The sequence below is a fragment of the Sylvia atricapilla genome, chromosome 4 (assembly GCF_009819655.1).
Source record: "Sylvia atricapilla isolate bSylAtr1 chromosome 4, bSylAtr1.pri, whole genome shotgun sequence".
Lineage (NCBI taxonomy): Eukaryota > Metazoa > Chordata > Aves > Passeriformes > Sylviidae > Sylvia > Sylvia atricapilla.
Window position 1 is genome coordinate 54,900,915 of NC_089143.1, and position 288,358 is coordinate 55,189,272.

The window sequence follows — 288,358 nt, forward strand, 5'->3', positions numbered from 1 at the left end:
CTAGATGTTTGTAATAGTAGATTACCTTTTTATTCCCCTTGCTCTAATTCTTGAGGTGAAAAGTTGCTACAAAAATCACTTGCTAACTAACACAGGTTCATTAACAATTTGCATTTGCTAATGATGTTTAACAGACCACAGTGATTGCTGTCCAGAATTCTTCTAAGAGGCAAAACAAACATCTAAATTATAACTTTCTAACATCTGCTTCCTCTAGGGGAGGATTTGTATGAGGTTTGACAGATGCAAGAGCTCTGAAGAATGGCTGTTACAAATGAGCCAGATAGCAGAGTCTTGGAAAATGCAGCCAATCTCAGCTTATTGAAATGGGTTCCAACTGGAGGCAGAAATAACACACAGCTGTTCCTTCTGACTGCTGTTCAGGAGAGATGGTATCTTGTGATAGTATTAATAGATCTCATTTTCCAGGTGGTATGCAGAGTAAAAGAGAGCTCACCATTTCATCTCATTTGATGTTATTTGTAGTGTATTAAACGACAAAACCCCAGCTCCCCCCAAATCTACAAGCTAGCCAGTGTAGCAATGATGGTCCTGAGCAAAACAGTCAACAACTAACCAAGTCCAGACATTAGCTTTTCACTCAAAACGATTTTGTGCATGTCACAGTAGGAGCTTTTAGGGTCATCCTGCCTTCAGAGAAGTGAATGACAGTTCTGTGACTAACTCATCAATTCAATGTAATTCTTACTACAATTTACCATGAATTTTATTTACTAAGCCAAACATAAAGAACATTTTATGTTAACATAGTAGCAACTCCTTTTAACAATAATCTTAAATCTGGCTCTACATCCTATTCCCAAGACACGCCTCTTACTCAAGAAATAGCTTCCTACTGGAGAGACTGGAGGAAAGAAGAATTTCTATGTTTACCACGAGTACTACAAAAAATCAAAACAAAACAAAAAAAAAGGAAACAAGAAATTATGTACCTTTTTAAAAATTTGTTGATGTAGGAATATGTTGTTTTTTTTTTTTTTTCCTTTAAAAAAATGGAATTAGTGAGAAGACGTAACAAGGCTCCTGTTCATTTGTACATCCTTTCAAACAAACACTGTGATCAGAAACAGCAGTGCCATGAGGCTTACAGCTGGGAAAGGAAACAGGAAGAGCAGATACTTTTTATGGCCAAAGAAGTCCCATGAAACTGAGTGACAGACTGTCTGCTGCCACAGACTGGTGGCCTTAATTAATGCTGCACTGATCCCCTTTCAAACCTGTGCAGTTTCATTACAGTTTTGGGCCATGGGAGGACAAGCAGCTGGGACTTGGGCTGATCTCTGCAGGGCTGCATTTCCAAGGCCAGCTGCTGACTCCTCCTGAAAGAGGTGGACAAGGGCCGGGCAAATCTGTTGTACCAGTCTCCTGTCAAAAGGTGAGTTAATTTTCTTGGGCAGCAGGAGTGAGGGCATATGCTGCCTGTGTGTTTTAGCATTGCTGCTGCTTCAGGGAAGGCGTGTTTGACCACATAACCACCTCTCCCCTGTGTGGGAGAGCCTGCCCATACAATTGCTTCCCTTCAATTTTGGGTCAATCTGTGCACAAATCTCGTGCAGGCTGTCCAAATTGCATGCAGGGTATAAAACTGTAACCACATCTGTTTCTCATACAGCAGTTCCACATAGTTCTGCACCCTTCTGGCCTCATAGTCTATAATCTCTATTAAATTCAGTCTGTGTGTGACAGGATAAATTCTCATTAGCATCTTGTGCTTTCCCTTCTGAGACCCCATAGGAATAACACGCATTACTTGCCAACCTAAATGGCACTTTTCCTTGTGCCCAGCCTCTGGCACTTGGAGGAATGAAGGCTAACTATCCTGCAAAAGGAAGTGCCAGCATAACTTGCAGAATTTTATGGCTGTAAGTGGTGAATAACTTTAATCAGTGCCCAAACTGACAAGATGCTTATCAGCTGCCAAACTGAACAAAAGTTTGGTGGGCTCACAGCACCAGTGCAACATGCTGGGCAACACTTGCTGCTCCCAACAATAGGAAAAACCTGTTACCCACAGGAACACATATGTATTGCCTGCCATCTAGCCAGGAGTGAGAACACAATTTGCAGCTATATAGAACAATTTTGAATTTCATTGTCTTACTCCGTGTCCCATAAGAAGCCTTCACCAAAATGTCTCAAAATATTTAAAATAAATATTTAACCCCCTTGTTTCAGTGATGCACTGTCATAGAGGAACAAAATTTTAATGCAGAAAAGCTTACTATGTTGTAAAGCCCACACTGAGGGCTTTACACATACGAGGCACTGAACATACAATTTGTGTGCCAAGACTGAAGTACATTATTCCATATCCACAACGAATTTCCAGTGGGTGGACAGAATACATAAAATCTGAACGAGTAACACACAAATGACACAGATGATATGATATTTCAGGACATGAAGGTGAGTAGTCTAAACACTTTAAGACTCTCTTTCTAGTCACAATTTAAAACCTGGATTTGTTGAAGCAAAAAAGAGCCAGATCAGTGGGAAAAACATGTGGAGCTCACACTACTTATCCTTAGGATGAAGACTTTTGACTCAAAGGCTCTGTGCTAAAAGCAGAATAGAGTAACTGATCCTTACTACTACTGAATAGCACTCCTCAAATATGACCAGACTTGTCAAGTCATAGGTGCCATAAAGCCTTCCTAAATAAGCAGTCTTAAGAGTGATCCAAAAAAATGAAAGTACCGAAATCACCCATTACCAAGGCAGCAATTCAGAAGTGAAATCCTGGCTGCAAAATTGTACCTCTTGCAAAAGTCAGCATTTTACGGCTACTTTAAGGGGTAATGGACTTCCTAAACATAAAATTAAATCCCTAAATTTATTCTTGAGTAGTTTTCTAGAGGAATGAGTGTCAGCACATCCTTGGGGTTGTAGAGACAACCCTTCCATTATCTATGTTCTAGAAGAAAGCTGTTGTCCCTTTATTGGGCCACCTGGAGATAGGCAGTGCCATGTGAAGCTGACTCTGGATTTGAAACATACAAGTGAGAAAGCTGGAAGGACCATATTAGTCTTGGGAAAGTGTAGAATTCCATAGAGCATGGGCTGGAACCACAGACAGTTTTCTTGCACCATGAACACTTATGGAGGAGAGAGTTACTCCTCCTCCTTTAATCTAGTCCACCAAAAAGGAAAATTTTGCTTTTAGGAAGAAGAGTGCAATGTCTGAGCAGAAGAAACCAGACTTTTCATATTTTCTTTTTCCACAGTACAGCAAGACTGAAGGGCTTAACAAGAAGAGGAGGAACAGGAGCCCCCTAACCTCTGGTTCCCAGTCCTAAAGCCTGTCCTCAGATGCAGGAAGCAGAAATCCCCTGCAGAGATACAGAAGGACCTGTATACTACTAGGGTATTTTTATTTTTCAGTGATTCTACAAATGAGAGGAAAACAAGATTTTTACTGAGAATGGTTTCTTTTCCTGACCACAGTCACATAATCTGTAGGATGGGCAGTCCTTGCTACCTGCATTTAAGACGGAGTAATTTTATCAAAAAGAATTTAATAAGAAAGGAAATCTTTCTGTTTCAATTCCTGCCCTCCCCCAATTTGATATAAACAGTAGCATCAAAGTCTGAGCTAATGATGTCTACCTAGAGACAATGCAGTTCACTGAACAGAGAGCAACTTCTGCATGATGAACTCAAGACAAGCACTTCAATGCAATAAAATCAGGAGAGGAAGAACTTCCAAAACAGCTGTAAAGGGATGGAAAAGAGAGGAGCTGCTAAGAGTGATTGATTAATATTAGCACCCTTAGCTGAGAAACTGGGAACATCTTGAAAACATTCAGTGAAGATGTACAACTGTAACACTTCTCAGGTCACACAGAAAAAGAAGTGAAACTAATAATTCAGAATATATTTGCTCTAGGATGGTGATGGTTTCAGTACCACGGATACAAGTCTCAGGGGGATCTAAGAGTTTTGCTCTGTAGTTCAAATCAGTGGTTGGGAAACAGTGCTCAGATGTTCTGTGCTCAGCGATTAAAGGATTAACAGAGCAGGGCAGCAGCTTTCAACCTCTCAAAAGTTCTGAATTCGTGTTTGTACACGCTGAGCTTTTAGGGCTGCCCAAGCAGGAGATCATTTGAATAGGATTTTCAAAGGCAGACAGAACATACCTAGCCCCTTTCCATATTACAAAGTAAATTAAAAACACACGTTTCCTGAAATTAAATCTTGATCCTCCAGTAAACTCAAGAAGAGAACAGACCTCTTCACTAATGCAGGGTTCATGCGAGGGACAGAGTTTATTGGGCAAAGGCTGCAGAACAGGGAGTTCTGAGAAAGATTCATCATCATCTGCAGGGCTGAGAGACAAGAAATAGGAGTGTCAGGATTCCACCAGCAATCTCTGTCATGAAGACTTCCTGAATGCTCAGACTTGAAAATAGTCTTAAATTAACAAATAACATGATTAGATACTGAATTATCAAGCATTTTCAACCTAGTTTTGAAAGAAAGATTAGTGCTGTGTTTAAAATGCATCTTGAGTAAGGCATCTCTGTTTTGTTGAAACCATAACAATGATGCTCATAACTACTTGACATAGATTAATTTTCATATGGCTCACATGCTTTTAGACATAGGAATTGTCAGAATATTTTAAGCCTGTTCTACACTCAAAGTGTCCTGAATCTGGTCACAGCAGTGCATTTCTGCTTCATAGGTAAAACACAAACCCAACATGATTGACAATGTAGAATAATCCATTTATGGGGGATGCATCTCTGCAGTGTTTCAGCCAGCCTCCTTCCTAAAGCTGCTCAGTTAGGAACTGTCACACAACAGTAATTTTCTCATTATCCATGAAACTTCCTTGGCTTCACTGCCTGCAGTGTCTAGTATGTTGCTAGCCCCTCTGCTAAGGCCCCATCCCTGTTTCCATCCCAACTGCCCAATTTCTGACCTGTTCTCTTCATAGAACTGGGATTTTTGCCTCACAGGCACACCTGAATTTTATTTTCTACTTTATATAAAGCTAACTAGGCAGTGACAGATCAAACCAATCAACTGGCACCTCTTCAGCTAAGTACATTAACTATGAAGCTCTCCTCTTATTCTTAAGCTCTGTCAACACTTTTCCCCACCTTAAGAGCTTGATGACACCTGGAAATCCTTATAAATGTACATTCTCACACTAAATTAGGGTAGAAGGTTTCTATCCAGGCTCTCAAATTACTTTAATTCTAATTACTTTATATCAGTTCTTCTTTCTGTCACTATTTATTCAGCCATTCTCTGGAACAGTTCACTGAACTTCCTTCAGAAACATATTTCTGCTGGAAGCAAACACAAATACCTGGCAGCAGTAAGACTTCTCCACTGCTGATGGTCTCCTTGCCAGTTTGGGGTGATGACAGCTAGCAGATAAAGCAGCTGAGTTACAAGAGGAGAGGAGAGGACAGGCACAGCCACAGAGATGATGTGACCAGCAGGTGCCAGTGCCACTCTCCTTCCCTGGCATATCAGTCCAGATATCATGGCAACAAGGTTGAGCTTAAGGTCCACAGGGTGGGCCACAACACCACATCTGGTAGTGTCCTCTGCACGGTGCAGAGCAAGGTGTTTTTTCAGCACTACAGAGAAATAAAGCAGTGATATGGAACACAGAGGGAAGGAATAAAACCCTTTTCCCCTATCCTGTAACTCCATATGTGACAGAGTATGAGAGCGATTGCAGGAATGCACAAACTTTCCCCAGAAATAGGAAAAGGGTAGTTTAATATTCCTTATAAGAAACAGGTAGGGGACATGCTTCTGAAGAGATGAAAGCCACAACAAGATACTGCATACATATTTCCACCAAAAATGCTTTAAATGCTCAGAACTGTGGCTCCCATTCTCGGATGCTAAACAAATGCACCTCTGAGCTCGTGTGCTATTTGGTTAACATGGGATCCACAGCAGAGAAATTGAAATTAGACTCGTAGTTTGGGGAGAGAAGAAAAATACTAATTTTGCAAGTGAAAGTTATGCCAGGCATCCAAAGCTGCTAAGCACTGTGGATTTCTGAAGAAGTGTTTTTGGCATCAATGCAAAAAAATGTAAACTGAGTAAAGACTATATGAAAACAGCATGACAAAATTGAAATGCCAGTAAATAATGTTTTTGCTCAAGAGGAATTTAATTTAGAAGATACTGTTTAAGTTACTAACTACTGTACCATTTGCAACTACACAAAGACGAAAATTCATGGACATTTTTCTTCATGGGCCAGGATATATTTATAAGTAAAAAATATGGATATTTTACTGCTACTGAGAATCTGCTATCACCATATAATCATCAAAATAATGCAAAAAGGGGCATATAACAAGTGCATGACAGTGTGTTTACCAAGCTGAGAACGATCCAGAAAATCCAGAAGCTATAGAAATAATATACATGACTACAATAAATCCTTCCTACTGTACTGAAGAGTTGCTTATTCCTGAGAAACCATTAATTGCATTTTTATTTTTTTTTTTTTAAGATCAGACTCAGAGATTTGGACATTTTCACCTACAAAGCAGTGTACTCTCGGCCTTTGAGGATGGGGAAGCATTGATTAAATTAAAACAGTGTTTTAAGAGAAAATTAATACAAAAATATTTATATTCAAGCGTTTGATAATAGTGGCTTTAAAATAAAAATTATGTTAGGAAATAAGATGCTGCCTGACCTCATAGTGACAAACAGAGAAGACCTTGCTGGAGATGTGAAGGTTGGTGGCAGCCTTGGCTGATTGGAGATTCAGTATCAGGGGAATTGGAGCTCAGTATCAGATCAGGAGGAAGCAGGACAGCAAGAAAGATTACAACCATGGACTTCAGGAGAGCTAATGCTAGCCTTTTCAGGGATCCCCTTGGAAGAATGTTTCTGGACATCAAGCCATCCATGGCCCTGGTGGCCAAGCAGGCCCGTGGCATCCTGGGGTGCATTAGGAAGAGCACTGACAGCAGGATGAGGAGGGTGATCCTGCCCCTCTACTCAACACTGGTGAGGTCTCAGCTGGAGCACCGTCCGGTTCTGGACTCCTCAGGACAAGAGAGACATGGAGTTCCTGAGCTGAGTCCAGCGGACCGTGACAAAGACAACTCTTATATTAATTAAGGGCATGTCTCTTATAAGGACACAGGGAGCTGGGCCTGTTGAGCCTTGAGAAGAGATGACTGAGAAGGGATCTCATCAGTGTCTAAGAGCATTTGAAGGGAGGTGTCAAGACGAAGTTTCCAGGCTCTTCTCAGTGGTGCCAAGCAAAAGGACAAGAGGTAATGAGAAGAAACTGATAGGCAGGTGCCCCTGAACATGAGGAAGAACTTCTTTCTCGACTGTGCATGTAACTGTGCACTGGATCAGGCTGCAGAGGGAGGTGGAGTCCCTTACAGCCTTACCCATCCTGTGATTCTGCAAAATGTTGGGACAACTCCTCACAGTACTTACTACTCTTCAGCTCAATTTGCTTTGATTTCAAACCAGACCTCCTGCAGCTCTAGGACTTGCCCATTGCTAAAGCAAGTCAATTCTCTATTTTTTGTTCACCTGTAAAATCTGCAGGCCCTTTGTGGCCAGCTTTTGATACGTAGCCTGTCCCCTCAACACCAGAACTAACATTGCTCTCTGCAGTAGTGGCAGGAGTGGCTGCCTGGCTGTAACCCTTAAGAGAGCTTTGCAGCCTTTAAGAGTTTTATGTGTTGCAGCTTTCCTTCCCCATTGCATGAATAATGCTCTCATTACCATTCTTTTTGTATTTTATCTGCATATGATAATTTCTTCAAGCTGAAAGTTCCACCAGTAATCACAATATTTCATCCATGCTCACCTGGTAAATGTCTCATTTGCACTAATATAGAAATGTGGCAACACGTTGCCTAGTGACCAGGAGCACTCCCCTCCACCCTTTTCTCTCACAAAGTGAGGCTTTTTCTATAGCAAATAAGTGAGCATTTTAATGTTATGGAATTAAGTTTTATTAGATGTCAGCTTCCTAATAACATTGGCAAGATCTATAAAATAGAACTCCACACATCTGCTTGCCAAATGACTTTCTAAGCCTCCTAATGTTTCCATTTATGCAATACAATCCTATTTAATATGTCATTTTACAGCTCTAGGAAAAACACTTTCCAGTCGAAACACATTCCAATGCATATATTTGGCTTACAGGAACATATACAGGCAACAGTCCAGTGTCTATCCAAAGGATTTGCTCCCTTTTCCTATTCCAATTCCAAACAGCCGTGGTCTGTATTTCACCTCTGTCTTAACACCCTTCCATTACAGAGTTAATAATAAGTGCAGGAACTACTGAGCAAAGTCCTTTCATTTGTGATCTGCAGGTGGTGAAAATGGTCCCTTTGGCTTGCAACACTTGTGTGTCAGATTAACACAGAGAGAACGCGGGATGATGCACAGAGCAGGATGTCAGCTGCTGTGCTGCCAACACCCAGCCCACAGACCTTGGGCCCAGGTCCAAGAATACACACAGCAGGCTTAAAAAACAAGGACTTTAAATATAAAAGAAGTAATGGGGTGCTTGCTTGTTTTGGTTGCCTCCATGTTCTCTTTCCTGTTTCCCCCTTCACATGTTTCTTCCACCAGTGGATAGGAAGAGATGAATAGTTAAAAACATGCCATGGCACATTTTCAAATAAATGTTGTCAAATCTCACAAAAAAAATCCAGTTTCTAGAGTCTTTGAGAAAAACAAAGTACTGCAAAATTCAGCCAATTCACCTGTGGATAACTTGGAACCAAATTCCTCTGCCATCCACATACAACTTTTCTGTGGCACCACAGATACTAAACCATCTCAAAGCTTCTCAGAGGGAGACATGATCCTTCAGATGACCCTCCCCCATGACCCCCTTAAACACTGCACTGACATTTCTGGAGAAACCAATCACCAGCAGCCAAAAGTTTCATCTGTTTCAGGGACCAAAAGGAGACAAAAGAACTCCACCCTAGCAATGATAATTCAAGTTCATGAAGTAAGTTCTGGCATTTTCCTGTGCTTTCTAGGGCAGACGTGAAAGTCACTTGAAGACATCTGCAAGGGATATTCTCAGCCAAAAAGAATAGAAGAGAAAATGTGCAAAGAACAAAGCAAAAATTCTGTAAAACAACCCAAGACAAATAACAGGTCTCATCACTTATCATCCTGGCTAATGTTAAAATCATTAAAATCCTTGGATGATGCCATAGACAAACACTTTCTCTTGTGGAAAAGAAATATCATCTCTCTTGTAAGGAAGCAGGAGAACAGCTTTAAAAAATGGTGGAAAAAATCCGACCTTTGGGCTTTGGTTTTGAAATTGTATTTACTCCATCCCTTTCTGTACAGGGATTTGATTCAACATTTTAAAAGGCTCTAATTCCCAGTTTCATGAATTACTTATTTTTTAATATGACTGGTTTCTAATTCAGTTGAGCATATCTAAAAAGTACACAGTTAAATAGAAACCATATAAATATTGTTCAGCTTCCAGGAAGCCTCACTGCAACTGGCAAGGGTAACAACCACAGTTCAGCGTCAGGACAGCCAAGAGGAAGGACAGAAAAAGCACAAGTGAATTAAGTGAGAAATTTCAGAAAGAGGGATGAAAGGCTTTGCTGGACATTATTAGTATATGGGAAAAAAGAAAGGACTTGCAGACAATCTGGAGGAGTTTAGTTGTACATAACCCAAGTACATAGGAAAAGCCACTGAGGTGCCTTAGGCTGTGAGCAAGAAAGCTTTCCTACGATCACATTTCATTCTTCCTAAGGGACTCTGGAGTTTGTCCACCCATTTATAAATGAGCAAATATCTTCCAGCTAGAGAGAGGGTCAGGGATGGAACCATTGAGCTACATTTCTACCTGCTGAGTTGTCTGTAGCAATGACAGCTGGCAAAAAATTTTGCTATGGGTTGCACATTTATGGTCTCAGGTTTTATTAAAAACTGGTGGAGAATATTCCTTATAAAGCCTTGCTAGGGTGTTATTTATGAGTACTGACAGCCAGATTTATAAAGTGAATTTGGGATTATGGTTCTTTTTGGCTGTAAGCAGCTCCTTATGTTATTGAGTATAAGGGGAGGGAGGAGAAGGCACATATCTAATATGTGCCGTCAAATTTTTGCTTCCTACTTGAAGTCTTCTTCCATCTTTCTTCCTGTTTTGTCTCCTGTCTCATCTGCAATGGCTGCTTTGAGGAATTCATCTGCTTCCTACAAAATGAGACTGAAACCAGGTCCTTGAGCTCTCATACTGACGAAGGAACATAACTTCATTTCCTACCTGCTCATTTCCTGTTGGCATGTTGGCATGTGAAATGTGGCCGGCTCGGTCATAGTGTCAATGAACTCGGAGAACTTGGCAGACATTCCGTGTATGGATACACAACAGAATAACTGTCCTCCCTGCACCAGAGCTCCATGCATGCCAGGGATCACACCTTTCTAAGTCCGGGCCTGGAGACCACAGACCGAGAGTCATTTGGTGGGGAAACAGGAGTGGGTTATTGCTCTTGAGAAACATGAGCAAGTCCAACTCCATCTGTGCTGTGCCTCTACACCACATAGATAGAGACTCCCACTTCACCTCAGGCAAACCAGCATTAGCTGCCTCAAGTGCGTGTTCTGTAGGAGCATCTATAAAGCGCTCTGTGCCTGCAGAGAAGCAGACAACAGACACCCTGAGGACCCCTCTGGGTCTACAGCACTGCTGCCTACGGGGGCAGGAATCTTTCCAGCCATTTCCTCCTCCTGAAGCATTTATAACACACTGAAAAACAGAAATAAAGCATTGAGTTTCTGGCTTTAGAGTGAAGTGCATCCTCTTTCCAGGTTTCCCTTCAATCCACCTCCTCTTTCCATTTATACTCTAAACTGCACAGCACTTAACACTGGGTTTAAAGGAAGCTCCACTCCTCTTAACCCAGTATGGACTGCCCCACAGTGCTACTTTGCCTAGATGCTTTATGTATTTTTAAAAACTTCACCACATTTTGCCAGTTCAAAAGTCACTAAGTCAATCTCAGAAAGAAAGAAATTATTAAGGAATTACCTGAAAAGAGCCACAAAATGAAGCTTCTGGTTGCTATCAATATTTTTTTAAAGGAATATAATTTATACTACTAACAACTAAGCTGTTATGAAGTTCTGGGACTTGGAAGTCACTCCTTCAACAACATGCATAAAACTCATGGGAGAGAGGGAGAAGCTGAACACTAAAGACCTATTGAAAAAACAGAGCAGACTGCTGGGAAAACAGTGAAGACAGAAAAAAAAAAGAGAAAAAAAAAGCTCCTGAGGAAGTGGTGCCTTTGTTTTACTCCCCAGATATGTTGAGAACCTGCAGTGATGCTAGGTCAGTTTTCTTTGCCTCCTCTTTAAAAACAGCTAGGGCAGTTTTGGAAAACAAACACAATATTGTTCTTCAAAGCCCGTGGGCCACCACAACAAATCAAATCTGTTTGAGTCAGCAGGACAGTGCATTTGATAAAATATTGTCAACTTTGTGCCCAGTATGATGGAAAAATATAGGCAAGGGCATGCCATGAGACTCAAGCTGGGATGGAAGCAAGGGAACTAAAGTGTGGACTCTGTTTCAGAGCAAAGAAATTATTAAGCGTCCCAGAGGCAGAACTAGATACTCATGACACGCATTATTTAAACATGAACGGGAGGAAAGCATCAGTTAGCTATAACAGAAGGGATATTTATACACTTGCAAATGGGGAAGTGCTCTGATTTACAAGGTAGAACAGCCAAAAGCTTTGCTTCATTACACCTGTGAGACCAAGAAGGGCTGTCTCTTACCTATTTTGTATTTTAAAGGCAGAAGTTATCCAAACATTTTAGAGTATAGAAGCATCTTTTTGAGACACTTAGGCAGTATCTTCAGTTTTCCGAGATTTCATAGCAAAACAATTAAAAATACATCTGTGTATTTTAATGAATTCTTACTGAATTCTTCAGGAAACAGTTCTGATACTTTTAACTTATTTTAAGTTAAATATGGGAAATATTTTTTTCCAATATTTACTCAATGCTAACACTGTTACTGGTTCTCTTTGCACTGCCCACATTTCTCATTTATGGTATTGATATGACTTTCCTGTTCAACAGCCCCTCTCCTTCTCTCCTGCTCCCCCAGTCTTTGGGCAACAGTCCGGTTTGTGATGGTAGATGAACGGGGTAACTTTCTTAAAGAAACAACAAAGTATTAAGGTCAAAGTTTTGCACGCTTTGTATATTTTAACATGTTTTAAATACATGCCAGAACATGGATGCTCAGGTGTACGACAAGGACAGTCAATATGCTTTCCAGACATATTTCTCAACATACAGGGGACAAACTCCCTGAACATCATCATTTACATAACTACCCCTTATATATACAAATATGTGCAAAATGCAACTAGCAGCAAACACCACTTTCTTCCTTATCTTCTACTCCTTCCTTCCTTTTTTATTCTATTTTCAGTGGTAGTTTTTTAAACTCAGACAGCAAGGTCATCTGACTAATCAAGTAAAAAAAATCCAAAAAAACCCTATAATAAAAGACGAGCAAACAATTGATTTTGATTTTTCTGGAAAACACAGCTAAATAACCCTGAACACAACCCACACATACTTCAAGCAAACCATCAGCCATATTTTGTTTTTACAGTCAATTGAAAAGAAATGAGATTAACCTATGGTTGTTGCTACCTGTCACTTCAAAATATTTTTTTAGTGTTAAATGCAAGAAAAACACAAGATATGTCGCTATTAAAAATGAAATATTTAATGAAGAATAATTGCAATGCATACTTCTCAGTTTTGCTGCTTTACTTTCTGCAACAGGTAATTCTAAAACGTACTTTTGACAAAGGAACTTTTCACCCAGAAAAGTTCTAATAATTAGAATGAATACACCAACTTATTCCAAACAATAGCCTTGTTGATGATTTAGAATATTATTATCTCAAAAATAAGTATTCTCTTGCAGGAGCATGTCTTCACTACCCACACATACTCACAGGAACATGACTGCTGGTATTTAACCTCTTCAAAAATTGTACTGAAAGCAGTGATTGGAAGAAAGCATGAAACATGCATGTTAGAGGAGTTGTCTTGCAAAAAAGGAAGCATGTCCACGAGCTCCACAAGCCAACAATATTACCATTCCACCCCATTGCTTTCATCAGGACCATTATATTACTGTATAATCCAGACGAGCTGCTGAGAATGGACTATGCTGTGCCCAGAGCCAAGCACTCCATGTAAGTACAGGGAACTCAGGAGTCCCTATAGTGCCATTAGTTAAAGCCTGGAATGTGAAACGAGACCAAAAAGGGGTAGGTAATGCCTGCCTGTAAAAGCCAGCCAGTGGCAATTTAGGAGCAAAGCTCCAAACTCCTAATTCCCAGCCTAAGATTTAATGAATGTCAACTACAAAAGCTTTCAGACTGCTTTTACAGAAGAACTAACTAAGAACATAGGTTATGTTTGCAGAAGTGACCTGAAGCCCCATCTTTCAGCATCCCAAATGCTCCAGAGTCTAACTGAAATCAGTCTCCAGGAGCTATGACTACTTGAAACAGGATATTACTGTCCTTTGGTGCTAAACAGCAATTTTTTTCTCCTTCAGTGTGAAGTTCTTATTTAAACACCTATTTTGGAATTAAGGAATGCAAATAGAGAAAAAGACCATTCCCAGTGAAACTACAAGTCATTCAAGATTAACCAGTGCATCATAGCCCAAGAGTAGAATGAGAGAAAATATTTTTTATTTTCATGTGTGCCTTGCTTCCTTGAAGACTGCCAAATTTCAGCTAAGTTTAACACAGATTTTCCTCTTTAGGAGAGGAGCTTCACACCTTTAAAAACACATGTAGATGTTTTTTTTAAAGTTTCTGGCATTTTTAGAATGTATGTCTTTTTCTTTCATCGTTTTTTCTTTTCTTTTTTTTTTTTTTCCTTGTAACATGATAGAAATCCTAATCAAGAAAACATTATAGCAGAGGAATAATTTCATATTTCACCTGTTACTCTGCCGAATTCTCCCACACAGTTTTGATCCAAATACTGCTGCTAAAATACTTCTGTGCACCCTCACAGGTTCAGTTTGGCTCACACCTTTAAGTGGAGACAAATATTGGTGGGGAGCTAGAAGAGAGAAACTGCTAAGCTTCCATTTATCTACCTAAACATAGCACTCAGACCTCCTAAATCACTCAGCTTCAATGAGAAAGATAAGATTCCTGCTTCTAAGCAGCCCAAATATTTCCCCACTCTCTCCTGAACATGGACAATTGAGGTGCTTGCTCTGAGACCTGACAGTGATGAAAAGGATGGTTTGCAGTCCTACACACCAACTCCTGCAGTCAGAAGACAGCCTGACTGCACAGCTCAGGGTGTGCTGTTTGCAGCATTGCTTGGTGCTGAGAATATTTGCAATTAGAGAATTAGCCAAGAGATGCATTATTATAAAGACAATAAAATCCCACAGACTGAAAATACGCAGAACTGCTAAAGTGCCTTTTGGAAGGCAGGAATACAGAGGAATATAGGATTATAGAGGAGGAAAAAAACAGCCTGAATTTTAGTGTTCTTTACTAGTTTAAGGAAAAAAAAACAAACCACAAAACCAAAAAATAAAGCCAAATAAAACTGAAAAAACCCCACCACCTTTAATTATTTAACAGTAAGCGTTTATTTTGCCCAATGAAATCAGAGCCTGTAACGCTAAAGAGACAAGGCTCAGAAAGGATGAGGTCAGCCAAATGGTTGTTTGCTTTTTTTGAACACAATACAACTGGATGGCATGAAACATATGCAGGAATTTGCAAGAAAAGAGTGAGGTATTCTTAAACAAAAATTATGTTATTATAACAAACCCCATAAAATGTACCCTGAGCTCATTCATACCTTTTAAATATAACTCTGTGGCTGGGTTGTCACAGGTAAACAAATAATAACTAAGAAGTGGCCCAATATCTACATTATACCACAGAACATTAGTCATTAGATTGCACTATTGTTTTAGACATGTACAGCATAGAATGAAAACTGCAGGGACCTTAACTGCGTCAATATTTACCCCAAAGGCCACTTAGAAACTTGCACATGTTTTCAAGAAAACAAACGGTGAATATTTGGGAAAAGTATTGTCTTTTTTCCTTCCTGTAGAAGAAGCATCTGGTCCTGGCAAGGAAGGATAACCACACTGAGACACAGCCTTCTTGCAGACACTTGTTAGGGAGAAGTGTGAGTTCAGCAAGGAATGCTGACACTTTACTCTCCCACCAAACAGAAAAATCCCATCAAAGCTTCTTTCAAATGGAGTTCTGGGGAATAGCGCAGTGACAAAACCATTCTGTTTTAAAAAAAATAATTATGGCTTCCATTTAAGAGTGAAAAAAAGTTTAGAAATACTCTTTAAGGAGTAAAGAAAGACAGTTACAAAAGGACTTGTGTGGGGGACTCAAAAAGTTCCTTTTGAAATGGTCAGGAGCAGCTCGGTGAACTTCACAAAACAGAGCCTTTCCTAATTTTCTCCTAGAAAATACTTTGTGCAAACTGACATCCTAAAGAACTCTTTCAGCTAGTGATATTGTTGACTAGGAAGACACTTTCCCCCACACCCTGAACTCAAGCACTAGGTCTGGTAGGATGTCCACTGATGCAATTACTGTAGCAAAGTGCAAAAGGCATGACCAATTTAAGAGACTGCCCAAGCTGAAATATTCCCCCCCGTCAGTCCTGCACTGGGGGAGAGGAGGGGAAAGCAGGGGAAAGGGTAATCAATACCTGGGACTGTCCAGAAGGAGATAGGCAGAACTTTGCCTGTCCAATTTACCAAATGGCAAGACTTTATATTTCTTCACAGGGTCTGCATGTGTCTCACTCTTTTGCCATAAGTACAAATGGGTAACATTTTCTTACTATGAAGGAAGATATTGGTCTGCCCATACAAGACTGCAGATGGATAGGACAGGTTGCCATGCCGAGGTTATTTACGTGTTCTCCACTCAGATAAAAGATGTGAAATTCAGCATCACAATGCATCCTCTCCTTAATAAAGGCAAACCCCCTGGAAATCCAGCATCGAGAGCACAGGCTGTCTCCCAACAACGCTTCTCAGGGCCTCAAACTCTGACTGCCATAGCTGGCTGCTGCATATCCTGAGCGCATGCACCTGTGCTCCCCTCACTAGCAGAAACTAATACCTTCTGCAGGTAAAAACCATGTGGGGGAGACATCCCTTCTCAGATGGTAAAAATCTGGTCTGTGACCAGCCACCACAATAAAAACAGCCTCAAAGAGATGTAAAACTACACCAGGTATAATTATTTTTTCAAAATAATTATTTTACTCTAAACTACATTCAACTCTAGACACTCGGCAACATATTGAGAAACAACCCAAAAACAGAGTGGTTTTTCCTTACTGGTTTCCTAAAAGCTGATTGCCACTCCCAGGATCAAGATAAGAAAGACAAAAAGGTCTTTTTTACTGGATGTTTCGTATTTTAACTCTCTTTTATTTGATATGAGAGTTGCAGCTGATAATAGGGCAGGGTCACAACTAGAGAAGAATCTTCACATACAGGGTGCTCCTAATTGCAATTGCAGAGCTTTCCCACTCTTCCCCTGCTGCCCATCCCCACCAGCCATTACAAGTCCCACCAAGTCAGTGTTGCTAAACTTGTATAACTACTCACTGTCGCCTCTCTTCACTGCCAGAAAACAGAAAAGTCTCTTGCAAGTAAAAATGGATGTAAAGCCTTTGCTAGGCTATGACACCCTTAAGTCCTGCTGTTCCTCTGCCTCTCAAGCCAAGCCCACAGAGCTCTGAAGTCCTTTGTGCTTTCATCATTACACAGATCCACTCATTCACTTTACCTCATTTTTAAAAATACATTTTGTTTTTCTTCTCATCTTTTCCTTATGTCTTCTCTTTTCATTTTAGAAATGCTCCCTTGTCCAGGCTACTCCCTTGTGGATTCTGACTCAAATGAAATATTTATGGCTCTAAATATTCTCTAACATCCAGCACCACAGGCCATATCCATGGCTGTAGAGTTTCCACGAAGCTTGTTACATTAAGGCAGTGTAAGCCTCAGATCACAGATCCCCAATCTCTTTGTAGGCAGTTTGGCTGAGATGACTGGAAATTATGCCTACCACCGGGGTAAGCTCTTCCTCCCTGTTCAGATAGTATAGGGCTGCAAACAGCTCCTAACCTCCCACTCCCTCCAGAGCACCTTCTCCTCTCTTACTCTTCCCAGCACTGAGTCTGCTCTAAGATGTCCAGCTGATGGCCAGAGCAAGGCACAGGTTCTGCTCTGCACTCCTTCATCCAAAGAAATGGATGAAACTCCTTGTAGTAGCCACATTTTTACATAGTCATGATGCAAACAGCATTTGCAAACAGCAAACTTTCTGCCAAACTTTTCTGCTACAACCCTACCTCAAAATAAAGCTTTTCTATTATGCATCATAGAAACCTGAAAGCTGGTAAGTCATCCTGAACAGGACTTGTCCGCCGAAAGGATGGGCAGAACTTCACGGATGTGTCACAGAGCACTAAAAGAGTGGTCTTCAGAATTTTAAATCAAATGTTAAAAGGTTTAAACTGTTCTTGAATATAAAAACACGTCACTCCTGATAACTAATATTAACTTAGTTTGGTTATGGTTTAACTAGTGTCAGAACCAGTCATCTCATTCATGGGTGTAAATCACTGATGTACACACCATGTAAATACTCGTTGAAGGAATTTTGGCAGGGATTTTCACAAAACCCTGCAGGACTTTTGATGCAATAGACCAGCTCCCTCAAAGAGCAGCACTAACTTTCAACTTTGTCACATCTAGGATCAGTAGAAAACCAGGCATTACTCCTACTATCAGAGTTTCATCAGTGTCGTGGTTTGATCACAGACAACAACTAAATACCACACATCCACTTGCTCGACTTCCCCCACTCTGTTGGGATGTGGAGGAAAAAAAAAAAAGGGCAAAATATGTGAGTTGAGACAAGAATTGTTTGGTAACTGAAATGAAGATATAATAATTGTAATAATAATAGTAATAGTAATAATAATAATAATGGAGACAGCTAAAAGAGAGAGAAATAAAGCTCAAGAAACAAAAGTGATGCACAATACAGATGCTCCCCACTTGCTGACCAATCCAGGACATCCAGGACAGCTTGACCCTCAACGCTGAGGTAGAAACTGCTGGCCAACTGCTCCCAATTCATACACTGAGCATGGTGTACTACATTGTGCTATACCCCCATGGTCAGTTTGGGTCAGCTCTCCTGGATGTGTTCCCTCCCAGCTTCTTGTACACCTGCTCACTGGCAGAGCATGGGAAATGGAAAAGCCCTTGGCTTGGGGTAGGCACTGCTGAGCAAGAACCAGAACATCAGTGTGTCATCAGTGTGTTATTCTTATACTAAATCCCAAACACAGCACTGTACCAAGTGTACAGGGAGAAAATTAACTTTACCAGGGAGAAAATTATCTCTATCCCAGCAGAATCCAGGATAAACAGGAAAACCCCCACTCTTTTGGCTTAATCTTATAAATAATCAACCATTTTCCATGGGAGAAAATAATTATGAAGCATAAAAATGCCAAAGAAAGGCAAACTCCACACATCAGGCATGAACAATTTGCAGAAATTTGCCATTTGGAATAAAAACAGTGGCTTCAATCCCTCACTTTAATTAAAAAAAAAAAAAAACAAAAACAAAAACAAAAAAACAAACCAAAACCTCTTTGTCCTTGTCTTCAAAAGCAGCTGTAAATATTTGCTAAATGTCACTGGAAATCTTACTAGAAAGCCTCACCAGAATTCCCCTTGACTAAATAATAACACACTATCTGAGAATGAGAAAGCAGGATGGGCCACTAGATACCACACCATCCAAATGACCTCTTGCTTGGACCTGTCCACTCTTCTGTGATCCACTCCTGTACTCCAGACTCTGCAATATTTGACCTCCATAGCAAAACTCTCACATTTGGACTTCAGCGCAGCATTTCATGAATCAAATTTCCTGGTAAGAGTCAGCATTTCAGGTGAAAACATCACTATCTAATTGTTTATATGTATTTCAAATTATTTTTTATTTTGGGTGTGATATTCAGGAATTCAGGAGCTCAAGATGAAAGTAAGTGCACAGTACTTTGTCATTTCAACACAGTTTTTTGGTACTGCAGCTCTTTTGTTCACACTCTGTGCACTTTCCCCCTTTCTCTATAATGGAAGGGGAGGAAAAGTGTAGCCCCTCAGTTTCACCCAAAACTCACTTCTCTGACATAAATTCAGAAAGAGCTGACAAGCTGATTGAATGACAGACATGTGCCAAAGCAGTTTCTTAGAAGGGACAAGATCTTATTGGATTTTTTGGAAGAAAAACCAGCCTGTCTTTACCTTACAGCAGTATGGATATTGCACATAAATTAGTGCTACTTGTTGATGGTTTGGCACCTGAAGGGGAAAGTTGTTGCTCAAGCAATTCACAGTAAGTCTCCTATTTCAATACCACTTCACAAGGTCTCTCTTATTTATTGGGTTGCCACCACAAAGTTTATTGCCTAAATCAATTTTTGTTAATACTCAAGGAAACAACACAAAATCAAATAGAAATACCTTGTGGAAAGCCCCCAACTATTGATGCGAAATATAATTTAAAATTATTAACTAAATCACCTTAATAGATAGCCGCCCAAACTGGAAATTCATAGGCTGATACAATTTATCTATCCACTGATGCAAAGGAATTATATATAGTGTACATGGATTTAAAACCTTGCTTTTTATGGGAGCAGATGTGTATTTGCTTCCACTTGAAAAAGCTAGAACCAAGACCTTGTGCTATACCCAGGATTCAAGCATCCATTTCCCCTTTTTAAAGCTGCTAACTTGTTATGTAAGTAGAAAAACAATTATTGTTGCACTGTGGCCTTGCACACAGCAAAATCAGCATATCTAGCTGCTGATGGCTTGTGGGAGAAAAGCAAGAGCATCTCACTCTTGTGGCCAAAGCCCTTTCTGGCTTCAGCTTCTCCTAAATGCAGTGCTTCCAAGGAGCCAAAAATCTTGTGGAAAAACTTGTTCTGAGTGTCACATTTTGCCAGCCCTTCCCATGGTGACTAGAGGAGGTGTTCACTCCAAATTTGAAGTCCTCCCCCTCCTCAGTGGCTGCTTCCTCCAGCAGCAGGTCAGAGGGACACAGCTCTCCCAGGTGCCGCAAACCCTGTACCCTATCTGTTCATGCAGCAGCTCTTTGCTGTGGACATCTGCGTGTGTGAAGCAAGGGGCTGCTATAAACATGGTCCCTCTCTGGTGAGGTTTGGTGGGATCCACAGGCCTGACAAACCAACTCTGAATTGAAGAATCCTCCAAACTCCTGTGTGTGTAACAATCTAATCCGGTGGGTAAAGGCTGCATGCACTTTGCACTCCTTACTTTTATACTGTATTGATGCAGGTTTTGTTTCCTGTATAGAACAAAACAGGGTTGCTTGTTTGCTTTAAAAAAAGAACACACAATGTGCTTGTGTAAGTCAGGCCATATTTAAAACATTCAGAGAACAGCAAAATAAAAAGCAGGTGCTATAAGAAGCTCCCAAACTTTCCACGAAAGCACCACCAATAATTTATTTGTAACTACAGTTCATCCTACTTAGCTTGTTTTCCAGCAAGTACTTCATTTGTTGGTCTGGCATAGGCACTAAACAGAGCATTTCCTCTTATCCTCTTTGTCACAGTGGTTGTTCTCATACTCTGAAAAGTCCAGTTCTGCATTTGTTTTTTGAATAGGACAAAGAGAAGGACCACAGACAAACAGGAGTTTTGAGCACTGTCTGCTAATCTCAGCTGTGAGAAATCGAGGAGAAAGAGGCACAAAATATTCTGGAACTGCTCCCCCCATGAGCCCCGCAGCCCCTAAGAGATTAACAAAATCAAGAGTACAATTTATAAACGGTGAAATGCTCTGTTATCACAGCAAGATAATGAAGTAAAAAGAGCTCTGCACTCCGTGAACTTTCTCCTGATGCATTTCAACTCTTTCCCTGACTTGAGATCAGTAGTGCTAAAATGCTAATTTCCTGAGACATTCAGATCCTTTTGTCATTACTGTATTTTGACATTGCTTTATTTTTGACACTGAGCTGAAATCACCAAACAGCACTTTGCAGCTCTGCTGAGCTCCTTCTAGTTCACATGGAGAGAAACGAAAGTGAAAAACTGACCTCATTTAAGTACCTAACCTGAGAGCTGAGCTCCTCTGAACATCTGGTCCTCTATGCCTGGCCAGAACTCTTTCTGGTACTCAATAAGATCTGAGTAAAATAGGTGGCATTGCTTTCACTGAAGTTTAAACACCTGAGCCCATCACTTTACAATCACTGTGATAGAACCAGACAGATCCTTCTCCAAAGGCAGTTCAGTGATTTTAAAGAGGATTTCAGTCAGTAGTTTGAATTATTTAAAGATCCAAATGTTAGTGTGCATGGACCCCATCTTACACCTTTGGAGTAGATGAAGACTGTAGGGCTTCTCTGACAGATGAAAATTAAAGCCATAATTATAAGACTCTCACCTTTGAAATCAAGAGTTTCCCAGTTTGTGGTCCCACCACAGAGAAACAGGGAAGACAGAGGACAAAGTCCATCCAGAGGACAACACAGCAGCTCCCACAGAGCACCTATGTGTTTGCCTGTCTAACAAGGACTGGCAGCAGCAAGCTATCAGAGACATGCTGTCACAATAATGAGACAAGCAAACAGAGACAGAGGTCTTTTCCAGAAAGTAATCAGTTTTTAAAACAACACAACACTTTCTACTTCAGTTTACTTCTACATTTACAAGCTGACGAGGCTATAAATTTGAAGAGAACTGTCTTCCATCCTGCTTTGATAAATAGATTGCAGACAGTAGGACAGCCTTTTTAAATTAAGGACTTGACTTTCATCAAGAGAGATTTTGCAGAAATATCCCCCTCAGCAAACTTAACCTGAACTTTCTCAATCATAAGCACAAAACCATGCATCCATCCTTCAGGAAGTATTTGCTCTGTCCAAAACATTTTTTTCCCCTTGTAGTAATTCCTGTCACAAACACATTCTATTGCTGGTGATGATTATATTTCAGCTATTATGTTTTTTTTTTTGGGCCACAGTCCTTAGATTGCCCTCCACAGAGGAGTAGTGTTTGCTGTAGATCCATTAGACAATGAGTCAATACTACTTCAGTCTACTGAAATGCTTCCTTAGGTACACACTTGGAGACAATAAAGGGTTATGAAATTACAGTTTACAGCTTTTAACCAGCAGATTTTTGATAGGCTTGCAAGTAACTCTTCCTTTCAGCATGAAAACGGGAAACAGTACCACACCCCAAGATTTTAAGAGCAAGATAGATGTATAATCCAACCACACAGAATAGGTGAGTCTTGGACATTAGCAAATATCACACTATTGTTATCCAGACATCAAAGTCTTGGGACCATAAGATGACAAACACAGCAGCTCCTATGGGGCATTTTCCATCTCCTCCCAAAGCACCCATCCATGCTCCAACATAAGCTCAATTATTTTGAGAGAGATTAAACTTGTGAGAAAGTTATTCCCACCATAAAATACTTGAGTTGCCAAGTTCTTTCTTATTCTGCTTGAAATGCTGAAAGGTTTTGAATGTTTTAAGCAGAGCTGGTCATCAAACCTTCATCTCCCCACATCCCCAACACATGGGCTAGGCATTGGGCTGCTGTCTGTAAATCAATAACTTTTCAACATAAGCTTCTCCAGACCCTTCAATCTCTTCTTGGACTTTTAAAGGCAGAGAAACATCTAGAAGGCACAGTCAGCTGCTCATGGTGTGTGCCCATGTGGGATTAAGGACTGCTCTGGGAATACACAGGACTTAAAATGCAAAGACTGTTTGGGCACTTGGGGTATTCAGTAGGAGAGCTGTGGCCTGCACACTGATTCAGCCATAGAGGGGCACTTAAACAATACTGATTGCTGAAATACTTGGAGGAATCTCTTTTCAGCCTCTTTGTGCTCTGGTTTGCTAGGAATAATACAGAGAATAGCACTTTCCTGTCTCTCAGTGTGGTTTGCAAGGACAAAGAAACCTATGTAGCTCAATTCTGTGTGTTAGAATATCAAAGACTGATTTGAAGAATCAATCACTCCAAACCTATTTTTCACCCAAAGCATCCGCTCTCAAAAGAAAAAATGAGCTGCATATATTTTGCATCAGCTTGTGCACAAAGAAAGACAGGGTTAGTGGACAGAGGCACTTCACACTGAAGCATACAAATCGGCTCACTGTGGGAGTGAGGGAGATGAAAATAACTCTCAGAGTTAAGGAATGACCCCAGGCCAGTCCAGCACAGGAAACGTCATCCAGTCTGCAAAAGTAGCACCTGCATCTCCAAAAAGCGAAAGAGTCCTTTTCCCAGAAGCTAAAAATATATTCCCCGAATAACTCAAAGGTAACTGCGTTTTGGAAGGGAAAGTGGGGTGACTGAAGGGAACCCCCAGAGGGCTGCAAGTCATCAGATGTAATAGCTGAGATTCTCTTCTAGGAGACCTCTCTGCATAAACAGTGTCTGATATGTAGGGCATGTGGAAGGAGGAAACTCTAAAGGTATTCCCCTGAGTACACAAAGACACCTTGTGGATCAGTGAATTTATATCAAGGGCAGTTTTCTTTCATGCCTTCTATAATTTGCAACTTGGATCTAGTTGGTAATTTAGAGGGCTTGGGCATGTTTTATGTTCTTTTATTTCTAGTTTCACCTTCCCCAGTCTGAGTTGAAGAGAATTTTCTGATGCCTGGCTAGCATCAAGACAGGATGCAAAAATGCTTAAAGCCAGGTATGAGTGCAACAGCTGCACACCTCTCCTGCACATTTCTCCCGAGTGTGAAAACGTTAGCTGCGTAGTGACAGGAGAGGAGGAACTGCCTGCCAGTGCCCCGAGATTGATGGGAAAGCCCTCTGGTAGGGGGCAAGGCAATCAGAGCACATCTGAATCCCAGGGAACCATTTGCAACAGTGCACAATGTTATTGAAAGATAAAGCCATCGGGCTTGCACAGTTGTGCCTCATAGCATCAATTTGCAGCTTACAAGCCTCAGCATTGTGGTTTCTGTCCTGCAGTGTGAGAATTTATTTCTATCAGGTTTGCTACAAATTTTTAGCAGTAGTCCTAACTTGCTTCACCAGGGTGTCAGTCACAAACAAGTTACTAGGGAGCAGCAAGCTACTGCATGTCAAATCACCAAGCGTGATTAGCCTTCCTCCATCCAGCTACTTTGAATGCTCCTTCAAACTTGCTAAGACACAAGTTTGAACTTGCTAAGACACATGTGGTCAGTCATGCCTTAACTTGTAAGTATCCTCAAGACTTTGTCGAAGCACTTCAGCCCCAAAAAGCTCACCCAGCTTTAATGTTGAGCCTAAACGTCAAGAATTATCCCAGCGCTCTTTCTGCTCCCAAATTATATTTGACACATGATGTTACAATTTTCAAGCTAAGTTATTTCCTTTTGGCATTTACAAGTAGTCCTAAAGCTTCACAGTTAAATCTGTCATGGCATGATCACATCCTAACAGAATCATCAGCTCAGAACCATCCTCTCCCAGGGGTAACTGAGTAGTATTCCTACAGCAGGGCAACAGATTATTTAGAGGGAAACGCAGAATTAAAGTATTTTTTGGTTCTTTAAATGCAGCTCACTGGAGGGAAATCAAAAAGCAGCCTGCTATGTCTGCACAGTCAAGTGTTTGAAAGAAGAGTGGTGATACCCTAGTTTATCTAAGTTGTTTTGTCCTCTAAATTATTCATAAAAACTCCATTTAATCTTCATATTCTTCTCTAATTATTTTACACAACCAGACTTTTGAATTAAATGGTATCAGGCACCAGGACCAGGTAACAAATGTATAGATTGAGTGGGGGAAGGAGGTTATGAGCACATATACAAGTTAATACATATGAAAACCTCTACGAATTTAAAGCATTTTGGAAGTCCCAGCAGTCATATATACACAGGCAAACAGGGCATAATCCATAATCCTTCACGTACAGAGGAACTTAAATGTCCTCTTTCACTTGTAAGAAGCTAGTTTTGTATTAATTAGTGAGCTCTAATCAGTAGTCTCTAATATGCCAGTAACCTACTGCACAAATTTTGTGTCAACACATTAGGATTGTTATTGCATTTGCACGAACACTGTCACAGAGTTTTGATGGTTTTAATTGAGACATGCTTTCTCTGATTATATTTTAACAAGATTTATGAATAAATACCACAGCAAGAAGTCTGCAACATCTGGATGAGTCTCGCTCAGAGTCATTATGACAGCATTCATTTTATCAGAATCACTGGAAAATACTCTTATCTCTTGGTTACATGACAAGCAGCAAGAATTCAATCTGTGTCTGGTGTGTAGGCTGATTGCTATCCCTTTAATAGTCTGCATTGCTAACAGTTGTGCAGCTTGAACTGTTCAAAAGCTTTCTCCCTCCATAATGGAACAAAAAAAATTTCCCACCCTCCACTGCCCCTAATTTAACCACTTCTCTCCCGTTCAGTGAAGATGCATGCTTCTGCGGAAGCTAAATCCCAGCATGCTCTTTTAGAGACTGACGTTTAATAGAGATGCTGTTGGTCCTAGACCAAGTGACATGTAAATGTAATGGGCAAAGGTGTCACTGAAAGTATTAATCACAGGCAGTAAAATGAAAAACAACAAGTCAGTGACCCAGTCTTCCCTTTCTCTTTAAAGCATAACCCCACAGAGAAATAAGAAAAAAACAGAGAAGTCTAATTTGTAATTCTCCTTAATTGTCAACAGAGGAAAGCAAGTTCCAACAGCATTGTATAACACAGATATGCAATCCAATTGTTTACAAAACACATGTTTCCTACAACATTGTGAATTTTACCATTGGCTTGTTAGTGTGTCTTACTTAGCTATTGTATGAGATAGCAAACCTCTTTGCAATGAATGGCCAGGAGTAAAGTTACAGGAGAAAAGGTTACCAAACCTAAGAACACCCTACCGACTGATGTCCAAGATTAGCGCAATGCAACTTAATATTTTTATAATATGAAAAAAACCCAAATCAAAACAAAAAAAACACCCAAAACAAGTGTCCACACTCACCATTCTCTTCCTGCGATACTTTGAGGGGTTTCACTTCTATTTGCAAATCTCAAAATCCACTCCAAAGAATGAGAAACTGCTGTGTGCTGATTGATGGAAGGTCAGTGACCTGCTCTCTTGGCTAGTGAATTTTGCTGGTGAGAAACAACATAAAACATGCATTAGCACTTTGTTCCGTATATTCAGGCTCTGCAGCATCTTAGAACAATGCTTTTGGATTACTGACTCCAAATCATCACACAACCAGAAGAATGAGAGATTGCTATTGAGAACATATCAAGTCTTCCCAGGAAAATTAATTTGAGTGTTTAGGCATTCAGACCAAAAAATTAACTATCTAGTGAAGTTCTTTGTTAAGAGATCCTCAGGGTGGAGGAAGGGGGGAAGCAGACAAGAGCACTTATTGTGTTCTTGTTTCCCCTAGTTGTATTGGTTTATGTTATTATAAAAAATATGCCAGGCATATTTAGTGGCAATATCTTTATTAATAATTGTTCAGGGAATTCAATTCTGAATGAACAGATGTTACTCCATTAAAGTAAACCACAGCATCTCTTTTGAGGGAACAAATGATGTTTACCTGAGACAGTGGTTTCACAAGAACCTTTATGCCTTTATTACTTTACTGGTAGAAAAATAAACTTTGTAACAATGGAATTTAACAAAGAAATAGCATCATAAAATAAAACATAGAGTTAGTTTTCTGTACATGTTTCTTCAGTGAAGCTGAAGACCAAGAATTTTATTACGGAGTTTGTATGACACTAATACGGATTTTTTAGCATTTAATTAGGTACACGTACTTTTTTTGGCCAAGAATAGAGGATACATTGTTCAGTTTTGTCCCACATGTACATATTTCACATATGTGTTACAGTCACGAGTTCTTACAGCCCATCTTGATCGTCCTTTAGGAAACAGCACAGTGCAAATCACTTGTGTATAAAGCACATTCAAAACATGTGAACTGAAAGCTAACAGTCCAGTGTTCATTGGGGAAGGTTGCAGAACAATACCACAGACTGACACATTCATTTGCACAAGCCATCACCAAATGCTGCATGTAGAGACCTGGACAAAGCTACTCTCAAATCCTCAAACTAAGTCAAATCTTGCCAAATCTCAGAAGAATCTGCCTCATTTTGGTGATACTCATCAACTCACACGTTTCTCTTTGGAGTATTAGGGGAGTTTAACACCCTGCTCAGGTAACCATGCTAACTACAGCCTTGGGGTCACCTCCACAACCACAGCAGGGAGCTGGGAATGACCATCCATTGCAAATCCCACCTCTGGACAAAGGGAGTCTTCAGGGGCTCACCATCTCTCAGATCATTATCCGAGTCTCAGGAAAGGCCGGCAGCTCCCACACGGCAAACAGCTAATTTGGGCTGACAGAAGGCATCCCAGTCCACGGCAGGGGGTTGAAATTAGATGATTCGTAATGTTCGCTCCAACACAAACCATTCTATGAGTCTATGATGCTACATGCAATTCCAAGATTCCATGATTCTACTATTCCATGAGTCTACTGGCAGTAGAATCATGACTGGTTCTCTAACTGCAACACAAAGAACATCTGAAATGCAAACATGCACCATTTTTTTTTCCCCAAGCCCATGATTTATTTGTTCCACATCCACCTTGGAATGCTATCTGAATTGCTGGGAGCTATAAACCATCACAGATGTGATTCTTGTTCGCGTCAGTAAGGGCTGTACAAACCCTCAAGAGTCCCACCCGAACAGGGATTTGAATTACTGAAGCCTGGCAGAGAACATACAAAAGTAACAAGGATGGGAACTCCAACTATGTATCCAAAGCCTCAGGCCGGAAAATCTCTGTTGGGGCAGCACCACTTCAAGGCAGCTCCTGGGAACCTGACTAAAGACCTAGCAGCAGACTTCTGTTAATTCCATACGACTTGTCTTCCCTTCTGAAATCAGGTTACTCAGATTTTACATTCTTCGATCACTGGACAAACTACTGCGCTAGAAACCTCTTTCTTTAAATCCCTCTAGAAGGAACCCAGCAGCCTAGATTTGATGGATAGTTAATTCCATGAAAGGCCACCAGACAATCACTCACAGCATCCATAGTCCTCTCCAAATTCCTCAGAATTAAAATTGCCCCTCTTTGGGGAACCTCCTTCATCCTTTTACCCCTCTGAAACACACCAGAGCAGGTCAGTTTTCATAAACTGTTGGCATTTTTACTGAAGATATTCCATTCTCCCTTCACACATTGAACACATCCTTCTTTCTCTCTTCCATATAAGCATTTAGTGCACACAGGAAGAACAACCGACCCAAATATTAATTTCCTCTTCTTATTGATTTCTGCTTAAAAGAGGAGGTAACAACATGCAAAAGCTCTCTTATGGGCAAATACTTCAGATGCTGCTTAGATAAGATCTGTTAGGAGTTGTCAAGAGTCTTAGCTTGAGAGGAGCTTTATCTCTCTGACATAGTTTATGAAGTAAATAGAAATGTTTCTAGATGGGAGTCTAACCAGAAAAATGCAAACCTGAAAGCAGGTATTTAAGTTAATGGCTGGGACCATCAGGGAAAAGTTGATATATCCCAGTGCCTCCTCCTTCGGCAACCCCATAATGAGAAACAAAATGATGACAGGAAGGTGTAGAAGCCAAAATGCACAAGCATTGCAATGTAAGTACACTTGACAGCAAAATGAATGCATTAAATCCAATGTTTGTGCTGGTGGCTCCCTTTTACTGCTCTGTGGGTTGTATAATACAATTTGGATGCCTTGGGCCTGAGCTACAGATGAGCAGTCAGCTGTAAAGTTGGTTGTGCTAAGTTTGACTCAGCTTTCTCTGATTTGTCTTGATATGAGTTTAAGCCTCTGCTAAGTACACAAGCAAAACTTGGTCATTCTCACATTAATTAATGCCTGCAACATTTGACTGCAAAATTGCTTTAGACATGCCCAACACCTAATCCCACAGAAATGGAAGAGCTGTTAAAGCATGGATTACTCCAGTAGTTTAAAATCACTGTGCAAAGTAATTAAAAACATAATTGTGCTTCCAATTGTTAAGACACTTCATTACTTCCTCAATACTCTGTTGCCTTTTTGGTACCGAGTCCTGATGTGTTAAGCTGCCAATACTTCCCAAAGCCCACAGAGGAAATTCAATTTCAAACCAAAATATACCTATAATAGTTATTCCACATAATGACTGCAAATATTTAATTACAAAGTACCAAGAAATCTTCATGTTCCTTTACTCTGACTTGCCTTATACAATGGATTAGTTTCTATTTCTCTATTCTTCTGCAAAATTTCTGCAGTCTTTTCCTTTTAGAAGCAGGTATCCAGTGTGGAATTAAGAAAATGTCTGCAGCCACATGTATTATGGCTGTCAAAGTAATTGGTATAAATAATATTTTGAAGGCTAGATATCAATGTGGATTGGCTTGTATGGTTAATTTTCCAACTCTAGATATCTGGCCATGTACAAATACTGACTTCATTCCAATACAAAAGATACAACAGTGCATCTACAGGAGATAACATTAGCTGGATTCTAAAACATTTGTACTCTGAAGTTTCTGAGGCCCCTAATATTATGGACAGACTTCTTTACAGGTAAATAGTCATTTTGAAGCACTAATAGAGAGCAGTAAGAGCACGTCAGTGTGACATACATACTAAATACACTTAGCCGGCTACTCTAACAGTCCATCTTTTAAAAGCTGCACTCAAGATAGGTTCACTGCTTGCAACTTTAAATTTCAGAAGGGAATTCACAGCTGATGGACAACTTGTACTTCTAATCCAAAGCAAGGGTAGGGGGAAAGGGAAGAACCTAACCAACATGTATTTTGGAGGCTCCATTCCCATGAAATGGCTGTGTAGAAACTGACCTAGCACAAAACTCCAGTGAATAACATTGCACTTGCTCTACTACCCAGCACCAGCTGGATATGTTCAGCACCAAGGCAGAAATGAAGTAATGTTTTGTGACAGAAAGAAAATCCCATTACTAGGAAGTCAAAAGTGAAATGCACCATTGGTTTCACGCAAAGTGAGACTGCCAAGTGATTTGGTGAAATATTTTGACAATGTTCTAGAAGCTCCTCTGTGCAACAGCAACTTCTCTGATTAAAGGCAGTGTAATGTTAAGACCCATTTAATAGTCTTATCCTGACCCTGTGTAATAGCTCTGAAAAGGCTGCATCAAAAGTTTGTAGTTGTCAAGGTTGTTTGCATGGGTTTCATTTTTACACTTAACCCCCAGGGTAGGAGCTGCATCTATTCTGGATCGGATCCCTTATTGAAGTCCACTGTGCTATAGAAATGAAGTTTTCCTTTACAGTTATCACTGAAATCATTCACCAAACCCTACAAGTTGTCAGAATGGGTAGAAGAAGCTCCTGCAGTGAAGCAAGTTTAGGAGCCTTGTTGGATGTGTTTCCCCATGCATCCAGACAGGCAGTCATCAAAACAAAAGGCTAGAAAATACACATTTCCATTGTAAAAGAACTTCTATTGTGGACAAAAATGTGTATTTTGAGGGAATGGAAAATGCCATGTGAGTAGTCCTGAAATAATTTCAAAGGCGTGTAGATGTGGAAAGACCAGCCTTCCAGACAGATCACTTGGAGTAACACAGTGAGCTCTGTAATAATTCCAGCCCTATCTGCAGGAGCCTACAGAAATCATATCATTGTAGCTTCATAATAGACACATGGGATAAAACACAGGTATAACTAATTTTTCTTCTGTTCACATCCAGCATGGACTCTACATATTAAAAAACATGTATTATGCATCTTACCGGGGAGAATTTCCAATGTGCAGTGTTTTGAGGGAGACCCTCACAGGAGGGATGAACACCACACAGTTCATCTCACAGAAATGCTTTGCTTGCAAAAACGGTGATACGAGGACAATTTAAAGACTGATTTTAAACTATTTCAGAACAATCCACGAACACTTCAGACAACCGGGCTGCTATGTCTCTTCAGAGAAGAGGTCATCATGAACATACAGCTCTTTATATGTCAAAGTTACTATTTTGCAGTTTATGGTATTTATTAATATCAACCAATTAATATCAATTCTGAAAGCAGATGAGAAGACAAAAGAGTAGGAGTAGATGAGATAGACACAAGGCAGGCGGGGAGAGACAGGACAGTCTATCACCGTTTCTATCCCATATGTTCACTTACCAAACTCAGCTGGTGGAGCTAAGAAGTGACAATAAAGAAGATGAATGGCTATGCACTTCTCAGCAAAACTCAAATGTTTAAACTCTTCAGGTTTTATTTCCCAACAGAGTGAACACATGCTCAGTGGAATTAGGCTGAAGTGCTACAAAAGTGTGAGAAAGCTACAGGCAGAACTTTCACTGGCAATATCGGTCAGTGAATACCGTATGACATTCCAGCAAGGTTTGGGGTATCTACTAAAGCTTTAGACGTTAAGACATCTGAAAAAAGTTAATGTCTCTGTAAATTCAATCACCAGTGAACTGTGACATTAAGTCAAAAGGCACAACACAGCTTAGCGAGAGCCTGTTAATAAACTTTAGGGTAATATGAAAACATTCCCTATCAATGTGTAAAGTTTTGATAGTAAATGATTTATCTATCTCAAAGTATTGTATGAATGTAAAATAACCATATTTGTTTTGATAAGAATTTATAAGCCAATATTCCACTTAGTGATCCTAAGGGCAATAGCTCTCCCTAACCAGGCAGATGGCAGATATTTCACCGAATATTTTCTGATCCCAAGGTCTTTGCAGAGAGGTCAGGTGCTGCCCCCTCAGCAGCTATCAGGTGATCTATTTTAACCTATTCTTCCTCTTCCTTAGATCTACGAGACCTTTATTTCATTACAAAAAGAAACAATTAAAGATTACTAGAATTTCCAAACAATTACAACAGCCAGCCTTAGAAATTCCAGTCAATTTTGAAAGGCTCTAATATTTGACAGGCTGCATTCTCCAAGTGTTAAAGACAAAGAGTAAAGACCGTGTCTAAGCTTCCAAGATGAAAGAAGAGCAAGAATAAAAAAAGGAGGTTAGTGTCTCTGGAACACTCTGTGCCAGACCTCTTTATTTCCAGTCAAGTTTTTCAATCAATCAGCTACGCTCCCAGAAAAATGTAATGTCTTTCCTTACACATTAAGCTACAAAAGAAATATGCAGGCATAAAATCATATATACTTCCAGCAAGCACCTTCTGCACTATGCTGATATCTGGCCTGCTGCCCTGCCTATTAACATCTCAATTTCTCAGTGCTGCAGAACAAATGGGGAAGAACAAAGCATGAAAACTTGCTTTTACATCTTGATTTTCACTCTTCTTTGGGGACATGGAAGTAAGCAGACATTAATTTCTTGGTTCAATATTTTTAGAACATTGCTGTAGAACAGACCTGGGTGTGGGAAGAAAGGAGACTACTTAAGTTAAACAAAGAAATAGGAGGAAAAAAGATCTAAAGGTTCCCTGTTAGAAGGACAGTGCAGTAAAAGAAATTTCGAAGAATAACAGCAGCCTCACTGATACAAATCCCTGAGGAAAGGACAGCAGGGATCAGCTTCTTCCAGGAAATTACTCATGCCTGCCAAACTTGGCTGACCACCTCAGCTGAAAAAGCTGGTGTATACCCTGGGAGAGAAACAATAGAGGTGAGGATCACAGCTCTGTAAAATTGCCCAGGTATTTCCAGACTCAGGGCAAAAAGGATAAAAACCCCAAACAAATAAATCAATTATCTCCCTTCATTACATTTACCTCCATTAACAGATTTTAGAATTATCAAATATGATCTGAGTGAACAAGTGAACAGTGGGTGGGATATGCAGTGTTTCCTCATCCCAAATCTAGTCCATTTTAAGTTAGAAAGATTTTTTCCTCACACCTATGCAAGCTAAGGAGCATTGGGAAGCCCAGTCTTTTTTTTCACAGAGCATCTTAAACAGGTTCAACATCCTGGAAGGAGGAACAGTTCATTCTGTTTTAGAAAGTAGAGTGTTCTAGGTGACCTTTTGATAATGCTGTCAACATGCCATTCCAAATGCTTTTGGAGTCAGAAATCACGACCTGGGTCAAGGATATGTTCACAAACATCTTCAGGTTGAAAGAAAAAAATCAGCCTCCAACCACAATCAGCACTGGAGCTAAGACCCATAAAAAGCAGGCATTTTATGATGTGGCTGTCCCTGCAGCAGAAAAAAGGGACACTGAAGCCTTGCCAGCTGACTCATCACATGGACAAGGACTTGCTGGTCATCAGGCATGGATTGCAAAGAAAGACTCAGTGGTGAAAGGCTAAACTACTTCCTAATCTAGTCAGGCACTTTGTTCTTCTCCCTACATCAGTATTGATTCTGATGTTTTCTTATAGTAGGTTTCCCCACTGATTAAAATAGGGTTCTTTTCTAAATGCTCCTTCTTTGTGTCTTGTTTGCAAATTCACTGAAGCTGAATCATTTCCTTCTAAGGAGCTCATGAATAAAATATGAAGATTATAAGTCCAGGATTCTTTGATGTGTTTTCAAGCATTAGGAGCTCAATCAGTTCTGTGCAGTTATCCCTTTGAAGTTTCAACTGGGCATTTTCTTCCTCAAAAAAGAAAAGCTTCTGTCCTTTTGAAGGGTGACTATCTTAAAGATATACTATTTATTTTGGTTTTATTCTTTATAATTGTTAAAACTCAGAGGACAGCACAAGGATCAGAAAAGGAAACAGTAACCACTAGAAAGGGTTACCTTTGGGGTAAACATGGATTTATGAACCTACAAGGACCTTTTGGCTTATCCCATTTACATACCTATCAACATCAATGCAATTACTTCAATATCAACCTGGAATAACACAAGGCAGACCTCAAGTTAGATTCTTCACAGAAATGTAGAGCAGCAATCAGTCCAAGGAAGGCCTCTACCTCTTACCTTGGTGCAAGTTAAATGACCCAGGAGCAGTGAGTAATTTCAGAAAGACACACTAAAGAAAAAACCCACTAAATTTTGCCATGTCCCCACTTACATAGAAATATTGCCCTGTGTATGTACTAGTTCTCATAATGTGTTATGCTGCTTCCTAGTTTTGTCAGGTTCCAGGAATGAGATGTGATTGTTCAGAGCCTGAGCAGCTCCCACAGCTTAAACACCCGTCTCCTTGAAGAAGTGCATTAGTGCCTTGCAGTGGCATTCATCATAAGGTACTGTGGAATTCAGAGAATACTTTACCCAAAGCGCTCCCATGCAGTCATCCTAAGCCCAGAAACAAAATCAATTTGCTTTAATTCTCTTTCTACAGACATCGTCTGACAGTTTTTCTTAAGGAATGCTTCCTTCAGAAGAGAAAATTTCCTCACAAGGAAACACAGTCTTTTATTCTCTGCACTAATTGCTTTTTCAAACCATATCCTAAAGAAGTGACTTGTGAAATTTCTGTGGTTATGGTCTTTTGCAACAATGACACGATTCAAGTATGCCCAACCTAATAGTATAATAGCCTGCAGTAAGCTGCATTCAATATTCAACTCCACACAGCTACCAAATTAGTCAAATAACAAGACTAATCTGTGTTGGACTCCGTGAGGCTTCAGTATCAGCATCACTGGTAGACAAATTAGGTATTTTTCTGCCTGCACCATCTCAATACTCACTGTTTTGCTCACAGGTGGATTCATGGAGGCAGCAAGAGAAATCAAACTTGAGCACGCACATATCTCCTGAATACCGTAACTCTGCTTATGGAAATGGCCAGACACTCATACAGAGACATCTACCCTGATTCTGACACATATTTCTGCTGCCACTCACCCATGTGTGGGAACCTGGGGTCTTATCTTCTAATAACCTCCTCAACAAAGATGGGCTGTAAAGATGCAGCGAAGTAAAATGCTAGACCCTTCTAATTACATGTGCATAACACTAAAAATGATCAAACACACAAGGAAAGTCAGCCTCTCTCTGCCCTGACCCCACCGGGACTGTAGAGCACCTGGCTGAAACAGTCCAGAAGATGACCCCAACAACACTCTCCCACTCTCCAGATCCAGCAGGAAAATGATCTCACACCATCACTGCCTTCTGCTGGGGATCTGTGCCTGCATCTTCTGTTGCAGAGACTGTGATGCTCAGACCCAAAGCCAGCACTGCCCATCACTGAACTTCACTACTTCTTCAGTCAAATGGAAATTGAAAATAAAGCAAGCCTCTGAGTACACCAAAGAAACACAGGCTTATTTAATAATAGAATATTAAAAACCAGGGTTTTTACTCTCCCTGGAAAGAGACAATTTTATTGCAGCTTAAAAAAGGCAGTCGCACCATCTGTAAGAAGCTGTAGGTGTGAAAACCATGAGGGAGATCATCAGCTCTGCACTGAACTAATACACTCAAGTAAATAGTTTGATTAGAAATGAGGATGTTGAATTCTGGACCTAATGTTGCCTCCTTAGTGGCTATGGATGCCAAATTACACCGTGCGAATGGCACACAATTTATTCTCTTACATGTGACTGAAGCAAGGTTTGGAAATTACTTTTTATGGAAGATGTTTAACAGTTCTCATTTTTTGTACTTTTCATCAGTAGTTAAAAATGAATGAAGATTACTTTAACTACATGATGTTGGACCAAAAAATAAATAAAACTGAGGACTGCTGAAAGATTATTTTGATACATTTTAACCATTTAAATAGTCTAGATATGCTGATAATGTACATTTTGCAACAATTTTCTTAACTCCTCGGATAGGAATACATAACTACAAAAATTCCCTTCTGGGATAAACGCACTTAAAGTGGTTATTACAGCTTTTAAAAAGATTGCAGTTATTTTACATGCACTAAGCTGAAAATAGTATCCAAAACATTGTCAGACTCCTGTTGCTGTGGCAACACATTGTTCATGGTTTGCCTGACTGAGGCAGACTCAAATATTGAATTAAACACACTTATGTCCAGCACCTTGATTTGGCCACCATGCCCCAGCTGAAAGCTAGTTTATTTGAATTCTACTTAGATGTGTCTTCTTACTGAGAGCCGAACTAGTCCGTAACATACTGAGAGTTGAAGTTTTTCCAGATGTTATGATAAAGAATCGTTTAACACTCTGGAGCAGCACTACAGACAATAACAAAGAGGGTTTTACTTTCACTTGCCACTGCTGGATGGGGTAGAAGTCAGCGAGAGGTATCGCTCCTCGGAACTGAAGTCACTCTGCTTGTGGAAGGCAAATTAGAAACTTCATTCCCATTTCAGCTGCACCAAATCATTCCACTGACCTCTGTCTAGTTCCCAGCAAGTGATATTTGGACACTGATTCTGCTTTGCAGCACAACTCCCCACACCTCAACACCAGCATTGCTGCTGCAGGGAATGCTTTCCTTTCTCCCAGGGCAATGCGAGGCCACAGGGTGCAAAAGCAGCAAGAGGTGTCTCCTCCAAAGCAGGGCAGCTTGATGTGCCTGGTACTAGTATTGCATAAGAGATGGGGAAGAGGCAGAACACTGCTCAAAGCTCCATCCCTTCCACCTTAAAATCAATCCTGAAAAACAATCCATGAAGCATAGAATGTACGTGGCATTTCTGAGCAGCAAAGGAATCCAGCCTGACCATCACCACTGCCTTCACTTTCCTTAGTAAACTTTAATATTTGGCTGTTTGTAATCTATCTGTCAGCAATTTCACACAAGAAAACCACTAGGTAAATTAACAATTAATTAATTCATTCACAAAATTTCAGGAAGTTCTCTGCAGTCCTGAGAAGCACATGCTTTCCATACCTCTACTCTTCTGCATAATTCTCTTCTGGATGGCTGGATAACAAAATTGTATGCAGCAAGTTACCTGTATTCAGGAGACATGAAAAAGCTGAGTTTCGTTTTGCTCTGACACTGTCCTTAAGGGAAGCATGCTTATGACCTCTGATTATTGTGTTCTGCACTCCAAGTAAGAATATTAAGTTTAATGTGCTTGCATTTTAATTTCAGCTATAACAATAAGCAACTGCCCTACTTTGGACCTGAACTTCCTAAAATACAAAAATGTAGACCTGCAAGCTTAACAGACATAATTTCCCTGTATCTAAATAGAAGGGAAATATTCCCTCTATGAATCACCTGTGGTGACTTTGATTTATTTTTCATTAGCTGCAAAATGACTACCTAATACCTAGCTACCAGCATAGATGGCAAATGAAGCTCCCAGGAAAGCATTTATTTAGTTCACACATGACTTCACAAGGCAGAAAGTTACTGTGGTTGGAAGAATGTCAAAGAAACACATCATTAAAGCCAAATTTCCAATATAATTCATTCACTAGAGGGAAGTAAAACCACCCCTCTGAATTTCACATCCTCTTATTCTTTCAAAACCATCTGCATATACCAATGATAGGGAAAAAAAGCAACGTCCACTGACAATAGCCAAGTGATGATCTTTCTACAGCTCTTGTGGGGGCATTTAACAATTGCAACAAAACAAATTCTGATGATCACAACCTGCTCCCAAGCTGTGCTAACTGACCCAGTGCATTCAGTGGGCCTGGCCTGAGATCCTATTAGCTGTCCCTAAAATGGGCTGCCAGTCCCTTCATTATACACTGCTGCCTTTGGCTAATCAGCCAGCAGGATGCAGAGAAATCCCAGCATCAAAAAAACCCAAAGAATGACTAACACACCATAAAACCTTGCTCAAAGAAAACCTTCCTGAAACATGCAAACCACACTTCCCTCAAGAAAGTGACGAACTCATGGGGAAAAGTAAATGTCCAAAATGTTTTCAATATATTATTATTATATCATATAAATAATATCATTATATTAATATTATATTACAATATTAATATATTAGTATTATTATATTAATAAATTAGTGTGTTACCTAATTTCCTGTACCTTGCTGATAGCGGCAGTGATTTTCTGTGGCTGGTTAAAACCAAAGAACATGAAGCTTTTCTTGAGTGTGAGATTACGGCTCGATCTCTGTCACAGAAAGCCCAACACTAAGAGGGGAAGTTCTTTTACAGACTGGATCAAAATCTTCCAGGAAGTGATCCATTTCAGTGGGCATGCCCACGTGATAAAGGAGAGCAGGAATAAATCCAGAGAAGCACACAAACAATCCAAATAAAAACAACCAAACATGAAAGCCTCAAGTAAATGCTAGTGTGAATTGTTTTTTAGGTTGACTATGTGTGTGGAAAAGAACAGAGAAGCCTTGGACTTTTGGCATTCCCACCAGTTGATTCTTTGCTCTGCTTTTGATTCTGCCTACATTCAGGCATTCAGGCACAGGCTTTTCATTTGCTGGCAAGAAACAGGACAGAATCACATCAGTAATGGCTTTCACCTTTAGTTCTCTTCCCTCCTTCCTGTAACAGCCTGCAAACCATTGAAATTTACTCAAGAAAATAAGTACCTGCAACTTCTCTGAAATTTACCTTAAGCATGAAGAGCTCTAGCTGGGCTGTTTTTTTTTTTTTTTTTTATTTATTTATTTTTTTTTTTTTTTTTAAAGATAGATTAGAGTCAATTCTTTTGTGGAAGACCTATTGTATCAGTCTAAATTAATCCCATGTCTGTCCTTGAAATATTGGTACTTTTCCTCACATTTAGAAACCTCATTTTTAATGCTGCCTTCAAGCTCCCTACAAGCATTACAGCATGGTCTGCTCCCTCTGGACTTCAGCTGGCTCTTCTCCAGCTATCAGCTCAGCACAAGTCATATCTCCCCCACCTGCTTCTTCTCCCTCAAACAATTTTTTAGATACATTTTCAAGTGTGGGAGGAAGGGCCCACACACTGTCTCAGGCCACTTGGTGAATCAGAGGTTTGAACAACTGATTTCATGCATCGTGTGGGCAGATGCTCAAAGGAAGAAAAGTTCAAACCACGGAACCCTTTGGGGAGGGAGGGAAAGATGCCACGTGAAAGAGGAAGCTTTACGTCTCGAGGAACCTGACATCACATCCCGAGCTCATTTTACAAAGGGATTTTCAAGACAGTCTGGTTTCATGGATAGTGGGGAACTTCAAAGGCAAAACCCTCACCATGCTTTGGTACTTAACACCAATGACAGCAGTAGTCCCACCCTGTGCTATGGGACAGGGATTTCTCCAGCCCTGGGAACTGCAGCTATTTTTGCAGTTTGGAAACATGCAGATAACATGTCATACCACACACCTGAAGGATTAAATTATCTTGGACCACAAATGGTAAACTCACTTCTTTTTCCTCACTTTGCCTCTTAGCAAGCCAATGCCATGTCACCCCTCTCAGGGCAGTACCAAGGATGTTCTCCATTCAGCTCCACTTCCCACTCTGCCTTCCTGCTGGAGAGCCAGCCTTGCCACTGCCGTGTTTGCTGGCATCCATTCACTCCCCTATTCTAACAGCACTTCCTGACTTCAGCTCTAGGAAAAATGCAAAAGAATTCTGTGTTCAAATGCTATCCAAATATTTATATTTTGCTTATATAGTTTAGTTAATGTGAAATCACTAGTAGCTCTTCTTTTCTGTTCAAATAATGAAGTCATCCAGAATAGATTTTCTATAAAGCTTAGCTCTCATTTCTATGCCTCTGAAAAGCCGCCTTTTTAAAATGGTGTTGTTTACAGCAATCATTGGAAGCTGCACACTTTTCAGAATCCAATCTTCGGTTCCACTGAATGTTTCAATATTACTACAGCTCATGTGCCCGTGGAGTAATATCACTTTTCTCCAGTGAAAATACTATTGGCTATTTAGCTCTAGCAGCATTATCCAGCAGCCCAACTTGTAAGAGCCCAAAACCATCAAAACAAGGACTCTGTATCGCTCCTTCAGTATTGGAATAATATAATTAAGAGAACACATTAATAAGAATATATATATTCTGGTGTCAGATTTGGGGGTATTCTTTTTCCATCTGTTCTCCCATCCTTGAGAAATGATCAGGTATCACACAAGAACAATATTACTGAAAAGGCATAGCAAATTCCCCTTTGTGCAGTGAGCTTTAGATAAGGTCAAGTGATTTATAACGATTTTTTGATGTATTCCCTCAAATTCCAGTTTTGACAACAAGGTATCCAGTTTTGACAGCCACAGGTTTAGTATGTACAAAGAGTATTTGGAGAAATCTGTATTTTTGTCATTGTTTTCAGAGATTAAAGACTCCTTTTTAAGTTGCCTTTCAAGACAGATACAGACACAGTGGAGCATGTCCAGTAAAGAGCCAATGACTGAACTGTGCTGAGAACATTGGCATTGCTTAGGATGAAGATGAGAAAGTTTAGAGGAGGTATTCTGTGGGTATGTACCTGACTGAAGCAGGGTGAAGGATGGTAAATGAGATAGAGCCAGACTTCCCAGTGGAACTCGGCGACCCAAGATGCAAATTGGGAAATAGGAATGGGAATGCAGGGAATCCCTTTTAAACATAAAAAAAAATATTATTTTATTGTCAGGGTGATATAACACCGGAACAACCTGCCCAAAGATGTTTTGGAATCTCCAGTCCAGGAGATACCCAAAACCCAACTGGGCAAAGCTCAGAAGTCCTTTCCAGCCTTAGGTATTTTGCAGTTGTGACTCATGAGCAATCACAAACTACCTGCTTCAATAGTTTTTCATTATTTATTGCCCAGGAAATAAATCAACAACAGGACACAAATCATTATTCTTTATGAAATCAAAGACACTCCCACAGCAAGAGAAACAACATTTTATCCACAGAAAGAAGTACCCAAAACTAATTTCTCACAGTCAAAACGTGAAATGTGCCTATTCTTAGAATACAAAGAGGGAAAAGACAGACTATTCCATGAAAAGGTGCAAAAGAAGAGAGAAAACAAAAAAAGATTTTATGCCATCCCTGGCTACAAAACTGACTTTCCAGGCTATTTGCACGTCTGCAGAGCTATAGCTATTTACCATTCAATTCATTCTTACCCACCATTTCCCCGACTTACATTTTACATTTTCTCCTCATTTCAAATGCAAGAATCCCTTCAGAAAATCCTCTTTACAGAAACCCATAGCTCTCAGACCCAAGGGACCCTGTTGCCTATAGAATATTGAATGCCAGCAGGCTGTCAGACCTCACCCACAACTTTCTTGTTCTCCACAGTACCTTCAGAGCATTTTACAGATTAAGCCTCAATAACAGTAGCTTTTCCCATTTTTGCCTATCTTGCTGCTGAGAGATTCAAAAAACATATATATTTAAAAAGCAATATGCCAAGCTTGTGAAAAGAAAATTATCAGTCTATTTCAAGGAAATTAAAAAAATACTTGAAACATCATACTTCTTGTTTCAAACTTTGGAATGGTAACAGAAAATAGAGATTTCAGACATAGCAGACACTTCCTGATAATATGCACCTCCCTTAACTCTCACTGCAATTTCAGTTCATTTTGAAGCTGCATAGTGATTCTTATTTTCTTTAAAAGGGTGTGATCCTACAGAGAATCAACTTTTCCCTAGCAATTTCTCTCATTCAGCATTTGCACTGGGTCAGTATTTTGACTGCCTCGCTCTTACTATGTGCAATGCAAAATCACTGAGAGGTTAGATGGTCCTCCAGGTTCTATTATTTTCAGATCCTATTATTTTTTACTTTATGCTTCTGGGATTTTTATATGCTTAGATGGTATGGAGACAGAAATAATATTTCTGTGAAAGTGAGGACCAGTTTCTTTGCTCTTCACTCACAGTTAATATTTCTTTCCCTTCAGCATTTGTGACCCTTCCAGGACCAGAGTCTTAAAACCAACTGTTGTTAATTGCTTGATTCCTAGAAAACTGGAGACATTCATAATGGCATCAACTCTCCTGTAAAGCTTATGACAATAATTCCTGTGTTAATTGGTTGAAAATTAGTTGGTCTTTATAAAATTACTTCCATTTATCTTCTGATTCACATTGGAATAAGGTGACAAAGACTTCTATCTGCAATCTAAATCTTGTTCTCTCCTGCAAACACCAGACACAGTTCACACATTGACTAATGTAATTCCACTCTGGCAGGTCTCCCAGACAGCATGGTAAGAAAATGTCAGCTGGTCCACTGTAATTCTGCTGAGTTAATCATCAGTTCAAATGTCACCAGCCTATTTCCTTCCTCCTTGTCTTGATTTCCTTCTCATAAAGTTTCAAATGAACTTTAAAAACTCTGAGACTGTCCCTCCACTGCACCAGAGTCTAAGAAATAGTTTGGAAATGAACAATCCAGAAGTGAGGTACACTGAAGTTTCATGCCAGTATAAAGTAATGAGCAAAAGCCCTCAGTTCTGTTTAGGTTCTCACGCCACCCCAAATGCTTTGCTGCCTCCCACCTGAGCTCCCAGCCCTGTAACCAGGATACCCACACGGGCAAGGAGCTCTGCACATGCTGAGGGGAGCAGGGTGGCACTTCACCCAGTGCATGCTTTCACTTAGGTCAGGCAATGCTACACAGTTATAGGTGATATTTTGTTTAATTTTGTTTTCCCTTTACCTAACTCCAACAGTTTGACATCAAATTCTAGATAGTTTCTAGAGTGGAAAATACTAAATATAAACATGCATATGCAAAAGATTTAAAAAAACCCCAAACCCTCAGGGCAAGAAAGAAAAAAGGCAGACTGCACCGTTGTAGGAGGTTACTTGCCTTGGTGTGTGTGCTCTTTTCAAAAAAGACTATTTGCTTTTATTTCAGATTACAGATGCAGTGTGATACTCGCTAACACTTAAGGTTACTTAAAAATACAGAGTGACAGAGGCAAAAATCTGCTTTTCAGGGGAGACCATATATTGACTCAGCTATTAAAGGACAGCTTTCTGCTAAGAGCTCAAGTCATTCCTGCCTTGAACACTCATTGAAATTGTAGGCCTATCACTCACCTTATAGTCCATCTATAGCTGATCTTAACATAGGGATGCACAAAAGTGTAAGGCTCTTGTTTCAGCACACTTTGAGGCTAAGATATCCAGAATGGATCTGACAGCACTGGGAGTCTTCCCACGTCTTTTGGTAAGAGCAGCGACACCAAATAAGGGAAAAAGATTCATTCTGAGATTTGCAGAGAACCAAGCTGCTGAATTGCATCCCAGTTTAGAGACGATGCTGCTACTCTTTTTTTTTTATTATTATTATTTTATTATTATTTATTTTATTGTCCTTTAAGTGGCATCTCTTTCATCAAATTGCCCCTGAAGTCATGCAAAGGTTTATTATCTACAGAATGTGAAATGCTGCTTCCCTGTTTTCAATCTGACACTTTGTAGCTTCAGTGGTTGCCGCCGAGCAGTATTTTCTCTTCCAACATGAAAACAAGGAAAGCATCCTTATGTATACCGCCTGTATCCCACTCAAGGTTTCACAACCCCCCGTCACACCCTCCTCTTACTGCCTGCTGTCCTGACTATCATCCACCAACAGGGAAGCCCCTCCATACTTTCCTTTTATATCCCCTCTGCGATAAGGGGACCAGACTGCCCCGTCAAAATGTGGATCTAAAGACATAAAGATAGGACCATAGAGCACTTTGGGTTGGAAATAGCCTTAGAGATCATTTAGTTCTAACCTGGGCTTTAATGCTGACAGGACACTCACAACTACCTTTGGCAACCTGTTCCAGTCTCACCACCCTTACCGTGTTTCTCCTAATCTAAACCTACCCTCATTCACACTAAAACCATTGCCACTTGTCCCATCACTACATGCCCTTGGGCAAAGTACCCCTCCAGATTTCTTGTAGGTACTGGAGGGAACTCTAAGTTCTCCTGAGTGTTTTTTCTTTACCAGGTGGAAAAATTCCAGCTCTTTCAGCTTTCCTGCAAAGGAAATGAGTTCCATCTCCCTATCTTTGTGACCCTCCTCTGGACCAGTTCCAACAGGTCCACTTTATTCCCCATTTTCTCATGTGATAATTAATTACTAACAGCTAAGATCCTTTTCTGGTACTACTATAAATTAATATTACAGTCCCAAACCTACTTTCTATCGAGTAGCAGCCAGCCCAGAATCTATCATTATGTATGCAAGTTCAAGTTATTCCCATCTCTCAACACCCAAATACCCATTTATCAGCATTATGGTAGTAACAACTTGCAGTAATTTGCAATAACAGAAAGCCCAACTTTGAATAAAGCTTTTTTAAAAATGCTGTAGTGGTTTTGGAAAGGAAAATTATGTTACTTTCTTTTAAAGACTAATCCTGCCTTTAAAGGTGCAATCTCTTTCACTGCTCTAGTCCCTTAAGTGTTAGAATTGCCTATATCCTCGAGATACAAATCCCCAGAGGAACTGTACTAACACAGTTTTTCCTCGCTACACTTTTTACACATCTTTTTGTTATTTACAGAACACATGGTTGAAAAATTTGGGTGGAGAGGATATATGCGTGGAGAAAAGAAGTCTTGCCAAAACATTCTTTACCTTTTCAAACTGGAATTAAAAACTAATTTAATTGGATTTTAGTAGAAAACCTACATTGGGGATTTTCTATGCCCTGTCCCATTCCCTGCCCACCCACCCTCCTTTAATGCGATGACTTGGATGTAAAATGCATGAGCACAGGTACACAGCTCTCTCTGCCTCAACAGGAAGGCTGGCTGATGAATTCCAGGAGAGCTCACAGATGTGTGCTTGGGTTTGGCATCTGGCAGACACGTGTTTGGAGCCCTCAGTCTGAAAGGATAGTTTCCTACAGCAGCAGTGCTCAAGGGCTCACTGTATAAAACATTCCTGTCTGGGCAACAGACACATGGCACTTGCTTAGGAAGCAACCCTGACACCACTCAGGGGGACAGAGCAAAGCGGAAGCAAACAATCAACATCCATTCTCAGTTAAAGGGTCATAATCTCAACAGCTATTCCCCAGAGAAATCCTGATCTCAGAACCAATTCCATAAACCTTTGTGCCTTCCCAACCCCCACCCCCCGCCCCAAACTTACGCTGTACTCACTCAGAGCATTTATTGACCACAACAACAAGGCCTCAGAAAGGTGAACTCTCCAGGTAGCATTTATTTCACAGAGAGATTGGAAAGCCTGTAAGGGTGGCTTCTCACAGTTTTTGTTCCAGCTCAGTGCTGGAGCTGAGGCAGAAGAGATCCCAAGACAGAGCTAGAGCTGCAGCCTGATTCATGACAACCAGTCAAGAAGATCACACTGAATTAGAGATTCTACCACCTGCTTCTTCATAAACACCTGGAAAAATTCCCAGGTGCACAGCTTGATATGACCACCCACACCAGAACCCTTGCTGACACGTTTGGTCTACTACTAATCCAGCCTGCTGCCTTGGCCCGCCCAGCTGTGAGGATGGATCTCCTCAGCCATACTTTCCCCCAAAGGCTTACTCATCAGACCTGCAGCAGCACTAACCAGCACCTGTGCCAGGAGACAACCCTCTTGTCTGGCACTAGGGCTTCAGAGTGTGGCCACATCCCAAAATGTGGGTGCTGTTCCACGTCAGTGAGTGCTGTACTGTCCTAGAACAGGAGAGGAGGCAGAACATGCCAATAGCTGTTGCACATTTCCTAGAATCCATATAACAGATGTACACACAAAAATGAAAGAGTTTGAGCTGGTCAGGACAGAAAATAAGCTAACTCCAAAGAGTTGCCGAAAAAATTTATTATATTGAGTAAATGGTGGAAAAAAGTTAAGTTTGAAGAAATGTAAAGTGATGAACATAACAAAAAGCAATCCTAACTTCATATTCACAACAACAGGGTCTGAACAAACTGTTAACTCTCAGAAAAGCGAATTCAGAATTAAAAGAGAGAGTTCTATTAGAACACTCAATGAGCAGCAGTTAAAAGTGTCAGACAAAATAGAGAACAGAACAGAAAATATCTGTATAAATCCAAAGCGACCCTGACTTTGAATCCTGCTTGAAGGTTTGGCCTCTTCCCAAATCTTAAAAAATATGCTATAGAACTAGAAAGGAAAAGGAAAACCAGAGGTATGATATGTCTTCAAAACAAGGAACAACTGGATTGCCCACAGCTTTTCAGCCTAAAATACAAGAAGGATGATATGATACAGGTTTAAAATAAAAAAATGCTATTAAAAATGAAATTGAAATACATATGGACTTCTTTTTGTTATAAGATAAAGCCTAAAAAGCATCAAGCCACATCAGCAGGTTGTATGCTCAAAACAAAGAAAAAGATACAATTCCTCATGTAATGTACAGTCAAGATGTAAAGGTTATTACCACAAGATTATGTGAATATCAAAATTTTACTCAGGTTCAAACAGCAGTTGGACACTTTTATAGAAGGCCAATGAATTAAAAGCCATTGGATGAGAATTTCACCTTGGCTCCGAGCAGTCTCCTAGCTCCATGCTGACAGAAACCACATCCCAGAGAAGCACCACCACTAACCCTCCACTTGCTGTTACCCCAGGCACATGTTCATGCCAGACCTGCTGTTTAATTTGGTTAGGTCATTTTTTATGCTCTCAGGGAAACTGCATTACTCAATGAGGTCAGCAAAGTTCTGCAGCTTGTATTAACAAAAAGCACAGAGTGAAGATAACCCTCACTTGAGAAAAGCCTCAGCTCTTTGTGCCATTGAAGCCAACAGGATGAAAAGCAGTTTTTCAGTGATTTCTGGATGGGCCACGAATGTGCTCTTAGTCCAAACTCATATTTCAGCTCCAGTTATAAATAACTTATATCAGGTAGCAACTAGTTAATTGATAATCCATTAATATTCATCATTCAATAAACATTGCTATTGAGTTGACAGGTTATTTCTTCACATTTCTTTCAATAGTTGTCTTCTACAGTTTCCATAATTACAAATGACTTAGTCCTAATTATAACAGCTATTATTTGTTATTAACTGGCGATCATTTTACAAATCAGGTATTAAAGCAGCTGTAAAATAACTTGTGCATATTTTATTATTCAATTTAAGATAATAACCTGTGACATTCTGTGCCTTTGCAAGTACCATCTGGAAGAGCAAGTAAATTCTCACTACATCTGACATCAAAAACCTTATAATTTTTCCAACACTTTACCTCCACTTTTAGCCATCTGCAGCAAAGCAAAATATTTTATTAACTCAATGCAGACTTGGATGTGGATAAGGGTTTTGAAGGGGAGTTTGAAATGCTGCACATAAAGGCACATAATGTCTATTACTGTAAGGTTGCCTGAAGCAAACCAAGTACGTCAAGCACTCAGTGCTAGTGAGCTTTGTCTGATTTGACATGTCCACACTGTGCAATGGAAACAATTGCAGAGACCTCAGCTACTGTCTCATCCACTTCAGCTCACACCAGAGCCAGGTATTTGACTGCCACTGCCAATTCACCCCCTCTTTTCTTTCCTGTTGTCAAGAGGCTTGGACTACACGAAAATGAAAGGCAAGACCCATTTATTCCATCTCTCTCCTGATCTGTCTTTCAGTATTAAGAGAGAACACAACAACGGCTCCACAGTTTAACAGCAGATAAGAGAGAGAGCTATATGACACACATCAGCTGGCTGTGCCCACATGCAGGGCACATGTGGCCTTGGGTACATTGTCTGCAGGGCACACCTTTATCAGGGTCCCATGTTCCCAATGCCTGGGCTTCTTTTGGAAGGAAAAGCCGCACAGGAGTTCTTTTACACTCCATCTTTGTCTTCAGAATACTGGCTGAAATTTATTTAAGCTTAGTCAAGGGATGCCCTGGGGAAGAGAACAGTTATTGCACCTGCAGCCAGTGCCTTGTGAGAAACCTGCTACACCCACAGTTTGGAGGCAGCTGGGTACAAGCAGACCCGTCCTCTGGGAGCTCCCTGCTAACAGTGATTTGCTGCTCGTACATGCTCAAATGCCAAGTGTTATTTAGGCTTTTGCACAGGAAAAGGAACAGCAAAAAGTGATTTTAGGCATGTCTCCTTCTTACCTTTGGGGTTGCTGTTCCTGTGGGACAGAGGCAGGCTCCTTGGCTCACTCAGCATGCCCCTCCAATACAGCTGCCTACCTGGGAAAAGGGACTGTCCCTGGTGCCAGCTCCCTCAGGTGCCTCTAGGCAGGGCCCACACATGCTCTCCTCACCCCCACAAAGCCTCTGTCAGCTCCTGTAACTGTGCCTACCTGCAGGGCAATAGTTCCACGCTCAGGAATCAGTGGAAAAGCCACATATTCAACAACATGTACAAGGTATTAGTGTTAAATCCAGCAGGACAGGAGAAATTGCAGAGAGGAATCGTCAAAGATCTCACGGAAGAAACACTTAGGTTAGGAAAATTTTGAGAAAAGTGGGGAAACCCAAAGGGGAATGTTGCAGCTATATTTCCAGTCACCCGTGTCTTTCTGAATAATACTGTTATTTATAAGCACAAATCTCCTTGGCTTTCTTGTGGCATAAGCAATAATGAAGGAAAAAGGTGTGGGGATTGGAGGTCTTCTGCTCTTTATCCTCAGAGATTTTCTAATTCTATGCTGAAGTTACAAACTCAGGAAAAAAAAGGGGGTTTTGCGGGTTTTGCAGTTCTTGTCTTCTACTTTGTCTGTTTTTGTTTGTTTTTTTAAAGCCTGATGAAAACGACCGAAGTTTATCATGTGCTAAATGTCAAATCATCTTTCAGGGCAAGGAGTAAGAGAGAGCAAGCCTTGCTAAGGGACCTGCATGGCTTCGTGTCCTCTGGAAGCCCCAAACTGTACAAACAAGCCCTAGACTGCACAGTCCTGCATCAGCTGCTGGATAACACAGAACTCACACCAAGCCTGCATATACCTTGTCCCTCCAAAAACTTCAGTTGTACTCAAAGCTTTAATTTCAGCATCCCTAGCAGCTAAATTCCTCTTGTTCCAAGCAGCCCATTCTCCAGTTCTAACTCTCAAGGGACTTGACCCACAAAGCCTTCTCCAGCCCAGACTAGGATTACTACACAACTGAAGCAGCCAAAACCCTCTTTCAGAGAGCAGCAGATTCCTATCATCCCAAAGGCTGCAGGAAATGGGTCTTCCTTCAGGGCAGTGAGAGAAATAATCAAACCAGCAGGACATCTCCCAGAAGTCCAGTATACCAGACTGACCTAAAGAACACCTGCAATGCCTGAGGCATATGTATGAGTAGCTCCTTTTCATCCAAATTACAATTAAAACTTACTCTAAATTAAAGGTTATACACTACGTCCCTGAATTCTAAAATTACAGATTTTTATTACTAGTATGCACACTATTTCATTACCAAGCTTCATCTTAGACTTTAAGAAGTCATTTTCAAGTCAAACCCACAAATTTTAAATAAATTTGGCTTTCACAGAAGTGAAAAAAAGAGAAGAGGTGCATTCCCTTTTATGTTAGGACTACTGTTAAAATGCATTCAGAAGGAATGACTAAATGCTCAGCAAACATTATAAGCATATTGCTTGAGAAGTGGATATATACATGAACATAAAGGATGATTTCGGGCAACCTATTTCAAACCAGTTTATCTAAAATTGCATTAGCCATTAAATCACCTCTCATGAATTATAAGAGAAGCAAAGTATAAACTGTTGCTGAATTATGATCAAAATAGAGGTCTGACTTAACACCTAATTTATTTTCTGCAAATTTGCTTTGCAGTGAACTCCCCTTGACATGCCAATAACCAGCACAGCTTTGTACTGGGGATGCCAAGGCCTCATTCCCAGGTCTCACTGCCATCACTACTCCGAGATGAAAGCAGTATTGTAGGTGCAGGTCAGAGCCGGACAGGAATCAGCAGACGCCTCCTCTCAGAGCTCACTGCCAGCAATAAGCCACCATCCACACAATCTCAAAAGCCAAATGTAGCTTCAGCAACACCTTGAGCACCAGGAGCAAGCACAGCTGCCCAGTGGATGCAGTGAATGGCCATGGGTAGGGCTGCTGCTTTTTGTCTAAGCCAGAGCAGAGTGCCAAGAAGCTGTGCTGGACCCTGCTGCTGCCCCTGGCAAGGGACTAATGTCAGGCTGCCTCAGCAGCAGCAGGAGCGCAGAGTCTTCACAGATCAAAGTCTGAAAAGAGTTTTAGACTTTGATAATTTTTGAACAATGGAGAAACCCAAAGACTGAATGGAAAATGGGGGCACACGCAGCTACAGCTCAGCTAGCTGGCTCACAGTTCTGGGTGCTGCATGGAAAGACTGTGATGGTCAAAATTCCATCAACAAATAATGTGTTTTGATCACCTACAGCACACACCTGAAGGTTGCTATAGCAATAATGCCTTATCCCCTTTTCTCCTTCAAAGCTTCAGCAGCAGAGAACAAATACTGTGCTGCCAGAGTCAGAGCTAATTCTGCAAAACTGTGAAGGAATCAAAAAGCCATTTACCTGAGCTCTTCTCTTTTTCTATCACTATTGAATTGCAAGTCAAATATTCACTAACTGTCTTTTCTTAGTCTCAGAAAACAAAAAAGCTATTGATTTTCAGCACTTTTTTTGTGTACTGAATTCTTGCTCCCATTAAAACATCTCCAGAAAAGCAAAAGGTTTCCTACTGTGTTTGCATCCAGTGTGAGCTTGCATGGAGGCATTAATGAAGAAAAGACCAATAAATGTTGTGTGACAGGACTTGCAAAGTGTCGGCTCAAGTGGTTTCCGTTTCTGCTGCCTTATCCCAGAAGATGGAGCCAAATGACAAAGTGTCTGTGGCCTGACAAGCTGCACGTAGGCACTGCTGAACAAAACCTTTCCAGCGAAGGTGAGGTTAGTCTCATTCAAGGGCTCCCATTGCCAAGGTTGGCTGGGAAGGCAGTCAGGTTTCTTGCAGATATATTTTTGCATGCCACAACTGTTCTGTAGCTCTTTGAAAGGAAGGGAGGCCAACTAGATCAAGGTCAGAAGTCTACATTTCCAGAAAACTAAATGAAAGGCAAAAAAACCCTCACCAAACTTCTTCACAGACAAAATAAAAAAAAAAAAAAAAAAAAAAAAGAAAAGCAGCTTTGTTTTTGAGTGGCAGCATCACAAACCTATTTAGTAGCCTCAAAAAAAATAGGTTTGAGAGTCTAACATATTACTCACCCTTGGCTTGTATGTTATTTACAGTAACAAAAAGCTTATGAGGAAAGCTGGAAGGAAGACTTCTCTGGAAATATGTTGGAAATGAGAAGCATGCCCTGTCCTCACATTTTGTGATTCCCTGCTGGGAGCAATTAAGAAAGCCATACTGCAAGAGCAGCCTGGCTGCAGTGGCATTTAGGGTTAACATGAATCATTTAGAAGTCATTCAAAATGCATCTTGCACTTTGTACAACAAGAGGCAACCTTGTTCCTGAGGATAAGCAGAAAGGGTTGAACTGTGACTGGACTGGGAAACCAAGGGAAGGTGTTTCATCACAAAGCATTTTCTGAATACCTCCCACAGACCACTGTGGGAGCTGAAGTGTCCTGTTTGGCCGGGAAATCATCTAAGATTCAGCCTGAGGCCCAGCTTTCCTAGAGGATGGCTTGCTATCAAATTCCCTGATCCTGGCCCAGGCCCTAATGGACAGTTCAACCCTGAATGGATTCTGGCTTTTATGGCCAGAATAATGTTGGTGCCATTGCAATGACACTGGGCCAAGTTGTCTCTCATGGAGCAACAACCTGTCCCACCACCAATGATAAGAACACTAAGTTCCTCAGAACAGTGTAAGAGGTGAGGGCCTCCTAGAAAGCTGCCCAGGAAGAACATCTAACACTCTGTGACGGGCCAGTGGTGGACAAAATAGGATTGTAGACTGTGAGTGACACATGGTGGGAAAAACACAGCCCTAACTTCACATCCAAACACTGATTTTCCAGCAGACTCCATTTTGTTGCAGCTGTGAAGGATGAAAAAATGGCTCCAGCTGCTTAGCAGGGCAAGGCATATTCAGGTAAACAATACCTAGAAATTTGATAGTTAACATAAATACTGTAATAATCATGTCAGTTTTGAATTTGTAAATCAGTTCTGATACAGCCGCATCAGTTCTGATTTCTCATTTGGATTGGATCCTACAACAGAATCTGAAAAACAGGACAATGTAAAGAAATCATTTGTGTTGGTTAGAGAAGAGAATGCCTTGATTCAACTGCATATTCATGCTCTCATTTTGGGTTTATGCTACACAGAAAGAAGAAAGCCTTTAAATAAAGAAAAACTGTTTTTTTAAAGGTGAGCATGACATCAGCTACAGTTTGGGAACAAATGCAAAGTACCAAATGGGCCGAGCCTTGCACAGGCATAAGGATGTTGATAAACCCAGAAGAAAGGCAGAGGGAACCACTTAAGTCCAAAGAGCTGTTTAAAAACCTCAAATGCATGGGGCAGGACACAGGAACAGAGGAAACTGAACCAAGGATAAGAATGCCTGTCAGTCCTTTTCATCTGCTGAATTCTGGAAGAGATGCAATAGTAAAATATCCTGTAGGAAGCAATTGCAACTGAACCCATGGATTACACAAATAAACATACCCATTGCTTAGGGACTTTGCTCTGCAACCAGGTTCAGCTTTCACATGGCATTTTACTTAGGCAGATGGGGATTTTAGACAGCCTAAATCTCAGGTATAACGCAAATAAAACTGTGCAAACTTCAGGCACGACAAAACACAAGAGGAGGAAATGACAGAACAACTCAAAATGTAGGGTCTGGTTTGCTCTACCCTCTACCATGCTGATGGATGGATTTGTTCTTCAGCTTCATGGCCTCAATACTTCAGATTCTCAAATCCCACAGCTGGGATCAGATTTTCAGAGCTATAGTCTTCCTCCCTCTTTTAGAAGCTTAAAGATGGAGAATGCCTTTCAAACAGGCTTACTATCTACATAACATCTTTCTCCCAAAACTAGTGCTAAGCCCTTAAAACCTCTTGGCCCTTTGTAGGAGGCAATACAGGCCAAGAAGAGTGCATGGTTTAAAGAAAACCCAAACCCCACAATCTAGATTGAAAATCAACAATCACACAATTTCAACTTTGCTACTCCAACAGTTAGTTAACTACAGGGTTAAACTCATGTCTCTGAGTTTCTAAATTTCACTCTCTACACTCTAAATTTCAATTTCCAACTACTGGATTTTGTTATTTCCTAGGGTCAAGCTCAAAGCTGTCAATTATCAATGTTTTTGTTCCCCTTAGAGGTAATTATAGCCTACGAGGAAGTTGCTCATTTATCTTCGCTTTGATGAGACAAATGAGAGAGAGCTCCTGGAGTCTCTCTGTATAATGCATATTTTTACAGCTCATTTAACCGTGTGTGTTTTCTTCAAACACCCTCCACCCTCACAACACTTCTAGAAGCATGAAGGCTGGAATGGGACTCTGCAGAGGTGTTCCAGATGGGCCCAAGTGTGGGACCAGTGGTGCCTCACATACACGGAGGTCCTGTCTCAAAGTCTAGGAGACTCTTCACAAAATAAAAACCCGAGGTATTTTACACGGAAGACCTCTTTAGCTCCATTGGCAGAATATGGCATGAGTGTCCACAAGAGAACTGGGAGAACAGTATGATGTTATGTACGGGTACTTTAAAGCAAAATTGTCCTGTCAGGCAGGATTCCAGTTCAGCTCTTTCAAATTATTAGAGGGAGATTTTGAAGGAGAAATGCTTGACATTCAGGATTAAAAAAAGAATCTAACAGCTTTGGATCAGTAGCAGGAGCACAGTGCCCCTTGACAGCCTCTTCTGCAGAGTTTTGGGTGCCATACACCTTTCTCCTCAAGAAAAGGAGAAGGTAATAAAAGCATATTAAACCTGCTCTTGGTAAATATCACCTCCTTTGAATGGAAGCAATGCCTTATGAATTTCTAAATAAAGGCTCACGCAGCACATGTTATCTGGCCACTGAAGCCTGCCCACAGCTGGTGCTGCTGATAACTAATGGTACATGGGGAAAGTGAGGCTTAAGAGAACTTAACAAAGAAGACATTGAGTATAAGAACCCTTTGAGTTGAGATCCACATCTGGAGGAGCCAGAGCATGTCAGAAGTCACTGAAGGATCAGGAATGGCATTTGACACATCCCACCACTCCCTGCTTCAGTTTTGGAGGCCAGATTATCTGGATATAGACTAGGAAGGAATTTCAGCTTCAGTTCTTATCTAAAGGTTTTGATACACTTTTTAATGGCAAGATAAAAATGCCTAGCACACGAAGTGATTCTTTTCTGTCAGATCTGAGAATTAGTGATAAATTCTGATGCAACACCGTAAATAACTCTTTCCATTTAATGATGCTGAGCATGTTAGGCTATGTCAATCATCCCTTGGAAATGAAGAGGAGATGTGATTTGAAATGGCAAGCTGTGTGTGTCTAATCAATAATCTCATTATGTGTCAAGCAAACCAAATTTGATTATCACAGAGCAGCTACAGTCCTTCTCAATGCACTTGCAACTCAGTTGCCATTCAAACCCCCAGTCTCAAATTCTGCAGGTGAAACTGGTGGAAGCTTATTTATCTTCCAAATGTGGAGATATCTAGAAAGTCTGTGAGTTAACAGTCCCATGACTGCTGTAAGCCACAGGAGATTCCAAGCTCTAGCGGGAAAAAAAGAAAAGGGCAAAAATGCCTGTGTCCTTCTCTTAAAAGCCTGCTAGTTTTCTACCATTCCTAAAGACATCACTTCTCCAAGCCCCTCAGTGTGGCCTTGCCCCTTCTTTCACCTTTGAGATACAAGCAGCTCCAGACCTTGGGTAGACTCTTCACTTGACCTGTAAAACCAGCAGGATAGTTCAACCCTTCTAGTTTTGTTCTTCTGAGCTCTACAGAGCACACTCCACCTCTTGGATTATCCCTTTTCACTGAGCTATCTGCAAGGGCTCACATTCTGACCTCGCATCATAACTAAGGGATCTGCGCAGGAATGAGCTTTAAATGAAAGGATGTCGTGACAACCAACATGAGATCCCAGTATATCCCTACAGAGGATCTGCAAAACTTCATTACATCAGGCCACTCACCTCTTTCCTTGGTTTGCTCCCCTCATTCACAAGAGCATGAGGCGCAAGCTCTGATCTGCTTTGTTAATATCCCCACGTATGATAAGGGCACTGGAGGCCCTTGTTAGATCTACATTTATCAGTTGTGTGCACACCATTGTGAACTGCCCATACACAAGCAGAGGTCAGACTCAGGATTCCAGCGCCCCGTTCAAAATCAGATTCTGCTGCAAGTTACCACTTGGGTATGTTATTTACTCTAAGGCTGGTGAGTCGCCCTGGCACAGGCTGTCCACAGAGGCTGTGGCTGCCCCATCTCTAGGAAGTGTTCCAGGCCAGGCTAGGAGAGGCTTTGATCAGCCTGGTCTAGCAGAAGGTGTCCCTGCCCACGGCCAGGGAGTTGAAACTAAATGGTCTCTGAGTCTCAACCAATCCAAACCAGTCTATCAATTTATGATTTGCATTTAATCAACATTAAAAATAATGCTACAAATTCCACAAAACAGTATGACCATATCTCGCTCCAGCCTGGTTTCAGTAAACACATGATCTCTTTGGAAGAAATGCTAGCATTCTTTATCTCCTCTTCTGTAGTGGCAGCATGGTGAGAGGTTTGTGAAAATCAAGGGATAAAACAGGCTGATTTACATTTCAGAGACTCCGACTGGAAGTATTTCCTGTCAGCTTAACAAAAACACTGTTCATAACCCTAAGATTAAGTTTTCTTTTGCCCAGTATAAAGCATTTAAAAAGCTCTGACCTTTATTTACTAAATTATTCTTCTAATTAACACTGAATGCTTTTGCCCTAGATAAAGAATTGCTTATTGTATCAGACTAAGATTTTAAGATATGATGACTAACAGTACTTTGGGATACAAAAATCAGTGCCTTTTCAGTCTTAGGTAGTGAAAAAAGTGCTCCATGCTGTACTTTTGTGAGCATCAGTTTACTGACAATCCTGTAAACAATCTGCCTTGGAACATCATACCATGGAGCTGAGAGCAGGAGATTTTACGTGTTAACCACACACACAAAGGATAAGGTTTCCCCAGGAGCTGCAGTCCGAGTTATAGACGACCTCCAAACCACCCAACATGCAGCAGCCTCTCTGTCCCTTCCCTTTTCAAAGCCAATGGTGAATACTGCTGAAACAGGAACCTTTGGCACCTTGCTGGGCAGCTAGCAGCAAGGACATGGCAAGCTCCCCTTCCTCAGAGCCCTGACACCTAAGTCTGAAAATGGCAGATCTGTTCATGGTGGTTGACAGCTCCACAAGTGGAGATGACATCAAGGGTTATTGTGCCTATCTCCCCTGTCTCATGGTCTCAGCACCCTCCCAGCATAGCCAGAAGACAGGGACAATTTGTGGAAGCAACAGAGCAGTGGTAGGGCCAGAGTTATAATCCTCCTGTGACTCAAGGCATATTTTGTTCCTGCTACCATATGATTTTTAAAGTTTTCCTAACCCCCAGGAAAATTATCAGGAGGTTTTTTTCCTTCATCCAAATGGGCATTTTCTCTTACTACTTCCTGAAGTAAAGCTTGAGCTTATTTCAGCTCCTGAAGGGGACCAGCTGCCCTCAGGAAAGCAAGCAGTTCACTAATTTTCTGGCTGTGGGAGGTGATGGCTGCTTTTGTAATGAAGGGTATACAACAGGGGCAGGATCTGTTTGTTACTTCATTCCACAGCTTTTGCCATAATCCCCAATGAATTCCGAGCATGTCTCCTTTATCCCTTGTCTTCTTTTTGTTCCCTAACAACCTAGTTCTAACAATCACAGGTAAAACCCAGAAGACCTGAGCAGAATTACATTGCTGTGATTCCAGTTTGGTGACATTGCCCTGAACAACATGCTCTGGTTTGAGATAGGTAAGATCTTAGCAAGTTAAGCCTATGTTGTGCACAATTCAAAGATCATCAGCCCTTGCTGTGCTTTTCACAACAAAACATGGGTACTGAGTTAAAAAAGACTTTGCACATTGCACTTCCCAAACAGAAGCCTTCAGAACACCACCCTCCCTTCCTTTGCTAGGTATGGAAAAGGCAGCAAAACCAGACTGCTGTGAAGCAGACAGGAGTTTTCCTGTTGAAATCAATATGTATCCAGCACTTAAGTATCTTATTGTTTCTCTAGTCTTTTTTGTCTAGCAACTACAAGCACCAATAACCATTTTAATTTGGACTGGAATACTTAAAACTTTTGTCTTTTCAAGGACTGCTAGCATCAGCTACTTTTCCTAAGCAATGACCCCTACTGACAGGCATGTTTGGAAATTAAAATTTTTCCTAATGTGCCTGGAATTTTTGCCTGATTAAACCTTTTCTGAGAGTCAGAATGAGTTTTCTAAGAAATCAAAAGGAACAGAAGTTGCATTTTCCTCACGCTGAGTTCATTACAAAGGTCTTCATTTAGTAAAGTGCCTTCCAGCTTGGAGTGTATGAGTAAGCCCACTGAGACTAATAGGATTATTCTAAGCTGGTAAGGCATGTTCTTATGTATCTTGCTGAAACTTAAATGAGGCATGATGTGATTGAGAAGGATCCAAGGGAAGTCCAGGTTGATCAGGTGGAGTGGAAAGCGCAGCCTGACTCAAATGATCAAGTCCAGCCTGTATGGTACAGTCATGTGAGTGAGGCATTCCACTCTCAGAGGAATCCACGCTGAACACTACGAGTCTGCCAGCCTGTAGGGTCACACGTCCCAGGAGGGCATGGCCCTGATTTTGGAATGGTGTAAAGTGCCCTCCAGAGAAAAGTCAGCTTGGGTGATTCTTCTGTGCCATGCAATATGAAAATCCTGGAAGCTCCTTTATGCATCAACTGGCACAACTCTTATTCAGTTCGCTTACTTTGTCTTTTTCACTGACGCGGTACCTTTCCAATTAGGCAAAACCTCTGGAAAAGTCCCCACAACAACCCAAACTACAGTTCTGTAGCATGCTCACCTCAAACCAGAAAACTCAGAAAAACCTGCTGTTATGGAAAGGAAAATAATAATAATAAAACTAAAAAAGGAAGCCTGGAGCAACATAAACACAAGTTCAGGCCCTGCAGCACTACTCCTCCCCAAGCTCTGATCCTGACAGCACTCTTCTGCTGTGCTTCAGCAAAAGCAGATGAGGACCTAGCTGTGGAGTCTCTGATGGATGCCCTGGGGATAAATAAGATTTGCTGATGACTCATTAGCACATTTCTCTTAAGTCTGGTGAAGTGCTACTCTTCAAGTGGGGGTTCTTTGCAGCCCCAGAGGACAGTGTAAGGTCTGACATTACTTCCCAAACTGGAACGATGGAGGATTTGGATTCTGGTTTTCCAGAAAAAATCCAACATTGAATGAGAAACTCTCCAATCTTTTGCATTTTTTTCTATGATGTTTTTCATATCCTATCCTCAGCTCTGTCAAAAGGGTGTTGGCAAACCCAATACACAACAGGGCACTTATCTAACCTTTAATGCCCATCTAAATTTAAGAATTCTATTCTCTTTAATGCCAATTCTAGTAGATTCAAGTGGGAACTAATGCATGTTCTGAGACATTTTCATAAAGAGCATTGCAGGTATAAGATTTATATACCATTGTATTCAGTCCGCCTAGGAAACAGATAATCCTATTCATCTAGCTTTGCCTTATCAATTTAAATAGGTTCTCACGAACCAGGCGTCTTCAGTAATTGAATAGTGAAACTGCAAAGTGCATACATTATTAATGCTTCTAGGAATAGACCTAGCACTTCATAAAACAGAGGGAGTAAGATTTCAAGGTGGTGGCACAACTTGCTTTTAACAGCAGCGAAAAAACATATTAAAGGAGTCCAAATACTGCACTGAATAAGAGAAGCAGCAAGCTAAACTACTTAGAATGTGGAAATATCCCCAAGCACAGCTCAAGAAAGAAGCCAAACGTTTTGTAGAAGACGCCATAGTTACAGCTAAACAAAATATACAGTACAGCCAGAGGCATGAATGAAAAATCCTCACTAAGGCATCCTACCTCCTCCCCAGGATGTTCAGTTGGGTTATGCTGGCTAAATTCCACACCCATGAAACTTAACTTCTGCACAGAGCAATTTCTCCCCAGGCAAGGCAAAATTTCTCAGAAGTGGGCATCAAGCCTTTTGTCGTGCCAATGAAAAGAAGCTGGTACATCTTGATAATGCCTTATTGGATTCTCAGAGTAGCTCAGGTGACTGATTTCTCTGAGAGTCCAAGGAAAGTGCATCTTTCACATGATGATCTTTCTAACAACAAACAACTCAGTAACTCACCCTGAATTTTATATCCACATAACAACGTCACCAACTGTTATTTTGCTCTTCCATGCAAAGACCTGTAACTCACCTAAAAGTGCCATGTTCTGTCTCTATATTAAGTCATTTCAACTTCATTGTAGGATATTCAATTACATGAAAAAATAAAAGGCTTTACCCCAGAGCTGAGTTTAGTGCACTCAGTACGCACTTCATTTTATGCTCTAATACTAGAGTCCCCATTTGAATAGGTAAGAAAGAAACCACAAGCCAAGTCTCCTGTGGGTAGGTCCCATTAACACCTTTCAGAACTATTAAATACTGTTGTAATAATTTGGTGTTTGTTGAAGGTGCATGGGAAACATAACACAACCCAAACACGTTGTTCTGTGAGCAATGAAACCAGTGAATGTGGGTCTCCTGCACTGATAAGATGGGTGTCCCAGGACATTAACTCCTGCACAACCCTATACTACTTTTTCTCTTGGACAAAGCACTCTGGCAGAAGCTTTGTATGCTGTGGCTAATCTAGAGAAAAACTCATGCAGATAACACTGCTCAGAACAAGGAAGACAGCAACAGAGCTGGCTATTGTCTAAACAAGATTTTAGGGCAAAATTTAGTTAATTTAATGCCTTCAGCAAGGGCATTAATCTGTATAGCTCACCTCTTCCATCCACTATTTTTCACTAATCCCATAAGAACACAAGGCCTAAAATATCCATTTTTCTGGGAGATTTTAAGATTATTGAAAGAATTGTCTAACCATATAATTGCCTGAGCTTCTCCCGTTGGAAACAGATTTAAAAAAGAAAAAAATCAGGACTAAAAAACTAGATACCAGCTACTTGAGAGCCTGGCAATCATCATCTTCTACAAGTTCACTCATCCTCCCTTCAACATCTATTAATAGACACATATGTGCACATGCACACACACATTTGCTTCTAGTGCAATCTTTGATACATTTTCATTGCTGATATAATATGAAACCTTCAATTTCTAATGGCTTAGAAGTTGCTTCTAAAGTGAAAAACTACTTGCCTTTCCATAACAGAAAAATATGTTTGAGGTAACGCAAAAAATAATTCACGCACTTAGAAAATGATAACTATGTCAATTTTCTCTTATAGAAGAGAAGAAAGTCTCTGAATAAAGTCAGCCAGTTAAACAAAAAGGTTTATTGATTCAAGGATTACTTTTTCCATTTCTGTGATTGGATTTAGGGTTGGGGGAAAACATCCTGAGACAACAGGGAGGGAAAAAACTGAAGACATAAAAAGAGAAACAGGAAAAAAGAAAGGTAGGTGCATTAACAGAGCATGTAAGACATGGAATGATTAAGTGGGAGAAAAATTATAAGGGACAGCCAGCCTCTATTAAAGATCCAGACTTGGATGACAGCTTTGAAGCTGATAAGGAAAGAGCTGGAGGACACCAGAGGTTCTGTGCTCATGATTTTTGGAACTGAAAAGTGATGCATCACCACACTGTCTCCCACCTTCCCACAGAGTACAAAGAACCTCCAGAGGGGTCTCTTCCATTGATAGGAGGGAATGGATGATCTGCATTGTAGGTTACCTTCATTATCTCAAAGCCAAGTCTCACTATTTTTACAAAGAAGGACCATTTCCTTTATTTGGCGGTTCAAATTCCACGTCACGTTCACTTCCGCAAAATGGAAATGTGTTGTCAAGTGTTGCCACACCTCAGTAAAGTTCTCAGCAGTGCATATGCTCAAGTAATGGAGAAGGAACCAGTATTTTGTTGCCTGAGTGTCAATAAGACCCCCACAGTACAATTTTCCAAAGCATCTATTGGATTAAGGATCTTCAGATCCCCTTATGGAAATCACCGAGGAGACTAAATTCTACTGAAGATTCCTATTAGACTGAAGGATGTCTTGAAAAATGGCTTTTTAATTTCAGGTAGTGGTTGAAACATGGGCCAAGGGCTAGCATGGAAAGATGAATGGGAATATAATAGGGTTTCCCAAAGCATCCTACCCACTTCTGTGCTTTCATTTACCCCTTCAGCCATTTTCTGCATCCTTTACTTACAAATATTTTCCTCCACATTTGTTGCTGGCTGAGGTGGATCTTAAAACTATAAGTCCTTACTTTTAGGGTCAAATAGAATTTATCTGTACCACAAACTTTGGTTTGGTTTAATTGTGGGGTTTTTTGGTGCTGGTTGAATGTAAAGGTTTAAAGAAGATGAATAGAGCGGAGCTTGGCATGCCAATATATGACAGCTGGTTCCAGGTAAAAAAATCCATTGGGCCCTTGATTGTACTCGTCAGCTAAAATCAAAGAGACAGCAATGAGTTTCTGAAGCAGAGCAAGTGGCTTTAAAGCTGTGAAATCCACTCTGCTGCTGCATACTCAGAGTTCTGTGGGCATGCAGGTATGACAATTATTTTCCCTGACCAGCTCCTGAAACAAGCAGTAATCCCTGAAATGCTCCAACACTATACCTACATGGTTCCCACTGCAGAAGACACCTAGGAACATACTATATAGTGCCTTCCTACAAACCAGTTTGTTTACAGCATAATTGGCAGAGCACAGCTATTGCAAAAATACAAATGAAGCATATACAAATCACCTTCTCCCCTCAAGCTCAAAGGCCTCTCTATAGCCACAGAGATGTGTGCAATACAATAGAATCAGCCAGATGGGATGATCCACTTGAGTTCACAAGCAGCAGTTCTCATCAGAGAATTAAGATAACATGGGAGATATTCTGAATGGCAGACAAGTTACACAAGAGCAGCAACTACGCTACTAAATTTATTTTTCCACAGACATATGACTTGCTATCCATGGCCCCAGGACTCTCTTGTAGTTTACAAGAAGGGTTTAGCTCACGTTTAAGCCTACATTCTTCATTTTTTTTTCCCAAAGGCAAAGGAGTTGGTCACAATCATGAGAGTTTAATTAACAGTGGAGATGTGATGCCAAGATTTTGTATAGCAGTCATAAAAGCACTTGGTTCTAGTGAATTTTTCTTCTCTTGCTAGAGCTGATAAATCCGTAACAATGGACCATAAAAATGAGCAAGTCTCCTTCCCCAGCTAGTCTGGCATTTACATACAGCTGCAAAGATAGATAGCGAGAAGGTTTAGACCCAGCTGGCAGAAATGTCAGGTCTTTCAACTCTGTATCTCTATTACATCAAATACAAACAGCATTAGCTCCTAGCTGTGCCAGTCCTTGGAAAAAATGCAAGCATTTGGGTGAAGAAAGACTGGGTAATTCTAAACCCCGATATGGCTGGAGAAACTGCACAGAAGCAGGAGAAAAAGAGGAACCAGAAATAACTTGAAAAATACTTGCTTTCACCATGTATCACAAGCTATCAAGAGATAAATCTTGTTTTACATGTGTCTGATCTCAAGATCACTAGAAGCTGCTTTCTGAGCTCTTTATTGATGAGTCCTTCTCCAATATAGAGAGGACCAAGATAACACACCCACCCTCAAATAGAGATGGGCAAGAAAATCTCCCCACTTATTATCTAAGATTATTTAAAAAAAAAAAATACTACTGTGATGCTTCTTTCCTCACAGCCTCTGGAACCAACACCTTCCTATAGTGAATGTCCCCTAAACCATTCCAGTGTTAAACATTTCATAATAACCAAATATTCATTTTTGCCTTTGCATTTGAAGACAGGATATTTAACTTTTAACAATCCATTTGGGCTCAAAACTCCTTCAATATTTAACAATGCAGGCTGAATTTTTGTTCTTTTTATTTGCTTGTAGTGACTTCTTGCTCAACACAGAAACCAAGGGAAGCTACTAGTCCCAGGGACCCGTCATCCAAAGGACAGTTCTTCCTTTGGGGGACCACTTTGCCTTGCATGATCAGAGCAGTTGTGCTGCTTCAAGAAGTTAACACTGATTCTTCATGCATCCACTGTCAGGATTTCAATTTGCTATAAACAAAGAATTTTCTTGACAATTCAATAGCAGTGACACTACCGCCTGAAGTTGGCTACAAAGTTAATGAACTTCAATGCTCCAGAAAAATGAACAGTTCACTTCAGAGTGCTCTCAAAATTAAGAGCTAAAACCATCGGCAAACCCCAAATCCAAGACCTTAAAATTCAGCTGAGAGAGAAGAAACTAGAGATAAGTATTCGCATAGAGATTCTGTTTGAAAGGTCACCAAGTGTGATGGTGTCACGAGGACAGAACAGACAGGTTGCATTTAGCTTTAAACCAGAATGGTTTCATTTTCTGACAACCTGGATAGAGCTCTAAACAAAAACATAAGCATCGTTTTTTTCCTAGCTCCAAACTGACATCTCTGCAAAGAAAAGCTACAGTCCATTCAACTGCAAACACATGTATATGCACACACTTGGCCGATTAGCACTGAACATGGGAAACCTGGAAATCCTGTTTTCAGGGATGATTTTTACCTCCTTCAGCACAAGCTGATCAATTTTACATCCTTACCACAGATTTAAGAAGTTTGAGTATGCAGCAGGCTACTGGGAGCCCTAGCAAACCAGAGTCTTTCCTAGGCTCTACATGGCATAGGAAATTCAAATGCTCCAGAGGCTCCTGGAAATTACTTCCACTGTTATAAAACGGAATGCTGTGAGGTTTTGGATGGGGATTCTCCTCAACAGCTCTAGATCTCTTCGAGTATGTTGCTATGACAAAGCAGTTTCTTTCAGTTGTTTTCTAGTGGCTGGGAAGAGAGGCCTCATCACAAAGGGGCCAGGAAGACTGACATTTCTTGGACTCAGTCCAAAGACTAAAAGAGTTCCAAGACTCAGCTTTTTCCTACAAATGGTCTTTCCAGGTTGTAGAAAGGCACGTTCCTCAAACAGTGGATGAAAAGCTTGCACTGAGGATATTCTCTAAATGGGCTGCAAGCACCTCTTCTCAGAGAAGCTGAGTAGTAGATTAGAAGGAAACTGTATTTGGAGGACAACTGGGTGTTCATCCAAATTCCCCTTCTTCCATGAGACCGTTGGTACCACAATCACGACAACTCCATCATTTCCTTTCAATATTATGTTTTAAAAAAAGATGCCTAATCAATTTTTCTATGTTCCTTCAGCTAGACTAAGAGGAGGAGACAGACAATAAAACATACATTCCCATATACTGCAAAACAAACAAATGAAAAATGAATTACTCTCTGGAAAGCTGTATTTATCTATGAAGGCTTACTTAAAGGGCTTCAAGGCATTTTTACCTAAACAATGTTATGAAGAGAAGTTCCTTCTGACCCCAAGCTTTGCACACAGACTTCCAAGTGTTGGAGAAAAACCATGTCTGCCAAATCCCAAGCAAGAGATATCATTCACATAATGCTCTGGGACTGATGTCTGCTTCCAGTGCCTGCAAAATAGGATGACCATCTTTTCCTAGGGTAGGCGTCTGACAAAATAATTGTCACCAGCAACGTTCTCATCTACGTTCTTTGATGTGACCGTACAGTACCGCTCACACGTGTCTGAAATAGAGCACTTGAAAAACTTTCAAGTGTGAAATCCCACTTGGGGTTAATTCAAACTGACTCTCAGTCTGAGAAATTCTTTGAATTATCAGGCTTTTTGACACTCCACTGAGAATCTGTAACAGTTTATTCTAGGTAAACAACCAGCTTTATTCAAACAGATGTTAGCCACTGGACCCCTGTGCACAGGGGCTGACAGCTGTATTTTAGGTTAGGGAAGTTTCACTTAACATTAAGCTTCTCTTCAGGAGGTCATTGCTAACTCAGCATGAGAGCCAAGATTAAAGAAACAACAAAACCCCCTCAGAGATGTCCAAAAGAAGGCTTTCTAGAGAAATTCAATGAAACAGGACCAAATCAGAAACCCTCAAAGCAAACCTCACTCTGTTTGTTAAAAGGACTAGCTCTTTGTTTACCGAATAAATATGTTCCAATCTACTGATCCATAAACATACAGAAACTTTTCTTGAAAAGAGAAAAAATAATCCTTTGTACTTACATGCCTCTAGCTGATCCCCATCCCAGGGGATTAAACATATTTCTCTCAGTTACAGCTGCATGGTTTCACAATGAAAAGGAGTTTAACAATAAATTCACAATTCAGTATTCCAGGCCAACGTACAAGCTATCATGTAAGCATGTGGTGTAAAACTGGAATTATACCAACAAGCCAGTTATTAATAGGAGACCAGCCAGCTACTTGAAAAGGTTATTCAAGAGGCCAAGTATTCTTGTCCCTCCTTCCTCTATTTTCAACTCAGCTGAAAAATACAGTCTTTCCTTATGTCTACACTTATAAATGCCTTTCCTCATATTATACAGAAGTTAAAGGGCCTCATGTACTTTGGGCGTAAGATGGAGTGTAAATCATTCAAAACAAGGCCTTTTCATAACATGTGCGCACATATTTGTAAATATTTTCCCACTTAAATGACAACATTTAAATTAGCAACTTTCTCCTCAGTCAGTGAGGTACATGGTGACAGCAGTGCTTGTTTGCAATGGTGACTATGCTAAGTTCTGGAGCAAAACTCCTGAAAGGGCCGGAGGGAGGTTCCTGGACTCAGGAGAGCTCAAGTGAGAGTGGAGATGGCTGGCAGGACAGAGCAGCTTTCACCAGAGGGGCTGATAAGGTCACGGCAGTGCCAAAGCAATTGGGGGAGATTTAAGCGGCTCCAGGGAGTGTGAGCAATCAGGACAGCAGTTTTCATGGCGTGGTCAAAGCTTGGACTCAATGATCTTAGAGGTATTTTCTAAATGTCATGATTCTACAATTCTAGAAGGGAAAATACTGACAGGACACTCTGCTGATCCACATTTAACCACACAACCAAAGAATTTTCAGCCCAGGGATTAACATTTATACATAAATGGTCTGAGGTCCTCTTTGTCTCATTAGGACACTAAAGCCTAACTTAAGAAGCAGCAGAAGAACCTCTCCTAACATTTTGAAATATCTCTATTGCAATTGGTTTTGAGCTTCATTTAGTTACTTCAAAAGCCAAACTCAAAATTCTGCTGTTTGTAGATGTCAACATTTTATACTGTTGACCTTTCAATCCCTCCTTTTCTTAGTGAGTATTAAATGCTTCTCAATCAGATTTAAATTTACTTCCAACGTCATCTAGACTAACGAAATTAGCTACCACTGCCTTAACTTGATATTCAAGCACAAAGCTATTTTAATAAATGTCAATGAGCAAATTAAATATTTGAATTTTGATGTTGGTCTCCAGAAGCAGAAGAGATTTAATGCTCATCTAAGGAAAAACATGATTAACATTCAGGTCAGGCCCAACCAACAAAACGTGAGGAGTGTTCAGCACTAACACGTCCCTAGTTACTTTAGGAAGCGCTAGTCATAGGATCTGTTTGCATATAAACATATGTGACAAAAGTGACTAGCCAATCATGTATAATTTTAATATCTGCAGATTACTACAACATGGTTATCACTGAACTGGTGACATGGATGCTGCTGCTATAGGACGTGGTTTGACACTTATATAACACAGGCAGCATTTGCCCTACCAAGCAGGTCAAGGTGTGTGAGTGAGGTTGCTTTGTAATGAGTTTAATATTTCATTTGGCTTTGGCCAAATTCTGTTCAGGACACTGAAAAAACCCAAGGCTGGACCCTGGCCTGCCCTCACTCCCCATATGTGTGTTCTGCCACAATTTATAGCAGCTTGGATACCTCTCCAGTATATGCCGGGTGCCAACATGTCCTACCCACCAGCTACTTTTGGAAGGTCTGCTCATGGAATTCCTGCTTTACCTGCACCCTTTGACATCTGAAATGACAGGTGCAGGTTAGCACAGAACCAGTGGCTGTCCTGCGTGGCAGGGCAGCCCTCAGCCTGGTCCACAGAGGAGCAGGGTGCCGACACAGGCGCCCAGATTAGCTGCACTGGCTGGGTGCTCTTATCACGTACAACAGTATGACATGAATCTGGCAGGAGGAACCACAATCCCAGCACTTCAGCCAGCATGGCAGGAAGAAGGGATTCAGCAGGACCTTGGCAGAGGCAGGTCTGCAGTCTTGGCTTCCTTAGCCCTGCCCAGAAGGCCAACATTTCTCCGAAGGGGGCTCAGAAAAGAGGCATGAATGAATAAACAGGGGACAGCAGGAAATGGAAGAAAAGTATGTTTGGAATGAAGTTTAACACATTATGTCAGATATAGAACTCACTAAATGTATACCCTTTCTACTGCATTCTATTATCACTCCCACTTCAATCAGCAAGTGCTTCAGAGTCAAGACAAAGAGATGTAGATTTGATCAGACCCTTGATTATCATTGATAGAAGAGGGCAAACAAACACACAGCGCTGAGACAAGGTAGAACAAGGAGGTAATTGATATTGTAAACAAACAAATAGAAGATGTGGCACTGCAAACACCGAATTCTGTTTCTGAGGAAGCTAAGAAGCAAAAAGAAACTGCTTTTACCTGGAAACCTGAACGACCAAGACACATAAAGCCAGTCATTTGCAGCTAATAAATTGCAGTCTGAATACAAAAACCTAATGAAAAAAGCCGAGTGCAAGATGAGGTACTGCCACGCTGAGTATCACTTTGCAGGTTTCAAGGACTCCACAAAACACTACTCCTCTCTTGTTGCATCCTGTGTTAATAAGCTGGGGCCTTACTGTTAATTACTGCTGCTCCCAAGTAGTCACTGGGGTAACATCGTGGGAAGTGACTGTGATGGTAAGAAGCCACTGGTCAATGCTGCAGCACACAAAAACCCTTAAGAAGGCTAATACTGAAAGAACAAGTAACAAAATAAACCCAAACCCTGGCCAACATCTGTACTTGAAAGAGGAAAGAAAAATCCTCCCAGCAAAAGTGCTGTTTGGAATTCAATTAGTAGTTATTAATGCAATTGCCCCCAATTTCACTCACTGTCATTCACCATTCCAACAGAGCAGACACGAATACAGAGGAGCACGGAATGCTATGGTACAGCAAACATTTGTTTTCCATCCTCAAATAATCCTAACAATGCGTCATCATATTCAGTGCACCAGAAAACAATAAATTTCCCATTAGAGCTAATTTTGTGGGCTCTGGGGTGAACCTGAGCTCTCTGTTAAGAGACTGTAAATTCAATGACTTCAGAGAAGTCATCTCAGATTTATGAAGGTACGTTTGGCCTTTTGACTCCCTAAACTTAATGCTAATTGACATAATTCTGTGTGTTTAAAAAAAAAAAGAGAAAAACTATGTTATGATCATTTCAACAGCAATTTATTTAAAAAGAAGCTCTGAAAATAAGTCTTCAGAGAAAACCATTAAGACAGGAATAAAGCAGCTAAGAAATGAAAAAGAAAAGTGAAAGGATGCTCAATTAAGAGACATTCCAATATAGGCTTTGTTATGAGCTGTCACTGACAGAGACTAGTATCTAATTCGTAGGGAAGGTATTGTGAAAAAATGGGAAATGCACAGCCAGAACACAGGCAGGTAGCTTTACTGTTAACTTTAATTCACCATGCAGAGTTTTAATTGAGGTACAAAGCATAAATAACAGTGCCTTGCCTCCAACCCTCCAGAGTGAGAACTGTCCAGAGCCAGAAATGAGGGGAAACAAACGGAGGTAATAAGAACATCAGAAAACAAGAAAACAAGCTGGAGAAAATATAGGCCATCTCTCGTGTCATATGTCTGAACAGCCTCAAGTGCATCCCATATGATCAACACCACTAAGGAACTAACACACTTCTTTTCCTGCAGAAACAGAATACGTGAAAAAAAAACACTGATGGTTTCAGTGTGGTCTCCATATCTACCAACTCCTGATACTGCATTACATGAGCGCCAGAGATGTTACAGTCACTCATTATTTCCCATGCCAGAAATTCGGAGCTTTCAGGCTGAGACACCCGAAATCAGGTGCTTAAGGGCCCAGAGCAGGGAACTTTTGAGTTCCCAGATGCAGGAACCCCCAGGATACTCTCACTCTTGCAGCAGTTCTCTGCAAACCACTGTGGACCTTCTATCCACAGCAACAACCAGGGTTCCTTTGGCAGGTTGGTTACCCCACCTGAGACTGGCAAAAGCAACAGCCCCCCCATATCCACTTGTATTTAATTGGCTGCGTTAATTTTGATCCTAGGACAAAGCTATAATAAGGGATTAGAAAGCCACGTGAAGACTGTAATCACGGGGAGTCTAAATTCAGCACCCTCCTGGATAGAAGTTTAAAAAACCATGCAAAAGTTGTCTGATTTTAACTAACCAAAACACACTGCAAAGCTCACACCCACGTATTTAATTTACTTGGCATATTTGCATTTAAAACTCCTGGAAGCTCATGTGTCTTTTCAAATTAACTCAACTATTTAATAATAGGCCAAACATGTCAGTTGCTGGGAAATCTCACAACGTCCTGTCTTTTTTTACTTCTTTTAGTATCCTCACTAATTTAAAACACCATCATTCATTACAGCATGTTATTCAAATTTTAGCAAGAACAACCCCCTCAGAGGCCAGTATTTGGTAAGGTTCTGTCACACCTAATTCAGTTTAATTGAACAGCAATAATGATCCCTTCCAGGACCAATGATATGACAAGGAGATATTTGAAATGAAGCTCAGAGTCCTGAATGTTTGTTACAAAATTATGATCTACCTACAGTTGGTTTATTTTATAAAATCATTATGGTAGCTTTGCATCTGAATAGGGTTTGGTTTTTTTTGCCAGAGGAAAGCATCCCTGGGCAGCTTGTTTAATACAATTGAGTTTGTTGATTTGTGATTTTTTTATTCCCCTTTTTTGTGTTCTAAGCTTCTCTGCCTACTGAGGCATTACCGCCTCATGGGCAATGCCCACTGAGTGCATAAAGCTGGATTCAAGTTACTTGATAAATGTTGGCTTGATTCCAGGATATTTGGTTGAAACACCTGCCACATGAAACCAATTTGCATCTTCTCTCTGATGCCAAAAAAAGATCTGTTACTGTGGAAGCTGAAGTTTAGCCAGCTCCACCCGCATACACACACCTCACTTTATGAGCAGAAGGAATGAGATTAGAACTACGTCCATTTTGGCTGAGAAGGACAAAAATCCCTCTGGACCTTCCTTTCCTCACCTGGATGAGGCCAGTAACTGACCCATACTAGGTTTGGCAAGGTACTCACACGTCAAGACAAGCTGCAAGACCTGTATCAATTCCTTCTGACATCATCACCCTGCAAAATAATTCTAAGTAATCCCAAGGAAGTGGTGGAAATTCACGACTTTGGGATATCTGAATGACAAGTGCTATGGATGGGAGGCCAGATTTTAAACATATCTAAGGAGTTATAGGTGCTAAAAGATGCCAAATATGAAAATCAAAGGCACTGATAAGCCTAATTCACAATGGTGCAGACCTTCTGACTGTAGGAGTGGAACACCTCACCCCGAAGACCACCTAATCTTAATAAGATTCAGAAGGAAAAGTCCAACCCTTTGTATTAGTGCCATGTCAGGAATGCAGACACAAATATTTTGGGGTCAGATTTAGGCTATGCAGACGCTGCAATGTTTATAATTTTGAACAAAAGGAATTTCCAAGTTCCCAAAGACATTATTTAGCAGAGACTTCAAATACCACATCTTCTGAAACTCAAACCCGTGCTTTCTCCAGGATTCCAGACAAATCTTTGAAGTCTGAATTGCATTAATATGTCTATGCACAACCACACTATATATCCTCCACCATGGAAGCAAACTTCCAGGAGGTGGCTGGCTTTTTCCCTGAGCACTATTTATATCACACACTATCCATTTGAAGAACTCAGGAGAGCTTCTTTTCTCCCCTGTGAAATTAGCTGTGAACCAAATGTAAAGATGAAAACATGGAACACACTAATATTGTGCTGCATACAATAGAACAGCCTTTGAGGGATAAAATACAGCAGCATAACATTCATGTCTATTACTGGCTTAGGTTTTTGTTTCATGCTTTCCACCTTCCATCCAACTCTCTCATGAGGAAAATTCTTGACACTTGTCACTTTGCCTAGGTCAACACTTACCAACTGGCTAAAACAAAGTCAACGGATTTGTTTTCTTCTGCCGGAAATGCTGCTAAATGTCTCTCAGTTCAGTAATTAAAAAAAATAACATTCATATCCACAAAGAATTGCACTGTCACTACAATAAATGAAGAATTAAGGAAATACTAGATCTGGGGAATGATTCTGGAAAATTTGGGGATTTTGAAATTTAATTATAATTTCTAAGTTTAATTCACACGTGATGTACATGCATGAGTTTACATGCACAGCATGATAGCTATGGATTCCTTTTCTCAGCAGATTTTGTGCCAAGACATTTGGTTATCAGACACTGAGAGCTAGACAGGGTTAGCACACACAGTGGAATACTATCACCTGACAAAATATTATTGCTAGATACTGTTATATTGTTGAGATATTTGGTTGAAGACCTTCAAATTCTAGGTCTTTGGCAAAGTATTGATAAGGACAAGTCCACTAAATATTTCTATTATGGGCTATTTTTTCCCTTTGAGGCAGCAGAAATATTCTGGCCCTGGACTGCAGCTTTGACTCACAGGGCTTTTCTTACAGGGGTATCAGTGTGACTGCAAGGAAATATTTGTGAGTATTCTGCGTAATACATCATTATCAATTCTCTCGGTACATCAGTCACTGCCTGCTGTTCTCAGTTACCTCAAAATCTTGCAAGCACTCCATGACGCAGAAGTTTCCTTAAGGTGGCTTGGAATTACTTGATGGACAACTGCACCAGCCTGGGGGGCTGTGACATAAAGGTGTCTGTCCACCAGCCTTGCTAATGGAGAATGTGCAGCCACTTCAAAAGCAGCTGTCAGAAGGGCTGCATGCCAGGGGGGGACCCAGCCCTGCAAACTGCACGGGGCACCCAGAACAAAAGCACAGTAGTTGTGTTGCCCCACTGACATCCCACCTAGCAGACCAAAACCATGAGCTGGGGCAGCCATTGAGAATGCTAAACATTTATAGCTTGCCAGAAGGTGCTCCAGACAAAAAAGACAGCTTGAAAGACGCTTCCTTCCACTGAATTTCTCAAGTATCATTGCTGATCTGCTAAACCTTCTGTTGGGTGACATAACTCACTCCAAAACATCAACAATCCTTAAAAGCATTAGAAGATGACAAACACTCTATAGTAGGATAGCACAGTAGACACAGGGGTGTTGTCAGTCCTGCCTGAATTTGTTCCCATGGAGAGGTAGGAATAGCAACTCCAGCAGTATAGAAAGGAAGAAATAAATTCTCTCTTGGAAAATTTCGAGAAAACCAAAATACTTTAGTAAACAGCAAACTTTTGTTCAATGATTTCACTTACACAAAGCTATTTCTTCTTAATCAGCTATACTAATGTTCATGTCTCAGCTGAAGAAAAACAAGGGACAAGTAAAGCATCCCTGGGGATTCTTTATGCCTTGGGGCCTTTGAATATTACTGTCACTGCAATGCAAAATGCTGGTGGTGAAAAATGAGACACTTTACATTCTGTGCTTTAAACCAGTACAAAAGATGTACTCTGAGGCTGTGCCGGTTAAGCTGCTGTCTACAAAGCTTCCCAAAAGCCATCAGTGGCCACTCCATACACCTATTACAGATGGCAGCACTGTTTGATTTGTTCTCAGTTTGCATTGCCTTATGTCTTCTTACAGAACCTGTAGCTAAATAAAAGGCAGCAAGTTTTTTGCCTTGCTCATAGGACTCAGGCTGGGACCTTGCTCACAGGACTCATCCAACAGGCTGGGATCACTTTTTTGACAGAAGGATGCAAGGCCCTGGCTTAACAACAGACTGAACTTTTAGTGGTCCTAGTGCCATCCCATGCCGGGAAGTCCCACAGCTCCCCTGTGCCCAGCCTGCTCAGTTTGTCAAAAAACAAGCAGCAAAATCCCCATGAAACGCAAACCAAGTAAGTCTCCAGTCTTCTGATGACTCTGCAGGTTGAACAGGCTAGGCACGCTGGAGATGTCAGGGAATAGCATCAGAAAGAGCAGGATTGCTGTGATTGTAGTGATCTGTGCCACTGTAGATTCCCAGCCTTAACACACCTGGCTGGATGAATCTGACTGGAGAAAACACGGATTGAGAGTGACCAGTTGGGACATTTGGACTCTGTAGGGGAAACAGGACAGGAAAAAAAGCTCAGTACAAAGCTTGACCAGAAGCAAGACAAGATTCTTAGTAAATCCTATCCAGCATGAATAGAATTTCCACTTAACTTATCCCAAAATCTGCCCCAAGGATGGGGCACTGCATGCGTGTGGGGGGCTCCTGCTGAACATCCGGGTTATCAACTCCAGAACATCATGTGTGCAACTTGACTGGACACCAACATGACTGCCTTGACAACATACACCTCTGCATGATGTTAATCAAGTCCCCCCTATTCCCACCAAATGCCTCAAATTTATATCCCAGGCTGACCCAGGCCAGAATGGACCCACATTTCTATGGCCCTGTGTTTCCCAGGCCCTGAACAAATGACTGACAGTAAAGTTCCCTTTTCTAGCCCTACCAGAAAGTGTTCTCTCATCCCTCAATTACCTTCTCTCCAAACCGGGAAATATTCTCTGAAAGCACTTCAGTCACAAAAAATTATATGCCCATCAGAAAACTATTTTCTAGTTTTTGATGAGCAGAAATATTCCAGGCAATATGCACTAGTCTTTCCAACTAATAAGTTTTACCTTATCATGTCTTCTCATGGATTACATACCACCAATTTCTGAAAGTTTCTCATTGCCAGTATTTCCTTCTTCCAGATGGTCAGTAAACAGAATCCAAACAAAATAACCCTTGAATTTTCATATTTTCTTCTCCAGAAACTGTTTATCCTGTGCACCAAACACAGGTTCTTAGAGGGAAAATAATATTATTGCCTCTTATTAAAATCTGATGACATACACAGCGGAAAAAATAAAAGTATAATTGCGCAGTGTATCTATTAAAGAATTGTGATCACAGAATCATTAGGGTGGAAGAGACTTCCAGGATCATCTAGTCCAACCCAGCCCTAACCTCAACTAAACCATGGCACCAAGTGCCACATCCAGTCTTTTCTTAAACACATTCAGAGTTGGTGAATCCACCATCTCCCCAGGTGGACCATTCCAAAACTTTATTACCTGTTCTGTAAAAAACTTTTTCCTAACATACAGCCTATATTTCCCTAGGTGCAGCTTAAGACTGTGCTCTCTCATTCTGTTAGTTGTTGCCTGAAGATCCTCATCTTGATAATCTCATCTCTGATGACTTCCAAATAGAGAAAACAATTTCTGAAGGTGGAAAACATCTCTGTCCACAGGTTGCTATTAAGAGTGCTGTGGCTTGTACCAAGATTCCTTTCTAAATGAGGTAGACTACTGCACTGAGTTGATCTTCATCTATACCTTTTTTAAAAAACTGTGCTCCATCTGGAACAATAAATCTCTCTCGCCTCAAACATTAAACCTTCTTTAATCCTACAGACTAAATAACAGGTGGTAGATTATTTTTCAGAATTAGCAGCCAACTGCTAGAGCAATTCTCAGCCCAATTACTTTAGTTTGTGGCTTGAATTTTGTGACTGAGCAGCACAGTACATTTCTTACCAGTAGAAACCAACTTCAGTGGACTTATGTCCCCATTTCCCCAGCCCCTCTGTAATGGTTTCACACAAAACCGAAGTGAAGACAACTTCACAGCCCTCATAATAAAGGGAAATACACCTTTTGACCTTAAAACCCCAAATGTAGTAGGATTTCTGTTGCAAAATATACGAAAGGTTTTTCGAAGGCATTCTGAGCCTTCCTATAATTTTCTCCCACTGGGAATAAGGAAAAAAACCAAAACCAAACAGACAAAACCCTAAACAAACAAAAAAGCAACAATAAAAACCACCCATGTCCAAAAAACCCAACACACTTTACTAAAATGTAACATATTTAGATGAGCATTCAATAGAGAGAGATTATTTTACCTGCCAAAGAGAAAATACAAAAAAAAATATTCCCCATGTGAAATTGATATTAAGACTAAAATTGAAAAAAAACAAAAGCAGACTCTAAAACTAAATGCACAGTTTTAGCTAAAGTCAATAATACTTGAATTTGTTCTAAATATGATCAGGAATCAAAATAAAAATCACCAAAGTAATCCATGCTTTTAAAATTCATTTGAGGCCAGAAGACAAACTTTTCAATCAGCATATGCTGGCCTGAAAAAACATGCCTTAAATCTGGCCTTTTTGGTTTTTCACATGCATAAACTTTGTGTTTCCATAAGCCAGCATTTTCTGATTAAAAACATTTCAGACAATCCTGACAAGCTCTAATGCTAAGCACTCCTGAAAATTTCCTCTACTGAGCGATTTAAACCATTTCCCCTCATTTGTACAGGGGTATCCTTTCCGAAGCAGGTTTCCACGGGAATGGCCATTAGGAGTGCTGCCATGGGAACATGCAAGCAGCAGGCTGTCATTAGGCACTCGGGAGTCAAGAGAGCAGCAAAGCCATGGGCATCTCCCTGCCCTGCATCTCCTTGTTAGGCGACCCGTTTAAGGCAGTTCCCTGTTGGTCCCGAGCGAGAGCAGGCGTGCCCAGGCTTCAATTCACCTCACCTATCCCACTCTGATCTCATGATGGGGCTATTCAGCCTCCTCCACAACAATTCCAGAGGAAGGGCAGCTGCCTGGTTTGAGCGAAATGCCAAAGCACAGCTCTCAGCAGAGAATGCTGTTTCCTCTGTGGACAGAACTATCTACAGAAGGCCAACATACTCTCTTGTAGACTAGTTGCCCACATGGATGATTAACGGGCAAGTAATTGATTGACAGCGGCTCATCGAAGAGTAAAGAGAAAATAAATGGAAAATGACAGGAAGAACCAAGATGATTCAAGGCCAAAGATTTTCAGACTGTGGTATATTTCCATGAGAGCCTCCCTTCAATTTCAGTTAAATCCGCCATTACCCTATCACTGAAAATACAGAGAAATCACCTGCCTTTTAAAGTTCACTGACACACTTGCAGATTTCATCCAAGTATATTTAGGCACAAAAGTAATTAATTACTATATGTTGGGTGTGTTAATTGAAAAATCAAGGACTATACACTTTAATTAGCAACTGTTCAGTATTTACTTAGGAGCTTATGATAGAACTTGCTTAGCTTGCTGCCAAAGATATTCTAGATGCATGCTTTTCATGTTGGTTTGAAGGGGAGGATGCAGGGCATTTCACAAAGATATATACATTAATGCAGCATGTTTAATTTCTGATGCGATTCTAGTGAAGGGCAAGAATGGAGGTGCCACAAATATTTTTTGCTCTGCTCAAGCACATGATAAACTCCAAGCCTTATCACAGCTGTTTGCCAAAGCCATTAAGCCTCCCCTCCCTGTCCAGTGTAATGCTCTGAAGTGCCTGCAATAACAGCCCTGTCTGCAGATCTGGCTCCAGCTCAGACCCACTCAACAACCTGCTGCTCCTGCCCTCCTGTCTTGCTTTGCTGGCAGGCCCCAGAGCACTCCTCTCTCTGTGCCCCTGCCATATGTACCCTGCTCCTGCTGTCACACAGGTCGTTCAGCTCCTTGTCACACACTTCTCTACCTGTTTAAGGGGCTTCCTGAGCTGTTTGGTCACCCGTATGCTAATTTTTCAGATGCCTCTATGCTTTCTAGTCTGTGTTTCTGTATACAGGGATCTATTTTATTCATGACAAAGGCTCTCCAGACATTGATCTAAAGTTTTCATTATACATGCAGCTCCAGAGATACTTGCTCTTTCCATTAAATTCAATTTCTCCTGTTACCTCAGTTTTTTCAATCTTTTTTCCTCACAGCATTTTGTGTCCCTGTTGCCACTTGTCTCTAACCATTGCTCAGGGTTAGTCATAAAGCCCTTCAATGCTTTTAACACTTATTTTAGCAAATCAACCTGATATTTATCAGAGCTCTGTTCATTCCTACATAATGACCTTGTTTCTCCTCTTTTTTGTTCCACAGTTGAAATGGTTCTAACCAGGATGCAGATTAGGCCCATTCCCTACAGTGTGAAGCAAACTTTGCAAGAAGGGAGACGGAGTGATGGATTTATTCCCCATATCTGTTCTCATCAAGGCCTTGCCATTGAGACTGTCAATGAGCTGCCAATTAGTACTGCATTCCAGAGCTCAATATCAGTAATGTCAACAATGAGACAGAGTGTAAATCTCCATTTTGATAGATCAGAAAAGGCGTGTAGGGTTGACCTTGGCTCGATGTCAGGTGCCCTCCAGAGCCGCTCTTATCACTCTCCCTTCTCAGCTAGGAAGAGAAGAGAAAAATATAATGAAAGCTCCTGGGTCAAGACAAGGACAGGGAAAGATCATTCACCAATTAACAGCATGGGTAAAACAAACTCAGCTTGGGGAAAAAGAATGAAATTGATTACCAATTCAAATCAGAATAGGATAATGAGAAATATGAACAAATCTAAAACCAGCTTCCCTCCACCCCTCCCTTCTTCTCAGTCATAACTTCACTCTGAATTTTCTCTACCTCTTCCCTGCCCAGCAGTGCAGGGGCACAGGGAATGGCGACTGCGCTCAGTTTATAAGGTGTTGCCTCCCCTGCTCCTTCCTCCTTTGGGGTAGGACTCCCCACACTGTTCTCCCTGCTCCAGCACGGGGGCCATCCCACAGGACCTCTGACAACAGTCCTCCTCACAGGCTGCAGTTCTCCATCAGCTGCTCCGCTGTGGGTCCCTTTCCACAGGTGCATTTCTGCTCTGGCACCTGGGGCATCTCCTGCTCACCTCCCCCTCCACTTGACCTGCAGAGCTGTTGGTATCACATATTGTCGGTGCCCCTGGATGCAGGTGCTGTTGTGTAGGGGTTGGTTTTGTTCCTAAATACATTGTCCCAGAGGTGTGACCGCCGTGGCTGGTGGGCTTGGCCAGCTGGCAGGTCCATCCTGGAGCTGGCTGGCATTGGCTCTCTCAGACATGGGGGAAGCTTCAGCAGATTCTCACAGGAGCCACCCCCGCAGCCCACCCACTAACCAAACCCTGCCAGGCAAGCCCAGTACAACACACCCTGGGAATGCTTACTTGGGAAGTCAGGAAGCAGCACAGGTCACACAACAACACTTAAATCAAAGCTCCAGGGTTACTGCCTTTCCTTTCTGTAACAAAGTCTCTGTAGCACCTTCCCTTAGATGCTGTGTATTATTTAAAACCAGTACTGCTAAACCCACAAATTTATTCACCACCCATTTATTCAGAATCCTATGCTTTGTCTGTGATATTTTTGGACAACAGCAGCAAACATTTAATTTTAACCTTAGCTGTAGCAAAAGACTACAATGTGCTAAAAATTGAATACAGAAACAAAACCCCACAAGCACAATATTCAATTACATTAAATGCCACTTCATTTGTTTTCTTTGAGTCTTGACAGCTCAATACTCAACTTGGGGGAACTGTTCTTTGGTAAACATTTTGAGGAGGTAAACAATCTACTGGCTTTTTCCTTTTTCAAACATTGTTTTCTCATAGCCAGCATTTACAAGAATGCAATTATCGATTTCTAAAATGTACCCCCCACATCATATTGGATTCCTTTTGGAGAGAGTAGGATGGTGCTTGCTTAAAATGAAATCATCATAAGAGGAATTTTTATATCTCCAGGGAACACAAAGATGACAGAGTCCAAGAGTGCAGAAGTCGAGCATGCAGCAGAAAAGGGCATGGAACATTCAGTACACAAAATATCATCCAAACCTTGTCCTCATAACTGGTGAGAAAGAAACAGCACATTTCTGACTACAAATGTATAGAAGGCAGGCAGTACAGCCCTGTTTGAAGGGGGAACAGCTGACTGTCAGGGGCAGGAAAACCCATGCAATACTCAAAATGAGCTACTCCAGCCACTCATATGATGGCATGTTAAACCCAGCACAAGACACATCATCAAACACCTGACAGATTTAGGCATACTCATTCCCAAAGGGCTGCAGAAAATGTGTCACATGGCCCACATGTATATCCATGTTAAAATTTGAAGGTGAAATTCTAATCAGCCTTTTTAGGGCCCAAACACCATAAGGAGATTTGGATGTTTCCAATGCTCTGGCAGGAAATAGTCTACTGTGCTACTCACTGTTACTGCCATATGCGCACCTTCAGGTGAGGGCTTGTACTGCCATTATGTATCTTTTATTACCTGCTAGGAGAGAAGCTATTGGACTTATAATTATCCATTACTGGTACCTGGATACATTTCCTGAGGGAAGCTTTCCACTAATTCATACTCTTGTCATGCTCGCTGCATCACATCTAATGTCGTTTTTCTAAATTAGATAAATAAAATATTTATATTTGGTGACCTTGAAAAGAAATGTGGACCACTAGCTCAGGATGAATTTCCTGGAATTCAATAAATATTAATAGAACACAACAAGCACTAGAGCAGAAAAAGAACGACTGATACACCCTTAATGAGTGTGGTGGCATTTATTATTTAAATGACCATTAGAAACACTCTTAGCCTTTTGAGGAATTCAAGCAGAAGTAGTAGACAGATGCTCCTGAATGCAGGAGATTAATCATTCTCTCTGTGCAACGCAGGGCCAATTAATTTGTTTTTTGTGTTGTGCTTTTCCTTTTTTTTCTCCTCACCAGTAAAGAAAAACAAATTAAAATCTGCATCTTTATACGTGTCTAACTTATGTAGTCAGAAGTATTTCTGTGGTTTCTGGGTAGGAGAAAACACTTCCCACACAAACTCCTGTGGCCTGGCTACAACCAGTTGGGTTAATCATCACAAGCAAACTGTGTTTCAGAGTCAAGAGGACAGGCATGTTGTCATAACAAACAACATTTTAACACGCTTTTGCCAGAAATAGCACCTGTGGTCAGAAATGGAAACTGCGGGGTTTTTAGGAGATCTCACAAGCCGTGTAACAGACAGATAGGAAAGACTGGCCTTAAGAGTGAAGTTTTATCATGCTGGGATCTGGGTAATCTAAGTTACCATCACTTGATTAAAATCAATAGATCTTGGTCATAGACACCAACCAAGACCATGGCAGACCATTGTAAAAGTTGAGATGAGAAAGAGTGGAGATATTTATGCACTTCCCATTGAGTCTCCAGGGACTGATGCCGGTATGTATCAAAGAAATATCACAAACCCAGGGTGGCGAACTGTCCTCGCCCTACCACAGCCCCAGTAGCAAAGGGTCAGGTAAAGTGCTGACAGGAGCTGTGCATCACCTTCAAGACTCAGATACTGCAGAAATACCATGTAACCACACACCAAAGGAGAAGGTGCCAAGTTCACTTTGCCTTGAACAGACCCTGGAGTCAGACAAAGGCTTCAGTTCCACACTGTGTATTTTGTGTTTCATTGAGCAAGCACAGGAGATTTGTGGCAAAGGAGTTCTGATGCTGGTCACAATGCAGTACCGATTATTTCCACAAAGAGGAAAGGAGAAAAAAAAATCATATCAAATACCAAGATATATGCCTATATAAGGCAAATATGAAGGTGAAAAAGAATTCAAAATACTCCAGTGATGTAATCAGTACTACTTGGCATTTCAAAAAGAAAAACAACAACAAAAAACCCCAAACAAAATTCCAGAATAACAGACTCTTATTTAACATAGAGGTTTTTTAAACCAGGATGAATGAAAATGGAAACAAAACTTAACAGTTTGGTTTATGTAAAGCAACAGTATTAAAGGCTTAGTACCACTTGTTCTGGTAAATCTTTGTGAAACATAAAAGAAAGCTGAAGCTTTTAGGCATCCTCTTATTAAAGATAAATGCAGCAGAACAAGCACATTTCTTATATCCCTTGCTACTATATGTCCTTAAATTCACACCTTGATTTGCTGGCTGTTTAACAAGAGGAGCTCTTGCTTTACAGCTGGCTTGTAAGGTTTTAAAAGCTTGCAAAATTTTAATTTTGAGTAACCAGAAGCTGTTTTAGACAAGGCTCAAAAAAAAAAAAAAAAAAAAAAAAGAAAATAAAAGTAATATTTTTGATGGGACAGTTACTCCACTCTTCCCTTCCCTTCCCCTGCAGAGCTTCACTGATAAGTAGGTCTCTCTCAAAAGGCTGCAGACAGCATGTCATTTTCCTCCAAACCAAACCTGAGTCCATGAACATCCATTTCAGGTTTTCTCCTGGTTGGCAAATGGCATCCCTAATATAGAAGCCGGAACAGAGAAATCCTAATGTCTCTTGGAGAGTTTTTTGGTGATAAAGGTAAGTTGATAAGAGTTTTTTAAACATGCATTGGAGTTTAAAGTTAGAGCCTTATGTGGCTAAGCAAAGCAGCTCTGATTTCCGGGAAACTGTTTCAATGAAAGTTAGACAAGTAAACAACCGAGTCAAGGGTAACCTTGTTGCAGAGAAATACAAACTAGAAAGAGGATGGCCTCTGACTTTTGTAAAGGTCAGGTCCACACTGATTAAGCATCAAGTCAATGCACAACTGTCTAGATCAAGTCAGATGCTGGATGCAAGCTGGATGATGATCATCTACTTGAATATGATGGAAAAACTTACTATGGGCTGATATGCCCCTTTGAAAAACAAAAATGGACTGAGATGTTTATTTCTCTTTCCTCTGCCTCCAACACTCTTCACAACAGTTGAAGTGAATTTCATGTTAAAGGTACAGACTTAAAATTCATGAGACTGAATTTTTAGTTCATTATCCAAGCACAGAATAGGGGTAAGAGCTGGACAGCTTGTTGAGCATGACTTAACATACTCCCTGATACTGCAGCACAGCCACATCTACTAACTAATAAAATATACGTTCCTCCTCATTTTAAAATGTCTTGCTGCCAAACACAACACCAGAACCCAGCAGCTTTTATCACCATTCCCTCCTGTGTAACACTACATTTAAGCACCTGCTTACCATTAAACAGGTGCTGACAGTCTATTGATTTCAGCACTTCCTACTTCCACACTGATTACAACCAAGAACATTTGAGGCTTTGGGGCATTTTGCACAAGTACGTGGGTTGTGCACTGGACAATGGACAAATCCTCTACAGCAAAATAGCATTCCAAAGATTTTGCTGTCAGCTCCTTAAAGTCATTTAAGCATAGACAGTGACAGGGCAGAGAGATTAAAGTGCTGGCATGGGCTCAAGGCCTGCTCCACCACTCACCTCCTCTGTGATCCTGGACAAATTATTTAAGATAATGGTGCTCCTTTGCTTCCCAAAGAAGTTGCAAGGCATGCAGACACAATGGTGATTGAAGATCTAGCAGCCTCCTATAAAGAGGTGGTAAGTCACCTCTGCACCTGCAGTTGAGAGCTATCCTGGGGAATAGAATCACAGAATGACTAGGTGGGAAGAGAAAACCTAATTATTTCTGCTTCAAACAGGAGGGTAGTGTAGAAGTGTCTACATGAATTGGAAGGAGGAAAATTAGGGTAAGCATTCCCTTAACTATGAAGTTGTTTTGACAACAAGCTTCTACACAAGTATGAAGTATTTCCAGCCAATCACATCTTCCAGGAATATCATTTGTATGTAATATAAACTGATATCTGCATGACTTACAACAAAAACAATGAAAATACCCATATATCTTTGGAAGAGCAATGGACCTCTGTTCCTGTTGTCTTGAAGTGCAGCTAGGAAGGAACACAAATACCTCTGCATTCCATGGAGTTTACACTCCAGGTCTGTAGCAGGCTTTATTTCCAGGCTAGTGTTTTAACTAGCTAAAAGATATTCAAGCCCCCTGTGGCTCTTGCTCAAAGTTCAGACACAGCTAGATGATTAGAGGTGAAAGTTCTCCCAAATGATGCACGATGTCCATTCAACACTGGCCATCAGTGGCCCTAAATTACTCTGTGATCTAGTCTGAGCTTCATTGCTGCAGATGCAGGAACATATGATTCAGTCTCTGTATCAACAAGCTCAGCCAGGTGAATGTGTACATGCATCTGAGAATTTTCTCTCTGGCATCTGTTACAAATAAGCACAGGTCAGGACCAGTTTCCACTGAAGCTTTGAACAATCAGTTTTACTCAGAATGCCTTGCTCTTGTTACTAAAAGTTATTTTCACCATGACACTGGAACCTGTGAGAGGTGACCATAAAGTCCACAGAGTCTGTATAGTGTGTGTTCTGTTCCTGCCACTGGACAGATGGAGAACATCACAGTTCTGTCCCTAAAGCAATCAACTCAGATGTGCAAGAGAGAAAATCCCTCACAGTTCCTCCCTCAAGTAATGATTTGTGTAGTTCCCATGTACACCAGAGTACCAGTCCTGAATAAAGAGGAAAAACTTCAAAAAACCCAAATACCACATAACACAAAGTGTACTTTTCACACTGCCCACCCCCCACTGTATAGTAGGAACATTCAGAAAAAAAATGTTTAGAACACGATTATAAGAATTATAATAATTTAAATATTATTTTAAATGATTTTGGCATTTTGTAAATATCACAGAGTTTTATATGGATTTTTAATTTTCTAACCACTTATGTATTCAAGAAGAAACTAATCCCTGTGACTTTTCACTGGATAAGGCACTAAACTACAAGCAAGCATGTGATACTGCAGAGCAGGCAATTTAAAGCCTTCTTTTAGAAAAAAAAAACATCCTTGATTGAAACATCTGTGATTTGGTTTCTGCAGGTGATACTAAAACCAGTTTCCTGATGAACATAGCTTCTAGCACAATTATTTATTTTGAAAAGGCTGCACATCTGAATAGGGTTTCCAAAGGGATTGGGCAAAACAAGCATTTAAACTTTTGACTTACCTTGAAAGATCATTTTTAGCTAAACTGAATTGAAATGCAATTGAAAAAGAAAATATAAATCACTGAAGTTAGAATTACATTTCTTTCTTAAAGAGGTCATATATATACTGTGGAAAAAAATTCTCTTTTTAAAATGGGAACAGAATATCTGCACTATGCCTCTTGTCTCAATAACTAATTAAGCATGTGCTTAAGTGCTTTGTTTAAAGACATGTCTGATTAGTAAAGGCAGAAGTGTTTTACTGAATTCAAGATTGTAATGCTAAGTATACACTTCAATGCTTTGAAGGACTGCTTTTGATTTGATGGAGAAGAGTTTCAGAGGGAAAAGAAAGAGAGGGTCTCCCTGAGTTCTTAAACTGAACTGGATATGTGATTTCTGATTTACTGGAAAAGACTTCATCCACAGCACTTAATCTCTTTCAAAGGACTTCTGTAATTACCTCTTGGATCTTGCCAGTGTAAACACGATGGAACCCAGGAAGCTGCTTTGCAAATGAGGGTTAATGCAGCATGTGATACACCAGATAGGACTGGACAGCATTAAACAAAGGTTAATCCTCAGCAGCAAGAGATACTAAATGGATTCTCTTACTGAACACCCTAACAGCAGAGGGGGAAGAGAATAAAAAAGTGTTGCCTCTCAGATACTTAATTACCTGCAATGTATATGCAAATATCCAGAATTTGATGAGGTCTTTACTTTTCACCTTTAAGCACCACATTAGTAATTCATGAAGCCACTACTAACGTTGTTGAGTGCAAGCAGCAGTGAAAATTAAGCACTAATGACTTCAGAGGTAGGGTGCCCATAAAATGAGTAGATACCTCTGAGGTCATCTGCACTATCTGAACATAAGTGATGGAAAAATGTACATTAGCTCAGCATTTCATCAGCTGCAGGTTTCTGAAAATCATCACTAATGCCAAGGGTAGTTATATAGGCAGCAGGGGAGTTGCCACAAACAAAAGTTCACACCACCATTACTAACAAGATCACCACACATTTCCTGGCCTTAAACACCACCAGCTTACAGGACAGGAGTTCAACAGGGGAGAAAAGTAAAATAACACACCAGCAAGCCCCTGTGCCAGGAAGGTAACCCAACAAGTTAAAAATCTGTCTCTTTTCCTGAGGACACAAACATTCCAGCAAGTTGCAGATTTATGCTTGTACAAGTCACTGGGATTTCAGGGCCACTTGTAAAGTTCTAGGTACCCAAAGAGTTAATCTGTTACAAACCACACTGCAGCAAGTCTGTCAGCAGTGACTTTGATAAACTGCTGCAAGAAATCCACTAGACTTCCAAACTATCCAGGCAAGTATATATTGGAATACAGCTATTATGGTAAGTCTAGTCCTGAGAACTAGCAATACAGTTTATGCAATATTAAATAGCAAGTATTGAATTTACAACATAAAATTACAAGGTTATTTTGACATGAATGATACGTTAGTAAACTAAGATACCCGCTCTTGGCCTAACAGCAATCAGGCTTCCTACAAAGACGTTTCCCTACAACTCATTTTGCACCTTACTGCACTTTCAGTATTTCAACCCAAAAAGAACTGTGAATTTTTTTATTTTTTTTTTAATAACGTCAAGAAAAAGAACAAATCAATGGACCCAGTGTTTCCGTGGTCTTGAATTATTTAAGTACTGACATGATTCCAATATTCTTCCATGTCAGAAAATGTGCTGTCTGGAAGACCACAGCCCCACAGAGCTGTAGTAATTTACACGCCAGGAGAATCTGCTCTGGACCATAAATAGAGAGGGGAAATTTGATTTTTAATGTCATACCTCCATGGCAACATGGGCTTGTATACTAGAGATGTTTCTGTCTGCTTTGATTTTTGACAATAATTACAAATGCTAGTGAAATAGATGTATTTAGAATCAATAAACTTGAGTGTTAGCATGGATGGGTGGTAAAGGCCCACACACTGATGTGCTTCAAAAAATAGCAAAATCAGTTCTTTAAAAATAAAAGGGACAATAGGCGAAAAAAATTACATTTTCCAGAGTTACAGTACAGCTTTTTAAGTAGGTTCACAATATAAAAGAGATTAAATGGAAAAAATCCAAATACAAATGCTGCACAATCAGTCAAACAGCACATATTTTATTACGGGAAAAAGAAACAGGCAGTTGAACCCTTTGCACCACACTGAGATTAATCATTCATTATGGATCTGTCAGAAAATGAGAAGGATAGGATAAAAGACTGCTACCATTAGTGGCACTCCCTGAATTTAACAAGGTAAAACTCCTGTTCAGCTAGAACAATGAAATTATTGAAGTCTGAGAAGCACAGGGCTGAGAAAGCATCAATGATTTATAACTGACTGAGGACTCCGCCTCGGCATGTCTATGAATCCCGCTATGGATTCACCCTCCTCAGACGGGAGAGGCAGCAGGAACACGTCTCTGCCGTCTCTCCACAGACCAGGCAGGACACCAAAGGTACATGTCAGTCTCAGGCAGGGACATGAAGCCTTTTTATGCATGGTGCCCTTTTAAACACAGTACCACAGCGAGTCCATGGGGCTTTTATGGAGCTATTCCCTGCTTTGCTGGGCGTACCTCAGACCTGCTCTTGGCAAGACTTACTCCAGTGCTCCCCACTGCTGCAGTGCCTGATCTATTTACCACTGGGTCCAGGTTTCTGTTCCCCCCAGAAGTCACACAAGACCTGAAGATGTGTCTTGGAAAAAGATGAGGCTGTCTATCACTCATGCCATGGCCTCGCTGGAGCCCCACAGGGCCCCTACAACAACAATTCTAATTGTAGACACTAGAATATGTTCAAGAAATGGCTAAAAACAAGCATGGCCAAACCAGCACCTTATGGCCAGGACTGGCTGGACTTGCAGAGTGTCAATTCCTGTTTGAGTTGTGAACTTGAGTGCTGCAAGGCCAGCACTTACACCTGAACCCGAGGAACAACATTAGAGCTGGCAAAACTGGAATCAAGACACAGTCTGACACGTACAGTGATACACCTGGAATAGGAATGCTAGAAAACAACGTTTAGATAAAAATTCTAATGAGGCTGGAAATCCTCAGACTCTAACGTCTAAAATCCAGGCCTTAGTTATAGGCTCTTAGGTAGATGGTATCACAATTGCTAGCACCAGCATTTTATTTTCTGAGGCAGGTGGCTCTGCCTGTCAGCCTCAAATTGTCTCTCCACTGCCATCCAGTCTTACTCAGCAAACACAGGAAGAAGCCTGTTCAGTGGTCTAGCTGTGTGTATAGCGCCCTGCTCCTACCTTGGCAGGATTTGTGGGTTTGTGACTATCTGAAGCAGAAACACTGCTCTTCAGTACAAGAATGCTGCTTACTGCTGGGAATCTTATGCAAAAGAAAAATAATATATATTAACATACATAAAACTGAAAGAAAAACACTCTGAGAAAAGCATGTAGGCTGCTGGGGCACAACTCCTGAGAAAATTGTTATACAGCAGTTGGTGAATTACTTTTTCCAGAGAGGCAGTAGCTGAATTATCAATATCCAGCAAATGACTGTCTCGATTACAGTAAATCCTAAAGGCAATACAGCCTCTTCAATAGAAGAACCACTGCACTGCTATTTGCAGAATCAAATAACTGACTTCATGTCAAGCCTTTGATTTCTGCATGCTTGTTTTGGACTTTGAAGGTTGAATTATGCATTAAAACCTGAGCCCCACAAAGGTTCTTCTACCTTGGAAAGTGAAAAGAGTTTTAGCTATGATGGTAAAGGGGAAATAATGTAAAAATTGGTATGGAAAAGCCTGCCAGAACTTGCAGTTCTAGGCTGATCTTGGAAATCCAGCAGGGTTGTGATTCAGCTTCAGTTTTAACCCAGAAGAATAAAGCAGTGTTTACTGGGAGAAACAAAAACAGCCAAACACTCCACACCAAACTCAAGTAAGGAAACATCTTTACTACGGCCTTACTAGTCTACAAAGCTTCATTTAATTTGTGTCAGCCTTGACAACTAATCTTTTAAAATTTATAGCATTTGATTGGTGTAATATACCTGTTGTGTCCTATTAAAACTAATTTTAAAACTGGAGATCTCAAAGTTGTGCCTGGCTCCTCATGCTCATTTTAAGGACACATGGTCAAGCTCAGCAATGTCAGAGGAAGCCTTCATAGGTCCCCTTTAATTTACAGGTTAGGGTTTTTTTTTATTGCCTTTCCAATTTTCTGTGATACTAGGTTGCCCAATAAATACTACCTCCAAAATGCAGTTCTTTCTGTGAGCTTCCTGAGACACAGCCTACTTTTTGTGAAGTGAAACTGAGGCACTCACGTTTAGATAACATTCTATTAACTCACGCCTCAAAACAGGTCCATAAAAGGAAACTAGGGACAAACCGGAATTCAGAGATCTCAGGAAATAAAAAGAGCAAAGGGATCTGGGCTCTTCATGGAGAAGCACTAAATGAGATGCCATCTGTCAGAACTGAATCAAGGTTTTATTTATTCATCAAACTTCCACGCATAAAATGGGGTTTATTGATATTCAAGGAATGCAACACATTTTCCCTGAGGACTACCTTGTGCAGACACCTGCCATTATTTAATAACATGTGACTTGCGTTTTAGTATTCAAATATATGGACAGTCAGTATTTTCTTGGGGTGCAGCACAACTCACAATTCACCAGTACTATCAGGCTTGCACCTGCAAGGTGGGCTATGGCATTAGGAAGGGATAAGTGATCGGACACATCTCGCTCCTATTTCTGCTTTGGCTAGAATATCCTTTGGACCCTTGTCATCTTTTAAGAATAGAAAGCTGGGGAAAAAAATCAACAGCTCATACCTTAATATAGATATGCAGATCATGGTCATCTTACCCAACTCTAAACGGCTAAAAGTCAGGCATTTAGGCTAAGCTGGTTATTTTAAAGAAATCAAGCCCCTCTCACAGATAACTCACTCATACTAGAGGGAGCTTAAACCATTACTTAGACACTTGTCCCACAGATGGGCAAACTGAGGCTTCCCCAGGATTCCTGCTTTGCACTACCTTGCATTTCCTTCTCTGCCATGATAGAAACCACAAGCCGTAGAAACTGCTGTTTTCTATTTACAATCAGTGCATCATAGCAGCTAAACCAAAATCTGGCTGAGTTTCAAGAGAAGAAGCTTCCCTCACTCTGCTTTACAGAAGGAGATGCTGGTTGCTTTCAAGAGTAGAATTATGAAGAATTTTTAAATGCTGATAGTGTGCCATAGTCACCGTGACTATTTTGAAAGACATACACATGCAGGCTGCACATGTCATATCTCCATAGCTCCTAATCAAAAGCATCCTAAGGAGAGCATTTTATGGTGTTTGTCACCAAAGTGAGAGACAGAACTATGTTAGTGTATTGCATTAGCACTCTGCAGTTCTGAGCACAGCAGTAAACCCCATTTATAATGAGTGATGACAAGAAGCATCTTTGCAACTGGTCTTTTGTGCCTAAAATCCTTTTCCATGGCATTAGAGTGAAAGCAGTTAAAAACATACTCAGAACTGGTAACAGAAGGCTCATGAATGAATGTGAATGAACCCCTCAGACCTAAAACACAAAACTGATAGTAAAACCAAATCATTCTGTACTTGGACCAACAATCTCGCTCACATCCTGGGTTTCCTTGCTGTCCCAGCAATGAGGTTACACCCAGTCCTGCAGACTATTGGGAGCTAGTTATTCTTTCCCTTCCAAAACCCAAGTCACCCTTCATGGCTTCATGAAGTGTGACTTCAGCAGGTACAGCAACACATGGATGCCTCCACAGTGGTCCAGCTTTCCTGCACAAAGGCAGTAAGACTTGTGCTAAAAGAAAATCTACAACACAGAACTTCCTGTTAAAAGAGCTGGCAGATGGCAACTCAGAGGAGGAATTCCTGGAGAAAGAGAAACAATGAGAAGTAAATCACAAAAAGGTTGGCACAAAAGCTCAATTCATGACCTTTATAAAGCCCTCAGTACACACAAAGCCTAGCTATACTTTTTGGCTCAGGCTGAACAGGATTTCTGTACAGCTTTCAACGCTGCAGGTGCAGATGAGTAAACAGCAAGCCAGGAGCAACAGCAGCACTCATGGAATAACCAGAGACTAGTTAAGGCCTCTGGCTAATCCTTCAGTTTAAACCTCATTTGATGTTTGTGCTCCTGGTATATAGATAGGGCTGGAATTCAAACACTGGGTATTTCCCAAAGGTGGAAGGCAGACAGACGGTGTGCTAGCCCAATTCCTCCCTGCTGGCTGCAGCAGCTGATGAGCCTGGATTGCTGCCTGCCACAGAGCAGGGTGCTGGTGCCACCAGCCAGGAGGTGCTTTCAAAGGCCAGCTCAGACATTGTCCCCGGACTTATCTCCTTTCCCTTCAAGTGCCCTTGGTCCTCATTCACTGCAGAAGCGTTTTCTAAGGGACAGATGGGTTCACCCTTGCTCCCTTACGCTCACCATGAAACGGGCATGAGGAAAACCTTTCTCCCCTCCACCCTTCAGACAGAAGATACGTGGCCAGAACCACCCTACTCCTGGTTTGACTGCGTGCAGGAGAATTTAAGTGCCACAACAAAGTTCCATGCACATGGGTAGGATCTTAAAACCCTTTGTGATTGTAGCCAACAGAAATGGCCCTCAAAATTCTAAGCACCAAACCAGCTGGGAATTATATGCATTTGCCCTTAGAATGGCCATACAGTTTTCACTGACCTGAAAATCAAACCCAATCTTCTTCCACCCAAACAGTACAGCACCAATTACTCAAATGCTTCACGAGACATCCAAAATACCAATTGGATTTGGAAATGTTCCCCCGGGCTTTGAAGACTTGGGCAGCCAAGGCCCAAGCGCACAGACTCCAGTGCCTCTTGGCTGCCTCCCCAGGTATTTCAGGCAGCAAGGCTGTGCTCTGGGATCTGGCTTTGGTAACAAGCGGGTGCCTGTGCGAGCAATGCCAACACAACAGGAAGAGGATGCCAGACATCTGCCTTTGTAGTACAGCACAGGGAACATGGTTGTATCCTAAATTCATCTTTCCAATCTATGGGGAGATTCACCTAACTGGTACACATCAGCAAAGCATCTTTCCCCCTGTCGCATCTGCTCTATGCTCTCAAAAACGTACCAAGCTTCACACAACCAATGCTTTGATTAGAGGTCATTTGTGAACAGAATAAAACCAGGACTCCCCACAGAGGGAGTTACTTTGCACTCAGAATAGCAGGTGTCACTGAGCTCTTGGCTTTGAAAACATGCAACCGACCCCAGGACAGCCCACCCAGCCCTACAGCCCTCATTATGCCATTAACGAGGGGCTGTTCATCCATCTCCCCTTGCTTTAACCAGCAAGTCTGTTATCAACACCACTGACAGCAGCACCACTTCTTACATATAAGCATCTCGTCTTGCAGTCACCATGTGCTGCTTTGTTCAGGCAAATTTTAGGAGACTTCTCTGAAGTATAGGAATAAAGACTTTTTTTTGAGCCATGCCATGAAACACAAATCCATATTCATGGCCACTTTTCTTACACCTCTGACCATGCCCACATGTGCAAAGACAACCCTGGTAATTCACTCCAAAAGCAGAATTCAGGAGTGGCAACAAACTAGTGTTGGATTTTATTTTTTTTTAATGCCTGTATTGGTTTGGTTGCTTTTTTGATTGTTTGGGTTTTTTAAAATCTGGGTTCCTGGGGAGCACTCTTCAAAAAGTACCTCATTTCAATTCAGTAAGGAGGCAACAGCAACCTAAAGGAAAATATGCTCCCCCATTCAGTTGAGAATTCAATGTAAAGAGGACAATCTGCCAAAGACTGAAACTCTAGAACTGAAAGACTTAGTTAGAAATATTCCAGCAAAACATCACAGGAACCATGGCCAGCCTAAAGGGCCTCTATGTGTCACCAAAATCCACAGCATTCTGGCTGGACTACATCTCCCACAAACTCTGCGGAGGAAATTTCCTGTGGTGGAAAATAAGAATTTTTGCCACATCATCTGAATAAAATCTGCCCCCTAAAGCATTGCAAACATCCTCCTAGCAGCAGAGCTGCATCGAGTCATCATCTGTGTTGTACTTTAAAGCTGGAGCCCTATTTTCATATATTGGAAAAAAACCTAAAAACGAAAGGAAGCTCTTGGGCACAATATTTTAATCCAAAACAAAGTTCAGGTAGGTTATTGTTTCTCCTCCACGTATTGCAGCAAATACCAGATGAGATATGATGTATCCTTTATAAGCAGCTTTATGAAACCTTCAAGTGCTACGTTCAGCAAAGTCTGCCGCTGAGATTGTGATCAAAAAACCTCATAGAGGACAAATGTCAGAGCGAGAAGAGAGCTAGGAAATGTTAATAGCATGCCTTTAATCGCATGCTGGCTCTTCATCACAAGGCAAATGGTTTGCTGGAGCTACAGTTGTACTACAGTAACAGTTTGCCGAAATGAATGTAGCAGCATTGTTAACGCTGAGCTACTATTATGTTCTTAAGTGTGCATGACTTAGTTTTAACAGAACAGTTCAGTTCACGTTTGTTATACAGACAATAGCAGCACTTTGGAAGAGGGTATAAAACTTTCAATTCTCCAGAGACACGTTCAATGTGACAGTAATTCATAGGCTGTTCAAAGCTCACTTTCATCAGAAAATAGTCTCTCACTAATGCAGCCACCACATCCCCTACCCCACTTTTGGGGGTTTATTTTAGCAGTTGTTCCATTCATAAACTGGTAGTGGAAGTAAAAGCAAAAAGTTTACAGCCACTTTTAAATATAGACAGAGAAAGTCTAAAACCTTCTCGAAGTCAATCCATTTGAGCTGCAAACAGAGCTAGAGAGCAGGAATTCCACTGGGCAGGGAACAAGAAAGTGGCATTATCTGTTGAAGTGCAACAGCCCGCGGTTCACCCGAGGCAGACAGAGGGAGCTGTTGCTATTCAAACGGGAAATGCTCCCAGGCAGACACACACGATTATACACAATCAAGCAGTTTGAAAGATGACTGACACTGAAGACCTCATTTACTAAGGGCAAAGCGAAAATGCATCTGTAATTCTCCCCCATTTCCTTCTATAGTTTTCATCTCCTCTTGCAAAAACACTACCAACAACGCAGAAGTGTTGTGCAACATTAAAAATGAGTTTTTCAAGCCTGCCTAAATTACAGCCCATTACTGAAGCCAAGCGGATTTGAAAGCATTTATCCCCTATGTGCCTTACCCCAGTGCAAGGGGAGCACGTATGGAGCGATGCAGGGAGTGGGAGACTGAAAGCACCAGAAGGCACTTCCCGTGCTGCCTCAGAACACCCTGGACCCGGGTTCAAATTGGCTGCAGCAGGCTTGCAACATGACTCTAGCCAAGTCACAGCTCTGGGCTTCACCCCTGCAATAGCCTCCTGCCCCCCAGCGCTGCTGGTAGACATTCTAGATGGGATCCACCTCCAGGTCTCCAGGCTCAGGCAATTTTCACAGTGACCTATCTAAAGGCTGGTACCTAAATTGCTGAGAAACAAGTCGTCTTCAAAAATCTAGGAGCAAGAACATACAGGGATGTGTTCTGGATCAGACTGAACTCCAGTCAGGCACTGTCTTCTACGTAGCAATTATTTAGAACAAGGTTCATACAAATTTTTACCCTTCTACAACCGTTCACTCCCGTCATCACTTCTGTCCTGATGGGGAGGGAACCAGCGCCTCAGAGATGCAGCCACCAGAATCCTGTCGAAGTTCCTAAAGCCCCGAATTGCTCAGTATTCAGCCAGCAATAGGCTGGGTGGCACAACTCGGTTTTCTTTGCACTTCTTGGCTTTTGCATTTTAGCAGCTTCGTTCAATGCATTAACAGATTTCCCCACGAAGTGCAGCAATGTCCTTGGCCCCAAACACTGTGACAAGACTAGCAACAATTAGTTTAAAATGGGTATCTGAAAAGTTTTTATTAGCAGGCTCTGTAGCAAATAGACTGCAATCCTCTTAAAGCAGGGAACTCAAGTCTGAACAGGAAATTTTAGAAACACAGAGAACATGCCAAAGTATTATCTGCTATATTGCTCTTGCTCATATTGGCAAGAGTGTTGTGCTGTACGAAGTGAGCTTTAGTTCAATATTTACAGCAAAGAAAAAAAAAAAAAGCCTTGCAAAAATTAATGGGTGAAACACCCAATAAAACAAAAAAGCACAGGAAACCAGCCTGACTATCTGATCCCTTGCCAGCACCACATCCTTGCTAGGCTGCACACTGCTACTAACAGCAAAGCAACAGAGGACAATAAGAGGGCAGAGATGGTTTCCAATGTTTAGAAGACATCCTTTGGAAGATTACCAGAGAGATTATTTATTCCCTTTTTCTGTGTCTCAGCTCTAACAGATGGAATCCTAGTAATTAGACAGAGAGTTCTACTGCATGCTCCTATGGAATTTAATCACTGGTACTTACTTGCTTCTTGCTGAACTCCTTCGAGTGGGATTCCCCAGAGCACTCAGTCAACCTTGCCTTGTTACAGCCAATGGCATAAGACCTCCTGACCTCTGCAAGAACAGAGTGCAGCAGCACCCTTGCTGCTCCTTCTCCTACCTTTGAATTTGTCTCCCTGCTGCCACAGAAAATCTAATTGATGTCAGTCAAATTCAAACCTCATCTCATGCATGTACATGGAAGAGACATATATAAATATTCTTCTGAGCAAAACCTGAAGGCATCCACTGCACAGAGGGGGTTCAATTTCAGAATAGAGTCCAAAACTTTACTTTCTACCCTGTTTAATACTTTGATTTATATCCTCATTAGCCTGGGGAATAGCTCCTATTAAAACTATTAAAGATAATTTTTGCAATAATATCAAAGGATATGAGTAGGCGTAATGATGGTACTAATGATAAAAATTAATAACATTCATTATTTTTAATCATATGTACAGTTGAAATGAATAATCAGGAAAATAAACAAGACATTTTATGTGAACCTAAAGTGAAGGGGATGTGAAAACACTATAAATTACACTCAGTTGTCCACTCAAAGTTTAATACTACACTTTTGCAGACAAGAAAGTATTCTGCAGGCAGGCCAGGCAGCCAGGAACCAGCTAGCAGTATAACATAGAGCAAATGCCTGTTCACCTCTTCCAAAGCTGCACCCTTGATGCCCCCCTGACTCCAGGATAATGTGGACACCTGGCACCTTACTGTGTATATGAGACATACCTGGATTGGGATGTTATTAATGCTAAACAGCATCAGTAACAACATTCCTTCCTTTAGTCTCTAGAGCTGGTCCTTTACCATCTCACTGCCCCTGTCTGCTCAGATCTCTGGCATGACACTGTTTCTCACTCACAGGAAGGACAGTGCAGCCAGTGTCTCTGCAGACTCTGGCAACAGCACGTCCTGGGATCAAGCACAGCTGTCAGCACAAGCAACCCAGGAAATTTCACACAGCAGCTCTCAGCAATGCAGGCAGAAAACCCTGACTTAAAGAAGAGCTCTCCTGGCAGACTGTCATATACCAACCATGTCATATTCCAACCATGTTCCCTTCCAGTCATGAAACAGCTTCAAAATCCTAACCTGTTTTGGATTTCAAGACTAATGCTCAACAAATAAGACAATGTACTTCTCACACTTGTTTCAAAACTCTGAAACCACAGCTCATGCTAAGCATTACTTTCCTAAATAGATACTTAAACGCATTTTTTGGTCTCAAAGGTGGAAAGATCTCTTCTTGAAAGGGGGACTTTTATTCAGGTTTTAAGAACAGAGTGGCAGGTGGGAAGCCAAGGAAGAAATATATCTCTTAACCAATGAAGTTATTTTCAACAACAGAACTGCAGTTTCAGTGTTCATTACAGGTCACCTTAAAGGTGCTATAAGGGCCTTTGCTTGATATTAAACCCTCCAGTGAAAACTATGACAGCCATTTTTAAAATGAAGGGATTTTCTCTTCAGAAGCAAACCTAATCTTTGCTGCTGTCAGAAGCTCTCTGTTTGTATCATCTAAAACACATGTTCTGTTTTAATTCAGAAATAAATAATACAGCTCTTGGTCTGCAGACAGGTTGCACCTTCCAAATTTTGACTACCCCAAAGTTTCAGTAGTTGTGATATGCCACAACTTTGGTAAAGGGACAGGTCACACAGATCTATTCTCCTCACATAAGGTTCCACAGGACAGAGAAAAAAAACAGGCACAGAAGTGAGGACTGCATGCTCAAAAAAGCCCTTTTCTCCAGCTGATAAACTAGAGTACCACACACTGAGATTCCAGTTGCTGGCTGTGCCATGCAAGCCTTTCCAAACTTAGCCAAGGCTACCAAAAATCCCAGCTGCTCTCATAAGACTTTCCATGCCAGAAATTGAAAAAATTCCCAAAAGGAGAGTTTGCCTCCTGGGCCACTGTAAAAGACAGATTAAGGCTAATTTACACTACCTTGTCAGATTGACACACCCCAGGCCAGAGGAACAGTTTCACTAAAGCAAATCGCTCACAGATTGACAAGGCAAAGCCCTGAGACAACAGTGGACAGGTTACCCCACCTAAGTAAAAGCTTTTTACCAGCAAGAAAGTAAAAACCCAGAGTCAAAACAAATAAACAAACAAAAAAAGGCTTCTTACCTCCTGCAATATTTTACTTTTGCATTCCACCAGGAAGGTGATCATCCCATCATAATCCTGTTGGTCCACAACACAATGCTACGCAGGACAGGAGTCGTGAAACCAGTCTTGAAAAGGAAGCCCAGCAGAAGAAACACCACCTCCAGATTGCGCTCCTCAGGTGGAGCTCAAATAGCAGTGGGTGGGCCCAGCCGAGGGCAGTTAGGGGTTCGGATTGCAAGAGCCCTGCAGGACTGCTGCCCTTTGCTGATTGAGAGCAGGTGGCATCCCGGGGAGAAACACTGAAATCACAGCACCTTTGGACAAAAATCCCAGGCTTTTTGGAGTATCTTCCCTTATTACTTGAGTTATTCTGGGAGAGACAGCCATCTCCCAAGACATCTTTGCTTCCCAAAACACAGCAGTCAGTGAGGAGGTCTTCCAAAGCCAAGAGAATTAGCCACCACCTCGAATCAGGGAGGAGGGATGAAAACAGAAGCCAGACAGCTCCAGGGAAAGGAAGTGTCTGGCCAGCCTAAGCTTTATCAGCTGCAATGCCAAGCTGGGTGATTTGGTGATTTTCTGCCAGTTTGGAAGGGCTCTGGGCTTTGTTCACCTCTGGACTCCTTCTTTACCTATGGCTGGGGCTAGAGGCTGGGCTTCTGTGTGTGGGATTTCCCTTTGGTCCTGGCACTTTCTCCAGGTCAGCAGAGCAGGAGGCTTTGTGCCTCCCCTTCAGGCACACTGAAAGATGCAGATAACAATGTGCGTGTCCTCCACATGTCCACCCTCCTGTGCAAAATCCTGACTGTAGAAAAAAAGATGCTAACTTGATGTTAAGGAGTTCTCCAGGCTTCTCTTTCTTTTGCTCTTTCTCCTTGCTGAATGTTTTTCACTTGTGAGTGCCCTATGCACACAGCTGTGTGCTCTCCAGTGAAATTGCAGTTCCAAACACATCTGTGTTCTCTCACAGGAGCTCTGAGATGTTCAATGCTTGATCCAGTGCTTCGGCCAGTATGTTTGCCCCAGAGGCAACCTTCTGGCCTTCCCTAGATGTGGAAACAGATTATTATGGTTGGCTTTACTCCATTTTTTGCTCTCAGAAATATCAGATCCCAGATACAAAGGCATTATGTGGCACTCACTGAGCTGAGCAGCTCTTGGAATGGGAGAGGTGAGATCCTGACTGGAACCAGTCTGGCTGGTCCAGCCCAGGGCACTGACATCTATTCTAAATCCTGAATTCCAGACATGGGCTCAGGGAGGGTGTTTTGGGGCTGCAAATCCCCTGCTCATCTCACTTCAGGAAACGGGGGCAAATCATGGGCTTTGGGCCTCAAAGGAAGACATATGTCCTTGGGCCTTGGGACCAGCAGTCATCAGACCCAGGGAATTAGTCATGTGTTTTCTGTACTTGGAAATGGAGACTAAATTTTGGGTTTTCCAGACTTGAAAACAGGCTGATGAGGATGGTTTGGGGGCTCTATAACAGAAAAAAAAAAAAAAAAGCTTGTGTGTTTGGGGGATGGGGTTTGGAGCAGAAACCAAGAGCTGGTGTTTGGGCTCACCAAGTGAGATTGACTCATGTGCTTTTGAGCAGGGGCACAGGAGCGGCAGGGAAGGTGCTGGGTTCCAGGCGGGCAGGGGACAGGGACCCCTGCCTGAGGTGGGGGTTCAGTCATGTTTTCCCCAAAGTCTGAGAGGCCAGCATGCATCAGTCTGAACTCAATGTCTAAAAGAGTCTCTGGGGGGGAAAAGACAGTTTTCACACTGTTTTTGTATGTCCAGCTCTTAATTCATGGTGTGTACAACAGCTGGAATAGTCATTAAGTCATTAGTTCATATTTAGACACTGCACAATTATGGCAGTTCCTATTCCTAGGACAGTGATTGATTTATGACCTTGTCCAAACCCACACTCCTATAATGAGCAGAAGCTTTAATTAGCTTCAGGATGAGCAGGGCTGTCCCCAGCCAGGAGCAGAGCAAGCAGCAGCATTGTCCCCTGCACAAGCAGCCTGGCTTCTTCCTCAGACGTTCAAGGAACCCCGGGGCAGTTTCTTCCCAGTGGATTTTCAAGGGTAGAAATGATGTGTCCTTGGCTCCTGCCTGGAGATTTCTGGGGCAGTGTCCCTGGCCCAATTGTCCTCACTCACCACAGACGAACCCAGGACTGAACTAGTTCCTCCACCCCTTGGAAAAGAAGGCACTTTCCCAGGAAGCAGCCAAACATTATCTTCAACTCGATTTGTTATACAGTATTTTCTATGCTTATTAACTAATTATTAAGTGTTTAATAATCAGGCAATATTTATAAACTACTAATTCGTTATTATTTATATACTTGTAAACTGATTATTCAACACATACTCAATACTGAACTATGCTACTTATAATCAAGTGGTGGCAGCGATTTATTTACAACCACATCCAGAGCCCCCCTGGCACCAGAGCAGGCAGGAGCTGCATTCCCACCCCCATGAAGGTGGTGGGAGCCAGGCAGGATCACACAGTGTGCTCGCAGTTCCTCAGAACAGGTCTTTTGCCTCTGCATCAGGCATATATGCAAAATATGCAGGAATATGAGTGGTGTGTTTCATTTTTATAGGTACTGTTGCCCTTACCGGTGTGACTTTCTAGTATCATTAAAATTAATAAGACTAGCAAAGCAGCCAGGAAGAGCAGTAACTCTGTTATTTCTCAGCTTTTCAGTTTACAGTTTCACATTTAGCAAACTTAGAAATTGGCTTGAGCTAAGGCGGTTGGGTAGTGTAAGATATTGGTATATTTTACAGGTGTAACTAAGAGGGTGAAGCTGAATATGCAAGTAGAGCACATGAGAGCTCCTCTGCTGATTCTAATTAGTAAGGATGGCCTGCTGCAGAGGCTAATCACAATAACGAGAACCAGATGAGAGCCCAGGAAGCTCAGCTAAAAAGTAGAAAAAGACTGCAAGTTCAAAAAACTAATAGTCTTTTTAATTGGAAAACCCCCTCCAACAACACAAAATAGCTTCCTAAATCATGAAACAAATGAAGACACTGACAAAAAGTTCAAATTTCAGGAAGAGATGGTCTTACAAAATGATTCAGTAAGTCTCCATCAACTGCTAAGGAAAATGCTCTAAACCCAAGCACTTCCCATAACCTTTGTGGGGCTCTCTGGTTCATTGCAGAGGATTACAAGGCAACCTTTTAAAAGAGGCAGGTGAACCTACTTACTATAAGTTATTGAAGCTTATAAGGTACTGTGAAGAAAATTAACTCTAACCTGGCCGAATCCAATAAACAGTAGAGGACAATCATACCTTGTCTAGGACTGTGGCTTAACTGTTGCATCTCTTTCCTGAGGCTGACACTTTGGAACAGGATTTTAAGTCTTGGGTTAAAACCTTTCCTGTGAAGGGAAAAAAGATGGCAAATATCTGAGCCTAAGAATAATATCTAATAACCCAAATAAAATAAATAACCCACTACTGCCTTTGCTGTTGACATCCAACTCCTATGGAGGAAAACGTTCTAAGCTGGGAAAGAAAGGTGGCCATTAACACCAGTTTTATGTTATTTTTAAATGTCTTCTATAAACATCTGAGGAGAGTAAGTAGTTAATTTCCTCACAAAAACATTATCAGGTACTTTCTGTCCAACTTCAATTATTTCAATTATTTCAATTATATATTTATATGGGGGAAAAAAACCAACAACACTTAGTTCATGACCATGACTGAAGTTATAGGAAAGAAGAAAATAAAATATAAATTCGAGGGTGTCTCAGAGTCCACGAAAGAGAAACTGTTTTCTGCCTACTGTTAAATATGATCAAAATTACCTGATCCTAAGTATATTTATGTTCAATTTGTAAAGAATGTATATAAGTTTCCCTGGATATAATTGTATGTATTGGCAAATGATACTTGAGTTGGAAGAAACAAGTAATTCAATTAAGGCCAAATGTTTCCCACATGCAATCTGGTAAAATATAATTTGTTATCATTAAGCTATCTTTGAGATTTCACAAGTGAGAATTATACTTCCATGGCTTTCAGAAAAATATTACAGAAATTAATGGTCCTTAAATAGGTAAAAGGAGTGCGTAAAAACAGATTAAAAGCAGTGTTTGGCAGACAGAAAAGATTCCTCAATTAGAGATGTCAAAAAACCTAAACGTGTAGTATGTGGGCATGTAACTTTATGGAAAAGTGTTATGAAATGACTAACGAGGAGATTGTAAAAATATGAAATTATTCTGTTCCTTTTCTACATGGTGGCTGTTATTTTCCCATCCTTTGAGCAAGAGAGTCACTAAAATATGTAGTGTGTCATCTTTGCAGTAGGATCTGTTTGAAGTTGCCACCCACACCGTACCCATGTGGGTAGAGAAGAGACTCCACCAGCGACTGAACCTGTGGGAATCTGTGAACAGAGGGGGAACAGCCAGCACTGTGCCCTCAGGGATAAAACAAGTTACCCTGGGTTATCCACTGTGCCAAAAAGTTGGTCTGTGCAGTCTGTCAGCAGCGAGGCACAGCAACCTCCCTACGGCGTGTGGCCTTCAGCCCCTCTCAGCTCCACAGCTGTTGCCTGTGGCCTTGCAGCCTGCTGGAAATGGGGAGTAACATCTGCCTTGTGGGTGAGAGAAACCAACAGGGAGATGGAGCAGGGCCTGATGAAACTGGGGTGCTTTTCAAAAGCCTCACTGCTCGACTTTCAGCTTACAAAATCTCTTTAACAGCACGCGTTCAGGTCTGTAAGTCAGAATGATAGAGTTGGAGGAACTTGAGTATGGTTGGCACAGGTCACAGGTTACAAAACACTAAATCAAAACCTTCCACTTAAGGAGTATTGGATACACTGAATCACCAGCAGCCCAGAAACTCAAATAGGAAGGCCTGATGCTGACCAAAAATCCCATATAATTCAAGCTTTCTCATGCCAGGGCCAAGACCACCTTGTAGCCCTGACAAACATGAAAAGAAGCAGGACTTCCTCCTGTCTGAGTCTCAGCAAATTTCTTTTTGGAGTGTGGATGAACCGTAAGAAAATTGCAACAAAACCAATGAGAACAAAACAAAAAATCTTCACCTACATAACATCTATTTTGGATATAGTCAAAGTACTAAAAATGAGAGTTTCTATACGAATTTCTCTCTTTTCTGCAGGGGAGCTCCCTTCAGCTTTCTGCATACAAAGGACAATTTTTTCAAACTCCCAGGGTCAAAAAAATTCCTTAAGACTTTTGCATATACAAATGTTTCTCAAGTTAATTCGAAAAGGAAGTGTCAAGAACATTTAAAGCAGAATGTTGGTTATTAGAGCAACTGTCAGAATTTTTGAATTCCATTTTCATTTGGCAGCCCCACGAGTGCTACTGATCCAGGCTTCTTTCTTGGTAAAACAAAACCATTAACTGAAGCCCAGAGATGAACATCAGCTTCCCAGGAAGGTTAAGCAGATGGAGTGGTGGACATAGACAGTCAAACTGCAGATAAGTTTACCGTGACCTCTTCCCGTATTTTGCTTTGAGGATCTCAAAAAACTAATCCTTGAGTTCAGGTTAAAATGTATGAAGCAGTAAGACTAACACCTTTTGGCTGAAATTACATGGACTTCCCAATCCTCCTGTCACTTGGGCTGTAGTCAGTCAGATTCTACCTACTTTGAAGCATATTTAGGATCAGTATTTCAACTTCAAGAAGTTGAAATTCTGTCTATTCACTCTATCAAACACATGGAGGTGTTTGACAATCATTCTATGAAACACACCCATCAGCCTCTCTTCATAGTAGATCTTTTTTGGGCCAAACTACCAGCAAGATTTCTTATTTTTACTGTTGTAAAATAATTCTCTCACAGGAAAACTCAAGATAGTCAGAACCTTATTTCTTAAATGTTTGCTGTAATTAGGCTTAGCCATTTCTCCCCTCTTCCCAAAAATCTCATTAGATCTCTTGTCATAACAAAGATGTCCAGAGTTACTGAGGTCATTCTTTAAAACCTGAACATCTTTTTGGTGCCTCTAGCACTGCTGGAAGAGATAACCTCAGCACAATTATGCCTCACTTAAATGCTCTAGGAAGCAGCAGTGAAGCAAGTGAAGAGTTGCCAATTATAGCCCTACAAACAGATACTTTCACTGGGAGCACACCAAGTGGACTGGAAGGCTGCAAAATGGAGATCTTGGCAGCCAAGAGGGAAGCAGAGAGTGCTTTGCCTGGATGTCACACCTGCTGAAAGCTGAGTGAAAATCCAGGAAAATCAATGCCCACTCGTCTCTCTGAAAAGGTTCATGAGAAGAAGAAATGGGACCTCTGTCTGCTAGAGCAGTGCTACTGGCAGAGACAGCAAAAATATAACACCACAAGTCTTTATCAAAGCCTTTAGTATAAAGGACCTCTCCCAAACCAAGGAAGATGGGGCAGAAAGAAGTGGTGAAGCTAAGTCCCAAAATGGAACATGCCATTCCCATTCTCAGTTTGGAAAGCTGTTCTGCAGTGAGATAGATGCCTGCCAATAATGAAAATATAATCATACTAAATTGACTGGTCAAACAAAGGAGAGTCACCCCATGCACAACAGAAGTGAAGAACTGGCTCACAGCATAGTCAGGACTGTGCACACCTTGCACTTCTTGCACTGTCTCTGAGGTAAATGGGGACCACGTAATTGCAGGTGCAGATTACAGCTCCCACATGAGGGGAAGAGGAAGGGCAGGCACTGATCTCTTCTCTGTGGTGAGCACAGACAGGACTGGAGGGAATGGCCTGAAGTTGTGTGGGGGGAGGTTTAGGTCGGACATCAGGAAAAGATTTTTCACCTATGAGGTGGTTGGGCACTAGAACAGACTCCCCAGGGAAGTGGTCACAGCACCAGCCTGACAGAGCTCAAGAAGCATTTGGACAATGCTCACAAGCATGGTGTGACTCTTGGGGATGGTTCTAAACAGAGTCAGGACTTGATGATCTTGATGGGTCCTTTAAAATATTGTATGATTCTATGATGTAAGCCCTTAGGCAGACTGCAGACCAAGATTGGAAATGTTCCCGCCCAGACAGGCAGAAAACAATTGCCTCCCATAGGTCATATTTCCCATCTGCCAGCCCTGTGACAGTAGGTACACAGGTTCAGGCAAAATGAGGGTCTAAACTATTTCTGGGTATTACCTAGTGCAGGGCATATGCAGAATCACAAAGTGACCTGTTTGTAGTAGTCCAACTCTGTGATTCCCCCTTCTCCTGCAGAAAACAACCAACCACACTCTCATGTTGAAGAATACAAGTCAGGATCTATATTTAACTCCTCTTCCATGTGTGCATACAAAAGCATTACCAATTCACTGTGTAATTAGATAGATCATCTAACTTGTCTACACCAATTATTTTTGCTTCTGTTTTTTCTGAACAACTTTAAAACTCTTTTGATTTTGCTGTATGAGATATGACAAAGAAGGAATTTGACATGCTTTGCTCTTTCAGTAGAGATGCCTATGTGTCTTCTGGTTTATGAAGGCGACAGTTTTCTGGTGTGAGAGACCTGAAGAAGGTGTTGAACTTTGAAGACATGCTGCTACAATGGGCCAATCACTTGTAGGGTATCACAGCAGTTTAATTCTCAAAGCTGAGGCAGTTTTCTTATTAGCAAAACTTGCTTTCTTGTCTGACAAATGGGATCTCTGGACTTGCTGCCAAGGACATTGAGTTGTACTCTCAGCAGGACTTATGCATTACTGGCAGAATTATTTTCTCCTAATGACTTAAGTGTCTAAATTCTGTTTTTGAAGTGATTTAGGCCAGAGTCAGGGAATTATTTTAAAGTCCAAAGTTATAAAGTAGTTCAGAAGAGGGATTATCAAAACAGCTCCTAAATGCTTTAAAATCTGCACTGTGGGACCATTCTGAAGAAATGGACTGGCCAACACCCTTTAGTTCCCTATGGTTTTCAAAAATTCAAGAGTTCCTTAGTGAGGAAGAGGTTATTTTAATATGGAATTAATTTCAAAGCAGTGAAACAAAAACAAACTTCCTCTAGAAGCTACAGAATGTGCTTGTGATTTAAAAAGGGGAGGGGGAATGAGGTTTATTTTTTACACAAATATGAATACTTTGATGCAAAGCATAAATGAATCTCTTTAAAACAGATAATCCAGCCTCTATTACTCATTTATCTTGGTGGTAGAAGAGCCAGCAAAACCATGCCCATGTATTTTTAGTCACCCTGGGATTAATTCCCAGGCAGGTCTTTGTTTACAGTGCTGTATTTGCACAGAACAGCCATATGGAATGGGGATATTCCTCCTGACAGCTGCTCTGCTTCCCTCAAAGCAACAGAGGGAGGGGCTTTTTCGAGATAATGCCTCTTGCACTTCCATCTCCCTACGGATTCCATCTCAGGTGGAAAGGCAGCACCTAGCCCAGTGCAACCCCTCTGCTTCTCACAGCTCACAGGGGGCAGCTGGGGGCACGTGTTGCTGTGTTTTGGCAGGAATGCCCCAGACACAGACCTCGGCTCCCATCCCTGGGGAGGCATGGTCCAGCTCTTGGCCCATCCCTCACCTCTCAGTTCTATGAGGGGTAAACAACACTCATCTGTGTCCCTCCATCCATCTGAGGGAAGCCACTGGTTTCAAGGTGTGTTCATTGTCCTGCCCACCATTTAGAACACTCTCATTTCATAGGGCGAAAGACAAAAATAAATTGAGTGTATCAGTGATAAACATGCTGTCTTCTGAAACTGCTGATCTTCATTCTACATATCTGATTTTTTTAAAAAATCTGCTATTTGCTCTTCCCCAAACTCCTGTTAAGATTTGATCTCTGAACCCCCTTTGACGTCATTTGCAGAATTGGTGTACAGGAACGGCTTCTTTCATTCTTTCCTCACTGCAAATACAAGGCCAGAGCCCCATCTCATTTCCAGAGAGGCAAAACTGGTCAGACCAGACTTTTGGAAGACTCCCCCACGAGTATTTTAGTCCTGCACTGAGGAGTCCAGCTCTTGAATATAATGTCTTGCAACTTGAGCTTCTCTTAAGGTGGTGGGGAAGAACTGACTACCACACCAGCAATTTTTTAAAGACTTTTGCTAGAATACTGTCATTCAGAGCTGTGCAGTGACTGTCTGGGCGGCCCACCACAGATATCATAATTGCTGGGGAACAGATGGGCATGACACGGCCCCTTTGGCTGCTGTCTTTTACCACTATATTTTTCTATGCAGGATTCACAGAAGGAATCCTGCAAGGATAAGGGCATCTTAGTAGCTCTGGATTCTTCTAATTAAATAAAGCAAGATGAAAAGCAGAGCCTCCCTCTAAACTGACCCTTTGTTGTGGCACCAGGGGGACAAGTCCACTAGAGTGCCTTGTTCCTGCAGAGAAACCCATGGAACACTGCAACGAGACAACTGCATGCAACTGCCTAAAAAGATACAGGTAGTCCAAAAAAGATACAGGTTGTCCAGACCGGTGGCTGACATTTTTTGCTGTTGTCACCCTGCCTTTACTTACCCTGCTGGGGATACATGGGCAGAGACATTATCACCCACAATCACAGGACTTATTGTACACTTTAGAAAAAGCTTCCCCACAAAGGAATTTTTCTCTACTTTGCCAAGATGAGCTTTGCCAGCCAAACATTCAATCTCGTTCTAAAAAGCCTGACATCTGACCCTGTTGAAAATTTAACAGCTTTTTTTTTAAAAAAATGATGCTGAACTGCATAATAGAGGGGACATTGTCAAAAGTTGCCATAGAAAAGGGGCAAGAAAGCAAAAAATGTAACAGAGAAAGATAACACATGCCGCTGGGGCTTGCGAGGTCATAAACCCCTGTGCCTTACCCTGGTGAGCAGGATGGAGTGACCTGAGCCCTCACAGGACTCAGACAACTTAAAGAAATACAGAACAAACATCTGAAAATCCCTGAAATACAAGAAGTTGGCTTGAGTCCTCAGAAAACAGATCAACACTGCAAATATTCCTAGATCCAGATGCCTTCAGTAAGGCTTCCTAATGCAGAACCCCTCAAATTACATTAACTGTGACTTACCTGCCTGAAATACAGCTATTTTTCTTTTTATAAATGGGCTTCAAAGGGTTTTTTCCCATTCAGAAGAACAGACAAAATTTCTCTGAGCTGGCTACATGTGGAAGTCGAAAAGACCTTTCTTCAGTCAGCCAGGCCTAACTTTGTGTTGACCATAGAGTTTGTGAAGTGGTTCCTCCTCAGGCAATCACCACAGGATAAATATTTAACATAGGAAATTATTTCTAAGCTGTTCTGCAGGTGATTTTGCAGATGATTGAAGCGATTCCTGCATGGCTTTACAAAACTTCTTGGCACTGGGCCCTTTATATTCCTTCAAGTCACCAAATCTCCAGGACAAACATCTTGTTTTCTTTTTGTGCTGTGCTGGGACCACTTCAGGCCACCAGCTTGTAGGTATCTTTCTTAAAACTCTCAAGAAATGTCATAGTTCTCTAGAGATTTGAAGAGAAAGGTGTTTTTTGGGAGTCAATACGACCTGTTAGCAGGTTGCCAGCTTGTTGGATGGTTTGGGTTGTGGAAGGAGGAGTGGGAAAAGCTGTCTGCAAAAGAAGGAGAGGGGAGTTCTGTATATAGAAGCTCTGACTTCCATCACTGCATTTCCTTACCTGCTGTGGAGGGTGCTGAGCACACCACTGGGACTTTGGAAGGGCGTGTTTTCAGTGTCAGGCTCAAGAAAAGAGGCACCCTGTCAAACCAGCGGCAGCAGACAGCAGAAATTAAGTTGGAAGACGAGACCTGGTTTGGGCCTTTTGTGTCTGGGTCTGCACTTCAGCCAGCGTGGAGACACCATGGAGGAGGATTTACCCAGTGAACCACAGGGGATGGTGTGGGTCCTGACACAGGGAGTACCAGCAGGGGACAAAACAGTAATTTGATAGCTGGACTGGTCTCTCTGCTACTGCAGGAAAAGGCCAGCCAGCTGGGATTTGAACAGAGCCATCCAGTAATGCCAAATGATGGATTGACAAAAATTCCCTCTCATCAGAGACAAAAACATAAAAATAAGAAAGGAGCACCATTGGCACTTTCCACTTCCACTGCTATTAAGAGCAAGTAAGCATATATTATAGCGGGTAAGATAAGCCACAGAAGGAGCAAGGGTTCAGAAGTCACCTGTATGTGCTTCTTGCCTTCAATCCTGGGTCTTTGCCATTCTCCAGTTATTAGATTCTGTGTCCCACCACATTTCAGAAAAAAATATGAAGCTATTCCAAATTTAATTTGAAAATTAAAGCAAAGTAAAATGACACTGAGAAATCCCGTGTACTTTTGCTTCCAGATGTATCTCCCGCAAGCAGATTTTACTGACTTAAAATAATCTATACATGAATTGTGCCTACGTGATTTAATAAATGCCCCACAGATTGGTTGCAGTTTGTTTGTTTTTCTCATAAAGAACTGTGCTGCCACTGCCTTCATTTGAAGAGGATTTCAGCTATTCCAGTGCAGAGCTAACTCAAAAGCTGTTTTTTGCTGATAGCGGAAGATCTGTAGTCCTCTGTGAGCTCACCTGCAATTCAGATGAATGCCACATGCTCTTAGATAAGCAAAAAGTAAAGAAATTTTTTCTATCAAAGAATGCTTTGGGAGAAAAAAAAAGGTCATCTGGTAATACTACAGTATTTTTTTGAAAAAGAACCTTTCAGTTTGCTTTTACTCCTCATTCAGTGAAGGTCTAGAGAAGGAGCAAGGTACAGGATGGAAACAATCTAGACATCTCAGGCTGGTGTGTTGGGTTGGGAGTTTTCTTGGGTTTTGCTGGTTTCTTTTGAGTTTTTGTTGTTGTTCTTGTTGTTTTGTTCTGTTTTGTTTTCTTCAAACAAATACTTCTGTCATTCAATTCCAGATGACTGTTCCTTTCCAAATGTTCATTTTGATCTTTAAAACGCCTTAAAACCGCAAAGAAACATCAAAGAAATAATAATAGTAATATTATTATTAATATTATAACTATTAATAATTAATAGTTATAATAATTGTTAATTAATATAGTAATTGATAATAGTAGTAATTAAAAAAAAAGTTCACTCTAAAATATTTTAGTTGACTAAGACTTTATATTTTGTGTTTATTTTGTGTTAACCTAAACCAGAGTTTTTCTTTTTAATCCTGAGTAGGATGGTATGAGTCTCTACCCTTCTGGTGTGTGGCCACCCTCCTCCAAGCAGAATTAGTTAAACAACCCACAGGATCACAACCTAATTAACAGGCTCTGTCAAAGTATGAGGGAATTCATTACCCCACTGGCAATTAGTTGTACATTTTTTTTCCATCTCTCCTGTTCACTGTACAAACAAGACAGGACCTGCAAACACATCTATCTAAGCTGAACTCATCACAATAAATGTCCAAAGCTACACGCAAAAGAAGGCTTAGGAACAAAGCATCTTATTTTGGGTCACTGAGAGGTCCTAGTGGCAGGCTGCTAACATGGCAGTTTCTTTGAGCTGAATCTCATCTCTCTCTCTTTTCTAAACTGAGATTTTCAGGTACTAAAAATTGACAGACAATTAAGACTAAAACCTCAGAATCATAACATTCTGTAGTACTTTCAAAATCATACAGCAAAACGGAGCTTTTAAAAGCCAAAATCTATCTGCAGAGAACAGCCAACAATGCTGTCTGAATTTTTAGAGAAGCCAAATGGAAGCAAGAAAGATCTTGTCCTTAGGAGAGGAAGCAAATGGGTGCTCAGGAAGAAGAGGACAAGGCAAACCCAGTTTAGCAGAAAACGTTTTGCTGCCTGCATTTTGCACTGAAACTTTAGTACATCTGACAGGTCATTTTTACCAGATTTCCTCAAATCAGTTTAATTTCTATTTCGTGAATACACAAGCATGCACATGACTGCTTCCATGTATTGCATTCAAGATACACTCAACAAAGATTTTTAAAACATCTGTGGAACACAGTGCTGAAAAGCAAGAATATCTGCTCTAGAAACAAAGTGCTGAGAAATTTCAATCTACAGTGGCAAAATCAGTACTAATTTGGGATTTAATAAATTTAATTAATTTGAGATTTCATTTTGGAGGAGAAGGCAAAACAAAAGTAATATCACCATAATCTGTACAAGACCACATGCACACTGAATTCTTTCCCCCAAAGTTAAAATTCCCAAAACCTCACATGCTGCTCCCCTAAACCACAGCTCCAGACAAGGACTAAGAAACACCTAAATTCGGACAGCAGAAGTAATTTGTGTGTGATTGATTCCCACCCCTATGTTTGCTTTCAGTGCTGATCAGTATAATCCAGGCAAGCGGAAAGGAAACACCAGGTGAAGAACTCTCAGCTTTTTGTTCAGTGATATATTTTCGACCTGTCTTTAGGTAAGCAGCCCACAGTCCTCTCCCTAAAGGGATTGAGGAGTGTAGTCCCACTGCCTTGCAGGGAGCCTCGTGCTCTCAAATCTCTCAAGCACTTTGGAAAAAAAACACCTATAGAAACACTAAGCCCTTGCTTTTGAAAATTCTTAATAAATCTGAATGCTCACTTCCTATTAATATTAATTCCTTTCAAATCCTTGGAAAGCTAGAAAATTTTGTTCCTAGGAGATCCTGAGTAGGGACAACTTTTTGCACACAGTCTCCTCTGAAAGCACTTTGTCAGCTACCACAGACTGCAGGATGTGCCCATGCTGCCAGGACCTGCTTGGCTTTTCAGAGGCCTCTGATGCTTAAGAACAGCAGGAGATAGCTAACACTGAATATTTTAGACCATCTCCTCACTTAAGTAATGACTAGTGGGAGAGAGGCATTTTGGGATTTTCCCTCCAGCTCTGGGTGCTGAACTCCTGGGAAGGCAATGCTGGAATACCTGAAATGGTTCTCCCCAACACGGTGCTGCAGCATCCCCTCAGATGTGCACCCACCTCCACACTGATGGAACAGCCGTGCCCTGCAGTCCCCCTGCACAGCAGAGTCTGATGTAGCCCCTAAGGCACTGATTCAAGCCCTGGGAGTGGCCTTGTCATGGACTCACAGCTCTCAGTGTGGGAGCACTGAGCCCTAGAAGCCTTGCTGCAGAGCCATGCAACCCGACTTCCACATCCACCTGGGGGATGGGGGTTATTGAGGGAGACTGCAGTCATACTCTACTGAGAGAAAAAGCTGTCCCATTGAGCCAAAAAAAAGAGTGAAGGAAACCAAAAATGTCTACGATACCTCAATAATAGGTTCAGGAGCATTTCCAGGATTAGGGAGAATCCCTATCCATGGTGCTGAGTTATGTGGAGAGAGAAGCATGCTGCAGGGAGACTTAGAGAAAACGTTATTGAAAGTACACAACTTTAAAAAAACAAGGTCGAGAATTTTGCTATCTTATAGCCCAGTTGCAGTCAAATTGACAAAAATAATTTTTTATGTTTTTAATAAATGAAGTCAATAAAAAATAAACAGTGAACCTAGCAGCCAAGAGGCAAGGCTCAACCATCTAAACAATTGCCAAACTATGAAATAAGTTGCCCTTTAACCTTTGTCTCTATTTTATGTGCTTTATATCTATAATTTGCAGCAGAGATACAGTAGATGAATCTGTCCTAGTTGTTGCTTGAAATGTAGAACTATCACTAGATAAAATACATTTGAAAGGAGTCAGTTAAGATTTTTAGAAACCAGGCCCCAAAATTAAAGCTAGATAAACATCTTCTGTTACAGACCCCTTCAATTTGAGGAATTTTGTTGCCTAGGCAACCAGCTCACAGTGTAACTGTTCAGACCATGCTGGCTGTTTTAAATAGAAATACCATCCATTTTAATGCACAGCTGATTTTTAGCAAAAGGTACACATGTGTAATGCACACTACCAGATCGTGTATTTGTTTTGCATAAAGAAGCTGATATGCTCCTGTGGTATTGCAGAGGGGAATGTGAAGCGTAAATCTAAGGACAAGGGAATAAAAATGTGATGGTGCTGGAATAGCAGTGAAGCCTCATTAGCTGGGTGGGATTGTCAGCTGCACAGAGAGCCTGGCATGCACCAAATTGTCCTGCTGATCTCATCACAGAGATGTAAGGAATAATTGAGCAGTGCTGGAGGGAGTATGTACAGCAATCTCACATTGCTTCATTATATCCAATTAGAAACTGGCCAAGCAAGTGAATCAAATGACTTTATGTTGCCACTTGAAGGGCTACTGGCTAAAGACAGTATCATGCAGGTAAAGTAAAAAGATTTCCCCATAAAAAAAACACTCCTCGATTCCAGATGTAATGTTTTCTTTGGGATTCAGAAGTGCTAGCAAATGGTGTGGTGTTACGCATTGCTGGATCCCTTGGCAAAGGCATCACTGGAAAAAATCATGGCAGCAGCCAAGCACAGAAGTAGGAGGTGTTCGGAGTAATGCTCAGTACCTTCTGTATTGCTGGGCATGGCAGGTGAGGATTTCTGTGAAGATACAGGAAATTTCCTGGACAAAGTTGCCCAAAAGATGTAGAGTGTTGCATTACCAGGCAAAACAAAACAAATAAAAAACTCAAAACAACAAACAATTCCCCTGTCCCCACAAAACATGTTCACTGCTTGGTTGCAGTCTTGTCATTTTTAAACATCAGCAAGTTCATCTCCTTAAAAGGTTTTAACAGAGGGATTACAAGACCTCAGAGAAGAGGTTGGGCTGTAAGCAATTACAGTGGCTTGTGGGACATGTACTGATGGGCACTGCAACAGTCAAGCTGATGAGGGATAATCAACTTTTGTGTGAGTTTCTACTTATCAAAGTAGACCCGTAATCTTTGCAAATATATCACATGGTGAAGTGGTAGTGAGCTATTTGCTTCTTGGAAGGTATGTATGTCTCTAGCCTCTTGAATCACTACCAAATCCCATGTGCTGCTTTTGCAATGAGAGACTTTCCATGTGAAGACAGAAAGAAGTGGCTGGCACTGAGAGAGGAGAAAATCCTTTACCCAATTCTGCCTGGTATGGTTTTTAAATGGCAAACTCTGCTTTCATATAGCCAAATTTAGCTGCAGGAAACCCTGTGCACCTTAGGAGATGTCAAGAGACTCAAGGCTGTTCTCGGTAGAATTAAGAACGAAATTCAGAGATGGTATCCCTGTGTGAGCATCAGTTAAATTCTCTGCAATGCCTCACAGAAGTGATGACATTCCAGAAGTATTTACAATATTTTCCAGATACTTGTGTATACTGTTATATATTTGATGCCTGTGACTTGGGCTTTTGCACAGTAGTTGCAAAAGTGTAAGCGGGCAGGCTTAGCTGCAAGCATCATTCCAGCAATTAAGTCATTTCCCCAAATCTATAAATTCTACTTCAGAGTTGTTTGGGTGAGAGCGCTCCATTGATTCCACCTTCTACAGAAAGCTTGCAAAGCAAATCAATAGGACTGTACATCTGGAGGCAAAAAAAAAAAAAAAAAATAAAAAAAAAAAGAAAAAAAAAAAAAAAAGGGGGAGAAGAAGAAAAAAATCACCTGCCATAAAACTAGGGTGCTAAAATAAAAGTTTGTTAGGAAATAAGATTATGCTAAGGCACTGAGTTAATTGAACTGATTTATTACCAATTGAAAAAGGTTGTAAATTATGTTGACCTCAGATTTTGTGTCTCCAGACATCATTATCTAGCTATCTTTGTTTTCTTCCTTGTAATTTTTTGTTTATAAGCCTTATTTGCTAATAAATATAATAATTCTCCCATCCTGCACTGAAGGTAAGGAGCACAGACACAAGGAATATTGAGAAATTTAGTAGAAGTAAGTGGCTAATTAGGTTATGACACACACATTGGTTAGGTAACTTATGATCCTCAGAGTGCAGATATGCAAGGGTTTGTTTCAAATAAAGAAGATTTAAATTTCATTCCTTCTTTGATCTGAACTGAATTATTCCACAGATTATTTATCAGTTGATTGAATTTTGTAGGGAGATGGAGGTTCTGACCTCTGTTTATTTATTCTATTTTGCTATTTAACTTCAGTTTGCTAGAAAAAACAAGGACAAGGCTGTGACAGTTCACAGAGATGCAATTTGTCTATTGAACTTAGCTTGGCATCTGTTAGACACACAAAGAAACAAAAGAAACTGCATAAATATTCATCAGCAAAGAAGTCAACCATGATGCAGGATTTGAAGCATTATATGTTATTTTTATAATGATAATAGTGATTCATCAGCCCTAATGATACCTCAGTACATTGCCTGACTGATCTTTTACTTGTGTGCGTATAATTTATTTTTCCATTTCATGTCCTGCCTATCATTTGTTCCCAAAATATGGAAGTAGATTTACATAATAGAATTCTGCTCGGTAGTACTGGACAGGTTGGAGGTTTTTCTTTCAGGTATTTCATTTGAATAAAGTCTATAATGTGACAAGCGGAAGATGGCACTGCCTTACAAACAGCTAATTGGGGGAAGAATTATGGTGTAGACATTAGGTAGCACTGACTGAGGTTTGAAATCTATCATCACCTCTCAAGAAAAAAACCCCAACTTTTTCAGCCTAGTTTCAAAAAGCAGCTTTATTTGTCAATTCTGTTTATCCTTACAAATGAATCTTTTAATGACTTGTTTTTCTGGAGTGCGTATCTGCCAGAAGACAGAGAAAAACTATCCTGTTTTACAAAAAGGCGGAGTTCAACTTAACGTCTCACCACCACAGCTGTTGCAGCAGGGATTTTTAACACATTGAAGAAAGTCATATTTTAAAAAATGCAATAGGTCCTCTGTCTGAATGACTTTCAGTAGGTACCTAAATCACTCAGGGTATTTTCATGTATGCCTGAAAGCCCCAGAAAACTGATAGGGAAAGATAGCTCATTCTTCTAGACATAAGGAAAATTCTGACCTGAGCTCATAAATGTACAAATATTCTACAGTGCATAACAAAATGCCTACAAATCATCTGGGTTTCATTTAAAATCTGAAATGAAGGCTTGCTTGATTTGTTGGGAAAAGGCAAAGGGAGAAAACCAGAAATGCATTGTTGTAGTCAAAGGACTGCAAGAAGACTGGGACAGACTTTATTCTAAAGAAATGTGCCCTTCCTTTTCCGTAAAAAGAGGGAAAAAAGTGGAGCCAACAAATATGAAAGAAAAGTCTCTTCAAGGCAGTCTGAAAGGGGTGGCTGAAGATGACAACTGGAGCACCAAAATGTCTGCAAAGAGGTGAGATACTGCCACAGTCTGTAGCCAGACTCGTTTTATCTCTGGCAACCCGAGTCCTGACAGCAGATAATGGACTGAATTGTACTCACTGGGAGGACAGGTAAGCACAGGAATCTTAGACCTTGGGGCTTTCAAGTCCCAAAGGGACAAAGCCCCAAGCAAACATGGTTGGATGCAGTGCTGGCCTTGCCCTGAGTGGGAGCCTGACACCTCCCCCAGACCCACCCTTCCTGAAGGATCACAGCACACAAGTCAGAAACAGGGAAACCCAGTACATTTCTGCCACTGGGATTCAGATGCCTGATATTTGCAATATAGATTGAGTGATTTTGATATCACTGTAAAATGCCGCTTTTTCTCGCTGAAAGTAAATGAGATTTTGATGAGCAATGTTGGCAAAGTCTGCTCTTTTCAGAACCTTGGGAGAGGTTTTCCCAGCAGTCTTGTCCTGCCCAAACTCACTCCTTTGAAATCAATCCTTTAGAATCTTGTGGTTTTCCTCAAAGTATATTCAGCACCACCGGGGGTCACAGGGTCCCTTCCAAGCACAACTCTTGTGGCTGTGGCTCCTCACACCTGTTCTTTGCTGAACTCTGGAATGGACTACATAGCTTGGAACTGAACAGACTATCTTGCATAATAGTACTCATCTCTTTCCCTCTGCTCATTTCAGAGAACACTTGTGCTTATTGCCTGCTTGGTTAGGAACCATGAAACCAAAGTAGGTCTGGGACGGACCTCTTGGGATCATCTCATCCATTATCCCTTCCCTAAGGCTTACAGAGTTAATAACGGAACAACAAGCTTGCAAACTCCAGCTGCCAGGCTTTGAAAGTTTGGCTTCTCCTGAAAAGTGCACTGCTCTTGTCAACATGGGAGAATCTGCATGTGCTTGCTGATCTGTGCAGAGATTAATTTTAACATGTACACTGTGCTCAGATGGCCCAATGCTACCATTATATGCATCAGTAAGTTTCATATTATGCAACTATTAGCACTTATGTTCAAAGAAGCACTTTTTTTCCTCATGACAAAAGGTAGTTACTGTGGTATCATTATAAAAACTAAAGCTGTGAAAGGTAGGTCCTTGTGCAGCATCATCTTCTGCCTATTCTGTTAAAAAGCATTTACTATCTTGAGGAATGCATTGGTAATTTTCTGCATCTCTCATATAGCACAGCTGATTTTTAAGGCATATCTTCATTGGACTTGACTGCTCACTGAGCGTTAACCATCATCAAATACTCCTTTCACTCCACAGTATCTGTGTAGGTCATTCTCTAAAAGACGTATCCATACAGGAAAAACACTCTCCTCTCTTTCTTGTTTCATTTAGCACTAATTCATGGACATCCTTTCCTCTGTAAAGCTGGGCTTAGAGGCATTATGTAACAAAGAGCCCAGATACCTGAGCGTGGTCTTTTCCCTCCCAAGAAGGTTAATGTGCTTTAAGTCTCATCCCAGGAGGGTCAGAGTAGTCACAAAACTGTTCTAAACCAGACTGTGGACAGCAGCTCCTCAGCAGCTAAAGCAGCCTGACAGACAACCTGCAGTACCTGCAGCAGCTAATTCAGGTGTCTCTATGCAGGGCCACACTTCAGAGCTGAGACAGATGAGCAGTGTAGCCTCAGGATTTTAGCCACAGCAGCCTGCTGGGACTGGAGTAGATGTGAGCAGTGTGGGTATAAAGAGTTGGCTGCCTATTCCTTGTAGCCTGCTGTGTTCCAAAACTTAGAGAAGAAGCACTTGACACTGAGGTAGGCAAAGACACAGCCATCATTCCAGTGACCAAGGAGGGACTGGGTATGGCAGCATCTCTACCCACAGTTCAGCTGCAAGGTACTCTGGAATCTTTCCAGCCGTATCTGACTCTGTTGAGGTGGCTGATTGTTGCTCTGCACCTGTCATATCCAGCACATAACATTGATGACTTCTTCCATGCTTTATCAAGTTTGCAAAATTCTTGTGCAGTCCCCTCACTTGTGTCAGATTCTGGGGAAAAGAGTGACTTCTCTATTTTGTCTGTTAAGAATAATGATGGTTTGCTGACTCATAACATGCCCAAAACTTTTTACTGCAGATGAAAGTTTGCTTTGAAAGCAGTCATCCAAATAATAATCACAGCACACCTAACACACTATACCATTCCACAAGTTTAAATGCCCAGTCTCAGGCTGTCAATCACTAGAAAAATTCTTGATGGACTGTTCTACAAAAATTGAGGGAGAGTAGAAGGTATGGAGAAATAGACAGGGTACAAGAAGAAAACTGCTGCTCATACAGTATACATTTCCATACAACGTTAACTTTCACCATAAATGAAGGATATTCCTAATTTAGCAGTGAATGCCACCCTCTAATCTTTTCCTTGTCATTAGATTAGAATGCAAACCTACCCTTTACGGGATAATCCTCAGCCCTGGCCTAAAGTGCAAGCAAGTCTAAGATCTAAATTCATTAAAACAGCTGTATTATACCAAGATGTGATCAGGATCAGCAAAGCTTGTCTACAAAAACTTACCTCAAACTAGAAATCATAATTTCCAGCCAGCAAAATCTTGTACCCAAGTGCAGCTTGAAAACAGTATATACCAGTGACACAACAGATCCACAGAAATAGCCCAAGTGGCAAAATCCTTATCATTTCATGGAAATAATTGCAATTTATCAGAAAAGTCCTGCATTTTACTGAAACCTATCTGCACATTTGTGTGATATGATAGGTACGATTTTAGCAGGTTAGTCATTCTACATGACAAGGATATTTGAGAGCACTTCATTGCCAGGGCTGTTTACTCCTGTGTCTACGTTGTATTTTGAGCCTCATGACTTCTTTTGCAGATGTGCATTTTATGACTTCAAATGATATTGTTTTTTAATCCCCTCAAAAAAACCATAAAATTTTAAATGATAAACAAAGAAGCTGCAGAGGCCACTGTTATATTTGCAGTAAGTTTCTTTCATGAATGCTTAAGGTGAACTTTAAAGTCTATAAGCCAGGCTTAGACTCTGGGTCCAAGCATGTGATGGAGAAGGATTAAGGAAAAATAACTTTTAGCAGTCCTCACTGTGAGCACACTACCAGCCTTGAAAGCAATAAAGAAGAGATGGAAAGCCTCACAGGCTACAAAGCAAAGATCAACACTTTGATGAAAAAGTTAATACACATTCCTTCCACAGATTCTGTATATAAGATGTAAATTGGGAGCTACTCTATGAACCTGCAAAGAAACCTTATACTGCTTTATCTGGGAGGCAAGATTTGTTTTGATGCCAATAGTGGAAGTGTTTATAATAGCTTCTAGCTGACTACAATGTAAGAAAACAGCATTTCCTTTGGTTTTTACTACAGCTGAGCTAACTGCAGGTTGTGTCCACAGACCATTTCTCTCAGATGAACAGGGTGTGTGCAGCGTTGTCTCCCTTCCTTTCTTACTCCGCTCCCTGCATTACAAGGTGATATAAATTCGGTCATACCCTTGATTCCTATGGATGGAATACTGCAGACAAGGAGGTGTGAGACAACAAAAAATGGAGCTGTGAGTGATACAGTAATGAATGAAAGAGCATTGCAGAGGCACAATTTCTTGGGTCAGAGATTAAAAGAGAAACAGAAGCCACCTTTTCTTGCAATCTGCCATGGCAAGAATGCTCAAAACAGTTAGTTGTGAACAATGTTATGATTTAGAAGTGCAAGACCTAATGAAAAAGGAGACTGAACACAAGCAGTGTGAATGGTGAAGGAGTATTGAGCAAGCTACCAGAGTTCCTCTTTTCACATGACTGGGGAGTGAACTTGCGAACAAGAGCCTGCTCAGCCCTACTTTTTAGTATATTATTTTGTTATGCTGTGTTATTTTAACCTAGGGAAACTCGATGCTGTGTTAGCACTGTGCCTTACAGGACCGCAATAGCATTGATCCAGTTAGATCATCAAGGTGTATTTTTTCAGAAGCAGCAAAATCTAATTTGTCACAAATTTCAATAAGAATGTCAATCCAGTTCCTGTGAATCACCTTGAGAAATTTTCCTTAGTAAAATACAATACAATTGTATTTTAGGTTGCAATACAGCCTAATCCTCAGCAGCCACAAGTCCCGTGCTCTGCAAGATTTTTCATTTCTCGAGTTTCTATGGGCCTGAGCTAAAGAAATGACAATAAGAATCTTTCCATTGATTTGACTGAAATCTTTCTCCATCCCTGGGATAATATCCCAGATGACCATGTGGAATAAAGACAGTATTTGGACACTCTATCAAATACAGAAACCTCCACTTTGATGAGAATTTCCATCAGGATCTCATGGTGACCTCTGAGACTCATACGCAGTGGTCAGTATTTAAAAGACTTATTAAAAATGTAGCTAGAACAAATAAGGATTTAGAAGCTTTGATAAGGAAGAGGAATAGAGAATTATCTATGCATTAGCTGGAATATGCAGAAACATTGCTAATGTATGTTATGCCAGAATCATCTACAGGGATGATCACCTGCAAAACAGTTAAACTGTTCTGTCTAAATCACTTAGGTAGCTCTGAAATAAGTGTCAACCGCCATGCATAAATAACAATTGGAAGCCCCACAGAGTCACAGTAAAGAGATAGCCAGAGTGTGTTCTGAGATTAAACATAATGTGTTGATTCCAGGCACTCATTGCACGGCAATTAACCCAGAAGGTTATCAGCAGTGATTTGCTCTGATACCCTATCATGCAGAATTGCATGCTGCTCCACAGAACTGTACCAAAGCATCCCTTACACTCCGTCAAGTAAGCTTAGCACCAGCCAAAAACCTCTCAAGGTTATTTTCTACAGCAGGGAAGAAACTGAGCCCACCATTTTATATTCTTGAGGAATTAGGTTTAAAAGAATATTGTCAGCACTGGACAAGAAAATGGAATTAGCAGGCAGAAAGATAGTTGTAACTGGAGTGAATAAGAAATTCTTACATGGGCTGGAAGGCAGAATGGGACTCTCCAACCTTAAACAAAGACAAGAAAGAACAGTACTTGGATAAATAACTCAACCTTGCTGTTCACTCTTCAATAGTAATTCTGCATGACCATCTGGAAATTCCTCTGTGGTAATTCCTTTTTAACAGTTCTATAATCACACCTTAATTTGTCATTTCTTAGAAGGATTACAAGAAATATTTTGCCTCTGTCAGCCCCATCTGTGCCTGTGCACATGCAGACCACAAACAGGCAAGGCACTCGCAAAGCCTGGGGACAGCCACACCAGCCTGCCAAGGCCATTACTGCCCAAAAGAAACTCTCTTTGAGAGTCTGCTTGCTGCAACTACAATCTCTTACCACACTCTTTCTATATTAGCAGTGCTTTATCTTTTAAAAAACCAGCCCTCAGCATCAGAGAATCCCAAGCCTTGGAGACATTTCAGAGATTACCCAGCCCTCAGGCAGAACAAGCCCTTTCTGTTATCCTGAGGGTGCTTTACCTCAAACCAGGTTGGAGATATTTTGGTGGAGATCTCCAGTCAGGCAGAATTTTCCAAGCGCTATGGCATTACCAGTTGAATATTTTCCTGATGCTTAGCTTGATGTTTTGGGTTTTTTTTTCTCTTCTGTTAGAGCCCCATTATTTCTTCTTATATCCACCCTGAACATGGAGAGCAGATTTATTGCCTTCCTTATTGCAGCAGCCTTTTATCTATTTGGAAAGATGTCCTCCATCATGTTCTCTCCCTTAGACTAAATAATCTAATCTTTTCTCTCCTCCACACTAAATGAATCCTTTCCTTTCAGAAAAAAACCCCGCCAAAATACAAGGTGCTTTGCTTTGAAGTGTCTCAATTGAATACAAAAAATATTGATGCAAGGAGCAATTTTAAACCAGAAGTTCAGATGTTTCAGCTAATACTTTTTTCAGTTCAGTGCCTCAGACAAAATTTCAGGTATTTTCACTGCACCAAAAGAAATAAAAGGATATGCCCATAAAACATTCTGGTATCAACAGATCTATAGCATTTTTTACAAAGATATTTGCTATGAATATTTCTCTCAGCTCTGTCTCTATCACTGTGACCCAAATTGAGCAAAGTCTCTAAAGAACATGCATGATGTCAAAAGTATGAACAGCCCCACCACAAACAACATCTGACTTAGAAATAAAGTAGGTTTTTTTTTAAAATTCTTTCTCTAGGAAGGCAATGACTGCAGTTATAAATGATCCCTACTGTAGAATTTCCACATCTTAGACTCACGCCCACCATTTGAGAGACAATCTCCTTAAAAATATGCATTTAAGCATTTTTAAGACACATGGTCCAGCACAGCTGCAAGAAGGAGTGGACAAGATGTGGCTTATTTTGAACTGATTTCTTTCTGTACTAGAAAGGAGTGTATGTGCAAAGTGCAACAGCTTGCACACGGGAGGATTATATCATACTGCATTATACCAATCTGTATGTTACCCCTTGACTTCGGGGGTAAGCAGCAAGAGAACACCAGTATTTTCGAGCAGGGTGGTGTGGGTGTTATACCACACTCCCCTCCAATTACTCAAGGAGACTGCAGTTACAGTGTGTGAAATGGATGGATTATAACAGACTTTCCCTCCACTGCTGCCAGGCCCTGGTGCACGCACTCCTCCCCTTCATAATAAGCAGCACTGGCAATTACCTTCGTCAGATTTCTGTTAAAAATGTCACAAATGTATCTCCTGTCCCAATATTTCCCTAATTTATCTGATAGTAACTTTGCCGCTTTCATAGTTCATTCCTAACCACTCTAATTAAACCTATTGATTGCTTCAGAGGAAGGATGTGTAGGGAATGGGAATGCTTTTTACCTTACTTCTACCTCCCAACTCTGTGAACAGCCGCTCCTTGGAAATAAGCTTAACCTTTTAATTAGTTGCATAAAACTTAGGTTGGGTATGGCTTAGAGATATTAGTAACTGTGGAACAGTGGATGCTTTGGGAACCCAAATTCCTGGGATCCCACAGTCAGGGCGGATGTGCTGGCAGCCTGTACAGAAGGAACTAGCTGGCAGCTTAGCAGAGATATCTGGGCTGCCATAGACCTGTCAGAAGCTTCAAAACCCATCCAGGGAACTTCCCTGAGCATCGGCTCAGACCAAGCCGTGCTTTGTCACAGGCAGACAGGAGGGCCAAATGCGTACACAAAATGTATTTGCTGGTCTATTCTCCCTTTCCTTCTACCTTCTCAGGGAGTTCTGATCAATGTTCCACATCCATCAACCTAAGCACCAGCTCTGCATGTTCCCCTCAGTCCAAGTCCCATCTCAGCTGGGGATATTTCCAGACCCTCTCTGTCACTTGCACTGTGGCTGGGCTTCAGCCTTGCTCCCCATTCCAGCTGCCAGCACGCTCCCAAAGGGTGGGTCAGAACAGCTGGGCTGTCCTGGCATGGCAGAGCTGGCCACTGAGGGGGACACAATGCAGGGAACCAGCACAGCCCCCAGCTTCCAATTAGCCATTACTAAAATACATACTGACAAGACATATTAGTACTTTGATAAACTGTTATGAGTGGGGGAAAAAGATGGGAAGTAGGGAGAAGAAAAACCTTTCGCGTGGAAATGTAAAGTCCAAAGCAGAAATAATATATTTCAATGATCATATATCCCAGTTTAAAGCTAATGTATCCTCCTTCAAAGACTTGCAGTTAAACACTGAGCTATATTCTTTCATATTCTTTAACATAATGAAATACATATATTTATGTATGACTGTAAAACTGTATTATTTTTAAAAGTTATTTCATTGAAGTAGTTGACCTTTTTATGTTTCATGGATACATTTCTTATACAGTAATAGAAAATCTGACTGTAAACCACTTTATGTTAAAGTATATGCTCATTTAAATATTATAAAACAGATGATTAAAGACCACTATGTGGTATCTGAGGTTTTAGAGATAAAGAAATGGTCCATTAGAAAAAAAATCAATAATATGAACCTTCTACTTAGATTTCCCCTGTTATTTGTTTGGACTTAAATTTGATTTTATTGTTTTTAACTTTATAGTCCTGGTTTGAAAATGTTCAGCAATTACCTGATTTTTAGCTAAAATTGTAGTATGTTTACTTGTAAAATGTCTTTCAAATTAAGATCATTATTTGTACATTTAGATTTTCCCTTAACTTTGCAACTGAACATTTGCAGCTCAACAACAAGCAATATTTTTTACATTCCAAATGGTTCTAACGCCAAAGCATTTTGCTGATTTAATGACTAGTTTTGCAGGACAGAAAAAATACTAATAATTCTCAGCAAGCAGAAAATCAACAGCTATCGTTTTTCCAATGGGATTTCTGTAGCTCTGTCAAGTGTCCCATATTGTAAAAAGGAAAGACAAGTCAATCCTGTGTTTGATTCTGCCTCAAGAGGCAAGAGCTTGATATACCTTTCTCTGGGACCCAAAAGACCAAATAATGTGGAACCCTGAGGGGCTTAAACACAAGATTTAAGTGTCAGGAGCACCTGAATCACTTGGGCCAAAGTATTCAATAACATATTTAGTGCTTAAGAGCTACTCCCACCTTTAGATGCCCCCATCAATGTCCAGTGATGGGGCACCCTTTGCTTCTATGAAACACCAGTTCCAGTGCCTCACCATCCCCGCAGTAACAAATTTATTCCAAATATGTGACCTATCCCTGCTCTGTGCCAGCTTAGAGCCATTTCTCCTTGTCTTTCCACCACATGCCACGCAACAAAGTCCCTCTCCAGCTTTCTTGCAGGCCCCTTTTAGGTACTGAAAGGACACAGCCTCGCCTGGCTCTTTCCAAGTTTTATCTTCCTTTGCCCATGGGCACACAAAAACAAGCTTACATCTACAATTTCAGGACAGCCAGTGCAGAGGGAAATCTCTGGGAAGGCAGATGGGTAATTTTCCTAGCTTGGTTAGCTGGGTGGGTTCTCACTGCACGATAGTGTGAGCTCTTCAGCTGTGTTAGATGTGTGTGAGCATACACATCTCCATGCACGGAGGAGGTTTTGCAGTTCACGGTAAAAGGCAACAATTAGGTGAAATAATTTAAGCACAAATTCCAAGCATCTTGATTTCCCACTCAAGGCTGCTTCTGGGTGCTCAGGGCATGACTGACCTTCGCTGCACGCAGCATCTGCCGTGGGCACCCTGAAAGCAGCGCTGGGTAAGCAACGTGGCTGTGCACATTACCAGAGTTCTAGTGTGCTTGGAGCCCTCACACCAGAGCCACCAGGCATCACACAGGCATTTTCAATGAGTAACTGCTCACTGAACACCTCCCGTGACTGTTTTAATTGCCAGGGGAAGCTGCAAAGTTACAGTGAACTCAATACTGCAACAGTTTTGGTTTAGAGAACGATACTTGGGAATGCTTTCAGCCTTTTCCTGGAGCAAAATGAATTTGGAAAGGGAACTGCTACAGAAGAACAGTGGAAATTTTTGGCCAAATCTCAGGCTTTAGCTGCAGCCCTTGGTGATCTTCCCTGCTCCCAGTGATGTCAGCTCAGACCCTCAGGCTCAGCTTACCTGACCAGCTGAATTGAGGGGATGGACCCTGCATCATTGCAGCTGCATTAGCAATGTGGAAACCAGTCAAGGCTGATGAACATGACTCACATTCCTTTCTCAATTCCTTTGAGTTATAAATAAAATGGGGCTGGTTTATTATTTTCCTGAAGCTGTATCAGGTATTGGGCAGCCCCTATGGGTTTTTTTTTCCCTAAATAAACCTAATCTGCAGTTCTTGAAAGTTTTTAAAAGGTCAAAGACAAGGCAGTGAATTCCCTGGAGACTGACAGCAGTGTCCTCACACAACATTTAACTGCAATGGCTCTTCAGAGGAAACCAGAGTGATGGCCTAAAGAAAACATACGGGAGGACCACACCATGTGTTTTGCTCTCTGCACTCCACAGGACAGCTGGAGAGGCCAGGAAAGCGCCAATACACCAAATAAAGATGTGCTGGAGAGGAATGAGGCACAGGAAAAAAGAAGATGGTACCAAGCACTGCAATGGAAGGCAAGAAACCTGAGGTACTGGAAGATATCTTTTGGTGTAACACCTTGGGAAATATAAGTTGGTGTCTATTCAAGCAAAAGGAAAAAGAGAGTTTATTCGGGGAAGATGCTGTACATTTGTTTACATCCACAGAGAATGTATGAACAGACTTCATGCTAACTTGCCCAGAAGGTCTCCTCTAACACCTCTCTGAACACCCCACCAGCCAGGTGTCTTCAGGCTGGCTCCTACCTTTTTGCTTTTTACTATGTCTTTAATATGTCTTGTCTGTTCCAGAAAAGCAATGAAATGCTTGGCACAATCATACATACAACCAAAAATAAAAAAACAAAACCCAAAAAACCCCAAATCAACCAAACAACAATAACAACAACCAAAGAACCCCCCCCCCAAACAAAAAAGAAACAAAAAAACCCACAAGAAAGCCCCAAGCCCTCTGCTTTTAAATAGTTTTTGTAGTGTAGATTGATGAAATAATCTGTACTCTCCCCACACACCACCTTCTGACATGCATCCATTGGCTTGACAAAGCCAGTAGTCACACACACTCCACATGAATGCACCCGTGGCCAGGTTGCCTTGGAAACCTTCACTGCTACCTAATATTGTTATAATTGGCAAGAAAATATAGGTTTTCTCCAATGATTCACAGCATGTTTCCATTTTACATAAATATAAGCTTTCCATCTGCAGTTTTCTGAAGGTTTACCTCACTTTTCCCCCAGAAATTTTCTAGACATTTTCTCCCCAGAAAAATTAAACTGTTGTTTAAATGTTAGAAATGATGTTGTATCGGTACAGGGGGCCTCACAGCAATTCCAGCTTCCCTGTATCTGTCGAGAGGGACTTCTGTCATTCAGGAAAAGAAGCCCTGCAGCTCTCCCTGCTGCATTTAATTCCATGCACAGCTCTGAAGTTAGAACAGGTCAGCCCAAGTGCCCCCACACCACTCTGCTCAGGCTGCACGCTCTGCACACAACACCATCTGCCTTATCCAGCAAAACTAGTAGAAACCTGAGTAGATTTTACTGTATGAACATTTCCAGCACAGGCCAGGATTGTTATGGGGTGTACTCAGCCAACACATAGCCTTAAGGGAAGGTTTGGAGAAGGACCTTAGATGGTCCCCTGAAGGAGGGTTCCATAAGAGCTACATGTGTGTCCACATTGCATGCACTTACCAGAAAGAGATCTATGAACTCCTGGTGTACTGCGGCATGGATAGACCCCATATCCTGTGCTTCTTACATCAGCAACGTGCAGATACTCCTCCAGCCCAAGGTCCAGCTTGGGGCAGATGGAACTGCAAATTCCGGTTGTCTCATGAGCAGTTTTGCCTGGGAAAGAGAAAGGGAAGAATCAGACATGATGGACCACTGCATGCCAGTGGGTTCAAAAAGAAATATCTGGAGGTGGCACGTGAAAGGGCAAAAATCTAAAGTAGAGACCCTCAAGTAAACAACCTGAAGCACTTGGTGGACATTGAACTGAATGCTTTAAGTCAGGCTGAAGAGACATTTTCTTCAGAAAAAAATAAACTATTTCCAGTTAGCCCAGACCAAATTCTTTGCCTCTGCACAGTAACTGCAATACCTGATTTTGCCATGATGTAATCCTTCGAGTCTGAAGTGCCACAACTCCTTAAAAATCTCCTTGAAAAGCAGTGTGGTGACCCACAGGCAAGTCCTGGGGTTGGTGGAGGGTGTTGGCTCTTCCTTCAGCTGCAGGAACTACTCTGAGGGCCCTTTCCTGGGGCTGCTTCCTCAGCTGGGTGTCCAGCCCAAGCAGTGGCTGTCACAGCAGCCAAGGGGATTCTGATCCTGTCATCCTGCTCTGGAAAAAACAGTGAACCCAACTTTAGCTCATACCGAGCTACACAAGAGGAAGAATTTTGGTAAAAGTAAAGCAAAATAAATCTTTGACACATGACTTTAGATTGCCAAGTTAAAACTGTAGTAAATCAGCTGTAGCAAGATCAGAAACTATGGGTTTTCCATGTATTTTGGGGGAAAAGACAGGAGTTTATTTCCTGTGCTTGTGTCGTACAGCTGTTCTTTGGCGTTGGTTACAGTCTCAAAAAAAATCTCTTGAAAAAGAAATGAGGTTTTTTAAATGTAAAAGCATTGACTTGTATTTTAGCAGAAGTAAAAAGCTCAAGCCAATTAATTTCAACATTTTTAAAATTACATCTGCATGGTTTTTGGAGTACCTGCTTCCAGCAAATGTGTGCTTTAGTCAAATGCAATTAAGTGTTAATGTAAGGCATTGATGGCTTTTTTTTTCCTATCTGCACCATGTCAGTAGAGTTCAGTGGATGCAGTAATTACCTTAACTCTGTTCAAAAGAGCTGCAGAGTTGTTTCCAAAAAGAAACCAAAGACTAATTTTTAAATGCTCAACATACATATTTAGAATCTCATTTTTCAAAGAATCTCAGGGAGAGGTGGCAATATGAACCTTAGGTTTTGAAAAGGACTCATACTCTCAGTGACATACTCAGTTTTCAGCATTTTTCACTCTTCAAAACACCTGGGTATTTGACTTCCAGATCAGCATGGGCAAATCTGGCAAGTCTGCCTTGAAAACTTTGGTTTTGGTCCATCAGAGCTGCTTCAGTACAGCATTAGCTAAACTACTGGATCTGCATTTGAGAACATGAGAAGCTTATCAAGAAAACAGATGGCAAAAGGAACAAAATAAAAGTTAATAACTTGCTAGGTGTCACTGGGTGTTCATCCTCTTTAAATATCACACTATTTATTAGAGTGTCTGCCTAATACTTCAAACCCAACATTACATATCAATGCATGAACTATTTTTGCAAGTGCTCTGAAGTATAGTGAGCCCATTCAAGCCGAAAGAAAAGTAGTTTAAAATTACACCATGTAAAACTTGCACTATGCCTGGCAGAACACCTCTTTTGCCCATCCTGCTTTTCATTTTGATGTGTCTCCAAGATTCCCACCTTTGCAAGTAGAAAAAAAACCCCAAAAGGTAAATTTCCAGAGGTGAGAGTTCTCCAAAGAGCCCAGTCTTATGAGACTGGAAATTAAATTCTTTTGTGGTTGGGTTTTTTAGACAGAAGGGCCTTTAAATCCAACTCTTTTTTGACACAGACTAGAAGAAGTTGAACTAAAACCTAGTTTTCTAACCCTAACAGGCTTTTTTAGCAGCATCTGATACAAGCAGACAGTCGCATCCGTTTCAAAACACTTTTACCATCCTGTATTTTCAATTTTTAAGACTAGAACAACACAATTCTGTTGGCATGCAAGACTTCTAGACTTATGGGTTTTACAAAATTTGTTGGATATTAGATGGCTGTACAGTAATCTCAGAAACTAGTCTTCACATTCTTATTGATTTGAAGTACTGATGACGTGTCCTTGTAAAACCTGAAAGAAATTATGATAGTTGGGATGTATTTTCTCTTGCTGAAAATGTCAATGCTCAACTTACTAGTGAATTTCTCTTATACTTCTATGACTTTGCTTGCAGCTGCTGCAGTGGTGTTTAGAGGCATGGAATTTTTTTTCCTTCAAGCTTCCCTCTGTTCTCATACTCCACCCTTCTGATCAGAGCAAAATGTCAGGCAGATGATACACAGCAGAAGGAAAACATTCTGATGGTCCAGCTATTTCCTTAAACAATACTGTTCTAGGAAACATGCCAATTTAGAGAGCAGAGAAACCATCTGACATGGAATAATGTATTGAGCTTTTTACTACTGCCTTTTTTTGGGTCTAAATTTTCTATTTTTGTTCCCATTTTTATATCACAGCACCTCATTTTGAGTCCTGCATCTCCTAATATACACAACATATTTTTATTTATTGTTCTCCTTCAACCCAATAATCACATCAATGATTCCACTGTGGTTGTTGCACTGACCTGCACCTAAAGTTGTACTCAGCAAACAAAAAGAGCCATTTCAGTGAGATAGCATATGGGAAGCAGGACACTTGCTCTGACCTGTTGTAAATAGCTAGAGAAATGTCCTATTACACTCACAAATACCATAACAGGGACTATAACTGTGAAAATACAGAGATGCAACGCACCTTCCTCCCGCCCATTCCCCTTTTTTGTAGCAAAAGCTATTGAACTGCTAACCTGGGCTGGCTGCCTGCCGCAGCGATTTCAGCAGGAAAGCAGTGCCTGGCTGCAGCAGGTTCTACGTGATGGGAAGCAGAGGAAGGTTTGAAACTCAGCAGATGGCACAGATGGGCACTGTGCCAGCCCAGGGGCACTACCTGGTGAACCCTGGGGATGGCTTGCTGCATTTGTTAACGAGCTGGGGGCGAGAGATAGCTTTGGTTTACTCTCCTTTCTCTTCCCCCTCTGTGTGATTTTGCCTTTAGCCACCAGACAACAGCAGTGCTCTTCTCTGGCGTGTGAAAGAGTCAGCAATAAAAGGAGCCCAGGAAAAAAAAAAAAAAAAAAAAAAAAAAAAGAGGAGGAATCTGTTGTTTTTCTGTAACAACTGGTCAGCTCCAACCTCCAACTTCTCAGCCTCCCATGACTGCTAATAACTCTGTTTACTCAGAGCCAGACCACAGTGGGGCTTTTGAACCAAAAACTGGGCAGGCACCGTGTGAATGTGCAAAGAAGAAGCATTTATCATTGTCATGATTTTGTTGCTTTCCCCCACACTTGTAAGAGTTGATAACGAGGAACTCAGAGGCAGCACAGCTGGCTTGAGAGACGTCTCTGCATGAGCTAAGGAATGGCTCTGTTCCAAGAGCCGTTTCTCCCAATCTATGAATAAGTGCTATGGTAATGGAAAAATAGCATTTACCCTTGCACCTTCTCCCTTGGTTTAGTCTCAGGACTTTGCCTTCCCATGTGTTCCATGGGGCAGATCTGGAGCACATCCTCAGGACAGTATGGTCTAAGGGCAGAGCAGTAGGTGGGTTTTTTGGGGCTTTTTTTCCTTCTATGAATTTATATTTATGCCTTCCCAAGCTAGGGCTGAATGCAGACCTAGGCATTCATTCTACTAACGTGTCAGCCAAAATGTGGGGCTCTAGTATCTGCACTCAAGTAGCTGTGGAAAAATCTTTAGTGTACATTTTGAAAATGAGGAATTCTTGGAAAATCATCAATAAAAATATCCCTATAGATTTCTTGGGTAAGTCTGATGTGAATTTTAGAAACAACAACTGACATCCATCACCGCCAGACTGAGCATGTGGAGAAAAAGTGAGTAAATCTTTTCTCCTCCCCATTGATGTGGTTCAGTGTAGCATTTTTCTCTACCCTTTTTGTCAGCCATAATGTAGGACACCAACGAAACTACCTTCTACTCCAATACAGCTCAGCAAGAGTAAATCTTTTCTCTTGGGAAGGTTTGCAGGAAAGCAATAGAGAATTTCATGGCAAGTCTGAGCTGAATTGACTCAAGCTGCCTCAGAGACATTTACCTAAATCACCCTTCTTGTAGTGCAGGCACAACTATCCTTCATTTTCACAAGCACCAAAAAGAAAACAGAACCTTTGAATTCATTTCTTCACAAATAAAGAGATGTTGGAAAGCAAACTTAAGTTAACCACTTGAAAAATACTTTACTAGAGCTATAATTCAAAATAACAATGAAAGAAAGGAAGAGGAAAGAAAAAAGGGAAGAAGGGTTTTATATTAAATTGCATTAACCAATAATCTAGTAATCAGCCAATTGAATTTCTGTGTGAATAAACCCTGCTATATACTGGCACCTGACACGCAGTAGCTTAATACTTTGTACTAACTGGGTCTTTGCCCTCTCATTATAAAATAAAATGTATGGTATTTTAATCTAAAGGATAATGTCAGGTTTGATAACATGAGGTAATTAGTAGCTGTGTTCTAGTACCGTGAGAGCATCACTCAGGTTTCCTCTCTTGATGAAAAGTAAATTCTTTTTTGTCACACAAGGAAATACTCATTGTTTCAAGACTTTTATGACAAAAGTGATACAGACATTAAGTCAGAGGCATGAAAGATTATTCATGTTCAACTTTAAAATCGGGCACATCCAAAATATTATCTTTCAATTTGCATTTCTTTTGATCCACTAGGCTTGAGTGGAGACAAGAGAGGAAATTAAGTCAAAGACAATTCCCTTCCAATTAAACTCTTGTAGAGGCAGCAGGATTAACCCTCTCCCCTGTTCTACCCAGGCTGCAGCTCCTGAGGGAAACACTGAGAGGGGGCAAATAGCACACACAGGCTCATGGAGCCCATGGCTGTGGCTCCAATCGTGCCTGCTGTGTGCAGGTCACTGGATGAATTCCTCTGGAGCAGCATGGGATATTCCTTGCCCTGGCATACAACCCACTCGTGTTTGAAATGCCCCTCACATACAGCAGGACATGGGAAGTCATTCCAGGGCTCAGAAATTTGTGGGCTTCACCCCCAGCTTTTCTGAAGGGGGAATGAAGGATGGGGCAAGGAACCTCTTCAACTGCATCCCTCTGGGTGGGTGCTTTTGGAGCAGCTGCCAGTGCCAGCAGGCTGTGGGGTAGGGGACTCTGGGCCTTCCCTTCACCCCCTCTCCAGCATCCAGCCTTGCTACATCGTTTATTAGCTGATCTAATTTTAGGACTTGAAGATGGGGGCAGTTTGTGACAGAGACATCTGTGCGGTGTGTGACATGGTCATCTTTTGCAAAATAATACACGGCTAGGACAAGAAGGGGTTAAGCTATCTATGCAGCTGATGCATGGTTGGATTTAAAACTGTCAGCAGTAAAACCCACATCATTCACATCTCTATGTGCATTAGGATTTAAATATGGATGCCAAAAATGAAAATGCAGCTTACTGAAGAAAGGAAGAACACATTTCCTAATATAGATAAATTTTCCCATTTCTGGAAGAAATTGAGAGAATTAGCAGCACCTGCAAAGGCAGAAAACAAGAAAAGTAAAAGAATCGTGGATAATTAATACTCAGAAGGCAAAGACATCTTTCATAGAAAACATAATGGGCCAGAAATTCAGCTGCTGTACATTTGCTGATTTACATCAGCCGAGGAACGCGTTCCAGTTGGATTTAACATTCTTCTTATGTTACCTGGGAGATAAACGATTCAAAATACAGAGAGAACTTAACATGCATTATCTGTCATCTTTTACTGATTAATAATTTCAGATGTTGCTACTATTATTTAATATAGACAACCATTACACTCTAAATTTAAATACAACAAAACATTAAATGCGGCAAAGCATTACTTAAGCCTAATCTCTTAAAACCTAAGTAAATGAAGCAAATAAATTTTAAAGGTCATTTAGGGGAGCTGAAGTTGTAAGAATGAAAGATCCTATTCAGCTGCTTCTAGGATAGCTACTGGACAGGGTGGAGATAGAGGCAGAGCTTCCAATTTTGCTCTCACACATCACCCTGAATGTGTTCATCTGCTGGAGTGAAAACATCCTATTATGTTCTTACTCTTCAGGTGGAACAGCATGTTCCTGGGCCTGGTTTTCTAAGTGTGTGTGTTTGCATGGTTGCACTGTACCTGCCTGAAAGGTTCCTCTTAACAGCATTTGAGTTGCTCGCCTGGTTTCAAGTGAATTGGAAGGGAGGGTAGAAATCTCTCAGATGAATTGGAGCAAACTGTGAAAATTGGGGCTGAGTACAAGAGTTCAGCGATTCCCTGTGTCCTGTGCTCTGCCAAGCAACTGGGCAGCCACTGGGCAGCTTAGCCCAAGCCTCGAAATGTGCCATCTCCTTCCCAGGAAACCACATGCAGAGTAATGGAATAAGGGACAGAAAATTGAGGACAGAGCAAAAAAAACCCAAACAACATAGGGAGGTGAGGAACAAGTGGAGCAAGTAGCAGGAGGAGAGTTAGAGGTGATTGGGAGGATCTGCTTTAGCATTGAGAAACCTTAAGAGCCTGGCAAATAAAGAAAATAAAGGGTGAGGTTTTGGGGAAAATATCAAATTAAGTAGGAGCATTCTCGATGCCATTTTCCTTAGCAGAACAATTGCCTGCAAATACACAGCCACAAGATGGCAAATTTTACTTGGGTCATCCAAACATCAGTGCCATAAAAACTGCTGGAGAATTAGCCCCCAGCCCTGCATCACTTCCCCATTGTGAAACAGCCATGCTCACCACACCACACAAGATCTCTACAGCAAAGGAAAATGCTTGACATTAAGAAATGTAAAGACCTGGATCAATCTCCCAACAGATTGCAATGCATGTGCATACACCATTAGGTATAAATACAGTGTATTAAAATCAGTGTAACCAAACAATCACATTTTCCTGCTTTCTGAGCTGAACTGTGAAGATCCATTTAAATCTAAGAAATATGGAGCTATGGCCACAGGAAGAAGTGGATTTATACCTACCCCAAAGTGTAATGCCAAAGTTTCTGGGGGAGATTAAGCAGTTGTCAGATTTTCTCCTCCCCCATCAAGCATGCTAAACACAAACAAATACCATTGCAGATGAGTTCTGCATTCAAAACCATTCAGAGAGGTTTACAGCAGATTTGAAAAACTCAGAAGGTACCTGGGATCTAATTCCTGTACACAAAGCAACGCCTGCCTTAGCCAGCAGGGAAAGCTGAATGTAAAGCTAATTAGGGATAATATAAAATAGCTTCTACCTGTGAACAGCAGGAAAATATGTACTGCAAGTAAAGCTGCACGACTAATTGATTTTAGAGGTTTGTTGGCAGCTTGAAAACCAAACACTCCCAACAGGTAGGTTTCTGAGTTCAACAGAGCTAATGTATCCTATGACCCGAGGAGCTCCCCTATGTGGTTTCCCCCAGGTCTAACACAGCATGAATTTAGAAGGTCTTCCCTCAGCAGGGCAGTTGTTTTCCATCTGGACACCTATTTTCATGAAATTCACAGGAGCGTGTGTGAGACTTTTGGGTTGCATCCAGGCACTGTGTTTAATTGTAATTAAGTGGGGACAGACACAAGCAGACATGCACACAGGTGTGTGACAAGAGGGGGCAACAAACGCCACACTCTGTCTCTGGATCCAGACTGTATTTCTTATAGGAGACAAAACCAGGCCACCATTTTGTCAGCCGGTCACAGGTAGTAAGTTTGTGCACTCCACACTCCTAAGCAGTATTTGGGGAAAAAAACTCTTCCCCATTCACCCGTGTGAAAAGGTATCTTACAACAGAGTGGAATTATGTTAAGAAAATAACTATCCCAAGTGTACCAAATTATATCCCCTTTGCATCTCCCAAACAGGATTGCTTTCTCTTCAGAAGAATAAAGGAAGGAGTTAGGTGAAGAGAAGATTTGGAATCCTTGCCTCTAAGCATTCAACAAACCATCAGTAAATAATGAGCAGGTCCCTTTCCCTTCCCAGCAGAGCAGCTGTGGACACTGACAGTCAACAAGCTGATTGTGTCAACATATTCTGGGAAAAATTCCCAAAAACTGGGCTGCTCTGGTGGCCTAGCCATCAGGAAAAAAACATCAAAGCCAAAAACCCCAACAAAAAAACAAATCAAGAAGAAATAAAGATAACCCTTTTCAAAAACAGAGACAATGAGGGCAAACAGGACTTCTTTTTTCTCCCCAAAATGCACTATGAAATAGCCTTTCTCTTCATTCATCATAGTACATGCAGAGCTGCTTCTTAAAACATCACATCACCATTTAGCACAGTATTTGTTGTAACAGCAAATTTCCACAGCAAGACAATGCTACAAGAGCTGTTGAGACAGACACACATATAAACACAAAATTACAAAACACTGAGTTGCTCTCTACAGGAGAAAGCTGCAGCACAGGCAGTTGTCAGACAGTGACCAGTGTTCAGCTGCTCTTGTCCACACTGAAAACTTGCAGAACAAAGCACTCAAGAACCCTCTTCTGGGAAAATTCCTGCTCGGAGCTGATGAGATGTCACCAATTCTACCCTGGGCAGCTACCCTGGGATTTTTCCAGAGAAGATGCAGACTTACGTAAGTTTTAGGGCAGCAATTCCCTTTTGTCTTGCTATACAAATTTCCAATATCTAATGCAACCACAGTCTAATGTAAGAACGAATTACTTTCTCCCTTGGAACAAAAGGAATTTGTTCAAAAATCAATAGCTTGGATTGCTCTCTACACCTCTGCTTTTAAGCACAGTGTCACTTCCATTTCAGTAAGTATGCAAGATACATGCAAATATCTTCTGCTTTGTTCTCTTAAATCTGATGATCTTTGCAGAGACAGAAGCGTGTGTGCTTCACTTCTTAGAGACACAAGACCTGCCTATTGTTTATTTCCAGGACTGGGAAAGAATTTGAGCAGCTAATTCACAGAATGGAGCCGTTACAACTCTGACACTTCCATCCGAGACGCGGAAGAGCATAACCTCTGACCATGCCTGAGGCCACAGTCTAAGAGTTGGCGGTTTTTACCAAGAGTAGCCTAAAACCAACACGTAGCTATTAGCCTTTATGTATGCAGAATGCTTATTTCCCAAGCAGGTTCAAACCCATGAAAAAAAGAAAGAGGTCTTTGTCCTCAGGAGAGTGGAAAAAAAAGGCTGAACAGTAGACGAAAAAAGGCTGGTGGCAAGGGATCTTGGGATGCTGCACAGCTGCTGCAACTTTCTTCTGTTCCAGTGTGAAATGTCATGACACACTCATTCAGCCATCAATATTTATAAATCCCAGAAACTACCAACTTGCTTTTGAGAGCAGATTTTTATACACAGTATGACTGCAGCAGACTGTAAGAGAAGCTCGATACCAAACTAATGAGAAATGAGATGAAGTTAATACACTGTAAGCCTTGGCTAAATCTGTTTGTCCTATTTGTTCATTGCCTTGTTGATCTGGAACCTCTAAATAAGAAATCTGGCCTGTTCACCATTATTGCTTATTTAATCCTCTGAAGTCCATGAATAATGAGATGAAAATATCTGTGCCCATTGTAGAAAGAAGATATATAAATAGAGATGAAATATTCTGTCTAGAGCAGGCAATTGTAGAACAAATATCCCCGCTTCTCGTCCATTAGCAAATGTAAAAAAAGTTCTCCTTCTTAAAAATTGAAAGGACTGCATATATAAATGCCTGACAGCTCCAAACTGGTCATCGTCTAACTTGAGACAAAAAAAATTATCATTTATTTAAGAATACTATGGCTGATGGGAGCTGCTTGGCAACTCCCATAGCCAGGCCACAACTTGGACAGTGTGATACTGATCTGGGATGGCATCCCCTTGTTTAATATCTGCCATCTTCATGTGTACAGCTGAATTTATCCTTGCTACAAATCTGCCTAGAGAGCCAACCTTTTAATGCCTGTTTCAAAAGGGGGAAGCATAAACCAAGAGTGATGAAGTGTCTTGCTGGTATTACAGGAAAAAAACTTCACACAGGAAAGTTGTAGAGGAAACTGCTCTTATTTCACTAGCTTACTGGGGAGAAAAACTAGATACACATATATTAACTCAGAAGCTTTTTAGGTGAAATTCTTAGATGAAAATTTTCCAGGGGAGTACCTGGCAGTAATGAAAATAGCAAAAATTTGGGCTTGAATAAGTGAACCTTATAACGATAACACAGTGTAAATAAAAGTCTAGCTAATTCTATGTCCTGTCTACCCCTGGCTCCATATACTTTTATATGGTGTGAAGTTCGGTCTGGAGAACTCTAATTTACACACAGACTAATGCCTGAAATGGAGCCTGAAGAACCGACACTATTTTAGCTAGCAAAGACTATAAACCCCGTTGTTAGAGATTCCCAAAGTAAAGTAGCCTCAGGTTGACAAAACATTTTGTTCTGCTTGAAAGGAAAGTCTGTTCTAGTGGTCATCAGAGCACTTTCATTCTTTGCCTGCAAAAATGTGTTGCTTCCCTCCAGCAAAAATCCAATGCTTCTCGGTGATGAATAAAGTTGCACAGAAAAGTTATCTTCTTGCTCTGGACTAAGGATAAGCTGCAGGAGAAACAGACAACACCCCTGTGAGAACGAGAGGAGAGAGCTGCAGTAAGGTTCTAAGGAACCTGGTGATGCATTTATCTGGAAAGTCTCCATCTGTGCTCTTCTTCAGCTTGTCCCACTTCATACAAGGCTCAATAACCTTCAGAAGGCTGGCATGAAGTAAAATGGAGAAGTCTCTTGTGAGAAAACTACTTAGGTTGGGGCAGGGGGATTGGAGGAGAAGACCTCTAGATAAAAAAAGAGGTCAAATGACCAAATGACTCTCAGGATGGAGATGGAGTCTGAGGATGCAGTCTGTTGTCTCACTGAAAGGCAACACACAGTGGGCACTTCCCAGCTCCCTAGGGCCCAGGCTTAGGCTCTTTTCACCCCTATGTTTTTGTAGCAAGGTGGGGAGTCCAGCAGATATTGCTGTATCTGACACTGAATAAAACTGCTCTGCTGGGTGTGCCAATGGAACAGCTCCCATATGGCTCAGTTAATACAAACAGCTTCCTCAGCTCAGGCAATGCTCCTTTGAAGAACTTGAACCCCAAACATAAGCTTGCCCTGCCTCAGGAGGGCCAGACAGATGCTAGACTAATCTGCAATGTGCTAACACATGGCTTAATTCTTTCCTCTAGTACCAGCTGGGAGCCTTCCTTGAATGCAGGTGCTCTTCAGCTGCATCTTTTGCTGCAGCTCCCATTGCCCTCATGTTTTCAGAGAGGGTGTACTCCTGTTTCTGGGGTTGAAGTGTCTCAACATACCATCAGAGAAAGGGGCTGCCCTGCAGTTCTCTCCAGCCTAATCAAACTAGTGCAAATGCCAGAGTAGGAGAACATTTTGGAGGCTGAGATAATCAAATGAGACAGTGGTCTGAAGACAGAGTTACTTAGCAAATCTGTCTTCCTGAGATGGGTCATCTTGCACAGAGGAACAGAGTTTGAAGCGTCACTCTTTTTTTCCCTAGTGCATCAGGGAAATTCCCTTTTTAAGTAGTCTCTACTCTTTCTGTTCTTGGACAGATGCATGTGTTTCCTACCTCTCTGAAAGGAAGGGCTTCAACAGAAGAAAGGCTGCAATCACTAAAATGCCTCCTGCAAAGAGTGCAACATCCAGTACCATCCTGTGCAAGCCCAGCAGGTAGAAATGAGACTGTCATGAAGCCACAGAGTATTTGAGCCCTAATTCCATTCAGAGGGCTGATAAAAGCAAGCCCAGCTGGGATCAGGCTGTCAAGGGAAAAGGCCAGTCTTTTAACTTGAATATTTAAACCAGATTTAAAATAAACATGCAGCCTGCCTCAATTATTTGAGAAGAGTGATAAGGGTAGGGCAATGAATAACTGACTCCTCTCTTTACCTGCCATTGAACTATGTGACACAGGGAAGAGTCAGAGGACTAAGCAGATTTGCAGCCTGGAGCAGACTGGATTCAGAAGAACCAGAATGATTTGGGACTGAACACCCTTTATAAGTCCAGTCTCCTTAGTCAGAGAGAAAAGGAAGTGGGCACTCTATGTCCTACAGTCAAGTTCAAGTGTTATTTCTGTGCTTCAGTGTGCAGCCAGAGATCAAGGAGTCGGATGGATTTCCTAAGGAGCTGTGTGTTAAGGATTGTGTGCCAGGGGCTCTGAAAACCTCCACACTGAAACAGTCAGCTTCTCTGCAGCTGGAAGTGCTGAGCCTCATGTGACAAAAAGCTAAGCAATACTGAAGCAATTAAACAAGCTGCCTGAGGAACAAGCCTTTCAAAGAGGCATCCCCTCAGTCACCCCAGGACTTCGCCCATCTCTTGCCAACCCACAGAATTGTCTTTGTGCTCCACCCTGCACCTCTGTTGCAGCCAAAGCCTGTTGCACAGGCAGGTGGCAAACAAAAGCATCCATCCCACTGGTATACAGGCAGATCAGGAGGGTCCTGTCCCATAAAAATATAATGAACTTAAAGCAAACGAGGTGTTTCTTACTACCTGCCTTAAACACCACTCGAGTGTGGAATGAAACCAGCTTTTTGCTAGATAGCTTCAAGTCCAGAGCTGACATTTTTGAATGCTAACCAAACAACCAGCAGCACTCAGGCTAGTCAATAAACAGCATTACTAAGAGTCGCTTTTCTCCTCTAAGCCAAGTGGAATAAAACAGTGCCACAGAGTTGCTGATGATATATTTAGCAGCGAGTGTCATCTCAATAAACACAATCCTTTCCCAATTAAGAAGCACAGTCCCCAGTGAGGCTCAGCACAGATCTCATGGAGCCACACAGTGCATTGGTATGAGCCAAGTGCTGGTCAGGTGTCATATCAAGCCAACTGCTACACCCAGCAGTCTCTCAGTGGCCCCTAACAAAAATTCCAGCGTTAAACTAATTAGCAGTATGCTTTTGCTTCTATACATCCCCTGCAACCAGCAGGATAAAAGATAAATAAGTTGTTAGCCTCTCCTAAAGGCTTCCAGACTATTTATTTATAGACTCATTTATAGGTGCCCTTCACAGAAGCATCTGACCTTTTCATAATGATTACTGAACCTCTCCCATAAAGTCTGTGCATAATGAGACAGCATTATAGTGCCCATTTTAAAGAGATGAGAACATGGACTGAAAGCAAGTAAATGAAATGGTTTGGTTGTGCATGCAAGCTGTTCCACAGACACACGCCAAACAAAGACACTAATGCTCCACCACTCCTCCTTTAGAAGCCACTCAAACTGCTCCAGGGCTGCTGGAAGAATGTTGTAAGGCTGTAACAGCTACAGATCAGCTTTGGGTCCAACAAAGGCGGTAACAAGATGCTCACAGACAATCCATCCCCTCAAACACTAGCAGTACCTTCTGGTTGCTGTTCCCCTTTGTGGAATGGACCTAGCAGTAACCAGTCCACACTTTTGAGGCTGGCTTTCCTTGCTGTCTCCTAAGTTGCTCTTGGTGTACCTCTCAGGGTGGGCCAAGGTTTCCTCTGCCTAGAAATTAAGGCACGTTGGAGATCAGAGCAAAGCTTCATTTCAGCCATTCAAACAAACCTGTCACTTACAATATTTACCTTTCATTTGCCATCACTGAAGCAGAGGTTGCTGTGCTGACATTTGACTGTAAGTACCAACTGCAGGCCTGATTCCTTTCTGCACTGCCATTCCAGAAAATTTTAATTATTTTTCCCCCACAGGTGAAGATGCCATCTTGCCACCAAAAAAAAAAAAAAAAAAACACAAACAAAAAAAAACCAACAAAGAAGCTACTGCTTGAGCTGCATCTGGGTGACAAATTGAACCTCACTATTTTTAGAGGATTACTGGTTGGAATCCTGCCTCTCTGGGCACTGAGAATCACCTAATGAAACTAAAGTTGTGGGAAAGCTCACTGACTTTCATTATCAGAAACGAAGGAGACACTTAAGATCAGCTGCAAATTAAGCACTGTCATGCTGAAACTTTGTGCTTTTTGCTACAGAAACAGTTGATATCTCTGCTAAAAATTGTGCAGGAAATAGAGGAAACGTAAGGGACCACCCTAAAAACTCCTCCCAGCTTGACATTTATGCTAGAGAACACTCTGTCCAAATTCAGATTTTAAAAAATAAATCCAAACTGTCCCTTAAGTTTCTCCAGTGATGAAGAACAGAAGTACAGACATAATCTGCCTCTCCTCTCAAGTTAAATTGTTACCAAGTCCATGGAAACATCCTCAATCCTGCTCTTGCCCAATGCTGAAGGGATGCACTCCTGGGCAACATATTTTTCTCTTGAGCTGTGCTGTCAACAACCTCTTTTCCTATATACAGGATCATAAAGTACTAGAAATAGGTAAGTCTAGCCCATTTCTTTTGACACCAAAACAGCTTCCAGTAAAGCACAAAACATCCCCTCACCTCTCATGTCCCTGAGTGCTGCGTTTGAGGTATCCAGGGATTCAGCAGCAATGATGTTACAGACAGCAAAGAGTAATCCTCAGATGGCTTGAGGGCAAACACTTTATGAAGGATTTCAAGACCTCATGGGAAGCTTCTTCTCTGTCCTCATATAGTGTGTACATGTCATTAATGGATATTTATCTTTGAAAAGAAAGAACAAGATAAATAAATGTACAGTCAAAGAAACTGAGAGGATTATTGCTTTAAAGGTATAAGCAGGCGATCACAAGCCCTTTTGAAAGGATGCCTTCTGTGAAAGGCCACACTTTTCCTAAAAACGCCAGGCCCTCTCAGCTGTCCCATACAGTCAACATGGCAAATTCATGATGATGCTGACTGAAACTAGAGACAGGGGTAAGAAGAAAGGAATGAATTCTTCAAGCGCCCATCTTTTAAGGCCCATTTAAAGAGCCAGGAGGTTGTTTTCCAATGAATACTTCTATCACTGCAAGTAGAATTTCAATTTCGAGATAAATTACATTTTTAAAATCAAAACAATTCAGTTATTTAGGTCAAATAAAGTTCTTTCAACACCCTGGGGTTGTTTTTTCTTTCAATAGGAACCAGAGGTTTTAATTACCTTGGTTCCCATTTTTGTCCTCTAAACCAGAAGGAAAAAAAGCAAACAACCAAACCATGTTATTCATACAGTTTTCTTCTACATTAAGGTTTCATACTAAGAGCATTTCTATCCCAAATGGAATGACTTCATTTTATACTGTAGTATTCTATATGAAACAGCTCCCAAGGGCATTACTGTGCAAGTAACTCCAGACATCCGTACCACATTAACTAAACCAAATTTCCAAGTGGCATCTCAAAAGGTACATACAGAACACAGCCCTCACCTTACATTGCAGCCTGGCATCAGTGAGAGAAACAGCACCATGATGTGTTATTTCATATGGTCTATAAAGTGTTTGGTTTTATTGCTTTCCTCTTGTTTTGGTGGTTTTTTGGAGGTTTTTTTTGATACTTTGAAGAAAGATAAGGATAAGAGAGCAACACACATAAAGCAATTTTATTGTCTGTGCCCTCACTGGGTAACACAAAGATTCAGTGCTTGCTTTCAGCTTTATTATTATTATTATTATTATTTTAAATAAGAAAAGCCTTGCAGGAGGCATGGAAACCGTCAGGATTATTTGTTCAATTGACATGATGCCTCTCAGGCTAGTTTCTAGTTTTAAGCTATCATTCTGGCAAATAAAGATTAGACTATTTCCAGACAACAGTGAATGTGGTAAGCCACCTTGTAGTGCCTGAAGAAATGGAGGAACTAATGAAGGAAGAAAATGTCTTTGCTATCTAGACCTGATCACAAGTGTGCCCTTTGCCAGGATACTTAGTGTCTATTTTGCTGCTTTGTGCTTTTTGCAGATTCTGGAAAGACTCTACAAGAACAAGACATGGTGCTGTAATAAGAAATATTTTCACTAAAAGGCAGAGAGGCCCTGCAGAGAGTGTTTAGGAGGTGTCTGGACCTGGCACTGAGTAATGTGGTTTAGTGGTTTGAGGGCTGAAGGCAATGCTGAGGGTAGGGTCTTGGTGATCACAGGGTCTTGGTGATCTTAAAGGTCCCTTCCAGCCTTGATGTGTCCTGGGGGACAGCATTGCCAGCCGGGAAAGGGAGGGGATTGTCCCACTCTGCTCTGCACTGGGCAGCCTCACCTCGACTGCTGGGGGCAGTTCTGGGTGCCACAGGGTAAGAAAGGGATTACTTAAAATCACTTAAAAGGTAAACTAGCAGCATCCAAAGAGGGCAACGAAGATGGTGAAAGGCCTGAAGGGAAAGCCACGCCAGGACTGGCTGGGGTCATTGGTCTGTTCATCCTGGAGAGGAGGAGACTGAGGGAAGACCTCACTTCAGTTACAACTTCTCATGAGGGGAAGAGGAGGGGCAGGCACTGATCTCTTCTCTCTGGTGAGCAGTGACACGACCTGAGGGAATAGCCTGAAGTTGTGCCAGGGGAGGTTTAGGTTGGATATCAGGAAAAAATTCTTCACCCAGAAGGTGGCTTGGCCCTGGAACAGGCTCCCCAGGGCAGTGGTCACAGCACCAACCTGACACAGCTCAAGAAGCATTTGCACAATGCTCTCAGGTGCATGGTGTGATTTTTGGGTTGTGCAGTGCAGGGCTAAGGGGCTGGAATTCTATTATCCTGGTGGGTCCCTTTCAAGTCAAATATTCTATGATTCTGTGATTAAAATCTCAAAAATATTTTTCATGGGTCTTAAGGGTATTTATTCCACAAAGAAAGACTTTTTTTATTTCTATACTTTGGTATTTTTCATTTACCTTGAAGAGCCAGCGTTGCTCTGAATGATATGAAAGCCTGCCTGTGGGAAGTGGCGATGAAAAAGGATGAAGCAAAGCAAACCCAGCCTTTTCCTTCTTACTGGATTTCCAGTAAAAGGCATTAAACACCAATGGCTGATCTCCTGAGTCAAATAAGTCCAGGCTAAATCTTTATTGGGAAGGGCTGACCTGAGCTGCTGTTATACAGCAGCAGTGCAAACAGCACATCTGGAGGTGGACATGTTTACGACCTGAATTCGCTACCCATTGATAAATTCAACAACCTGCCCTTACCTCCATTTCAGCCAGCAACACACAGAGGTGCCAAGTCACCTTTGCCTCTTCTTTGAGAGGTGGGCTCTGCTCTCTTCCTCCGAGGTCCTGGCTGTAACAGCTGGGAACACCTCGGCTCACCACAGGAAATGTGCACCTGTGCTGCACAAAAAAAATAGGATTGGTGATGGCACAGTGTAAGACACACACTTCTTGTATTCAATGCACAGCACTTAAAGGGGGTGAAAAAAGCTTCCACTGAGGTCCCCCAGTTCAGCATCACCCCTCCAACCCAGGCTTGACAAACTGCTGTACTAATTACCCTTGCTGTAAGGTTGGGTGAAGGGTTTCACCCTCCACCGAAGTGCTGCTGTCTATTCTTAAGTTTTAAGCATCGTTGAAGTGGTCAAAAGGATTTGTTCTAGACCCGATATTTCACCCTCACCAGAACACAGCATTTCTTGCTTACATGAGCATTTCAGTGTGATTGACTTTGGGTAGCAGGGAGCTGAAGCCATGCCAGACCTGTTTCGTTCTGACATTTATTTGTGCAATGAAATCCAAGGATCTTTTCCTTTCTCTTTTCCCCTCTATGTGATTCACTCAGTACTCTCTCTGTGACATTGAAATCCATCACGCTGCTGGCCCTGGTGTACCCATTAGATTGTACATGCCAGCAATGCTAGAGCTTCTTGATGGAGGAAAGACAGCAGTGAGAAAAAAAAATATATATATATATATGTGGCCTGAGGAAGTAAATTCCAATTTTTTTCCAATCTTTCTCTGATTTAGAGTAAGATTCTCTTGCCCTTAATCTGCTGTGATACACTAACCTCCCTCTCAAGGAGGCGGCAATGAATAAATGCCATGCAGCCAGGGGCACTTTTCCTCCATTCATTCAAGCACTGCACAAGATGCCCAAAGCAGCCCTCTAACCTGCCCGATGGAGAGAAATGTCCACAAAAAGAGCCATTTCCCCAATTAAAGAAAATTAGAGGGACAGTTAGAGAGAGGAGTCTCTTTCCAGCTCCTGATTACTGACAGGCACACAAAGCCATACAGCTCCAGGGTCTGGAAGAGAAGCCAGGTAGTCCTCTAATATTTCCCAGCAAGCTCCTGCATCTCTTCTTACTCTGCTCCACCAAGCTCCCACTCCAAAAATGGGTTGAAATGGAGTCCTTATGGCTGATCCCATGATTTCAGAGCCTTCCTGCAGCTGCTGATGAATAACCAGCAGAATGAGCCTCCCTTGGGTGTGAAAGAGAAAGGCCACATGGAGGACGATGTAGAAGGGATTCCCATCACTACCTGGTGCTGCTGGAGACAGAACAAACATCAGCCCCCACTGTCACAACTCCTATTAGTTTTCAGCAGTTGCTCTGCTTGCTCACAAAGTGCCACAGAGGAAGGCAATCCACACAGGCAGTGTTCGAGTGTAGGGTGGTAATCCAGCCTTGCCAAGGCTGTGTGCTCTCCAATGTGCAGCAACAGGGGGGCAGCAGGAGCAGTGCTGGCATTTAGGGGCAGCTATGCAATGATGGCTCACTTGAGCTGTGCAAGGCTAGAGGCTCTACTGCTAATTCATCTGAGGCCTTTCACACACAGCTCCAGGTGACTGGTGTTCAATTTGGCTTAAACTTCATTCATAGTCAATGGTCCAAAATAATAGCAAGCTGAAATAGCTGAGAGGAAGTGCTCATTTCCACTGCCTCTGGTGGATGGGAGCACCACTAGCATTCCTGGGTTCAGCCTGCCTTCTGCCAAATGACACTGGGTAGCTGTAGTGCTGCTCCAACAGATTCAGCTCTGCTGTTTCCAGTTAAGAAAACTAATCCTAATGACACCCAATTCTCCACCCTCCTTAGGGCTGCAGAAAAGTCAGGCCATGATGGGGAAAGATGTTTTAATGGTGGGCAATGCTGTTTTAATCAGAATACAGATACTTAAGCTTGTCTTTAGTTGCCACCAAATGAAGGGTCTCTTCAGTGCCCAGGGACATCTGCTGTCCACCTGAGTCATGGTGTTTGAATTCTGGTACAATCAGCAGAGACAAAGGTGACAAAATACAGAGCAGGGTGGAGGAAGAAAAGAAACAGTCTCAGGCAAGAGTTAAATGGAGTGAGAAGGCTGAAAACATTATTTCAGATAAATGAGATTTATCTGAAATAATAAACTAATGAGGAGGAAGAGGGGGGAGAAAAAATACAAAGTGAGTTACAACGGGGTTCACAAAAAAAGACAGAAATAGGAAGTGGTTGGGAGGCACTGAAAAAGCTGAGGCATACATGGAAAGAAACAAAGGAAGAGAAAATTTAGAAAAAAAATAATAACAAATCATACCTTTGACTATTGCCTTCTCCCTCCCTATCTGAGCTTTTGCATGCAGCTCTGTTACACCTGCCTTCCATTTAGGCTGTTACTTTAAATTAAACACAAAAAGTCACAGAAATGACAAGACACATTCAAAATACCCTGTATGAAAATATCTCATTCCAGGAAAAGCACAACTGTTTGTTCTTGTCTGTTACCACTAATACCAAGTTACAGTGTGCACAGTTTTCTGATGGCATTTTGCAGGGCCAGACGGCTGGATCTCTTTGCATCTTTGCAGCAGTGCTCCTTCTAGGTAGCAAAGCCAAATGATATCACCCTCCTTTTCAAGCAACTACTGCTTTTATGTACCAAAGCAGAGTTGCAAACACCAGCCCCTCCTTCCAAAGCAGCCTTTATTAACCCTGTACCATTTGCAAAGTTTACTCTGAAGAAAAGACTGAGATGTGATGCAGAGTAACCAAAAGGCAGTCTTCAAGCCTTTTTCTATTACAGATCTCCACTGATGGAGGAAACTCTGGAAGCAGCTCTTCCTTCAGCTGGGTGTTTATAGAACTGCTTTTTCTTGTAAAATCCCTGCTTGTCTTTCCCTGAGCTGAAATAGCATCTTTCTTCACTGACAGAGACTCCTTCCTATACTGGGACAGACAAAACTTGTAAGAATTGACATGCTTGTCAGATTTGTCCAGATTAAGAAGGGCTGGGAAGGAAAATAAAACCAGAAGAGGATTACTACACACACCCTATTTCCTTTGGAAACCAAGCTAAATCATTACAGCTAGGCTGAGAAAGCAGTTACACGCATTAATCTCTGATGGACCTTTCTGATGCTATCAAAACTGAGAGCAGTGAACCATGTGTTTTCCATTTGATTTGTTGTGTTTTTGTTCAATAGGTTAAAATCTAGGACATGTCTTGAAAGACAACTGTTTGACTGGGGCAGCCAGAACCCATCTGCTTGATGATGCTGTTCCATACTACCTGTAAGCTTTCCTAAAGCACTTGCCCTTTCCCAGAGGCAGAGGGGCTGCCAGCTCCAAAGGGTCACAGCTTAGTGACACAAGACTGACTCACAGAACAGGAGTTGTCACGATTGCAAACCAAATTCATGGTTCCACTGGCATCTCCTGTCACTAATAGGGCTAATGAGGATTTGTCTGAGTCAGGTTCAGAAAGTCAGGGAAGAGTTTAAGGCACTTTCAGACATTAAGTGCTTCTTGCACCTCACCAAATTTCTGTGTGTATGGGTAATTCCGACCCCTGAAACACCAGACTGTAAATACAAGAATCCAGGGACAGACAGAAGGGCTGAAGCTGCACAAGTCAGAGACTCCATGCCAGACACCACTTCTGTGCACAGGAGCCTGACAGTCGGCTACGCTGCATCTGCTGATCGGCTCCAGCGTGCTGCTGCCTGGGCCAACAAAGCGTTTCCAGAATTCTGCCATTAGCACAGCCCAGGAACTATGTCCAACAGGCAGCTTCTGTGTGGGCATGCAGCTCAGCCGAAGGAGTTTAACACTGTGGACAAGGTCAAGTCATGCCAGCTGGCCTGAGAACCAAAACCTGCTCTCTGCTACTGTTTAATCTACGAGCGCAGATGCTGCACACAGCTGATGGGAGCCCTGACAGTGCTCACTTCCTCACGTGCCATCCACCATTTATTTTCTGCAACTTGAAACATTGAAAAGCTGTCCCATTCTTTAAGGATCACCATCCCATACTGTCCTACCCTTTTATCACATGCATGAAGCTACCCCAAAACACAACTCTATCTGAAAAAGTAATCTCTACAGGTGGTAGTCACCAATCCTTTCCCAGTTCCTCCATTTCCAAGTGAGGTGGCTAAAGTTTTACAGCTGCTTTGTCTGCTGTCATGTTCTAGGTTCCTCTGTCTTGCTGACTTTCAATCTGATTTGCACACATAAGGGAAGGTGAGCTGGTTTGTAGTTCAGAGGGAGTAACTGCACATCCCAATACAGAGCTACACACCACTGGCTATTGCTTACACAGAGCTTTAAGCTGTCGTTAATCTTATCAAACACAAAGTGCAGTGTTTTGGTATATTTCAGGAGAAATTCTATCATGCACCCCTAAGTGAATGCCTGATTTCACAATTCATATAAGTGCATTACCTCATAGCTATTGCACTGTCCCAGGTGATATTTATACTATTAAGATGTTTTGTCTTGTTTTTTACAATCTCTTCTAAAACCAAGTCATTATTCAATGAGAAGTAACATCACTGAAAATTTGTATTGCTGCACAGCTCCTTGTTGGCTGGCTTCACTGAGGCCTAATAAAATGTAAGTTTTCTCACTGTCACAATGCTGCTGTAGAATATTGCTTGGCTGCAGTCAGGGTGTTATTTTGGTGGTATCAATATGGGGTTTCACTCTCATGACATGTGACTGCCTTGCTCATAGGAGCTTAATTGCTTCTGTGAGCTCTTGTATTAAACTTGGTTAAAAGTTGCAAAAGAATTCTAAAATTATATCTCAAAGGAGAGAGACAGCAGAAAAGGATATCCGAGTGTGCCTGAGCTCATTTCTTCAAGAATTTTTCAGAAGGTGAGGAAGAATGTCACTTTTCAATCTTGTAACAGCTTATACATTGCACAGCTCTTGGCTCCGTCAGCGTCATTCTGTGCACAAAAACAACCACATCCCAGACTTACAGTGCTTTCCAACATCACTGATCTATAACTACATGTGCAGCATGAACTGGCTAGATTTTGAAAACAACACTCAATAGAAATTCCATCTTCCAGCTGAAGAATCCATGTGGCCCAAAAAATATGAGGAAAAGCAGATGTTGGGAGATGTGAGGGAGGACTTTGCAGTGTCCTTATCTCTGGTTGAAGTCAGATGGCAAAAGGTGTTGAGATTTGAGAACTTTTAGAGCTGGGAGTTTGTTTTCCAGCTAGCTTTACTGCTTTTCAAAATTAGTTTTGTTTATCCTGGTGCTAACATGAGGTGTGAAAATGAAGTATGTACTTACCCAATCTCAGTGATCAGGCTTGTCAGTGTGTCTCCAGGCCAACCCAGAATACTTGTCAGGCTGCAAATCTGTCTTACTGACTTCTAATCGTAAACTTTTCCCACATTTATAATAATACCAGCTCAGCTATATGAGAAAAAGCACATTTTCTATGTCCTAAAACATGGAAGGGTTCCTGGGAAAAAACAGACAGATAGAATGCTGTTCAGGCTGATATGTAAAGTGCCCTTCCAAAAAAATTCTGCAAGAGCAAATGTACAGAAACTGTACAGAAGGAAAGTGCTTATGTTGGCTCTTTAGTCTGAGCCATGGCTCTATTTCAAGGCTGATAGACCACAGGAGAGCTAGATGCTCCTGGACTGTCTTGGCATTAAAGATGTGGCTAAGATAAATAGCTGAGCCCTGTGGAAGACTGTTTTCACAGCTCACCCAGCCTGGCAGCTGGGCCTTGCTAAAACGTCAAAGCATTAAAAATTGGCTCAAGCCACCTGCCCAATCCAAAATTCAAACAGTGGAACCAGCCTAGGCAATTAGGGAGAAGCTTATCACCAGGCAAAAGCTGTGTGCTGTATTCTTGCAGCAAAAAGAAAACCAGCTTTGTGAGCGGAGTATCTCTAGCACTATTAATTCCTGGAGGGAGGAAGTCTATGTAATCACCTTCGTAAAGAAAGGCAGGTCTGAAGCACTGAGTTTCACATTTTTCAGAGATTCAGCACACAGTTGCCCTTGGTCTTAATGAGGTGAGGAAGATGAGATTTCTCCAGTGCTGTCACAAGGGCACGGATCACTAAGAATTCCTGTGGCCAAGCACAGTTTCTGTATTTGAGGAGTTTTAAAGAATTTTGTCCCCTCACTATCCATCCTGCAAAATGCACGTATCAATGCTACCGAATGCTGAATTAATTTGCATTCAAGATCCTAAGAAGTTCAAAAGAGTCAGTGTTAATATTTTGCAAAATTGAAACCCAGCATAAACAAGTAGACTCAAATTTCCTTTAGTTTGGATGTGGGGGAAAACGGAACATTTTTAAACCTGACCAAAAATTCAAATGCACATACAAGATTTGAAGCTCTTGACTAATACAGAGTGTAGGAGGTACCCAAAAGAGACAGAAGAGTGGGTAGGATGGGATTCTCATTCTCTTAAGCCATACAGAGATCAAACAAAAAAACAGGCCCAGAGAAGACAAATCCTGAAGGTCTACCTGGAACACTTTCACTGAGCAGGGGAACACCTGGATTCATGGTGTCTGTCCCTTTGTGTCCCATCCAGGCTATGATTGCACAGCCCAGGAGTGCCATGCTGACAAACCCAAACTCCCAGGACACTGAAGCTTTCTTCAGCTTCTACAGTCAAAGAGAGGGAAATATGCTATGCTAGAGCAGAGTGGTAGTTGAAGTAATACTAAAACAGCAGGAATTTTTAAAGGCCTTTTAATTTCACTGGTATCTTTCTGTCTTGAGAAAAGTATAAGCAACCTCATTCTCATCACCAGCACTTATTTAAATTGCTCTTTCCCTCCTTTCCTAGCTATTTGGAAAGGTTTTTTTCTAGGTGTTTTCTATTTATTTGAACAAAGGTGTAAACCTGCTGCAGGAAGGACAAGCTGCTATGGGCAGCCTGTGCCTCACTTCAAGCAGCAGACAAGAGGGAACAGCAGCTAGATTATAACAAAAAGGCCATGAGGTTTCCACTCATTCCCAGGACACTCGGTGAAGTACCATCTTCCAAAAGGAAGGGCTGAGTATCCTCCTCTGCCCTGTGCAGCCACACCAATGCCTGTAGCCTGCAGCAAAGCAGAATCTCATGTGCCTACATAGGTCCATGTGTAATTTCTGCCTGGTTACTTCCACTGAGAACCTAATTCACTGCATTTGGCACTGGCACAGTGCTCCAAAAAGCTCTGGGTAGAAAGGAGACACTGTGTAACTGGATGAGTTTTCTTGTGCACTTTGCTTCATTTTATAAAGCACCACTAATGTTGAAGCCCAGACTCTGCACCTCAGCACATTTAAATCTTCCTGTGGGAAGGCTAGTGACAGAGCTGGTATATCACCTTCTTGCTAATGGATAAAATCCATCATCCAAAGCAATTGAAACAATTCAGGATGGTCAAGTTCATCAAGACAGCAATGACTGTGACTAAGACCCTATCTGAGGCAGTCACACTCAAAGCCTTTTTTGCATTTTTTGCTGAGGGAGAGGCAGAATGCCAGGATGCAGGAAACCAGCTGCTCTGGAGCTCCTGTCTCTCTCTAAGGTTCAAGACTGAAGTCCTAGTGTCTGATGGAGGCACTTCAGCAAGGTATCTGAGATTCAACTGGATAGGCAATATTCTCCAACTTCAAAATGTGTGCTCATCAGCCTGCAGCAATCCCTAGGAATGATCTGGAACTTGTGTGGCCAATAACAGTCCTTACACTGACATTCTCATTGCTGCAGCAGTGGCTCTGCTTTTGTGTAGGTCATTGGAGTTCATTCACAGAGAGCTAATGAATCATGGAGCAATATTTTTTCAGTCTACATCAACCAGTAACATCAGGCAACATGCTGGATACTGACAAGTGTAGTTGCAGTTTATCTCTGGTTGAGCAGGATATAGATCCTTCAGGCTTTTTGCTCCTCTTGCATGGCCCCTCCAAAACCAGAGAACAGCTCATGGTCAGCACTGTTTAAGGTGGTGGGGATCAGCTGCCTTAGCAACAGCTGCTCTGATTTTCTGTCTCCTCGTGTGCTTTTTTTTCCTAAAAGGACAGGTAATTACTCAGGACCAAAAAATCTATGTCAAAACAATCAGTAGTGACATCTTGTTGACTCCAGAGGAATTGCTGCAGAAATTAGTCTGACTTCACTATTCTTCCTTTTCTTGTTAACAAATGGAACAACCTCTGTAGACCCTGACAGTAGGCAGCACCAAGCAAGAGCCCACTCCAATTATTCCTGTGGGATTTGATCCCTCTGAGATGCCATTTTTCTCACGGGATTCTCCCTGTCAATGTCTCCCTGTCTTTCTCCTCCTTCCCTTTCCACTGGCTGTCATGAGATCAAGAGTCACTACCAGAATTAGGGTCATAAACAACAACAACAAAAAAAAGGAACACAAAAAAGTTTTCTTTCTGAACTTGTGAAAACACACATATTTCACTTTGCTGTCTAGCATATGGACAGAAGAATGGGGAGGGATTTTAGAAGAGACCTTTGACAGTCAGGCAAATAGTTCTTTATCCTTCCTCTAAATGCTACTTCACTTTAAACTTTATTTTCCCGAAAACTCCTTATAGTCTAACCTAAACCAGTCCATTGCATGAAAGGGAAGGACAGAAAAGGAATTGTAATGGTAGATGCTAGTTTGGCAAATAAGCCACCAGAAAAAGTGTAAAGAAAAATATTTTCTCCTGAAGCAGGGGGGCTTGTTCATCACTTACCTCATGTGTTTACCCCTGGGCTATCATTATATTAGCCACATTTCCTCACTGAGCTGGAGCACCTGGTAACTATAGTAACCACATTTTCATATCTGCCCATAAATTCCCTCAGTTCTAATTAGGACTCCCATTTATAACGGCAATAACAACAGAAATTACAGCAGACTTAGCACAGATGCAGTCACCTCTCTCTCCCTCATGACACAGAAATGACCCCTATCTGAGTAGTTCTTATACCATAAGATGTCATTTATGGCACAAAGCCCACTTTACCTGCCACTTCAACCACTTTGTATCCATCTGCTTTGCTGCCTGTACCTTCTCACTTTCCAGAAAGTCTGTTCACCAGTCTTCCAGTTCAAACAAAAGCCAGCAAGCTTCACATCGGGCTGCATAAACCTGTTTTTTCTTGATAGAAGAAAGAACTCACGCCTTGCCTACAACAAAATGGCACACAGAGCACTATTGCAGATTTCACAGACAGTAGGTGGATGCTTTCACAAGCAGAAGGCCTTAGCAGTTCGGTTTATAAATTTACCTATGCAATCCAGACAGTTTTGAAGAGAGGATAAACCTTGCTGTCCAAAACAAAGGATAGGTAAATGATGAAGCAGGAATGTGCAAGGAATCAAGACCAAGTAATAAACTATCACAGAGTTCAATGGCTTGCTTTATTTCACTACAAAATTTTTCGTTCTCTATGAAGCAATAAAGCTTAATAAGCAATTTGAAGTCGGCTGACATGATTTTAAAAGATGGATGGGCTGGTAGGTAGTCAAGAGTGTTTGCTTTATTGTTCATGGAGTCACTGCTCAAAAGTACATTTGTCTTGTAGTCTATGTGAATTATCGTCAAAAAAGTGACAAATCTCTTTCTCAATTTAGGCTGTATCATGCAGGCCTTACATGACTTTCTTTTGCAAGAACAAAGAAGAATTTCATCTGTGTATTGGCAAAGATATGACAATAAAGCCCATCTCTACACAGGTCAAGAGACCAGCACTGCTTTAACTTTAGATTTGGCAAACTTGATTCCATTAGAAATTTTTCTCTTGCTAGAAAAGTACACTGATTATCATAACTTATCCATGATTATCAATAAGGATATTTTCTCATGAACCTGCATCCACTTTTCCTCTACATTCCCTGGAGGCTGAGGGAACTGGGTAAAAAACCACACTGGACCTTGGACTCCTTGGACTGTGGTTGTAAAAAGCAGGTAGGATTTGTTCATTGCATTCTATTTTATAGCTTAATCTGCTCTTTACAACAAGTTATAAGAGCTTTCAAAGTGAACAGTGGTGTGATAAGAAAATGTAAACTTCAGTGAATTGCCAAAGAAAGATTTCAGTTATTTGCCAATTTAGTCATCTTCTTAAAAGCACGGATAAAAAGCATGGTGATGATCAAATCTTAATATAACCACAAAAGTTGGTTTAAGATGCTGCCAGATGTGAAACACTGTAAAGCTCAATGCCATATATATGGTTTTTTCACTTAATAAGTGAAAAGCAACTTCAGTCTGGAAACTGGACTGGATTAATTTTTTGCCACCTCCCTCAGTTCATGAGGTGCTGTTTGGGACTTGGGTGGAGAACATTGTGCCTCTCGTTACTGTACCCTCATTTCCCCATCAATTTCTTATTTATTCAGGCTGTAGTCTGTTAAGAGAGATGGGCATTTGCAGTATGCACGATGCATAATGAGGTTCCAGTCTTGGTGGAAGCCTCTAAAACTGCCCATCATACTTCTCTTACTGGCTCTTCCCATTTTCATCAAGAGGGAATGCTCTCAAGCTGTCAAAATCTTTCCAAATGACCCCACAGTAACCACTGTAGCCCAGAGTACTTCTTGGCTTGTTAAATATTAAAAATAGAATGCGAAAATTGTGTTTAATTTGATTTTCCTAGTTAAGGAAAGCAAGTCTTTGACAGAAAAAATAATTGCCCTGAAAATAAGAAAAAAGAACTAATTAAAAATGAGATTAAATAAAATGTTCCTGTGTGATCTCTTGAGCTAGTTGCTTTTCAAAGACATGCTTTACCTGGCATAATGTGTGGTTTTCGAGACCCCCGTGTAAGGTTAAGTATTCCTTGGTAGTTGCCTGGAAACGTTGACAATGACAGTTTGTTCTCATTAGGGATAAATAGTTCAGAAAGGCTGCTACAATCGTACTTATGAACATTTAAATAAATTAATTTGTTTTCTCTCTCTAAAGATGCAAGTTCTGAAATATTATCAGAAGTGTTGCCACGAAATGTATTCCAACTTACATGGATGAGTATGCACATATATTCACTTGAAATAACCACTGTTATTGTTACTATTATCATTATCATCATTAACCAGTGCTGAGCAGAATACCATCATCTTGACTTTGGACTGTTTTTGTGGTTTGTTTTATTCCTGGTCTGCATGCAACTTTTTTAAAAAGTCTTCTGAAAAGCAGGAAAGAAGCTTTCAAGACTGCTGCTTGGAAAATCACCAAGAAGAGCAGAAACCAACCCAAGAATAGCTACCATGCTGGGAGTTGGGAAGCTCTTCTCAGGAAGGAAAGCCCACGAGTTTAGTTCTTGCTTTGCCGTCCATTGAAAACCACTACTGCACCGGGCTCACCTGGAGACACACTCTGGGGCTTCAGGTTCACAGCTAGCCAGGCAGGGCAAGGCCAATCTGCACAGATTTTACATTTAGAGGGCCTGTGGGGTCATCATGGAGCCTTTATTCTGTCACTTATCAAAGCTGTGGCCCCAGGCCAGCTCCCTCTATTCTCTGTCAAGGCTTTCCTCCATGGCCGGGAGGAGCCATGGGAAGCACAGACCAGCCAAAGCACCTTCTTTTACAGAAATCAGGGATACTATGAAGCCTCACAACTGCAATTAGAAGAGCTTTAACTAGTTCAAACTGCTGGTAAGTTAAATGAAAAAAACCCCAATACCTTTAGGATTGGGAGGAGAGCATCTTTCCTCAAAGTGTTCTAGGCAAATATTTCATCATGGGATGGAGCAAGTGGAGAGGTGAACATATTTGTGATATTTAAGTGCCACAGTTGGTAATCCTGCATGCTCATTCCACGTTCTATCTGCAGCTTCCCTGTTACACCATATTTGGATTGGATTCATATAATTGATTTTGAATTGATCTGATGGAGTGGACTTCTGTGGTTCTAGAAGTAGCAGGTTTCTTATTTGTGGCCAGAGTCGGGGAAAAAATCAAAATATCTACAGACGTTCACTGGACAGCACTGATGTTTTAGCACCTACACTAAATTTAACACTGTGTTTAGCAAAGTCCATTCCATCCCGCTAAATTTTTTTTTTTTTGCAAGAGAGATGGAACAGATTTGGAGGAACAATTAAGAAAGAATAAGAGGGGATAACATCAGATCTTTGAGTTAACTTCTGGGATTTTTTGTTTTGTTGATTTTTTTCAAAAGGAAGACCACACATCATATGAAAGATGATTAACAGCAGGGAACCATCTGCCTGGTTGGACAGAGTTGTATGAATCTGCCATGAATACAGGTTAGCAACTTGTATTCCTGCAGAAAGGGAACTTTGTTTCCTAGAGCAGGACAAATTTCACTTTACAGAAAAGCTTACAAACAGCTGCATTAGACAGCCAGCTGGAGCGATTATGACCAGAAATGAAGCAGATTTTATAAACAGCAAAAGAAGTTTGCCACCTGGCAATGCTGGGCATAAGAGATGAGGGTAAACTCCGCTTGGTTTAGTGAAATGAAGACAAAATCCATGCCAGGCAGGGAAGGATGCAGGCAAGATAACCACTGGCAGGAACACTTTCCACAGAATTGTCGGTCTTCTCCACTGCTGAAAAATTAATTTACAACCAAATCAATAGAAACTGCTGGGAGTATGCAAGGTATCTCCCCAGAAGCTTTGTGTTTCCAAAAAGCATGTGGCATGAAGGGAAATCTTTGGAAGAAAACAGTTTATCTTGATTAACAATGACTGTCCAATAGCTAAATTTTTTTTGCTCCAGTTCAGGTATTCTCCTGAAGAGGATTCTCAGAAACAAAAGTGAATCAGAGATGTAGGTACAAAAACTTTGTGGAAATAAACCACCACATGCAGCAAACTGGCTCAGCTCTGTGCCCTCTCAGGGTGCTGGAACAAACACCAGTCAGCATTATGAACAGAAAACAACATTAGCTGTAAATTCATCTCCTTTCTCTCAGTTACCATTGGAAATCAGAATATATTTTCAAGTCCAATTCCATGCATGCTTGTCAGATGGCTATAAGGAGGATTTTTCACACAATGTAGAATTTGAGACATTTTCGAAGTAGTCATTTGCTACTCACAATGTGTTACATCGAAGATGCATCTGTCTTAAATATCTGTATCTCTCTTCTCTGACTGGAAGACTGAAATTTTCTCCACAGAGAAATTGTAAGAAATGAATAAACAACGTGTTCCCATGACAGTAACCCTTCCTTATCAAGCAAAGTATTGTTCCTACAGTTGCGATGGTAGTTTATAAATCCTAGTCTCTTGCAGAGACTTGGCACAAAGCACCACTAAGATTTGAATCTGCATCATCTCACACTTGACTCACTGCCAAAAGCAAAATTTTTACCTGTGGCAAATACAAAGCAGCCTCGGGTTTAGGCAAAAGGACCTGCAACAGGACTGCAGTGGGAATATGCAAATGCAATTTTGCAGCATTTTAACCACTCCAGTGAGAATACTCCAGTACCTTGTGCAAAACAAACAGACCAGCCTGCTCGAAGAAAAAAGCTCCTTTGCCAGTTTGAAAGGTGCTCCAGTTATATATGAAAATTGTAGGACTGACTGAAGAAAAAAACTGAAAGATTTTTTCTCCATATTTCTGTTAAATCCATTTTATAGCCTGGTCTTAACTCTGATTCATCTTGTCCAGGGACAAGTGTGTTTACAGCAATGAGTGCTCTTATCCAAGTGTATCAGCACTGCCTGCAGTCCTTTTCTTTACACACATTAAAAGAGGGCTTTTACATAAGTAACTAATTCACAGCTCTTTCCTCAGATACAAAGACATAAGGCAGATGGATGGACATATGTACAACCACCACTAACTGCTAATGGAGCCATTTGCACTCAACAACATGACACTAGCTTGGGATATTTTCTGGAAGAATTTATTTTTATAAATAAAACCTTGGCATCCTGAGTGATACAATCCTGCTTTCATGGAACCTGTGTGAGACATTTAAAGGGACACTGGCATTCTCCTTTCATCCCTCTCTGCTGAAATTTCACTAATACCCTTTCATCACAAAACCCACTATGATGACACAGAAAATAACTATAGGACTCGGAACTTCAAACCCCACTTTCCTTTTAACATCCTTCTTTTTTTTTTTTTTTTTTTTTTTCCTTCTTTTTTTTTTCTTTCTTTCTTTCTTTTTTTCTTTTCATAACACAGGAGAACAGATTGAACAGATTCCTGAGAGAGGTGTTTAGGTTTTACTCTAGAAAATCTCTACATTGTCCAAAATCAAATTAAAATAGAACAAGAGTAAATGAGCAAATACAATGAAAGACTAAAGCACTAGAAGTCTTCTTCCAAAACATGTGTCTCCCTATCAGGAATGGAAACTAGTACATACCCATTCAGGTATTTTTTTGAGGCCCATCCCTATCCCTCATCCCTCTACGAGCATCAGAGTTGTCCAAATATGTGGACAGACTGTAAATTCAGAGATTCAGTAAGAGGAACCAAGCCTCCATTAGGGAAAGAAAGATGGATTCATGCTGGGATCCTCCTAGAAGGAAACTAGACAGGTGGTGAAGTGATGCTGGAAGAAAGCAAACAGGGCAATCTCCTATTTAGAGCATTCAACTGGCAGACAGTTTCTGATTTTAGGTGATGTTGAAGGGCTCTTTCCCAAGGGGTCACCTGTAACAAAGCAGCTCTATTAGGGCTGTCAATGCATCAACAATCTTCACAGGAGTTGTCTTTGCCTTTTTTCATGCAAAGCCTTCCCTTTAACAGGATCATTGCATACTGTTCATGTAGCTTTTGAATGAGTAACAGCTCTTTTCCAGGCTCCCTTGTAAACATTTATAGTTAGGTTTAAATAGAGTTTATTTTTTAAAATCATTCTTTCATAAATATTTAGAGTTTTTTCAACATTTACTTAGCAGTATTAATAAATAAGTAAAATTGCCTTCCCCCACAAAAAGAGATGATATGCAAAATTTACAGTAGAGCTTTAGCTAATTTTTTCTATCCTTGACTTTTTTAACATATTGTTTACTTCTCCCAAGTGAAGCCAATATGTAACTACAGGGGGGGAAAAGTGCACAAGGAAAGGACACTCAGCCATTAGGACTTTTTCATTGGCAACTTTCCTTGTGTTTTCATCTGTGAATTTTCCAAGGTAATGGCCAATCTCAAACCATGCTGAAGTAACATCTTCATGATAAAACTAATTTTTCCAATAAATATCTCTCTGAAACACTCTACTATTCATTTTCGAAGAGCCAGAAGGATTATGATAGTGATTGGATATCTATTTTTTTTTAAATTGCTCTCCAAAGCTTCCTTATTCTAATATAATGCCCAGAATCCTTAGCAAATACGAATTGCATCTAGAAGGGGAGAAAAAAAACACAGCAAAACCAAATGTAACCTTAGAAATCACTGATGTAAGGAGGTTCTTTTCTTGTACTAAAAACCATTTGAAAACTAATCTACTGCATGTTCCTTCCTTTCAGAAAATATAAACTGATCTTACAGTTTGAATACCTGTCAAAGTAAAGCCACTATAACATTGCTAAGCCTTTTTGCCCATTAGCTGATAATAATTGCCTGATATACTGCAAAATATAATTGTCTGATGTACTGCAAAATCACACATAGCTCCACAAGAACTGCTGGACCAGTTTACCCAAACCAGGGGAAGGGGAATTCCCTCTTGGAGAATTTGGCAGCGGCATGAGTGAGGAGTGCCTTTCTCCCACCAGCACCTCCCGAAGTGTTATGTGAATCCATCACAAGTAAAGGTGAATAGATCAGTTGATGGCATTTCCCAACATAGCAGGCCTGCCTTCCTTCCTTCCACAAACTGTCACTGTGCTCCTTCCATACAGGGACAATATTACCAGCAGCTCTGAACATAAGGATGACTAAATTTGCTAAAAATCATTTAAGAAGTCGCAGCCAGTGTTACTGCGATATTCTGGACAAAGTCGCAATGGCACTGCTATGCAGAGACCCACCTCAAATACAATAATATTTAATATCTATTCTGAAAAAAATGGATGGCACAATGGCTTACTTTACCAAAAAGTTTTTTTATTCAAAAAACCCCCATAGATAACCTTTTATTTCAACTACTTCATGTAAAAAGCCCATTCATGGTTTATGCCACTTTCAATAAAACACACGCTACTGGGGGAAAAAGGCTTTTGGGAAGGGACAGAAGTATTTGCTATCTGCTGCCCTCTCTGCTTGTTTCTAAACTTAAGGTTTAGCACTCAACCTACCCTATAATTTTGTACATTAAATGTAAGTTTCTGGGGGATGCAGCTTCCTAAATGGACTCTTATTCAGAAAATACTGAACAAAAGCAAAATTGTTTTGGATTTTAATGGAGCTGAGAATTCACTCTCTGAGCAGCACTTTTCTCCTGACTTTACTTTTTGAAATAATATGTCTTGAATAACCCTGGCGTGTGTGCTCCTTCCAGGAGTACTGGGAAAAGACAACATCTAAAAAGCAAAAGCAACTCATTTAATAAGTTTACAGAACTCTGCTGAATATTCAAGAATGCCTATAGGTTTAGTGAAACTTTCAGACTATCACAGCAAGGTGAAAAAAGTCCCAAAAACTCATATTCCAGATTTGATACCTTATTTCTCATTTACCTTTTATTTAGGAGCCACCCTTTCCCTCACAAACGCACAATTTTTCCACAAGCACTCGCTATCTATGAGAAATTACTTTCAGACTATTAACTGTCACCAAACACTTAATCTCAATTATTTGTTATTTGAGTGCAACTGGTCTGCTTAATTACTTGCTTCTGTCTTTTTGTGCCCTCAACAGATGGCTGAGCATACTCAAATCAAGAGAATAAGCAAGTTAAAAACAACAAAACCTTTCTCTTTTTTTTTTAGCCAAAGAAAGAATGATGACGTGTTTAAAATCACCACTATTTGAATATTTGTGAGCAGTAAGTTACATGCTCACAAGACAGAGATTTGCAGGAGCTCATCCTGTTCACAAAAGCAGCTGCTCTGATGTAAATCCCTTCTGCTGTGCCAAAGTTTTTCCTATTTCCCAATACTATCTGTGAATCCTGATCAGATAGAGATGCCCAGTAGGAAACAAAGGGCAAGTTTTGGGGATGTCATTTCTCAGAGCGAGCTAGGTGAGTGTACAAAGCAACAGGTGGGTTCTTTTAGCCTTGAGGATGACAGAAGGAACAAAGGAGCTGGTCGTACCCTTGAAGATTAAGCTTTCAGCCCTAGAAACCAAATCTCACAGGTGTTTGGGCATGAGCAGATGCTACAGCTCTGGCTATAGCTCAGGCTTGACCAGCTCTGCAGGCACAGATCTCTGTTACCACTGAGATACTTATCAGTGCAGCAGAGCTGTCTGAACGGCATAACATTAATCACTTCTCACAAAAAAATCTTCTATATTTTCCATTTCTGTCTATGAATTTTTTCTTGAGTAGTATTCAGGGGTCTGAAAATTAACTGAACATCAAATCCCTTCCCCTTTGATGAGGGAATAGGGGAGAGCTTCATAAGAGGTGGCTTCTCCTTTCCTAGAAATCACAAAGACCTCCCAAAAAGTATGCATAGTTTTTGTCACACTGACAAAAATCCCACTGTACAGGACAAAACAAATATGCAAATTTCGTTCTGTCTTTTAAAAAGAAACAAACAAAAATAAAAAGCCAGGAAGAAAAAAACCAAACAAACAAACAAACCAAAAAAACCACCAAAAAAAAAAACAAAAAACAAACAAACAAAAAAAAAAAAAAAAAAAAAAAAAACAAAAACCACAAAACCCCACAGATTCATAAGTGTTGGTGCTATTGCAATAAAAGGCTACCACTGCCATGTAAGGCAGTTTTGGAAATTAAACCTTTAGCTCTCAGTTGAGTTGTATCCTGACTCAAGTCAGTGAGGAATTCAACTCCTCAGGCAGAGAGTTATTCAACGAGGGCTGTGTTTGGCCTGTGGGACTTTCCTCCCACTGCTCTGCTCAGGCTCCCTGTCCTCGTGCACTCATCCATAGAAGTGATGCAAAGCTGGTGCCACATGCTCTATTTAATGATATGCAGCAACTTTTTTTGCCATTTGTTTTTATTTGTTATTTTGGTTTTTGCTTTTGTTTATTTGTTATCACAAAAGTCTAGCTTTTAGCCCAGTATCCTTTAGCCTTTCTCAGGTGCTCACTGCTTTTGCCAAATGGAGACCAAATTCCTTCAAGGAACACCCTTCTCCTCCCTCTCCCTCCTTCTCCTTTCTCAATCACACCGAAACTAACATTGTCTCTAAGCTTCTCTCTGCTTTCAAACACAGTTTCACACTTTCTGTCTCAATTCTTTTACATGCCTGTCAATCCCATTTGCTCCTCAGCATGGATAAGACCAAACTGGCTTTGCTTAGAAACAACAGGCTTTTCTGGGAGTTATACTATTTCCTCAATATTGTTCAGATTTCCTACAGAGTGAATTGACTGCAAAAGGCACACAGCTATTTTTAAATCTTCTTCTTTTTTCTCCCACATTCTCATCTGCCCCAGATTAAAACTCAAAGAGATTTAGAATAGATGCTTCCAGCTCATCGTCACAGCCCCTCAATACATTAATACTGCAGGTCATCTCTATCAGGAGCTTGAAATGTTCCATGTTACATGTTCAAGTTTTACTTCAACTTCTCAAAAACTTCTCTTCCTGAAGTTCTAAATATATTATTTCTGTTTCTCCTAAACCTTGAATTTCTCAGACACAGAGCCTGATACCCCCCATGGGAGCAGAATGCCCAAAGTTTTTTGAAAGAAACCAGGTCCTTAGAGAGTGGGATTCATCAAGTGGCTCTTTAGTAAGGGAGTCTGTAAGGTATTTGGTTCCTCTAGCCTCATGAGAGCATGGGTGCAGTGCAGGTCTGGACGACATGGTTAGCATACCTTCCAGTGAAGAAAACGTCTTGCTTCTTCAGCACCTAACAGGCTCCAAGTCACACCTAGAGGTAAATCTCTGAATAACCCCAAAGTCCAGAAAAACAGCCTCAACATGAAATCCCTGCCAGATGTGTACAGAAAGGGCGTGCAGGTGTGTGTGTATGTACAGTACACGTGAGGATGGCTGTGCTTGACAGAGCTGTGCACAGGAATCCGTGAAGCCCACTCAGCCCAGCAAGACATACTGCAGGGGATGAAGGAGTGCAAGGAAATATACATACAATGAATAGGAAAAGGTAGGAACTGATTTCTCCACACTTTTCCCATGTGTAAGTAATCAAAAATGGTGCCAGCACCTGCCTGTGGCTTACAGGCATTTTCTGTCCATTATTCTAAAAGAACTAAGCAATCCTGTTGACTGCTGAACCAAAATTCCATCTTCCCAAGTGTCTTCACTGCCTGTCAGTCCATGAACACTTGCCAGGTATTACAAGAGCTAACAAAACCTGGCTAGAGTTTTGTGAGAGGGACCGGAGTAATGGCTTTAGACAGTGTTGCCTCTCATGTGCCTTTACACTAAGTGTTGTGAACCAAGCTTTGAGAGAGCATGGGCTTTGACAGAATTATTGAACAGAGGCTTCTCTTTCTGATAGTGGAAGAAAAAAAAAAAAACAAAAAAACAAAAAACAAAAAACAAAAAACAAACACTTCAATTTACATGGGCAAAGGTAAAGGGATTCTGAGCAAAGTGTTTTTGCAGCACCTTGTGTAAAAGTCAAGGAGAAAAGGCACAGCTGGCGGAGAAAAGGAGATGCGCTGTTGCTTTAACCTAAAAGAGACCAGAAGCTGTTGGTGTGTTAGTCCTTCTCCTACATTAACAGGTCACCCTGCAAGCAGTGTCTACTGCCCTGTGAAGGCAATGGTCCCCTCTTGATCCTTTCCAGCTGCCCAGCACTGGCCAGCAGCTCTGCAGCAGTGCCCTGGCATTACCTGCTCTCCCTGAGGAATAAGAGGTTACTTGATAGCATTTCACAAGGAGCAAATTGAAAGTGACCTGAACAATGGCCTGTCATCAGGGAGATGACATTTGTGGCCGTTTTCCCTGCCTATATAAAGAAGATATTAATAAGAACAGGGCAGCGACTGATGTATTGCAGCACAGATCCACTAAAATTAGTGAAATTAGGCCAAATGGGGTGGACTGAGGATCTGGCCCTCTTCCAGTGACTTTTCTTTTTTGTTCTTTTGCTTGTAAAACAACTGCAACAAAACTAAAATATAACCTGAATACAGGTCAGCTGCCAAACTAATACAGACTTCCCATAAATGACTGGAAGGATTTACAGACATAATCCATGTACAGCAGAACTCGGCATTGCTATGGAAACAATTACATTCAAGGAGCAAAATGCAATTGATACCATCCATTCAAAAAGCATTTAAAACTTGTTATGCACTTAGAGTACAAGGAAATTAGTTTGCTAATTAACGCACTGTTCCCAGCCACGGTGATTTTTTTTTTAGTGGTGAGAGTGGTGTTTGCTGCTTTGCTTTCCCTCCTAATGCTACCTCCAACAAACACATTTAGCTTAAATACAATATTTCAACATTTGTTTCAAGTCACGTAATAAAAGCCCAAACTGCAACTAGTCTTTATCCTTTCTTTTTCAGCCAATGCCTCCAATAGATCTTTTTTAATCTCCCCTAATGTTTCTAATGTAATGAATCCCATATATAATGACATTATAATGGTTAGAAAGTGCTTACGTAAGCCTTCCCGAAAGAAATAGACTTCAGACTCTTTAAACAAAAAGCTAAAACAACAATAACAAACCCCTTCCAATAAAAACACCTTTTAATTAGCTCTGGTTCTCAGGGCACTGCTTGATTTACAAATTATGATTTCTAATATCCCATTTCGGGTTTTGCATGAGGTCAGTCACTAATTTCCCCAAAGTTGCAGCAGAAGAGCAGTTTAATGACCCCAAATGACACCTAGCACTTGGAAATGCAATGCTGCTTGTATGTTAATGCAAAAAATTCTCTTCCTTATGACAATTTTAGCATAAGCTTCCAGAAACCACAGGCTACTAGGAGAGATTAATCATGTGGACGGTGCTCTCTCTTCGTGCCTCTGAGAGAAGGGACTTTGGTGTATTACACTTGCAAAATTCCAGCATAGCCAGTGAAAATACTTCAGGCCATGTAAATTCAGTACCATCTGTAGCTGAGGAGATCCTGTTTCATTCCACTGTCCTGCAGGCATTTAATCAAGCCACGAAAAAGCAATGTGCCTTTGCTTAAATGTCTCCTTTAGCCACTTGACAGAGGTGAAACTCCAGAGAGCAATTCAGATCTCAGCTGGGCTCATTGGCTCTCTGGAGGTTCTTCTGTCTCTATTAGCTACAGAGAGACTGCCACATGATTAACTCCTGTGATGGAGGGTAAGTCAAACCCTAAAGGCCACATCAGCGGAATAAATAACATTGTCTCCCCTTCAATTTGTGAGAAACTGAGGCTCTGAGAGACGCTGTGACCTGAGTTTTATTAAGCCAAGCAAAAGGACCGCGTTTCCAAATCTCTCGTCGCAATGAGTTCTGGAGGAATATAAGATGTGCTATCAGTCATTCAGTTACAAATACTGATTTTGGCACTAGTGGAAATGAAACCAAGTTCTAAAATACTTTTATTTTTTCTTTTTTAGACTGTCACGTCCTGTCCTAGGTAGGGCAGTCTGCAGCAGATTTTTAATCTGTGTGCAAAGCAACAGCATGTTCCATTTTTTTCTGTCTCTCTTGTCTCAGGGCTGCTGTCTGAGTGAACATAAACCACTTCCAAGCTTCTCTAATTCATACACTGGTGAGCTGGGGACAGCTGCATTAGCCACACTGCCAACAAACAGCACACTTAGGGACAAAAGCATTCTTCAATCCTAAATACTGGGGACAACACACCTTCTAGCTCAAATTGTGCCCCACTCCTCATCTTCAGGGAAACAAGCACTGCCATGGGTCACTGAATACACCACTTCCAGGGGTACTACTGGCCCCTAAATGTGGTTGGAATAGAACAAAATCCTCAGGTATTCCAAAAATCCATTTTACATGATGGAGTCTAAAAACCATGTCTGAAGTTAAACCTATACCTAAGAGTTTTGCTGGACTGAGATTTTGGTGCTTAGAGCACTAAGGCAGTCTTTTAGCAATTCCCAAACCAATTTCATCTACTAGCTTCTAGGAAATAAGCCAAACTAAAATCCAAAGCAACAACCAACATAATAAAAGAAAAGTTCACTTGCTGCACTTTGCTGTATCGCAAGGCCATAATCATCAAAGCAGCTTTCAGGGTTATACCAAAAGACAGAAAAACAAATCAAGTTTCTGACCTGCACAAAATCCCCTTTTCATAAGAACTTTTTGCAGAATCTGGACTCAAGGCTAAAGAAATTCAGCTGTTCAGCCTTAAAACTGTAAAATTTTGAATAATAAATATATTACTACAAGTAATCCTGTTATGTCTAATCATAAGATTACAGGTTGGAAGCTCAGCACCATACATATGATTCCGCTTTAAGAATCAGAAAAGGTGGACTGAAAGTAGGCTAATAATTGTCCTTTTACCCTGGCCAGACTGCAGAAAAAAGACAAGCATGATCTCTCACATATTAATTTCAGAGAATGGAGGAAAACATATAAACCCCCTAATAAAATCCTCATCTCTTGATTCATTTTGGATGTTACAGAAAACGAAGGCAGCCTCACAGCCATACATGCTTAATGACCATATCCTGACTATCAGTCCTCACTATACCTTGGCTATGCTGGCTGGTCCCAAATTTACTCCAAGATCCCAACAGCATCATCTCCCACTTGGGACATTAAATGCAGTTTTCCATCCATCATGCCCCAACCAACCAACCACAACCACAACCACAACCACAACAAAAAAAAACAAAAAAACCAAAAAAAAACAACAAACAAAACAAAACAAAACAAAAACAACAAAAAAAACCCAACAAAAAACCCCACAAAAAAACAAAAAACAAACAAACAAAAAAAAACCCAAAAAAACAACCCAAGGGAAAAACAAAGTCCTGAACAAATCACCACCATCCCAACACCCCCAAAACAGCACAGTATTTTTACTTCCAGCCATATTTTCCTTCTGCTGAGATCCTGTTCTTTGAAAGACAAACTTTTAGCTAATTATAGGCCATTCATTGTGATCCTTTAAATCTCCCCTTACACAAAAATTCCTTGAAGAAGACGAGAGCATACTTGCAATATATTGTGCCTCTCTTTGGGAGTCAAATGTTTCTCAGAGGTAACTTAATCACCAATTGTCCATAAACCTGGTGTCAAGCATTGCCACTCAATTTAATTTACTTGCCTACAAAGACTGCCTTCCTGGGGATATCAATATGCAAGATTGGAAACAGTTGGCGAAACCAGAGGAAGAAAATAGACAGAAAGAGAGTACATTAAGTGTTTAAGTTGCTTATGAAGTAGACTCATTGTAACTACCCAGGGAAGGCATAAATCCCAAACGTGGAAGCAGACCTAAAAGAGAAAACAGCTAGTACAGGAAAAGGAGGGATCCATTTAATGCCTCAGCAGCTTGACCTTTACAGCAGAATAACCACAAAGCACAATATCTCGCCTAAGGGAAGAAATAACGTGAGCTCTAAACCCAACCCAATACTCTGACCAGAAGCCTGATGACTCTTGTATGCTGGAAGGCTGAAAAGGCCATTGCAGGTCAATCAAAAAGTCACTGAAATGTTTACATTTGACCTTGCCTTTGGGCTTACTTGCAGCTACAGAGCCTGAATATTTATTTCTCTGTATTCTGTAGTCTAGAGAAGAAAAAAAGTCCTTGCTTCCATCAGTCTTGTAACAGGCTGCAAGATATCCCAGAAATGCTGCACTATGGGCTGCTCACCTCACATAACCCTGCCAGTGGCAGCTGCAGGAACAACTTGGGGGAAGCAGAGCCAGTCCAAACTGAGTACCCTGGTCAGGGAATTTGCAACTCACCGGCTCTGTGCATTTCAGTAATACATTCAAATCATAGAACAGAGGCAGGGAAAGGATTCAGGACCACATTAATTTTCTTCTCTCCCAAGGCAGAATTATTAGAGACTTAGAGCAGGGGCAGCTCCAGCTAGTGTTTCTTGCACATCTGTAAAGCATGTTCTGTGCTCCTCTGTGAAGACTAAGTTAATGCCAACATGTCAAGTCTGCAGCTGCTCTTATTGAAAAGGTTCAAGGAAGAAGTCCTAAACTTCAGAAGTCATCAGTAGCACCAAGGGTAGTTTCGCCAGTCATCTCAACTCTCCCTTCACAGCTGCAGTATGATGCAAAACACACAAGTGTTCTACTTCTTACCAGTGTAAGGAAGGAGAATTTTCTGTTCTACCTCACTGGGCATGGCAGCACCAGTTTGTCACTGAATGCCAATGGAATTTGACAGGAAGGCTGAGCTGCACTCATGGAGTCTGGCACAGGACCAGGATGGGCCTGCCCTGCAAAGGGCACATGGCAGCAGACTGTCTCCAGGGTATGGAGAAGCTAGAAGAAGTTGAAGCACAATACTAAAAACATGTAATATGCCACCTGCATTCCTGGGATAGGACTCAGGTTGATGGGTGGTGACTATTCTGCTCTCTCCTCAGCAATTTAGAAGGGTTAAAATTTTTAGTACAAAAAAATCTGGGAAAGGTCTTATTCATGGCCAAGAGGTGAAGAGATTGAGGTGGGGAGAGTGTGTTCAGGTCTTCACAGCCTTCTTGAGCTGCAGGAAGCAGTCCACCCATGGTCTAGTTCTCAGTGGCACAACTGAACGTGCAACTCAGTTTTTAAAATTATCTATGTTCTTTTATCTAAAAATCGGATGCTGAGCCTCAGGTACCTGCTTAGGGTCCCTCTAAGGTCAATGAGGAAACAAGACACGGGCATCCCCTATCTTCAGATTGTTGCTACACACGTTATGACCCATCAGAACAATTTTTAAGGCACCAAATTGACTTGCAAGCCTCAGTATCAGGGCATCTTACAAGGTGCTTCAGCAAACACCTCTCAAAGTAACCATTTTTGTCCTAGGTGGAGTGTGGCCAGCTTGATGTTCTGCATATGGCAGGAAGTCCAAGGGCAGAGCATCCTCTCCCAGGTAGCTGGTGAATTAATTGCTCTACAGAGAGAAAGTAGCATTCATCTGCTGAGGTATCGTGGGCTTTCATTCTGTTCCCATAAATCCCAGTATTCATACAATCACAGAGCTTCACACAAAAGTGACAACAGTGATGTAAACACAGGTCAGTCACCTGAATGCTTTGCCTGCCACAATCACTGCTCTTTGTTCACTGAAGAAAGAGACATCTTTATAATGACACTTCTGGAATAAGTAGAAATGTCTCACAATAATATTTTTTATTAACAGTTTCAAGATGTGATGGGAGTAAAATTTCTTCAGCATTTAAGCTGCAGAATACTCCATCAAGGAGTGGGCTGAATGGCAGGAAATACATGATGAGGTAAGTCTAAGGATATTTAAAGCTAGAAGGTGTCAAATATCATAGTTATCAAGTTGGAGACAGCAGGACTGAAATGGGCAACTCAGCTTAACTGGACACCATCTGTTACCATCTACATTCTATGAGTTAAAAAGTCGACCTGATCTGCCAGGGTGTTGCTAAACTAATGCACATCTGGCTCTTGAGCAGCCCTCGAATATTTGAAAATAACCGTTTCTCATATTATCAGCTATTGGTTGCTCCTTTCCAGAAAGTAGTTTGGTATCTCAAGGCACATATCTGCTGAATTAATATTTAACTGGCTTAAATGCAATTATAGTCTCTTTACACAGGGGAAAGGCACTTTCCTAGCCCTGTATACTGAGCTCATGAAAGCCATCTATGCGCAAGATTATAAGTGTCTTCACTCAGGCAGTCTCCTCCTCCTCTTTAACTGTTTGAACTGAAACCACACCTCAGCCAAAAGGTATTGCAGGTTCTTTAACAGACTCAAAATACCTGTTCTAGGAACCCTAACACTCATGATTAACAGATACTTTCAGTTGTCTTTTTTAATCATTTTAGTAACTAATTCAGAGAGATGCAATTTAAAACTAAAACACACAAAGCAAGCCACTGTTAAGGGATTAGAAGCTATCAAACATGAAACTAGAAAAGAAATCTTAGGATTTAGGTCTCACTCCTGCTACTTAGGATAGTGTGCTTGGCAATAGAAATTGCCCTGTCCTTCAAGAAGAATTCTTGTTCTTCTATCAGAAGCAGAAAGGAATAAAATATCATGACAGCCCCTCTACATCTCTAGGAACATTTATTTGAGGTCTGGCCTTGGTTTAGGACTATCCTTGGTTGTACCCCTGCATCAAATTTTTGTTTACCTGAATGTTCTTGAAACTCTTTCACTGATTTTTGTCTTTTCTTCCACGTGATGCAATATGACCATGAACAGTGTCCATTGATATTTAAAGTTCTTTCTTTCTCCTCATCATTTATTACTTGTTCGGTGAAAAAAATATATTATTTGCTCTGTGAAGTAATGAATCCTTCACATTCCTGTAAAATAAAACAAGAGCTTCAGTAGTACTGGCTGCTCCCTAACTTTCACTACCAGAACCCATCTTTTATTCCTCTTCACATAAATCACACAGCTGATGACTGAACACTGAAGAGCAAACAGGAGATACTACCACTTCCCTGCAAGCTGCCTGCAGCTTGGATCAGGCCTCAATGTTAACTCACAAGTAACTTCTGATCAAAGAAAATTAAAACCTACTGCCACATTTAGCCCTACAACTGGTGCAAACGCTCTCCTTTAGCCTTAGTTTCACCACAGCAAACTTTGTCTAATAACGCAGTATTGGGAGACCTTCATTCCATACTCACAACCCCAAACTATTAAAATTGTCAGAAGACCCTCACAAACAATATAGATAGTTTGTCTCTCATCCAGCAAGCCTTGTGAAGGACACTCTGTGTCTCTTCTGTGTCTTGGGCTGGGCTCTGGTGGGATCAGCTCTGCATGGGCACACTAAGTCCCCTCCCAAGGCAGCCCTTACTCGTGCTGTAGCACAAAGAGCCCAGTGGCCACTAAACAAGGAAACACAAACATCTTAGCAGTGCTTTTATTTAATTGGCTTAGAATAGCACAAACAGTCTGTGGGAACATATTTCAGGGTAAAGTTAGCAAAGCCTTCAGGCAAACTACAGCCAGCAAGGGAGGAACACAGCCCAGTATCTTTGAACTGTGAGGGATAAACCACTAGGCTAGGATGTCAAATGCCCATTTTGCATTTCAGCCCTATCCTCCACAAGTGAGGGTAAGGAGAATAACCTTTGCCCAGTGCTAACCCATGCTGCTTGGAGCTCCCTTAGCAACTGCTTTTGTGCATCTCTGCTCTGTCCCCACATCAAACAGGGGTTGTTTGGGGACTGAGAGGAAAAAGGGGCAGATTGCTGCCTCAACACCCTTAAGGGCAATTATCACACCCAAGGGACTATTCTGATACATAATCCATTTTCCTCTAATGTTTGGGGGCAAAGGAATGAGAAACAATGGATGAGAGAAATCCCCATTAATGCACACCTCAAAGTTATCTGTGAGATACACTTGCATCTACAGAGGATAAACCAGACTTGCAATTTCTTCTAAGAGAGCAAGTCCCTGGAGAGCTTTTTCTTTTGTACTCTAAGTAGATATCTATGGTGGGGAATCACTCTTTCATGCCTAAATGTTTTTGTAGTATTATTTTGCAACAGGATTGCCAGGGTTACATTATTATTGTTCCTGAATTCTTCTTTTTCTCTCCTGAAATATTCCTCCGGGCAAGCTGTGGCTTACTTTGGACTTTTACAGAAGACATTCAGAGGCAGAGGAGATAAAAATCCAGTTAACTTAACAGGCAGTAAAGTGTAGCACTGAAAAACAAGCCTTAAGGAATGCAACAGTTAAGCCAGCAGAAAACAGCACTGTTTTCTGTAGCAATTTAGGACCTTCATAAAAGTCAAGGGAGTCTAATAATGTGCAGCAATGGAGAGGGATGTAAAAGCAAGACATCTCTAAGCCCTTCAAATAGCCTCATCCAGCTCTGTGTCTGTAGGCAGGGTCAGCCTGCCAGGCGAGCCAATACCCAGCTTCACCAACAGGCTGCTGGGCAGGCTCCCAGCGCTGTTTGCCACAACGGGGCGAGCAGTGCCACCGCCTTCCCAGCCCCACTCCTGCCACACGGATCCAAGCACTGGAGGGGGAAAGACATGGCTGCACAGCCAGCAGAGCAGCTGAGGAACACAGAGCAGGAACTGGGACCTGCTGTCCATCAAGCAGTGAGCCTGTGACATCTGCTGTGTCATGGGTAATTAGAGCTGTATCCAAATCTGACTTCAGCTTATCCACGTGAGCTGACAAAAGCAGGTTAGTTTAGTGGTGAAGGCATCTTTTAAAGCCTCCAGCTTCATCTGTGCAAGACTTCATGGTGCAAACAGGGATGAGGTGGACAGGCTGAGATGCTTTGAAAGGACAATATGGGCAGGCACAGCAGTGACACAGGCTCCAGCAAGCCCACCCAGACACTCTTTACCATAAAAGAAGCCCATAGTGCTAGGGAAAAGCTCACTTGGACACAGATACATATGATGTGCAATCCAATAACTGTACCTCAATGTAAATCAAACAGCAGAAGGTCCCAGTTTAGCTCCTGGCCTGTCACTGACAACTTAAGTGTCCTTGAAAAAGTCACAGCACTTTCCTAGACCTGTTTAAACTGCAGAGGAAGGGCAGTCTGCTATAATGGGACCTTGATCTTGACTGGGATTTCTGATGGCTCAATAATCCCAATAATAAACATTTCAGAGACTGAATTACCTAGAGTCATCCTCAGGCACTTTACACATTGCATATGTATTTATTCTAATTTAGGCACCTACATGTTAACTGTAGGTGAAGGCATCACCTTGTGCTCTTATTACCCGAAATCCAAAGAACCTGCACATCCTAAAAGCCACCTCATTGGATGAAAGAACCTGAAACACAGAAGCTGGCAGAATGCCTTTAGCTATAAATCTGCATGGTAAAAACTGGTCTCCCTTTCCTTCAGTCTGTTCAAATTGGCTTTTATCTATATACTGAGAAACCCTGCTCCATACACAGTCTGAGGTAAAACATCCAGGCATCTGGAGCCTCCAGGGGCATTGATAACTGAAATAATTGGCATATTACCACCAGAGACTCAGAAAAGTCACCTTCCAACTACAGTGGGATGCTTCTGACAAAAATCAACTGAGGCACATAATATCATTGTTGCTCATTAGCTTTCCATTAATGATAAAATTTCTGATTTCAATATTTAATACACCTCAGAGATCACAGTGCATAATTTAATGTGCAAGCAGATAATTTGCTGATCAAGGTACATGTTTCGCATTAAGGCAAATTGTTGCACACTTTGCTGATTAACACACACACACACATATGAGCAAACTCTATCACTCTCTTCTACCAGCAGAACATTGTCCTCTCTGGAGTTTAGTTGACAGCTGAATCCTCTGCATCTCATTCATTTTACACGCAGTATAAAAGCTCTGTCATCCCTACTTTAGCTGTTTTCCATCCTGGCCCACTCTTTCCTTGCACATACGTCATTTCAGGACACCCCTGATAATGGTGAAGTAGCCCATGTTGAGGTTTCTGTGCCACATGTCTCCCAGTATTCTCTCTCGGCAGTTTATGGGTCTATACCTGAATCCACTCCTTGTCTGGAATTTTAGGCATGGAGTGCAGCAATTTGGGCAGGAACTATGCTTAGGGGATTTCTACATTTTCATAGCCAAGCTTAAAGGCACCTGGATAAATGGTAGACACAAATTGCTTTTGAACTGGTATATTCGAGACTTTGTGGAAATGGACATGAACATCACCGTAGAGTTTGACTAGGGCAGAGTTGCAGGTAAAAACCAGAGACAGCAATTCAAAACCCTCACTTCGCTCCAGGGAGCAGCAAAACCCAGGTAGCAAACCTCGCAATAATTCAAAAACTAGAAAGGTAATTTTTCACTTTCCTGCTCTATTAATTCACATGCTTTTTTTTTTTTTTTTTTTTTTTTTTTTTTTTAGGGTGAGGAAGGAGCTTAGTCAATGGACAAGAGCTCCTAACCACTCAGTGAAATGCAGGGGAAGGAAGGAAGCAGGCTAGGGCAGCTACTCCTGAGTTATAGCCCAGTAGCATTTCAATAGATTGCACTCCTATTATCTGGGCTATATAACTTACAACTGCTGCTGATCGGGGTGATAAACATCCAAAACAATTTTATTTACACTGTAAAAATTGGACAGACTATCAGCAAGCTCTGGAAGTCCAGATAAAAGGCTAGGTTATTCCTGGAGATAACATCCCTCCCTAAAAACAAGGATCAGACATCATAGGTTTTATGCTGAAACCATTCTGCAATGATCTTGCCTGATCATTACCCATTAAGATGTAGCTAAGCCCTTGTGAACCACTTAGCAAATTTTCCCCCCCAAGTATGAATTTGTCAAGATTTCTCAAGACCTCGGTATGCTTGAGATCCCAGAAGGTACTAGCAGCTTGAAGAGGATTTTATATCTCCTCTCTATTTTCAAGCTCAGTCAAATTAATAGGACTACACTGGCTCAGCCAATCACGCTGGCAGAAATTGAGCTGGCTATTAATGATTTTAAACAGAAGCAGCCCTTGGGCTAGAAGAGCTCCCAGTGGAGTACTGTTCCAAATTTTAGCAAAAGCCAAACTTTTTGTGAATGTTTCACAAACTTTTTTTTATTTTTACCCTTTCATTGCCAATTTCCTCCCAAATGCACACTGGGGGCAGCAGTATTCCTTACCTTTTGTCTGTGTGCAAAGGGACAGAATCATGGACATATTGTCCCTTTTCCTTCTTTCTGTTAAGATATTTGGGAAACTTTTCCTCTCCTGAGGATAGCTATAACTGAATGTTCTTCACACATGGTTTCATGTGACTATTAATCATGACAGGCTTTGTCCTTTTATTATCACACCAGTTAAACTTACTCTTCTTTCAAAGCCAAGGAAAGGCAATATGTGTTCAGGAAAAGAGAGGAGACCCTGGCTTCTCAGCAGGTAAAACAAAGGAGGAGGAAATCAACTGTTTTAAACCGCTCACTGGCTTGAATATTTCCTTTGTTTGCCATCTAATTTTGGGTCAGACCAGGGCAACAGACCTGTTGTTTCATATGCTGACTTTAAAATGCTGATGGTGCTGGGAAGCAGGGCCCAGGCTCCCCCACACCCTGCTAGCCCTTTAACCCATGTGCCAGGGGTCTCTATATACACCCCATTAGAAGTTCCTACCCACCATATTACAAAGTCAGGTCCTTGTGTGTGGCTGTCCCCTGCCCTCTCCTCCCAGTGACTCCTGAGGATTTGGCTGTGCCGTAGCTTCACTGTGACACCAGACAGGGAATGTTCCTGCTCTGTCTGGTTATTCCTGAGAGAGGACAATCCTCCCTGTCTTGGTCTGACTACTCAGGGCCAGGAGTTTCTCTCTCACCACTAGCGAATTAACACAAAAGTTGATTTTTCAAAAGTAAGACTACAGGCAATGCTCCTATACCAGGGGATCTTCCCATAAACCTTGACACTCATTTATATTTGTGTAGGTCGTGCACCCAGATTCAGCTGCCCCAGAAGGAAATGTGCCTGGGGTAGCATGTCTTGCAACCTAAAATGGAATAGACAGAAGGCACAAACCTACACGTGAAGGCAGAGCTTGCTTGAGCACTCCAGGCACACAAATATTTCTGTCCTGCAAGAAGGGCAAGACTAGAAAGCCCATAGATCCCAGTTGTTACCTGAGTTTCCTACACTCAGCCATTATAACTGCAAAGGCAGCAATCCTTACCTACTTCAGGAGAGCAAAGGGGTTCTGATGAGCCCAGGTACACTTCAGAGCAATGCATCTGCTGCCAGGCCTTCCTGGTTCTCTGTAATGTAGCACAAGGATAGTTTTCTCCAGCACACTTTGAGAATTGATGGAGGTACCTGCCTTAGGAGTTTCAGCTCCCTCTACCCTCTGCGGATTGAGGCCTACTCCAGCCCAGTAAATCCCATGGATAATGTGTTACATTCTTCCCACACATTGCACAGCTAAAAGAACCTCTCTCATTTTCATTACCAACGACTATTTCCCTCCTACTAGGATGCTAGAACCAGAGAAGCAACTGTCCCACTACAGCCATCAAGTTCTTAAAACCAAAGTCCAGACCCATCCAAATATTCAGACATGTACTTTTCCCTCAGTCAGCAATAGACTCATTCCTACAGGAGGAGGAGGGCACTGAAGCCCAGCAGTGTAACCACCCATCGTTCCGAGGCATCCTCCCTCCAGCTGTGCCAGCTTAAGTTCAGTGTTTTGCAGGTGTCTGCGCAGCAGCAGCCTTCCAACTAAACCACTCTCCAAACCTCTTAAAGTCAGAGATTTTAGGTTTGGAAACCTTAAACTCAAAAAGTGCACTTCACAACAGCTCCTGTGGGTATTATAAGGAGCAAAAAAATGCTTTTAAGCGCTCTTAAGAGAGAAGAAAATGACAATGAAATTGAGTGGAAATGGAGAAAAGGATAATCGTGCCACAAGTTGCTGCTCCCATCTCCCAGCTACTTCCAAGGCAGGCAGATCCCAGGCAGCCGGCAACAGCTGCCACCCTATTAAACTGAACAATTTATAGGTGCTCGGAGGGAGCACTGGCGAGCAATTAGCCGAGCAAATTCACTTACTCCAAGACGCAGGGCCTCCTCGGCTGTGCTCTGCCGCCTCTGCCAAGTGGAGGGCTGCCGAGCGAATGCTCAGTGAGCTGGGGAAGCCTTGCCCCACGCCAGGACCCTGCAAGGGGCTTGACAGGTGTACAGAAAGGACAGTGGGCTTTTCTCCGTCTGACCTGCTCTCTGCCCATGGACCGGATTGTTGCCGTCCAGTAGCCTGCAGGAAAAACATCGTCCCTGCAGCTGGGCAAGCAACCTGCTCCACTGTGGTCTTCAACCCCAAAGACTTCTGTCTCACCGTTGTCTTCCATGACTATTATAATGGCCTCTCCTTGCTTCTATTACTTGACAAAAATGTTAATCAATAGCAACAAGCATTGTCTGGCCAAGACTCGCCTACAGTGAGGCCACATATTATCAATTCTTTGCTTACTCGAGCTGGAAAGAAACACTGATAGTTTGCTCAACACTGTCCTCTGCAACTCAGTGAAACCATTTGCATTTATTCCTTCCTGATGAAACTCCATCTGAGGGATTCAGGAATCAGATAAAAGAAAGCTGGGATGATTGTTTACACAATAAGAACATTTCATAATATGGTGTCTCTCTTTGTGCTACTCTTTCTCTTCCAGTTAATCTCATTATTACAAATTAAGGAGTTTCTCTTGCAGTTGAAAAGGTGTATTCTAACACATACAAAGGAAATAAACAAAGTATTTTGCTTCAGATCTCAGCTGCAGTCGATTTATTCTTCGAGCCTCTTAACTTAAAAATCATAAGACTTTGGTGTCTTTGCCTGTATCAAAGTCACACACAAATTGAAACAGCCCCTGCTTGCATCCACTCAAATTCAGTAACACCATTGCTCTCATTTTGCAACGACCTGAAAATACTTCTGTATTCTCTTTGTTTCTACCTGCTTCTCTATTCCCATCTTCCAATTAAACAGCAGAAAAATTCAAAGTACCTTCTAATTGAAGGTAATCCAAAATGAAAGCTGGCTTGAAGGCTGAAATCAAAGAGCTGAACGGGATATCTTTAGTTACACCAAACAGTCCCAGGATAGCATCTAGGAGAAATGATGGCTTTCCTCCATAAAAGCCAGGGTCACACTTGCTGTGTAGGAATACGAAGCCACAGAGCGCAGTGCAATAAAAGATGTTGGGATATAATCCTCAGCTACTGCAAATTGGCATCCTACTCTTGGGTGTATGTTGAGTGACAATGTTCCCAGTGCTCAGAAAAGTCCTTTTCCTCCGAGAATTCCTCAAATTGGGCAGGTGTGGCGCCAGAGAGTAAGAGGATGACTGATGTTACAAACTCCCTGCTAAATCAATGTTTTATTTAACGTGATAATTAGAGCAAATATCACAGAGACTTTGAATGATATTGCAAATTTAAACCAGCCTAGAAGCACTTAAATTTCATGTTTAAAATTGTCAGCACTCAGGGAACTGGCTAGGATGCTGTTTTGAACGTCTTGTTAGTGTCTTTAGGAGGAGCCTGGTTCTTGGTCTTTGTGCAGTGGTGATTTCCTCAAGGTGCACTATGTCCCAAGGGCAAACACCTCTCTGAAGCCAGCAGGGACATGGGCTGTCAACAACAGCAGAGCCCCCTGCAAATCCATAAAGGGCCAAAATTAAGAATTTCATCTCCCTGAACTCCTACAAACGATGAAGAGGGTGATGAACAATACCTGTATAAGTGGATGCCTTCATTAGACACCTGAAGCTACTGGATGGATCCAGATGAGGTGCATGGGAACTGCTAAATTTAGCAGTAACACTGCCTGGCTGTGTGGCTGTGGAGTAACAGGAGAGCAACAAAAAGTGAAGATTTCTGCCCTTTGTGCTGTGACTTACTCAAAGAATTTTGGACTGCCTTAGCCATGGCAAACAATCACATACTGCAGGAGCCCTTTCATGTGCTCCAGCTCAATTTATTAGGAGATCCAGAAATCAGATGATGGTTTCTCATATTGCAACTCTTAACTGAGTGGTAACCCTGCAGCTTCACCTCCTATTTTCATTCCAGCTGCTGTTTATTGCCAGAATCCCAGCAAACCCCCCTTGCTCTATGACACACCATTTCATGCCTAGATTAAGCCTTAGGCTGCTGGAGGTATTACAGGAAGATAACATCCATTGAGAGATGTGTAGGCTTAGTCACCCAATAAAGAACATTTTTACCAGCTGGGCATCATGCCCTTATCAGATTGTGCCTTATGTATTGTATTCTCTATTCTGCAAGTGCTTTTCTGGGATCAATTAGAAACAGCATTAGAGGCATAAAAAAATTCCTTACTGAGGAATTTCACCACTAGAAAGATTTTTTGGCTGCAAATCAGCTATGTTGTTAAAAACCAGGTATGCTTTAAGGAAACCATCAACTCATATTATTTCAGCAGACATTCTAAAAACAACTGGGCATTGCAGTTTATTTCAGAGAACTCAGCCCATGATCAAATTTCTGTGCAAATATCAGAGAGCCAGGAGAGGGTGCTCAACAATAAGCAGAAGATCCTGTACACTGATCAGACCCTGCCAACAGAGACACTTGCACACAGCCACTGACATGGTACCAGCATGGAGAACGGAGGACTTCTTAATTCATATTTTAACATTTTCAAAGGGATTTTAATCTAGCTCTTTAAAAATAATGTTGAATACAGACAAGCCCACTGGATAAAATTTTAAAAATGTGGGATTCTGACTGCTGGACTTTAAGCAAAAGAATTAAGATTTCACCCAAAACCTGTGTGTCCTGCCAGCAAAGGCTATGGAAGTCTCAAGTCAGTCCATAGAAAACATCAAGCATTGGGACCTTGAGGAATCTGAGTTAGTGGGATTTGTGCTTAACTTGCTTGGAAAAGCAAGTTAAGCACAAAAATATTATGCCCTGATGCCCAAAAGTACTAAGATGCTCAAGGTTTTTGGTCAAGCAAAATTTTCACTGCTTTTCCTTTTGCAATTTTGAACAAATCAGTGCTAACTGGAATAAATCTATGGTTTTCAACATTTGATAAGTAAGATGGTACTTTTTCAGTACAGGAAATACCACCTTTTTGTAGGGAGTTTTTAAAATTGAGAAAAAACTCCCAATTCTTGCTTTTGACATTGAAATATCTGATTAGAAATAATTACTGCCATTATAGTCATTGTCTTTAAAAATTATTTTTTAGCAAGAAAGGCAGAACCTAAGGTGTCTACACAGCTGCTGCAGGAGGCAGGCAGGAACTAGGACTCCAGGTAAAGGTGATACCTCTGCAATGCTGATCTGTGAGGCTGAGCAGGATGGCAATGTGAAGCTATGGGGTTACTAACAGCACATCCTTTATCTTGCTAACTGCAAAAGGTATTTTGCAGTCTGTTTTGTGTCGTTTCTAGCACAAAAAGCTATGTGGGATTACATTTGCCATAGCAGAAGAAGAAGTGGGGGGAAAAACCAACAAAGGACATGTGAATTTATCAGTTAAATTTGAAGCAGGACTTTTTCATGAAGTCTGATACTACAGATGCTCAAATTGGAAAAGGGTGACAATTCAGGCTCTCTGGACTGAGTAAATAACTATAATTTGGATTTAAATGGTACAGGAATCAAAAATTGACTCTATTTTCTGATTCTATAGCCCTGCTTTTCCTCATTGTTTCTTCTTTAGCCTCCTACTGTTTATAAAATTAAAAAATCAAGCTGAGCTGAATGTCCAATGTCTTCACTATGATTGAATCCGTCTTTTTGTGCATGTGATTGACAGCAACATAAAAGAATGTTTTCCTTAGCTAACAAAGACTCACTTTGGCTTCATTTCATCTGCCTTTGCATGGGATTATTCAGCCCTAGAAAACAACACTACCGGGAATGGCCTACTTGTTGATAACCTCCCAGTAACACAGATATTCAAACCAGTTCTGCCAGATAAGTGATGGAAGTTTCATCCATGAAGATTGCAAGATAGCTCTGGAAAATGGCAAAACACTTCTTGAACCTATTTGGCAAAGTCCCTGCGCAAGGTTAAGGGTTCTTGTTCACTTCATTGTCTATGCAGGGGAAGAAAATAATCTACATAGACGTTGTTTTCAACAGCACTTTCAAGTCACTGTAACTTTCAAGCCCTCTGTGGCACTATGACTGTTCAATTCACATGTGTGAAAGAGGAGAGTCAGATAATATTGGTGCACTATCTGAACAGCATCCACCTTCACAGAATCTCATCTCATGACTTTTGAAGCCATATACTGTAAAATCTGTTGTCTGTACCAGGCTGTTCTAAACAGCATAAATAAGACCCAGAAATGAGAGAAGTTCCTATTACATATGCTAAACAATCGGTATCTCCCAATTAAACCAGTTAAGGATAAAAAAAAAAGACAAAACCAAAATCCTAACACAAAAGAACCCCAACCAATCCCAAACTCCAAAATCCAGGAATACTGCATTCTCTTTAGTCTCTATCATTTTTACTTAAGGGATCTCAGCTGATATTAGTGCTTGGTGCTTTAGGAAATCTGGTTATTTAAACCTTACTATATGAACTTCTTCATATATGCTGAAATATACCCCTATAGAGACACCGGCGGTGGAGTGAAAGGCTGATTTCCACAGAGAAACATTATTATGCCTCATTCAGAGATAACAGAGAGATCTCTGGGCTAACAGTACATACAAGGCAGCACAATTATACTGGCAACCAAGGGAGGCAGAGCTCCCTTTACTTTGGCAGTCCAGTGCCCAGGCAGAGGACTTGCAAACTCTGAGGAAGAGGGAACCGAAGGCCAACCACCCATTTTTTTTTCTCTGAAGGGTATCCAGAAACAATTTGATTCAAAGGGTAGTCAATGCTTGAGGAAATTTGGACAAAATGAGGGAAATATTAATGGCAAGGCTGTATTTCAGCACCTGCTCTTGTTTTGCTTCAGGTGTGTTTTACTGGGCCAAATGTCATGGTGTGAGAAAGTCCACGAGAACACAAGACTATGCCAAGTCAGAAAAGTGAAAGCACAGAGAACAATTTTTGAGTGTGGGAGAATAAGCAGTACAGAGTGTGAACATGAAGAATACTGACAGGGTAAGATGGTGGTGGCAAGACAAGACTCAGAAAATAGAAACTGCAACATCAAGAAATAACCCTGGTCCAAGGAGCAATGGAAGATGTTCCCATCCTACAGTTTATAAAGACTTACAGCTTCCAGTAAAGACTTTGGATGTTTAACTGGAGAAGTAAATGGGTTAATGCTCAGACCAAATAGTTCGATTAGGTCCATTAACCTATAAGGAATGTTTTATATTTTTCACTTATGCATATCCTGTTTGTACACAGAGCAACCCAGAGAATGACAATTATGACACATGCAAGAGAACTACATACAAGTTTAGTGGAAAAGACAAAAATATGCTAGACTCATAAATAGCACATTCTAGATTTCTTGATAATCTTTAGATTCAGTCAGCAACAAGTTAGCTCTATATTTTCTTCCTGGCAGAAGGCTGGATCAGTAGTAGATGGATATTTGCCATCTGTTTTCAAAATCTCCCAAGATTATCTTAAATACTCAGGTCAACAGGATCCTTACTTGGTTGCTAATGTTGACAACCACAATTTTTTAATGCAGAGCTTTAATTGAATTAGATGCTTCAGCAGCCACTGATTCATCATTCTAATACTCAGTGCAACTCAGATGAAAAATCTGCACATTTCCAGTCCTTCAGAGGTGGCCTTACCAGGACAAGGATTCCGTCCATCCCAGAAGCTATTAAAGATACAAACATCATGGCACTGAATCATTTTTATGTGACTCCTGGAACACCAGCCTGAATTAGGGCTGTATTTACATAAATCAGTGTGGTAATGTTCTTCTCTGCCTTTTTTTTTTTTTTTTTTTTTGGTGTTTTGTGGTTTGGTTTTTTTTGTTTTTTGTTTTTTTTTTTTTTTTAGTTAAAAAGAGAGAGAGGAAGTGAAGGAAAAAAGAAGAGAGATGTTAAAAAAGAATAGGATCTGCAGTGACATTCAATGGAATAATTTTGTGCTGCTACAAATCAGTGTCTAAAAACTAATGACAAGCCATGGATACAAACAGCCCTAATAAAAAAACCAAAACAAAACAACAGAAAAACCCAAACCAAAACAACTCCACTCTAATCACAGTAAAATAAAGAATTCAATATCCAATGCTACCAATTCAATCATAAAAGCTTTCAGCCTTAATTTGTAATGCTGGACTCATAAGTGCTCTGCTCTTCCTATTGTCTTATAATTGTGTTTCTGGGGTAGCTTTGGTCACACCATGGCCAGGTCCTTCAAAGATGACTCAAAGATCAAGCTGAGGGTGAAAATTCCTCTCCTTTTCTTTTTACATATGCTGAAAAAAATCACAAACTGGGCTTTCTCTTGCTTCTTTTTCAAGGCAGGATATTCTCCAGCAGTTCCACCTGGGAACAATCAAATCCCAGCCACCAAAACTCCCCACTTAGGTGTCTGAAAGCAGATGCACTGGGCACTGAGCCATTTCCAAGTCTGGCCCACCACCAGCTGCAGGGCTATCCATGGCAATATGATTCATAACAATAAACGTTTTTGAAGTGCTTCTCATTAAATTATCCGCACAAGCTGATGGTAATTCCTCTGTGATGTGGAACAAGGCTTTGCAATGCTGGGAGCCTGCTAAGTGCAGTGCAGTGGAACAGGCAGGCTTCACACAGATTTTTGTGGCAAACTGCATGCCTTGTTTCCTGCAACAAGGCCCTGCAGCAGCTCATGAGAATCATGAGTCTGGGGGCTGAGGTGCATTTCCCTGAAATTGTACCTAAAATTCTCTCTTCTTTGCACGCTTTTCTGTGAAAACAAAAAAAGCTCCAGCAAACATTCGACCCCTAAATACCTCTGGTTTGGCATTTTCACTAAGGATAAACAGGGAAGACACTTTTTGCCACAGGCTCATGGAAATCAAGTGTGGAATTCCTGTCCCCTCCATCATCCCTTAGTCCTCTGTACTCAATAAAACCCTATTTCAAGATCTTGCTATAGACATAAACGCTCAGTCTCATAGCATCTTTAGAGGGATGTGTAATGATATATGCTCACATGAAAACCTCTAAATTCCTTGATGGCAAGGAGTTTTATAGCTTGCAAGTATGGTACTGTTATATACTGCATGTCATTCCAGGACAGCAGAGTTTGGAGTGCTGCTACCAGCCTTGTCTAGCATAACATATTGGCCCTTGATCTGGTTCCCCCATGAGGAACCCTACTATCATGTCCACATGTAATCAGACCTGTGCAGCTGCCTACATGTTCTTTTTAATTGGATTGAAGTTAATCACAGTAGGATTAATTTGAAGAGATCAAGGAAACAGAGTGATATTTTGTGGGAAGCAGATGGTTTCTTCTGGATGGTATAAAGCCATAGGAGGTGTTTAACTTCTCAGGTTTACCAAGATTAAAAGCTCAAGGATTCTGTAACTTAAATATAATATATTTAATCACATTTATGCCGTGTCAGTGAAAGAAAGCTTTGGAAACTAACTGCGTGGTTTTCGAAAGGAAGGGGCTTACTGACAGATACTGACATCTGACGATCATCCAGCACTCTTCTGAAGGAAGAAATGAAAACACATGTCCAACACCGGCAGAATTATTCCCAAGCAAACTCAAGTTAAGCACTACTGTTTTCAGGAAGACCTAGGGCATCCTGCCTCTCCACATGGCATAGCATGTGTCATTGCTGAAAATTAACCATAATAAATGGACTGGTAGTTCAGCACTGAATTGTGATTTCAGCCATTTCCTTTTTGCCCTCCAAACAGAGCTTTTGTAAAGGAATCCCCTATCAAAGCACAGAGTAAATACACATTAGGCAACTAAAACTTAGCCAACCACCTAACACCTTAGATACTTTTAAGAATCTTGTCTTAAAAACGTTAAAACACACTTGAAGAAGCATTTCATTAACTATCTGCAATTCTTTTTCCATCTCTTACACATGCATGCAAAATACATTGGCACATTTCCATGCTCAAACACACGCAGATATCCTGATTTCTCTACAAATTTGGACATTGCTGAAGCACCATCATTTCCATAATTCCTATGTGACATACATGTTAAGCAGGAAAGAAGCATGTCACTGCAAGGAGAATGTAAACCAGATGAAACTGAGCCATGAGCAGCCAGAGCAGATCTGCAGAGGAAGGGAAATGAGAATCTCAGGAAAACACATGCAGGTGTCTCCCTCAAAGATCAGACAGGAGAGTTTTCCAAACATTCATTTCTAAGGGCACTAAACAGCAGTGATTACTCAGCTAGATTTACCCTTTGGAAACAGAATCTTGACTTGAGAAGTCTGCCCACTTTAATTATAACCAATTATCTTGTGTAGGGCTATTAAATAACATATACCACTTGTGTTAGCAGGGTCAGAATACCATCAGGGTGAAACGCATTCCTTCATCCAAAGCCTCTAATCAGAGCTGCCATATGATACAGGAAACTTGCCTACATATGTGTCCCCTCATCTTTCACTTACATTAAGTACTACAGCCTCCATTATCATCGTAGATAAGAGCCTCACAAATGACCACAATTTTGCATCCAAAAAAAAAAAGGCATGATGTCATAGTCAGTATTCCCTATTTAGAGCCAAGAAATAAGAGTTGAAATGTCAGTGCCAGAGCAGATCCTCACCTCTTTTCTGTGCCTGCAAAAATAGAAGGTGGAAGAACAGCCTCTGGAAAAAGGAAAATTGAAAGTCACCTGTAGAGAAGGTGGCCCAACCTTAAGACCACCACATTACTTCTGAACACCCAAAGGTTTGCAGTGCACATCCTTCTTACAACTACAGACAACTTTACATAGAGAAGGCTACAAGAAGAATAAAATCATTAAGATGTATTTTAATCTGCTTTAAACATAACATAACTATTCCTTTGCTATAAGCATGTCTCATTTAAACCCCGGGGTCTAGTTCTCCTCCCATTATATGCATTTATTAAACATTCCATAATCTGCTAGTGCTGAGAGGCAATTTAGGGCAGGACCTCATAGTGATTATCACTTAGTGGAAAGGAGCTTATTACTTTACACCCACACTCCAGAACAGTCACTAGAGATATGGCAGAATTTATATCTGCTGGAAGTAAAGCTTAGTTATGGATATTAATAGATACACAATCATAGTTTCCAGTTAGATTTATCTAACTACAAACTTATTCTACTGTAAACTTTTGTTTTTCAGCATGTAATTAAAGGTGATATATATGATGCTGAGGGTAGTAACAACATTGTATATATTACCTTTTTGACAAACTAAGAGATATGCTGCTAATAGCTAAGTATATTTACTCTTCAATTGTTATAAATCTTGGAGAAAAACCTTTGGCTGTATTACCATTTAATTACATATATGAAAAAGAATAATTAGGTGGTTACCTTGTAACTAAAATGTAATTACAAGGCGAGTATACAGATCTCTTTGGGTTTATCCACGAAGGACAGCCCTTCTACTCACAGTGCACAGATAGGATAATTTGGAGGGTACTAGGATCAGCAGCTAAGAAACAAGGTGCTTCTACTTGACTCTGGACACAAACAGCTACTTCAGCTGCCAGCAAAATCCCGTCATCCTCTCCTCCACTTCTCATAAGACTGCAAGCTCTCTGGGACAGAGTGTAGTGGATGGAGTATATACCTGCAGTTTGCCCAGCTCAAAAGCTGAGGAGTGGCACCCTGTAAACTGCAGTTAAAATTTTTTTGAATGGCACCTTTCCATACCTATGATTTCTTCTGAAATTAGGGCCTACAAAGTGTACCAGTCATTGTAAGTTGAAACAAACTGGAGCTGTTCCTAATGATGATAGTAGAGAGGCTTTCTCAGCAGTTCTGCTTGTAGTCAGGCTGCAAAAGCTCTCAGAGCAGGACGAAAGATTTAATTAGAAAAGAAGGATCAGAGTGCAAAAAAAAAAAAAAACAAAAAAAAAACAAAAACCAAAAAAACCCCACACCCCAAACAACAACAACAACAACAAAAAAACCACCACCAAAAAAAAAATAGAGTATAAATGAGTGACTAGGGAAAAAAAACCGAGATAGTTTTACAAAGGGAATTGTATTTAAATGCCAACTTCCTCCAGCTGCCTACATAATTCATGTAATACCTCTAGTCCATACATGTCAGTTGATAACTGTACCTGTTCAAGGACATTAATCACACACTAGAAAAGTCAGTTATTGTATTAAAGAAAAGACTGGATAGATAATGAAAATAACAGATACTGAGCCAAAAGAGCATTGACTTTGATTCCAAGATACCACAAGCACAGGCGGATGGAGAATCTGACCTTCATTCTGTACAAGAAACAAGCTATGCCATTTTAGAGGATGTTATTTGATATATAGCCTCTGGGCAATCTTTTTGTCTAATTTCAGTTTAAAAAATAAAAGATAAACTAATTTGAAAGTAATAAGTTGTCAAAGTTGATTTTCCTGAGGAAAAAAAAAAAATCAAAGTACTTTTAAAAAGGAAGTTTCATAGCAAGAAAATTAGGCATCCAATGCTATTATAAGAAAAAAAAATATTGAAAATGTCTCTTTGATTTCTTAAAACAGTAAGAAAACCTTTATGTTGAAACAAACAAAATTCCCACTGAATTCAATGAGTATTAAGTCACAACTTTTAGGACAGTCCATGTTTCCCAAGGCCTGCATCACAAACGGATGAGAAAAGTAAAGATAAAAATTATATCTGTCATACTGCCAGCTTCTTACTATCGACAAGGCTCCATTTGTCAAATACAGGAGTTAGGTTGGCAGCTACAAGCAGTGCCAGGCCCCGAGTTGCCTGTGCTGTCTGCAGAGTGGACACAGGGTCTGGATACCCGGGGATGCTCCAGCCAGGCCTTGTACCCGCTGTCCTCGGAGCATGCAGCTTGTCCCGCAGCGCCCCAGTCTGCCCATCACTGCTCCTCACCTGACCCTACAAGAGAACGACCAGGGAGTTATTGTCCCAGAAGCAGATGTGTTTCACAGAGCTCTCTAGGTCCTTGCTCAGCTGCTTGTTCCATCTGCCATCTCCCTCCTATATGGAGAGCACCAGGGTCTCTCCACATGAGCAAATACAATAGGACAGAGTAAGAACATTTACTAGCCAGTTCTGCGTGCTGCAACAAGTTGCTTCCCCTTGATTGCTCCTTTTGTGTTAAGAGCTTGTCCTTCACACATCTCTGACAGCAGAGAAATTCGCAGCTAATCAGTGTGCTAATGAAACAGTTGTTCTGTTAATAAAATTTTTTAGAGACTGGCAAAGAAAGAGGCAACTTTACAGATGAGCCTTCCTCTTCAGCTAGGGCTGCCATTCAACTCAAGAGCCACAAAACAGCACTTCAGCAGTGCTTAAGCCTTACTACTTCAACAGCTCACTTCCCTCTCCCCAGGACCATAAACCAATTAAAAACCTTACAGGAATTTACCAAGAACAATCAAGTCAATCCCATGGTTATCACTACAGCAAAGGCACACCTGAGGAGTCCCAGCCCCAGCTGGGAACGGAGCCTGCCGTGCCTTGGACTGCCCGGCTCACAGCAAGGGTCCGCACTTCTGACAGCGACAGTCTGATTTATTAAAAATAAGGATAGTGATCTAACACCGATATCCAGCTAGGACGGACAAAGACTCTCTAACAGTTTGAAGTTAGAAAGTGTATGTTTATTACGACGCCGGGCAGCGTGCGGGATAGCTCCCAAATACACACGCGCAAATGACAGATGCTCACAGGGTCTTTTTATGTACAGGAGTATTGAATACCCAAAACACAAATGCATATTCATGACTCTGGTCCATCCCATTCCCCCGCTTCGTACGGTAATTAGGCAAAAAGCAATTAAGCATGCGTAGTTTGTTCTTTGAAATGGGTCGGTGGTCCTTTTTATGGGGTGGGGGTCTCAAAATGATGAAGTAAAATGGGTCTTCCTCGCTTTGCCTTTTTAACCTTTTAGTGTTGGCGACACCTGGATCCTGTTTTCTCAAGACTATCTGATTTATGATCACATTGTATTCTTGGAGTCTATTGATTAGTCAAAAAACACAAACATAAGTTGACAGGCCTCCTGATTTATCAGTTCCTGAAATTCGGCTTCTGTTAACAAAGGGAAGTTTATCTACCTTACCTCAGCAATATCTAGTTTAACTGAAGTCCTTAATTCTCCACAATTAATGTCTCAAGTCCGCGCCCGGGGGGACTCACCTGGGCACGGTGTGCTGACCACGGAGCCCCCACGGCGGGATGTGGGCAGCCACATCACACGGGCTCTCTGCAAGCCCACCCAAGGCACTGTTTGGAGACGCAGTACCCCTGCTTGGAGTGCTGGTATTTTCAGCCTCCCAAGCAGGAACTGGGTCCTTCAAGTAATTTCTGTCAGTGTTGACACCAAACTCATCACAGCCACCGGTATGAGGCAGAGAAGACAACAAGGGAGAAATGAAATTGAAGAATATGCATTTGCACTGTGACTGCACAGTCCTTGGTGATCCCCTGAAGAAATCAGACTCCAGAGATGGGAATTGCTCCCTTGACTACAGATGGGAAAATTATTTTGGTGAATATCACAGCTGCACAAAGCCCAGCATCTTAATATTTAAAACCATGGGGGAGCAAAGGAGAAGCAAAAAGAAGGATGGAAAAAATCAGGAAGTGAAAAGGACGTGTAACCACAGAGAAAACAAAGAGCAGGTGAGGGCAGCAGAAAAGCTGACAAACAGTTTACACCAAAGCGATTATCAATGACTCCTGCTTTATTTTTTAGGGGATCGGGGCTTGTTTAAAATGCCTTGCCTGGTTTTGCTGACACCCCAGAAACTCCCTCCGTCTTGCTTTCCTTGATGCCAGAGAGCCCCTGGGCAATGCCAGAAAAGCCCGTCTTTGTCCCACAAAGCAAAGCTCTCTCCTTGCCAACATGGTTCCAGTGAAATCTCTCTGCCAGAGGACGTGGCCAGGACACTAAGGCCACCTGGACAGCAAGATTTGCTGAGACTTTGACACGTGTGGTATGTCAGCCTCAGACAGCATGCATGCAGGACCAGGGAAATCCTATTCCCAGCCTGGCTTCTTTGGCAGCTATTCGTGAAGCATTTCGTAATCAAGGGACTACATGTCCTACCAAAGTCCTTTAGCAAAGAAAAACAGAATTTGCACTTGGTATTATTTCAGATGTGAAGTTATAAGCTGCTTTTGTGCAGTATTAAGTAAATAGTTAAGGACAAAGCAGTTTTTAACAAAAAGAGGTAGTGAGATACTCAGGGATTAGTTTTGCACTTCAGCAAGCCTCAAAGAATTGTCTATAATATCTCCCCTTTCGCAGGATGTAGCTTTTTCTTTTCAATGAGCCTGTCACCTCCTGTCAGCATCCCCTCTGCCTTCCTTCATCCTCTTAATTAATGACTGTGAGCTCTGCCTTTGTTCTCTCCATTCGGCTTTAAGCTAGAGAAATTAAATCGAAGGAATCCTCCAGAAGGCTTTGTACCTGCACATGAAGGTGTCATAAATAGCTTGTTAATGATTTGAAAAGTGACTAATAAGTAGCTACATCGGGTAACCTTTCAGCATGCTGAATAATTTGCTAAAAACATAATCGTTTTAATAGGGGATAGTTTAGTACCAGTATGGAACCAGGTAAATTGAAACTCATACCAGCCCTGCTGCTCCCGTGGGCCTCTGTGACCAAGAGGCTTCCCCCCAGGTGTCAATACTGGGGCACAGCCAACAATTAGGGGCAAATTAACTCAAGGGCCAAAGCTCAAGCCAAATGTTAGGCCTAAACTCGTTAAGTTTCCTTAGCAGAAAACCCTGTGAAGAAACCAATCCAGTCCAAATACTTCAGCTAAAAATCATTATCACCCTCAAGGAATACCCCCTGGAGTGGTTTTAAGCCCAGCTGGAGACAAAACACCACACAGCTGCTCGCTCAGCCCTCCTTTCCTTTACTCCCACTCTGATGGAATGGGAAGGAGGATAAAAACTTGTAGGTCGGTGTAAGAGCAGTTAAATGGCTGAAAATAAAGTAAAATGCAATAAAGGTAAATAATGATAACACAAAGAAAAAAACCTAAGTGATGCACAACACAATTTTTCACCATCCACTGACTGACAACAGATCCCCCTTCCCAAACCCAGATCAGCCACACTTCCAGATAACTCCCCCAGTTTCTGTACTCAGCACGACATTCCATGGTGTGGAATATCCTTGTGGTCAGTTTGAGTCATCTGTCCTGGACATGTTCCCTCCCAATTTCTTTTGCAAACCTCCTCACGGGCAGAGCATGAGACAAGGAAAAAAAAAATCCTTGACTTAGGATAAACATGACTTAGCAAAACCCCATAGCATCAATACCATTCTCATTCTGAATCCAAAACACAGCTCTGCAACAGCTCCTGAGAAGAATTTAACTCTATCCCAGCTGAAACCAGGATGCCTCCATAACTAATAGGGATGATAAAATTTAATTCCTTAATTTTATGCACCTATTCTGCCATTAAAACCACATTTCTTATCTTTAGTTGCTTGTAGTGGGTGGAATATCATAGCAGTGCACTGGAAAGCTGTTCTAGCTGTTTCTGCCAAAAAACCAAAAAGCTTTAAAAGTTGAGCAATGACAAGACCTTGATGTACTTACTGTTCACATTCACGGCTGAGTTTCAAAACTGAAGATTAAGGCAAAAAATGTAATTAAGCAAATAATAAAAAATTAACAAAATTACTTGTTTGCAGAAGATATATCCCTACACCCACACTCCTCAAACACATTCATATCTCATGCCTGAGGAGAATACATGTATTAACAGAAGCTTCATTTTTATAGATTTTGTGCATTAATTGGGACTGAAAAATGTGCTACTACAGCTGGCCACATAGCAATTTGGGACACAGCGAGACTACAGTTGCACCAGAGTATGGTACCTATCACTTCTGGCAGGAAACTGCCCAGCATTAATTGTTACCTAATAATATATTACATACAAATTTGGTAAGGTTTCAGGATGCTCACATCTAAATCCAACTCTGCGAACAAGTAAGAGACATATTCTGGGAAGAATGAGCCCACTGAGAGCTCTGTGTCTGTATTGTTAACAGACATGACACTGTGCACAAAATAAAATGTTCCTATGACTAGTGACAAGAAATCACAGTGCTTTTCTTTCCAGACAGGCCAAGAAAAGGGTTTTTTTCAATGACAACTGCAGATTTCACAGTATCAGCAAGCATGTCACAAATCCTTACCCTGAACCAGACTGCTTGCTCTGAATCTGTCTAACAATCTGTGACGAAACATCTAAATTTTTCCTTTTGAAATGCTTACTCAATTGCAAATATCCTTGAAATTTTCTTCTTTTCAAATATTTCAAAAGTCTTATTCAAGGCAACATAGTTCAACACGGGCTTTGGCAAAACATATATGTCAGGGAGAACTGAGATAGAAAACATCTGAATATTTATTTCGTTGAGCATTTCCCACCTCCACTTTTTCTGGATCTCGCAGGTCAAATCTCCAACGTGCCAAATCTCCAATTCCTTTTTTTTACCTCAGACATAGACCTCAGCTGGCCAAATCATCCCCACAACCGTGAAGCCATAGATCAGGGTTCCCAGCCTCACAGCTAATAGCTCAGTGGTGTTTCTGAATGTGTAATGGTTGAATTCCAGCAGGGAAAACAGTTTGAAAGTCTTGATCTGGGGGCCTGATCCAAAACTATCAAAAAGAGTGGCAGGAGATTTCTGTGTTAAAATCCAGGGCGCAGAATCTGGTCCAATCTAAACAGTGGCCTCAAGAGAAAACAAAGCAAAATACTTTTTTTGGGAGACAGTGATTTTGGGGGGAATTTTTGAGATTTTGGTTTATGTTGCTTGTTTTGTTGTGGTTTGGTTGTTTTTTTTTTCCTTGCAGAAGGGTGTTAGAAACCAGATCACAGTGTCATGCTTAAAAAAAAAACAACACCCCAAAAAACCCAAAAACCCACAAACAAATAAACAACCCCAAAAAAACCAACAAAACAAACCAAAACAAAGCAATAGCAAGGAGGAACATATTTGACTTACAGCATGAAAATATCATAAGGGATTGCTTTTCTTCTTTTTTTCTAATTATATGAGCCTGGAATCCCATTTAATGGTCCCTGAGACTCACACCCTCAAAGGCTACTGGCCATCTGTTTACACGGTACGATGCTGAGGTTCTTTTTCTACTTGGGAACGTGTGTGCTCCTTTGTTCCCATCCAAGTCATGTCTCACTAGCCTTGAGTAACCTTCAACTCTGTAACTCCGATACATCACATTTACTCTCTGGTCTGCTTTGTAAACCTTGATACCCGACTATAAATGGGAAAACATGACTCCACTGTAATTTCTTCCATTTGTAGGAAGATGAATGTGTATGGCATCAATGTTTCTTGGCTCTCTGACAGCAGAGCTGTCACCTCCTGATCTGAGGCAAGTTTTAATGACAAAAATCAGTAGTGCTTTCTGACTTGGTACTCAGAGAGAGGCATTAGTGAGACAGAGCTGCAAGTACATTTTGATTAGTGCATTTCTCCAGGCAGGAGTCTGACTGAGTAGTAATTTCCAATCTGAAGCCCTTTGGACCAGAGGGGCATCCTTTACCCGTCAGAATAAAGTCAGTGGCAACTAATTGCTTGACTTCAGTGGGCTGAGACCTTGCAAAACTGTTTCATAGAACAGGTACCCACAATCAAGTCAAATACAACAAACCAAAACCAAGAGCCTAATTTTGATTATATATCTTATTAGACAAAGGCTTTTTCACCTTTACATTAAGTGATACCTGTGTTTTGTGGGAAAAGAGCATTTAGAGAGCCTATTTGTAGGTGCTTAAAAATACAAAAAATCTATGTTGTACACAGTCGAGGTAAAGAAGTTCCACTTTTCAGAACATCCAGTACAGGAACAAATCTACCACTCGAGGTCAATCTTACCATTTTTAAAAGAAAGATAGTTCAGTTCACTTTGGCCTACATTTCTCTCATTTCAGCAGCCATGATACACAGCTTATGCAGACACGAGTATAGCTAATTATTGGTTTCAGTGTCTTGCAAAGGTAAAATCCCTATGGACTTCACTGGGAAAATAACAACTCATTTAAAGAACAGTATACTGGTTCTTCTCACCAAGGATGTCATTGGAAATTGTAATCTCTAATAAACACACAAGTTTTCTGATAAAGGACCATGGTAATAGAGCAGGCAAGATGTAGATGCATTATTCTTCCTAGGGGATTTTTATTGCACTTTTATTTGTGCATTTTCAAAGGTCAAATATATAGTGTGCAAAATCCTTTACAAGCCTATTAAGAATCTGTTCCATACAGTCTGTAAGAGCCTGAATCATTTTCTTGCTTTGATGTATGTATCAATGCTTCATAGTGTTTACTGGACACATTTCTGAAAACAAAAATCTATGATTCTACGACAAACATTTGTTTCACTTTTCTGTAAATAACGGCAGCTTTATACTTTACTGTAACTGAATAAATCACTGCTGAAACCCAGAAAAAAAATTGAACAGAAACAAACCACAAAACTAGATCAAAGTAAATACTTACTGCTTTCTGTAGAAAATAGAGACCAGGGCCAGGTTTGTTAGTGGGTGGGTTTTGTGTTTTTTTAACATTAAAATAGATAATTTAGAAATGCTTTTTAGCTTTGTATTTTTAAGATTCTGACATGAAAATGTAGCCACAAAACCCTCTCTTCACGAAGCAATTTGATTTCACTTAAAATTTCATCTTTGAAAGCAGTTGTCAGTATATTGTGAGAGACTATGTAAGTTAAAACCTGCTGAAAAAAAATATTAAGAGAATAAAGCAAAATTTTTTGCCTTTGTGTCCTCCCAGCTTGACTATATTGCAGCCTGGAGGTGCAGAGGCTGTCACATGAGCCTGTGTGTGCTGTGATGTGCTGTACAGATTCCTCCACTAATGAGAAGCCACGAGCACACTCCCATGTCCTGCTGCATTTTACTCAGCCTCATCTCTTTGCAGGCATCTCTTCTCATCATTTCTCAGCAGCAATTTCTTTCATTTGCAGAGGACGACGGAGACAGCTTGGTGGGTGTTTGTGGGTGTATGGCTTCTGAAAGCTGTATATTTTAGAGAATAATATTCAGCTGCTTATCTTCCCTGTCTCAGCCACTTTTTACACGATATGAACTACAACTTAGGGAGGTACAAAGATAATTGCACAGGGAAAAAATTAAGCTCCAGCACTGGAAAAAGAAGATAAATATCACAGACATTGAGCATGCAATACTTAAAGAAATAGCACGAATGCCTGACAACATGGACTAGTAGTGTAAGCCTTCTCTTAGGTCTGAACAGTAACTGAACGTCAAGGACTTAAGGAAAACATCGGGAACCTCAATCCCTATCTTCTGCTCTCATCACTAAACTTCAGCTTTTCTTTAACATCTGATTGCAGTAGACGACTTCAAATGACAGTAATCCCTGTGTGTTTGGGTTTTTTAAAGTGAGAGGTTACTGAGGGAAGTTACAGAAGGGATCCCTTCTGCCTTAAGTGGGCCTTTAGCTCAAGCACAGGCTGCAGGCATAAAATAAGTCTGCTGTCCTCAAACAATTACACAAGACAGGGCTTTGAGTTCTTGCAGAGAAAAATGCCTGTTAGAGGCCAATCCTGCCATCACCCCTCTTCTGGGGAGCAGCAAAATCCAGTTTTGTGTCTACAGCCAAGAAGCCAACCGCTAGCACTGCCTTGCCTGTCACCCTCTGCTGCTCCCTGGAACTCGCAGTTTCGAATGAGAGATGAACAGACCCCAAAGTTCAGCCTTGCCCCTGCTCTGACCTGAAGAAGCCTGGACCAAGCTCTATGCTGCTAGTTCTCCAGGCAAAAACATTTTAGGACAGCTCTGGCACCTCATGGCTGGACCATGGCCCCAGCACTCTCGCTTTGAAAGAACTAAGCTCTGAGCTTCCACGGCTTTCGGGATGCATTTAGAATCATTAACAAATTTCAGGTTGTGGTTTGTCAGCTCCCCTTCTTTGAGCTCCTACACAGAATGGCATTTCTCAAAGCTTGCCATGCTGCTAGACAGCTCCCTGTTTCTCCCCAGAACCTGCTTCCAAATAGGAAGTAGGATAAATATGTAGGACAAATATAAATTTTCCCAGAGATAGAGCACAAGCAGGTTCAAAAAGACTTTGCTAGAGGCTCCCACAAATGCTGACACTGGAGATATATGGCTGCGTGTATATTGTTAAAGCTGAGAAAGTTGAAGCCTGTTGCAGCATCAGCTGAGAGGTCTGCCATACAACTAACTAATGGCACAGGTATATGGGAAAAACGGCTGAGCAAATGTTCTCTGGCAGACCTCACCAGTGCAGTTTAAGATCTCACCTTGCTCACTGGCTGCAGCACCTCACGGCTGACATACCTGCTGGCTGATGCAAGCACTCCCAAATTGTTTAGTTCAGAGTAACACAGATTCATTTAAATCACACTCAGCACTGAAGCAGATCAGAAATCCTGCACCAGTTTGGGAGACACCATGGCTTTGAGGACAGGCATCCCTCCCAAATGATGCCAAAGGAAAGGTAAGGAGCAGATAGGGGTACAACTTTTTCAGATCCCTCAGAGGATCCACAGGAGTACCCTAAAGCATCAGGGGCAAATAGTGTCGCAAGGAAGTGGAGTTTGTCAAAAGAAGGGCAAGAAACCTGGTGGAGGGTCTGGAGCACAAGTGTTAGGAGGATCAACTGAGGGAGCTGGGGTTGTTTAGTCTGAAGGAATCCTGATTTTACCACATTTCAACTAGGAAGTACCTAGGAAAACTCATCTGAGAGAGAAGGTGGAATAGAGCAATAATCTGCTTCATGGAGACAAGCCACTAATGCCAATGAATGATCTGTAATTCATTCCCTTGGTCCCAAAGAGCCTTGATTTGGTTCCAGGTCCCATGAGATGGGCTGGGTTCGTTCAGCTTGCAAAGAGTCCTCGGGCAGTGGTTACTTCTGACTTCACAGTTCACCATTTAAGATACAATGAGATCATTAAACAAGTGATTCCAGCCTCCCTGAAAGACAGGAGGCTTCTTTTCTGCCTCCCCTCCTCAGCCCCTTCTCCAGGGATCACTATTTTACTTTTATTTCTTGCCTTCCCGTTTCCTGGCGAATCACACTGTGAGAAATAAGTGTTTTGTGAACTCTTGCATTTTTCTTCTCAACTTTTCAAAGACACAAGAACCGCAGGAAAAAAATCCCACAACAACTCCTTCAGAGATCAGTTTCACACGGTGTGAACTGCAGGACAAGGTTTCAAGAGAGAAGGTTCTTATAAAGCTAAGAAGTTGCCAGCCACCCTGCAAACAGAAGGTCAGTGTCTTTCTTTGTGAGACAGTCCTCACACAGACCTTCACAGAGGGAAAAGACCAGTTTAACCATCTCTCCACGATGTTGAAAGCGAAAAGAAAAACTTGTTTTACAGATCTGAGTAAGGATAAAATAAAGGGTTTGCATGAAAGTCAGTTGGGAGATACAGACTGGAATAACACTCCCTCCCTGAACAAAGGACCTGAAACTCAGGAGACCCCAGATGAAGTGTTGCTTTTTGAACAGTTAGCTTTTCACAACTTGAATGTGAATTTTTCCAGTAGATTGTTTTGGGGATTGGTTAGGGGTTTTTTTAATGTTTGTAAATGTTCAGTGGTTAAAACATTCTACATCAAGGGTTTCCATGGCTGAACTATATTATTTGTAAAAAAATACCCCCTTGAATTTCTTTAAGCCTTCATGTAATAGTTTTTTCCTCACTCTACTCAAATACTTGAGATCCTGGAGCAATCATAGAACAGTTGTTCTCTGCCAGGAACTCATTTCACAGTGCTCAAGCCATTGCTTTTCCAATTTGAAAAATCCTAAACTGCTTGATCACTCCCTGTTCTGAGGGTCTTCCATATTTTGATTGTCCTTGATACGTGTAGATATCCCTCTCCTAAAGGATGGGTTGTTAAAATATGTCCTTTGGATTTTTTTCCAGTAACGTTACTCAAATGTAAGGCCACCAGAAATACAGTGTTCAAGAGGTGGGAATGATGAATTTATAGTGCAGTAATAATGACTTCCACCTTGTTGTCTAATCCTTCATAATAATTCCCAACCTTACATCTACTTTCAGCACTGCTACTGATCATTAAACCAATGTTGAGGCATCACTGTTTTAACCCAAACATCTTCCTTCTGAAGAGCTAGAAGGAAGCAGGTGAACCACTGCTGAGTGAGCTGCTAAGATTAGCTTTTTTTCCCTGATGTCCTCTATTTTGTTTTATCTTTTCTTTTACACAGAATTTGATTTTTCACTATCCAGCTACCCAGAATTGTGATATTAATGACCTTGACCCCAATTCACAGGTAAGAAACAGAAGAATGAAGATTATACAGGGATTTCAACAGAACAGAGGGCAAAAGATGGGTCTGCCACATCCTCAATTTTCCTCAATGTGAGAAAGCACTATTCTTCTAAAGCTGCTTTCATGTTCCTGTATATCCACAGTGTTTTCAGGGGAGTCCACACAAAAGCAGCCATTTTCTTTGCTTCCAGCAGTGAGGAAGCATATATACGAAAGGGCAAAATATCCCACAACTAAACACAGGGGTGGCAGATGAGATCCAAGAGATTTTAAGGAAGGAAGTACAACCAAAGAAGTGCTAAAGTGCCAGAAATTGGTTACAAGGAGGGGGGTTTATGTCCTTAATGCCAAAATGTTCAAAAGCATCTGTCAAAGCAGTTAGTCAAGCTAAATCTAAAGAACCACTGAAAACCTTGGCATCTTGTAACCAGCTGGCTGATGAGAATGGAGTGGGGAGTGTAGAGTAATTTGAGCCGCAGGAAGAAGACTTAACTGGAATGAGGAGACCAGGAAAAGGCTGTGAAGGTGAGAACTTGATGTTTCTTCTTCCACCAGCAGAGCAGGTGTGTGGGGACTGCCAACCTCCCTGGCAAGGCTGCTGTGGGCTGGAATGAGATCCCCAACTATGAAAGGACAGGAAACCTGCTCCTGCAGCCTGGCCATGGAGAGATCAGCAGCTGTGCTGGTCTGCTGCTGCTGAACACCTTTGTGAAAAATCATCAGCTTTTAATATTGGAATTAATCTTGCTGCTGGCCCAGTTTCACATTCAAAACCCCCCTCAGATACTGCACTACAAAAGATGTGACAGCATTTGGGGATGCAATTGAAAACACTGCAGCCCAAACACAGGTTCGGGAAGCATATGGGCAATATCCTGCAAATAATTTCCATTTATAGCTGTTATTTCAGACCAGATCTTGTCTATGCAACTGCAGCTTCTATCATTTCCTTTTCTCTCCTACCTTCTCAAACCTTCCCATCTGTTTGGCTCTCAGATTAACTGGGCATTTTACTACAATGGGCAAGCTCCTCCAATCTGTTCTCTTGAAGGAAAATTTAGTTAGTAACTCAAATTTGCTAGCCTGCACATTAACTCTTAGTTTTCTGCAGTTTACTACATTTCCCTACAAAACAACCTGCTACATGCCACACATGGAAACTACCGTGAGATTTCAGGATGCACAGGTACCTACCAGATACAGATGCCAAGGGGCATCTACCCAGACATCTGCTGGGAGAGCAGCACAGCTGGCTGTGAGCAGTCCAGGAGACTTCTGGAGGGCACTGAGGTCAAACGCCTTGTCCAGGTATTGGACAAACCAGCTAGAGGAGAAGCATTACTGGACCTGATGCTCACCAATGCAGATGAGCTCATTAGTGAGGTTGAGACTCTGATGTAATCTTCCCAGATTTTATAGAACCTTTTACATGGTACCCTTATCTCCAAATTGGAGAGTCATGGGTTTGAAGGCTGGGCTATTCCATATAGTGGATATAGAATTGGCCAGATGGACAAAAACAGAGAGCTGTGGTCAACAGCTTGATGCCCAGGTGGAGGCTGGTGACAAGTGGTGTCCCACAGTGCTCAGTCATTGTACAGGCGCTGTCTAATACCTTTATCAGTGACGGAGACTGTGAGATTGAGTGAACCTTAGCAAATTTGCAGATGACACAAACACAAAACTGACCAGTACAGTTTACACAACAGAAGGAAGGGGTACCAGCCAGAGGGACTTGGACAATCTTGAGAAGTGGACACATGAGAACCTAATGAAGCCCAACATGTGAGTGCAAAGTGCTGCACCTGGTCAGGACAATCCCAAACAGCGCAGGCTGGGAGAACTCATCGAGAGCAGCTCTGCAGAGAAGGACTTGGGGGGTTTGGTGGATGAAAACTGGCATAAGGCAGCAGTGCATGCATGTGGCCCAGAAAGCAAAAGCATCCTGGGTTGCATCAGAAGAGGCAATGCCAGCAGATCAAGGGAGGTGATTCTGCCCTTCTGCTTCACTATTGTAAGACCTGACCTGAAGTACTGCATCCATGTCTGGGGTCCAGCACTAGAAAGGAATATGCTAAAGCAAGCCAAGAGGAGAATCAGAGGGCTGGAGAACCTCTCCTATGAAACAAGATGACAGAAATGGTATTGTTCAGCTTGGAGAAGATAAGGCTCTGGAGAAACCTTAAAGCAGCCCTCCAGTACCTAAAGGGTCTTCTAATAAGAGGGAGAGCAAATTTTTACATGGACAGAGAGTGATAGGAAAATGGGTATGATTTTAAAGGAGGTGATATTCTGTTTAGATGTCAGGAAGAAATTCTTCACTTAGAGTGTGGTGAGGCACTGGAATAGATTGTCCAGAGAAGTTGTGGATGCCCCATCCCTGGAAGTGTTCACAGCCAGACTGGATGGGGCCCTGAGCAACCTGATCTGGGAGATCATGGGCTATCCATGCCCGTGGCAGGGGGTTGGAACTATGTGATATTTGAGGTTCCTTCCAACCCAAATCATTATATGATTCCAGGAGCCCTGGTACTGTACAGCAAGTGCAGTCCAGAGTAAAGCTGCAACTAATGTGTCACTGACTTCTTGATCACAACCATTTTTCAGAGCTGAACTAAAGGCTCTCTCTGGTATAGAAATTTCTTTCTTGCCTATAGGCATATTTATTAAAATGTTCCTTGGAAAAAACCAGGGATGTTGAATATTTTCTAAAGAATATAAGCAAAAACCCACAACAAAAAAAGCTCTGTATTATCCATATTGGAAGTTCCTATCAAGGACACAATCTAGTCCAGGACAGAAATAAGATTAGTAGCAGATTCTCATGTCTAGAGGCAGACAAATACTTGGTTGGAAAAAAGCCCAAGGGCTTAACTAAACTGACTGAAATAACATAGAAGTCTTGTGAGACTCTGTAAGTTTGGGCTAGACTCCATTTTGAGCTTCCTGCTCTGATTTTCATCATGGTGTAAAATTTATGTTGCTCTCATACTCATTATCCTGAGGGAAAAAAAGACTTTCATAACCAGAAATGCCTTCTGCTACATCTGCCTCCTCTGGTAGCACACAGCTGTCCCAAGCCTACAAAATACATTGCAGCCTGTCTTTTTCAGCTTGTTCTATGGGTTTCCTGACTAGAGAACATCTCTTCTTCGTGAGTACAGAGTCTGACAGAGTAAGAGTTGGAGATGCTTTCAGCACAAGCTCAAGCAGTGCTTACACCCTGAGACAGAGGCTGCAGCACAGTCTCTTCCAGCACAGTCTCTGCACTGTGGCTGATTTGATTTTCTGTGTGACACAGCCTAGAGGAGCCACCAATGGCCTGGAGCTCCAGACAATAAATAAGTTGTTAGTGGGTTGTCCCAGCATTACAGTAAAGCATGTACAGGACACCGCTGAGGCTTGGCACACGGTCAGGCTCATCAGATACTCTCCTCCAAAGCCACACCACAGAGTAAGGGTGTTACACACATCATTCCAGGATGTTAACAGCTTCCCTGTTTCCTAATAAGCTGGGGTAATTTACAGAGTCTCTGGCTGTGTTTTACATCAAAACTCATCTGATTCTCTGGTATGCTGCAATACTACTGCAAACAACTATCCTTCAAATGCACTTTCCACGTGCATCATGCTCCTTCTTGACCAGTTTTAGATGAAAAGGGCAACACATGTGTCGGCTAATTAATGAAGTTTTTATACATTACACTCAGCTTTGTTTCCCAACAATTCTCTTACCTAAATCCAGATATGATATAGCAAAAGACTGATAATGAGAACAGTATCACTGAGCACGAGTTCGAGATGGAAATGACAAGATTTTGTCCTGTCTAATGCAAGCAGACACACAGGACTCTGAATGCCAGCTTAACCTAGCACTAGCTGATCTTTTTACTTACACACAACAGAGAAAAAACTTGTGACATTGCTGTGGGTAAACTTGCTCATAGCTCAGCAGCTCAGAGCGGGTGTCTGATAACAATGACCTGGGATGAGAAGGGGAGATCTCCTTCATTCTGAAATATTGCCTAATTGGGACTGAAGTGCCTCATGACATAGCCCAAGCAAATACATTTGTATCAATAAACGCTTACCCATAGGCTCATGGCTGGAATTTCACAGTGGGGCTCCTTCTTGTAATCTGCTGCCACTGAGCCGTTTGAGTGGGATCCAAAACCTCTTCAAGGCAATGGGAGTTTTTTCAATTAACTTCAATAGCAGTTGGGTAGGATCCAGGGAAATTAGTGACCCTGGAGATGTATTCTGGGTGCCTGCTGACACTCTCCAGGGGGGAATTTTCAACTCCTTTGGGGTTTTTTTAAACAGTTCTGAAATAAGAGAAATGTAGTTTACATTTCCAGAAATTCATACTTCAGGAACGTCCTATTCCTGTTGAAGTGAGAGGAAATTTTGCCATTTATAGGAATTTATACTTATGACTGCCATTTACTCTACACCTCAGGAATTTTACCAGCTCAGAAAACTGCTCAGATTGTCAAACAGATTCTTTCAGTACCAAACAAGTAAGGCTAAAAATAACTAGTTAATCATTGCTCTTGAAATGCCCCCTAAAACTTCTCTAGTATCTGGAAACTTTCCACCACTCCATTTCTTGGGGGTTTATAGCAACTCTACCTATGAGATCTATTAACAACAGCCTTTGCATTCCTCCCACGCTTGAACTATTTTAAGACATTCTGCAGTTAAGCTCAAGCCTCCATAAGTTTTGTGTTAACCTGGTCTACACTTCTCAGATGTAGAGCGTGGCTATTTCCTGGCTCAGTTTTACTTCTGACAGAACAGAAAGACTTACGAAGTATTGCTAAGAGCTATGTCATGGCCCACTGACAGTAATGCAGCTTTGACAAATTCATGTGAAAAAAAGCTGGGGGGAAAGCTTGGTCAACGGTGAGCAGAATTAAAATAGTTCTTTAAGGTGACAGCCCACAAAAAGAAAAGCAAAGCCTATGCTGAAGCCCAATCCCAAATTTTCCCTTTTTTTATGAGTAGAGTACTCAGAACACTCAAATGGAGATATTTGGATTTTCAGAGAGAAAATGCTTTAAAAATTCTGTTGCAAAAAGTAAGAAGGTTTTTTTTTTTTTTTTTTTTTTTTTTTGCTGTCATTGAACCTGAATGCATATGCTGTCCATTTTTAATTTGTAAACTTCTGGAATGCCTGCACAGTCCTCTGGCTCTGGCTGGAAATGGTAGGTTGTGCACACTTCTTCCTCAAGTCCACCTTTGTTCAGTGCCCTCCACAGGGAGAAGCACTGCCTGGGAAAGCCGCGGGAGATTCAGTGGCTGCAGACCTGGTAACAAGACTCCTACAGACCTCTACCAATTTGAGATTCTCCATCAGTTCAAGTCTCTTCTGTTTATTAAAGGCTAAAGCACTAGCAGAATGGTACAGAAGCTGTTAATTTTCTGTTTGCTGGTGTCATCAGTGATATCCTAGTCCTGGCACACAAGTACCTCTGTACTGTAAAATGCTCCACAGAATCTGAATACTCCTAGATGTGTGATGATAAACAGAAAGGCCCAACTTTGTACAGAGTCAAACATTAAAAGGAGATTACTCTGGAAGGCAATTTTGTCTTTCACTAGCTTGTCCAATCAATCTCACCCAATCTTCCAAACCGTGTCTGAGCGATTGAATATATTTCTGTGCTGTAAACACAGGACTAAGTCAGCGTAAAAATCTAGCCATCAAGCTAGCCAGTTCAAAATCTTTTTCTGTATTTTGTGTTGACTGGAATGAGAAAGAATTTGTTTTTGGAGTACCAGATCACAGAAATAAATTTCTAAAACAAAACTGCTGCAAAACGCAATTATTATTCAACTCATTTTAACAATTCGATAAATGCAGTGCAATGACTTCCGTTAGCTATTCTCCCAGCCAAGGTCTACTACATCATTAAATATTATTGAGTTGGGTCTGCCATTTTGCTTGAAATTATGCGCCTGGCATTTTAGTCTATGGCCATAAATGCTGGAAATGTCAGTTATATAAGCATCCATCTTTTTCACTACTGTCTCCCATCAAACATTAACGGTAGGAGCTTTAATCCATTCCACACAGTCCCAGATATCTACATTTTCTAGGAAAGGAACTGTAACAGAGTGCACTGACAACTCACAGTAAGTAATTACTCTCAGAAATATCTCAGTAAACTCAATTTGCTCCCAGAAGTCTTTTAAATTATATCTCGTTAGAGTGCAATGTTTTTTGAAATGACAAGGTCACACAAAAAAGCAAAACTCTATTTTATCTTTATCAGAGCTTTACTCCCCCCACCATAAAACTGTTATAACACATAATTCCAACCAGATAGAGATATTGTGTTTTACTGTTGGAGCCCAGGAAAGCTATAAAGCAAGCAGAATTGTTGTTTACAGTCACAATAAATTTGGAATATCGTATAGCATTCTAGGTGAGGCAAACACATCTACTGATGTCAGCTCAGTGGGAAGAAGTAATTTTTTATTATTATTTTTTGAACTTAGCTGGTAAAATAAATTTATTTTGGATTTACGCTAAAAAACTTCTCATGAATCAGAAAAGATTCACCTCAAACTATATTAATAGAGCAGAACATACACTTTATCTCATCACCCTACTTATCTGCCTTGGTGACTTTAAAGCAAGATGTTATAGAAAAGCAACATGGATTATGCAGTTGACCAACACTTCTAATTTTATTACAAGTCTTGATAGTTAGCATTCTTTCTTATAATCCCAGTTTACGAAGCCATGCAATTAGGAAAGAAAAAAGAAATCCACTGAAAAAGCAGCAAAATGATCACATTTTTGTGGGTAGTAAAGCTGCATCTTGTATTAATAGAGATTTCAATTTAACCAAAGAGGAGGTAGAAGCAGCCAAGCAGACTCTTCATTAAGTATATCCTTAATTTTGTTCCCATTTGAAAACTACACCCTTAAGTGAATATGTGCTTTTATTCTTAAATCCAAGTTACCTGGAACATTAAAATAGTGCACCAAATTGAAAACTATCAGCACTGGTATATCTTAGCAAGTAGCTACCTCCAAAGAAATTCTCTAAGGAATTCAGAGAATAAGAGTCTGTTATCACAGAAAATGCACAGCCCAGACTGAGAGCCACTATAGAGGGGATGGGTTACACCATCATTCTGAAAGCAGGGGTAAGCCCAAGACTTCACAGATATATACCTAAATGAACACATTTACACATAGCAGAAGTCAGAACAACAGAAGTAATTTTGGAAAAATAGATGTCCTCGTAGTAAGGGTTTTTTAAATCCTTTTTGTTCATGAGTATATTGCACAGGAGTCATCTGGGAAAAGCTTGCAGGAAATTTAATGGGCATAGCAGAAAGACTGCCATAACAGTCAAGAAATATTCTAAGCAGCAGTTCTGATTCTATAAACTTCACCATCTTGCATTTTAATTATTTCCTTTTTTATTTTTTAATATGGCAATCACATGCTGCAAATTGCAATACCTCCATCTTACATCAAGACAACTATCTTACCATCTTTCCCAGAAATGTTACCTTCTCCAAGCTCTGCCAATGAAAATAGGGGCCAGTTTCTGACAAGGGATCTTCCGACGTTATATTTCTTTGTATTGCTTAGTCAAGACAACATGTAAGGCAAATACCTAAATTAATGCTTAGAAGTACAGACCTCAAAGCTATAAGTTTAGCTTGATACTGGAATAGAAGGGCTGAAAACCCTTGTTCAAAGGCTTTTGAGAGTGAGAAAGTTAAATTAATAATTTGAAGTGATTCAATGGAAAGTGAAATGCAACCTTTCTAAGCACATTACAACTCCACTGTGATCAGTTACACGAACTCAGGCAATAAAGCACCCAACATCAGTCCTCCAGGCTCCCAGTGGCCCTTCTGAACCTGGGTCTTTGCTGCTCAGTTTCTGGCAGCTATAAACCCATACCTCCCCAACAGGAGAGGGTGCAAGGACTCGAATAAAACCCTGCTGACATGCCATGACTGCCTCTTGCTGCTACGATGGCATCTGCCCTTATATGCTACAGGTAGTAAGATATAACCTTATCCTGTCTCCTTAGAGCCAGTAGTGGCTGAAATACAGAAAGGTCTGTGTATGCAGGGAAGGGTGGAAGGACACAGCAGAGAATTAAAATTGTCTTAAATGTATCCTTTTAGAGGTGTTTTGGGAATATAAGGGGTGCCCATTCAGACAATACAGCGCTATCTGTTGAGAAATCTTTTCAGAGGGGTTCTCTGGACGTGTTATGCCAGTGAGAACTACGAAATCCTCTTCGAACGGGACAGTGAGAGAGTCAGGAACCGGGGTGTGAGAATACTTTCTCCTCTTCCAATATTTCTCTGATCTTCACTAAGAATTCATGTCTATGAAGAAAGTTGTGGATGCAAAGCCTCGGACTAGTTTTTAAAGGATGTATGTCCACACTCTAAAAATATCCTGAGCCACCAGAAGGCAGCTGCTTGGGCACAAAGCAGATATCACAGTGGAATAAAGCATCCTTCCCCTTCTGAGCTATCTCTGTACATAAGGGCACAAAGTAAGACTTGAGACTTTCTGTCCTTCAATCCCACACACATGACAGTCTCTATGGATCACTTGGTGCAACAGTAAAAGTCATCCAAGAGAAAAAAATTAGAATAAAAATTAAAAATTGCCAGAAGAGAATGTATAGATACAAGGTAATTTCCTGTATCCTTATACTATTTAGACTATAATTTGCATTATCAGCAAATACTGCTCCAATCTCATCTCTTTTCAGCTCCTCTATGTAGAACAGCATTAACAGAGCAAACACCTCCAAGGATTAATTTTAACAATGTCTGACCAAGCTACCCTTCTCATAGCTTCTCAGCTGCTGAACTCTGTGCTGACAACTCAGCAATGATTCAGGCTGTTCAATAAAACCTCAAATAGGTCAAATCTGCCACTGATCTGCATCAAGTAACTTCATGAATTGAAGTTTACACCCCTGCAGAGGTGGTCCACCTGACTTCATGAAGAGACCTGTGTCTTTTTATTCCAGACATAAATTTGGCGATCAGCAATAAAGGTGCTTTGATTCATATCAGCTAGGAGTTGGATCCCATGACTGCAGAAGAGCTGAGCTAATTTATGTCACTGGAGAAAACTGGGGCAAATGGCTATACCTGTAAAACTATAGTCTGAGCTCCCTCTTTCTCTAGCATCAAACGTTTCAAAACCAACTCATAGCCTGAATTATCTTTTTTTATTATTATTTTTGGCCCAGTTCTTTAGATAATACCCACAGAATGATGATATATTTTACAAAGATTAGAACTAACAGATAAAAATGTTAAAAAAACATAATTGGAAGCCAGATTTATGCCTTTCTGTAGAAATATGGCTTGTGCTTGTGGTTTTTGCTGAGTTTTGACTTTTAGCTCAGATCTTCCTTTTATCTTGCCCCAAACAAAATCAGAATTTTTCGAAGCCAAAATGAGAACAACACATTCCAGCACCTCACAATGAGTTTGGCTCGAGGAGAGGAAAGGCTTTCATAAACCCCACAGTTTTCAGTAGAAAAGCACTAGGATGGAAAATTTTCAGGCAGCCCTGCCAAATAACTGCATCCTTTCTTTCTGACATTTTTACCTGGCTGGTAACGCTTCACTCCACAGTGAATGCCATTGATTTTCTCTGAGCGAAGCGCTGTCTGTGCAGTCAGCTCTGCCAGCAGTGATCCCTGAGCCACACCACCCTGGGAGCACAGCCAAGTGATGCCAGGCCCTACAGACTCATGAGGCAGGATTTCTTCTTGGTTTATTCTCTGCTTTCTGAAATTGAAGGCAAAGGGTTAGTAGTTCACCACTGCCTTAATTTGTCCAAGCAGAAAGAATATTTCTAGTACTTCTAACATTATTCAGCTAATCAGACACATCATTCCTACATCTATAGGCTGCAATTTGAACTCAGAATATTGGCACTAACAATGAAAAATAGATGTTTCCATTTGCTTTTTTCTTTAAACTGTGTTTATAATTGACAGATAATCCAGAGGTCTTAGTGGAGGTTCTCTGAGAATATTCAGAGGATGGTAGACTCTGCTTAAAATTTAAAGATTTCTAGATTTCTCTAAATTCTTAAATGTTCAAAATCAAGACTGAATACATGCTCTAAAATCTTTGAGTTAGTTTAGGCTCAGGCTGTTACACATGGAGCAGGAAAGAGGGTAAAATTTAATGCATTCTTCTTAGAGATCATCCCACTACCTTCTGCTTTAACAGTGTACAAATCTATGCAGTGAGCAGCAGAATGCAATCAAGCTTTGGTTACTCTTCCCTGTTCTCCTAGTTGTGTATTTTATTGCAACCCTACAGAGACAAAAACAAAAAACAAAACCAAAAAACAACAAAAAAACCCCACCAACACCCACAACACAACCAAAAAAACCCCACAAAACAAAACACAGAACCAATCACAACAGCAAGCCTGAAATCAAAATGATTAGATGAAAAGCAAGTGAAACAAACCAAACAACCAAAGCTTCTGCCTTCCTACTCCATCCCCCATTTTTACATTTTCATCACTCCTGTTCTTTTCATTGTATAGATTCCAATTTAGAGTTTTTAGCATCACCAGAAAACTGAAACTATCCTACTACGCACAAAGCTCTGCCACAAAAATCTCAGCTGTGCAGTTGCTATACCCCACTCTCAGACATTCCTGCACAAAAAAAGTCTTTCCGCAGAGCATTTTCTCCTCCTTTTGCCATTCTGACTGTGAAAATTCCCTCTAGGCTTTCACCAAACTGAAAGATTATCAGAATTTGTGTGGGGTGCTGATAACAACCAAACACAGTGAGTATTTCACGATGCAGTTTTGACTATGGCTTATATTTCACAAGTGCATGGAGAAAGATCACAGCCAGCTTGTTGCCCCTTTTCACCTCTCTGCATTAGTCAGACAGGTCACTATCTTCATGACCATGTGGTGGATGAAATCTGCCACAGCCTGTGTCAGGGCTAGCTGCTGTGAATCAAACTGGTATGGGGAAAAGCTCTAATGGGATTATTTGTCCCCTGATTTTCCACTAGCCAGCAGTATCAGAGTCAGAGCAGCGGCCAGGCAAATGCCCGTGCAGCCACTTTCAAACAAATCACATAGACTTCTACAAAACTTAGAGAAAAATCTGTTGATTCCTACTAAATTTAGTCCAGATTACGCTCCCACTACTGTAGCGAGATGCTGACCCATAAACCACTACAAATGAAGCTGAACTTTTGCCACTTTGTGTTGCTATAGCTAAGAATGGGTTATCATGACTTTAACGACCAGTGGGACACACAAAACACTGTAAATTTTAAAGAGAATTATTAGGCCAGTTTTACCCTTTTAAATAATCTGCATCTCGACTTGCTGTCCAGTCTATTTTCTCCTTGCCAGTTATACTGAGGGGCCATAAACAGAAGGGAATGAGAATAGCCAGTAAATTAAAGTGCAGGCAACTGAAAAGGTCAAAGTAGTACGCTTTATTATTGTCTGTCTCTGAGTACATGGCATGTCAAAATTCATACATTGCTCTTTCAAGAAAACAGAAACAATGAGGAATCAATCAGCATGCACTGGCTGTACTGAAAGTTATGGGATTAAAACCAATTTTATCTCAAAATATCTGCAGGTATTAAAAAACTAATCTCTCTTTTCTCTCTACTACCTTAACAGATGGGAACTCCGAGAGGGACTAAACAATAGAAGCTTGCATCTATTTCAGCAGTACTGCTGAAAACAGTGAGATTGCACCCTCAGCTGCAGGTTGCTCACATTTTTCACATATGTCCTGCTGCGTATCAGCATCAAGGCACAGATCCACAGCTCTGAGTGAGGCTGCTGTTTGGTAATGGCTTTGTTGCATTCAGTTTCAACCAATGAAGGAAAATATTGGATCTCAAATGGGATCTCTTGGCTTTCTGGTCTGTGCATCTTAGGATGCCTGGCATGGCCAGCACTGGTCTTTGAAAGCTGCATTAAGCCAGTTGTCATAACACACAGCACACAGGACACTTTGGTATCATTAATTGGATAAAAAAGGACTGCTCCCTTACTGAGAACAGCCTGGCTGCTTTTGTTCCCTCAAAGTGCAGCTGCAGAAGGACATTTTCCTTTAATTACATGAGCAAATAATTAGGCACAGGGCTGGACAGATGAAGTGCATTTCCAGGAATCTGCTAATTTTGAACGTGACTGTGAATATAAGTATAAAAAAAGAATTAAAGGCAGTTGGCAGTTTTGAAATGTGTTATTTGTGATCAAGTCCACCAAACACTAATGAGACACAATGTCTTGCCTGCAGCACAGGCTGATATATTTTTTGTCATGTAATTATATATTACTGTGGCAGAACAAATTTCCCACAATGATTTTCTTTCCACCTATCTATCTACCTATCATGGGGGAGTGGACTAGCAATTTGCAAAAAAACCTGTTTTTACACAATGATAAAAAATAAGTAGTCTCTGGTCTTACCATTTCTCATAAAAACCTGACTAAATTTCAAGCTCACTAGTTTTTCCTAAAGTACAACATGGAAGCTGCTTTCACGGCTGCTGGATTCATCACCACCATAATCTTGTTCTCTTACAGAATCAAAAAACTACTGTATTTTCATGCCATAACCATAGTCTTGTGGTCACAAAATGGCACCACTCTTGTGAGCCTTCAAGGTTGTGAAATGGCCAGAGAAGACCTGTAGCTGGTGAAGAGAATAAGTAGTGTTTACATCTCACCAGATTTCATAGAGGAGGGAGTGCAAGTCCTCAGACCCAGCACAGTGTCTCTTCTTTAACTTAGATGAAAAAAGGAACATGCAGCTTTTATTATGTTGTTAAACACACAGTCTTTTGTCACACTTTGGTCAGATGCAGGGATAATTTCACCAAATTCTAGTCCCTATACAATGGTTTCACCTCTCAGTTATTGCTGTTACAGATAACGAAATACCATTCAACAGCACAGTTCTGCACTAAGCCTTACTGAAAATGAACTAGCAATCTTGTCTCAAGATTAAATACTTTGCAGGTTTAGCTCAGGAGAAAAGCTGTCTGTGGAGCACACAATCCAAACCTAAAGGAGACATATCACAAAGATACAGCAACACATGCATTTCTAGGGTTAGGAATATAGATCTTATAAATATCATGTTAGAAGTACACCAAACTTTCCCATTGTCCCATTGCAACAAGCCTTGACACCAGTCTTTTCCAGCATGGATCAACTCCCTCTTGGTCCTATTATCCTCAAAATTGCCTCCAACAGGGAATACGTCTGTGAAGCTGCACTATATTTTCTGGAGACTTTCACAAGTTCCCCTTTGTCCTCGGCCATTATCTCCACATTACACGGAGTATGACAGTTCCCAGAAAGGATGCATCCCTTTACATGCAGCACTTGACGTACAGCAGAGATACAAAACCATACAGATCAGCACAGGAGGGATAAGGCGAATAGCAAGCAAAATGTCATTTCTGGGAAAAGGCACCAAAAGGCACTTTCGTACTCTCTTTTACATCTTAACAAAGCTTCTCCACACATTCCATAATAATAAATAAGGATCACAGATAAAAATATAAACTCTGGGTAATGCATGCTATCTCTTTCTATAACTTATTAGCACAAACACTGTGATTATGCTAAAAACACACATATGTAACTTTGGTGATGAGGATACTCCTTCATAAAATTCTAGCTAAGTGATGTCTTTTCAATCTCTTATCTACATCGCATTTGAACATCAAACCATGGTTTTCATCCTATCAGACAAAAGAAAGTTTTGATAATTACTCTAGGCTCTGCCACTGGCTGGCCTTGCCAGTCACCCTTACGAAAGCCAGACTTTTGCCTCTTGGCTCAAACAGGTGCTCTTTCCAAACATCCCTTCTCTAATTCCATCTGAAATTTCAATGCCTTGAACAGCCAACAGAGCTTACTGGAGCTGCTGGTTGCCTGTCCAAAGAAATGACAAGAATTATCGTAGCATGGGTTATATTGGAAAGGACCTTAAAGATCATCCAGTCCCAACTCCTCTGCCATGGGCAGGGACGCTTTCTACTAGCCCAGGGTGCTCAGAGCCCCATCCAGCATGTCCTTGAACACTTCCATGCGTGGGGCATCCACAGCTTCTCTGGGACACCTGTTCCATTGCCTCACCACCCTTACAGTGAGGAATTTATTCTTCGTAACCAATCTAATTCCCCCTTTGAGTTTAAAAACATTATCCCACATCCATTCTGAGTAAGTGGCCATCCCCAGCTTTCCTATAGACCTTCTTTAAGTACTGTAAGACTGCTTTAGGGTCTTCCTAGCGCCTTCTCTAAGCTAAACAACCCCAACTCTCAGCCTGTTCTCAAGGGGAGGTGATCCAGCCCCTGACCATTTTCGTGGCCCTCCTCTGGACCTGTTCTAATAGGTCCATGTCATTCTTAGGCTTGGGAACCCCAGAGCTGGATGCAGCACTGCAAGTAGGATCTCACCATAGTGGAGCAGAAAGGCAGAACCTTCTCCCTCAACCTGCTGGCCACACTGCTTTTAATGCAGCTCAGAATGCAGGTGGCTTTTTAGGCTGTGAGTGCACGTTGCTGGGTCATATTCAGTTTTTCATCTACAGATTATAATTGTTAATAATTAATCATACATTAATAATTATTGTTATCAATATTTCATGATGCTGCTGAGGAAGGACATAGCGAGTAATATCAAGTCGGGGTCTGTCATGACCGTTGCATACATTTTCTTCTTTTAGTTTGAATTCTAGCAGGGTAATAAGGTTATAGGAGTAAGTGGTATTCCTGAATAAGTGATGAATCAACAGCTTCCTTTGGGTAAACTGTGCTCGGCTTTTTCACTACCTATTTATGACGGACAGAATTTGCTTTAGTCCCCTGTATGAAAAAGACCAGCTCACAACCTCACTTCTTTTTTGTTCAGGATTGACAGGAGATCATTGAAGACTGCAAACCAATAGGTCACAGAAAGAAAATCTGATGGGAAATTCTCCCAGTCTTCACTGGGTGGAATATAAATTCAATTCTATCCCAGCAATTAAAGCTTTAATTTTATCCCTTTGAAATCCTTCACTTGGTATTTGTCAGAGATTTGCAGAAAGTTACCTTCTTCGGACTGAGCAGATTATCAGAGGCAGCTGGAAAGAGAGAGAACTTAGAGCATGGCTTCCAATAGAACTTTCTACTCTTTTCCAATTGAGTTTCTTGTCAGTCTGTGACTTGTATTTATCTTCTTTTCCTGCTTATTAAAGCTGCCATACTTATGACTGAAAATACCAGGAAAGGCTTTGGTCTAATCAAAGTAAATCCCCTTTTCAATCTCCTTTGCATAGGGGGTTGTTCATCAGCAGAGAGCAGAGCTAGGAGAATGTAGCTGGGGAAGAAGCAAAGAAAGCGTGTTTCCAGTGGCTTCCAGGAAGCTGATTTTTACCAATATATTATATCCCGCTGCAAAAGGCTGCCCCAGTGCTCACAAGCAGTTTGTCCTTGCTGCTTATAATCTAAATACCTCAATATCCTTACTGAAGAGCCATTACTGTATATACATTTTCCATCTGGGGCACCCATGGGATTCTCTGGAAGACAACAGGTGAGAAACAAGTTTGATGCAGAATGCATCTGTTGCTGACCACTGCTCCCAGTACCAACTGAATAATGAGGACTGCAAGGACACACAGCAGGCAGGCATTTCCCAGAGCTCACAAGCTGATGCATTTACAGACACAATCCTGAAGACATGTCCCCACATGAATGAAAATTCAGTAAAATAGCCATAGTTACTCAAAAGAAATGAAAACTATTTATCTTGCTTTTATATTTTTAAGACTTTTTTTTTTTTTTTCCTAAAGGTTCTGGTGCTGGCAAGAAGCAAGGCTTACCTACTGTGGTTGGTGGCAGAATTACACAGGCATTTGAGGGTCTCTTCTGTAGCCCTCAGAAAAGAAGAACCAGTCTCACAAAGGTTTCTACTTAATTGGAATCAGGTCAAAACTTTCCTTTCTAGGTCAAACACTGCTTTCCAATTCCAGATGTGAGATGCAAACAGTGCAATACCTCTGACAGCCTCAGAAACAGGAGTCTTTCATGTCATGACTTGGCCTCATCTGAATCATTCAGCACAGACTAGTTCAAGCAAAGGACAAAGCAGAGACTTGATCCCTACCCCTGCACATACTGTCACTACAGAAGGCACAATGACTCACTGCACATAACTATGCAGTAAAAAATTAGCAGTAAAAACTTGAGCAAATCCAAAATCTGTCCACAAAGCATTTCAGTTTTAATGACAAGAATCTGTTTTGACAAATTCTCTATCATAAAAAAACTGTCTGATAGAGCCAAGGCAGCAAAGCTGCTGTGGTTTTCATCATCTGAGATGTTTCCCTTCTGGAAAGCACATCTGCTGAGATAAAGGGAAAATTCTGTCGTGTTGGTATCTTACAACAAAGACCTATGTGAAAATTTTCCATCAAAACCGATAAGACAAACTGGGATTTTGATTAAATAGGAAAAAAGCACAATTTTCCACTAGAAGAAAAATCATCCCAACCAAACACCCCAAGCGGAAAACCTCTCTCAGGCTTTGCTACTGCAGTGCTTCAAAATGGAATATGTTCCTTCTGCTGCCCAAATCCCACTCTACCCTGTTGGCCAGGCATCCCAGTTGATCTGTCAATCTCACAGATTAGGGATTGTCCCTTGGACCTCTCTCCAAGGGATAATCACTGATAAAGTACTTCAGAGAAGGTTGTCAGCATGGAAGAAGAGGGATGTACAACTTCAGGAAGACAAAAACAAACATAGGGGTTCATCAGCTCATGTTTACTAGCATCAGCCTAGGTGTGTTCAGAGCCCATTGCAAAATTTATTCCTCTCTAACCCATTCTCTAGTTATTTGAAAGTTGTGAGTGGAATAGGCAGTGGAAAAACAGTATTTCAAGCATCAGAAAAATGGACTGATAAAGATGTAAAGAGCTAGTGGTAGATTCTTATATGTTCCTGCCTTGAAATTGGATTCATTTATGTGTTCATACCTTACTTGCAAGCAGTTTACTGCACTTTTCTTTGCTTGGTCACCTATTCAGGCTGAACTGTGTGCCATTTATCCTTCTCAGTCCTCCATTTCCACATCACCTACTTCTTGTGTGAGACAGTATCCACCAAGAAACATTCCCTTGTGAAAAGCAGCTTCATCCTGGCATGCTCCACCTAAATCAGGGATTAACAAGGAATAATATTCCTCACCAGGACCTCAAAAATATTAAACATTTATGGGTTCATCCAATCTTGTACTCAAGGAGCCTGTCTCTGATGCTGCTGCAAAGAATGATGTCTGTCAGCACTTTCAAGGGGCTAGTAACGCACCTGATGACCAATCCAGCACACCAGGCAGGGGACACGGCACAAACCCGAGGGAAAAGTTAATGACCTGTCTGCTTTTGCCCCCTGTGCAGGTGATGTTTGTAGTCAGCACCATTCTCTTGCACTCTGGCTGTCTTTAGTTCACTGCTTCTCCAAACCAGGAACTGCAGACACTGCATAAAAAAGCTCAGTGAACTATACTTTTTGCCTTTTTTTTTTATTTAAATGAGATTCATGTTTAAATCAGAATTTGGAGAGAGGTTCAAGGTTAATTTTTTCCTTTTTTTTTTTTTTTCAATCCAAATGTGGCTCTCCCATCCTTCATTTCAACCTGCAAAGATACACGTGGTCCTGCATTTTCTGACAGTTCTGGCTTTATCTTCACCAGCTGCTGAGCTCCTTTGGACATACTTAGCCTATTCTCAGTTAAGAAAGTCAGCCTTAACAAAACAAAACAATACAATACAAGATGATATAGGAAACAGACAGGTGGAACAATGTTGATCTTGGGTCTTTTTCTGCCCCAGCCACTGATGCATGGTCAATCCATTCTGAGGACACCGCTCTCAAATACCATGTTAGGGGCAGCCCTGCCATTAACTATTTCCTGACTGGTTTATACCAGTCACACACTAGTCTGGGATGTCACACCTCTGCATCCATGTGCCACCAGCGAGGATAGGGAGGTGAAGTCACCCAACACAACTGTGCTTTCCTGCTGGCTGGGAACCCTTTTAATTTGCCCTATTTTCTCTAGTAAGCCTAATGAGAGTATTTGGTTAGAAGGCAGAAAGCTGACCATCTTTCTCTGAAATGAAGAGGCCAGAAAAGGTGAACAAAGGATTCTCCCCATGTCCATGGAAACCTCCAAGACAAGCTTCATATACAGCAATCCTCTGGCCACAGAGCCCCTAACCCCAGACCCTTATATCCATTGCTGTGGTGAAGGCATGGCACAGCAGGGAAAGTGTGCTGTGAGGTACTGCACACATCAAATCCCTTGGATTTGGTTCAGCAAGGGAAGAGATTTGCTATTGACAGCAAATCAGGCTAAATTGGGCTATCTCCTTCATCCTCAGTTTCTCTCCTGTCTGAGAAAACCTAATATTCTCAAAAATCAAAGGAAAATTACTCCACAATCTTGAAAAATCCAACCTCATGGCACTGTCACAGGTCCAGATGATTGCTACTATGGCACATGAAGACAGTGAAGTAGTTCAAGACGTGAAGTAGTTCAAGCCAGCATGGCTTCAGCCCTGCCTGACCAAAGTAGCGGCCTTCTGCGATGGAGTGACCCCACAGGAGCAGGGTAAGAGCTACTGTCATCTGTATGAACTTCTATAAGGCCTTTGACATGGTTCCTCCACCACATTCTTCTCTGTAAACTGGAGAGAAAGGGATTTGATGGGTGCACTGTTGGATAGATAAAGAATCAGTCAGATGATGGCATCCAGAGGGCAGAAGCCAACCACCTAATATACATCCATGACAAGCAGTGTCCCTCAGGGGTCTGTATTGGGACCGGTGCTATTCACAATCTTCATCAATGACACAGTGAGATCAAGTGCACCCTCACCGAGTTTGCAGACAACATTGAGCTGAGTGGTGCAGTTGACACAGCTGAGGGTTGGAATGCCATCCAAAGGGACCTGGACAAGCCCAGGAAGTGGGTCCATGACAATGTCATCAGGTTTAACAAAGCCAGATTCAAGGTCCTGCAGCTGGGTTGGGGAAATCCCAAATATCAACACAGGCTGGGGGATGAACAGGTCCAGAGCAGCCCTGCCCAGAAGGACTCGGGTGTGCTGAGGGGCAAGAGGCAGAACATGAGCTGGCAATGGGCACTCAGAGCCCAGAAAGACAAACGTGTCCTGGGCTGCATCCAAAGCCCTGTGGGCAGCAGGGCCAGGGAGGGGATTCTGCCCCTCTGCTCTGCTGAGACCTCACCTGCAGGGCAGCATCAGCTCTGGGGGCCCAGCACAGGGAGGACATGGACCATGGAAATAAGCCCAGAGGAGACCACAAAGATCAGAGTGATGGATCACCTCTCCTATGAAGACAGACTGAAAGAATTGGGATTGCTCAGCCTGAAGGAGAAGGTTTTTGGGTTGACCTAATTATGGCCTTCCAGTACTTGGAAGTGAGCCTACAAGCAAAATGAAAAGGGACGTTTTGTGAGGGCATGCAGTGACAGGACAAGGGTGAATGGATTCAAACTGAGAAAGGGTAAATTCAGATTAGATATGAGTTTTTTTTACAACGAGGGTACTGAAACCCTGGCACAGATTGCCCAGGAAGTGGTGGATGTCCCATCGCTGGACACATTCAAGGTCAAATAGAATGGGATTGAGCAAAAAGAACTTGTTGAAGATTTCCCTGCTCATTGCAGGGAGGCTGGAACTTCATGACTTTTAAGAGTCCCTTCCAACCCCAACCATTCTGTGACTACTACAGAGAGAGTCCTGGTTCAATCACAGGGGGAGGAGGGGAGCTGGTGGCCACATCAGTTTGGAGGCTAATGGCAGCATAAACAATGAGCACCTATGGATTAAACTACTGCAATAATGGATTCCCACTTAGGGAGGGCTGAGCTTAGTCCAGCAAAATGAAGTTGCATATGACTTAAGTATTTAGACTGAAAAATGTGAATATCTGTGCTATAATAAAGAAGCAATTTGCGTGAAGGGAAATTGCATTATGCTTATTCAAAGTCAAATTTATTTCTTCCCCTTCTTATTAAGGATCTAATTTTAAAAATCCCAGCCTCAGGTCAGGGTTATACTTATAGGGCTGACTTCATATGTGGCAGTGCAGAATTCAAAATTCCTACCAAATTCCTTGCTGTAGTCAATCAACAGCCTAAGCCCCCTACTTGGGCCAAGATTTTTTTTTTTTTCTTTTAATTAAAAAATAGCCAGAGGGCATGGAAGGCTTAAATTACTTCCATAGAGAAAAATACTTCTCTAAGAAATCTATTAGGAGATATGGCTTGAGAGCAACAGAAGCCCTTCAGACTAAACAGAAGTTTAAATTTTTTAGAGGTAATGGGGAGGAGGAGATATAATCTGGAGAGTTTTCTTCAGTTCATTTTGGACTGTCATTTCCTCCCTGAAGCCATAGTTGAGTTAGCTCTGAGGAGATCAAGTGACAGTAGGTTTGGGGGAAGAGTCAGTCACTTAGCAGAATGGAGAAAAGACTTGTCTGTGTGGATCTAAGCCAGGGTGGGTTTGTCCAAAATATGCAAACCTTGGATTAAAGTCAGTTCCAAAAATACAACCCGGTGATAGCTACGACACTTTGGCTTCCACATCAGCTGGCATTTTTATGGCACACATATTGTTAGTTGGCATAAAGCACCTGCAAGCTCTAATGCAAACAAGAGTGGCAAACAACCTTCTCTGCCCCCTAAAAAATAAAAGGGAAAAAAGCAAAATCCCAGAATCACACGCGCCTTTTGGATTCCCAGAGCTGCACAGCCCTGTGGACCTGGAGTCCTCGTTGCTTGCAAGCACAGAGACCACAGGCTTCAGCAGCCTGTCTGCCTGCCCTAGAGGAGGATGCAAAAGCCCTGAACACAGACAGATTAGAGCCAAGGAGGACTGTGATTGTAACTTTTAGCTGGTAAACTGGGAGTCAGCAGCACCAGGTTGTGTTGGGTCAGCTGAAGCCCAGAGCACTTCAACCACAGTCTACATTTACAAGGGACTGCATTTACAAGGGAGCAACAAAATCTACATTTACAAGAGAGTTGGGTAGTGCATAACTCTCCCTGGCTAAGCTGGTATACATTTCCAGCTCTGATAGACAGGCTGCTCCGCGAATTCTGCAATTTCTTTCAGGGAAGTGTCAGAATATGGGATACTCTACTCCACCCCTCCCTCTCCTAACTGCCTCCTTATAGCCCTCACTTTCATGTAAATGATGCAGAATCCTCTTGCACTTCACACTGTAGTAGCAACATGGGGGAGAAAAAAGTGCCCAGAAATGGCAGATTAGGCTCAGAATCATCCCTCCTTTGAGAGGCAATGACCGCATAATAGTGTTACACTCTAGTTAGGCTTAAAAGCAAAGCACGAATTAGAGAGCAGATCATTTCAGTGACCAGACACAGGGCTTAAATGACTGTGAATTTTATGCAAAAATATGGACATGCTCATTTAAATACTAACAAGCTGTTGTCTTGGCCTATCTGCAGAATTGTAAAGGGATAGATGAAGTCTCAAAGAGCAGCTGTGACTTTTGAACTACTCTTCTGCGAATGAATGAGGGAGACAGTGAGCGGGACAGACCAGCCTGATATGGGTATTACTGAAGGCAAACATAATGCCACACAGGAGGAAGTATTTCTCCCTCATCATCGGGACAGTAATGACTGTCTTCCTTATTTTCTAAATGAGGACTTTCCCTAGCTTTGGGGCAAAAGCCCTCTGCAGCTCTCTGGGCATGAAGACTAAGGAGCACCTATCACTCCAAGTCCTTACCCTTGTTTTGCTAAGGAGTATGAAAGAATTCACTAAGTTGAACAGAGAGCAAAACAAAAGGAAATTTAAATTTTGTGTTGAAAATGTTGCTTATGCTTTACACCTTGTGACAGTCATAGATTAGAGCAGACTCACTATCTTTGTCAATGTCTGGATCTGCTTTTGGCTTATCTGCTCATCTGTGATCTATCCTGAGTCAGCAGCAGGTAAGTTCCCCCAGGCCAGGAGCACAGGCTGCAGTCCCAGGCTGCTTCCTTCCCACTTCAGCATGCTGGAACTGAGCAGTGAGCGGGGACTGAAGACAGCAAGGAGCTCACAAGGTAGGATGAGCACTAGGTTGTGATTTTATCTGGATCTCACAGCCCTGCCCTGGACCAAGAACCGGTGTTGCCAGCTCAGAGAAGATGGAGTTGATCCAGACTACTATTGACACTTTTATTCCATTCCCTTTGGACTTGCCCAGTTAGAGGCAGTAGCATCATGTGGATGGCAGTAATAGTTGAGATAAAACAGGCTTGACTTCACTAGGTGTAACATACTTTTGCACAACAAACAAGAGAAAGAATCCTTCACTGTGACCCTCAAAGGACTTGTGTCCTCTGGCCAGCCTTGCCAGGATGGATTATTTACACTGGAGAGAAGCACAAGTAAAGTAGCCTGTTAGGAGAAAATGAAAGCTACATAATTCCTTAACTGAGTTCGTGTTTTGTGCCACTTGCACACACAGTCATCAGGGAGATTGCAGCAGAAAGTTGGGTGATGACAAACTTTTTATCTCTCTTTCAGGTGAAACTGCCATCACAGCAGCAATAGTTTATGCTGAAACATTAAACTTCACACAGAGAGAGAGGAGCTACACCACAAGCTCTATTCAAAGGCAGCTGTAAGAAGCTGTCACCTCTTTATTGTTAGTTACCAGCTCTGATCTTACCCAGATGACCTTAACATTCACCAACGTATCAAAAATAATATAGATCTGACCTGGCAAGTTTGATCCCGTGACTGCCAAAGCTGGATTCTCCCTCCACACCTCCTGCTGCTAACAACCTCTGGGATATAAAGAGCATTTTCAATGGCTGAAAGAACTTTTTCAATACAGAAAAAAAGAAAAAGGATTTCTCAAGTTGAACGCAGAAATCCTGCAATGTGCTGAAATGTCTTTCATTTATAAGTATTTTTTAACTATGGCCTTTAGCCATTTAACAGACCCTGTAGAAATGAGGTGTTAGCCTTTCCAGACAGATACCTTGCCATCTCTCAAGCTCTCTGTGCAGTCTCCAGATCTTCCCTCCTTTCAGGCCTTGAACCTGCTGTATAGTGGAAATGAAACCAAGCCCATCTCCAAAAGCAGAGGGCAGCCCCTTGTACAAGATGAGGCAGAAAATGTGCTGGCAACAGCCACTTTAGAGACCCATGGCACACACCTTATCAGTTAAAGAAGATGATGTATTCTGCTGGGTTAATTAGGAGATTAAGAGAAGGTAATGCAGTCATGTTTCCCTGCTTCTTTAAAAGAGTGGAAGCTGGAGAGAGAATATAATGTCGGGTTTCACTACAAGAGATAAAAAGTGACAGGGACATAATAAATATAACATCTTCTGCCTGAGTTGCCGGGGATACAGCATCTAGGAAAGAGAGACAGAGTGAGTGAAGTACAAACCAGTCCCAATTCTCACAGCAATCATCGCCACCAGAATGCATTCATGTTGTGCCATTTTCCATCTTGTTATAATCTTCGTCACAAGAGTGAGGTTATTGGACAAGAAGGGCTTTTCCGTATTGGGTTTAGCAGCATTGCTGCCATTTCTTTGATCTTTTCAATATTCTGTAATTGATTGGTTTGCCATCTCAATTTTCCCTTGTTTACAGCCTCTGCACCTTGTAGCTGACCAGACAATTCATGTAGGTAAAGTACCATTAAAAAAATCTCTGCCTTGTAGCACTCTCTTCTGCCAGAGTAATCAAAGATCATGGGTCACATATTTCAGCTTGTCTAAATAGGTGCAGCTTCAATTATTCCAGGCCTTGAGCAAGCAAAGTCCATACTACAGCCTTTTGAGTAGATCTACAGAAATGCCAAAATAAAACTGAAATTTACATAAAATGCTGCAGACTTACAATGCCTCATTCTTTATGTACGGCACTTTTGGTGAAATAAAATATTCTAAAAAGATTCTACCTTAAAAAATTACAAATAATGAATAGGAAAATCTTGAAGAGTTAAATTCTTCACAACAGTTCCTGAATTCAGCTTTGCCTATACTGGAAGCAGAATTCTGCACCTCTTCTCGGCAGTGCTGAGAGCTTTGCAAAGGCACAGAATTCTAAGCTACTTGTTAAAACCTGCCACACCTTAATGCTGCTATTCCATCTAACTCACTGGGCCTTTAAAGTACTCCTTTGGTCTGCAACTCCATTTTCCTTCTGTGAAAAGGAAATAATGGTATTTTTTTCCATCTCATTTACTTACATGAGGAATTTTTAAGACAGAGGCTCCAAACCCTTGCATGCCTAACACAACAGGCAAGTAATTGCAGACTTGTCCTGAAGCCACTACTCACTACCAGTGGCAGAAAAAAAAGCTTCTCCTTTCAGGAGCCAACACTGACAGAGCCCCTCAGCAGCAAAAGCTGCATTCCCCCTGCTCTGTGTGGAGCACCACAGGGATATCAGTGTCCTATGGAAGCAGCTCTGCCCAAACACATTTGCACAGGGAGGGCTCTTGGATGTCACATCCTCACCAAAATTACCACCATAAGCCCCATGCACCTCTTGGGTGTTGCTTTGATTTTCAGCCTTCTGATTGTTTTTGTTCTTGGACTGGAGAGTTCTCACACATTGTAACATAAACAAAATAAATTGTTCTCACATTCTTCTCTGTGACAGGCTGCTGGTTTGACCACTGAAGTCAGAGAGGTGTTCCTCTCGTCCCCCAGTCACTGACCAAATCCCAAAAACTATATAAGCTGAGATTCCCAAAATAAAGTGCTTCTTTTTTCTCACTCTCGAGCTGATGGGTAAGTGTTTTTCTTTTGTGTTGTCTTTCGACACTTGGGCAGTGAGAATGTCATTTGTGCTTGGAGAGCAAGGGATCCAGAAGCTGCCCTCAAGCTCTAATCTGCCAGATGATGTTGCAATTATCAGGCAGCTTGCAAAGACTGTATGGAAACGTACAGCAAAATAAGCAACTGGGGAGAGCAAAACACCCCCTGAGTGGGTGAGACACTGCACTGATTGCAACCAATATGGACCCAGAACAGCAAAGGTCAGCAGAGAGCTGTTCTATAGAGACAGCTCATTCTGGCACTCTGCAGAAAAGCGTTTTCTGCTTCCAGTCACACAACGAAGTATTAGAAGGGTTACACTGTGTAGATGTGCAACATACTTTCCACCGCATAGGATAAAGCATAAATGCTCAAAAAATTACAATATCTTTGAACCTTCTAGATCAATCTGATTGAACTACATACATCATTTAAAGTTTACAATGCACTTCCTGACATCAAAGGAGGGGGGAAAAAAGGCATAGCCTGTTTTTTTAATCAGGCTGATCAGAAATACTGCCATAACATCTCCTCTATGGAGTTTCAATAATTCAGTGATTTTCTTTTAAATTGCAGTATTTTGTATATTTTAATCTCGTTTTATTTGGCTGCCTTTGAATTTGTTACCAGGGAGCTCCTGTGTTAGATTCCCGCTTCTATTTGTTGGTGTTGGTAGTTTGACATTTTAGGTTTTTAATGTTCGTAACAAACCTGAACTGGGAATAATTTGGTGCCATATTAGTAAAATCAATTGCTTGAAGGAAATTTAAAAACTGAGGAATTACCCCAAAAAGACACTTTGTACTGATCTGAGGTATTATGGACCGATTTCTCTCCCTCTGGAGTTAACTTTTAGATCATTTTCTTTATGCCTAAACAGCTCATATCCATTGAACAGAGGCATATCCTTTAGGATCAGTCCAAAGACTTGCCAGAAAAAAAGCTGCTTTGCTTTCTCCATCTACAATGGCTTGGTGAGAGGGGAAGCCCTTGATTTAAAGGCACATATTTAGCTCTCGTACATCAATTTATCTGCCTTGATATCAATATATATGGGTTATGCTGCTTTTCATAAAATCATGGAATGGTGGGGTTGGAAGGGACCTTAAAGATCACCTGGTTCCAACCCCCTGCCACGAGCAGAAACACCTTCTGCTAGACCAGGTTGCTCAGAGTTATCCAGCCTGGCCTTGGACATCTTGAGGGATGGGGCATCCACAGCTTCCCTGGGCAATCTGTTACAGTGCCTCACCATTCTCACAGCAAATAAATTCTTTCCACTATCCAATGTAAACCTGCTCCCTTTTAGTTTGATTCTGTTCCCCCTTGTCCACTTAGTACACGCTCTTGTGAAAAGTCCCTCGCTGTCTTTCCTGTAGGCTACCTTCATCAGTTAAAATTCAGTCCCTGGGTTTTCCTTTAATTTCCTAAAAATTTCAGTAATGTGCAAATTATGCTAGAATACTAAAGTAGCACAGCTTCTTTTCTAACCCTGTGCAGCAAGCAGAGGTCACTAGGTAAGCTTTTTCATCTTTGCTCTCTGAATTTTAATTGTGGTTATTTCACAGCCTGGATCTAATTTCCAACACTAATTTATAATGAAATCTCTGTATTTTGCTTAGCTCCTGGCTTTATATTTCTTGCTTGCTGGGTTGCACTGGATATTGTTAGCTGACTCCCTGCTGAGAATCTCCACATAATTGCAAAAAACATTTGCCCTGTCCTTCCCCAAGGGGTTTCCAGGTAGAGTTAGCTAACACCAGGTTTGTACCCCAAAATTCAATGCCATCTCTTCTTCCTGCCTCATCTCTGTTTAGCAGAGAATAAGCCAAATGCACAGACCTTAAAGAAAACCTAAAACTCGCAGTAATCAAGGACCTCATTATGAAAAGAGGGTTGACCAAGCTTGGCATCAGAGCAGCTTGCTGGAATACTCACTGAAGGCAGCAGGATGTATGACGGTGACTTTCAGAAGGACCATAAGCCATTAGATAAAGTTAATAGTCAACCAAGCTGGCTGTACAAGGCACCCAGACACTTCCGTGCAATCTCTCACCAATAGTTTTGGTTCATCTGCTAACACAGAAGCTGGAGCCAGCCCCCTTCCTTGTGGCTGCCAAAATGCAGGTAGCAGGGTCCTCTGTGTAAGCTGGAAGTTATTTGTTGCTAGAAACCACGTCACAAGCTGGCTCCAAATAAGGGACTGATTTTCAACATCAGCCCTGAAAGCTTCACTTAAATGCAGCAAGTGCAAGCCTAGCCACCACCGAAAAATGTTTACAACAGAAGCTGCAATGTCACTGCCTAACCAGGGATGAGATTTCCCCTTCACCAGCCTCTGCAGTGTGACAGGACTGCAAGGTAACCAGGAACACTCAGCAGAGCACACAGCCATCGCACGTATCACTTGTTCCATCGCTATCATTCCTTCATGGTTTCAAGTTAAACGGATTGTTGCTGGAGCTCCAGCCTAGCAATCCTTACATCTGCTAGCCAATGGAATTATTCCCACAAGCAAGCTCTGAGCAGCCTGGCTGCAAGATCCTGCCTTTCACTCTAGCCCAGCACCACCATCGTGCTGTCTTTGATTTATGGTTAATATTCCTGTCAGCACCACAGGCCTTTGACACTCAAACCACATTACTCAATTCCACCTACCGCTGCCAATAACAAGCGCTGAAGTTTCAGTTCCCAGCAGTTTGATATGTGAAGCTGAAGAATAGTTAGATTATCACCAGTTATGCAGGCAGCACATTTGACAGACTTGCAATGATGTTTTCAGCTGTCAGTTATTGCAGCTACAGTGAGGAAACCACGACAGGGGCGTACACTGAATATGCACTGCGAAGACATCAGCTTTGGAAGAGGGAGGCTTCTGGATAAATACTTTTTATAAAATAACTGTGGCAACTCAAAATTATCATCTTTATGTCTTGGCAGAGGGGTGGTTTTCTAAAAGCAAATTAATTACGGTAAGCTTGTCTCAAATCAATGCTCAAAGACACGGTGGGCACGATCATTTTCAGCAGTGATTCCGTGCTGTAGCAAACTCTCACATGACAAATGTCTGTAGTACTACAGCTCACCTCTGCAGGCAACAGTTGTAACTGAACTGCAATATCTGGTTGATTAAAAGAAATAAATCTTATCCTATTTAAAAGATTTGCCGATATAAAGGGAAATCAAAGTTATAGAAGGCAACACTTCAACTTATATGGATACACCTGCAATTTCTAAAGACAGGCAACCCACATCGCTAATCTCTTAAAAATTATGGTTTAAGTTGATTATTGTTGGGGCGGGGGGAGAGGAGGGGCTCGTGCTGCACGTAGATTTACTCTGATTATTTTAATGAAAGGGTAATACAAAAGCATTAAATAACACACATTATCCTGATCAATAAATTCTTTGAAAACACCATCATTATTTCTTTGAATCCTACCTTTAGATGACACAATCCACAGTTTGTTTACCCATGCTACAAAATAAATAACATTTATTTTTTATTGCTAGCCACTGTCTTTGCATAACACGTGTTGGTAGATTACTATTTCACTGAGCTCTCAAATGTATCCAACTACTACTTGCATGTAATTTTTTCCACTTGTCTAATAACACTTGGAACAAACACGCAAACAATAGTAGTTTAGGGGAGTCACAAGGACACAGAGAGCTTCCCCTGGGTGCTCTGTTCCAATAAAATACTTTTGCAACTATTAAAAAAAACTGGAGTGTATTTTATTTGCATACCTACCAGGCTGAGTATGGGAAGCTGTATTTAACTTCTGATCTCATTGAACACACAAGCACAGATATTGTCTTTGGTCCTGAAGAAACTTGGACCATTTCAGCACAGACAGTAGAAGAGCCAGACAACTGCAATTTCTGATACTTATTTTTTTCCCCTCTGCTACTAATCCTGCAACACAGAAGAGTTATCCTGAGTTAGGCATGACCGAACATTAGCACAAGCCTCCAGAGTGACTATGGAATTTTATTTCTTGGAAAAACTCAAAACTCACCTGGACAAGGCTCAAGAAACCTGCATTATATGACCTACTTTGAGCAAAGGGTCAGAGTAGAGACCTCCAGGGACCACTTTAAATTACATTATGCCCAAATTTAAGGAAGGTTTTGAACTCAAGAGGGCTCTCTGCTACCACTTCCATAAATGCTGGAGAATCAACAGTATCACAAATCATCCCCATCCCACAGTGAGCAGTCCAGGACAGGTAGATAAACAGCCTGAGCATTATTCTTCCTGAGACATGTTTTCCCCTGTGAGGAAGTGCTCTGATTTCCTTCAGATATTCAGGAACAGAACCTCAGAGAAAAGGCCCACAACCAGCATTATCTCACTTGTGCTATTTACTCACCACAGTGGGGATTTTAAATTAGGACATTCCATAAAGGTCAAGGAGAGCTGCCCATTTCTAGTTTCTTACAAAATTTATAAAGAACAGGTATCTTTAATTTGGGAATGATTGTATGCATTTCTTTAGTTGTATGCATTTCTTTAGCTGCTGCAATGAGGAATTTTGCAAGCAAGAGAAAAGAGGCAAGCTGCTCTTTCAGACAGCATTTCAGATTTTTTTCCGAGATATTTTTTTATTGTGGTCATCACAAAAAAAGCCTAGTAATTTTTTCACAAGAGGAAAAGGGAGCTTGGGGCACAGTAATATAAACCAATGTTTGGGATTTTAGGTTTTGTACTAATGGCTCTGCCACCCACAACATTTTGACCAACAACCCCTGGTGCTTGTGGCACTGCTTATGTGACTCCACCAACAGCACACACAGTTGGAGATTTGCACTCTTAAAAAATAAAAAAACCAAATAGGAGCAGTTGATAGTGTTCCTACTGTTATTGACAGCAACATGAAGAGCAAACATGCTAATAGCACAGGCAGACAGGTGTGCAGCACAAAGAATAAAAATAGTGCAACTCTCTGTTGAGTAACTTGTATTCGAGATTGATTGATTCTATCTTCCACCAAATGAGAAATAAGTGAAGCAAATCAAAGCATAAGCTAAACGGAGCAGAGCAATGTGAAACCTGTGCGGGATGAGCAGCTCTGTGCCCACTGCCTGAGGCAGTCTGCTGCTGAAGGATAACGTGCCAATGCTAATCAGATGATCGGTTCCCTTTCCCATTAGGCATTCTGCTAACTCAACAGATGAGCATTCACTCTCCTTTGGTTCCTTTAGGAATGCCAGAACAACTTGGGAGGCAGCCCTGCTCCCCTTCTGATCTACATTTCAATATTCTCGTTGCTCCTTGGTCTCAAGTGCAGCGCTGGAGATGCTGACACCACCACCGCTCCCGTCCCCACGGTACTGAGCACCAGGCAGCCTGCAGCAATGCACTGCCAGCCTTCCTAATGCTGCCAGGCGTCTCGCCCTTTGGAGAAAAAATATGTGATCCTGCAGGGCATGGGTTGCCGAAAAAGTGTGTGCTGATCCCTGAAAGGACGTAAGACTAAGTTACAGCAGGGATAGTAGAGTGTGCAGTGGTCAGAAAGGTACAATTTCTTTGACAGGCTGAGAGCCTTCCCTGTGCTCAGAGCCCAAAACGTCTTCAGGCAGCTTTTGATAGTTACATGCATTTTTGTTTTATCCAGCACTAAGGCATTTAAAAAAACAGAAACAAACAACACCAAAAAGACAAAACAACACCACAACAGACGGTGGAAGAAGCACAATTGTAGAAATCCTGTAGTTTCAAGGCCATGAATTTCCCAGCTCCTCTTATTCAAAAGTAAATACAGCACAGCTTTCTGGCGAGGAAAAGAGAGAAATGCTCTCTCTGGGACATCTCTGGGGACCACAGAGCAGGAAGACACACAACAGATTTTACCCATGTTTTATGTTGCCTGCTGAATGGCTGGGCTGGCTTAAAGATCCAAAGCTCTTGGACGTCAGTGGTTTCCCTTAGGCTTTGAATACATCCTGGTAACTGATATGCAAAATAATGATCCTGTGAGGGGAATGATGTACAGAGTGAAAAAAACCCCTCTGCATACTATATGGATTTGATTCTTTCTGGTATGTGCTCCATCATCTGCTAACAAAAATATATATAAATGTGGTGTGCTTGTGTTGATATTCTCTATTGAAGAAGATATATTCCAGAATGAGTAATGTTATTCAACTGCCGAGTCAGACATGCCACTCACCATGTCAGATATATCACATACAAGCTCTGACACATTGCCTGCTAAATGAGACAGATTAGCTCTTCCTGTGAACACATCAGCCTTTAACTGGCTATATTAACAACTGGGTCAGGCAGGCAGCATGCTCAAAGTTACCACCTACAGATTCACAGAGATAATTTAGTAAGCTGCATCTACACAGACTGCTTTTCCCACCACAATCTGAAATCAGGTAAGCTTGATAAAATGTGCCTACCTGGAATCAAACTCATTGCTGTGCAACAGCCTTTAATGGAAAATATATCACTTTTGAAAATTTGGCTTTCTGGGGACACACTAAATGTTTAACTGGGTGAAGTCACTGTCAGAAAATGTTATGGTCTACAGGAGTTGCACAGGAATAGTATTTTTAATTTTTTTCTGCAATGCTGATTATTACTGTTGAACCACAGGAGACACCAGCCAAACTGCTCAAGTAACCGGAACCAGGGGCTCAGCACCATAAAGCAGAAGTGCTCTCTCTAGCCTAAGAGACACAGCATCTGCTTTTTGTATCAGAAACATCTCTGGAAAATTTATCAAGCAAGCAAACAAAAAGATTCTCCCCAGGCCAAGCAGAGCTCTCAGTCACTTGGTCACTGCTGACTCCTATACTACAGGGTAAGGTTCTTATTTTTCCCTTTTTAAATACCTATTTAAAATAGGTATTTATATTTCCCTGTTTAAATACCTATTTCTTAGAGCTTAGCCTCGGACTTCAAATGGTGCTTTAGTTCTTCGGGGAGCACAAACTCACCCACTGCATGGGATGACCTGGGGTTGATTTATTGATGATATTAGCTTTTTGTGAGTGAGATAATGGGGATTATAGGATATTATTCCCAATTTACCTTTACACCCATTTCCAGCAGAGCCACTGCAAATACAGCTGGGGAAGCAGGCAGAATGGAGGGAGACTAGGGATGAATAGGCTGCCCAGCACTTGCAGGTCTCAGTTCTGCATGATTACAGACGTTCATCTCCTTTCTCATGCCTATCTAATATAAACTACCTAATAAAACATGCTTTCTTTGCTTCCCAAGCCACTAGCTGAAATTAACAGTTACTGCCATGCAAACAGGGAACAAGGGACCTTGTACTTTCCTATACATGACCTTCAATCAGTTCAAACCATCCAAGAATCTGAGCTCTTCATGGAAATACCTGCCAGGTGAAGCTGACCTGATCCATGCCAGCACACTCCACTTATTGCACCAGGAACTGGTCATACCTACCCAAACAGTCCCACATGCTGTGGCGATTGTTTTGTGACAAGCAGGAGAGAGAACTGCTCCTTATCATACCCCCAAGCAGGAGGGAACAGAGTTGTAACAACCTGGGAATTAAGTCACTGTCTCTAGCACAACTAGAGCATTATTTTGTTCTTGCAAACAGTTGTGAAGCACAACTGCATCTGCTGTGCTTTAACACAATACTGATCATACTGGAAACCATCAAGGGTCTCTGCTGAAAGATGCTGAAAGAGAAAGTGTATCTTCATTTTCAGGAAAACAATAAAATATATCCCTTTCAAAGAGACTACAGCCCTTGTTAAAACTTTCAGGTCTAGCATCAGGGATAGGACTATTCAAGATAAGAGTACACCAATGCTGGCAGACCTGTGTCACTGCCAACACTGGTGTTTAGAGGGGACCTACTCCAATCATGCCATCTCATGTCAGCAAAGCCCTCACAGATCACACACAGCACCACCTCTGCTCGGTGCCACTGTCTGCATCTCATCAATTCATGATTAACTAAGAGGAGTAAATCAAGGGCAAATAAAAAGGTGCAAAATCAAGAAACTATCTATGCCAGTTGCTCCCACAGAAAAGCATGGGAGCAGGGAGAGGTTAAACCCTTCGGTGCCTCTGTTTATACAACTGTTTAATAGAAGCTGAACTCCATGGAAAAACTGATTCATGGTCTATGGTTTAATCTTGTCCATTTATTTCCTTTCAGCAAGTAATATCTCCTTTTGTAATTTTAATCTAGTCTTTAAGGTTTAGTCTCTTACATTAATTTTAACATTCACTCCATAGAAACAAACTGACATGTCAACTGTTTAGCACTTGGGGTTCTCCAGCTAGAGAGGTTTACAGCTGAGGTGTCTCTGAAACACAGAGCTCTGAATAGAGGCATAGTAAAAGCCACACAGGTGAAGTGAGAGACTGCAAGAGATGATGACAGAATAGTTTTGTGATGAGGCCAAATGTTACTAACACAAATAGCACTTGCAACTGCAGCAAAAAAAGCAACTGCACTTGGCTTTTCTTTTCGCTGGCTTTGTGATGTTTGCTTTTTTGCTCCTAATAGCAGCACAGTTAAAAACCCTCCAAAAATTCATTTTAACACCTCTTCCTTCCCAGAACAGCAGTGCAGTGCAGAAACTCCAAAATTTTCCCAGCAGCTTTACTCTGACATTAAGCGACTCTTGTGGATGCCTGGCACTTGGCCAGTGTCAAACCACAACATCTGGTCACTAGCCCAAATTTCTCTTGCCTGCAGAATCATTCAGAACCATCTACCTTTCTCTATCCATTTTTGTTATACAAGTTGGAGAAGGAATCTCCAGAAATGGAGACAATACAAAAGGAGATGGCCCAGATGTCATCACCTCTTTTAGCACCACTGTTTTTTCAGTCAAACTACTTATCATGGATGAACTTTGATGGCCCTAAGGGTGGAAAACTCCATGATCTTCCTACTGCAGCATCTGGCTAGAATTTTTTACGCTTTCTCATATGCATAAAACTTTATCTGCTTCTCCTCTAGAAGAGCAAGTGATGCTTACAGTTCTGCGTCTTCCTAAAGAGTTGGGGCATAACCTACTGCCAAAATGAGAAAACTGCTTCAATCCCAAATACAAAATTGCTGGCATTCCCACACAGCCCAAGAAGGAGTGCGGGTGAACTTCTTTTTTCATAGCAACATATATGGTTTTTCATAGCAACACCATATATATTAGGAATGAACTGCAGGTCAAATTGTCTAGCAATTCACTCGCTAGCTTAGCAGCTTGAGGCTCTGCCTCAGGGCCTTTCACACCAGCAGCTATTAACTACAAAGAGATGTCACTTGTGCTGGTCATTATCGTTAATTATGGAATTCCTCCATTCACGAATCCCTGTACTAAAAGCTTTTCCTAGCAGACTCCTTCCCGCCCCACTCAGGACTAGGTTACTGTGATTATCTCACCTCTAGGGCACAATAGAGTCTTAGGAAAAGCCAGACTGGTACAATTTTATCTGCGCTGGCTGCAGTAACAACGACTAGACAAAGGGCTAAAGCCCTGCTACACTTATTTCAGAGTTACCAGGGATTCAGGCTGCCCACAGTCTTGACGTCTATGGATTCACAACTGCTCTCCTGAGCCCGGCTGGGGCAGATGAGAACTCAGCATCTGCTTAAAACACAGGATACATGGCATTTATGGATTGGTGCAAGACTTCCTCAAAGAGCAAGGATAGTTTGAAAAGAGAGGAAAAGGGACAGTAAATCTTCAGTGTTCAGAGCAAGCTACCTCCATCTCATGGAGAAAAGTTTCCTATTCCTTATCATCTGTGAGCTGCCTAATGTGCTGTGCTTGCGCTGCCTTACAACACAAGCAGACAAGGGCTGAAGAGAAAAATGGGATGAAGTACACTTCGCACAAATAAATAAAAGCTGGAAACAACCACAGGGTAGCACAGAGCCCTGATGCACACAACTACCACAGTAACTGATATTTGTTTAAATTTTGCAGGTTTCCATTAAGCCAGTAAGGCCTAAAAGACCATCACCTTTCCTTACCCAAAGACAATTTTGATTCATAGCTTTCAGCTCACCCAGATGGAAGATTTTAAAACTCTTCTCGCTCCTGAGCCCTTTCTTCAGAATACTTCTGCAGGAAGGGAACCCAAGTGGCTGCTACTCAGCAACATCTGCAGATGCCATAAAGAAAAAATATCCTCCCACTTCCAGAAAGAGTTGCTGCAAGATGCAACTATCCTTGCAGATAGTTATCCCTAATTGCCCCTGGAGGATGCACTCACTACCCCTTAGTCAGCAATTTAAATCCAGAGTCCTTATTTCCAAAAAACTTGATTTGTCCTGGAATCTGTAGTTTCTTCAGGAAAAACATTCAGGAAACATCTCTCTTCATAAATCCAATGTAAAAGGTCCCTGGGAGCTAATATGATTGCACACTGTAGCAAATAATTTCTAATAATTTATGTCTATTATGACATATGGATATAAAAGCCAAGGAATTATTCTAAAAACTATCTGAAATGTGAGTTCAGCATGCCTTTCACTTCTTGAAAGTTTTATGTGCTTTATTACTGTGGGGTTGGACTCAACAGGCTAAATAAAGCTTCCTCTTGCTCGTCCAAACTGAAATGTAAAACAACACATGGGAAATAAGCATTTCTTTTCTACACAGCAGCACACAATTTTTTTTTTTACTGAAAGAAAAAGAACTACAGCAGTCAAGCCTCTGGGTCATTTTCCTCTCTATGAAAAGACTAGCTAAACTATATGTTAATGTTCCCTGCCAGTTTTTCTTCTCTTAGCCTCTTCCTTCCAGGGCTTTCATTATGTTCCCCCTTCTATGTAGTTTTAAAAGGTTTCCTTGTTTGACAATTTTGCTGAAGGCAATTATGTTACTTGCTTTCTCCTGAGCTCAGTATGCAACAGCAGAAGTGGTACACTGTACATATGGTTAAGATCTGTTTTAAAAACACTTGCAGATTGCTATCAAATCTTGCTGTGTGGCTTGTCATTTGTGTTTAGCAGATTCTGTGAAGAAGCTCTAACACTCTACTATGGGATAGTTCCTTGTTTGAAACTGAAGAGATGAAGCTCCTATTGTTCAGCAGAAGACACGGTTCTGCATTAAATTGAAACAAGAAAAACGTATTTAGAAACCAGGAAGGAAAATACACATCTTGGGATAACAGCGCAACTTCATGTACCTCAAAAAGTGTTCATGAGTCAAGACTAATCACCTTTCTGATGGGAAAACCATTCTTATTTTCAGTTTTTAATTACAAAAAAGGCATACTGTTCAGTTTTTAATTACAAAAAAGACATACTGAAGGTCATAAGGGGCTTCATATCCAGGGCATTCCCCTCTGTGCATAACAGTTTGACATTCACCTGCCATTACCAGACTGCAGAACAAATCCTGCTGCAGGATTCAGCTGCTTTGGCTAAACCCAGCCATCTTACTTGCTTTGAGGTTATCAAAGCCAACATACAAGTAATTACACCAGCAGAAGAGTTTTTGACATATCTGAGTTCTTTCATTGAGCACATCTCCAGCACATGGATCTCCATGTGTACACTCATACAGTTGATCTTAAATTTCAGTCTTTCTCTTTAGTGGGGCATTGATAAGGTTTGAATCCTCTACTCGACCTAATATTTTCAGAAAGCATGGAGAAACTCAGCATGGTCAAGACTCCTCCTCTCTGAACTTAGGTTGAAATCAGCTAACAAGTTAAAATATTACCGAGGTGGAGCTATAATATGGACTGGATTCACAGGACAGCAGTGCTGTGACTTCAAAATGAGTCACATTCTCCTCATGCTGCTGTCCTGTTACCATCCCAAATAACACTTCAAGGAGAGATTCTCTTCCTCAGCCACCATCATAAAATATTCTACTGGGGAAAAAAACACTGTGCCTACCATATAAACACAATTTTTTGCACTCTTTGGGAAAATGTAGTGCAGTCAGAACCTTGCCATCACCCTGGTCCATTACAATCTCACAGGTGGGAATGTGACACAGACATCCCCACCTCACTTGACCCCAACAAAAAACCTGGATGTATTCAAGTGAATTCAGAGAAATATAAGAACCTCAATTGCCTAAATTTGAAGAGCTTGAAATGATAAGTTTAAGGGCACATTACTTCAGCTTTTGTGTCAATTTCTGCTTGTTTTAAACATTTTCTTTGTCAAACTGGCTTTCCCTATCAAGGGAATATAAAATCATATGCAAGCCATTTAGGTACACAATATATATTACCACAGCACAAAGGACATTTGGAAAGCTGAAATTGGATGAACTTTGCAAGAAAAAGCCAGCTTGGGGAAAGTTATTTCTATGCATCACTGCCAAGTTTAAGTAATATAGTAATGACATGGGACTGGACACATAAAACACCATCTGGATAATTAAAATATACACAAAGGTGGTATGCAGACAAGTAACATTTGAATGCTAACAAATTAAAACGGTACAAAATTTAACCCTTCATGGACACACTGATGTCAGAGGCAGGTGTTACAGAAGAGTAGGGAAGTCAGCCTTTCTGAGACCACATGCAGGTCAGACCAATATTTTAGCTGCAATTCTGTAGTATATTTAATGCTTATGTAACTTAAAGCCTCCGTGCTTGCAAATCCTGAAATTCACATATAATATGCTTAAGTGCTTTTCTTCACTTCAAACAAGTGCGATGCTGTCTCTCCCATCACTTGTAAATCACACTGCATTTCCCTCATCTCTTTACATCACTATATATGTAGTCTCACTTATGTAGTCTCAGTGGAAGTTGGCTTTGCAAATCAAATGGTGCACGGCTCTATCATTATAAAATCAGGAACTGAATTATTACTGTTGATAAATTTTTTTTAAGTCAAGTTCCTAATAACTCAGTTCTCCATCCCAGATTGATCAGAAGGTGGCAGTATTTCAAAACATTACTTTTTGGTTTTACCAGAGGGGCATTTATTTTTTAATTGACTACTTGTTAATAATGAATTTTATTATTACTAACATTTAAAGGTCAAGAGCTGTAACTTCTAGTGGCTGAGGTGCAGTGGAAGCAGTAACATGCATCAGGCTACAATTCTGAAGATAATGTGGTGAATCCATTAGTATGGGGAGACATAGATGGGTGCATTTGCTTTCTAACTGCTTTTATTTGCTATAAAATATTTGTTAGATGCTTTTATAGAAATGACCATTTCTGTGAAAGATGAGATAAGAATTTCCAAAGTGTCCAAAGTCTGTTATTGTTTCCCAAAGCAGTCCCTAAATTCAATAATGTTACTGGGATATCTTTTGCCTGATTTGTACCATGTACCTTCTACAGATTTATATGCACTATCCCTTTGCACACTTCAAACTGCTACCCTTTGTTTAAACGACTGTCACACACTGTGAACTGCTTTTCTTGAAACTAAAAACTTCCTACTCTTATGTTTGAGCTGCCACTGCTTTGTCTTCTACCCCTGTACAACACAAAGCGAATTTTAGCAGCCACCACCCTTCAGCACCTCTCACTTTCCATGCACAGCAACATTCACACTTTGCAGAAAGACATTCACTGAACGGCTTCCTAGCGAATCTAACAGTGGCTTGAAGCTCCAAAAACCAGCTCTGGATCACTCAGCTAGTGCATTCAGGAAAGGCCCTGCAAACAAGGCGTGAGTCTACAGTCTGGCTTTCCCACGTGCCTTTAGGGCCCTACAGAGAAGCTGTCTCATCAAATTATAAAGAAGGTGAGAGAGAAAAGAAAGTCTGCCTTCACTTGGCAAGTAAATCAGCAAAGGTTCTTATAGAAAGATGACAGAAGAAGCTTTGCCTACAACAATACTCTTCCATTACTTCGTTCTGCTCACTTTGAACAGGTTTCTGTCCAATAACTCTAGAAATACCATTCCAGAGTACTAAGGAGAGGGGGTAGAAGTTACAGACTGAAATACAGTTGCTCTGCCTTGTTCCTTATCTTTCTACTCGCACAACTACAGGAATTATCCCCAAAAGAGGAAACATTTTGTTGGCCATTTGTTGAGCCTGCTTGCTGTGTCAAATCATCTGTGCCAAGATATTTAAAGAAATTAAATACCATAAGAAACCACTCATGAGATCAAAACACAGCAAAAACATCCAAGCCAACAAAATAGTTCAGCAAGCTGAAATAAGAACTAGAAACACTACAGTATTCCTGAATCAGCCTCAGATTGCCATAGACTTGAACTAGTATTCCCCATTGCTCGTGAAGGAGTCTGTTTGGATTTACAAAAGCTGTTTAAGATAATAGAAACTAAGAATATTCTGAGTTGGAAGGGACTCACAAGGATCATCCAAGTCCAACTCCTGGCCCTGCACAGAACAGCCCTAAGAATCACACCATGTGCCCGAGAGCATTCAACTGCTATCAATACAGATTGTCAGCTTCCCTTGAATTACACTGATCAAACTGACTCTATTTAACATTTTGGGCTTACCTGGAAAAACAACTTTGAATACTGGATGTTGGATGTAATTTAAATTTAGCCCACATTGAATCAAAGCAAACCAGAGATGTTTAGTGGATTTATTCAATGTGTACAGCAAGGCAACTAAAAGCAAGTTCCATCCACCCTTACTTTGATAAGGGAAAATTAGGCAGGGAGTCATGGAGTTAAAATGCTGAATGATTTACATCCCCAAATAAGCGAAGAAAATGAAATTCTGTTTCTATTTCTTCAGAGCAATTAAGACTGCCAGCTGCCTGGGCACAAAAACCCAAGAAAACCCACTATCTCCTGCTAACGTTTTATTATAGTCACCGCCTGACAATCATTTTTGTCAAAGAGCCACGTTCTGTAAACACTTGTCAGTGGTCTCTGCTGCGTTGCTTTGCTCCTGTGGTGAAGCATGAAGTGAAACAGCGATGCAGGAGTATTACCACAGTTGCTTTCTCTTCTCTGACAATAGCCAGGCTTCTTTGGAGGGACCTCCGTGTTGGCAGGCTGCTTTTCATTACAGCAAGGCAGCCAATTTTGGATATCACATGCAGCTGAAAAATTGTGAGTAAACTGCCATTACTTGCAGTAGGAACTGAAAAGGCTTTGACTTGCAGAAGGGAGTATCACAGGCCAACAAAAAATTCCCTTTATTTAGGTGGACTGGAGAGAAAATGAGGGTTCATGCCCTTAAATTGCAGTGATCCTTTGTTCTGTTATCTTCTTATACAAAAGTGGGAGAGCCAAACACACTTCATTCGTACTCAGAGATGAGAGTTACCCCCGTGCTCAGTTAGACTGGACAAAGCTCTATTGAATTGTCCAGGACAAAAGCAGTTTGAATGAAGCACAGATTCCCCTTTCAATGCCTTCTGTTTTCTGAGGGACAAGTTTTGCGAGTACTTAAGCATCGGTTTGCTAAGTGCCGCAGTGTTTAACTGGTGGAGGAGCTCGACTCCTACTTGCACAAGGAAGTCAGGTACACAAAAGTCAAAGCCCGGATTGTTTCTGCCGTTGCTTAGAAATTTTCTGTACGGCCATGGGCACACAGCAGTTCACCATCTCTTCCCATGTGCCAAGTCACATCTGCACCCACAGGAATCCCCAGAGCTCCACGGACATGCCTCTAGGAATCCAAATTCTTTAAAATCTGTCTCCAAACGCCTAAAGGAAACAAGTCTTGTCGGGGTGATGGGATGCCAAAAGCCAGGTATGTTTGCAAAAGCCTCTCAGGTTCACAAGCATTCTACTTCATGCCCAAGGATGAGTTAAAGCCCTCTCCATAGAGTAGTTGATGCTACAGCGAGTTCTCCTCCAACTGGTTCCCAACACACTTGTTTTCCAGGGAGGGATGTTTTTGCATCGGCACGATGCAGATTGGAAGAAAGCAGCTCTTCAGTGGCTGTGCCAGGCGAGGCGCTGCCACACACAGCTTGACTGTGCCGATACTAAATGCTCTGATTCTCCTCCTAAATAACAGTGCTAAATAAAACAGCGCGGTGAAGTCTCTCATTATACAGGCAAAAGGAGGTAGGGAACGTGAGGCATCTTACTGGGTGGGCTTTCCTATTTGCACCCCTTTTTGTTTTTCTGGATTTGAGTTTCAAAATGGGTTATATTTTGCCTGCAGCAATTTCTTTTAATAACTGCAATTATTCTCTTCCATTGTTCTGACTCTTACAAGCAAATTAGGGAAATTCAAAGGCAATTTTCATGATTGTTTGTTGTCGAGGGCTTATGAATGGCTCTTCTGTTTCACTGGGACGTTTCATTAAATAAATAATGAGCGTGGCACAAGAGTCATAAACAGTCAGATAGGGATCAGTTAGATTTAGGGACAGATGCCACTTGGTGCTTGGGTGAGCGTGCAGGAGACACAGCAGGACTCTCTCCAGACACATATATTTAACAGCTCCCATGTTTAAGAAAGGGCAGTTTTGATCTCCTCACATGCGACTGTGCATCTTTAAAGATCCCATTTCACACGTTCCTCACACCCTACCCAGAAACCCATGAAAAGAGGGGGTAGTGTTGGGAGGTTTCACATCCCCTCTTCTCTCAGTGCTTGCATGGCAGACAGAGAGAAGCTGCAGGCCACAGCAAAGGGCAACCTGAATAAATAACACCAGGACTTTGTGCCATACTGTGTGGGAAATAACACTCACAATGTGAGCTTACAACAACAGCAAGACTACATTTCTGGAAAAGATCCAAAGTCAAAACCTCCAAAAAAGACTCAAGCATCCTTTTATCCTGCTCAAAATATCATGCAAATATGTCACTAAGTGGCATTCATCAATGACAGAGGATCAAGAACACATGCCAAATCATTTCATGTTCAATCTGGCTGGAGGAAAGTGAACGTACAAGGAAACTTAAGCTAATAACTTCCAAATGCTCCCCCATCTCTGAGATTTTTTAGCATAAAATAGGACTAATTCCCACTTCCATTAATATGCATATATTCCTCTGCTAGATCAGTGTAAAGACAAGCCAGGTATAAAAGACAAGCCTGGTTTAGTTTTTTAAATCTCTGATCAACTGTAATCATATCCAGTGAAGTGGGAGAAACCTCAGTCTAAGTTACATAAAATTAAATTGGATTCAATACACCCAGCATTGTGCTAATGTCCTAGTGGACTGTAGAGGCTCGACAGCACCAGGTATCTTTATCAATATTCCCAGTGGACACTCATAATTAGCCATGAGTCAGGCACCTGCATGATCCTGAACTTAAATCAGTTCTTGCTGAATTACTGTACTACACGCTTTTTAATGTGGATGAAACCAGAGAAATGGTAAGTCTCAGCAAAACACCTGTTACACGGCTAACAATTCACATGCAGAATCTTCCCTGCTTATCTAATAGCACTTGTGCATCAAAGATTTTATGCAGCCCACCTTGGCTACAGACAGAAATCAAACCATTCACCTCCTGAATGACCCAGCAGGGGGAAACTCAGAGACAATGCTAAAATAACTATGAAACCCTGTGTTCATAAGGTCCTCTGAAGAGGTCCTGCTTCATAGGCAAGGCTTGGTAACCCATATAATACAGAGCTTCTTCTCAGAGATCAATGCTTATAACAATTTCTAAAAGCCCAGAGAAAAAAACTAGCTCTGACCAAAGGAAATCAGCAAAACTCTCCTCAATCTTCGTATCCCAAGGTAACTTGAGCCTCATTCTAGAAATATTAATCTATTCTCAGTAGCTCTTGTCACATAAAGACTGTGGGCCATAACCTAAATAACCACTTTCTATAACTTTAGTCCAGTATTCAGAATTGTCTTTATTTAGTGCCTTTGCAAGAGGCATCCATGCCCAGCCTGGTCTATAAACTTGTTCAGCCTCATGTTCTCCTGAACTCTCCAGGGCTAAGAAAAAGTTGCTTTTCACCCATTGGGAATAAAGGCAGAAGTTCTGTTCAGAAAGCAGCTATATATGTGCTCACTCAAAATAGCATATAGGTTACTGATATCACCACAAAAACAAAGAACATTTGTACAAAAAGGAAAACTGATCTTGTGACTCCTGAATTCTAGCTATGAGGGTTTGAATCCTTCCTTGTAGCCTTATAATACCTTATCACATCTTCTCATACTCCAGAGACCACAAAGACCTTATTGCTCACAGACTGAATAAGTAAAAGAGCCCTTTGCAATATCTCTTTTCTATACAGCCATGCCAATGGAAAGGTGACTCTTCATCAGGGATGCTTAAACTTTTTTTGCCACAAAATTTCTAGTCCTGCCATTTGCTTCGAGATTATTCCCTATTTTCCCACATTATGAAAAAAATTGCAGAAGAAAATAAGAAAGTGAACTGGTTTTGCATTTATTCAGATTCTTTTACCTCAAAAAATCTAAGCCTGCGTGAAGCAGAAGAGAAGACCCTAGACAGAAAAAATCAGTAAACCTACCTAGGAACATTTAGACCATTCTGTATCTTTGTTTTCTTACTCTCTGGTAAATTGAATTTATAAATTGAAGAGAGGACATAAAAATAGTCAATGTTTTCTAGAGCCATTATTGGAAACACCTAATGACAAACAACTCTATTACTGAACAAAACCCACATGTCTTAGCACTGTAGCCTTCTGCATTCTTATGTTTGCTTTCCCCTCCCTGGCAATAGAAACTTAGTTTTATGATAATTTAAAAAAATTGCAGTGTTTACTGTAAGGACTCATAAACAGTGGTAGAACAGATAGAAAAACTAAGGCTGGGGAGCTAAGGAGAAATAATGATTGTAAGCAGCCTGGACATAACCCTTCTTTATTCCAAACGAGATTGTTTGGCCCGTTAAGTACCATTTTAAATTGCACATGCTTGTCATCTCAATATGCAACATTCAAACTATTAAAATGATGTTTTCAATACAGAGCTTTATCCAGAAAAGGATCTGATCCAAAGCCATCTTATGTAAGGAAATTTTCCTGCTGATTGTAACAAATGAAGCCATGAAACAAGGACAACCACTACATCTAGCCAGAAAACTAAGAGGAGCTATAACAGCAGTAATCATCTACATAAAAGGTTGCAGGAAGAAGGAAGGGGGCAATCTATTCTCCACTTCCAGGGTAGACAAGATGAAAATAACAGGCTTGGGTTACAAAAGGCCTCTACATTTCACAAGAAAAAAAAGACAACAACTTGTTGGCAGTAGAGCACTGGAGTTTGCAACAAGCTGAAGCCGTGGTCTCTTTCCTCACCTTCAGAACAGCTACCAGACAGCTCTGAGGAGTGGCTGTGGCACATCTGGTTTTCCTTGAGCACTGAAGGATCCCTACCTGCCTCAGCTCTGGCAGTTCTTCCACTACTGCAAAATGCAGCAGTTGGTTGCAGGATGAGAACCCCCAAATCCTTCCACGGTACCTAAGCCTCCTCTGTTTCACAGGGAAAGGCACGGAGACAATACAGTTATTGGCATTACTCTTATCCTGGAGTGCAGAAAGAGGATGATAATTTTGGAAAGGTACTGGAATCTGAGACAAGTGGGGTCCCCTGCAGCTCCCCCACTACACCCATTGCTGCTTCTGGTAGAGCAGACACACACTCACATTGTAAGAAAAGTTGTGGGCTTAAAACGGACATTTGGCTAAAGGTGAATTAAACAGACAGCAACATATTCAACAGTATTCAGGAGATTTAGAGGCCTAATCCTGACTGGAAATGAGGCAGTCACTGCATAGTGCCACTTCTGAAAACAAGACCTGAATCTCAGGTGATATGGGAACCCTCACAAATTGTATTGCACATTTAAACTAAAATAAGAACCAGCATACTGCCATTCATAAGGAAATTTTATGTCTCTTTTTACAGTCCTACTTGTCACTTGGATGCCAAACATATATATTTCATAAAGAGTTGATAAAGAGTTAATGTGTACGTTAGTATATAGTAAATCAGTTGTTACAGAGTCCAGCCACTTTGCAGGTTGCTTCCAAGTTTGGCCTGCAGCCATCTATGGCACCTTCAACTGATGAGCTAATAACCTCTGTAATACATACCATCCACTACTTGAGCCACCTATGCTTTCAATCTATCATTTATTACCTTTTCTAAACTATAGATAGACCCTTAATATAAAGAATGACCATTTTATGTTTGCTTGCCTGAATATATACGAGCACTCAGCCACATCATTAAAATAATTTTACTGCTAAGGCACACCTAATATTCCAAACAGACAGAGCAGAATTTAAATTAGGGGGAAAAAAGAGATGGTGATTCCTTACAGAAAGGTTTGGAGATGTGGCAGGAAAGAGGAAAATGGATTTGTACAAAATAACAAGTCCATAAAAATGTGAACTTTACTGAAAAGTTTTCTGAGCTTTGACAGACTCTCAGCTCTTAGCTTTTAGCTTTAATTATAGTTTTGCATTATCCTTGCAATTCCTGAGTTCCTGTGACCATGGGAGCAAATGTATTGATATTTCACCATTCACATACCAGGTGTTTTTATGTCAATGCCAAAGCTTAAAAAAAGTCAGGCTCCTATTCCAGAAGAAAGTGCATGTTTCCTACAACCCTAAACTGCATCAGATCAAGGAGAACAGGTAATTAAGGCAACTGAGAACAAAAGAGAGGGAAGAAGGTTATGTTAAAAATCCTAACCAAATACATGTATATACCTTTAACTTCTGTAAAGGCTCAGGTCTGGAGTTGTGGGATAGGAGAGAGAAGCCTTCTCTGTTTTCTACAAATATATCTGTCATTCCATGATTAGGAAGAGAGGTTCAAAACCATGACTCAAAGGGAATAAAAACAGTTCAATATCCTCAGTGCTTTAAAATGCCTTCCCACAAACATGGTGGGTAAACATTTGGGTAGGCAAGCTTTGCAAACAGGCACAGAGACATGAGAACATGGGAGGGTACTCCTGCTCAGAGAAACAAAGGGCCCTTGCACCTCCCTTCACCTGCCTCAACATAAATAATCCTTCATTGCAGCTGGGATATTACTCCTCGTTCATGGTACTTTTCACTTTAATTCAGCTTTAGGCTAAACAAATGCTGCATTTTCCCCCAGCATTTACAGAAAGATCTTCATCTCACCTGAAGACCAGCCCACGAGGTTCCTTTGGCTGGATGGCAGAGTGGTGGTGGGCATCCAGCTATCCTCTGGTGGGGAAAGTGAAGCTCTTTTCTTTCACCTCTGGCAGTCCTGGTGGGAAACTCAGTTCTGGCAATTTAACTTACTCTCTTCTGTGACCCTCCCCACCTTGCAGCTGGAGAAGTGCCAAGCCTGAAAAAAAAAAGACAAAAGACATTATTCTGAGAAGGTGAGAGACACAGGAGCAGCCTTGGAAGCCCTTGGTGGGGGCTTGCATGCCAAGTATGAGATTTGACAGTATCTCCCCTTTGCCCTTCAGTTTACCACCTGCTCTGCTCTGCTGGAAGGATTCAATTCTTTTGCAAAACACAAAGCTGTGAAACTTCAGAAATTAAATCCATGCAATGAGATCCTCTTGCCTCCTTTTTCACAAAGCTGTCAAAATAATGATGTATTCATGGTGTTTTACTTGATGTGTGAAATTTCCAGCTCACAGATATGAATCAAAGCATTCTGTGCTATTTATCCTCTCAAAAGGATTTTGAGCTGCTTTCTTTTAATAGATAGAAACTATAATTTTAGAAGGTGGGTAGTGAAACTTCCCTTTACACTTGAATGGACAGCTCAAGGTGATAAGGGAAGCACTTGGGAAGCACAGCAAGCAAAAGTGTTTTATGTCCTGTTACACCATGGCCATTCCACATCTTTTCTGATTTAAGGGAGAAGAATTTGAGGTGGAAGAATGCAGAGGATATGTGCATACAGCCATGTATATCCAGCTTGGTTCCCCTCTGGGATACGCACACTAACTGCAATGTCACAGTTCAGGGAAGTGGCAAATCTGTGCCATTATGCCGTGTCTTTGTCTCACCAGATGTGGCACCACAAGCTCAGCTGTGCTGCCCAGCTTTACTGCAGTGAACCAGCCACCTTCTTCACGGCAGCGGCTTTGAGATACCTTTAACTCACAGGCAGATAATAAGCAGAAAATACTTCAGCAGAATTAGTTCAGCCTGACCTGGTTAGTAAAAGATCCATTACCATTCTTCAATGACCTTTAAAATACAGCAAAACCCAGTTAAGATTTACATTGGCTTTGTATGGACAACATATTATTTTTTTAATTTATTTATGCCGGATTAGAGTGGGAAAACATCAGACCATGCATACAAAATGCATGATGATTCGCAAAGTTGGGCCAGAGTTCCCAGGTGGGTAAACTGGTGCAGACACTTTGATTTTTTGGACCTGGATGGATTTCTAGCCAGCTCAAGACCAGACCGTATTGCCACAGAGATTAGAAGCCATGGGAATGCTTTTCCTTTTGCATTTGGTCTTCTGCTTGAGCTCATCACTGTCAACCATATGTGGGACTGTGTACTGTGGGTGTCATTTAGACAGCATTTCTTAACACTCAGATGAGGATGGACTGAACCAGTCTTTAGGTACCACTCTACTGCAGATTGAATAATCAATCAAACAAAAATGTACTCAGAACCTACAGAAATCAACCAAGAAGCTTCTTTGCTGGACAGCAGGTGGAACTTTTTTTTAAAAATGTCTTTTACAGAATTTGGACTTACTGAGCTTCAATAATGATGGAAAAGACTACATCAGTGATTTTAAAAACACCTGTCATGTGACTTTTCTACAAACTACTCATAAATGTAAATATTTTTGAAAATGTGCAATTCTTATCAACAATTTATTTACTATTCCAGAAAAATCTTTTAGCACAGCTGCAGAAGATGCAATGCTTTTATCTTGAGATTTCAAACCTCCTGAACAACCAATTACGTTGATTGAAAATTGGTTGTTTCCTTCACCAATTTCCCACCAATCAGGATAACATCACTGCACAGGTTCCTAATCAGGATTCATTCAGGTGGATGCAAAAAGGTTTATGAAGTCTTCTCTTGGATTACTTTGCACTATTCTTTAGGATAAGAGGCCTGAGTTTCAAAAAAATAAAATAAATCAGCTCATAAGAGCAAATTATATAGGAGTGATACAGAAAAGTAATTACACTTACAGGAATAGTTATCTGAGGATAGAATCTTCTACAAAGCATCCATCTCCTTAGTGCAACCTTTTACAGAGCAGTCCTGTAAAACTGAAAACAAAAAATCTCCATAGGACTTCTCAGTCAAATCACATCATCTAAGAACTAAATTTCACCTATAGAATTTTACACACAACAGAAACATACTCATTTTTTCCCCTAATTAACTCTGTTGGCTCTGTATTAATTTAAATAGGACCTTAATGAATGTCATGAAAATCCCTGCCTTCAGAGACTTGAGTTTAACAAAAAAACCCTAACATAACATTTAACTTCAGACACAAGGGAAACTACTGAAATGACTGTTCAGCTTCTACCTGAATTTATTGGTGCTCTTTCAAATGCCAATGCTGACGGCTATTTTTCTTTCATAAAAGATGGGGCAAATATCTTGACATGCTGCTGGAACTGGTAAGCAGCTCCCAGGCTTGCCTGCGGCAGCAGACCGAGTTAATTCCATGCCTGTCATCAGACTTTGCAAAATTGGTTGTCATGTGCTGAAGCAAGTTATGGCATCTGCAGGGCATTTTCCTGCTGGAGATTGTGTCTTGCAGCAATGTGACATGAGACACACTGGGAATTACCCCCAGTCTGCACCTCACAGGCTTTTCAGTCCCTCCCTTTCTGCAGCTCCTAGAATAGACCCTTTAGTATATTCATAAGCCCACATGACCCTGAAATTTCTGGAGGTTCAGTTCTCCCCCTCTACCAAGATTAAGGTCCAGGCACTGAGTTTAGCAGTCTGCCATTTTCTGGTGTTTCTAACTGCAAAAACTCAATTGTTTTTCACTCTTTCACCTCTCTTTAAGACTACCCAAAACCAGCAGTAAACTTTGACAGGACAGGAATTACTGACTCCTTCTTGGAAGGCACTGGACCTAAATGAACATGGAAAAGATTCCTTATAATTAAGATTCCTTATAATAAAGATTCCCCCAGTAGAAAATCTATTCATTTATTAAGCAAACTATCTATTAAATTTTTTTCCATAGGAATGCTTTAATAATGAACCACTTTGATTCATACAGTGCATTTTTTATAAGATATTTTTATAGTTGATACTGGTTTTTCTCTACACTTTCTGTGTCTAGTCAGGCTGTTGCATGTTCTTTTTTTTCTTTTTTCTCAACTTTAATTAACTTGGCAATCCTTTTTTGTTGTTGTTGTTATGAAATGTGTCCCTTTCCTGTGAAAGCTGATTAACAAAATACAACTTGAGAAGTTAAGGACATAATCTAAGAAGTAGATCACAGGTATGAAAAGTATCCAGACAAGTACACAAACACTGACAGAAAATTAAGAAAAGATTAAAGAAAGTATTTATTATCCCTTGGATGCCAGGTGTTGTAGTTAAAGTACTGACAGCATAACTAGCCTCTAATTTTCAATGAGAAAGCAGCTTGTTCTCCTCATTTCAGGCCTATTTATCAGACTATTCTTTATTCAGTGCTGAAAAGCAAGGTATGAAAAATGTATGGAGGTACATCAGTGCAGGCATGTCAACACTAAATCATTTTCAGCATGACAGAAATAATATAGCCACAGAGCCATCCCTTGCTTTGGTTGGCATGACAAATTTTGAAAGGCAGAATTTCAGGGCTTAATAAGACAAGAGAAACTGTGAGAGAGCAGAGGATGAGAAAAAAAAAAAAAACAAACCCCATCTCGAAACCCAGAAATTTTCCCTCTCTGTAGAAGTAGCTTTATAATCATGCATTTTCTAACCACATGAACACCTCCCCAGGAGCAATGAGTACATATGCCTTCTTTTCTTTTATTCAGCTGGAACATTTTGAGACTCATATTGAGAATAAGACCCTAAAGCTGTCAGTTGACTCCTTCCACCCAGCACAGTCCCAAAGCTCTGCAGATTTACAGAGGCTATCACTGCAAGCTTACACTGTTGATTAGTAGGGACAATTTAGGCTGATAATCTTCATTGCATTCATAAGGACTGAGTCGTGGGGGTCTTTTCATCTGCTTTTCATTTCCAAGAACCTGAGAAATTTTACCACATTCAGCGACTTAATAGATGATGTGGCTTAGAACTACAATCCACAACAGCAGAGCACCCTGGAGATACACTCACTTGTCATAATATATAAAGCTTCTTCCAAATCCATTGTGCGTGGCTTTACACTGTTCACTGCAGACCTTGAAGGAAGAAAAGACTGTTTTCTTGTCTCATTGCTCCCATGATGACGTTTGAAAGTCGGCAAATGAAATATTGGAAAGGAGTCTCAGAGTTCTGCTACATATTTGTTTTTCTCTAAGAAATAGAGTGGAAAATAGCTTCACAGAAAGTTACTTCAGAGCAGAATTATGAATGCTATTTACAGAATACCCTAGGCATTAATATTTGACTTGTACAGGTATGCTTGTTAGAAAAGAAAGGTACACATCTCTTGTACAATGTTAATAAAACATCCCAAGATATGAAGTTGCAGAGTCAGACACCTGTGCAGAAATAAAGGAAAGCTCAGCTAGCAAGTTCAACAGCGAAGAGAAACAGATCCCTGACAGCCTGGCTGACCAGCTCTTGTGCGTCAAATCAGGCATTCACAAGAGTTTCAAATTATCTGTAAGCAGATATGCAGTACTAGGCATCCATAGTCTCTTTTCAGGGAAAAGAAATTAGTGAAGATTTTTCACCTTGGCCACTTGAGTTTTTATCAGTCTTGTTTTTTTGGCCATATCATTAGAAATTCAAAAAAGACATTTTAAAGATGATAATTTTTCTGGGAGTGAAATGAAAGAAACAGCTCTTTTTCATGTGTTTTCACACATACTAAGCACACAAAACTGGAGGCGTTGTCTCTGTCTTTTTTAGTTTTATTACTATAAATATAGATAAATTAAAATGCCCTATCTAGCAGCAGCATGAAACTTCTGACTGCTGTTACCACAGCAAGAAACCTCCCTCACTTATGATTGAATGATACTCATAGATTTAACCTCCATTCATGGTAATGCAGAAGCTGAGTGACATTTTGATTTTATATCTGTGAAATTCAACAAGAGAGGCTCAAGCTAGTCTACATATTTTCTAAATGTACTTAACTTGGGCATTTCAAGAATGCAAAATTCCCCTTATATTTAGGATTTCAGAGAGCATCTCATGTGAATCCCCAGTATTAAAGCTTGCTCCTCCTTTCTCTGTGAATGCAACCATTAATATTTCATGGCAGTAGTGGTTAGGAACAGACAGGGGAATTAATGTCACTCAGGTGATGTTATCGCCTGAACGCTGTTTCACTTTTCCACACTCAGTGTGCAATCCCCGCTTTTTTCATGCTTTGTCTTCCATTTATATATGGTGTATATGTGTGCATAAGTCTGATATTATAAAAGTGTAAACTGAACTCTCTTTCCAACCCAAAACCCTGCTACGTGGGACCACATTTGCATGCGCAGCTGGATGACTGGAATACAGACTGCCATGAGAATAATACGGAATAGCCAAACCCACAAGTGATACCCAAGAATTTAAGGTGTTACACCACTGCTCAGTGGCTGGCAGTATGACAGTCCTCCTCATCTTCTCCCAGTTAGTTAAAATACCAAAATATGGAATAAAGGACACGAGAAGGAAACAAAGAGCACCAGTTTGCCCTGTTGCACAGTCAGCTCACATCCCAACTGGCAAGGGAATGGTGGGGTCTCCAAGAAACCTCACCACCTCCTGTCCCTATACTGTCTCTGAAAAAAAATCATTTACCCCCTGGTCCTCAGCCAAGGAGAGATATTTTGACAGCAGCCTGTAGGCTTGGCAGGATTAATTCTGAAACAACAGATGAGCAGGCCCTCTGCTCTCCCCAGCCAAACCACAGACATTTACTTTGGTCAGGGCCTTACACAAACTCACTTTCTTTCACACACCCCAAAACTGGCGGCCATGCTCCAGCCTCTCAGAGTCACTCCCAGTTGTGAACCTGACCAGAAAACACTTTGCTTCTTAGATGCCAAGTAGAGGTATTTCCATCCCCATGCATATGTTACAGACCATCATCCACTAAGCTAAGGGTCACAATCACTGAGTGTTTGTGAAAACACCCTTACTTAGTTGTAGAACTTAGATGTAATTTGAAAAATGTAATTCTAAAATATTACAACATATGTAAAGAGTACTAAATTAAAAAACCAAAGATATAAATGTAGTAATTTGTCACAATATTCATATTTGAATTAGATTCATTTGGGGTTTGTAAGTAACCGGAGAACCAAAACCCTTAAAAATTTGGTGATTACTTTTCCAGAAATCAGTTAATTCAGGGAAAAATAAAAAAGCCTGTACAGAGACGTTCAGGCCAGCAGACAGACCAGTGGGCTGTACAAAGGCACCACCGTGCTCCATCTCCAGCACACTGTTAGAACCTGTGCCACAATTTCACACACGGAAACAGACACATACCCCTGAGCTAAACATCAATGTACACAACACACAAACTGCACAAACACACATGAGAACACACCCACAAACACACAGAAGTTTCCTCTCTCCTACTTTCCTCCTCTTGTATGTATTTTCAGAGAGAGCACTGGTATAAGTGTTCAGTGTGTATGACATGGTGACATTTGCTTCTAACAGCATGAGACTTTTGTTCTCATTTTGCTTACCTGTCACTTCCTCTTAATCATGCAACTGCAGTTATAACCTAATACAACTAGAAGGCACTGCCAAATGCTTAATAATTTGCAGACTTCCCTTCCTTCACTTCAGTCTTGGAGTGCAAGTGGCACAGAAGAAGCATGCTTGAACTCTCTTGACCTGGACAGATGCTTGAATAATGGCTCAAAAATTAACACCAACTAAAAAAAAAGTGTTGAAGGCAAACTTTTGGCATGTGTCCTTCTTTGTTCCTTTGCAGATTTCAAGCATCTTCTTAAGAAAATGAATATAAATAGAGTAAACTAAAACGTAGAGATAAAAAAAAAAAGCACCAAATTGTGTATAAACAAACTCCTTTTGTACGATGTGTTCACAGATGAAAAAGACTTATTTGATGTTAAGATAATTTTGAGGTTCTGAGTAATGTTCCAACAGGAATAAACACAGGTCAGAGTGGTTACTGTATTGCCTTTACCTCTGGAGCAGCAAATAACTTCCCAGTACAACTGAGAAAAGCAATGACAAACAAAAACCCCTCTGTTATTCCAGAATTACTTGCACTTAATTCAGCCCAGAAAATTATAAGTAGCTCAGTGGCTTCTGATTAACATACACCATAATCAAATACGCCACAATCATATTCCCAAAAAAATGACTTCAAAAATTTCCAAGTCTGAAACTCCCACAAAAGCACCTAATTCTGCACCTGCAAAATGTCTGGAAAGCTGTGCCCCCCCAGGGCCAGTAGCTGTCCCACAAACCCCCTGCAGATGGCCTTCCCAGGTGACACACCAAACCTAATACCACAGTAGGGCCGCGTTAATGCTTTGAGCCTGCCACTGGATGATAAAGCACAGGGACTATTCACATCTTTTTCCAAGCATTTTGTTTCTTTGCTACAGATAACGAGGATACCAGTGACAAATTCAGAACCTGCTTCCTGTAGCAAGGAAATGTCACAGAAAGTCCTTTGAGTGGTATCCTGAAAACATTCTTATACCCCAGTCCACTGTCTGTATAATGAGCTTGGGCACAAAATAAGAAATGCCTCACAGAGGATATGATCCCATGGGAGAAAGAAAGTAAGGCCAGTTGTCTAGAAGGGTCAGGACAGGTACAATAGAGCACATTTCAAAAGTGTCTATTCACTTATGAATGTTACTAGGCACATCACTGCATTCAAATACAATCTCAGTCCCCTAGCCAAAGCTGGATGTCAACTTGTCTCCTCCCAGGAAGTTGGACCTCCTCAAAGAAGGAATCAAGCATGCGGCACCATGCAGTCAGGGACCCTGCAACAATAGAGGCACCACGGTGACTCAGGTCACCCAAGCACTTGGTAAAATTTCCCTTTTTTCCTACAAGTCAGTTTGAGCTTCCAGCAGAAGGGCATCATCCAATCCCTGTTAAGGCCACGCTGTAAACTTCAGGTAAGCTAAATGATGGAGGGCTGGAAGGGACACAGCTAACTCCAAAGTAAAAGATTAAAGGTGCCATTGCACCTATCAGTCATGTCCATATGCAACTGACAATATCAATCTCCACTGAAAACTGGCTGCAGAGCAACACAGGCAACATTTCCAGGTGCAGTTGGTATCGTCGGCCTTGTCTCGCTTGCTCCACTGCCTTTAGGAAGGCAGGTAGAACAAGTGCATAAAGCTGGCTGCTTTTGTCATTTTATCAGCTTTAAACTGTGGTCTAGGTAGCTAATCACGCTCACAGGGAAAGTAAATACATGGAAGATTCCATGTGGACTTGGACAAAAAATGTGTGCGCCTCCTCCACAGACAAGCCAACAACAGGTAGTTTTGAGAAGAATCAAACACAGCTACTGCCCTTCTGCCATGAACCTTGGCAAAAATGGGATCAGAATGCGTCTTTCCAAAGTAAAATCTCTTTCCTTTACTTTCCACTGTTGTTTTACCCTCCTTTGCCATGCTCTCTTTCCTGGTCCTTTATTTTCCAATGAAAAATACTCCCTGTTCCAAGCAGAAGGATGAGATACAAGTCCCATCAGACAAGACAAATCCCAGAGTGCAGCAGCAGGGCACAGCAAGGGCAGCGCTGGTGACTGGAAGCCAGACATGGGCTCAGACGTGGGCCAGAAATGCAGCTGGTGTTAAACCTTCACCTGGCCCTTTGTGTTTTGGACAAATTTTGCTTCTTAGCCTGATAGTGGTTATGGGACACTGAGCAAAACCAAATAAGCAGCTATATGGTTTCCCTCTTAACAAACCTGACTCTTTTTTTCTTGCTATTCTGGTGCCACCTGAATGCAGGCATGGTTATAAATCACAGGGAAATGTGCTATTAATCAAGGAGCAAGGATGTTCTACATGAAGAATGGCTGTTCTCAGGTAGAGCGGCCCCTTGTTTTATTTGTAGCTGCTTCTTCATAAAGAGGGCAAGTGAAAGGAGAAACTCAGTGGGTGACTGCTAAATCCCAGCCCCAGACTTTTCTAGTTTTCTCTCTCTAGTGCAGAGATGGAGCATAGAGGAGCACTTTTTCCATCACTGAGAGGAGTCACTGACCAGTAGCTCTTACATCTGATTAAGGGTGGAGGCATACAGTGATTCACACCCACCTGGAAGGCCCTTTTACATAGTTCTGTTGACATAAAAGAATGCGGTTCATTCAAAAGCAAAGCTGTAAGCAAAGTAATCTCTGAAGGACAGAATTTTCTTCAAGTCTTTAAGTGCTTCCTATCTGTGTGTTCATGGCATGTGACTCTCTATTTAATTGCAAGCACTTTTCTTTTTAAAATATGTTTTTAAATAAAACCATTAGTGGTAGTTTAAATCAGAACTTTGAAATTACCAAGGCATTTTAATGGCAAAGCCATTCTCTGCAACTTACTTTATATCACTCTCTAAAGTACACCTTTCTATTTTGTTGTCAATTATTTCCTTCTGCTTCTTTGAAGATGAGTAAATGGCTTTGGTGATTTGTTCCCCAAGGCATTTATAAAACCTGTCCTGGTAATAAACATCAAAACAGGTATTTTCTGATGTCAGCAAAAGCTTATACTTAAGAAAGGCCAAGGAATACGTTTTCCCTTTTTTTACTCAGAAGTATTAAAAACTATACTATTATTTTTATTTCATAGAATTATTTCTACAATATCTAATGTTTACATGTCTGCCAAACAACTGGCAGTTAATTTTTTATTTCTTGATTGGGAAAGCATTTCATACTCAGTTCAAATATATTCACTTGAATGTGACATAATTTTTTTATATTAATCCTTGCAACTGTTCCTGAAATACATTTTTTGTCTCTTCTCTTGACAAAGAAGCCAGAATATGGTTACATGATAAATTTTCCTGGCATTCACCTTTAAATCTTTCTGAGCAAATTCTAATAAAGCCATTTGTTATGAGTTTACTTTGCAAGAAATTTCATATCTAGTTGTATATCTTTCTGAGAGTGGCCAAAAAAATCTGAAGCCTCATATGGATCTTTTAATATAAACCAAATGATAGTCTAATTCAATAAATATTTAGCCCGTAGTCATTTTTTTTGCAGATTCTCTCTGGTATGGGAAGATTATATTCAGAAAACTGTTAAAAATGACTGACATTTCAAAGAATCCTTAAAATATCTTCATCTACATTAACTGCATTAAGACAAGAAATGAACTCATGGCAAGTGGTAAATTCACCATCCTCTACAACAAACAATTACAGGACTGTGGAGCATATACAGAAAATCACATACCCTACAGCAAAGCAGGATATTAGATTTGCCTGGTTATAAGTAAGGCATCAGCTGGCTTATGGCTACACTATTTATGAGTTATGCTGTCTTTCAAGATACAACTCACATTTTGCCTGATGCCAAATGACATATTCAATTTAAATCAAGATATGGCAGAAAAAAAGCTATCCTTAATAAGTGACTCAAGTATTTAATTTTTTGGGGGGGCTTCTTATTCTGAGTACAGGGAATTTAAAAGCAGTTGAGAAGCTTTCATTTCATACATCTGAGATTTCTTTACTTAGGGTGCAGGAAAATCACATCACTGTAAATCTCTCAAGATGAACTATTAGATCTGCAAGCAGCCAAGGGAAGGATTTATTTTTAAAACAGGGATGATTATTGCTGATATCTGTGCTACAACTGTGGAAAAATATTTAGGTATGTGCTCACTCGTAGCACTGTCATTACCTCTCCATCTTCATTCCTGATCCACCAGCATCAAGGCTTGTCACCAGCCCATCTAAAGAAGGGTGACTGGACTAGAAAAGAGAGATATCAAAAATAGTCAAGACTGCCTGGTTTAAGAAGAGACTACAGATACAGACTGCTGAGTTTGTAGGGAGGATGGCAAAGGGGTATTTTAACAGAGATCAAGAAGATGAGTATGAAGCTGCTTTTCCTAGCAGTGAGATGGAGGCATCCAGGGAAATGACAATGCAGCAGGTCCAGAAGGAACAAGAGGTACTCCTTGCATACAGAAAAAATAGGCTATTACAAAAGTTGAAAAACAAGTGAATTAAAAAATCGATTAGCCAAATGTCTGGAGTCCAGGCTGCTTAGGTACTTGTAAACACATTGGCCTGGTTGTAACTCCTGATCTAGGCAGACCCTTCACTAGAGACTGCCAGAAGCTGGGAAAATATCCAAGGGATGGGTCATTCACAACATGCTCTGCTTGTTAAATTCCCTCCCTCAGTGTTTGCAAGGGGACCTTGCCTTTAGGTTTTTCTGTGCTCTGAATGTGTTCCAGGTAGTCTGCTGGGGCATAAACTGAGATATACATCTGTCCTCCTTGCACATATGTAGCCCTGGTTCGTGCCTGAGATGTTTTGGTTTTCTGAAATTCTTTTCTTAGGGAATTTTCTGTAAACAAGAAAAGTGTTTTTGTAACTGTACCTATGTTTACATTCTTTTCCCCAGGAGAGACTTCTTCTTAAAGCCTCTCTGGTCTGACCAATGTGATTGAAGAAGTTTGTCTTTGTTTCACCAATTGGTCTGTTTAAAATAGTATATAATGGTGAGACATCCCAAAAATAAGAGTCATTTTCAGCCTTCTGAAGTCGGAGTCTGTGTCGTTGTAGTATACAACAGCATAAACATACCTTTAGTGTTTTCCATAATAAAAACGTTTCTGAATCTGCTTTAAGGAAGCAACTGGCCCTACTGTTGTGCAAACCATTCTCACACTCGTGTTTTCAGTTATTAAAGAAAAAATTCATGGAAATACATTCCCTATATGACCCCAGAGTCAAGAAACTGTCCAGGTGACCTATTGTTAGTCACAGCTGTGCTAAAACCAAACTTAAAAGATGCTGCAAGAAAAGCATCTCTGGCTGAAATTTGGTGAATTCAAGTGATCTCATGAAATTACTATAATACTCCCAATGAACTTCAGCACAGAAGTAAAAAGGAAAAAAACCAAGTAAGAAATACAAAAGAAGACATTTTCAGTATTTTTGCAGTCATTAAGGTTTGTCACAATTACACTTTAAATTCAAACTAGACAATAGGCAGAAATCTTCCACGTTGTTTCAAGACTGAATCAAAAGCCATCCAGATTTTTTTTTTTTAAATAATGTTACAAATCTCTTTCAAAGTTTTAAGCACCATGTGCCTATCAGCCATCTGCTAGTGTTGGATAGGATGAGCAGGCAAATAAATATTTTAGTACAAATTCAATTAATGGCTTGTTTTACCCAGGCAAAATAAAATCTCTTTATAATACTATGAAATACAGCCAGTTGCAATGAGCAGTGAGCAAATACTTGCACTTAAGGGACTGTGGCTCAAATTCCATTATCTGCCAGAACAAAGCTCCTGCTACTGCAAAGGAAGGAAACACACCAAGGGAAAAAAAAAAAAAAAAAGTCCCAGCCAAAACCCCAAAGAAAGAAAGACAGATAGTTGCAAACCAGGAGAGCAAAACTGGATAGAGTCCTAGAGCTGACAGCTTGCCTTAAAAGTGAAAGGAGATCCCAAACATTACCTTGAAGGAACAATATACGATTACAAACACATCAAAAGCACAATCTGCTGGAAAGGACAGAACAAAGATAATCAAAAATAGTCTGAGAAATGCATTTTCTAAAAGCAAGCATGAAATAAGTCCATTGGTAAGCTATTCCAATATATCTACCAAGCACTCACTGGAGTACATTAGTGACAGAAACACATTCACAAAAGAATATAGGTAAGAAGAGGTCAAACCTTAAATCAGTGCCAGTACATTGACTTTGGAGGAACATCACTGATATTTATCATGATGAGGGCTGACCCAGAAAAGCTCAGTAATAGCCTTCCCAGGAATCCTGACTCCATAAAAACGAAAAAGATCAGGTATCGCCTGCAGAAAATGTGTGCTCAAGAACACAGGGCACACACGGAAACCACCCACCCCGTGAGGCACATGCAGCATGCACAGGGAGCGCTGGCCCAGGAAGGTGTACAAACACAAAACATCCACTCGTGTGCATGTAACACATACAGGGGATGCAGCTCACACTGTTGGATCCTGTGTGAAAATTGACAGCTGCACATGTGCGCTTCCCATATCCTCCGATGCGAGCACTGACAGGCATTTTCCACAGAGAAAACATTCACTTTAAGCCTGCTCATCTAATACTTTCTTCTTTCTGTTGCCCTTTACAGTTCTTCAGACAGGGTACAGACCCTCAAAGAGATGGGCGTAACAGGAGGAATGCTGTCAATGTTTCATATGGGGAAAATGGATGTGACCAGCTACTTCCACCTCTTTACCCACAATGTTATCCTAGCAGTGTTATATTCCACCAGAAATCACCTTTTCCTAACAAGCACCAAAGCAGCTTGAAAGAACAGGCTTGCTAGGCGAGCCACTGGTCTCTCAGCTCTTTCTGTACTTTTTCCATGCAGGTCAAAGTCTCAGCCACTAACAGTTTCATATAAGCTGGTAGTTACCATATGTTTTTTGTGACAAGAAAACGAAAAATAAGACAGGATATCCATAACTGAGAGCTGCTCTCACTTGAAAGGCATCCCTCGCTCCTGGTAAAACAGATATCGAGCACATCTTGTGACAAAATTCATCTGTGTCACTTCTCTAATAAAAATACAACAGTTGCACAGTTCATTTTACTGCGCAATTGATAAATTGATCGAAACGTTTCCTGCAGAGCTAATAGCACCAGACACAACTTCTCCAAACTTTCCCATGAGAAGGTGCTGATGCTACCCCATCTGCTCAAGGAGAGGACTAAACAAGTTTGCCAATACCTGGGCACTCCAAAGAAAAATCCAGCTGCACATGATCCTTAAGGAAGCTTCAGCCAAGTGGATGTGCTGGCTGGATCTAGTGGGAATCTGGGTCTAGTTCCTGGCTCTGCTGCAAACTTCCTTTGTGACCTTAGCTAAGCTCCCTCAGCAAGCTGGCTTCTCAGTTGGCAATGAGACACTGAAATAGGAGGCTGAATGTCTGTTGTGTTATGATCTTGTTTGCAAAGCAGGGAAAAGAATGAGAAAATGTTTTCTGCCTGGAGTATCAAACTGTACCATGAACTATCCCTTGCAATGTGCAGCACAGACCACATGTTGAGGCTTTGATGCTGGTCATGGTCCACTGACTGTATTTTAATACAAAAAGTAATGAGCAAAAAACATTTTTCAAAGAGTCTTTTTCTGGCTGAGTGTAAAAATTACAAATGCAGTAGACAAACCCTCAGTGTTCTTTAAACATGACTATAAAATTACTTTGAAGTAGGAGAGAATGGTTTATTATTTCAAAGCGGTGCAGCCTTAAACACTGGGAAAATATTCCCCATATTTCCCCTCATTCTCTATACAATGGCAATGAATGTCATAAATCTCATTTTAAATCTAGTGGTATGTACACATAAAAAGCTTTACGTTCATTCTGAAACCACAAAAGATTGCTCTGAATGAATCTCAGGCTAAATATATTTGTATGCAGTGATAAAGCCTTATTCTACATTAAAATCACTCTGACAGTTTATGAATTCAAGGTTTCACCAATGTAAATAAAAGAAAGTCCTGTTATGATAAAAATGGAATTGAAAATGGAGCAGTGATGGAATAAAACTTTGAGGTAAATTAAAGACTCGATAAAAGTCTTGCATCCTCAATGACAGGTACAGTGACAGCAGTCAGATTGTAAGCCTCTTCATGTGGCTACATTTCCTAAAAAACTTTTTAAATGAATTATCCTTTGAGAGTCTCACAGTCAAGTACACACACATAAGAAAAGATTATATTAAAGAGGAAGGTAACAGGGTGTTGCTTTTCAGTACCACTGCTCATGGTTTTTCCTGTATGATTCCTACTAAATAAAAGAGCCACACTGCTCGGATCTCTTTCAGCTCTGAAAGGTGCTGGTGTGATCCTAACAAGCTCAGCTGACAGTGGCAGGCTGCCAAGGATGCTTGGCCAGCAACACAGCCCACGGTGAGAAGGGCTTTGAGATCTCAGCAGGCTGCCTTTCTCCTTCTCACTTAGCCTATCCCCTAAGCCCTGAAGTGCATAGAATAGAAAATCACACCGAGTCACACTGACACAGAGCCTGAAGCATTGCCAAGCAGTCCCTGCAAGCAGCTTCAAGTTCCAGCCCTTCCCAGGCACAATTCTTTTCCACCGGGTATGCCACCGCAACATATTTCCATTTCCAGTGCTCTGATCCAGCCCTTATTCAGTCCTGTGGCTGCATCTTGCCTTATGATGAGTCTCCTCAGTGCTGGGTCTCCTCAGACATCCCTGCACTCAGGCACTTTCCCCCATGGGTCACATTTCAGCTCCATATCTTCACTTCTCTCTGCCCTATCCAGCCCCATGATCCGGGCTGCTGCTCGAGCCCCTTCTTCAACTGTGACCACTGCAAGGGTTTTGGACTCCAGCTCTGCTTTTTTTCTCTCTCAGCAGAAGTCCCCTTCCTATACACTCCTGTTCCCACTGGAAAAGGGAAAGTCCCCTAGACCGACACAGGACAGAGAAAAGATGAAAATGTTCCCCAGAGCTTGAGCTAATCCATATCTGGTCCTTCCCAAGAAATCCTACACACAGTGGACAGGGGAAGGGAGCTCTCTACTCTCAAATCTGGTATTTGCATCTTCTGCACTTTGGGAAGAGAAGAGATGATACGATAGAAAAATATTCCATTTGGAAAATAAAAGAGCTAAAGACTTCAGAGTAGCAGGTAGCCCAGTGAATAATTCATCAATACTCTGTGGTGCCCTTGTTCCAGGTGAATTCCCAAGGTATGATTTGTTTGGCCTAGAGTTTTTTAGCCTTATACTACTCTTTAATAATCTATGTTTAACTCTAAAATAAATAATGACAATAATAATGAAAATCAGGTGACCACAGCTGGAACCAAGATCTCTTAAACCACATGTACTAGTACCAACCAAACACTGGTGGGTTTTTTGAGGAAAAACCCCCTTTCCTACTAAAAAAGACAATGAAACCAACTGAAAAACCAATCAAATCAATGCTTCTGGAAAAAAACAAACAAACCCAGAACTGTCTGTGAAACACAGGCCAGAGCTGCACTTTCTTTTCTCTTACCTTTGTAGCTACTGCATCATTTCCAGGCTGAGGGATTAAGGCAATGGAGCAGAGCATCAGAAACGTCTGCAAAAGGAGTCTGAAGGGACACATGGAGAACGGAGGAGAAAGTAGAGAAATAGTAAGAGCAAGAACAGTGGGAGGGAGAAAGAAGTCAAAAACCAAGACAAAGAACTGCAAGAACAATGCAAACACAGGCAGATAAAGGGAAAGAGGAGAGGAGCAAGACAGAAAATCCATCTTGCCAGAAACAAACATTTCTTATCAGTTATAGGAAAGTGGTACCTCTGCAAAATCCAATTTCAAATGTCAGAAAAGAAGCGATAGAGAAGGAATGAATCACTACATAAAGGTACAACTTCCTTAATGATTGAAATTCAACACTGGGAGGTGCAGAGAAGTCTGAAGGACGTGGGGTTTTGCAATGAAGACGGGGATAGCACTAGGAATGGGAAACCTTTCATGACTTGAGGTAAGATAGTGGAGTAGACTGAGCAGCTCTGAAGCTGCATTCATACCTCCCAGGTCATGCAGCTGTAGTCTGTCGGTGACACAGGTACTTTTACATGCAAGAAGCAGACTAGAGACCTCAGAATAACACTAAGTGAAGTCCCACCTTGCTGGTGTAGAAAAGCCAACACCTTTTACTCCTCTTGCTTCATCAAGTATATCTACTTGGCAATATCATATTCCAGGGGATCTGGATTCAGCTATACCTGGCCTCTGAAAGGAGAAAAACCTCATAATTAAGTTATAATTAGGGTCCTTAAAAAATGGCACTTAAGGGCTTCCCTAAGGATAGGATTTCCTTTCAATATTTTCAGGTTATTTCTTGTGCACAACAAATTGTAGCTGTACAGGGAGGGCACCACTAGGCAAAAAGGGATGAATATTAACAGGGAGGAAAGAAAAAGAGAGACAGCCTAACAATAGTCACTGAAATCCTTTGTTGCATATCCCCAAGGCAGGGAAAAAGGACCTTCTCTGGTGAACTGTACATGCAAGAAAAATAAATATCAGAAAATATCAGCAGAGCGAATCTGTGGCATACAGTAACTGGATATAAAACCATCAAATAATAAATGGGAATTTAATACACAATTTATCCAATAACAGAGGTAGTTGTTTGGGTATCTTTTTTTTAAACAAAAATTAAGACTGCAATTTTATGTCTTGAATTTGAATCTAGATGAGAAAAGGAAGGCATATTCAATGGAATTCTTTATAGAATCAATTTGCATGAATGCTTTAAGACAGCAGGTAACAGTTTCTTGGGACACAGCTACACACAGCTTCTCAACCAGCTATAGGACCAAAATATCACCATGTAAGAGATGAGGGCTTTATACGCGCTGCCTACACTTCAAAACTTAAAACAGCAACAGTGTGGAATTTGCTTTCCCCTCCCCACCCCTTAAACTACTTGCCTTCTTTTTTTTCTTTTGAAATAATCAAGACACCAGAAAAATCTACATGTGGCAAAAAAACCCATGTCACCACAGCATAGATTGCTGAATGGCAGCAAACTGGCCACCTGCCGCTCAGAATAAATGCATGCACCATCTGCAAGATGCTGGAATATCTCTTCTGGCCTAATTTTTGGAGGATGCCTAAAAAAAGGGACAGCACAACTTGGAACAAACTCTTTGTCCTGTCTGAATGGGATTTTGCCTGCGGGGAAATTCTGTGCTCAGCAACACAAAAAACTTTTGGCTGCTCGACAGACACCAGCGAGGCAGTGTTACAAAGATGACAGCCAACTGTGCCCTTTAATTGCTAGGCCATCATGTAACACACTTTCTCTATGTTATTTAAAGCATACACAGAACACAACTAACACAGGGCTTTTTGAGATACTGATGAAATAGCATTTGTTCCTTTCAAAGCTTCTTTGACAAGACAAGAATACTTCAGGATGGGGAGGCTGTCACTATGGGTTCATGGCTTTCCAGAAGTGTAAAACTCCCATTTCTGAAACTGCAGACCTGTCACATACCAGACTGGAAATTTCATGGCAGTTTATGTATTTTTTTTCTTTGTTTTAAGGAACAGAGTTGTTGCTCTTCCTTTGCTAAATTCAACTTAAGATTTAAAAAACTTATGTTTTTCACTTAAGACCCAAAGCTCTGTCTATTGTGGGTTCTGATGAGTTAAACAGATGTTTTTCTGCCAGGCTGACAGGGCAGAAAAAAAAAGCCCTATTTTCAGGGCTTTTAAGAAAGAACAAGACTGCTAAAATAAAACAAACAATGTTTTAAACTTCCCAAATATGTAAAATGTTAGAGTGAGCCTTTAAAAGTTGTCAGCATCTCCTTGGGTAAGATTAAAATGATCAGTAAATTTAAGCTGTGAATTGTCACCAATTTGGATGAAGGTCTCCTACTCAGAATGACCGTAGTGGTCGCAATTTTATTCCAGTGGGACTCAAGCCCTGCAGTGGCACTGGATCAATTTACATCAGTGAGAATGCTCACTCTTACTGTGGATATAAGCAGCTACCATTCATAAACTAGGGGAGGTGCCCACATTTGAAATGAGACAGAAGGCAAGGGTTTCTCTCAGGAAACACAGCCTCATTTAATACATTTGATGTCCTGTTTTTCAGTCTCCAAGCTTGCAAGCAACAGGAACCATAAAAATGTGTGACAGATTACCAGAATGGAATGTGGGCTCTTCTGAGAGACACAATGAACAGGTTACTTTTAAAGTTGTAGGTTTCATATTAACTGAATAAACTAATTAAAAAACATTTCCCATCCCAGTCAGTACCTTAGTCTCCATTCACCTTCTCGATACCTGAAGGACACAGAGCCACTGGTGGTTTACCAAAGCATCAGCTGGGTGAGCAATGATTTATCCTTATATCAAAACTCTATTTTACAAACAGTTTCCCATGTGACTATGATCAGATTAGGTGAGCCAAAGGAAGAACTGGAAAAGGAATACCCTTCAAGAGGATACTAAAAGAGACCACGTGCATTTACCTTCTAATACCCTCCTTCCTACAGGACTCCAATAAGAGCTCCAGCAAAAATTACTCAAACAAAAGTCAAGGAAGGTCTCAGTGATTTAGCCTTGACACAGAACTCTGCACATCACAGCTGAGGGAATAAGTCCTGCCTTGGCTGAGCCCCTGTGGTAGAAGTTTCCACTAACAGAAGAGCAAGTGAGTAGCATCAAAGCTAGTGAGGTGTCTGGTGGAAAAAAACACTTTGCTGCGGCAAGAAAATGAACTCCTATGAACTTGCTAGCCCTGATGCTGCCTACAGCCCAAGATATTAGTTCTCTGAAGGTGCCTTGAACTTCTTACAAAGTCAGAGAATCTTGGCCCAAGAGCTACTATTGCTGCTACTTCGCCAATAACAATAACTATTTCCTAGTACGAGTGCAGTCCTGCAGCTCAGGTTTCTAAATCCCCCAATCAGCGAGTTTCTAAACAATACTATAATCCCCTGAGAGTGCCTGCAGGAAGCAATACTTGAATACTTTGAAGCAGAAAATTTCTCTTTATCCACTTTCTAAAGCTTTATGATTAAAAAAAAAGGGTCTGGCAATCAGTGACTGAGGAAAGCATTTTGCCTCTGGCTAATCCAGTTTAGAGAAAAGATGGACTCTTTTTGATCCCGACTTCTCCCATGGATTTGTTACACTAGCCTTTTATTTTCTTCCACTTTGGCAGAGTGCAACTCTAGAATTATTCTTCAGGCTACTGATAAAGTTAGCTTTTCCCTCTTCTCGCTGTCTGATCACTGTAGCTAATGGCTCTCTAATCATTTTAAAGACACCCCTTGTCATAGCAAATACTGTCATAAAGAATTGTCCCAGGACTTTTTTCTACTGGGAAGTAAAATTATAACCTAGAGGGATTATTAAATCTTCTCTCTTTCTAGATAGCTTAAGGTAATACCAAAAAGAGATACCCTAAGCTAGATACCTGTTCAACCTTTCAGAGTAACCAAAGCAGCACTTATTTTACTCAACGGTTCCAGATCAGTAACGTATTTCTCTTAGGATGTCTTTGTGGATTTCTTGTTTCCATCACAGTACTTGTCTGAAATTAATCCAGGGTGCCACAAATACACGACCAAGCACAGAGAATCCCCATGGATCAATTCAGAAGCTGTAACAGAGCAGAATGACTGAGGAAGGTTTAGATCTTGAATAAATTATTTGGCCTAGCTCCTTCTGTAGGGACTGGAGACACAGGCATCTCATCTGGTTCTAGCTTAGGGTGAATTTCCTCCTGGAAGATTTGCTCAGTTTTTTTTTCTTTTTTTTCCCCACAGAGGGTACACAGAGTTTGACAAAGCACACATCCCACAGAACTAATCTTAAACTAGATAGATCTTCATTTTACAGCCCAGCTAGATTGTAGAACCAATGATTGGCTTAGCCAAGAAACAGCATTCCTGAGAGATGGAAGCAGAGACGAGCAGCATGAACCAGAGAAGCAAGAGCCCTTTGTATTCATTAAAAAGCTATGTGTGTTTCAAAAAAGCAATGGAACTTCAAAAAGCTCTTTTTCTGCATGTTACTAACAGTAACCTAACACTAACAGTACAACAGCCGGAATTGGACTTCAGGAGTTGGACCCTCTGCTGTTTCAGTCTTCAGTCTCTAAGGATCTTGGTTTAAGAATCAAAATTGCAAATGTTTCTATTCCTACATTCAGAGAAACTTTAAAGTAGAATAAGCATCTTTGTAATAAAAATTTACAGGCAGTATTCAGTGTGAATGTCAGGGACACTTTAAATGTCAGGGAGCAAAAATATAATAAACCCATCTTTACAGGGAAAGAAGGAAGTGGAAAGACACAAGATCAAAATCTGAGTCAGCTGCAAATGCAGATATTTAGAAAATGTGTTATTTTTCTCAGGATATATTAATTATGTAAATATTTTCTACTCATGTGAGGTTGGTGGCTTTAGGGAGAGCAGTTGGGTTTACTTTCCTCAAATTAGAAGTCTCCTTCATTCTAGAGTAGACTAAAACTGAAAGAGTTTGAAATTTTTGAAAACTGGAAAACAAAGAGGGTGGCAAGAAAAGTACTTCCATAGATTGACAATTTTTTGACTGCGTGGGTGTGGGAAAGCCACTAAAACACCTTTGTCAGAAATATGTGGAGCAACTTCAGGAGGGTAGAACTTGGGGAAAACTAAAACTTCTATCCTTAGCAAAAATAAAAACTTGAAAGAAACAATACTGAAAGACCTTGGGTGGACAATAGCAAGAGCCTAGATAGAAAAATAACAGTGGGTTTGTAGGTCAAAGTATTAGCCTTAATTTTTCATGTGCTTATTAGTGACATCTAGAAGGAGACAGAGCTAGAAAGTGTTAATAAGGGTTTGTATCTGGCACCTGGGAGACAGCATTCCACTGCCACCAAGTTGTGCAGGCTATTAGATACAGACTGGGAGAAAGCCTTCGGATGTATAACAAAAACTGCAGCCTTTGATTCAGGAAAAAACAAACACCAAACACTGCCCATAAAACCCCAGAAGTTTAAATAAGAAAAAGATTTCAGTCAGGGGTGGGAGGAGTTACAGAAGAAACAGAGGAAGAAAAATCAAGTTCTATTTGCAGTTTGATGGGATTTGTTGTAATAATTTGTTGTAGTTGTAATAATTTGTTGTAATTGTAATAATTTGTTGTAATAAAAGCTTTTTGCAATAGGGTTTATCAAAATATAGGATTTTAGAAGGAAATTTCCTACCACCTGAAGTGTGATCAAAGATAAGCATCATTTTACAGATAAAGTACATTAATGAAACAGTCAGAAGAGGTTGTGAAAGCAGAGGCTAGGAACATGAGTGACAGGGGGAACTACTTTTGAACTCTTGAAAGGAAATCATGAGGAAAAGCTCAGTGATGAAATTGAGACAACCAATGTAAAAACTAAGTTCCAAGGAAAACATAGTGAGAGTGAACTGAAAACACCTTTGTTTTCTCCAGCTTGATAGCCTCAGATGAGCACGTGTTGGTAATTTCCCAAAGTCCACATTGAGAACATGATCTGCTAGCAACCAGCAGGCTCAACTACACCTTTTAATCTATTAAGAACTGCTTCAAGACCTCCAGTTAAGCTGTGGATGATCCATCACGTGGTGCATGTAACACTGCAAAGAAAAAGACTTAAGAAGCACTATGGAGAGAACAATTCTACACTAAGAGGGTTGAAGGATGGGGCAGTCAATAAATCCTTTCCCTCTGTAACTCTGGCAATTAAGCAGAACACATTGCTCATTCTTATGATTCAAACATAATCCTGCTGTTGTCTTGACTGTACAGGATTTGCAGATTCTAACTGTTTTAATGACAATGCACCAAAGAAAGCTTTTTCTTTGCTTTCACAGACAAATCCAGAATCCACATCAGGAGGGAAAGAATCCAGTGGTGTGTGAGGGAGTTTGGCCTTATAATCGTCTTTCCAATTCTAGCATATTCTTTTATTTGAGTTTTAGTTAAACAGCTTTAAACCCAGAACTAATGTGGAGGGGAGGAAGAAGGGGGATGGAGAACACACTGCATTTTCTGCTGTAGAGAGAGAGATGCAGGAAACTGTCTAATACCATGCAGTTTCACTAACTCCAATGTTTACTTGCAGAGATGCATGCACTTATTAGAAAGTAAGGATAAAACCAGAGAATGGCAATAGTCTGCCTTTTGCTAGTGAGTATTTACTAGTGATAGCCTCTGTTAGCAGATGTTTGTAGTATCCAAGCAAAGCCCTTAAAAGATACCTACCATCATATCAATGGCTTTCCTGAACTCATTTTGTCTAACTTTTCAAGACCTGGATGTCTGTCCTTTCCTCTTCTTCCTCACTTTCAAATAAGCCAAATAAACCTGGGCCTTTGTTGTTTTAAGGATTTTAATAATCAGGCTTCCTATGTCACATAGCTCTTGGACTCCCACAGCAATAGTTTCCAGAGAAGTCTGCCCAGCCCCATGAACTGTTTCCTACTCTAAATCATTGTAGCATTATTGACTGGGGATGGAGAGGAAGAAAAGGTCTTTCTTAGTCATCCTGAAGCACGAGAAATACCAGAAACAGCATGTGTGTATGTGTGTGAGTGACTGACCAAGAAATGGCCAAGACCAATGTGCTTTAACACCTTCAGTGGATTCCTGCACATCTCTCACTACAGAGACAGAAATGGTAAGATGTGTTTACTGGGAATTCCACTTATAGGATAGCCTGCCTTTGATAGCACCCACAATCCACAGTCAGAAGTGCAAATTGTCTTTATTCTTATCTGTGCTCGAGTGGAAGTGCAGAAATAAGGACTTTCCCTTGACATTTTTCCCTCTTGCTATACCACAGAGATAGCAAATCTTCTCCTTAGTGAGAGGCAAAAGTTCCTTCTAACCCTTTTGGCCAGCCCCATTTTAATGCCACTGATTGTACAAATCTGCTACAGCTTAGAAAACTAAATGGTTATAGACCATATACAGCTGGATGGCAGGCTGCTTGGGGCACAGACCAGGAATTCTCCACCTTTGCTGATTTGTAAGGCAGCTGAGGACTTGCTGCAATAGAAAACAATATTTTCCTTCTAGAAAGTATCAATAGAAAATGAAAGATTTGATACCTTTGAGAACAGAGAACTCTCCACCTGTCACCACCAAGGAGTTTGCTCATTGAGGTTCAGTTGTTTAGCAGCTGCACAAACATCTTAAGTAAAATGTATGGCATTATCTTCTCTTTTGAAAGTTGGCTTAATCTGATCAATAAACTATCACAGTTACGACTCACAGAAAAAAATTCTCTTGAGGCAATATCACAAAGTGATAGGCTCTTTTAAGATCTTAGCCCAGATTCTCCATGACTCCATGTAAATGCAGGCTGAAGGCAAATACTGATACCCCTAAAAATGCTTTAGGCAGTCAGTGATCCTTCTACTTGAAAAGTTAGAAGCAAAGAGTTCCTGCTAGAGAGGGCTGAAGTGCTTGACCTTTATTCAGGAGCCTCCAACTTTAGGTAACTTGGCTTGAGACAGTTGTACGTGATTTTTTGGAAACACTGAAGAAGTGACTAACTGTGGAAGGAGAAACATGTCTCCTATAGGGATGGCTCTGTAGCCAGCAGCCTGTGAGGTAGAAATTCTTACTGCTCCAAGAAGGGTTTCTCTTGGGAGTATCAGGGCCCTCAAGCTTGAGAGAGACAGAGCTTCTACCATGCTTCCACAGCAATCCAGCACCTGGCATTACTTCCTGTTAGGGCTTCTGGAAAAATGCAGAGTTGAGAAAACACCTGTTTCTTTAACACAGATGGTACTAAAAGAAAAAGGCACCTTGTATTGCTGGTTTCTTCCAGTGGTTGCACAAAAAGCCTCCAAGTCCACAGCTCTGAGCCTTATTTTCTGTTCCTCAGTGCAGAGCCAATGGCGCCCTGTTCATGCAATGCCACTGCTCAAACTCGTGAGTCATCTTCTGAAGACATCAAGGCAGTTTATGTGCTAACTGCAGCCTAAACTTAATTTTCCTTCTCTTGTGCCAGCTGCTGATTCCAAATCTCCACAGGCACAGAAGGTGATATCTCACCTGAAACTTTTCCCATGGGAGCACTGGAGACAGCCATGGAGCACAGAGGACTATCCCTTAGTACTCCCACCCAGCACTGCTTTTACCCATTTCCTCCCTCCCACCTCAAGAAACCTCATCTGGAGACATGAGATTACATACTCTCCATATCTGTAATACTCTGGGTTGTGTGTTGGTACAGCACCTAACACCTCAGACCTCAGCTGGTATTCTTTCACTATAACTACTACTCAAAGTTTGGCTTATGGATTGCAGAAAACTGAAAGCTACTTTCTCTTCACCTGAAAATGTCCTAAATCCCATGCAAATGAGGGACAGATATATTTGTTTATCTACACAAGCAAGGACTTTAAATTCAAAGAAAGTGACAGTAATTCAGATAATACACAACCACTATCCAAAATTATGTGCTGAGTTACTGCCATTACTCTTTCACTAATCTGCAATATGCAGAAACTGTGAATTTAATGAGCTTCATAATTATTTTGGTCTCAAAATTCCTTCCTTTTTGGTAATGACATTATTTCAAATGATATTTTTTACACTATGTCCCTAGTCAATCATGTCAATTCCCTGAAAGAAGTACCTCTAGTGAAATAGTAAAATCCAGAGAGAGGATGAGAAGTTGATTTATCTCAAGGACTTTGCACCTTAAATAGTCAGTAAAATATTAAGCATCCCTATCAATAACAAGTAGACTGTATTATAAGCTTCCTCATAACTGGAGTTCTTAGGAACAAATTGACATCTTCCTGAAAAGGTGTCAAGAATTTAATTTAATCCTTTTTATAGCAGTGACCATCCATCTATCTTAATGTTTATTGGAGAGAAAATAATTGTCTTTTCTTTTTGGTAATGGTATTTCATTATAGGCAGTAGGATAAATAACTACAAAGCAAAATAAGATGAAAATGTCCCTGTATTTTTCCCGTTGGTTTCTTTTTTCTTAGTATTTAATTTCATGATGAAAAAAATTATAATTAAATTAAGCTTGATTCTTATTTAAATGCGCATCTTAAAGTGAAAGCAGAGAAATTACTTTATTTTTCAAAGTTGTTATATCCCAATTGATCTTCCACACATTGGCATTATTATCTGATTGTGAAGATATATGCATTTATCAAAAGCTAGAGCCATCTGTCTCAATTCTATGTAATTTCATTACATATTCATCATTTATCTAGTCTGGGTATATGACATGAGACCCTACTGACTAGCAATTCTATACTTATTATCATTTCATACTGTGTTTGGATGGACACAAGGCTGTCGACTTCCATTAATCTACTTTTGATGTAAAAATCATCATCTTGGGATAAGCCTCAGAGCTCCTGCATAATCAGGCCACACTACTGCATAAGTGTAGAGGCACTAACAGTTTTATAAAAAAGCCTGCAGCATTCATTCCTGCCTGTCTTTCCCAACATGCAGATGCATTTGGGGAATGGAAGCGCAAATCCCAGCAGACCAGCTCACCTGAGTGTGCAGGCACACACTGCCCAAAGGTGACTGCCACTCCGCCAAGCATCGATGTGGAGTGGGGCAACACTTAGTGGATGCAAGGAGAAATTTTCTAACTTCAGTCACAGTTGCTGGAAAGTCCAGCATAATTTGAGGATAAGGGCTGAATCAACCCACTGAAAAACCAAAGGTGCCTAACTTCAGCCTATCACAGTAATGCCAGACTCCTTGGTCATTTTGGAATAGGCTTGGCAGAGCCTGTTGTCTGTGCAAAAATATTTTGGAAGCTTGACAGTGTAACCAGTCACCTTCTTAATCTTTCTAGTCATAGAATGCAGCCATTCCTTTTGCTCCTTTTAAGTGGAGAGATGCTCTGAGCCAGAGTCTTCCTGGGCACAAACAGCTGGCACCAGCTGATACACTACACAGAAACAAAGAGATGACAGAGATAACAAAGGCAGTTCATTATTCACGTGGACCTGAACTTGGATTTTGAAAATTAGGTAAATTGATGGTAACCACTGAGTAGGCAATTATTTGTCTATTCCACATGAATTTACTTTGAATGTATCCAATTCCAGGTTGCCAACCATTTCTGTGAGTGGTGTAGTGAGCAAACTACCAGGCAAGAGTACATGTTTAAACACAGAGATATCACAGAATATTAAGGTGGAATTTGGTTTTGTGAACATGAATATTCTCTGGAAATCTCATTTTAGAAAGAATCAGGCTCATCCTATCTGGAGACACAAAGATAGGCTATGATTTGTCTGTCAAAAGGATATATATCAAAACATATCTCAAACTGCACATTAGGCTCACTTGAAATTTATGAAGCATCCACAGGGATGGTAAGAGACAAGATTTTATTCCCAATGGCTAACTCTCAGCTCTGCTGCGTCTTAGAAATTGGTTTTCACTGCTCTTTTCCCATCAGTTAAATGGGGATGAGAGCACTCACCTTCATCTGCCAATTGCTCTGATCTCTACCAGACAAAAAAAGTTCTGTATCACAAATCAACAGCAGTAACAGCCAGCTCAGTTACACAAGTGACAAAGACTGATTAACTCGTGAGCAGGAAAAAAGGGCTGCAGTTGACAAATGCACCTTGTCACTAACCAGAGGTCTGCTTGAGCAGTTCAGTGCACTGAGAAGAAGCCTAAACTCCCAGGACAGCTGTTGAACCCACTGGCCAAATACTCGTGCTGGATGAAGGGATTTGCACACAGAAAGAAAGTGCACAAGTTCACATGTGGTAAACTAATATATTCCAGTTGATGTAGCCTCACCATCTTCATGCACAGACCTCATGATGCCAGCTTCTTACCCAAGGAATCACAATATTTTAAGTTAAAAGTCACCCATCAGGACCATCTAGGTCGAATTCCTGGCCCTGCACAGATCAGCCCCCAAAATCACACCATGTGTTTTGGGACATTATCCAAGTACTTACTGAACTCTGTCAGGTGAGTGCTGAGACCACTTCCCTGGGGAGCCTGTTCCAGTGCTCAACAACCCTCTGGGTGAAGAACTTTCTCCTAATATTCAAGCTAAACCTCCCTTGACACAACTTCAGACCGTTCCCTCAGGTCCTGTCGCTGGTGACCACAGAGAAAAGATCAGTCCCCTCTGCTTACCCTCCTTCCAAGGCAGCACAAGGTACTTTAATATGTGGACACCAGGACCAGGGAAATCTAAGTGATGCTGCAAAGAGGGCTGGAGCCTGTCTCCCAAACCACAATGTGGTAAGGCACATTTCGGCCCCCTGAAAGCATTAGGTCAGCAGTGAAAGCAAAATCCCATCACCATCTATACTAGATGGATCCAAGAACTAGGACTTGAGTCCCATGGAGAAGCATTACCTGATCACGGACAAGTTGGCTGCATGTGGTGGCATGTGATGTGACTTGATATGAACCAGTATGAGGTATCTGATCCCAGAGCTACAGGGCGAAAACCAGCACCATGCCCAAAGCAAATGGATTATCCCTGCGGGAAGCAGCATAGGGCTGTGTACAGCCCTCAAGATCTGAGCCCGCTAATACATCTTCACATGCCAAGGGTCTCAGGGCTCTCTAGATCTGTAGCAGCACTGCCAGGAGACCTCAGCTTTGCATTCAGCTCTGGCAGCAGAGTAGAAGATACCAGCCTGAGGCTTCTCAGCACTACAATGCACTGTGCAGCCTACAAATGCTGTAAATCACTTGGATGCTTCGGATGGGTAAGACTTTTCTCACCCACAATCTTTGTAAAACCAACTTCCTGACCACTGGAAGCCATTAAACACTCCATTACATCTCAAATTAACTGTAACAGTGTATTCAAGTGCTAGTTTGGATAACTAAAGTACTTTTCCTTTCCTTACTGTGTCAGGAAAACGTTCCTTTCTGTGTTTTCTCAGTCTGATGCAGGTCCACTGAATGGCTCTATTCTTCCAAATAATGGTTGCCTTTACCTCAGCTCTTTAGGTAAATTTTTGTGACTGAGCAATTTCTCCTCTGCTCAGAAGGGGCTCTGCTATCTTTGCAAAGTACTTCACAGTTCTGACTGTGAATAAAGCATATTCCAACATTTAAATTACTTAACTCAATGATCTGGTTCACTTCAGTTTATCCCACTTGTGCCTGTGAATACACACTGCATATAAAATGTCCTTCCTATACCCAAGTCAGAGATTCTGGCAATGAACCCTCCTGTAACTGTGAGGTTTTGTCACATGTCGGTCAGAAGCAGGAAGCGAATGTGTGCCAAGCACCATCAGAAAGTTGGTAATTTGTAACTGCAACTGCTACCTCTTGTCTTCAATTTAATTGCAACTCAAAGATTTCTTTTTCTCCTTTGCCAAGTGTCCCTGTTGGTTCTGATAATTATAGTGAATACTTCCTAAAAATTAAGCCCCCTACACAAATCTGTCCCCAAAATAAGTGCTGGAAGCACATTATAACATCTCCCTGTCACTTCATGGGTATCTGTATCATCGCTAAATTTATGTTCTAATGCTACATTATTACCTATTACCATAGTTGTTAAAACCTTACTTTTCATGCTAATGAAAATGATGAAAGACAGGGGGTTTGACATAAATACTGTAATAAGAACCATATTAATGTGACAGACGATTGCTCCTCTGTGACAGACTATGAAATCCTGAGTTACAGAAGGTTCATTTACATGTCTGCTTATCTATCTCTCCCTACAGGGAAGCAAGGGACTCATGCTCAACACTGGAATGGAGAATCAAAAGATGGCAAAAAGGCACAAATGGTCATCTTAAAAAGAAATGCATCCCAAGGCATATTCTTCATTTCTCAGGTGACAAGCACAACATGCAAATTACAGGACCTAAGGTGACACACCTACAACCTCTTTTCAGGCATGTAATTACACTCCTCCAGGCAAAATTTCCAAAATTTAGGACAGGAGCTATCCTCAAAATGGAATACTTTTACTATCCGCAAAATGGAATTTGTGCTCCTAATTCTGTTTTGAAGTTGCAGGATTTTTCTTTCACTAATTTGACACAAGTGCTACTGTCTCCCAGCCGTGCTATCACCCCAATTCTTTTCACAGGTTGCACGTGTGCTCTCCTTCTGAGGAATATGTGTTTGTAATCCTCAGAGAGAGAGCCGGGTAACCGGCAGAAAGGGAGCCGAGGTAGTCTTATACTCCCAAGCACAGATGATCAGGAGACGGGCGTTGAAAGGCAAAGTGCAACCACACACTGACCACCTGCCTCTTGGAGTACTCGGTTTAGTCACAGAACACACACAAAGATGGCCATGTCATATGTCAGTGACTCCCTGTTTGCTGATCACACTCAAGTTTTTGGTTACTTGTGTCCCCATACTGATTTTGGCCCAACCACTACTGTGGATTAGAAGATCACAGCTTTATTCCAACTCACAATGCTTCCAGATCTGCTAATGCCAGAGTAACTGCGACAATGGTGCTGAATTCACACTACTCCATCAGGAGACAACAACTCTCTCTATCTGTTCAAAAAAACTCCAAAAACCTCCACAAAAATCCCCATAAATTAAATACAATAATAAATCCAGACTTGGTTCTATTTGCTGTCTATTAGTAAAAGATTTTAGTTACAGAAATACTTATTTTCTTTTTAGAGCCTCTGTCCTTGCAAAGGGAAAGAAAATAGCAATCACATAGATAATTTATTATTAAAACTCTCATTTACTGATAACATGCAGACAGAGATTGCTTTCCCCATTTTTAACAAAGTAAACATGGTATCTGTTAGAGGAACTCTCTGAAGGCTCCTTGTCTTTTCACATCTTTGCTGTCTCTTTATTCCCTCTTGCTTAATTTAGATTACCTTTCTCCCAACTTGGCCATATTAGCATACTTTTCTACACTTCAAGTGTTTGTTTGTTTGTTCTTTGGCCCTCCTTGAGCAAGTGGCTAGGACTGATTTCTAATTCATCTTGAAAGGTGAATTCACTATTTTTTTCAGTGAGGTAACTAATTGGAAAAAAAAAAAAAAAAGGTTTCTTTCATCTGTTTCTTATCCTTGAAGAAACTAATGGAGTGAAATTTCTAAGGCTGATGGTAGCATCACCTTTCACTCTGCAGTTTAGCACATTTTGCTTTAGCAGCAGTTCAAAAGATCACTATCCTACATCTGATGCCTTCTGCTCACTATGAATGTCTGCAGTACAGCAAGAAGTTAAAAACATTAAAACATTGCAGCACAGAGGAACCCCCAGACCCCTTAAAATCTGCACTAGCATGCTTAAGCTGAAACAGAATCATAGAAAATTCCCACATTCCATTTTCTGTGAGTATGTGGGAATTTAAAATGATCAGTTAAAGCTGAAATTTAAGCTTTTCTGGTTTTCATCTAGTTTCACCAAATATGTCTGTGTTTTAAAGCTTTCCTCTGCAGGGTGCCAGGTCTGAAATTTCAATGTTTGTGAAAAGGGGGGAAGGCAAAATATTTAGCGATAAACTAACGTCCTCTGAGGTTCTACCAAAACCCTCAAAAATATCACTGGAGTTAAGAGAGGCCATTCATTGGTAAATACTGAGAGACAGAAATTGGCCCAAAACTGTCAGAAAAAGACGTTTTTTCAGTATGGCTTACTAGCACAATCTGCATGAAATCAGACAGGTAGGAAAGCCTAGTACTAAGGGCCCGCTCTTTACTCCAAGTATGCAGCAACTCTGCCATGAAGCAAGAATGGAAACTCAGCTATGATTAGAGGAATAGGCTTGCTCAAGGTCACAGAGAACACCCTCACATTTTGGTCACCCAGCTCATTGTGCGGTGCTTAACCCACCAGGTCACACGCCCTGCAAAAGGATTTAGACTGCCCGTGTTAAATATTGTATTTGTGTGGCACCTTTGTTTCCAGACTATTTTTTTCTGAGTACAGAAGATAGCATCTTTCATGTCATGAGCTTCCCTTCTCTGTGGGATGCTGCAAAGTCAGCAAGCCCTGATAAAGCTGTGAAGTAGGGACCTCTGCATGACTGCAGGGGTAGTTTGGGACTCCTGACTCTTGTGCACTGGGGAACAGAGCCCTGACTATGATTTATTTGTCAGTGCACTACACTGACAGCCAAATCAGCCAGGGAGCAAGTAAGAAATAAAAGGGAAGAGGGAAAATATTTGGGTTTGAAATTGTTCTGAAAATTCCTCATAAAAAAATCAATTACAACCAAAAAAAATGTAGTGGCTAAGGCTATGAACACTGGCCTACAGCAAAGAGAAAAGTCATTTATCTTCAAGGCAGTGATCACAGACAAAAACAGAAGTGCCCTTTCTTTTTCCCCACTTGAAAATCATAAGCAAATTGAGTCATTAATTTGATTTCACAACTTTCAAGAAAATACTTCAATTATTGGCCCTATGAATTTGTGATACCAATTTTCAAGTAGCTTCCAAGGCTCCTTCTCAGACAAATTCTGAGCCATGAGTTTTAAATTGCAGCTCAAAAAACCCCCAAACAAATAAAAAAACCAAGCCCCTGAAAAAAACCCTGAAAAATAAGTTTAGAAAATTGCAGAGGGGAAAACTGAGGTGACAGCAGACTAAGGCTCAGCTGCCCTGAAATATTTAACAAAGCACTTTCTCAATTTTCAACCAGTCTGTGAGCCAACAGCCCTTTCTGGGAAGGCACTGAGTGCTCTCTCACTGACTCTCTGCTTGTACAGATGGGGAAATAATGGCTGCTAGCACCCTCTGAAAAATTAGCAATAATAAAAAAACCTTGTCTTTGTGGGAGAAGCAACCCAGGCAACGCACCTGGTTGCAGACTTCATCTCTAAATATCTTTTCAGTGTTTTCAGCCTTGCTGCTGAACCAAGCATGCGAAAGATGTTTCTGCTCCAGTCAACACATTGCCAAACCTCTTAACCCCTGCTAGATCCCTGCTTACGGCCTGGAGCTCTTTAGAAGGAAACAGAACTCTAAGTAATGATTTTCTCATTTTTAAAGCAAAATATGAGTTCTCAAAAACTAATAATAACTACCAGGAGTTTTACATTATTTAACTTAGAAAAAAAGTTGTCATCTTAATTTTCAAGACTTCTAATGTGTAACTCAATGCAGCAGTTACAGTTCTCATTAACAGCTCTTCTTAAGCTGAAAGTTCAAACAGCAACAGGCATGACCCAACATGTATCCCTCCAAAGCACAGGAGTTTTAAGGCAGAAGTGACCCACGCAAGAACCATAAATGAGGATTTGCCCTGAAAAATAATCATATATAATCAGGATCATCTTATTCAACAGATAGACTCACCTCATGTATTCAGACACACCTGCACATTTCCTCATGAAAAACTGACCTTTTATCAGTATTCTCTGACAGCTATTGGCACAACTGCCTAGGAATGAACTGCATACTCTTTCCTGGAATCTCACAAATCCTTTGTATTTTTCTATCCATCCCTGTGCTGCTGACTATAGTATTCTAAAATTACAAGTCAGGCTGTAAAATCAGGAAACTTGCTTCACAGAAATAAAACACATAACAACAACAACCTCAACAAAAAGGACACCAATTTTAAAGGTGCTGAGGAAAGAAAGAAGCAAAGAAGTCAAGCCCTTCTTTCTTGCCTTTTTTTCCTTTTTTTTTTTTTTAATCTTTATGTTCAATATAAGGTGATTTCCAAGCATCTCTTTGAGGCTACAAACTTTGTTGATGTGATTCAGAACGAGAAGATAATAGGTAATAAATCTTATGGATTTTATGGTGGGAGAACCATGATAAACCCGTAAGAGATGGGAACACTGTATTCAGTGCAGCGGACCCCCAAAGAGGCTTGACCTGCTGATCCTGAAGCTAGATGTGGGTGTGGCACTGAACAAGTAACTTTCAAAGCACAGACATTTTTTGTAAAGCAAACCTGCTCCTGTGATGTGGCCTATAAAAATCAATGAGCTAAGACACCTTTCTGAGGAAAAGGACTTGGTCTGGTGTTTCCCACCTACATAATTTCGAGCCTAAAATGATGCTGCAGGTCTGAGCTCAGCATTCCACTGAAATATAGTGCCTAAAATAGTAGTCCAGGCATTATACACCCAGCAGACCATGGAGAAGAAACAGCATCTCCACAGGGTCAACTGGCTTTCAAGTGGCATCTGAATACTTTCCTTCCTGCTGTGAACAGCAGACCTGGAGAGAAAGCAAAGGGGGTTGGCTCCAAGCCTCATTGCTCTATAAATGCAATTTGTAGTAAATTCTACTGAAATAAACACAGCCAGGAGCTTACTTTTTACAGCAGATTTTTCTGTGCATGGAACTACTGCAAAATAAACCCTTTTTGATGTGAAAACTATTTATATAAAAGGTAAAATTACTATATTTATCTCCGGGTCATGACAGAATAATATATCTGACTAAAATGGTTACAGTAAATTTTTGCATCATAAAATGTTCTGCATATCAGACAGAACTAAGTTTCTTCCTTTTCATGTTTGTGAATTTCAGTGTGGAAGCTAGAAAGCAAGGAATCTGAACAGATGTGGTGTTGATGGGACTCTTCTCATTCTACAATTTCACATTGTGCTGTCATAAGTCAGCTAAAGCCTAAAGAAACAGCCTTAAAGCTGAAATCCCTTCAGTATACTGGTGTATGGCACATGGGATGTACAGTTCTTGTGTCATGTTTCTCTCTTTTTTTTTTTCTCTTTAAATAGCAAAGTGTTTGTAATACATACACACACAGAGAAAAGCTCAAAGAGATGCAAACTTCGAAGAGCAATATGAAATAATTTCTGTCCAAAGGAGTAATGAGTTATTTCAGTCACCCTCACATAAAAATGGGAAAAAAGTATAATTCTGCTGAGTAGAAATATGGAAGCATCTCCATTACTGGTGAAAGAACTGCAACAGTAAGTACTCTTTCCAGGCAGCAACAGAGCTTTCACACAAAACTTCAGAATTTTAATAAAGATAAGCATAGCAGACCTGCACAACTATTTACATTACATGGTACCTAAACTTTCCAACAGTCTGATTTGCCCAGTGCTGTCACCACGGAAGTACAGGACATGAACACGCTACATTCTGATTAATGTGGCCATAAAACTGGAAAATTTGGAAAATTCCAGACAAGTGATGACTTGTCAGGATTCTTAGGTTGGCACTACACTGATGGGAGTTTACAACTACCAGACAAGCAGGGATGGTGTAGACGTGGTCCTCACCTTATTTTTAATTATTATTGCATTCTGGTGACCTGTCTGATTTGCTTCCAATGAGCTGGAGGGAGATAAATAGAAACAGACTTCACAAAACCCTAAATGTTAAAATCACTGTTAAAATATTCACTGTACCAAACGAGATGAAGTCTCAGAACAAAATCTGTGAAAACTGTACTTTGGTTTGTAAAGCCTTATTATTGTAGAGTTAAGGAGGAATTCTCCATCTCAACATTTAATTAAACTTAATGGGAAATGTTTAATTAAATTAAGAAACATGAGAAAATTCCCTTAGGCAACAAGATCTGTGATTGCAGTGTTGCAGTAAGACTAAACAAGGTTTAACATACTGTAGGGCACGCAGGGCCAAAGCCTCTGGACTATTTTTAACATGTTGCAGAACATTGGTAATTACAAATAGGAACTGTTAAATATACTCATGCCAGGTTCAAATGGGGAATCTCATCAAATAATAATTGAACAGCTTCTGCTACTACAGGGTCATGCTCACTCAGTTTTAGGAAAGCACCAGCCTACATCATCAGCATCTGGAGTCAGATTTTAGGAGACTGGAATTTCTGGATAGCAAGGCCAAGGGAGCAGGCTTGCCATTATTATGAACAAAATGGGACTAAAGAGTCCACGAGCTCCCCAACACTCAGGTCCATCTCCTACAACTATGAACATTTTATATTTCAACTTTATGATTTTCTACAGTGAAGACCACATGTGTATTAGAGGTAAAAGTACCTAATAACTGTGAGATGGAAAGGAAATAGTGGAATGTTTGTAAAGCAGTTTAAGATCCAAAATCTGAAGCCGTTATTAAAGTACTCATAACAAATCCCTAAGTATGAATATCATAAACAGATGGATATATGCCAAAATCAACAATAAACAGAGAATTTACAGATAAAAAGGTCTGACCAAAAATTCCTTGCGTTCTCCTTGGGTTAAGTAGGTAAGTTTCCCCTGCTATAGGCTGATACAGTCTCACTAACACTACAGCTTTCTGTCCTCAAGTCCAGTGGATTCCATACAGACCCAATGTCACCTCATCTTCACACTGACACTGAAATCACCTGGGAGTCACTAATTTCTGTGATGACCAAAACCACCATGAAGTAAAAAAACCCAAACCAACCAAAAATATATCCGAAACCTAAGTAAAACATTTGCCTGGGTAAATATACATTTAGCACAGAGATGTTCAAAGATTTGTATCCCACTGAAACACTGTACAAACAAGTGCTCTGCAAACTAGGAAAGTATTGGCAAGCAAAGCTATAGCTATGAATCCCTTGGTCTGTTAAGGGCAATCATTCACTGTTCACTAGAATTCTGCTTTCTCTTTCATTTCATAAGTACTCATAAATCACCATAACATCAAACAAACCCCCTACTGTACTAAAGGCAAAGATAACAAAAGGAAGAGCATTTTAATGAGACCCATAATTATGCTGTAGTGTAAAATTCCTGAAAAATTCTTTCTGTCTTTTTTCATTTGCTCAGCCTGTTCCTGTGGTCTGTTTGGGGTTTGGATTTGGTGTTTTTGGCTGCTTCCCCTAAGCAGTCTGCTAGAAGGGACTCCTGACTCTGGGAACGATCTTTTTTGATACAGGAACATATTTAGCACCACTTCCTCAGCAAGAAGCGCTAAGGGCTGCTGACAGTGCATGAAGGCACCTAACTCAAATGGAAAAAAATCTCCAAAATGATGAGTTCTTGTCAATTCCTTTTGGATGGATAAACAGAGGTGAAGCATGTGGAATATCTGAAGACAAAAAAAAATTGAAGTGTTTTTGATTATCTAGTTCTGTCTTCTTTTTCTACCTCTTTTTCTGGTTTTCTACCTACTTGTGCTTTTCTCCTGAGTGCAGTATGTAAATGAAAGAGATGTTAAAACAGTAAGGATACATTCAGCTTTCAAAAGTACTTCATTTAAAAAGGAGTAGATTGCTTTTTCAGGGAGAAAAATATCTGTCATCTTTAAACAAGAGTTTGCCATCATCATCTCTGGTTAAAACCTTACACTGAAGTGTTATTTCAGTGTACAATAAGCAGGTACAGTTATTTTGTAACAATAAGAAAAGGGGGAACTAAATTTAACGCCTGCCTCCAGCAAAAAGATCCTAAAGTAGCACAATTTTCTACAAAATTACAGCAGTTGCAGCACAAACTGTGCCTCTCAAAAGAACAGATCTGTTTTTTTAAAAAATCATTTGTGTTCTTCATCTGGACAGAATCTGTACTCTTCGTTCCTTTGTCCTCACCCTAGACCACACTCAAATAGGAGGAAAAGTATAAATGCCCCTTGAACTTGAGACAATGAAGTATCAAGCTCACAGAATGCCCTTCAGAAGCCTGCTGGGTATCAGTGTGCAGTAATATTTGAATGACAAACTCGCTTCACTCTCAGAAACTCTCTTTTTGCTATAAAGTCGCAGGAAAGGGGGAAAAATATAAAAAAAAGTATATATATATGTGTGTGTGTGTGTGTATTAGCAGGCTCATCAAGTGTGTTAAGGATGTTTGGTATCTCCAGGTCCTTTGGGTTTGTAAGATCTCTTCAAAACACACTGCACAAGGTGGCTTTGTCAAATCATCACTTAGCTAAACTCAGACACTCAGTTTAGACCCCCAAAGCTCTGCAGTCTCCTGTCCATATCAGGAGGGTGTGTTCTTAGGGTGCAGTCAGACCCCCCAGACGCAGTGCAGGGTCACTTGACATGTAAAGCAGAACAAGTTTTCCACAGGTTCCCACAGCACAAACCCGAGTTTGCTGCCGTTGCTCTCAGCAGCCTTCTCTTTGACTTATGTATTCCACCATCACATTTTGTGACTCCCAACATGCCCTCCCACCAAAACGTAAACACTCAGGGGTGCAAGAATTTTGTGCAATAAGTTTTTAGCCTCGATGTCCTTCCTGCCTTTTGTACCTACATGACCTAGCTAAATGCTAGGTTTGAAACACTGTGCCAAAACTTATGGAACTGATAAATTCTATTGAAACAGCATAAGACAGCCTTAATGGTTCAGGAGGCATTTTTTGGGGCACTGTGCTGGCTAGAAAATCATGACCTAGTCTCAGCTTTTAACTAATTTCATATCGTCTCCCCTGCCTTAGTGAGTTTCAAACACATTTATTGTTCCATCTGTAACTAAGGAGAATTGCTACTTCTTGTCACATAAACACTAAAATCTAAGTCATGGTAGAGTCCAGTCTAAACACGCCCCTCATTAAAATGCTGTTATTGCTATTATGGAAGGGTGGGGTCTTGTCTCATGGCAGTGTGGGGCTTTTGAAAAGACAGGAGAATGCAGCAGCATCATTGTAAGAGGAAAGGTCTGTGCCTCGCCTCACAAAACCCCGGGCTTCTCCAGCATTAACTTTCTTTGACAGTATATTTCCGGTTTGTGCAGCTTTAAGCTTAACTGTCTGTCAGAAAATTACATAAATCTGATTGCCCCTGTCACAGCCAGATCTGCTTTAGCTCTCAAGACTTCCCATAAATGATGCTACTTATCCTTTAGAGATGGAAGTGGTGCACTGACAGTACAACCAGCATCTCATTATGGAGCCTGATGCAGCTCATGCTGGCTTTGCACAGCACAGCAGTACCTTGGGAACACAATAACAGCACAAGAGCAGCAGCAGACACCCATCACTCAGGGGAGTGCCCCTGTGTGCAGTCATGAATCATGGAAGGCAGTGGGGAGAGATTGCTGAAAGGCCCAACTTGACCAGACAACTGGTCATTGTAAAACTCAGAGCAGCTCCATTGGCTTAAAAGGGGCAAATTTCTGGAGAGAGATCAGCTGGACCAAAGCATGTTCCCATAATGGTCATGACACAAACCATAGCTTTTCCAGCTGCTAGGCCTGGAGAAGACCTCTACGTGTTTGCTGGCACCATTTCTGATCTGATTAATGGAATATTTGTCTTTCTGGGTAAAGTCAAGTTATGCTCGAGCATGTACATACATCACACTAGGAGTGTGCGTCCCCCGTTTTTACTGTGTTCTGCTCTGTATTGGCAGTTCTGGGATACAGGAACCACTCAGTACATGGCCCTTCACTTCTCACTCCACCCTCTTCGCACAAAAAAATCAGGGCTCCAGGAAGGTCCAGTTCACTCTCCTGCCTCTGAGCCAAATGTTTCTATTTCTTCTCACAGAGAAGGTCTCCAGCAGGGAACAGCCTTGTCCACATTATAAAGACAGAGTCCAGAAGGGAAAAATAACAAGACAAGATCTAGAGTAGATTCATACAGAATTTTCCATTTGTTTCACCAAAACATACAGCAAACGTTTCAATTCAGGTTCAAATTATTTCTTTTTTCCCCAATGAGATCTTGCTTAGGTCCTGTTGCACGTACACATTTTGACAGCCTCTAATTAAAGAACCAGATGTTACACTTCTACAGGGTCTCAAATAATACCTTATGTAGGTCCCACACATAAAAAAAACTTGGTAAAAACCTGATTGAGTGACCTGCATAAGTAGAATGACTAAATGCAAGACTTTTTGACTGATGAATCTGTCTGAATTTGTTTTGAGGTTTGCCTTGTCAGAGGGGCCATCACATAGGAGAAGAGTCCCTTAAACAAACCAGTAAGTGACGAGAATTTCAACACTGATAACCATTCTATTAAAATTTCTTTCTAGGAATAAAAACAATGTTAGTTTTTATCACGTGCTGTAGTTTTTTAGCATTATTTTCCATCTTTGAGCAGTGACTCGGGTATAAAATAAAACTGCTAATTTGCTACACTCAAGTTTTCATTCTCACAAACTGCTCTGCTTTAAGTGGTATCTGCTGAAATCTGTATTTTGCATATGCCTCAGAAGTACTGCAAGGTATTAATGTACTGCTTCTGAGGGCTGTAAGTGCTCAAACATGGTTAAGGACCCCTGATGAAAAGCAATACCACATGAATTCTCCACATGCTGGCAGAGCATCTGCTAAAACCAATTAGGTCATTACTCAATTTCTCTATTTTTGCTTTAAGATGAGAGAAAAAAATATAAACCCTAAAAGTTTCCCATATTATTCCAATAAAGCCAACTCTTTTAACATATAAAGTCAGTGAAATTTTTAAAATTATGCCTGTCAACAAAACCTTTACATTAAAACAAGGATAAATAACATCCAGATGACATGTAGTTGAAAGAATGTTTCATCTCAAGACTACTCAACACATTTTGAGCAGGTTCTTGGACTCATTTTAGGCTGTATTTAATCCTGTAAGTCCTAGTGCATTTGAGTATAATAACACTGAAACCTTGATTGTTATCTGCATCTCATTTCCCCACCTTAATTTAGGTCTAAAAATAATAGTTTAGAGCCTTAACAGCTCAAATATTTCCCCATTAGCAGAAAGCTAATTCCTGAGCTCATTCCAGGGGCAATTAAACTGAAAAAGCAATTAAGGTTTCAGAAACCTCTGACAGTGGGAAAGGTTCAACCTAATATCCACAAGTACATGAAAACAAAACATATTTCAGGGTTATCAAAAGAATATGGCCTCAAACTGTGGCCAAGAGCTCAAAAAAGCAGATTTATTAATAGCCTTGCAGTGGGAAGCACGTTTCCAACTCAGGTGTCACATAGGTTCTGGAAAGGAAACTGTCAGCTCAATGCAGAGTTAGCCCATGCCACAAGGTCAGCTGAAGAAATTTCTTGCTCAAGAGCAGCCCTCTAAAAGGCCTGTGCATTTCATAGAGCATCCATTTAGCTCAAGTTGTGCAACCTGCCCAAGAGCTCCTATTCTTTTTAACGTCTCCCTACAGAGGTTCCCTTCTTGAAAAGGTCTTGCTAATGTCTGAAGCTTTTGGTCCTCAGACCCATCATCATCACCAGCTAAGCTACATCATGTGAAAAATTTGGGGTTTTGTCAGTTCCTCCCACACTTCCTTACTCACATGTTCCTTTCCCCTGAGTAGGATGAAATAGGAGGACCTGGGAAGACAAATGCAACAGAAAATGAACAGTGGAGTTTATGTCAGAAAAGTCAGCTGTGTTCCAATAATCATCTGATGATCTAAGAGGTGGGGAACAGAAATATGAGGTTTACAGAAAAGTCTGTGAGCATAAAAAGAACTATTTTTTTCCCCTGAATTTTCCAACACCTACACACAAAGCAATTGACCTTCAACCTCATGTAGACTTCCTCACCAGTCTGACTGAAGTGAATTTGAAGGCTGGAGTCAGTTAAACCCCTTTTCCTTGAACCTTGCAGTCAGCCTGAGCTTCCAGGGTAAACTGAGATGGCCACGTGAGTGAGCTTTCCTGAAGGAGTGTCAGTATTTCCCATTAGCACTCAGACTAAGAAACCAGTGAAATATGCTCCACTCAGCACTTTCACCCTTCTGTAGTCGGTGCCAGCCAGCCCCTGGAAGGGCAGATAAAAACACCAACAAATCAAAACTAGATAGAGGAAAGCAGTTTTGGACTTCAGCTGCAAATTACACAGCACAGGCTACAGAGGCATGTAGGATCAATAGCTCCTCATAATGAATGCTTGACATGTCACAAAGAGGGGAAGTGTGTCCCACCCCAAATAATTCAGTAGGTTCAGAAAAACCAAGTGTATGTGAGAAGAGAATACTTGCAAGACGGGTGGTTGGTTTTGGTGGTTTGTTTCTTTAGGTTTTTTAATCGGCAGAAAAAGCCCCAGGTCCCAAACCCCCTGCTATTGGTGTCAGTACTTGCTGGTGGTTCTCTCTGACCAGTATTTTTCCAGGACTCCAAGCTGCAGCAATTTTCACTCTGCTGATGCCATGGTTTCCTTATTGGCTCCAAGACTGCTAAAGGCCCCTCCAGAACTAGGCAGTTATCATCTAAAAATAATCATCCCCAGCATGCACCCATGAATCGAGCCATGCTATAGCACATTGCAGAGAAGGGAGATGCCATCTGTGAACCCAAGCCAGTTTATGCCAGCTGAACTTCCAATACAACTGCAACTCCCTGTCCCAAAACATGACTCTTGGCACCCCGTACTGCAGGATTTCCTTTGCAGCACTCATTATAAACAGTATTTAAAAACAGAAGAGAAAAGCTTATAGCCTAGATGATAGCATATAACAAATTAGCTGTGCTTTTAATCTTCTTGCTATATCTTTTCTAATTCAGGAATCTTTGCTCCTGGCACTGTCGCGCACAGATTTAAAACGTTCAAACACATGCACATGCCATCTCTCCTCATCTTGTTTTCAGCTTAACTGCAGCTTTCCCACACCTATTAGCCTCAGAAATACAATCAGCAGGAAGGCACCTCCATGCTCTCCTCACATATAAATACGGTGAATAAAGATGTTTGAATAGCTCCTGGGTATGCATGGGTGACCAAAAAGTGCAGATCATGTTGTCACTTCTTGCTCAATTCAAGTCCCATAGAAATGACTTGAATGAAGGTGCCAGCCTACTTGACAAGGATAATAAAATTGATGAATAATGATACATCTTCTGTGATAGCAATTTCATTCACTGAACAGATTTGACAGTACAGTGAGGTTATTATGCATTATTTTTAGTACTAGAAATCAATAGCACTATTGTCCTTTTCAGTTAAATTTGATTTAGATGAAGCTTAGTGTGCAAAGAATAACGAGGAACACTGCCTCACATTAAATGGAAACAGAAATCTTGTTCTTAGCAGGGTGTGTTTTATGATGAGGTGATTGTTCTGTGAACGGCTTCTTACTTCAATATTTTGGATGTTTAAACAAAGTGTGTGCTCAAGACAGAGGGAAATCTTCTAGGAAATATATTTCCCCTGCACAAAGATGATAAATTCTTCCGTGAGGAGAGCTACTGTCAATACAGTTCTCAAGGGCTTCCTGTGGAGGAGATGGACACTGAACTCATGAGAAAGACTCCACTTGAGAGTAATTGTATGATGTGGGCACCTTTCCTAGCTTGAGTTTGAGTTCCTTCTTCTAGCAATGGCTTGGGCCTGGGGCTTCCATCATGGGAATGGGTACCCCAGTCTATCCTAGTGCCTCATTCTCAGTGAAGAACTTTGCAAAGCTGTCATTTTATTTTGCTGAAGAATGGATTTTTTCATATAATCTTTTAAATGTCAAACATTTTTGCAAGGCAGAAAAACCATTTTCTCCTAATCAAGGGAAGCAGCAGGACAAATTTTCCTTAGAGAGCTCTGTCAGAGGACTTGAGTTTTCATCTGTTGAAGCAAGCAGCTAAAAAGGTCACAGTTCCACCCTCCACAAAAATAAAGCAAGTTGCCTCCTTTTCTCTGGTGAACAAAATAGATACAGTGCCTTTGTACTATAACGCTGGGTGACAAATTGCCCAATCATGCCCAGGTTTTCCCAGGTGCTAGAAGATCTACTTCCCTCGTACTCAGGCATTGGTCCTGCCATCTTTTGAAACTGCACGTGTGCTGTACAAAAATCTGCTCTGCATGAAAAATAGATGAATGAGAGGCCTCCTGGTGACGATTACACTGATATGGCTCCTATTCCATTAAATATATTTATTAAATTAATTAAATGACAATAATAGTCCCCTACCCGCTGTGCATTCCTTTAGAACTGCAAATGATTTCTCAGCTTCTCTACCTGAGTTCGTAAAGACTCAAGGGAGCCTGCTGACATCAAAGGACACGTGGAAGAGTGGCAGGACACAAAATGCTTCTGTCAGAAGCTAGCTGAATGTGTACACCCTTCTGCGAGATACCATGCCACTTAAACAGCGTGACTCAACCAATATGAGTTGACCTGTTCTGTCCATGCAGCCCAGTCAGGTAGCAAGAGGTGCTTCTAGTCCATGAGCTCTGCCAAAGAGAACATGAGGGGATTTCCATAGCCACTGAAAAAGCTGGAAAAGGAATATAAGTTGTGGCCAGAGTTAAAACTAGGCTGGCACCTTGCATTCAGGACTCACCTGAGAGCAACTCAGCGTGAGCTGCAGCACTCATTTCTCGTGTTAAGCAAGCAGAAAATAAAGACCCCTTGTGCCAGCAGATAGCACTCGGTTAATAACCTTCACACACTTATGAGCCAATTCTGCAGTATTCTGCACAATTTCTGCAGTAAATACAGAGCCTGCAGCTCTTTCTGTCTGCTCTTTTGAAGAGGCAGCATTTTGTTGACAGAACACACTCAGCTCCACCCCTAGACCCTTCACTTCACACGAGTGAGGCTCAGTGCCTCTCTTTACTCTCCTAACCTGCACTGGTTGATGCTGTCCCACCCATCTGCAACTCACTCCCAGGCACAGACAGGAGGATAATTCCCTGCTAACCATTCATCCTTCTCCTCACGTATTCGTCCAGAGCATGCACGACCGCTTGGTCTTGAGGACAAACAGAAGGGTGGGTAGGTTGGACTGGAGGAAGAAGTTGCACAATTACCATTCAAAGGAGAAAATGGCAACTTGCAGAATAATTCTCTCCTAGACACAAAACACATTGGAAGAAAATCTTGCTTCTAAGAGCAAAGCAAGGTGCTGTAAGTTTTGAGTTCCACGTGGTCATCATTTAACACCAGCACATCCTGAAACCCCCATCTCTCTATTGTAAGAACCCAGGCCCCACACACCAGCATTGCAACGCCTTGGCAAAACACTTTCTTACTGGACCAGCATGATCTAAAATAAGATTTCAGTTCTGTCACACAGATCCAGAACAAAACAGCTGATCCTTTTGAAAACACGACACCAAGCTGGAGCTCTTCACTACAAAAACCCCACAAAACTTTGCCACAGACATTCTCTTCAATAAAATTTTCAGTTCTACCAAGGCTTCTCTCAGAGTTTAAGGACAACTTCATGGCAATTTTAATTCACAGGGACATTGTACCTGCAACATTATTATATTCTTGCTGACATCATCCTAATTAAGACCACTTCTTCCCTCCTAAGAGGCAGCCTTGACTATGGGCACCACTGGATGCCTGCAAACAGAAGGTATTTCCTCTGAAAGCAACATTCCTGTGTCACAGAACAGCAGACAACTTGCTTGCTTACACCACCTTTCTCCTTCGGATTAGAAAGTAGCAAAGGATCCTCCTTCACTTTGATCCTGTTTTGCTATGACCATGCTTTACTTTTGTGTTAAGTATGTAGGACAGGAGAAAAAAAAATTAAAAAGGAAGAATGAAAGAAGGCCCTTGGAAAATAGGACACCATGAGTGCCTCCACTGGAGTGAACATAAACTAGACATCCAGAGGCAAGAGGGGGTGACAGTTTCCACATGCTCGTGCTTTTTTTTTTGTTGTTATCCCAATAAATAGCCTCACTTTGATGTCCTTCCCAAGCTGAGGTGCCCAATAGCAGACTGCAAGCTGCATTC